We start from the raw sequence: 288,358 nt of genomic DNA, 5'->3' as shown, positions 1-288,358 counted from the left end.
AAACTCACTGGCAGTCTGCAGCAATAGAGTAGCACAGTTTCAGACTCGACTCAGGTAATTTCTGCTTGTTCGCGGAGATTTTTTACCATTTCGCGGAGATTTGAGTAACGCGATTGCGCACATTCTGCCCACCCCTACTTAGGGCCCTTCCAGGCAGGCCAGTCAGTAATCTGCCCCTCATCAGAACACCAGCATTGCACCAAAGGGGAGCGCGCACAAAGCCATGGGCGGAGATTCAGCATGAAGTGAGCCCTCTTGTGTGTCAAACTATTGGATTGTCCGTTGGTCTGAGCGCAGATAGAGCGGTGCAGCATACCTCCAGATTGCCCTCAGAGCCTAGTATGTATTCCTGAATCTCATGGGTACTCACAAACATTTTCCTGGGGGCCGCAAACTTTGGTCTTTGGTGTGACCGAGGGCCGCATTGATGCCCGCGGGGCTAGGGGGGTGTAAAGTGGCTGAACTGGAACTTAAGCATTTATATGTAGTGGCTGAACTCACTTTCGCAATATGAAACCAGAAAATCTGAGACGAATCCACGCTTCTCCACTTGACCAAATTCTGTGATCCTAGGCAATTGTTTCATTTCAATTTCCCCCCTTTTTCTTCATTCTCTCATATAAGATGTGATGGATCAGGTACAGGCAGCTATTTGCATGTGTGCTAGCCAGAAATGTTAAATATTTTATTCAAGCGGTTTTAATCGGAAAACGATTTTAAACTGACATTGCCGTTAGCGCACTTTGCACTTTTATCTATTAATTTGAACCGTTGCCACATTTTAAACAGGGAAAGTGATGTGTACCTTGTTGTTACTTGTACAGTTGCTCGTCCTTAGGGAATTTTATTGCCAGCTATTTGCCACTGCACAAGACTCTCCCCGGTCCACCGCGGAGTCTATAGCTGATAGTGTGGAGGGAGACATTTTTGCCTGGAAACACTCACTTCCGGGGGGCCACTAGACGGCCACCATTTTGAAGAGCAGAAAGTCTAGTGATTATCCTCTGCATCTCCCTGGTTGGGATTTAAGACCGGGATGGCGCCGACGCGCAGTGGGGGTGCCGCTGGCGTGCCGAAAGCAAGCCTGTCTGTGCCTGGCCGCGCCCGGCCGGGACCAGGGGCCAGGGCCAGGAATCCTGTCCAAATCACCCTGGCTCCTGAAAAATTGATTCAATATTCAAAAAAGGAGCTTAAGGCTCTAAATACAGTAGTTCACCCCTCCTGTCTGCACTCACTGGTTGCCAATGAGCCCCTTAGCTGCCATATCTACGGCTTTGCAGCACAGACCTTGGCCCAGCAAGGAAGCTGCAAAGGGAAGGGGATAGACCACACCAAACACTGGAAGATGGGGCTAATTAACTGTAGATCCCTTCCAAAGCACTCAAACGAGATCAGGTTACTGATTGAGGAAGTAACCTTGAGGCATTATTCTTCACGGAAACTTGGCTTCCAGAAAGCTCCATCCCAGAGATTGTAAGTACCCTCCCCCAGGGTTTTGATATATACTGGCTCGATAGAGTGGGTAAAACAGGAGGCAGCATTGCCATTATGTGCAAATCACATCTGGCCTGTGCCATCTCTCCCCTTAATATTGTCAATTGTGAGGCTTTTGCCTTTAGATTGTCCCTTACCCCGACATCCTCCTTCTCGGGCAGTCTCATTTTTAGGCCTCCACGGACTTGTACACCTTTCCTAGAGGCTATCCCGGACATCCTGGCCTGCATGATCATAGGGAAAAGTGCCTTCACAGCACTAGGCGACTTTATATTAATCTGGATGATTATACCAATCCATCGACTAAGGGATGCTTAGCTGACCTTGATGCCCTACAACTAACACAATTGGTGCATCAGGCCACTCATGAATAGGGACTCACCTTGGACCCTATTTTTTCCAGTGATTCCAGACTGGAGGTGCTTGCCCCCATCTGGATGCCCTGGACAGATCATTTTTTTATTCCAATTGGGCCAAGGCTGGCCTCTGAAGCCTGGCTTATAGACCTTGAAGCTACCTCTCCACAAGATAATAGGGATCTGGAGGAATCCCATAAAAACTGGTTAACCTGGATGAATGGATCCGTGGATTGGAACTTTAGGAAACCAGGTCCAATAAAGTCACAAAATTCTAACAGGTCCTCCTGGTTTAGTCCACAGTTGCTCACTCAAAAGAAAAGCTGTAAAAAGCTAGAAAGGAGTTGGAGGAAAACATATGCCCCTGAGATTAAAACAGCATACAAAGTAGCTATTCAGCAATACCACAAGAACATTAGAAAAGCACAAGCAGCCTTTTTCGAAGAAAAAATAGAGAAGTCCTCTAATTCTTCAAAGGAGCTGTTCAAGATTGTAAAGTCTCTTACAACAGTTGAATCAGGCACCTACCTTTTAACGTTTATCTGAGCCCACTGGCTCATATAGTAAAGGAGTTCGGACTCTCCATTGTGTCACATGCCGATGACACTCAACTAGTGGTTTCGATAGCAGACACCCTTAATTCCCACCATAGGCAACTAACCCCTTGCCTGGAAAAAAATAGGAACATGGATGGCCAACTGTAGTCTTAATCTGAATGGGGATAAAACCGAGCTTATGATTCTGGGCAGTAGTTTTAGCCCAAGTTCAGAGATCCCCTGGCCAGTAAACTGGGGTCCTCCACCTATGCCCAAAACTTCCATAAAAAATTTGGGGATGTGGCTCGACCAGAACTTAACCATGGAGACGCAAGCCAAAAAGTTGCGAGTACCTGAAAGAGCATCTCGTATGGGGTACGCCCACCCAGAGGCCTTCTAGGGAGATTATTAAGAGCACGCTGCACGCCATTGAGGTGGGCCAGCCAGTTCCTGCCAGTGCCTATAACTCGAGCTGTCAAAGACTGCTTTAAATCACGGTTCATTCATTCCACAACACTATTACCCTCCGGTCTGTATGAAGACGAAAACTTGACTTGGACCCCCAACGAAGTCATGGCATCCTTATACGCCTTAGAGGCGAAAGCCGGACCCTGATCCGAATGGAAGGTACCACAGGCAAAAATCCCTAGAAAGGCACGCAAGTCTCTTATGACAGTTTGTGAATCAGCTCTGCAGTGAGGCCACACCCACACAAAGCATGTGCATGAATCAACTGCTACTAAGATGTACTTATACGCAGTATCAGAAGAAAAAGGACCGCAGTGATCTAAATAAATACAACCAAGTGGTTTATTAGAAATGTACAACTGTGTCTGGGGCGGACGCGCAGCAGTTGAAAGCTTAATCTGCTGGCAAATGTCACATTGAAGGACATAATCACGCGTCTGTTTGTACAGTCCCCGCCACCAGAAACACTGTTGTAACTGAGCGACAGTAGACGAAACGCCCGCATGCGCAGACGCAACTCCTTCACGGGTCGCTGTGAGCAATGTGTGCCTGCGAGCCACGTTGGGAATCAATCTGTCACCAACGTCAGGTATTTGCACATAAGGAACCTTATCAGGACTTAAGTGGTATGAATACTTCGAAGGGAACCCCTTAGGATATTTACTTCCCTTCTCAGTCGCAGCAACAGCTGCCAAGATATCATCATATCTTGGCAGGGTTGGCCTAACGGCTAGGGCGCTCGACCTCGGACCTGGGGATCTGGGTTCAAGTCTCGGTAACGATGCCAAAACCTCCTGTGATTCTGGGCAAATCACTTAATCTCCCCGTGCCTAAAATGAAAGTGTGTCCTCCTCATGTAACGTAACTGGAAAATATGTAAAGCGCTCTGATACCTGATTCGGTTGGGGTGTAGTTCGCGCTATATAAAACTCTGCACAATGTTACTTTTGGACCTTGTAACTGCTGCAACTAAATATGACGATACTGCTGATTTCGTGGCCTCATCTGCCAACGAATTGCCACCAGCGTGGACTCCCACGCGCTGATGACCTAAAGTGTGAATTACAAACACAAGTGGCAACTGCTCTTTAAGCTCAGCCACTCTGACCCAGATCATTTTATGTTTTATTACGCTACCCTTGGAATCACGAAAATCATTCTGAATCCAAAAGAACAGGTTTTCATTGTAAGACTGGACACAGTAGTAAGAATCACTCACCATAAGTGTCGTCACACAAGGATCAGCGTACTCCAATGCAAGCATCAGAGCACGAAGCTCAGCCAATTGTGCGGTGCAGTCCCCTCGAATCTGCGTGTGCACGACTCTGGACTTAAACTCATCGTTCACCATGGCGCAAGCAGAAACGTATGCGTGTTTCGACCCATGCACAACTTGTGCTGAACCATCAGTGTAAATGATACAATGGAAATCCTCCAAAGGCCGCATAGCCAAAGGTGCAGGATGAACAAATTCATATTGCAAAAAATCCTGCGACTGTAAGGAGGCATAAAAAATAAACGTGACATCCGGAGATGTCAATGATGCTGCCCATTGTATCCACCGAGGGTGCAAAGCTTTAGAATTTGGTACACTGGCTTTCGTCACTGCCTCTAGTGCAGGATACGGGGTAGCAACCAACATGCGTTTTCCCTGCGACTGCACGTTCCTTAAGAATCGCCATCTACACTGTTGTCAAAACTTTTTCCACAGAGGAAATCCGCATTTCCGCCGAAGTGTACAAGTGTGACTTGTAAGCAATAGGTACTGTGTCTCCTTCGTTAAAAGTAAGGTAAGTGAAACCCACCGCCCCAGGGATGATTCTTATCACCAGGTTGGTGTGGTTGTCACGAGTCAGTAAGTACTTAGATTCTAGAGGATCAGCCTGCAAAGATAGTAAAATAGCTGAGTGTTCTGGCAGCCAGCAAGATTTGGTAAAAGTAGGTTATGTCAAAGCATATAACGGCTTGATACGCTGGGCATATTCAGGAATGTATGTACGCCCGAAATTTAAAAATCCCAGCAAGGACTGTAATTTCTTCAGAGGTGTAGGAGCGCGCAATTGTGTGCATTTGCATCTCTCCAAGAAGTGAGGAGCCAATCCTTGACCTTCATTGTTGAGCTCATAGCCCAGGAACAACACTGTGTACTCTGCAATGTGGGACTGCGCAAAGTTGAATTTGTAACCATCCGCAAAGTTACAAATTATGCGGTCAACGCGACACAGATGCGCCCAAAGCTCGTCGTCTGTGAGATAGATGTCATCCACATACGAACATGCATCCGCGTCTACTCTCTCTAAGAGAGAGACAATGCGGGCATCAAACATGCCTGGACCATTCTTATAGCCCATCGGTAAACGTTTGTATTGGCGCTGTTGGCGCCACTTGTAAAACTGGTCCATTGGGAACTTAGACCATCTAAATTGTGGGCAAAAAAACATTGCCGTGGGATTCAGTACTGCACAGGTACGACAATGCGAGTTAAGATGCTGGTAATCCAATACCAAACGGAACGAGCCATCTGGCTTGGTCACAGTAAAAAGAGGGTTATTCATCGGTGACACACAAGTTTCAATTACACCTTGATATTCCAATTGTTCAAGGATTTCCGCAACGGAAGCCTTAGCTTCACGTCTGATGGGATATTGAGGTTCAGGCTGTGGCATAGACCATAAAGGAATCTCGTGGTGTGGGGAAAATGTATCCCAACCACAGTGTGTACGGTAGAGAGCCGGCACAAGGGCTTTAGCCCATTCTTCTGCAAAATTCAGCGCATGCTCCTTCGAGACAGTGTGCGCGAAACTAGGGAGGATCACCTCCTCCCCTCTCGGAGCTGTGAGCACAAAAGGTGGGGGCCAGACAGCCTCTGCTAACAAAATGTCATAGGTTGTCATAAGATTTTCCCAAAATACCCCTTTTATGGTACGTTGTATGTCACCTTCAATTAAAAGGATTATTTCATAAAGTCTATCGGGGGAGCTACTCTAGTATCAGCTGTCTCCACAACAACATATCGATCAGTCGCTGTCACCTTCAGTAGTGGACGCAAGGCCTCTCCCACTATGGTAATCTCCACCGCGCTGTCCAGCAAGGTCAGAGCCCATGTCTAATTCCGAAGCTGCGTTCTCACAATCTGTGGTATATCTCGCTGTTAAAGCGGCAACTTTCTTCTTTTTCTGAAGCTGGGGTCTTTTCGGTGTTGAATTGTCCTGCTTGCCTTTACCATCTTTCGGGCGGGCTGGTTGGCCCTGCTGGCCACCCCTACCTCTGCCGCCTCCTCCACCACCGGTCGATGAGGCCGATGATTCCCGAAAAGAACGAGGAGAGCGATGTTCAGAAACCTGAAAACGATCAGGTGCTTTTATCGTTGCGCGATCGCGCAAGCCATAAATACGTTCTGTAGTGCAGGCACTAGAGATGCAGGACGAGACTTCTGTTTCTGCTGTTATTGTTTATCCTGTTTTTGTTGTTTTTTCGGCCAATTTTGCTTCTTAGCCTTGGGCTGGTCGCCAGTCTCTGACTTCTGCCCTTGGGGTTGCTTTTTCTCTTTTGTTGAGAAGGCTTGAGTCCCAAACTATTACGGCCTACGGTCTTATAAGCCGCCACAATAATTCTTGGTAACTGTCGGGGTTTGTCGACATCGGGTACAGCCTGCAAAGCATTAGACACCTGAAAGTTCACTGCATCTCCATTGACATTCGCAAGTACGAGATCGGAAACTCCGTCAAAACTGCCGCATAGGCGCATGCCCAATTCAACTGCTGCCTCGGGTCCGTGCTCATCTTGAACACATTTAAGGACCGTTGGAAGGACAGTCATTGATGGTGTGCCGAAGCACCTCGTATACACTGCCGCAAAGATCATACCCCAAGTTTCACAGTCACCTGCTTCTGGGACCACGTCTTTTGGCATGCTAATTGTCAGAATCCTGTGTTTTTCACCAGGAGTCATGTTAGGAAATACTGCTTCCAGCTGGTCAAACTTCTCGGCATGCCAGAAAGGAAAATCATCCTTAATCTGGGGTCGCTTGCCCATTACTGCGTTCACCATCACAGGACTGAGCTTCATTCCGCCCTGTCTGGCTGGAAGTGCCGCAACACCCGGGGCACCGCCCGGGAGATTGCGGATAATCTACTGCGCTAGCGACCTAATCACGCTAATTGCGACTAGATGAAGTCGTCTTAAATCAGCCAGGGGACACGCCCCTTGTTGCGGATGCAGTGTAAATCCAACCAAAACAGGCCAAGTTGTGCCTGGAATGGACAAGGACCTAACCTCGGAGTTAACAAAGAGTGGGGTAGGGCACCATTAAACCAAATTCGGTGCTGCCAAGCATTAATAGGAACTTCCAGTGTCTTATATGGAACATATTCCTGTGGCATGGCAGTGGGAGTGTACGTGTCGAAAACATTAGTATTTGCATTCACAGCCGGGAAGGTCACCCACGAGTAAAAGATTTCGTATGGGTAAGCTACTTCCGCACTCACCACCATGATCACAGCCATGCCATCCATGGGGACATTATAAGTCTGCAAATGATTGCGAACCCCAATCCGACTATACTGCGGAATATCAACGGCATTAGCCATAGTGACACAGTAAGAAAGTGGTACAAGAAAAACTGTGTAGCACAACTGGGTAGTAATTCAAAAAGTAACCGTTTGAAAAGATTCAAGCTTGAAAAGACCTATGTAACTATAGGCAGGTTTGTCCGACACCACTGTCTTCCGGAAACAATAGTGAAGTGGGTTAAGGACTGATAGAAGCACTACTCAAGTGTCATGTAATAAGACCACCAACGGTTGGGCGCCATGTCACAGGGATCCTGCTTTCACACAGAACTGTACATTGAGACTTGGAACCTCAGTGAATTAGGGTGTGCCAAAACTCACCTTAGTGCCCAAAATCCCCTACCAGACTAGCAATCAGTGTCTCATTGGTTATTACAAACTCCCAATGTAACGTGGAACACATGAACACTCTTTTGTTATACCAATATATCAATCCAGAACGAGGAGTAAATGAAGACACGTGCAAGTTTGAAATATATATTTCTAATTCAGTGTTCTCAAGCGCAGTATCTTAGCTAATACGAGCAAACATATTATAAGAAACAAAGTTATCAGCATAGTTACTAGTCCATAAAATACAAAGGGAGAAAGCATATTAAAATGCTAAAGGGATGTAGGCTAAATGGCTAAATGCGCAGTGCAATATCAAACGCGCCTAAAGCGAGAGTTGGCTGCAGCTGCATGTATGTTATGTCTAGAATGTGCGAAGATCAAACCTCACAACAACCACTGTGTTGAACTAACCTTGAAGGCCTCTGCATTCACTGTTCAGACATAGCTTAACAAGCAAAGCTGATACAATAGCAAAATATATTATTCTCGTGTGAAGCTAAATATTCTACTAGGCTCAAAGCTCTAATAACAATATGTGCCTTGTGCAGAAGCAGCAGAAAGGTAAAATGGCGTTTAAACTTCTAATAAGCTCATGCTAACTGAACACAGTGTGTAGGCAAAGCATATCTATATGACATGACAACAAGAAAATTGGGAAACTTTAAAGCCGTCCTAGAGTGGCAAGCAAATCTATTCATTTTTTAAATTACTTTTTGATATATATATATTACTACTAAGGGAGGGAGGGTAGGGCACCGGGAAAAACAACAACACACCCCGGGCCCTTCCGCCGCAATTGTCCTCCCGCCAACCTGCTTTCTGAAATGCCGCCTGAATCCCTGCCTAATCACCCGCACCTGCCCCTGCCCCTCACGCGGCCATTTCATTAGTGCGAAAAAGCCCAGGTGGAGACCGGATCGCGCCCTGCTCCACCTGGGTTCCCATCACGCAATAAACACAGCCCCACTCATGTACATCATAGCAGAAAAGGCCACTTTATTTAGGACAGTTGAAGTTTTACCCAATCGCATAACTATATACAGTGTGACATCATGAAATAAATAGCATTTTCCCCAAAAATCCCCCAAACTTTATTCCAACAATTCAATCAAAACTTCATATACTACACCCCATGTCATTGTAAACTCCAACTTCTCTCTTCCCCACCCCCGCGTTCAGACATTTCCCCCCCATCCCTAGGAGTGGGTAAGACCGCTCCTGACCCCCCTCCCCCAAAAAAAACAACACCCAGGAAATCCTTTAGTTTCCTGGCCCCAGCCAAATGTTTGAAAAGGAGAACATGAACAACTTTGACTACACCAGAGATTCTCATTCCATAAATGAGCCAGTAAGTCCCTCATTTCTAGCAAATAATAGGCTTGACCCAGTTCTGAGAGATGCACCCCATCATTTCTGAATAAGTGGCCTTCGTCCTTTGTAATGTTTTCGTAGACAGTACCTTAATCCTTCCCATGCTCTTGACGAGCTCAGCTCGTCATGAGCCACGGTTCTCGTTTGCTCATGACGAGCTGAGCTTGTCATGCCCGTTGGAATGCTCGCACGCTGGGCTAATTCCCCTGCTGTGCTGAGCGTTCCATTAAACGGGCGCGGTCATGACGAGCTTAGCTCGTCATGAGCCACGGTGCTCGTCATGAGCACTGGGGCACTGTGCGTGCTCCCCCGCCCCCCAGCACAGCGGTGGAATAACCCCAGCAGCCAAGGGGTTTATTCCCATTGCTTGACAAAAAACTTTCATAGCACGGTTGAGTTTGTGCTGGGCTTTTTCTATTTCCGCGTGACTCCTGGCCCCCCTTCACTGTTGCCTGTAAATAAATTCAGTCCAAACCAGACAAGTGCCTGACCAATTGTTTTTTATAACGGCAAGATCAAGTTTTATTTGTTTGATTAGGGACCCGATAGTGACACCAAATCATGTTCTCCCAAATGCAAAATCAGCATAGGACCCCCCTGGAAGCAAATAATCCAGACAAAGTAATAAACAAACTCTCCCACCTCATGCCACTTGTACCTCTTCCATAAAACTTCATGCCCTGCACTGGGAAGTCCAAGTGATCTGCCATAGATCTGCTGCTCCACGAAAAGCGCTGCCCACTTTATGAATGAATGGCCCACAAACCATGTGTTCATTTCCACTGCCAATGGGCCTCTTATGCATCCTAAATGGAAAAAACAAAGTTAGCAAAGAAGAAAACAAAAACAATCACTTCCTAACATAACGAGCGCAATAAAAAGACTTCCACCTCCCAATGCGCCTAATGTCATCCCATGTCCAACCCAACCTTGCTGCTTCTGTAGCAGCCCCAATACGAAAGGAATGTGTGCCAAACAAAGCCAGATTGAGACCTATCCTAAGGAGAGCCTTCCATAAAACTGCCAACATGCGAACACTAGTGAACTTGGAGCCATTCTGACGACAAAATATAGCACCCGACACGGGACCACCTGTGCTACTAAAACGTTCCCATTCCACCACTGAACAACATCCCTCTACCCCACTCCTGTTCAGGTATACCCAAGTGCCCCTCCCTAACTGGTCCGTTTTAGATGCCCTTAGCCGTATCCTAATTGAAGACTGCTGCAAAAACACCTCATCGCTGCAAATCCCCGGTTGGCCAAGCAAACCCAAGAGCTCAGAAACTCTAAATGCTCCAAAAAATAGCCAAATCATAACCAAACAAAAACCGAAAAATTCCCACTCATTGTAACAACAAACAGGCAGCTGGAGCAAAAGTTGTTGTAAGAGATCAAAAGTCACTGGCTGACGCACATTTGCTGTCATTTTCCGTTCCCTACTGAGGCCTTTTAAAACTTTTTTGACTAAACAGCCTACAACTGGTTCTCGCCCTCACCACAGCTGACCATAAAATGAAATTCCTGCCAACTTCCCTGCTATGGTGGAGTGAATTAGGCCCTTGCTAATTGAATGCAAAACAAAACCCAGAATATACTGTTCAGAAGTAGCCATGCTCCCAGACTGAATTTCGAAATTGCCATAACTTATGAACTCCAACCAGGCCTGTTGATAGCTTCTCCTGGTAGAGGGTGCCACGGATTTCTCCACTAAATCTGCGATCTTCAACCCCCCAACTCCCAAATGCTCTGTGGGATTGAAGTCTTGTTGGGGGCAGCCCCTGGCGCCAAACTGTGGAACTTCTGCCAATGAAAACGAGACAAGGCGTCTGCTATTGAGTAATCTGTACAGGGTATATGACGGGCCTTGAAAACAATGTTGAACTGTAACCTCTTTAACTTAAAAGACCGTAAAAGACGCAGAACTCTCAGATCTTTAGCCCTCTGTCTGTTAATGAGCTCAACCACTGCCATGTTATCAACGTGAAAAATGACTGACCTGTCTCTGAACTCTTCCCCCAAACCAACAGAGCCACAATCAAAGGAAAAAGTTCCAGAAAAGCAATGCTGTGACCGTGCTGCAACCAATGGGAAGGCCATCGCTCAGCACACCACTGCCCCTCCCAGCAAAGGCCAAACCCATGTCCCCTGACGCATCCGAGTACAGTTGAACCTGCCACATCATATTAAGTGAGACTGTTAAGAAATGATACTGGTCCTGTGTATTTATCCTGATTGCTTAATGGAAACCTGTTTAAAAACTGTGAACTGTTTCCATCATTATCATCGGTACTACCCTGCCATTTCATGTTTGTTAATTCAATCCTATGTAATCATTGTTGGTCCTTGGAGGTAGCAGTGCTTGTTTCAGAAATGGTTCCTCACGTGGGCCTCATGGGGTTACACACAGAAACTGCCAACACCATTACACGTGCAGAGCACCATGCACCTGTTACGCTCGCAAGCCCAAAACTCTAAAAACCCCACCCGTCTTCTAAACGGTGCTTCGCTTCATCGCGTCACCGCCAGAAGTGCCGGACCCGTCTTTGAACTCCGGTAAGGGTATTTTTTCATTGCGCTCAGCAGAAGGAAATTCTACATCAGGAGTGGACCGGAGGCTTCTGATTATGCCTACTCAATTTCTTTACTGCAAATACAGCAGCCAATGAAAATAAAACTACACATTGTAAAAACTTCAGTACCCATAAGGCTTTGAACCACGCCTCTATAACCACAGCCAATCACTGCATCCTAAAGTATACAAAGTAGAGGGACACTGAGCTGGCTTCCTCTTTCTTTGCTGCTCCGCAGCCCAGATAAGTGCCTCTCTACTTTGCATACTTGACACTCATGCTGTATTGTTAATGTATAATTGTCTGAATATCTTGCTTTTGTAAGCTATTTGATACAATATTGTGGTGTTTCTACCCCATTGTGCGCGCGCTCTGCCACTCGGCGTGACTGTTGTGATTGCTATTACTGGAGCGCTGCTCCGTCCTTCCTTGCCCCGCGCTTACCGCATTTAGTGCCCCTTTCGCTTCCGAGCCCGTGTTGCGCTCTAGGTTTGCCCCGTAGTGCCCGTACTTCTGGAGGCCGGCTTGTGATCGCCGCTTGTGATTGGAGGGGTCTGCCCCCCCCCCTCGGGGAGTGAGACGCACGCAGAGCCCGTCGGGCCTCCAGGGTCCATCTCGGGTGCTCGCGCACGCCCTTGTGCACGCGCAGCCCCTGTTTCATTGCCGGAGGAAGACGCCCTGCCCCAGGCTGAACCGGGGAATCCATGCAGCAGGCCAGTAGCAATTGGGGGTTAGTTTGGCCAATTAAGGCAGCATTTCTTCTCAGCAAGCCTCAGGCATTAACCCTTGACATTTTTTCTTGACTTTCCAGAACTCCTGGAAATATTCATAATTTTTGGGGCCCCTATTATGCCTGCAGCTAGGGGTTACATACCTCCATTAGTCCTAGAGTGGGACTGGCATCACTACTGGGATTTGATATTATTCCCTGGTTCCTGGCCCCCGGCACTACCCCCAACCGACGCCCTTGTGGACTGATAAACATTTTTGCTTCCCTCTTGGGACTCTGATTGGAATTTTATATTCTATTACGACAATGGCAGACTGTGATTTCTACCAGGAGGAGGTTGCTGTGTGTGAGGAACAGGGTGATGATGAGTATTATGAGGAGGAGTCCATGGCGGACATTATTGATAAAAAACTGGATGCCAAAGTAGACAAGGCCCCCTGTTCCGCCCTGTTGCCCCTGGCTAAGAAGCTGGAACTACTGGTCCCCTCTACCTCCAACCCCCTTCCCTCCTCTGGGTCCACCCCGTCTCCTGTGCTCCCGGCCTGTGTGCCCACTGATTCCTCTTGGCCACATGCACACACCTATTCCGAGTTATATAAATCCAAAGAAAGCTCCAAAGATGGCGCTCCTGCCCCTCCCCCACCGCAGTCCAATCCAATCAGAAATTTGTATAGCGCACTACTCACCCAGGGGGTCTCAAGGCGCTTAGGGGAGAGGAGTTCGCTACTGATCGATTAACCAGGTCTTGAGTTGCTTCCTGAAGGAGACGTGGTTCTGGGTACGACGGAGGTGGGAGGGGAGGGATATCCAGGTCTTAGCCGCCAGGTAGGAGAAGGATCTACCTCCCATGGTGGATCTTCGAATGCGTGAATCGCGGCGAGGGCTTAGTTGGACGAACGCAGTTGGCGGGTGGGGGTGTAGAAGGTCAGGCGGTTGTTAAGGTATCTGGGTCCTAGGTCGTGGAGGGCATTGTGTACGTGAGTGAGGAGACGGAACGTGATCCTCTTGCTGACGGGGAGCCAGTGCAGGTCTCTCAGGTGTCCGGATATGTGGTTGTGTCGAGGTATGTCCAGAATGAGTCGTGCGGAGGCGTTCTGAATGCGTTGAAGTCTTTCCTCCAGTTTGGCTGTGGTTCCGGTGTAGAGGGTGTTTCCGTAGTCCAGGCGGCTGGTGACAAGTGCTTGGGTGACCGTCTTCCTTGTTTCGATGGGGATCCATCGGAAGATCTTTCGGAGCATGCGTAGGATGTTAAAACATGATGATGAGACGGCGTTGACTTGTCTGGTCATCGAGAGGGAGGAGTCTAGGATGAAGCCCAGGTTTCGTGTATGGTCCGTTGGTTTGGTTGCGCTGCCTAGGGCCGGGGGGCACCAGGAGTCGTCCCAGGCAAAGGGGGATGATCCCAGGATGAGGACTTCCGTCTTGTCTGAGTTCAGTTTTAGGTGGCTGTTCTTCATCCACTCGGCTACTTCTTTCATCCCTTTGTGTAGGTTGGTTCTGGCGGTGGTTGGGTCTTTGGTGAGGGAGAAGATCAGCTGGGTGTCGTCGGCGTAGGAGATGATGTTGAGGTTGTGTTGGCGTGCGATGGATGCGAGGGGGCTCATGTAGACGTTGAAGAGGGTGGGGCTGAGCGATGAACCTTGTGGTACGCCGCAGATGACTTCGGTGGCCTCTGATCTGAACGGGGGGAGGCGGACTCTCTGGGTTCTTCCGGCGAGGAACGAGATGATCCAGTCCAGTGCCTTATCTTGTATCCCGATGTTGCTGAGGCGTTGAATTAAGGTTTGGTGACAGACCGTGTCGAACGCTGCGGAGAGGTTCAGGAGGATGAGGGCCACTGTTTCCCCATTGTCGAGTAGGGTTTGGATGTCGTCCGTGGCTGCAATGAGGGCGGTCTCGGTGCTGTGGTTGGCTCGGAAACCGGACTGTGAGGGGTCGAGGGAACCGTTGGACTCGAGGAAGGCGGCGAGCTGACTGTTGTCGGTCTTCTCTATGACTTTGGCGGGGAAAGGGAGGAGCGAGATGGGGCGGTAGTTCTTAAGTTCGATGGGGTCCGCTGAAGGTTTCTTCAGGAGGGCGCTGAGCTCGGCATGCTTCCAGCTTTCCAGGAAGGTGGCGGTGTTGAAGGAGCAGTTGATGATGTCCCGGAGTTGAGGGGCGATGACGGAGTCGGCCTTGTTGAAGATGTGGTGGGGGCATGGGTCGGTTGGCGATCCGGAGTGGATGGTGTTCATCGTGCGGATGGTGTCTTCGGTGCTGATCGGGATCCAGGCGCGGAGGGTGGTGGTGGGGGTGTTCGATTCTGTGGGTGGGGGAGTGGTCTGGTCACCGAAGCTGTTGTGTATGTCTGCGATCTTGCTGTGGAAAAACGAGGCGAGAGAGTCGCAGAGGTCTTGTGAGGGAATGATGTCGTTGTTGCTGGCGCTGGGGTTGGGGAGCTCTTTGACGATGCTGAAGAGTTCCTTGCTGTTGTGGGCATTATTGTCTAGACGCTCCCTGAATGCTGACTTCTTGGTGGTGCGGATCAGCTGGTGGTGTTTGCGGGTGGCGTGTTTGAGGGCGGTCATGTTGTCTGTGGTTGGGTTTCTTTGCCAGGCTTTCTCGAGGGTGCGGCAGTTATTTTTGGAGTTCTTGAGGTCGTCGTTGAACCAGGAGGCTTTTTTGCTTCCTGGTTTGTTGGGACGGTTTTTCAGGGGTGCTAGGTTGTCAGCGCAGTTGGTGATCCACTGTACGAGGTTGTTGGCTGCTTGATTGGGGTCCGTTGATCTGGCAGGAGGGTACTGGTTTAGTGACGTGGTGAGCTGGGCGGTGGTAATTTTGTTCCAGCTTCTGCGGGGGACCTGTTGTGGGTGGTGGTGGGTCGTGGTCTTTCTGAAGCTGAAGTGGACGCAGCTGTGGTCTGTCCAGTGGAGTCCCGTGGAGTGGTTGAAGGAGATGTGCTTGCTGGAGGAGAAGATTGGGTCGAGCGTGTGTCCGGCGTAGTGGGTGGGGGTGTTCACCAGTTGTTGGAGTCAGAGATTGGCGAGGTTGTCCAGCAGGGTGGTGGTATTCCTGTCGTTGTTATTCTCCAGGTGGAAGTTGAGGTCCCCTAGGAGAATGTAGTCATCGGAGGGGAGGGCGTGTGGGCTGACAAAGTCAGCGATGTCTTCGCTGAATTGTGTGCGGGGTCCTGGGGGTCTGTAAATGAGGGTGCCTCTGAGTGTGGTCTTGGGGTCGGTGTGTATCTGGAAGTGTAGGTGTTCGGCGGCTGTGAGGGTGTCGTCGGAGCTGGTCGTGATGCGGATGGTGTTCTTGTGGACGATGGCGATACCTCCTCCTGTTTGATTGATGCGGTCCCTTCGGATGATCTTGTAACCGTCAGGGATGGCTATGGCGATGTCGGGTGCTGATGAGGCGTTCATCCAGGTTTCAGTGAGAAAGGCGACGTCCGGAGTTGTGGAGTCGAGTAGGTTCTATAGTTCAATGGCGTTTCTGTGGACCGAGCGGGTGTTGAGCAGGATGCACTTCAGTTGGTTGATGTTGGGCTCCGCTTGGCGTGAGCGGATGCAGTGTAGGTCTTGATGCAGCAGAACTTGCAGGATTGGCAGGTGAAGGGTCCATGGGTGCGTCCTGGGTTGTCTCGGTAGCAGTCGGGGAGTCGGCCTGTGTTGAGTGCAGTGAGGGTGCGGCGTCGTACGTTTGGCGGGTGGGATGGCCTCTGCGGGGTCCAGAGGGTCTGGCGCTGGGCGCGGTCCAGGCGCGGATGGGCGCAGACGGGCTTACCTTTGGCGCGCCTTCGGCATGTTTAGTGCGCGCCCGCTGCACGTGACCGTTGCGCGTATGCAACTCTGCCATAAGTGGAGAGTTGAGGGGGCGGAGCGAGGGAGGAGCAGCTGGGAGGCGGGAGCGGGGTGGCGAGTGGGACGGGGATCGGTCCGGAGATGCTGGAGGGAGTGGGGGTGGGGCCGCGGGGGAGCAGCGGCAGGGAGCGGGGAGGAGAGACGGCCTAAGGGCACAACAATGCAATAATAATGGCACAGGCGAGATCGGGGGGACAACCAAGGAGGTCGCTGGCACAAATACCGAAACAGTGCAATAATAATGGCACAGAATGCAGGAGATACAGTGCGAATACGATATCAGGCACACCAAGGCAATATGGATACGATACCAGGCACAATGGCACAGAATGCAGGAGATACAGTGCGAATACGATATTAGGCACACCAAGGCACACCAAGAAGGGCCGCGCGGCGGGTGGAGCGACCGGTTCTGACCAGGTCCTGACCTGACCAGGTCCTATCCCTGTTCTCGACACCACTACTGATACCGATACAGACACTGATTCGTCCCAGGCTTCTAAACCTTGCAAGTGCGCAACAAAGCATAAGCACTCTTCCTCTCCTGTTTACCCTTCTCCCTTCATGTTCGATCCCTCAGACATAGTCCACCCTAGGTCGTCTGACTGGGTGCCTCCCCCGACTGTAGCTGAGTACATTCAAACGCACCATTGCAAGGGGTTTGATAAAGAGGTCAGGGCTCGTCTGAAATCAGAATGCCCATGCCCAGATTTAGCTAATAAGGTGGCTCTGACTCCGGACATAGTTTCTTTAATGACCACCTTCTTGAAGAAATACAAAAAGGACCCTACAAAGGGATTGATCGCGCCCTCCGGGCACGCCCAGATAAGGTCCTCGACCTTTCAGGCCCTCTTGCAAAAATTCTGGAGTTGGCCCTCCAGGCTCAGGAGACGGGTGCCACTATCCACCCTGAAGTCCTGGCTGGATGGGCGCAAAGGGCGATTTGCATGTTAGGCAATGCTAACTGCGCTTTGGCGTCCGAACGGCGCAAGTCTGTTTTACTCCGGATTAACCCCCAATTGGTGGAATTAGCCTCATCTGAACTGGGCCCCTTGGCAGAGGGTCAACTCTTCGGAGACTAATTCGTGAAAGATATTGCAAAGTTTGTAAGCACCTTTGCTTCCCTCGACAAATCCCAAGCTTCTTTGAAGAGAGTGCTACACCAGGTCTCTGGTAGAGCCGGGTGTGACAGAGGACGCTCGACCGGCTGCTACTCGTACCCAAGTCCTAAGAGAGGATACGCCTCCAGGCGTGGCAGAGGTTACATCCAAGAACCTGAGCAGGCTGGTTTCTACCCCTCCAGACTCTCACTTCAGATGTTTGGGTCCTTCAGACCGTCCAGGGTTATCAAATAGATCTGTTGGATTGTCCCCGTCAGGTGTTTCCCCATCGCCCTCTCCTTTTTCCCCTTCAAGAACAGAATTTTATAGACTCCGAACTGGAAGAACTTTTGGCCAAACAGGCTGTTGCTGTTAGACCCTTCATTCCCGAAGGATTTTACAGCAACGTCTTTTTGGTTCAGAAGAAAGACAGAGGTCAACGCCTAGTATTGAACTTAAGAGATTTCAGTCCTTATGTTGTCTATCGACATTTGAAGATAAAGGGCATCCATCTTTTGAGAGATCTCCTGCTGGAGAAGGACTGGAAGGTCCGGCTGAACTTGAAGGATGCCTACCTTACAGTGCCAATTTGCCCTTCACATCAAAAATTCTTGCAATTTCATTGGAAAGGGCGGTGGTACCGGTATCGCACTCTCCCCTTTGGTCTTTCATCGGCCCCGTGGGTCTTCACCAAACTCCTGAAGCCAGTTGTTTCCATTCTCCAGGAAATGGGGGTGCGCCTCATTGTGTACTTAGACGACATGTAAATTCTGGCGCATGATCGGAATCTTCTCCTCACACACTTGGAGTGGACGATGTCCCTGTTACAGAATCTGGGTTTTGTCAACGCCAAGAAGTCATTGATCGTTCCGAGCCAACAAATGGAGTTTCTGGGATCCTTGATAGACTCAATTTCTGCCCACCTCCTCCTTCCAGTCAGCAAAATAAGGTCTATAAAGAGGGAGATCAGATCCACTTTGTCCAAACAAATGATTTCCCTGAGAGTTCTGGCAAGAATTTTGGGGCTTCTTGCCTCGTCGATCCAAGCCATATTTCCGGGTCCCTTGCATTACAGGGCCCTTCAAAGGCTCAAGATCTTTTACATTCAAAAGAAGTTTCATTGCGACCATCTCATTCCCTTATCCCTGGAAGCTCGAGAGGAGCTTCATTGGTGGTTGGAGCCCATGACGGCAATCTTCGGCGCCGTCCCCGGACGTGGTTGTCGAATCCGACGCCAGCCAATGGGGCTGGCGTGCTCGCTGTTGAGAATTTACCACAGGAGGACGGTGGTCAGCAGAAGAACTAAAGTTGCACATAAATTGCCTAGAATTGCTGGCAGGGTCCTTCGCCATCAGGTCTATCTCACCCCTGAAGAGCAATTGTTGCATCCTTCTTCAAATGGACAATTTCTCAGCGGTGAGATATATCAATTGCCTAGGGGGGACGAGATCTCGTATGCTAGTGAATATTGTGTAGGAATTCTGGCATTTCTGCCTGTATCTCAAGATCTCTGTTGGGGCGGAATACCTTCTGGGGAAGCTCAATCAAGTAGCGGACTGGCATTACAATGCGTGAAAATTTATGAAGAACGTACAATTGCACACAGATCTGATCCTTTGAGGTCAGTTGTTAATTTCTATCCAGAAGCCATTCAAACCAGTCTCTGCTGCAACCTTAGCTACGTGGGTTCGATGGGTGATGTCGGAGGCAGGTATTGATATTTCTGTTTATGGTGCCCACTCTGCGAGATGGGTACAAAAGGGGGTGGTGATGGACGGAGCATCTGAATCAATCAAACACTCACACCCAGTCAAAAGATCTGGGTTTAATCCATCATCGTTCTTTAGCCCACTCTGCCACCCCAGTTCAGACATGGCTATATGCAAATCAGTCTGACCCTGTGCCTCATGGGAACAGTCCAGCCCGAACTGCCAAGCCATGTCTTCCCTGGACCGAAAACAAGCTTCCGAGGACCGGTTTCTGGCATTCCAGCCGTCTTCAGCCCGGCTTGCTTGAATCCAGTGGCAAAGTGAGCAAGGGACTCACGTCTGAGCATACCCTGCCACACTTGTGGTGGCCAAAAGCGGTACAAAAGGGGGTAGTGATGGACGGAGCATCTGAATCAATCAAACACTCACACCCAGTCAAAAGATCTGGGTTTAATCCATCACCGTTCTTTAGCCCACTCTGCCACCCCAGTTCAGACATGGCTATATGCAAATCAGTCTGACCCTGTGCCTCATGGGAACAGTCGGCTGAAATGCCAGAAACGGGTCCCCGGAAGCTTGTTTCCTTCCCAGTGTAAGAATTGGCTTGGTAGTTTGGTTTGCCCTGTTCCCATCATGCACTGGGACAGGAACAGACTAATTTGCATATAGCCAGGTTCTGAACTGGGATGGTGCAGTGAGCTAAAAAACGGTGTTGGATCTAGCCCTGATCTCTTGACTGGGTGAGAGTATTCTGTTTAATTCAGAAACTCTGTCCATCACCACTCCTTGTTGTTAAATATTTTGTCCACCCTAAGCGTGGAAGGGTATACTCAGATGTGAGTCCCTTACTCATTGCACCATCAGGATTCAAGCAAGCCGGGCCGACGACGGCTGAAATGCCAGAAACCGGTCCCCGGAAGCTTGTTTCCTTCCCAGTGTAAGAATTGGCTTGGTAGTTTGGTTTGCCCTGTTCCCATCATGCACTGGGACAGGAACAGACTAATTTGCATATAGCCAGGTTCTGAACTGGGATGGTGCAGTGAGCTAAAAAACGGTGTTGGATCTAGCCCTGATCTCTTGACTGGGTGAGAGTATTCTGCTTAATTCAGAAACTCTGTCCATCACCACTCCTTGTTGTTAAATATTTTGTCCACCCTAAGCGTGGAAGGGTATACTCAGATGTGAGTCCCTTGCTCATTGCACCATCAGGATTCAAGCAAGCCGGGCCGACGATGGCTGAAATGCCAGAAACCGGTCCCCGGAAGCTTGTTTCCTTCCCAGTGTAAAAATTGGCTTGGTAGTTTGGTTTGCCCTGTTCCCATCATGCACTGGGACAGGAACAGACTAATTTGCATATAGCCAGGTTCTGAACTGGGATGGTGCAGTGAGCTAAAAAACGGTGTTGGATCTAGCCCTGATCTCTTGACTGGGTGAGAGTATTCTGCTTAATTCATAAACTCTGTCCATCACCACTCCTTGTTGTTAAATATTTTGTCCACCCTAAGCGTGGAAGGGTATACTCAGATGTGAGTCCCTTGCTCATTGCACCATCAGGATTCAAGCAAGCCGGGCCGACGACGGCTGAAATGCCAGAAACCGGTCCCAGGAAGCTTGTTTCCTTCCCAGTGTAAGAATTGGCTTGGTAGTTTGGTTTTCCCTGTTCCCATCATGCACTGGGACAGGAACAGACTAATTTGCATATAGCCAGGTTCTGAACTGGGATGGTGCAGTGAGCTAAAAAACGGTGTCGGATCTAGCCCTGATCTCTTGACTGGGTGAGAGTATTCTGCTTAATTCAGAAACTCTGTCCATCACCACTCCTTGTTGTTAAATATTTTGTCCACCCTAAGCGTGGAAGGGTATACTCAGATATGAGTCCCTTGCTCATTGCACCATCAGGATTCAAGCAAGCCGGGCCGACGATGGCTGAAATGCCAGAAACCGGTCCCCGGAAGCTTGTTTCCTTCCCAGTGTAAGAATTGGCTTGGTAGTTTGGTTTGCCCTGTTCCCATCATGCACTGGGACAGGAACAGACTAATTTGCATATAGCCAGGTTCTGAACTGGGATGGTGCAGTGAGCTAAAAAACGGTGTTGGATCTAGCCCTGATCTCTTGACTGGGTGAGAGTATTCTGCTTAATTCAGAAACTCTGTCCATCACCACTCCTTGTTGTTAAATATTTTGTCCACCCTAAGCGTGGAAGGGTATACTCAGATGTGAGTCCCTTGCTCATTGCACCATCAGGATTCAAGCAAGCCGGGCCGACGACGGCTGAAATGCCAGAAACCGGTCCCCGGAAGCTTGTTTCCTTCCCAGTGTAAGAATTGGCTTGGTAGTTTGGTTTGCCCTGTTCCCATCATGCACTGGGACAGGAACAGACTAATTTGCATATAGCCAGGTTCTGAACTGGAATGGTGCAGTGAGCTAAAAAACGGTGTTGGATCTAGCCCTGATCTCTTGACTGGGTGAGAGTATTCTGCTTAATTCAGAAACTCTGTCCATCACCACTCCTTGTTGTTAAATACACCTCCTCCTTCCAGTCAGCAAAATAAGGTCTATAAAGAGGGAGATCAGATCCACTTTGTCCAAACAAATGATTTCCCTGAGAGTTCTGGCAAGAATTTTGGGGCTTCTTGCCTCGTCGATCCAAGCCATATTTCCGGGTCCCTTGCATTACAGGGCCCTTCAAAGGCTCAAGATCTTTTACATTCAAAAGAAGTTTCATTACGACCATCTCTTTCCCTTATCCCTGGAAGCTCGAGAGGAGCATCATTGGTGGTTGGAGCCCATGACGGCAATCTTTGGCGCCGTCCCCGGACATGGTTGTCGAATCCGACGCCAGCCAATGGGGCTGGCGTGCTCGCTGTTGAGAATTTACCACAGTAGGACGGTGGTCAGCAGAAGAACTAAAGTTGCACATAAATTGCCTAGAATTGCTGGCAGGGTCCTTCGCCATCAGGTCTATCTCACCCCTGAAGAGCAATTGTTGCATCCTTCTTCAAATGGACAATTTCTCAGCGGTGAGATATATCAATTGCCTAGGGGGGACGAGATCTCGTATGCTAGTGAATATTGTGTAGGAATTCTGGCATTTCTGCCTGTATCTCAAGATCTCTGTTGGGGCGGAATACCTTCTGGGGAAGCTCAATCAAGTAGCGGACTGGCATTACAATGCGTGAAAATTTATGAAGAACGTACAATTGCACACAGATCTGATCCTTTGAGGTCAGTTGTTAATTTCTATCCAGAAGCCATTCAAACCAGTCTCTGCTGCAACCTTAGCTACGTGGGTTCGATGGGTGATGTCGGAGGCAGGTATTGATATTTCTGTTTATGGTGCCCACTCTGCGAGATGGGTACAAAAGGGGTTGGTGATGGACGGAGCATCTGAATCAATCAAACACTCACACCCAGTCAAAAGATCTGGGTTTAATCCATCACCGTTCTTTAGCCCACTCTGCCACCCCAGTTCAGACATGGCTATATGCAAATCAGTCTGACCCTGTGCCTCATGGGAACAGTCCAGCCCGAACTGCCAAGCCATGTCTTCCCTGGACCGAAAACAAGCTTCCGAGGACCGGTTTCTGGCATTCCAGCCGTCTTCAGCCCGGCTTGCTTGAATCCAGAGGCAAAGTGAGCAAGGGACTCACGTCTGAGCATACCCTGCCACACTTGTGGTGGCCAAAAGCGGTACAAAAGGGGGTGGTGATGGACGGAGCATCTGAATCAATCAAACACTCACACCCAGTCAAAAGATCCGGGTTTAATCCATCACCGTTCTTTAGCCCACTCTGCCACCCCAGTTCAGACATGGCTATATGCAAATCAGTCTGACCCTGTGCCTCATGGGAACAGTCCAGCCCGAACTGCCAAGCCATGTCTTCCCTGGACCGGAAACAAGCTTCCGAGGACCGGTTTCTGTCATTCCAGCCGTCTTCAGCCCGGCTTGCTTGAATCCAGTGGCAAAGTGAGCAAGGGACTCACGTCTGAGCATACCCTGCCACACTTGTGGTGGCCAAAAGTGGTACAAAAGGGGGTGGTGATGGACGGAGTATCTGATTCAATCAAGCACTCACACCCAGTCAAAAGATCTGGGTTTAATCCATCACTGTTCTTTAGCCCACTCTGCCACCCCAGTTCAGACATGGCTATATGCAAATCAGTCTGACCCTGTGCCTCATGGGAACAGTCCAGCCCGAACTGCCAAGCCATGTCTTCCCTGGACCGGAAACAAGCTTCCGAGGACCGGTTTCTGGCATTCCAGCCGTCTTCAGCCCGGCTTGCTTGAATCCAGTGGCAAAGTGAGCAAGGGACTCACGTCTGAGCATACCCTGCCACACTTGTGTTGGCCAAAAGCAGTACAAAAGGGGGTGGTGATGGACGGAGCATCTGAATCAATCAAGCACTCACACCCAGTCAAAAGATCCGGGTTTAATCCATCACCGTTCTTTAACCCACAAAACCACAGAGGACTCTACGGAGCCATCATTCCTCTCAAAGTATTGATCTATTAAGTGAGATAGCTTCCTTCTCAGTTCGTCACTTCGGAGATACCAGGTATTTATGGTGCAATACAGCCCTCCCGCCAGTCTCCAATTGTGAGATGGGCCAACAACGGGGAGTGGTCCGATATATCTCTATTTCCCATATTTCTGATGCTGTGATTGATGAGCTTTGAACCAGCACCAGAAGCCTCCGGTCCTGATATAGAATACAAAATTTTCCAGCTATCGCAACAAGAATTTGGGATTCTTTTAAGGACACGGAGGCGAGGATTATCCCACCCATTGGGACAGTTTATTCAACTGTTAAGTTGTTGAAATTTATATTTATAACACTGTTATGTGCCCACCCTTTGAGAAGTGAAGTTGTGGGTTTCCTTTCTCAACCTTGTTTCTGTTTTAGGAAATGATTCCAACAAGAATTAACGGGTCACTCCGGATGGAGATGCATCGCCGTCATGACTGAAGAAGATGACTTCGCTAGCTGTGGATTTATTTTCTGTTGAGAATTCGTAAAGGAACTTTTCATATCTCCGTTGAGAGTTTAAGACTGTGTTTTTGGTTCGCTCTTATGGACTGAGTTTGCACAAAGAAAGAGGAAGCCAGCTTAGTGCCCATCCACTTTGTATACTTTAGGATGCAGTGATTGGCTGTGGTTATGGAGGCATGGTTCAAAGCCTCATGGGTATTGACGTTTTTACAATGTGTAGTATTATTTTCATTGGCGGCTGTGTTTGCAGTAAAGAAAGTGAGTAAGCATAATCCTCGCCTCTGTGTCCTCAATAGAATCTAAAATTCTTGTCACGATAGTTGGAAAATGTTGTACTCTCCACGAACTAAGTGACTCATTCTATGTTTTTTTTATTGTTTTTTTTTTATTTTGAAAACCTTTATTGAAAAAGATCAAGACAGACACAGCACATCGTGCAACACCGTAATACAATACAGAGCATGAAAAGCAAATTTGGCGCTCCAGCATTCACTGATATTCATCGACAGCACAGTGAATAAATACTAAAAGAATGTCACAGCTCCAGCTCAGTCAAAGAACCCTCCCGCATTCGGAAGTACAAATTGAGCGTGGTTAACAATGAAGGGCAAGGGAGAAAGGGGCACATCAGGATAGGAAGGAGGTCACTGACCAGCAACGGTGGCCGCCGCGGACCCAGGGCCGGCAGGGAGCGCGGGAGAGGCAGCACCACTAGGGCGAGAGCGGGAAAGGAGGTAGGCCATCAGAGGGCCCCAAATGTCAACTGGTCGGTATCTAGCAGGCATCAAATCCGAAAACTCCGACTGGAGAGTGTGGCACCGGGAGGCGTTCTCCAGCCAACTCTTAACTTTGGGAGCCGGCTTTCGACCCCGATACATGCCCACCCTAGGCCTAGAAAGGACCAGAAGCATCGCAATCAGGCGTCGGGAGGCGTCGGGGCAGTACTTAACAAACCCGAGGAGGCACAGAGGTGGGCCGGGCTGTACCGTAGCACCACCCCCCAAAAATCCGAACCCCTAGGGCAAAGCCAAGCCAGATGAGCAAAATCATCCAGAGGGGCGGCACAACGCACACAATTATCTCCGGGAATGAGCCGAAGCCTATGTAATTGCACCGGAGTACGGTAAAGCCTATGTAAGTACTTGAAATGGATCAAGCGAAGCTGGTAATTTGGTGATAGCTTCGTAGTCTGATTGCAACAGTAGAGCCAGTCAGCTGGCGAGATTTCGGTGCCGAGATCAGCACCCCATGCCTCCCGAGCACGATTAGTAGAAATGGGGGCGGACAGTAGAGAGAAGGCATACAGTATGGTGACTAGTTTGTGTGGGGGCGGGGAGGTGTAAATGAGATCCAGAGCAGGCATGTTGGCGGGGGGTAGAGGAAACGTGGAGTGCAGCTTCCGGCACGTGGCACGTAGCTGGTAGAATAGGAGCGTGTCCTGTAACCCCGATGTGTCAGGGAGCGTAAAGAAGGTGTTCTCCGGATAGAGGTCCGCCACTGTCGTGAGGCCCAAGCGCGCCGCACTCCTAGACATGCTGGAGGCCTGGAGGGAGGGAAAATCCGGGTGATTGACTATGGGCACGGAGTTAACAGAGAGCAATGGGATGCCGGACAGCCGACGCAGACAAGACCAGGCCCAACGGAGCGTCCCGACCGTGCCGACCTCAACCCAGGGGCGAACTGTGGGCTCAAACAAAGCTATGGACAGAGGCCAGGTGAAGCTATATCCGTCTCTAGGGTGAAGTGAGGCTGATAAGGGGAGGGGTGGATCCAAAAATGCAGGAAGCTAGCCTGGGGGCATACAGCTTGAAATCAGGCGCGCCCAGTCCACCGGCAGACATGGGTAGAGTAAGGATATCATAAGCTACTCTCGGTTGTTTGCCCGCCCAGACCAATGAAATAATCAGGGAACGTAATTTGCGGAAAAAGTGAGCAGTGAGAGGGATGGGGATATTCAAAAACAGGTAGAGGAATTTTGGAAGGACCATCATTTTGGCGATTGCGATGCGACCCGCCAAGGACAGCGGAAGATGACTCCATGCCGGGATCTTGGATTCCAGCCAGTCCACCGCACAACAAAAGTTCAATCTCCACAGATCGTCCAGATCCCTACTGAGCCAGATGCCCAAATAGCGAGCAGGGCCAGAATCCCACACAAAAGGAAAGTCCAGTGGAAATGCCACAGTAGCGTCAGTGAGAGGAAAAAGAACTGACTTGCTCCAGTTTACCTGGATGTCCGAGAACCCGCCAAATCGAATAATCTTGCGAATGAGATGGCTATGGTTCTATTGGGGATGACGAACGAAAAGCATAATATCGTCCGCATACATGGAGACGAGTAAGGAACGTGACGAGAAACCAGTACCCCTGTGAGTATGGTGCTGCGGCTGCCTGGCGGCCAGGGGTTCCATCACTATAGCGAAAAGCATGGGGGAGAGTGGGCACCCCTGGCGAGTGCCACAAGCGATGGCTATGCGGCCAGAGACTTGGCCGTTAATGTGGAGACGTGCCAAGGGGTTGGTGTAAAGGAGGCTGATGTTACGTAGGAAGTGGTAACTGAAGCCCATACGTGGCAAGATGTAAAATAAGAAGGGCCACTCAAGCGTGTCGAACGCCTTTGTGGCATTAAGCAAGGCGGCCACTGCCGGTAGATGAGGGTTGATTTGGTACAATACTGAAAAAATAGTGCGGAGGTTGTGGGAGGTCGCCCTTCCAGGTATAAAACCCAATTGATCGGGAAGAGCATTAGTGGGCATAAGTAAGAGAAGGTGGGAAGCGATCAATTTAGCGAAGGTTTTATTGTCATTATTGATGAGGGATAAAGGGCAATAGGAGTCGCAACGGTCGGGTGGCTTGTCTGGCTTAAGAAGAAGGGTTAACAGCACCTCACGCAAGGAGGACGGGAAGGAGCCAGAATCGAACAAGTCGTTATACATGGCAGCAAGATGTGGTTCCAAGAGAGCGGCAAACCTCTTATAAAAGGAAGCCAGCAAACCATCTAGTCCAGGAGCCTTGTCCCCGGGTAGACTATTGATGGCTGCCAATATTTCCTCCCTGGAGAATGGTGCATCAAGGAATTTGCGATGGTAGTCTTCTAGCCAAACTAATGCGATGGAATCGAAATATTGATCAAAGTCAACCTGAGGCAGGGGGTGCCGGCGGAGTAAAGCTGTGAGTAAAAATCGAGGAAGCGGGACTTAATTACTTCCGGAGAGGTGGTCCTGTCCGAGCCGCCATCGCTCAGGGCCGTTACATAGGATGCGGAACGAGGCGGGCAAAGAAGGTTGGCAAGAGAATGCCCGGGGCGGTCCCCTCTCTAAAACGGCCCGCCCGGCACTCCCTGCACAAGAAGGATAATTTGGGACCAGCCTCGTCGGAGAATTCAGCATGTTTCTGGCGCAGTTTTACCAGAGTCTCGGGGCAGGGGCTTGCAGCCTGGGATGCGTCCAAGTCCCTGATTTCACCCTCCAGCTTCGACAGAGTAGAACGAATAGAGCAAAGGACGCCTGCCTACTTAGAAATACAATCGCCCTGAATGACGGCCTCAAACCCTCCCCATAGGATGGAAGCAGACTCCACCGAGCCCACGTTGAGATCAAAATAATTAGTGATCGCGGTCTGAATGTTCACACAAAAGATGGGGTCTCGGAGAGCTGTAGAAGAGAGGCGCCAAGTAAAGGCACGAAGTGGGGAGGTAGGAGGGCCAAGGCGAATCTGGACTGGTGCATGATCGGAAAAGGTGCGAGTCATGTGCCTTGCATCTGAAAGCCAAGAGAGAGCATCCGGAGAGGTCAGCCAAAAATCTATACGGGACCAGCAGCCCCGCGCGCAGGTGAAGCAAGTGCCTTCACGTGCATCAGGAAAGGAATGTTGCCAAACATCGTAGAGTACATTGTCGGTAAGAATAGATGAAAGGGCGGCAGCAGCGCGTGGAAGAGATGTATGAGAGCCCGACTGATCAAGAGTCGCAGACAGGGTAACATTAAAGTCCCCACCCCAGATGATCGCTGCAGGGCTGCAGGAAGAGATGAGGTGCCAGACATGAGTGACAAAGTCCGCATCGTCACAATGAGTGCCTAAGACAGCGGCAATCATAACAGGTTGTTCCAGTAGCAGACCATGTAAAATCACATATCTGCCCTCCGCATCGGGGATCACCTTGTCAGTCTGCCAGGGAAGGCCCCGCCGCATCAGAATAGAAATGCCCCTGGCATATGAGGAGTAGGTGGCAGAATGGGATTCCCCCCAGTACCTGAAGTGGAGTCTGGAAATAGTCCCGGTAGCAGATGTGCCTCCTGGAGGAGACAAAGATCCACTTTGTGGCGTTGCAAGTGGGAATGGATCAGGGGAGCTTTGCGGTGATCATTCAAGCCGCGTATATTCCAGGACCAGCACACTAAATCATCCACAAGAAAACAAGAGTAACAGCGATGGCACTCGGCGCAGGCAGCGAACCCAGCTGTGGAGCGCAGCGAGCAGAGGAAGCCAGGGGAAAGGAGGGCAATGGTCAGCAACCCGATCAAGGAGGGGGACAGACATCATGGATCGTCCCTCCAGGGGATGGGTAAATTGGGGCAATGGAGGAGAAGCTCGCACGCTCCTAGCGGACCGGTAGGGCCCAATAAGACAGTAGGGGATACGGAGAGCCCTACTCCGGGCAACCCTCAAGATAAATGTCATATTGAGGAGGAGAGGAACCAGGAGGAGTGCAGGTTGACCCACAGGCCAGGCCCTATAAGCAGGAGCAGAGCAAAACAAAGAATACAATGTTGCATAGCACAAGGAATTAGGAACATGAGGCCAGGACAATGCGCACGGTACAGTGTCAATGTTGAAACATGCAACAACAATATGCAGCGATAACATGGTGGCAAACTGAAGCCACCTCCCCAATAGAGGAGCAGAACAACCCACACCCCACCCACAACCGCCACCCCATACCAGCACAAATACCAGAAACAAAAAAACTCCAGGAGACCCATCCACCCCACACCCACTCCAACCCTCCAATCAGGCTGAGAGAAGAAAGAACCACCCACCCCACCCAAGGGACCTCCAACTTGGAGAAGGCGACCAGACATCATAAATGGGAATCATCCCAGTGGGGGCATGGCAGGGCTCGGTGAACACCCCTGTAGAAACGCAGGGTGGCCAAGCTCAAGTTAGGGTGTAACAACAAAAGCAGATATTATGATGATCGAAAGACATAGTCTGCACATGTAGTCATGGTAACTGAGGTGGCTAGCACCAGATTGTGAGGACCTGAAAAAGAAGGGGCCAGATTCTTGGTCCATTCGTTGAAGCAAAAACCAGGACTTCATTCGGAATGGAGCATAATAAACATGCCAAGCTAAATGGGAGAAGCATCAACCACAACAGTACTCATATGTAGCCAGGAAGACCATAGTCTGCACAGTTAGTCGTTGTCACTTAAGCGGTTAGCAGAGTCTTGTGAAGACGCTTGGGGGGAGGATCTGAATTCTTTGTCAAGACGCTTAGCAAAAGCTAGTGCCTCCCTAGGATCAGGAAAAATAAGTGTCTTGGAGAACTGACGGACCCTCAGCTTCGCCGGGTAGGCCAGGGAGTAGGAGACCTCGTGCTTTTGGAGGATACGTTTAGCAGGCAAAAATTCTCTCCTGGCGGCCTGGACAGTCAAGATGTAATCTGGGTAGAAAGATAAGTTGTTGCCCTGGTGCGTGATGGTGCCCCTGTTGCGTGCCGCCCAGAGAATGGTGTCGCAATCTCGGAAGTTCAGTATCTTCGCCACAATAGAACGGGGAGGCAGACCAGGGCTAGGGCGTGGGCCAAGGGACCGATGGGCGCGTTCCATGACAAAAAGAGGAGAGAGGACATCTCCGAAAAGCTCCCTGATGAGTTGCTCGACAAAGTCCTCCACCCGGAGATGTTGATGGACTCAGGCAGGCCCGTGAGGCGGAGGTTACTCCGGCGGGAGCGAGCCTCCAAATCTTCATTTTTCTCCCAGATTACGGCCAGGATCTTGTCCATCTGAAGCAGATTCTGCCTATCCTGGGTGGCCGCATCCTCCGCGTCAGAGATCCTGGTCTCCACATGAAGGAGTCTGTGGAGTCTACTCTGGCCTTCACAGAGACAAGACGAGCCGACAGCTGATCCAGCTGGGAGGCAATGCCGGTGACAGTCGACTTGACCTCAAGCATTATTGCCTTTAGGTCATTGTCTCGACTAGGGGGGTCCATCGTCCCAGCAGATTTGACACCATCTGAGCCCGCCCCTTCCTGGCGGGAGGATCTCCGGAGGTCGAAGGCGATCTTAGGCTGCTTTGGATGTGATTTCCCCATGACAAAACTCGGCACCGGTGGGCACCAGGACACACAAAAAGAGGACAGCACCGATGATGTAAAAAGGGTATGCAGGCAGTCAGCGGCCAGAAGTGGAGAGTCCAACGAGGAGCACCATCCAGGATGCAAGAGCCAGGCCAATCAAGACAGGACCGTAGACGAGACGTTCACCGCTCAACGTGGGGCGTAGTTGGTGGTCAGGTAAGTGCAAGAGAGTCAAGGACGATAGCACCGCACCCAATTGCCTCCAGCCAACGAGGAGAGGAAGAGGACTGGGGCACACCACAGTGAGGAGAACCCCAGGCCGGGGCAGCGGGCGGTGGGCGCCAGGCACAGAACAACCAAAGCGGATCAGGAGACACAATCAGGGCGGGGAAAGCAGCACCAGATGAACCCAGTTGTATTCGTAGGTGAGTACCGGCCCAGCCCGGGCAGTCGCAGCAAAGAGGTACAGAGGCCCACACACGCCCAGCCGCCACCAGCAGGAAAGGCGATGAAGAGGACTGGAGTACACCACAATGAGGGGGACCCCAGGACGGGGCAGCAGGTGGTGGGCAACAGATTCAGTACAGCCACAGTGGACCAAGAGGCACGATCAGGCCGGGGAGAGCAGAAATCAAAGGATCCCAGCTATGACCGCATGTAGGTACCGGCTCCCCAGCGCAGTGCCAGCACAGAAGGGCAGGTGCCCCACACGCGGACTGTGGATGGGCCCCGGCAGCAGCCTGGTGGGCCCAGCGGCTGCTGTAAAGTCATTAACAGGGGCGTCAGGGGGGCCAGTACAACAAGGCCGTGGAGCACCGGAGCAGTAGGCGGGCAGCAGGGCCAGACCTCCGGGGCGATATCCTTTCCGCCACCCTCAACGGAGCAGGACCTGCAAGCGGAGCCGGGAGTAGCAGGCGGGCCCCAGCGAGGTTCAACAGGAGTGGAGCTGGCACTATAACAGTTCAGCCCCACAGAACATGGCAGTGTGGGCCTGCGGGGAGCAGCGGTCAGCGCACATCAGGGGAGAGATGCCGACAAGGGGAGCATGGGGGGCGTGCCACTCACACAGCCTAGCACCGGCGGCGCCGCACCAACACGAGGCCGGGGTCGAGGACCAGGCTGAGACCAGGCTGCGGCGCCGCAAGGCCAGACCGCACAGTGGGCCGCCCCCAGCCCCACCGGCGGACCCACCCCCGTTCAGCAGCGTTACTCACCGCGTCTTGAACCTCCAGACAGCAGCAGTCCGCACAAAGGCTCCTTGGCCCCACAGGCGACTGTAGTCCGGGCAGGGGAGCGGGCCGCCTCCCAGCACAGGGCCCCAGTACAGACACGAGGCACAGATCTTTGCCGCGGAGGCACTCAGGGGCACAGAACCAGGACCGGTAAGTGCACCGTGGTCCCAGGAGCCGGACAGATGCGTGGGTGTGCAGCGGGAGTGATGATGTGGCAGGATACAGACGGATAATAGAGCTTGGCCAGCAGAGCCTACTTAGAGTGTGGCCATCTTGCAGCCGGCCAAGCCACGCCCTCACTCAGAGTCTAAATTCAAATGAAAGCTAAGTGACTCATTCTATGTTAATTGAAGTTTATTAAACTATCTGTTTCACGCCAAAAGAAAAGCACAATACTACACCTTGACACTGTGGTTTATTTAAACAATTTGTTTAGCGCCGAATGAAAGCATAATACAGTGTTTAGAGAGAACTTGATATGACGCTTTGAGGGCACTTGATGCAGTGTTTATTTTGTTTTCATGACTCAATGAACACATATTGATATAGCTTAAATTAAGAGATATTGAGCAAAAGATTTCTGAAACTGAAGAAGTCTGGCATTTCAAGCACAGTTGGTCCTGTATATTTCTTTCTTTTTAATATCATTACAGAATCCCTAGAAAGGAGTCATGTTATGTTATGTTATGTTATGTTATGTTAATAACTTTTATTCAGCGCACAGCTGCCCCAGCGAAGGGGCGTCCTGGCGCCTGATCAAGTACCACAACATAACAGATCGCCACTGAGAAGAAGAAATTAATTAACGGAGGTGAACAGATGGGTCTTAATCGCCCGTCTGAAAAGAGTCAGGCTATTCAGGGCACGGATATGGACAGGAAGAGAGTTCCATAGTCCAGCCGCCATAACACAAAAAGAACGACCTCCTATCCTACTCAATCTGAATCTAGGCACGTTCGCTAGGTAGAGAGATTCCGACCTGAGAGACCGCCTGGGGACATATGGGGAAACAAGGCCCATCAAGGCGGGGGGAGACGAGAGTTTCAAGATCTTAAATGTCAAACAGAGTGCCTTAAATTTGATTCTCTGTCTGACCGGCAGCCAATGCAGGGAGGTCAGGACTGCCGATACAGAGCACCGTCTCGGGAGGCCTACAATGGCCCGCGCAGCGGCATTCTGTACTCTCTGCAGTCTAGTCGCCTCAGCCTGATTAACGCCGAGTAACAGAGCACTCCCATAGTCCAGCCGGGAAAGAATGGAGGCTTGGACAACCAGTTGCCGAGTAGGGGGGTCGAAGAATTTAAGGACCGGTCTCAGTCCTCGCAGAATCCCATAACAGGTGGCTGCGATCTTCTTAGTATGGCTGGTAAAAGAAAGGTTGGAATCCAGCCAGACCCCCAAGTTCTTCACTTCGGCCGCTGGAATGGGAGTCACCCCCAGCTCAGGAGGCCACCATTGATCTCCCCACAAATCCGCTTGCTTTCCTAAAATCAGGACTTCGGTTTTCTTGGCGTTTAACTGTAAACAGTTAATACGCATCCAGTCCGCCACGGCAAGAAGCCCTGCGCGAAACCTGGGGGCAGTCACCTCAGGGTCCCCACTGAGTGTCACCGCTAGCTGCGTGTCATCGGCATAAGATGTCATGGTTAAGCCAGATTGTCTAACTACGGCAGCTAGCGGTTTCACATACAAGTTGAACAGCGTGGGGCTCAACGCCGAACCCTGAGGGACTCCTAACCCCAGAGGATGGAACGAGGACTGACCAGGAGGAATGGCCACTTTAAAAAACCGGTCCGAAAGGAAAGAGCGGAACCATTGAAGAGCCTTGCCCTCAAGTCCCACTTCCTCCAACCTCCGCAACAAAATGCCATGAGACACAGTATCAAATGCGGCGCTCAGATCTAACAAAAGGAGCGCCGCTGTCTGCCCCACATCTCTAAGAATCGAAGGTATGAGTTAAGACTACTACAGTTATGAAAGACTACTAACGTCTTACATCAGCACCGTATTTACATTACACATCCAGGCACAGGGAGATTAAGGGCCAGATGTAGGTGGTAATCCAGATTTACAGATTCTAAAATACCGAATTTTACCGATTCGGTATTTTAGAATCGGTAAATGGGATGTAGGTATTCATTCGGTAGGCCCATAGGAAGGAATGGGTCTTACTGAATCAATAAATACCGATTCGGTAAAAGGGGAAACACATTAAAGGGTGGCAGGGTGACACTTTGACACCCTGTTGCACCCCTGAATAGTGCATGGGTGCACATGTGGCACACATACATGCCCTTAGGGCATGTATGTCTGCCACATGGCACAGTTGAAACAAGCACAAAATTGCTTTTTTTAAGGTTTTCGATATTTACCACCAACTAATAGTTGGTGGTAAATACCGAATCCTTAATGCACATAAGCACTCTTAATTGTGCTTGCTACATATCAAATACAGATTCGGTAAATACCGAACCGGTAACATCCGATTCAATATTTACCGATTCATATTTACGGAATCGGTATTTTTTGGGCTCCTACATTACAAATTCCCAATACCGGTCGGTAACGGCCGAAATTACCGAATTTCGGCCGTTACCGACCGGTATTAGGCTACCTACATATGGCCCTAAGTGATTTGCCCAGAATCACAGGAGGCGGACACGACCCCGAGGCTCGAAACTTGGTTTCTAGCACCAAAGTCTGCAGTCTAGCTGGCACTGTGATCCCCCCTCCCCCCCCTCCTTCTTTGTGCACAACCACATAAAGATTAGGCAATACCCTTCATTTGAACCCTTTTTCGTAAATTAAGGTTCTGAGTACACAGTATCACTATTTAACCGTGTTTTCCCCCCTATTCACAATACTAAGATCTAAGGTTACTCATAGCTGCCAAGGTTTCAGATTGTTAAGTGTGACGTTTTCTTAATTTCTGTGAAATAACGAGTGACATTTCAATGACTATGAGTGACACTTTTCTTGCGAGCAAAATCAAGCAATGACATATGTTGACCAGAATTTTAACCCTTTGGCCGCGGCGGCAATTCCGCCGCGGTGCTGGGGGGAGGGGGTCTGCGCAGCGCGTAAGGCTCGTGACAGAACCACTCCGTCACGAGCCAGGGGCGCACTGGGCTGGTGACGGAGTGGTTCCGTGCAGGTGCAGAATTCCTGCAGCGTGGGCGGGGCGGTCGCGCCGTGACAGAACCATTCCGTCACCAGCACAGCGTGTCCGTGGCTCGTGACGGAGTGGTTCCGTCACGATCACGGAAGGGGTTAAAGCAAAAAACTGGACAATTCCCAAAAATAGAAGGACTACAACTGTAATTCAACACAGTGCAGAAAATGACAGAAAAGACAGTAAGAAAATACATAAAATGCCAGTTGCATGCCTGTTAATTAAATTGCAATCCTATAACAGCTGCTAGCTATCCCTGCTTTGCGAAACATAAAAAATAATCACCTTCCACCCTTCTCAGCCGACCCTCTCAAACAAGCATTGGCATAGCCAATAGGTCTCGCTATCTGGACCTTATAAGTATTTAGTTATGCAGCACAATATTCTTTGTGCAACAACATTAATCGTTGCATGGCTAAACTGTTATAAGGTCCCCATTGCGAGACCTATTGGCTATGCCAATGCTTGTTTTAGGAGTTGTGCCCTGGGCATAATCGCCGGTGCAAAAAATGCATTCTACTGCGACAGCTAGGAACAAAAAATTAATAATAGACTCAAAACAGTTAATTTGGGTACTGGGGGGCCACAAAACAAACAGGGGCCCAGATAAAGAAAGCGGCGCTGATGGAGGCCTGACATATCAAAAACCAGAGGGAAAAAGTGAAAGTGATACTTTATTGTTCGATTACTTAAAATCATTACAGTGTGCAAAATGCAAGTGCAAAAGGCAGCAAGAGGAATAAATAAATGAGAAACTTGTAGGTTCTTAAAAAACAAGAAGTACAAACAGACGATTGGGGATAAATCGAGTGAATGACACGTCATCCGACCTGAGACACGTGCAGGCGCGTGTGCACCTGTGCCCCGCCTGCTGGTGGCTGGAAGCCAGGGCAGTGCAGGCTGGCAGTGAGCCACAGGCGCCCTGGGCTCTGGGAGGAGACGAGATGTGCAGGCCTGTTAGCACAAAGCTCAGAAGAGTGACAGCACACGGGCTGGCTTCCAAAGACACGCCCTATGCCAGCCTGAACAAGGCCAAGGTCAACACCTTTGTGCAAGTATTTTATTATTTGCTTAACTCTGGTTTTCGTTTGTTTGTCATTAATGCTACTTCCGCCTTAGGAGAGCAGTCAAACACGGTGTTTGCAGAGGATCACATACTTTGTCAAGTGATTAGCCAGATTAGAACATTTGCTTATTGGAATCACATTATCACCAAACCAGTTCTGGACTATGAAACTAACACAACATCCACACGCAGCATCTTCTAGCCGTAGTTTCCTTTCTGTCAGCACATTTCAACAAGAAAGGTAAGCTTTCAAAAGCAACTAAGAGGAAACCTAAGATCAGCACAAAAGTGCCAGATTGTTTACATGTAAAAATAAATATACATCCCTTTAGGAAAGTCATAGTTCACCCAGCTGATCCAAATATAACAAGCATTGGCAAAGCCAATAGGTCTTTCCTTTGGAACCTTATAAGTATTTAGTTATGCAGCACAATATCCTTGGTGCAACAACATCCACTGTTGCATGTCTAAACCCTTATAAGGTCCCAAAGGCGAGACCTATTGGCTATTCCAATGCTTGTTTATGCCAGCTATTAGTACAAAGTGTGTGTTTACGGACCGCTTACAGGTTTTCAAAACACATAAATGAAAGGCATGTCATTTACAATGACAATAGCTCAAACTCTCACAAAGGCGAGACCTATTGCATTGCCAATGCTTGCTTCTTATGCTTTGGCACAGAGAATGTTAACCGTGTTCTGATAACATGCTGCAGTTCGGAAATCTGCTGTGAAAATGCAATTTTCATTTATTGCCATGACATTTGAATCTAGAAAGATCATTATAGAAAATCACAGAGGCCTGACTCCAGCATTAGGATTGCGTGCACATACAAAGCCTGTGTTTGCGTAATCCCTTGTCATCAAACAAACAAACAAGCTTTAGCAAATCCAATAAGTTTTTCCTATGCAAAATATATTGGCTTTGTTTTTTTTTACATGTTGCATAGCAGTTTTGCTTCTGTGCAACATGGCTTAAAGTAAATAAAAAAGTGCTTGGCGCAGTCAATGCTGGCCGTGCAAAAGCGCTTTTTCTTTTACCTTAAGCCATGTTGCATCGAAGCGTAACTGCTGTACAACATGTAAAACAAAATAATTGACAAACGCAATCTAGTTTGCATAGGTGAAAACTATTGACTTTGACTGCAGTTTGTATAAAGCGCAAACTCAACCCTAAGTGTCTGGAGCACTTTTTATCAGCAATATTTACATTACACAAATTTGCTATTTCTTTGGCATGGGGGGGCTGAGTGAATTGCCCAGAATCACAGAATGTTGAGCCAACGTTCAGGCCTGACTCTGGTTACCCAGTTCCAGTGTCAACAGCTCGCTCTAGCTGTGATGCCAGAGCAGAGCGGAGGGGTACAGCATTGGGCGCCTGCTGCCAGTGTCCTCTGTCACATGATTGCCAATAGATCAGCTGTTGGGCTTTGTGCATTCCTCCCAGTGAGACAAAAAGAGACAAGGTGTTGGCAGGTCGGGCCATTCTTGCCAGGATGGCTGGGGGGTGCAGCTGTTCTCTGCCCACCTACACTTCAAAGTGCTGCCTCAAACACATCACTAAGGAACTTGAAAGTTTATCTCCCCAGACTTCTGGTAGCCTTGGTAGGGTAAGGGAACAACTTTCCAGGACGCGAAGTGGGGGTAGCATAGGAAATTCCCCCACTTGAAGTTTGGTACGGGTATACATATTGCCCCAGTAGAACACCTCTTCAGTACACTTCTGAACCTGTGGACGACTTTAGAAGGACAGTGTGGCCCCACAGAGGACTGCCCTGCTGCTTGAGGCATGCCTTGCTCCTCAGAGATCTGCTTTGCTGCTACCACAGGACTGCCCTGCTGCTTGAGGTCTGCCTTGCTCCTCAGAGATCTGCTGTGCTGCTACCACAGGACTGCCCTGCTGCTTGAGGCATGCCTTGCTCCTCAGAGCTCCGTGCTGCTACCACAGGACTGCCCTGCTGCTTGAGGCATGCCTTGCTCCTCAGAGATCCGTGCTGCTACCACAGGACTGCCCTGCTGCTTGAGGCATGCCTTGCTCCTCAGAGATCTGCTTTCCTGCTACCACAGGACTGCCCTGCTGCTTGAGGTCTGCCTTGCTCCTCAGAGATCTGCTGTGCTGCTACCACAGGACTACCCTGCTGCCAGAGGCATGCCTTGCTCCTCGGAGATCCGTGCTGCTACCACAGGACTGTCCTGCTGCTTGAGGCATGCCTTGCTCCTCAGAGATCTGCTTTCCTGCTACCACAGGACTGCCCTGCTGCTTGAGGTCTGCCTTGCTCCTCGGAGATCCGTGCTGCTACCACAGGACTGTCCTGCTGCTTGAGGCATGCCTTGCTCCTCAGAGATCTGCTTTCCTGCTACCACAGGACTGCCCTGCTGCTTGAGGTCTGCCTTGCTCCTCGGAGATCCGTGCTGCTACCACAGGACTGTCCTGCTGCTTGAGGCATGCCTTGCTCCTCAGAGATCTGCTTTCCTGCTACCACAGGACTGCCCTGCTGCTTGAGGCATGCCTTGCTCCTCAGAGATCTGCTGTGCTGCTACCACAGGACTACCCTGCTGCCAGAGGCATGCCTTGCTCCTCAGAGATCCGTGCTGCTACCTCAGGACTGCCCTGCTGCTTGAGACATGCCTTGCTTCTCAGAGATTCGTGCTGCTACCACATGACTGCCCTGCTGCTTGAGGCATGCCTTGCTCCTCAGAGATCTGCTGTGCTGCTACCACAGGACTGCCCTGCTGCTTGAGACATGCCTTGCTCCTCAGAGATCTGCTGTGCTGCTACCACAGGACTACCCTGCTGCCAGAGGCATGCCTTGCTCCTCAGAGATCCGTGCTGCTACCACAGGACTGCCCTGCTGCTTGAGGTCTGCCTTGCTCCTCAGAGATCTGCTGTGCTGCTACCACAGGACTGCCCTGCTGCATGAGGTCTGCCTTGCTCCTCAGAGATCTGCTGTGCTGCTACCACAGGACTGCCCTGCTGCTTGAGGCATGCCTTGCTCCTCAGAGATTTGCTGTGCTGCTACCACAGGACTGCCCTGCTGCTTGAGGTCTGCCTTGCTCCTCGGAGATCCGTGCTGCTACCACAGGACTGCCCTGCTGCTTGAGGCATGCCTTGCTCCTCAGAGATCCGTGCTGCTACCACAGGACTGCCCTGCTGCTTGAGGTCTGCCTTGCTCCTCAGAGATCCGTGCTGCTACCACAGGACTGCCCTGCTGCTTGAGGTCTGCCTTGCTCCTCAGAGATCCGTGCTGCTACCACAGGACTGCCCTGCTGCTTGAGGCATGCCTTGCTCCTCAGAGATCTGCTGTGCTGCTACCACAGGACTGCCCTGCTGCTTGAGGTCTGCCTTGCTCCTCAGAGCTCCGTGCTGCTACCACAGGACTGCCCTGCTGCTTGAGGCATGCCTTGCTCCTCAGAGATCTGCTGTGCTGCTACCACAGGACTGCCCTGCTGCTTGAGGTCTGCCTTGCTCCTCAGAGATCCGTGCTGCTACCACAGGACTGCCCTGCTGCTTGAGGTCTGCCTTGCTCCTCAGAGATCCGTGCTGCTACCACAGGACTGCCCTGCTGCTTGAGGTCTGACTTGCTCCTCAGAGATCCGTGCTGCTACCACAGGACTGCCCTGCTGCTTGAGACATGCCTTGCTCCTCAGTGATCCGTGCTGCTACCACAGGACTGCCCTGCTGCTTGAGGTCTGCCTTGCTCCTCAGAGATCTGCTGTGCTGCTACCACAGGACTGCCCTGCTGCTTGAGACATGCCTTGCTCCTCAGAGATCTGCTGTGCTGCTACCACAGGACTGCCCTGCTGCTTGAGACATGCCTTGCTCCTCAGTGATCCGTGCTGCTACCACAGGACTGCCCTGCTGCTTGAGGTCTGCCTTGCTCCTCAGAGATCTGCTGTGCTGCTACCACAGGACTGCCCTGCTGCTTGAGGTCTGCCTTGCTCCTCAGAGATCCGTGCTGCTACCACAGGACTGCCCTGCTGCTTGAGATCTGCCTTGCTCCTCAGAGATCTGCTGTGCTGCTACCACAGGACTGCCCTGCTGCTTGAGGTCTGCCTTGCTCCTCAGAGATCCGTGCTGCTACCACAGGACTGCCCTGCTGCTTGAGATCTGCCTTGCTCCTCAGAGATCTGCTGTGCTGCTACCACAGGACTGCCCTGCTGCTTGAGACATGCCTTGCTCCTCAGAGATCTGCTGTGCTGCTACCACAGGACTGCCCTGCTGCTTGAGACATGCCTTGCTCCTCAGTGATCCGTGCTGCTACCACAGGACTGCCCTGCTGCTTGAGGTCTGCCTTGCTCCTCAGAGATCTGCTGTGCTGCTACCACAGGACTGCCCTGCTGCTTGAGGTCTGCCTTGCTCCTCAGAGATCCGTGCTGCTACCACAGGACTGCCCTGCTGCTTGAGATCTGCCTTGCTCCTCAGAGATCTGCTGTGCTGCTACCACAGGACTGCCCTGCTGCATGAGGTCTGCCTTGCTCCTCAGAGATCCGTGCTGCTACCACAGGACTGCCCTGCTGCTTGAGGTCTGCCTTGCTCCTCAGAGCTCCGTGCTGCTACCACAGGACTGCCCTGCTGCTTGAGGCATGCCTTGCTCCTCAGAGATCTGCTGTGCTGCTACCACAGGACTGCCCTGCTGCTTGAGGTCTGCCTTGCTCCTCAGTGATCCGTGCTGCTACCACAGGACTGCCCTGCTGCTTGAGGTCTGCCTTGCTCCTCAGAGATCTGCTGTGCTGCTACCACAGGACTGCCCTGCTGCTTGAGGTCTGCCTTGCTCCTCGGAGATCCGTGCTGCTACCACAGGACTGCCCTGCTGCTTGAGGCATGCCTTGCTCCTCAGAGATCTGCTGTGCTGCTACCACAGGACTGCCCTGCTGCTTGAGGCATGCCTTGCTCCTCAGAGATCCGTGCTGCTACCACAGGACTGCCCTGCTGCTTGAGGCCTGCCTTGCTCCTCAGAGCTCCGTGCTGCTACCACAGGACTGCCCTGCTGCTTGAGGTCTGCCTTGCTCCTCGGAGATCTGCTGTGCTGCTACCACAGGACTGTCCTGCTGCTTGAGGTCTGCCTTGCTCCTCAGAGATCTGCTGTGCTGCTACCACAGGACTGTCCTGCTGCTTGAGGCATGCCTTGCTCCTCAGAGCTCCGTGCTGCTACCACAGGACTGCCCTGCTGCATGAGGTCTGCCTTGCTCCTCAGTGATCCGTGCTGCTACCACAGGACTGCCCTGCTGCTTGAGGCATGCCTTGCTCCTCAGAGATCCGTGCTGCTACCTCAGGACTGCCCTGCTGCTTGAGGTCTGCCTTGCTCCTCAGAGATCCGTGCTGCTACCACAGGACTGCCCTGCTGCTTGAGGTCTGCCTTGCTCCTCAGAGATCTGCTGTGCTGCTACCACAGGACTGCCCTGCTGCTTGAGGCATGCCTTGCTCCTCAGAGATCCGTGCTGCTACCACAGGACTGCCCTGCTGCTTGAGGTCTGCCTTGCTCCTCAGAGATCTGCTGTGCTGCTACCACAGGACTGTCCTGCTGCTTGAGGCATGCCTTGCTCCTCAGAGATCCGTGCTGCTACCACAGGACTGCCCTGCTGCTTGAGGCATGCCTTGCTCCTCAGAGATCCGTGCTGCTACCACAGGACTGCCCTGCTGCTTGAGGTCTGCCTTGCTCCTCAGAGATCTGCTGTGCTGCTACCACAGGACTGCCCTGCTGCTTGAGGTCTGCCTTGCTCCTCAGAGATCTGCTGTGCTGCTACCACAGGACTGCCCTGCTGCTTGAGGTCTGCCTTGCTCCTCAGAGATCTGCTGTGCTGCTACCACAGGACTGTCCTGCTGCTTGAGGCATGCCTTGCTCCTCAGAGATCCGTGCTGCTACCACAGGACTGTCCTGCTGCTTGAGATCTGCCTTGCTCCTCAGAGATCCGTGCTGCTACCACAGGACTGCACTGCTGCTTGAGGCATGCCTTGCTCCTCAGAGATCCGTGCTGCTACCACAGGACTGCCCTGCTGCTTGAGGCATGCCTTGCTCCTCAGAGATCCGTGCTGCTACCACAGGACTGCCCTGCTGCTTGAGATCTGCCTTGCTCCTCAGAGATCTGCTGTGCTGCTACCACAGGACTGCCCTGCTGCTTGAGGTCTGCCTTGCTCCTCAGAGATCTGCTGTGCTGCTACCACAGGACTGCCCTGCTGCTTGAGGTCTGCCTTGCTCCTCAGAGATCTGCTGTGCTGCTACCACAGGACTGCCCTGCTGCTTGAGGCATGCCTTGCTCCTCAGAGATCTGTGCTGTTACCACAGGACTGTCCTGCTGCTTGAGGTCTGCCTGGCTCCTCAGAGATCTGCTGTGCTGCTACCACAGGACTGCCCTGCTGCTTGAGGTCTGCCTTGCTCCTCAGAGCTCCGTGCTGCTACCACAGGACTGCCCTGCTGCTTGAGGTCTGCCTTGCTCCTCAGAGCTCCGTGCTGCTACCACAGGACTGCCCTGATGCTTGAGGCATGCCTTGCTCCTCAGAGATCTGCTGTGCTGCTACCACAGGACTGCCCTGCTGCTTGAGGCATGCCTTGCTCCTCAGAGATCTGCTGTGCTGCTACCACAGGACTGCCCTGCTGCATGAGGTCTGCCTTGCTCCTCAGAGATCCGTGCTGCTACCACAGGACTGCCCTGCTGCTTGAGGCATGCCTTGCTCCTCGGAGATCCGTGCTGCTACCACAGGACTGCCCTGCTGCTTGAGGTCTGCCTTGCTCCTCAGTGATCCGTGCTGCTACCACAGGACTGCCCTGCTGCTTGAGGTCTGCCTTGCTCCTCAGAGATCTGCTGTGCTGCTACCACAGGACTGCCCTGCTGCTTGAGGTCTGCCTTGCTCCTCGGAGATCCGTGCTGCTACCACAGGACTGCCCTGCTGCTTGAGGCATGCCTTGCTCCTCAGAGCTCCGTGCTGCTACCACAGGACTGCCCTGCTGCTTGAGGCATGCCTTGCTCCTCAGAGATCTGCTGTGCTGCTACCACAGGACTGCCCTGCTGCTTGAGGTCTGCCTTGCTCCTCAGTGATCCGTGCTGCTACCACAGGACAGCCCTGCTGCTTGAGGTCTGCCTTGCTCCTCGGAGATCTGCTGTGCTGCTACCACAGGACTGTCCTGCTGCTTGAGGTCTGCCTTGCTCCTCAGAGATCTGCTGTGCTGCTACCACAGGACTGCCCTGCTGCTTGAGGTCTGCCTTGCTCCTCAGAGATCTGCTGTGCTGCTACCACAGGACTGCCCTGCTGCTTGAGGTCTGCCTTGCTCCTCAGAGATCCGTGCTGCTACCACAGGACTGCCCTGCTGCTTGAGGTCTGCCTTGCTCCTCAGAGATCTGCTGTGCTGCTACCACAGGACTGTCCTGCTGCTTGAGGCATGCCTTGCTCCTCAGAGATCCGTGCTGCTACCACAGGACTGTCCTGCTGCTTGAGATCTGCCTTGCTCCTCAGAGATCCGTGCTGCTACCACAGGACTGCACTGCTGCTTGAGGCATGCCTTGCTCCTCAGAGATCCGTGCTGCTACCACAGGACTGCCCTGCTGCTTGAGGCATGCCTTGCTCCTCAGAGATCCGTGCTGCTACCACAGGACTGCCCTGCTGCTTGAGATCTGCCTTGCTCCTCAGAGATCTGCTGTGCTGCTACCACAGGACTGCCCTGCTGCTTGAGGTCTGCCTTGCTCCTCAGAGATCTGCTGTGCTGCTACCACAGGACTGCCCTGCTGCTTGAGGTCTGCCTTGCTCCTCAGAGATCTGCTGTGCTGCTACCACAGGACTGCCCTGCTGCTTGAGGCATGCCTTGCTCCTCAGAGATCTGTGCTGTTACCACAGGACTGTCCTGCTGCTTGAGGTCTGCCTGGCTCCTCAGAGATCTGCTGTGCTGCTACCACAGGACTGCCCTGCTGCTTGAGGTCTGCCTTGCTCCTCAGAGATCTGCTGTGCTGCTACCACAGGACTGCCCTGCTGCTTGAGGTCTGCCTTGCTCCTCAGAGATCCGTGCTGCTACCACAGGACTGTCCTGCTGCTTGAGATCTGCCTTGCTCCTCAGAGATCCGTGCTGCTACCACAGGACTGCCCTGCTGCTTGAGGTCTGCCTTGCTCCTCAGAGATCTGCTGTGCTGCTACCACAGGACTGCCCTGCTGCATAAGGCATGCCTTGCTCCTCAGAGATCCGTGCTGCTACCACAGGACTGCCCTGCTGCATGAGGTCTGCCTTGCTCCTCAGTGATCCGTGCTGCTACCACAGGACTGCCCTGCTGCTTGAGGTCTGCCTTGCTCCTCAGAGATCTGCTGTGCTGCTACCACAGGACTGCCCTGCTGCTTGAGGTCTGCCTTGCTCCTCGGAGATCCGTGCTGCTACCACAGGACTGCCCTGCTGCTTGAGGTCTGCCTTGCTCCTCAGAGATCTGCTGTGCTGTTACCACAGGACCGTCCTGCTGCTTGAGGCATGCCTTGCTCCTCAGAGCTCCGTGCTGCTACCACAGGACTGCCCTGCTGCTTGAGGTCTGCCTTGCTCCTCAGAGATCTGCTGTGCTGCTACCACAGGACCGTCCTGCTGCTTGAGGCATGCCTTGCTCCTCAGAGCTCCGTGCTGCTACCACAGGACTGCCCTGCTGCTTGAGGCATGCCTTGCTCCTCAGAGATCTGTGCTGTTACCACAGGACCGTCCTGCTGCTTGAGGGCTGCCTTGCTCCTCAGAGATCTGCTGTGCTGCTACCACAGGACTGCCCTGCTGCTTGAGGTCTGCCTTGCTCCTCGGAGATCCGTGCTGCTACCACAGGACTGCCCTGCTGCTTGAGGTCTGCCTTGCTCCTCAGAGATCTGCTGTGCTGCTACCACAGGACCGTCCTGCTGCTTGAGGCATGCCTTGCTCCTCAGAGCTCCGTGCTGCTACCACAGGACTGCCCTGCTGCTTGAGGTCTGCCTTGCTCCTCAGAGATCTGCTGTGCTGCTACCACAGGACCGTCCTGCTGCTTGAGGCATGCCTTGCTCCTCAGAGCTCCGTGCTGCTACCACAGGACTGCCCTGCTGCTTGAGGTCTGCCTTGCTCCTCAGAGATCCGTGCTGCTACCACAGGACTGCCCTGCTGCTTGAGGCATGCCTTGCTCCTCAGAGATCTGCTGTGCTGCTACCACAGGACTGCCCTGCTGCTTGAGGTCTGCCTTGCTCCTCAGAGATCTGCTGTGCTGCTACCACAGGACTGCCCTGCTGCTTGAGGTCTGCCTTGCTCCTCAGAGATCCGTGCTGCTACCACAGGACTGTCCTGCTGCTTGAGATCTGCCTTGCTCCTCAGAGATCCGTGCTGCTACCACAGGACTGCCCTGCTGCTTGAGGTCTGCCTTGCTCCTCAGAGATCTGCTGTGCTGCTACCACAGGACTGCCCTGCTGCTTGAGGTCTGCCTTGCTCCTCAGAGATCCGTGCTGCTACCTCAGGACTGCCCTGCTGCTTGAGACATGCCTTGCTTCTCAGAGATTCGTGCTGCTACCACATGACTGCCCTGCTGCTTGAGGTCTGCCTTGCTCCTCAGAGATCTGCTGTGCTGCTACCACAGGACTGCCCTGCTGCTTGAGGCATGCCTTGCTCCTCAGAGATCCGTGCTGCTACCACAGGACTGCCCTGCTGCATGAGGTCTGCCTTGCTCCTCAGTGATCCGTGCTGCTACCGCAGGACTGCCCTGCTGCTTGAGGTCTGCCTTGCTCCTCAGAGATCTGCTGTGCTGCTACCACAGGACTGCCCTGCTGCTTGAGGTCTGCCTTGCTCCTCGGAGATCCGTGCTGCTACCACAGGACTGCCCTGCTGCTTGAGGTCTGCCTTGCTCCTCAGAGATCTGCTGTGCTGCTACCACAGGACCGTCCTGCTGCTTGAGGCATGCCTTGCTCCTCAGAGCTCCGTGCTGCTACCACAGGACTGCCCTGCTGCTTGAGGTCTGCCTTGCTCCTCAGAGATCTGCTGTGCTGCTACCACAGGACCGTCCTGCTGCTTGAGGCATGCCTTGCTCCTCAGAGCTCCGTGCTGCTACCACAGGACTGCCCTGCTGCTTGAGGTCTGCCTTGCTCCTCAGAGATCCGTGCTGCTACCACAGGACTGCCCTGCTGCTTGAGGTCTGCCTTGCTCCTCAGAGATCTGCTGTGCTGCTACCACAGGACTGCCCTGCTGCTTGAGGCATGCCTTGCTCCTCAGAGATCCGTGCTGCTACCACAGGACTGCCCTGCTGCTTGAGGTCTGCCTTGCTCCTCAGAGATCCGTGCTGCTACCACAGGACTGCCCTGCTGCTTGAGACATGCCTTGCTCCTCAGAGATCTGCTGTGCTGCTACCACAGGACTGCCCTGCTGCTTGAGGCATGCCTTGCTCCTCAGAGATCCGTGCTGCTACCACAGGACTGCCCTGCTGCTTGAGGTCTGCCTTGCTCCTCAGAGATCCGTGCTGCTACCACAGGACTGCCCTGCTGCTTGAGGTCTGCCTGGCTCCTCAGAGATCTGCTGTGCTGCTACCACAGGACTGCCCTGCTGCTTGAGGTCTGCCTTGCTCCTCAGAGATCTGCTGTGCTGCTACCACAGGACTGCCCTGCTGCTTGAGGTCTGCCTTGCTCCTCAGAGATCCGTGCTGCTACCACAGGACTGCCCTGCTGCTTGAGGCATGCCTTGCTCCTCAGAGATCTGCTGTGCTGCTACCACAGGACTGCCCTGCTGCTTGAGGTCTGCCTTGCTCCTCAGAGATCCGTGCTGCTACCACAGGACTGCCCTGCTGCTTGAGGTCTGCCTGGCTCCTCAGAGATCTGCTGTGCTGCTACCACAGGACTGCCCTGCTGCTTGAGGTCTGCCTTGCTCCTCAGAGATCTGCTGTGCTGCTACCACAGGACTGCCCTGCTGCTTGAGGTCTGCCTTGCTCCTCAGAGATCCGTGCTGCTACCACAGGACTGCCCTGCTGCTTGAGGCATGCCTTGCTCCTCAGAGATCTGCTGTGCTGCTACCACAGGACTGCCCTGCTGCTTGAGGTCTGCCTTGCTCCTCAGAGATCCGTGCTGCTACCACAGGACTGCCCTGCTGCCTGAGGCATGCCTTGCTCCTCAGAGATCTGCTGTGCTGCTACCACAGGACTGCCCTGCTGCTTGAGGTCTGCCTTGCTCCTCAGAGATCTGCTGTGCTGCTACCACAGGACCGTCCTGCTGCTTGAGGCATGCCTTGCTCCTCAGAGCTCCGTGCTGCTACCACAGGACTGCCCTGCTGCTTGAGGTCTGCCTTGCTCCTCAGAGATCTGCTGTGCTGCTACCACAGGACTGCCCTGCTGCTTGAGGCATGCCTTGCTCCTCAGAGATCCGTGCTGCTACCACAGGACTGCCCTGCTGCTTGAGGCCTGCCTTGCTCCTCAGAGATCCGTGCTGCTACCACAGGACTGCCCTGCTGCTTGAGGTCTGCCTTGCTCCTCAGAGATCCGTGCTGCTACCACAGGACTGCCCTGCTGCTTGAGGTCTGCCTGGCTCCTCAGAGATCTGCTGTGCTGCTACCACAGGACTGCCCTGCTGCTTGAGGCATGCCTTGCTCCTCAGAGATCCGTGCTGCTACCACAGGACTGCACTGCTGCTTGAGGTCTGCCTTGCTCCTCAGAGATCCGTGCTGCTACCACAGGACTGCCCTGCTGCTTGAGGTCTGCCTTGCTCCTCAGAGATCCGTGCTGCTACCACAGGACTGCCCTGCTGCTTGAGGTCTGCCTTGCTCCTCAGAGATCCGTGCTGCTACCACAGGACTGCCCTGCTGCTTGAGGTCTGCCTTGCTCCTCAGCGATCTGCTGTGCTGCTACCACAGGACTGCCCTGCTGCTTGAGGTCTGCCTTGCTCCTCAGAGATCTGCTGTGCTGCTACCACAGGACTGCCCTGCTGCTTGAGGTCTGCCTTGCTCCTCAGAGATCTGCTGTGCTGCTACCACAGGACTGTCCTGCTGCTTGAGGTCTGCCTTGCTCCTCAGAGATCCGTGCTGCTACCACAGGACTGCCCTGCTGCTTGAGGCATGCCTTGCTCCTCGGAGATCCGTGCTGCTACCACAGGACTGCCCTGCTGCTTGAGGTCTGCCTTGCTCCTCAGAGATCCGTGCTGCTACCACAGGACTGCCCTGCTGCTTGAGGCATGCCTTGCTCCTCAGAGATCTGCTGTGCTGCTACCACAGGACTGCCCTGCTGCATGAGGTCTGCCTTGCTCCTCAGTGATCCGTGCTGCTACCACAGGACTGCCCTGCTGCTTGAGGTCTGCCTTGCTCCTCAGAGATCTGCTGTGCTGCTACCACAGGACTGCCCTGCTGCTTGAGGTCTGCCTTGCTCCTCAGAGATCTGCTGTGCTGCTACCACAGGACTGCCCTGCTGCTTGAGGTCTGCCTTGCTCCTCAGAGATCCGTGCTGCTACCACAGGACTGCCCTGCTGCTTGAGGTCTGCCTTGCTCCTCAGAGATCTGCTGTGCTGCTACCACAGGACTGCCCTGCTGCTTAAGGTCTGCCTTGCTCCTCAGAGATCCGTGCTGCTACCACAGGACTGCCCTGCTGCTTGAGGTCTGCCTTGCTCCTCAGAGATCTGCTGTGCTGCTACCACAGGACTGCCCTGCTGCTTGAGGTCTGCCTTGCTCCTCAGAGATCCGTGCTGCTACCACAGGACTGCCCTGCTGCTTGAGGTCTGCCTTGCTCCTCAGAGATCTGCTGTGCTGCTACCACAGGACTGCCCTGCTGCTTGAGGTCTGCCTTGCTCCTCAGAGATCTGCTGTGCTGCTACCACAGGACTGCCCTGCTGCTTGAGGTCTGCCTTGCTCCTCAGAGATCCGTGCTGCTACCACAGGACTGCCCTGCTGCTTGAGGCATGCCTTGCTCCTCGGAGATCCGTGCTGCTACCACAGGACTGCCCTGCTGCTTGAGGTCTGCCTTGCTCCTCAGAGATCCGTGCTGCTACCACAGGACTGCCCTGCTGCTTGAGGTCTGCCTTGCTCCTCAGAGATCTGCTGTGCTGCTACCACAGGACTGCCCTGCTGCTTGAGGTCTGCCTTGCTCCTCAGAGATCTGCTGTGCTGCTACCACAGGACTGCCCTGCTGCTTGAGGTCTGCCTTGCTCCTCAGAGATCCGTGCTGCTACCACAGGACTGCCCTGCTGCTTGAGGTCTGCCTTGCTCCTCAGAGATCTGCTGTGCTGCTACCACAGGACTGCCCTGCTGCTTAAGGTCTGCCTTGCTCCTCAGAGATCCGTGCTGCTACCACAGGACTGCCCTGCTGCTTGAGGTCTGCCTTGCTCCTCAGAGATCCGTGCTGCTACCACAGGACTGCCCTGCTGCTTGAGGTCTGCCTTGCTCCTCAGAGATCTGCTGTGCTGCTACCACAGGACTGCCCTGCTGCTTGAGGTCTGCCTTGCTCCTCAGAGATCTGCTGTGCTGCTACCACAGGACTGCCCTGCTGCTTGAGGTCTGCCTTGCTCCTCAGAGATCTGCTGTGCTGCTACCACAGGACTGCCCTGCTGCTTGAGGTCTGCCTTGCTCCTCAGAGCTCCGTGCTGCTACCACAGGACTGCCCTGCTGCTTGAGGCATGCCTTGCTCCTCGGAGATCCGTGCTGCTACCACAGGACTGCCCTGCTGCTTGAGGTCTGCCTTGCTCCTCAGAGCTCCGTGCTGCTACCACAGGACTGCCCTGCTGCTTGAGGCATGCCTTGCTCCTCAGAGATCTGCTGTGCTACTACCACAGGACTGCCCTGCTGCTTGAGGTCTGCCTTGCTCCTCAGAGATCTGCTGTGCTGCTACCACAGGACTGCCCTGCTGCTTGAGGTCTGCCTTGCTCCTCAGAGATCCGTGCTGCTACCACAGGACTGCCCTGCTGCTTGAGGCATGCCTTGCTCCTCAGTGATCCGTGCTGCTACCACAGGACTGCCCTGCTGCTTGAGGTCTGCCTTGCTCCTCAGTGATCCGTGCTGCTACCACAGGACTGCCCTGCTGCTTGAGGCATGCCTTGCTCCTCAGTGATCCGTGCTGCTACCACAGGACTGCCCTGCTGCTTGAGGTCTGCCTTGCTCCTCAGAGATCCGTGCTGCTACCACAGGACTGCCCTGCTGCTTGAGGCATGCCTTGCTCCTCGGAGATCCGTGCTGCTACCACAGGACTGCCCTGCTGCTTGAGGCATGCCTTGCTCCTCGGAGATCCGTGCTGCTACCACAGGACTGCCCTGCTGCTTAAGGTCTGCCTTGCTCCTCAGAGATCTGCTGTGCTGCTACCACAGGACTGCCCTGCTGCTTGAGGTCTGCCTTGCTCCTCAGAGATCCGTGCTGCTACCACAGGACTGCCCTGCTGCTTGAGGTCTGCCTTGCTCCTCAGAGATCCGTGCTGCTACCACAGGACTGCCCTGCTGCTTGAGGTCTGCCTTGCTCCTCAGAGATCTGCTGTGCTGCTACCACAGGACTGCCCTGCTGCTTGAGGTCTGCCTTGCTCCTCAGAGATCTGCTGTGCTGCTACCACAGGACTGCCCTGCTGCTTGAGGTCTGCCTTGCTCCTCAGAGATCTGCTGTGCTACTACCACAGGACTGCCCTGCTGCTTGAGGTCTGCCTTGCTCCTCAGAGATCTGCTGTGCTGCTACCACAGGACTGCCCTGCTGCTTGAGGCCTGCCTTGCTCCTCAGAGATCCGTGCTGCTACCACAGGACTGCCCTGCTGCTTGAGGTCTGCCTTGCTCCTCAGAGATCCGTGCTGCTACCACAGGACTGCCCTGCTGCTTGAGGTCTGCCTTGCTCCTCAGAGATCTGCTGTGCTGCTACCACAGGACTGCCCTGCTGCTTGAGGCATGCCTTGCTCCTCAGAGATCTGCTGTGCTGCTACCACAGGACTGCCCTGCTGCTTGAGGCATGCCTTGCTCCTCAGAGATCTGCTGTGCTGCTACCACAGGACTGCCCTGCTGCTTGAGGTCTGCCTTGCTCCTCAGAGATCCGTGCTGCTACCACAGGACTGCCCTGCTGCTTGAGGTCTGCCTTGCTCCTCGGAGATCCGTGCTGCTACCACAGGACTGCCCTGCTGCTTGAGGTCTGCCTTGCTCCTCAGAGATCCGTGCTGCTACCACAGGACTGCCCTGCTGCTTGAGATCTGCCTTGCTCCTCAGAGATCTGCTGTGCTGCTACCACAGGACTGCCCTGCTGCTTGAGGCATGCCTTGCTCCTCAGAGATCTGCTGTGCTGCTACCACAGGACTGCCCTGCTGCTTGAGGTCTGCCTTGCTCCTCAGAGATCTGCTGTGCTGCTACCACAGGACTGCCCTGCTGCTTGAGGTCTGCCTTGCTCCTCAGAGATCCGTGCTGCTACCACAGGACTGCCCTGCTGCTTGAGGTCTGCCTTGCTCCTCAGAGATCTGCTGTGCTGCTACCACAGGACTGCCCTGCTGCTTGAGGTCTGCCTTGCTCCTCAGAGATCCGTGCTGCTACCACAGGACTGCCCTGCTGCTTGAGGCATGCCTTGCTCCTCAGAGATCTGCTGTGCTGCTACCACAGGACTGCCCTGCTGCTTGAGGCATGCCTTGCTCCTCAGAGATCTGCTGTGCTGCTACCACAGGACTGCCCTGCTGCTTGAGGTCTGCCTTGCTCCTCAGAGATCTGCTGTGCTGCTACCACAGGACTGCCCTGCTGCTTGAGGTCTGCCTTGCTCCTCAGAGATCTGCTGTGCTGCTACCACAGGACTGCCCTGCTGCTTGAGGTCTGCCTTGCTCCTCAGAGATCTGCTGTGCTGCTACCACAGGACTGCCCTGCTGCTTGAGGTCTGCCTTGCTCCTCAGAGATCCGTGCTGCTACCACAGGACTGCACTGCTGCTTGAGGCATGCCTTGCTCCTCAGAGATCCGTGCTGCTACCACAGGACTGCCCTGCTGCTTGAGGCATGCCTTGCTCCTCAGAGATCTGCTGTGCTGCTACCACAGGACTGCCCTGCTGCTTGAGGTCTGCCTTGCTCCTCAGAGATCTGCTGTGCTGCTACCACAGGACTGCCCTGCTGCTTGAGGTCTGCCTTGCTCCTCAGAGATCCGTGCTGCTACCACAGGACTGCCCTGCTGCTTGAGGTCTGCCTTGCTCCTCAGAGATCTGCTGTGCTGCTACCACAGGACTGCCCTGCTGCTTGAGGTCTGCCTTGCTCCTCAGAGATCCGTGCTGCTACCACAGGACTGCCCTGCTGCTTGAGGTCTGCCTTGCTCCTCAGAGATCCGTGCTGCTACCACAGGACTGCCCTGCTGCTTGAGACATGCCTTGCTCCTCAGAGATCTGCTGTGCTGCTACCACAGGACTGCCCTGCTGCTTGAGGTCTGCCTTGCTCCTCAGAGATCTGCTGTGCTGCTACCACAGGACTGCCCTGCTGCTTGAGGTCTGCCTTGCTCCTCAGAGATCCGTGCTGCTACCACAGGACTGCCCTGCTGCTTGAGGCATGCCTTGCTCCTCAGAGATCCGTGCTGCTACCACAGGACTGCCCTGCTGCTTGAGGTCTGCCTGGCTCCTCAGAGATCTGCTGTGCTGCTACCACAGGACTGCCCTGCTGCTTGAGGTCTGCCTTGCTCCTCAGAGATCTGCTGTGCTGCTACCACAGGACTGCCCTGCTGCTTGAGGTCTGCCTTGCTCCTCAGAGATCTGCTGTGCTGCTACCACAGGACTGCCCTGCTGCTTGAGGTCTGCCTTGCTCCTCAGAGATCCGTGCTGCTACCACAGGACTGCCCTGCTGCTTGAGGTCTGCCTTGCTCCTCGGAGATCCGTGCTGCTACCACAGGACTGCCCTGCTGCATGAGGTCTGCCTTGCTCCTCAGAGATCCGTGCTGCTACCACAGGACTGCCCTGCTGCTTGAGATCTGCCTTGCTCCTCAGAGATCCGTGCTGCTACCACAGGACTGTCCTGCTGCTTGAGGTCTGCCTTGCTCCTCAGAGATCTGCTGTGCTGCTACCACAGGACTGCCCTGCTGCTTGAGGTCTGCCTTGCTCCTCAGAGATCTGCTGTGCTGCTACCACAGGACTGCCCTGCTGCTTGAGACATGCCTTGCTCCTCAGAGATCCGTGCTGCTACCACAGGACTGCCCTGCTGCTTGAGGTCTGCCTTGCTCCTCAGAGATCTGCTGTGCTGCTACCACAGGACTGCCCTGCTGCTTGAGGCATGCCTTGCTCCTCAGAGATCCGTGCTGCTACCACAGGACTGCCCTGCTGCTTGAGGTCTGCCTTGCTCCTCAGAGATCTGCTGTGCTGCTACCACAGGACTGCCCTGCTGCTTGAGGCATGCCTTGCTCCTCAGTGATCCGTGCTACTACCACAGGACTGCCCTGCTGCTTGAGGCATGCCTTGCTCCTCAGAGATCCGTGCTGCTACCACAGGACTGCCCTGCTGCTTGAGGTCTGCCTTGCTCCTCAGAGATCCGTGCTGCTACCACAGGACTGCCCTGCTGCTTGAGGTCTGCCTTGCTCCTCAGAGATCTGCTGTGCTGCTACCACAGGACTGCCCTGCTGCTTGAGGCATGCCTTGCTCCTCAGTGATCCGTGCTGCTACCACAGGACTGCCCTGCTGCTTGAGGTCTGCCTTGCTCCTCAGAGATCTGCTGTGCTGCTACCACAGGACTGCCCTGCTGCTTGAGGTCTGCCTTGCTCCTCAGTGATCCGTGCTGCTACCACAGGACTGCCCTGCTGCTTGAGGTCTGCCTTGCTCCTCAGAGATCTGCTGTGCTGCTACCACAGGACTGCCCTGCTGCTTGAGGCATGCCTTGCTCCTCAGAGATCTGCTGTGCTGCTACCACAGGACTGTCCTGCTGCTTGAGGCATGCCTTGCTCCTCAGAGATCTGCTGTGCTGCTACCACAGGACTGCCCTGCTGCTTGAGGTCTGCCTTGCTCCTCAGAGATCCGTGCTGCTACGACAGGACTGCCCTGCTGCTTGAGGTCTGCCTTGCTCCTCAGAGATCTGTGCTGCTACCACAGGACTGCCCTGCTGCTTGAGGTCTGCCTTGCTCCTCAGAGATCTGCTGTGCTGCTACCACAGGACTGCCCTGCTGCTTGAGGTCTGCCTTGCTCCTCAGAGATCTGCTGTGCTGCTACCACAGGACTGCCCTGCTGCTTGAGGTCTGCCTTGCTCCTCAGAGATCTGCTGTGCTGCTACCACAGGACTGCCCTGCTGCTTGAGGTCTGCCTTGCTCCTCAGAGATCCGTGCTGCTACCACAGGACTGCCCTGCTGCTTGAGGCATGCCTTGCTCCTCAGTGATCCGTGCTGCTACCACAGGACTGCCCTGCTGCTTGAGGTCTGCCTTGCTCCTCAGTGATCCGTGCTGCTACCACAGGACTGCCCTGCTGCTTGAAGTCTGCCTTGCTCCTCAGAGATCTGCTGTGCTGCTACCACAGGACTGCCCTGCTGCTTGAGGTCTGCCTTGCTCCTCAGAGATCCGTGCTGCTACCACAGGACTGCCCTGCTGCTTGAGGTCTGCCTTGCTCCTCAGAGATCTGCTGTGCTGCTACCACAGGACTGCCCTGCTGCTTGAGGTCTGCCTTGCTCCTCAGAGATCTGCTGTGCTGCTACCACAGGACTGCCCTGCTGCTTGAGGTCTGCCTTGCTCCTCAGAGATCCGTGCTGCTACCACAGGACTGCCCTGCTGCTTGAGGCATGCCTTGCTCCTCGGAGATCCGTGCTGCTACCACAGGACTGCCCTGCTGCTTGAGGCATGCCTTGCTCCTCAGAGATCTGCTGTGCTGCTACCACAGGACTGCCCTGCTGCTTGAGGCATGCCTTGCTCCTCAGAGATCCGTGCTGCTACCACAGGACTGCCCTGCTGCTTGAGGCCTGCCTTGCTCCTCAGAGCTCCGTGCTGCTACCACAGGACTGCCCTGCTGCTTGAGGTCTGCCTTGCTCCTCGGAGATCTGCTGTGCTGCTACCACAGGACTGTCCTGCTGCTTGAGGTCTGCCTTGCTCCTCAGAGATCTGCTGTGCTGCTACCACAGGACTGTCCTGCTGCTTGAGGCATGCCTTGCTCCTCAGAGCTCCGTGCTGCTACCACAGGACTGCCCTGCTGCATGAGGTCTGCCTTGCTCCTCAGTGATCCGTGCTGCTACCACAGGACTGCCCTGCTGCTTGAGGCATGCCTTGCTCCTCAGAGATCCGTGCTGCTACCTCAGGACTGCCCTGCTGCTTGAGGTCTGCCTTGCTCCTCAGAGATCCGTGCTGCTACCACAGGACTGCCCTGCTGCTTGAGGTCTGCCTTGCTCCTCAGAGATCTGCTGTGCTGCTACCACAGGACTGCCCTGCTGCTTGAGGCATGCCTTGCTCCTCAGAGATCCGTGCTGCTACCACAGGACTGCCCTGCTGCTTGAGGTCTGCCTTGCTCCTCAGAGATCTGCTGTGCTGCTACCACAGGACTGTCCTGCTGCTTGAGGCATGCCTTGCTCCTCAGAGATCCGTGCTGCTACCACAGGACTGCCCTGCTGCTTGAGGCATGCCTTGCTCCTCAGAGATCCGTGCTGCTACCACAGGACTGCCCTGCTGCTTGAGGTCTGCCTTGCTCCTCAGAGATCTGCTGTGCTGCTACCACAGGACTGCCCTGCTGCTTGAGGTCTGCCTTGCTCCTCAGAGATCTGCTGTGCTGCTACCACAGGACTGCCCTGCTGCTTGAGGTCTGCCTTGCTCCTCAGAGATCTGCTGTGCTGCTACCACAGGACTGTCCTGCTGCTTGAGGCATGCCTTGCTCCTCAGAGATCCGTGCTGCTACCACAGGACTGTCCTGCTGCTTGAGATCTGCCTTGCTCCTCAGAGATCCGTGCTGCTACCACAGGACTGCACTGCTGCTTGAGGCATGCCTTGCTCCTCAGAGATCCGTGCTGCTACCACAGGACTGCCCTGCTGCTTGAGGCATGCCTTGCTCCTCAGAGATCCGTGCTGCTACCACAGGACTGCCCTGCTGCTTGAGATCTGCCTTGCTCCTCAGAGATCTGCTGTGCTGCTACCACAGGACCGTCCTGCTGCTTGAGGCATGCCTTGCTCCTCAGAGCTCCGTGCTGCTACCACAGGACTGCCCTGCTGCTTGAGGTCTGCCTTGCTCCTCAGAGATCTGCTGTGCTGCTACCACAGGACTGCCCTGCTGCTTGAGGCATGCCTTGCTCCTCAGAGATCCGTGCTGCTACCACAGGACTGCCCTGCTGCTTGAGGTCTGCCTTGCTCCTCAGAGATCCGTGCTGCTACCACAGGACTGCCCTGCTGCTTGAGGCATGCCTTGCTCCTCAGAGATCTGCTGTGCTGCTACCACAGGACTGCCCTGCTGCATGAGGTCTGCCTTGCTCCTCAGTGATCCGTGCTGCTACCACAGGACTGCCCTGCTGCTTGAGGTCTGCCTTGCTCCTCAGAGATCTGCTGTGCTGCTACCACAGGACTGCCCTGCTGCTTGAGGTCTGCCTTGCTCCTCAGTGATCCGTGCTGCTACCACAGGACTGCCCTGCTGCTTGAGACATGCCTTGCTCCTCAGAGATCTGCTGTGCTGCTACCACAGGACTGCCCTGCTGCTTGAAGTCTGCCTTGCTCCTCAGAGATCTGCTGTGCTGCTACCACAGGACTGCCCTGCTGCTTGAGGTCTGCCTTGCTCCTCAGCGATCTGCTGTGCTGCTACCACAGGACTGCCCTGCTGCTTGAGATCTGCCTTGCTCCTCAGAGATCCGTGCTGCTACCACAGGACTGCCCTGCTGCTTGAGGCATGCCTTGCTCCTCAGAGATCTGCTGTGCTGCTACCACAGGACTGCCCTGCTGCTTGAAGTCTGCCTTGCTCCTCAGAGATCTGCTGTGCTGCTACCACAGGACTGCCCTGCTGCTTGAGGTCTGCCTTGCTCCTCAGAGATCTGCTGTGCTGCTACCACAGGACTGCCCTGCTGCTTGAGGTCTGCCTTGCTCCTCAGAGATCCGTGCTGCTACCACAGGACTGCCCTGCTGCTTGAGGTCTGCCTTGCTCCTCAGGGATCCGTGCTGCTACCACAGGACTGCCCTGCTGCTTGAGGCATGCCTTGCTCCTCAGAGATCTGCTGTGCTGCTACCACAGGACTGCCCTGCTGCTTGAAGTCTGCCTTGCTCCTCAGAGATCTGCTGTGCTGCTACCACAGGACTGCCCTGCTGCTTGAGGTCTGCCTTGCTCCTCAGAGATCTGCTGTGCTGCTACCACAGGACTGCCCTGCTGCTTGAGGCATGCCTTGCTCCTCAGAGATCTGCTGTGCTGCTACCACAGGACTGCCCTGCTGCTTGAGGCATGCCTTGCTCCTCAGAGATCTGCTGTGCTGCTACCACAGGACTGCCCTGCTGCTTGAGGTCTGCCTTGCTCCTCAGAGATCCGTGCTGCTACCACAGGACTGCCCTGCTGCTTGAGGTCTGCCTTGCTCCTCAGAGATCCGTGCTGCTACCACAGGACTGCCCTGCTGCTTGAGGTCTGCCTTGCTCCTCAGAGATCTGCTGTGCTGCTACCACAGGAATGCCCTGCTGCTTGAGGTCTGCCTTGCTCCTCAGAGATCCGTGCTGCTACCACAGGACTGCCCTGCTGCTTGAGGTCTGCCTTGCTCCTAAGAGATCTGCTGTGCTGCTACCACAGGACTGCCCTGCTGCTTGAGGCATGCCTTGCTCCTCAGAGATCTGCTGTGCTACTACCACAGGACTGCCCTGCTGCTTGAGGTCTGCCTTGCTCCTCAGAGATCCGTGCTGCTACCACAGGACTGCCCTGCTGCTTGAGGCATGCCTTGCTCCTCAGAGATCCGTGCTGCTACCACAGGACTGCCCTGCTGCTTAAGGTCTGCCTTGCTCCTCAGAGATCTGCTGTGCTGCTACCACAGGACTGCCCTGCTGCTTGAGGTCTGCCTTGCTCCTCAGAGATCCGTGCTGCTACCACAGGACTGCACTGCTGCTTGAGGCATGCCTTGCTCCTCGGAGATCCGTGCTGCTACCACAGGACTGCCCTGCTGCTTAAGGTCTGCCTTGCTCCTAAGAGATCTGCTGTGCTGCTACCACAGGACTGCCCTGCTGCTTGAGGTCTGCCTTGCTCCTCAGAGATCTGCTGTGCTGCTACCACAGGACTGCCCTGCTGCTTGAGGTCTGCCTTGCTCCTCAGAGATCTGCTGTGCTGCTACCACAGGACTGCCCTGCTGCTTGAGGCCTGCCTTGCTCCTCAGAGATCCGTGCTGCTACCACAGGACTGCCCTGCTGCTTGAGGCCTGCCTTGCTCCTCAGAGATCCGTGCTGCTACCACAGGACTGCCCTGCTGCTTGAGGTCTGCCTTGCTCCTCAGAGATCTGCTGTGCTGCTACCACAGGACTGCCCTGCTGCTTGAGGTCTGCCTTGCTCCTCAGAGATCTGCTGTGCTGCTACCACAGGACTGCCCTGCTGCTTGAGGTCTGCCTTGCTCCTCAGAGATCTGCTGTGCTGCTACCACAGGACTGCCCTGCTGCTTGAGGTCTGCCTTGCTCCTCAGAGATCCGTGCTGCTACCACAGGACTGCCCTGCTGCTTGAGGCATGCCTTGCTCCTCAGAGATCTGCTGTGCTGCTACCACAGGACTGCCCTGCTGCTTGAGGTCTGCCTTGCTCCTCAGAGATCCGTGCTGCTACCACAGGACTGCCCTGCTGCTTGAGGTCTGCCTTGCTCCTCAGAGATCTGCTGTGCTGCTACGACAGGACTGCCCTGCTGCTTGAGGCATGCCTTGCTCCTCAGAGATCTGCTGTGCTGCTACCACAGGACTTCCCTGCTGCTTGAGGTCTGCCTTGCTCCTCGGAGATCCGTGCTGCTACCACAGGACTGCCCTGCTGCTTGAGGCATGCCTTGCTCCTCAGTGATCTGTGCTGCTACCACAGGACTGTCCTGCTGCTTGAGGTCTGCCTTGCTCCTCAGTGATCTGTGCTGCTACCACAGGACTGCCCTGCTGCTTGAGGTCTGCCTTGCTCCTCAGAGATCCGTGCTGCTACCACAGGACTGTCCTGCTGCTTGAGGCATGCCTTGCTCCTCAGAGATCCGTGCTGTTACCACAGGACTGCCCTGCTGCTTGAGGTCTGCCTTGCTCCTCAGAGATCTGCTGTGCTGCTACCACAGGACTGCCCTGCTGCTTGAGGTCTGCCTTGCTCCTCAGAGATCCGTGCTGCTACCACAGGACCGTCCTGCTGCTTGAGGTCTGCCTTGCTCCTCAGAGATCCGTGCTGCTACCACAGGACTGCCCTGCTGCTTGAGGTCTGCCTTGCTCCTCAGAGTTCCGTGCTGCTACCACAGGACTGCCCTGCTGCTTGAGGTCTGCCTTGCTCCTCAGAGATCCGTGCTGCTACCACAGGACTGCCCTGCTGCTTGAGGCATGCCTTGCTCCTCAGAGATCTGCTGTGCTGCTACCACAGGACTGCCCTGCTGCTTGAGGTCTGCCTTGCTCCTCAGAGATCCGTGCTGCTACCACAGGACTGCCCTGCTGCTTGAGGCATGCCTTGCTCCTCAGAGATCCGTGCTGCTACCACAGGACTGCCCTGCTGCTTGAGGCATGCCTTGCTCCTCAGAGATCCGTGCTGCTACCACAGGACTGCCCTGCTGCATGAGGTCTGCCTTGCTCCTCAGTGATCCGTGCTGCTACCACAGGACTGCCCTGCTGCTTGAGGTCTGCCTTGCTCCTCGGAGATCTGCTGTGCTGCTACCACAGGACTGTCCTGCTGCTTGAGGCATGCCTTGCTCCTCAGAGATCCGTGCTGCTACCACAGGACTGCCCTGCTGCTTGAGGTCTGCCTTGCTCCTCAGAGATCCGTGCTGCTACCACAGGACTGCCCTGCTGCTTGAGGCATGCCTTGCTCCTCAGAGATCCGTGCTGCTACCACAGGACTGCCCTGCTGCTTGAGGTCTGCCTTGCTCCTCAGAGATCCGTGCTGCTACCACAGGACTGCACTGCTGCTTGAGGCATGCCTTGCTCCTCAGAGATCCGTGCTGCTACCACAGGACTGCCCTGCTGCTTGAGGTCTGCCTTGCTCCTCAGAGATCCGTGCTGCTACCACAGGACTGCCCTGCTGCTTGAGGTCTGCCTTGCTCCTCAGAGATCTGCTGTGCTGCTACGACAGGACTGCCCTGCTGCTTGAGGCATGCCTTGCTCCTCAGAGATCTGCTGTGCTGCTACCACAGGACTTCCCTGCTGCTTGAGGTCTGCCTTGCTCCTCAGAGATCCGTGCTGCTACCACAGGACTGCCCTGCTGCTTGAGGTCTGCCTTGCTCCTCGGAGATCCGTGCTGCTACCACAGGACTGCCCTGCTGCTTGAGGTCTGACTTGCTCCTCAGAGATCCGTGCTGCTACCACAGGACTGCCCTGCTGCTTGAGGTCTGCCTTGCTCCTCAGAGATCTGCTGTGCTGCTACGACAGGACTGCCCTGCTGCTTGAGGCATGCCTTGCTCCTCAGAGATCTGCTGTGCTGCTACCACAGGACTGCCCTGCTGCTTGAGGCATGCCTTGCTCCTCAGAGATCTGCTGTGCTGCTACCACAGGACTTCCCTGCTGCTTGAGGTCTGCCTTGCTCCTCAGAGATCTGCTGTGCTGCTACGACAGGACTGCCCTGCTGCTTGAGGCATGCCTTGCTCCTCAGAGATCTACTGTGCTGCTACCACAGGACTGCCCTGCTGCTTAAGGTCTGCCTTGCTCCTCAGAGATCTGCTGTGCTGCTACCACAGGACTGCCCTGCTGCTTAAGGTCTGCCTTGCTCCTCAGAGATCTGCTGTGCTGCTACCACAGGACTGCCCTGCTGCTTGAAAGACAACTGAGGCATTTCATGAATCCCAGACATGAGTCCAAGGGCTAGTTGCCACCACAAGGCTGGGGAACAAGGTTCAAGTCTCGGCAGGGACGCACAAAGTTATGTGATTCTGAAAAATCATGTAATCCCCCCGTGCCTAACAAAAAATGAATGTGTCCATCTGTAACGCAATTAGTGCTCAAATAAAGCACTCTGATACCTTCGGGTCGAGGTCGCGGTATATAAAACTCCCCAAAAATAAAATACAAAAATAACAAGCTCAAAAGTCCTTGAACACTGCACCTAATCTCTGCTGGAGTGAGTCTTAACCCCTCCCCAAGTGGTGCCTCCCAGGTCTTGAACCCTTGAAAGTGGTGTTAGAGGTGCTGCTCCTGCCTGCCCCTAAAACGTGTGCCTTTGAAAATATTTCACAAAAAGTCCTTGAAGAACTGACAGAAGACCAGGGGATTCCTAACAGTCGATCCGTCCAAGGTACATTGCTAGTTACTTTGACTATGCAGTAGCTCTTGCTTCATTCGTCTGTCCATCATCTGTTCTTTTTGCATCATTCTTCTATGCAGCAGCAGATTCCATTCACCAGGACCTCTCAGCGATGATGTCTGGCCTCATGGAGCCCTCTTCTGCTACAGATGTGTCCCGCTGGAAGGTTTCAATTTCCAAAAAGTTGTCCAATTCCGAATGTAAAAATCTGCACCTAGCTCAACAGTGCCATTTAAATGCCCGATGCCTAGCATTAAGCCATTGGGATCTATGATATCATCTCTTGGAAAACAAAATCATCTCTTGTTGTCAAAAGATCTGGGTTTGATCCATCACCGTTCTTTAGCCCACTCTGCCACCCCAGTTCAGACATGGCTATATGCAAATCAGTCTGACCCTGTGTCTCATCGGAACAGTCCAGCCCGAACTGCCAAGCCATGCTTTCCCTGGACCGGAAACAAGCTTTCGAGGACCGGTTTCTGGCATTACAGCCGTCTTCAGCCCGGCTTGCTTGAATCCAGTGGCAAAGTGAGCAAGGGGCTCACGTCTGAGCATACCCTGCCACACTTATGGCGGCCAAAGCGGTACAAAAGGAGGTGGCTATGAACTGGGGTGGCAGAGTAGGCTAAAGAACGGTGATGGATCAAACCCAGATCTTTTGACTGGGTGTGAGTGTTTGATTGGTTCAGATGCTCCGTCCATCCCCACCCCCTTTTGTACCGCTTTGGCCGACATAAGTGTGGCAGGGTATGCTCAGCCGTGAGTCCCTTGCTCACTTTGCCACTGGATTCAAGCAACCCGGGCTGAAGACGGCTGTAATGGCAGAAACCGGTACTCGGAAGCTTGTTTCTGGTCCAGGGAAGGCATGGCCTGGCAGTTCGGGCTGGACTGTTCCCATGAGGCACAGGGTCAGACTGATTTGCAAATAGCCATGTCTGAACTGGGGTGGCAGAGTGGGCTAAAGAACGGTGATGGATCAAACCCAGATCTTTTGACTGGGTGTGAGTGTTTGATTGGTTCAGATGCTCCGTCCATCACCACCCCCTTTTGTACCGCTTTGGCCGCCATAAGTGTTGCAGGGTATGTTCAGACGTGAGTCCCTTGCTCACTTTGCTACTGGATTCAAGCAAGCCGGGCTGAAGACGGCTGTAATGTCAGAAACCGGTCCTCGGAAGTTTGTTTCCGGTCCAGGGAAGGCATGGCTTGGCAGTTCGGGCTGGACTGTTCCCATGAGGGACAGGGTCAGACTGATTTGCATGTAGCCATGTCTGAACTGGGGTGGCAGAGTGGGCTAAAGAATGGTAATGGATCAAACCCAGATCTTTTGACTGGGTGTGAGTGTTTGATTGGTTCAGATGCTCCGTCCATCACGTCTGAGCATACCCTGCCACACTTATGGTGGCCAAAGCGGTACAAAAGGGGGTGGTGATGGACAGAGCATCTGACCCAATCAAACACTCACACCCAGTCAAAAGATCTGGGTTTGATCCATCACCGTTCTTTATCCCACTCTGCCACCCCAGTTCAGACATGGCTATATGCAAATCAGTCTGACCCTGTGCCTCATGGGAACAGTCCAGCCCGAACTGCCAAGCCATGCCTTCCCTGGACCGGAAACAAGCTTCCGAGGACCGGTTTCTGGCATTACAGCCGTCTTCAGCCCGCCTTGCTTGAATCCAGTGGCAAAGTGAGCAAGGGACTCACGTCTGAGCATACCTTGCCACAATTATGGCGGCCAAAGCGGTTTAGCATCCTGTAAACAGAAGTCAGACGAGTCAGTGTCAGATTTCTTTACGCGCTTCGAAGAAGCATTCCATGATTATAGCGGCCAATCATTAACAGATGATATAGGTAGACATTTGTTTGTCGACAAGTATGTGGCAAACTTTTTACCGGAAATTGCCAAGCGATTAAAAGCTAGTGAAAGTTCGTGGACCACATCAACTCCTGCATCCCTTTTAACACTGGCTCAATATTACGAGAGGCAGGAGATAGAGGCGAAAGAAAGTGATGACAAAAAGACGAAAGATTTAAAGATGAAAGTGATGCTAGCTCAGGTTTATGCCCCACGGACGAGAGTCAATGATAGGGGGAGACGCGGGTTTTATGGCCCGCCTTCTTCCCGTCCTGATCTCTCCGCAGATCAGTGTGCATATTGTAAGCAATTTGGGCATTGGATTTCGGATTGTCCAGTGCTGCGAGAACAGCGAAATCAGCGTGGTCGAGGTCAAAATAGATCTAGGAATGGATACTCAGACCCAAGGGGAGGGGCAAATGATCGCGCTAGGTTTGAATCTAGGGGCCGTGGACAGAACGGGTATAATACCTTTGATAGACGAAATCAGTATTAGATAGCTGAGGGTGAGTCTCCTGAGTTTCAAGATGCTACTTATGCATAGGATTGCCTAGGATGGGGTATGGAATCGGTTGAAATCCCAATAGATCAAAGGGGTCCACATATTTCAGCGCATGTTTTGGGTTTTACTGATCAGTTTCTGGTCGATACGGGAGCTACTCGTAGCGCCTTGTCTAAAAAATTGGTTCCAAGGGCTCCCCTGTCTGGCACAACGATTACATCAATAGGGTTTGATGGAACACCTTCCCTTAGCCCATTGTCACAACCTCTTCCATTCCATATTGATAAATTTACTGCCCCTTGTCCATTCTTGTTGTCCCCGAATACACCGGATAATATTGTGGGCCTTGATATGCTTAAACATTTTAGAGCAACAATACGCTGCTCCACCGAAGGGGTGATGTTATATTGAATGAGAATTCTCCTGAGGTTGAAAGCTCGTGTCTTCTCAAGGGAGACGCTGCACTAGCTTCCCTCCCAAGTGTTTTGTGGGCCACTTCAGATACAGATGTAGGACAGATGATTATTTCTACCGTTCATATTAGTGTTAAGGAGGGTGCTCTGCTGCCCCGGGTGCCACAATATAAGATTTCTAGAGAAGGTAAAGAAGCTTTGACACATATCATAAGGGATTTTATTGACGTGGGGGTAGTGGAAGAAGTTCCCTATAATGTTTGCAACAGTCCTATTCTTCCTATTTTGAAGAAAGACACTGATACTAGGATTTATCGCTTCATTATTGACCTGAGGGAGGTGAATAAGATTGTAGTGCCTCAATATCCTGTGGTGTCTGATATTACTACCCTACTGTCGTGTTTTGGCAGCTCCTGAGTTAGCGTTTAGCACAGCTACACGGTCTTTTCTGTTAACTTGACCAAAACGAACGGGGGCCATTTTGAATCCCTCTGACTTCCGTTTCAATGAACACGCTGCCTCGTGGTCAGTGTGCCCTTTTGTCCTTTCTCGATACCCATGGTCACTAGTCTGCTCGGCAACAGGCTATTTTTAGTACTGGTCAAGCGCACATGCGCATTACGCACCAATTGGTCACTCTTCAGGAATGCTCATGCTAACTGACCAGTGCTGTTGAAACTCCTCCCACATGTTGGCTGTGTTCCAAAAATGACCTTATATGTACCTAAAATGTGTAACTTGTAACCGCCTATCTTTTTATTGCTATTAAACTATATAAAAGAGGTCGCGCACCGATGTTCGGTGTGCTACTTCTTACATTACCGAAGGGTGCTGTAGGAATGTATCACCACCCCATGGGGTCTTAATAAAATTGTCTTTTACCTTTTCCAGTGTCCGTGCCAACTTCTATACTAAGGTGTTCGAGAGTTCAGCAGAGTATGTAGGCCTGATTTGAACCCAACACCACAATTGGCGACCACGAAGGGACTCATCGGCGACTCGGATGCCCGAAGGAAAGGTCGTGACGAAGGTTAGGAAACTCGCCATGGACGCGATCGCTGCCATTGAGTGACCCGAGTCTCGGCACCCACGGTGTGTTTTCCCGTCCTTCCGATCTGACCTTCCAGGTGGCGCCGGTCCTCGACTGAGATTCTGATCTTGGATTGTCGTGATGTGCCGTTTTGGCTGATTCGACCACAGAACTTGGCAGTTGGACTTTGGACGTTTGAAAAGAAAATTGGTAAGCTTTTGAGTGGTGAGGTAGTCTACTGACACTTACTGTGGCTTTTTGAAACTTTGATTTTGAATTTGAATTTGTTAGCTAACGTTTTGAATCTATGAATTTGAATTTGAATATGTGAAGTGCACCTCACATAGGCAGGCATGTAGGGATATTTCTCTGATTTATTTGATTTGAATAGTGCACCGTGTTAGGTGTCATTTTGTAGTATCGCGGTTTCGTGGTACTTTTTGAAACATGCCTGTTTTTAGCACACTCCGTAGGATGTGCTGTTCTGAAAATGGTACCAATTATCGATTAAGTGAAAAACAGCCGGCTCCCCCAGAGGGGACTCCAAATCGTGAAATGTATGTTAAATACGGTATTCCACCTATAATGTATAGTGCATTATGGCATAAGTATACTAAGACTGATCGTGAATTACAGTGGCCACTATATGGGTCGTTTGACCTTCGAAAGGTACAATATGTAGAGCAGTGCTTGTTTCAGCGAAGGTCTAGACAAGATATGTTTGATTGTGTGCGTACGTGGGAGAAAGAGGTGCGTGAACGAGCGAAGCGTGAGGAAGCCTTGGCGGAGAAAGTGCAGCGGAAGGCTGCACATGACAAAGCTTTACAGCTACAGGAGAAGGAATTACAGGAAAAGAAAGAGAGGGAGAGACGAGAACGTAATCTACAGGTTAATGGTCAATTCCCTATCAGGCGTCCTCTCTATCCAGTCCTTACTAATGAAACGGATGATTTTTCATTACTAGATCGTTGTCCGCCTCCGTACGTCGCACCTACGGCTCCGAACGAGGACTCGGACGAGGATAGTGATCGAACACAGCGTACCAGGTTATATACGGAACGAGCTACGGAATTGCGCTCGATTGCGCGAAAGCTAAATAGTAATACTGTTACTGTTTCTGATGTTACTAAACAAATGGAACAGTGGTCTGATAAGGAACGACTGTATTTTTTAGATCATTTTGGAGATGAAGTTGTTGAGCGATATAGAAAATATTCTCTCGAGTTAGAACCTAAGGAGATATCCAAGGATCGTGAGAATTTTCGTAAAGGTCTTTTTGTTCTTTCAGATGCGGACGACTTCTTCAAGCGTTTGCTTGAACTGCGTAATGAGACGACACGGCTACGGGAGTTGGAAAAGTCGAAGAATTCGTCTACGTCCGGAGCAACGGGGATATCCAAAGAATGCCCTATCTTTGAAACAGATAAGATCGCTGCGATTAATGTTAGACCTATGCGAGAAGCTGCGCCTTTATATGTCCCTCATAAAGGGGATGGCACAGATGATGATAAAAGCTCCAAAGACGCGAAAGGGTATTTTGTATATAATTGGGTTTATACGCCTTGGAATAGAGCAGATGTTATGGCGCTTAAGAATGCGTTACCTGATCCCCGTAAAAACCCTGCGGCTTTTTATGAAAATGTTGAAAGTGCAATTTCTTCATGTATCATGACGTTAGTTGATATTGATCTATTTTTCGGGTTGATATTGCCCCCTGATATGTGGAGAGTAATTCGTAGGTTTGATGACCAGACGACTCTCGGGGCCACTTGGAAAGATATTGTTCAGGCTGATTTAGATAGAGAACCAGCATGTAAACCGTGTCAATTAATATTAGACCTTCCAGGTGCCATACTAACAAAATTAAAGACTCTTGCTCCCGCTAAAAAGATTGATTGGACTATATTAGCCTCGTGTAAGCAGAAAGCGGATGAATCAGTTTCTGATTTTTTCTCTCGCTTCGAGGAAGCGTTCCATGATTACAGTGGTCAATTATTGACAGAAGATACTGGCAGGCATCTATTCGTTGATAAGTATGTAGCTAATCTCCTACCGGAGATTGCGAAACGATTAAAAGCGAGTGAAAGTTCATGGACCACAGCAACCCCTGCTTCTTTATTGACTATGGCTCAATATTATGAAAGACAGGAATTGGAGGCGAAAGAAAGTAGTGAAAAGAAGGCGAAGGAATTGAAGACGAAGGTAATGTTAGCTCAGGTTCAGGCTACGAGAGGGACCAATAGAGGAGGGCGAGGATCATACAGTAATGCTCCTCCCCCTCGTTCTGACATTTCTGTGAATCAATGTGCATACTGCAAACAGTTTGGGCATTGGATTGCAGACTGTCCGGTGTTTCGAGAGCAGCGTAATTTGAGGGGACGAGGAAGTGGGAGATCTAGGAATTATTATGGAGGGTTAAGAGGAGGTTATGGCACGAATGATCGAGGAGGTTATGGCATGAATGACCGTGGAGGATATGGAGCAAGGGGTCGTGGTCAGTCAGATTATAATACGTTTGATAACCGCAATCAATATCAGATAAATGAGGGTGATCCTGCTGAACCACGGGATGAGCATTACGCATAGGATTGCGTAGGATGGGGTGTGGAATCGGTTGAGGTACCAGTTGATCAGAGGGGTCCATACATAGAAGCACATGTTTTGGGTTCTACTGATCAATTTCTGGTCGATACAGGAGCTACTCGTAGCGCTTTGTCCAAACACTTGGTTCCAAGGGCTCCCCTGTCTGGCGAGGTAATTACAGCAATAGGGTTCGATGGAACACCTACTTCTAGCCCACTGTCTCAACCTGTGGCATTTCATGTTGATAAATTTGCTGCCCCTTGTCCCTTTTTGTTGTCCCCAAATACACCCGATAATATTATTGGACTCGATATGTTAAAACACTTTCGAGCTACTATTCGCTGTGCCCCAGAAGGAGTGCGAGTTGTGCTGAATGAGAATTACCCAGACTTTGAGCGAGTGTGTTTTCTCCATGAATCTGAAGTATTGGCCTCCTTACCAAATACGTTATGGGCCACTTCTGACACGGATGTGGGGCAGATGTTAATCCCTCCAGTACGAATTACTGTAAAGGAGGGAGTATCTTTACCACGTGTCCCACAATATAAGATTTCTAGAGAAGGTGAACTTGCTTTGATACACATTGTAAATGATTTGATTTCTGCAGGAGTAGTTGAGGAAGTTCCCTACAATGTTTGCAATAGCCCAATTTTACCGATTCTTAAAAGAGATACAGATGCTAAGGTTTACCGTTTCATTATTGATTTGAGGGAAATAAACAAGATAGTAGTGCCTCAGTACCCAGTGGTGTCTGACATCACCACGTTGCTTACGTTGGTTCCATCGACGGCAACTACTTTTACAGTTATCGATTTGAAGAATGCCTTCTTTTCGATCCCTGTACATCCTGACAGTCGATATCTATTCGGCTTTACATTAAATAATAAATCGTACAGATTCTGTCGAATTCCTCAAGGCTATACTGAAAGTCCTAGCATTTATAGTCAAGCATTAAAAAGACAGCTTGATTCTTTTGACTTACAAGAGGGAGTGGTTCTCATTCAATATGTAGACGATATCTTACTTGCTGCAGACACGCCAGAACAATGTGAGAAGAGCACCTTTGCTTTGCTTTCCTTCCTGGCCAAACATAATCATAAAGTTTCGAAGAAAAAGCTGCAATATTGTAGACCAAAGGTGACCTACCTCGGTCATCTTTTGTCTAAGGAGGGCCGTGCATTGACACCAGATCGAATTCAAGCAATCCTAGATACTCCAGTCCCTCGCACTCAGAAGGATGTTCGCGCCTTTATAGGTCTGACGTCTTTTTGTAGGCAATGGATACTGGGTTTTTCACATGTCGTTAAACCATTGTTAGCATTGTTGTCTAAAGATACACCGATTCCCATTGAATGGACGGATGAATGTCAGAATGCTTTTGAGCAATTGAGACAAGCTCTTTGTTCTGCACCAGTGTTAGGTACACCTGATTACATGAAGATTTTTACATTATATGTACACGAGAAGGATGGGTGCGCATTGTCAATGTTAGTGCAGACACACGGAGACAAGCAGAGGCCTTGTGCATACTTCTCGGCGGTACTCGACCCTGTGGCTCGAGGGTTGCCTGGATGTTTTCGAGCAGTTGCAGCAACAGCAGTTGCGATACGACAAAGTGAGGGAATAGTTTTGTCACACAAATTGTTGGTGCTAGTTCCCCATGCGGTAGATGCGTTACTAAATCAAACGAAAACACAGCATCTAACCAGTGCCCGTCTGACAGGATATGAGCTAACGTTGTTGGCGCCGCACATCACACTAAAACGATGTGCAGCACTAAATCCTGCTACTTTACTGCCGGATCCTGTTGCTGAGACCCAGAAGGAAGAACAACATGATTGTGTTTTTCTGACTGAGGAACAGACAAAGGGTCGTATCGATTTACAGGATACGCCATTTCCAGATGTGGATGGGGAACTGTGGGTTGATGGGTCGTGTGTGAGGCTACCAGATGGTACGACTTCCGCAGCTTATGCGATCACGACACTTAAGACTGTGGTAGAAGCAGCACGGATACCCCAAAAATCGGCTCAAGCGGCTGAGTTGATAGCCTTAACGAAGGCATGTGAGTTAAGTGCTGGGTTATGTGTGAACATTTACACGGATAGTCGTTACGCTTTTGGAGTAGTGCATGATTTTGGCCTACTTTGGAAGGAACGAGGATTCCTGACTTCACACGGAGTACACATCATGCATGGAGAGTTGGTACGCGATCTCCTGAATGCACTGTTATGCCCAAAGAAAGTTGCAATAGTCAAGTGCAGTGCACATAAAAAGGTGACGGACAAAATAGGACAGGGCAATGCTTTTGCTGATCGCATTGCGAGAGAGACCGCTATGCTGCAAAATAATTTCCCCATGTATGTGGTGAAGTCACAAGCTGAGCGGTGGCATGATGCTAGAGAAGAAATACTCGATATACAGAAGTCAGCATCAGAGGCAGAACTTGTGAAATGGGCCACCGAGGGAGTATTGGATGATGAGGGTTGCTGGCGTAGTAAAGATATGGAGAGATGGAAACTACCCATGGCCTATTTACAAACAATGGTGCAAATGACACATGGACTGGCACACATTGGAGCTCTCGCAATTACTAAATTGCTTACACGAGTTTGGGAAAATACTGACATTGCTAGCACGGCTAAGAGAGTAGTGCAGACCTGTCTGATATGTTTGCAGCACAATCCTGGACAAGGGACTTATACTCCTAAAGGTGGGTTTGTTCCACCTACTGCACCATTCGAAGTACTACAAATGGATTACATCCAGCTGGAACGCTGTAATAATCTCAAGTATGTTCTAGTAGTGGTGTGTGCCTTCAGCAAATGGATTGAGGCTTACCCTACGAAAGACAATACAGCGTTGACAACAGCTAAGGTGTTACTGAAGGAGTACTTCCCGCGCTACGGTGTTTGTAAACTTATGTGGAGTGATAATTGCCCTCATTTCATTGGAAAAGTAGTGGAATATGTCCTGAAAGGATTGGGAATCAAACAACGATTCCATGCTGTCTTTCATCCGCAATCAGCAGGTTTAGTAGAACGATACAATGCAACTCTGAAGCTGAAGCTAGCAAAGATAGTGGCATCTACATCTCTGAAATGGCCGGACGCTTTGCCTCTGGCATTGCTGTCCATTCGATCAGTGCCACATTCTCGATCTGGCCTCACACCCTATGAAGTAGTGTTTGGAAGGCCTATGAATATCTGGGGAGTTCCAAAACCTCGTTTGATACATGATATGCCTTGTATAATGATGAACGATTATCTGGCACGATTAACAAATGATTTGCTTTCTATTCATCAACAGGTTCGAGAGGCGCTCCCTGATAACTCCGCTGGTGAGGCTCACGATCTCCGTCCTGGGGACCACGTGATGGTCAAAATCTTTGAGCGATCCAGCAGTTTGGAACCGAGATGGCATGGCCCTGAGCAAGTGCTGCTGGCTACGCGAACTGCTGTGAGAGTCACCAATAAGAAGCGGTGGATTCATTCAACGCACTGCCGACGTGTCTCTCCGGATCTGGTGAGCCCTGTGGTGCTATCCGACTACAGAAAGATTTTGGATACAGAAAAGAACCCAGCTGTCACGCCTGATGAATTGGAGGGAGCCTTCCCGGACCACGTTGTTTCGGATAAAGTGAAGTACAATCTACGACCCAGGAAATAAGATTCCTTTTGTGTTTTTGAAACTGGTTGGTAACCGCTCTGAGGTTTGTGAAACGGAAGCCGGGAATATCAAGGGGGGGGGATCAGTTCTGCCCAGTGTAGCGACACCCGTCTTGAATCCCGGAGAACAAATCAACGGCAGCCTCGGTTCAGAACCATCGTTTTATTTTTTCTCGCTTAGTGTTGCTTTTTGAAGAGTATTGTTTTATGAACTATGGCATCTCCTTCGACACGAAAAGGGAGAATTCTTGGTGCTGTTTTGTTTGTCTTGACCGTAGTGGTGATCGCAGTATTAGCTTGGACTATAGAACTGTTGTTTCCTGCACGAGAACATTTACTGCCCACCACTCCAAGTCCGTCTGAGCATTTTCATTTCACTCTGCCTTTTCACGAAGAAAGACATAGGCAGACTTATTTGAATAACAGTTTTATTAAGATTCTGCATCATACTCATAACATGACCAACACGTCCAATTGTTGGGTATGTGGAATGTTGCCCGGACACCAGAAGAAGGGAGGAACACCACTCATTCCTCTCCCGTTTTCTCATAATGGTTCTTGTCATGCTTGGTACACTCTTCTTTTTACTTTGCGATGGCCAACGAAAGGTGGATTACTTTTTCGGTTGAATAAAATATGCTATAACGATAAAGATGGCTATCCACACGCTGAAGGAACTAAATTTGAATGGGAAGAATATCGTCCGGACAATGTTTCTACACCTCGTGTGTATACGAATCAAAGATTTATAAATGTTACGAACATGCATATAATAACCGTCATCGATACAAAAGCAGATTTGTGTATTAGAAATAAAGGTACAATCCCCGTAGGTCGCAGTGAATGTAATATTACACTTACCTTTGATACACCAACTGGAATTGCATTTGTAGCTTCGCATAACACATATTTCATTTGTGGAAATAAGGGATACCATCGTCTACCATTGGGTTGGTTAGGAACGTGTTATGTAGCATTTGTATTACCACCTGTGTTTATCGCTCCTCCCATGTATCACAATGATTATGTTTTGTACCATGATTTCATATTGAATAGAGTGAAACGATCAATAGACCTTGATGAAATAGACCAGACTGATACCACTTTACAACAATATGTAGATTTCAATTTGGGGTTATTTTCATTCGTAGGAGCTGCATTAAATAGTAGAAAGATAAGGCGGCTTACACGTGTGGTGGAAGCCGTTGCCAACGAAACTGCTTCTGCTTTAGGGAACATTACTGAGGAATTGCAAATTACCAGAATTGTAGCGCTCCAGAATAGAATGGTTCTAGATGTGATACTAGCTGATAGAGGTGGAGCATGCCGCGTCATCGGAAGTAGTTGTTGCGTGTACGTACCAGATAACTCACCTTCTGTATATGATTCGATTACAAAATTACACAAGATAGCTGCTGAGATCCACCCAGAGAATGGAACATGGACCTTTTCTGGTTGGTTCTGGACCCTGCTTAGTACTTGGGGCTGGAAATTGTTAACGATTCTCTGTGTTTTTATTGGAGTACTATTTTTCCTTTGTCTATGTATTCAATGTGGCCCTACATTATGTTCTATATGTATCACAGCCTGCATTCCGTCCAAACGAACTAATGTCAAGCAAGAGAAACTGAGCAATGATGAAGTATTGAAAATTATGGCTATTAACATTGAGGATGAACGTTCTGACTATGTCCACTATGAGGTAGCTTTTGCTAAACGCTAAAAGGGCCGTCTGTCGTGTTTTGGCAGCTCCTGAGTTAGCGTTTAGCACAGCTACACGGTCTTTTCTGTTAACTTGACCAAAACTAACGGGGGCCATTTTGAATCCCTCTGACTTCCGTTTCAATGAACACGCTGCCTCGTGGTCAGTGTGCCCTTTTGTCCTTTCTCGATACCCATGGTCACTAGTCTGCTCGGCAACAGGCTATTTTTAGTACTGGTCAAGCGCACATGCGCATTACGCACCAATTGGTCACTCTTCAGGAATGCTCATGCTAACTGACCAGTGCTGTTGAAACTCCTCCCACATGTTGGCTGTGTTCCAAAAATGACCTTATATGTACCTAAAATGTGTAACTTGTAACCGCCTATCTTTTTATTGCTATTAAACTATATAAAAGAGGTCGCGCACCGATGTTCGGTGTGCTACTTCTTACATTACCGAAGGGTGCTGTAGGAATGTATCACCACCCCATGGGGTCTTAATAAAATTGTCTTTTACCTTTTCCAGTGTCCGTGCCAACTTCTATACTAAGGTGTTCGAGAGTTCAGCAGAGTATGTAGGCCTGATTTGAACCCAACACCACACTACTTACTTTGGTCCCTCCTACAGCTACCATGTTTTCGGTTATAGACCTGAAAAATGTTTTTTTTTTCGATCCCTATTCATCCCGATAGCCGATATCTTTTCGGCTTCACTTTGAATAATTGATCGTACAGATTTTGTAGAGTTCCTCAAGGCTATACGGAAAGTCCAAGTATTTACAGTCAGGCCTTGAAGAGACAGCTTGATTCTTTCGAGTTACCGTTGGGAGTGACTCTTATTCAATATAATGATGATATATTGTTGGAAGCTGATACCCCTAAACAATGTGAGGAGAGTACTCTCTCCTTGCTTTCTTTTCTTGCTGAGAATCACCATAAAGTGTCACGAAAGAAATTACAATATTGTAGACCGAAGGTGACCTACCTCGGTCATCTTCTGTCTAAGGAGGGGCGTGCACTGACACCAGATCGAATTCAAGCAATTTTAGATACACTAGTTCCTTCCACTCAGAAATATGTTCGTGCTTTCATTGGTTTGACTTCCTTTTGTAGGCAATGGATATTACGATTTTCACATGTTGTAAAACCTTTGTTAGCACTGTTGTCAAAGGAGACTCCGATTCCCCTTTTATGGACAGATGAATGTCAGAATGCTTTTCATCAGTTAAGACAAGCTCTTTGTTCTGCACCAGTGCTAGGTACACCAGATTACACGAAGATTCTTACACTCTATGCGCACGAGAAAGATGGGTGCGGACACACGGAGATAAACAGCGACCTTGTGCGTATTTTTCAGCAGTACTTGATCCCGTAGCACGAGGGTTGCCAGGGTGTTTTCGAACAGTTGCAGCAACAGCTGTGTCTATACGGCAGAGTGAAGGAATAGTTTTGTCACATAAATTGTTGGTGCCAATACTTCATGCGGTAGATGCTTTATTGAATCAAATGAAAACACAGCATTTAACTAGCGCTGGTTTGACAGGATACGAGTTAACATTATTGGCGCCTCATATTACACTGAAAAGGTGCGCAACTTTAAACCCTGCTACGTTGTTGCCATGTCCTGCATCTGAGTCTCAATCGGAAGAATCAAACGATTGTGTTTTCCTTACTGAGGAACAAACAAAGGGTCGTATTGACTTGCAAGATACGCCCCTTCCAGATGTAGATGGAGAAATGTGGCTTGATGGATCCTGTTTGAAGCTGCCAGATGGTACGACTTACGCAGCCTATGCAATCACGACACTTAAAACGGTGGTAGAAACAGCTCGCATACCACAAAAGACAACCCAAGCCATTGAATTAATAGCCTTGACAAGAGCATGTGAGCTTAGCGCTGGATTGTGTGTGAATATCTATACTGATAGTCGCCATGCTTTTGAAGTAGTGCATGATTTTAGCCTACTCTGGAAGGAGCGAGGATTTTTGACATCACATGGGATACAAATTATGCATGGCGAATTGGTGCATAATCTTTTGAATGCGTTAATGTGTCCAAAGAAGATAGCGATAGTCAAATGTAGCGCACACAAAAAGGTGACAGATAAAATAGGACAAGGAAATGCTTTTGCAGACCAAACAGCTCGTGAAACTGCGATGTTGAAAAATGCTTCTCCCATGTATGTGGTGAAATCGCAGGCTGAGCGATGGCATGATGTTAGACAAGAAATACTAGATATACAGAAATCTGCTTCTGAAGCAGAACTTAAACAGTGGTCTACAGAGGGAGTGTTGTATGATGAGGGCTGTTGGCGTAGTAAAAACATGGAAAGATGGAAATTGCCTGCCGCCTATCTGCAAGCAATGGTTCAGATGACACATCGACTGGCACATGTTGGAGCTCTCGCAATTACCAAATTGCTTGCACGAGTTTGGGAGCATCCTGAGATTGCCAGTACGTCTAAGTAGTACAAACCTGCTTGATATGCTGACAGCATAATCCTGCCAAAGGGACACCCACTCCTGCAGAAGGGTTTGCTCCACCGACTGAACCATTTGAAGTACTACAGATGGATAACATCCAACTCGAGCGCTGTAATAATTTGAAGTATGTCCTAGTTGTGGTATGTGCCTTCAGTAAGTGGATAGAAGCCTACCCTACGAAGGACAATACAGCGTTGACGACAGCTAAGGTGTTATTGAAGGAGTACTTCCCTAGATTTGGTGTTTATAAATTTTTGTGGAGTGACAACGGGCCTCATTTTGTAGGAAAGATTGTGGAATATGTCCTGAAAGGATTAAGAATAAAACAAAAATTCCAAGCTGTGTTCCATCTGCAGTCAGCAGATTTGGTAGAGCGATATAATGCTACTCTGAAGTTAAAGCTAGCAAAGATTGTGGACTCCACATCCTTGAAATGGCCAGACGCCTTGCCCCTGGCGTTGTAATCTATAAGATCAGTACCACACTCCCGATCTGGCCTGACACCTTATGAGGTGGTATTTCGAAGGCCCATGAATATTTGGAGCGTCCCTAAGCCACGCCCAATCCATGATATATCTTGTATATTGATGAATGACTATCTGGCACGATTGACAAATGATTTGCTTTCTATTCATCAACAGGTTCGAGAAGCTCTTCCAGACAGATCAACGGGTGAGGCTCACGATCTCTGACCTGGTGACCATGTGATGATCTAACAGTCTAGAGCCGAGGTGGCGTGGACCATAACAGGTCCTTTTATCAACAAGAACAGCAGTGCAAGTGACGAATCGGAAACGGTGGATACATTCCACTCACTGCAGACGCGTCTCTCCCGACTTGGTGAAACCGGCTGTGCTGTCTGATTATCGAGACATCTTGAACGCAGAAAAAAGTCCAGCCATCACGCCCAGCGAATCTGAGGAAGCCTTCCCGGACCACACTGTTTCTGGTACATCGAGATATCATCTACGACCAAGAAAAGCATCTGTTTTGAACGAGACTGGTTGAGCTACCATCCGGGGTTAGTGAAACGGAATACGGAGATGGCAAGGGGGGGGGATCAGTTCTGCTCAGTACAGCGACACCCGTCTTGACCCTCGGAGAAGAAACCAACGGTTGCCCCAGAAGGGCTCAGCGCTCATTTTAATTGTTTTAGTTTTGGAAGACCAGATTTCACGTTGTATTTGAAAATGCTGAAAAACAAGAAGATTATTTGCATCATAGGTTTTGCTGTCGCAGTGGTGGTTATAGCGATAACAGCTTGGGTCGCAGAAAGAATGGCTCCAGCAAGAAAATATTTGTTTGCTACCACTCCAGCTCCGTTTGAGCATTTCCATTTTACTCTGCCATACCATGAGCAAAAGCATAGACAGACTTACTTGAATAACACTTTCATTCAGATTCTGTACCATACACACAATACTACGAACTTGACAAACTGTTGGGTGTCCAGAATGCTACCAGGTCATCAAAAGAAAGGAGGAACTCCTCTTATTCCTCTTCCTTTCTCTCACAATGGTTCTTGCAATGCTTGGTATGCGCTTATGTTCACTCTGAGATGGCCGACAAAAGGTGGACTTCTTCAAGTTTGTCTTCAGGATGAAGATGGTTACCCACAAGCAGAAGGGACTAAGCTGGAGTGGGAAGAATATCGACCGGACAATGTATCTTCACCACATATTTTTACTTATACAAGAATAACGAATATGTCAAGTCTATTTGTAATTTCTGTTATTAAAGCGAATGCCGATTTGTGTGTTAAAAATAAAGGAACAATTCCAGTTGGAGAAAGTGAATGTACAACAATATTAACATTTGATGGACAAAGTAATGTTGCATTTGTAACGTCACGAAATACCTATTTTGTATGTGGGAACAAGGGTTATCACCGACTTCCAATAGGATGATCAGGAACTTGTTATGTATCCTTTATATTGCCCCCTGTATTTATAGCACCACAAATGTATCATAAAAACTTTGTATTATATCATGATTTTATTTTAAAAAGAGTAAAGAGAACTATAAATATTAATACTGTGGACCAGACCGACACCTCGTTACAGCAGTATGTTTATTTTAATTTAGGCCTATTTGCTTTTGTAGGTGCTGCACTAAACAGTAGAAAAGTAAGACGACTAACACGTATTGTAGAAGCTGTTGCCAATCAAACTGCTATGGCATTAGGTATTATTATTTATTATTTATGAATCTTGTAGAGCGCACAGCTACCCCCGTCGGGGGCGTCCCGGCGCTAAAAACTGTCAGCAAAAAAAAGGGGAACCTATCTAAATCGATGAAAATAGCCATGTTTTCAAGCGTCTACGAAACAGTGCTTCGGATGGGGCAAATCTGAGGTCTAAAGGAAGGCCGTTCCAATGCTTAGCAGCAAGGACAGCGAAGGCTCTGACACCCATTCTAGTGCGGCGGAAGCGTGGCATAACCATAAGACGTAGGCTGTTAGAGCGAAGGTCTCTCACTGAGTGAGATAGTATCAATCTCTTTCTCAGATATTCTGGTCCGCTTCCGTTCAGAGCACGGAAAGCAAGAGTGAGTATTTTAAACTTAATGCGGCAGGCTATAGGAAGCCAATGAAGCTTTTTACGAAACATTGAAATCGGATGTCGGAAAGGAATGTTGCCAATCAGTCTTGCTGCCGCATTTTGAACTACTTGAAGGCGCTCAATTTGGTACAAAGGGGCCCCCGCATAAAGACTGTTGGCATAATTCAAATAGGAGGTTATTAAGGCCTGGGTGACTGTTCTGCGTGCGTCCATTGGCAGAAATGGAAAGATTTTTCTCATCATTTTTAATTTTCCAAAGCAGGCAGCAGTGACCTTATTAATTTGAGTGCTACAAGAGAGCGTATCGTCGAACTGGAATCCCAAGTTACGAACGGTATGCACCGGAATTGGGGGGGGTTGAGTACCGTAGGCCACCAAAGTGAGGGGGGTATTGTCATTTTTTGATTGAAAAACAAGACCTCCGTCTTGTCAGTGTTAAGACGAAGATGGTTCGAGGCCATCCAAGAGCAGATTTCGCCCAAACAGTGGCGAAAGCTAGAGAGGCTGGAGTCAGAGTGATCTCTAAAGGAGAATATCAGCTGTGTATCATCAGCGTAGGAGATCACCCTGACTCCACATGCCTCCACCACCTTGGCCAAAGGGGCAAGGTAAACATTGAAGAACAAAGGACTCAGGGCCGAGCCCTGCGGGACTCCACAGGCAAGAGGTTTGCACTCCTATTTAAAAGGTCTGAGAAGAACCCTCTGAGATCGACCCTGGAGAAAGGAAGTGATCCACAACAGGGCAGAGCCGCCCAGTCCAATCTGCTCCAGTCGATCTAAGAGTATTTTATGGGACACCGTATCGAAAGCGGCGGACAGGTCGAGGAGAACCAACATGGTCTCCTCGCCCTTATCCACACATTCTCGAACAGTCTCCGATACTTCCAGTAATGCGGTTTCAGTGCTAAAACCCGCACGGAAACCGGACTGGGAGTCATGGAGTAGGGAATTAATCTGGAGATATTCTGCAAGTTGTAGTTGGACGGCCTTTTCCAAAACCTTCGCTGGTTTCGGAAGGAGAGAAATAGGCCGATAATTACAGAATTGAGTGGGGTCCGCATCTGTTTTCTTCAGGATAGGCACAAGTAAGGCTTCTTTCCAAGCTGAAGGAAATTGGCCTAATTGTAAGGAGGCATTCCATATGGAAGTAAGTGGCTCTAACAATAGTGTAGACAAGTCACTCATGATCTTAGGAGGGACAGGGTCCAAAGGAGAGCCCGATTTGCACTGTATAAGAAGTTTAAGTGCAAGATCAGGAGTGAGATCCTTGAATGCCACTAGGGCAGGAGCAGTATCGTGGCTGATTAAAATCGGGGAAAGGGAATGATCAGACGCCACAACTGGAGGAAAGGAGGCTGCAATTTTCTCAATTTTTTCCAGAAAGAAGTCTGATAGTCCATTGCAAACAGACTGGTTCGCAACATTGTTAGATGTCATTGCAGGAGGTTTGACAAAGTCTTTAACAATTTTAAACAAAGTTTTTGCCGAGTTGTCTGCGTTTTTAATTTGCGAGGCAAAAAACTCTCTCATAGCAGATTTTTTGAGCTTGGTAAATTGTTTTAAGGCCGTTTTATAGATAAGTTTCGCCTCTAGATCATATGTTAATCTCCATCTGCGTTCTAATTTTTTGCAGCGGCTTTTTTCTTCACGCAAGGCAGCTGAAAACCAGGGAGCAGAAGGGCGAGCTCTAGCAGAAGAGACAGGTAGAGATGGAGCAATACCGTCTATCGCAGATAGTAAGGTCGCATTGAACTTGGAAACACTAGCATCAATGTTGTCTATGTAAGGCTCCAGAGGGCAGCTAAATACCGACTCTAGGGCCGTGCATGTGATTTTGTGCCATTTTCTCCTGTAGTCTGTTCCCAGTTCTACTGGAATAGGTGCCTGAGGAAGTGGGATATCGGCCGAGAGAAGGTGATGGTCGGTCCAGGTAAGGGGGAGGGTGGGGTGGGTAACAATACCTGGGAGGTTAGAGAAAATTAGGTCCAATGTGTGGCCCGCCTCGTGCGTCGGACCTTGGATTAATTGCGTCAGGCTCAGACTCTGAAGAGAGTCGAGGAACCGAGTGGCTAAGGTACAGGTAGGGTCATCAGCATGTAAATTAAAATCACCTAATACTATAAGGTGAGGGTGCTTAAGAGACAAGTCAGTTATGATGTGAACCAGCTGCGTTAGCGAGAAGGGGGAAGTTTTTGGAGGGTTATAAACTAAAATGCCGGTTAGATGAACTGACGCAGACTCGGCAATGGAAAAATACATGGCTTCAATCAACCCAATGTTAGTTAGTTTTTTAATGGTGATATTAAGGTGAGATTTAAACATGATGGCCAGTCCACCCCCAGTTTTTCCTTCTCGGTTAATGCCCAGGAAGCGATAGTCCGGGGGGGTGGCTAAATAGATATCCGGTTCTGAGGTATCCTTAGTCCAAGACTCAGTCAGAAATAGAATGTCCCAGTTGTGAGTGGTCAGATTCGACCAGATTTCATTTGCATGACGAGGGAGAGATCTACAGTTAATCAACGCTACTTTTAAACTACGAACAGTTGGGGCGGGAGGTAGTGGTAGGGTGCGTTCGCACCAAGGATGGAGGGTAAAGTTGCACTGAGGACATTGAAAGGAATGGCCATCTAAATTTTCTGGGGGGCAACGGCAGCTATATCACAATAGCCCGGTCTAATTTGTAGAAGTTGTTTTCTAGACAAATTTATGCGGTTCTCAATCGTTCCCTGTGCAGGGGGACTGGCCCTCGGCCCGTGCCAGGCGCGGACGGGCGCAGACGGGCTTGCCTTCGGCGCGGACGAGCGGAGTGCTTGTTTTTATACATGACAGGAGGGTGGGAATCGTCCAGAAGCTGGACCGCTACCCTTCCTGCCTTCCCCAAGATGGCGGCGGTAATTTCCGCGACTGCCGGCATCAGCGCTCAATTCGGCTGCGCCGGTAGGATCAGGCAACAATTTCGACCCTGGAGGGAAGGTAGTTTTCACCTTCTAGGTCGTGTTACAAGAATTCAGGAATTCTAAAATAGCGCCCAATAAAATATTTACAATTCTAAAAGCAAGTCCAGAGGAAAAATCACACACTCCGTAATTAATCTACAGGTGAGGGTATAGAGAAGAGCGCCCCCGGCTTCCGCCTCAGGGGAAAGGTGCTAACAGATTTTGCACAGAGCACGAAAGTCAAACCTTAAATAAGGCGGGAGGGCGGGAATCGTCCAGAAGCTGGACCGCTACCCTTCCTGCCTTCCCCAAGATGGCGGCGGTAATTACCGCGACTGCCAGCGTCAGCGCTCAATTCGGCTGCGCCGGTAGGATCAGGCAACAATTTCGACCCTGGAGGGAAGGTAGTTTTCACCTTCTAGGTCGTGTTACAAGAATTCAGGAATTCTAAAATAGCGCCCAATAAAATATTTACAATTCTAAAAGCAAGTCCAGAGGAAAAATCACACACTCCGTAATTAATCTACAGGTGAGGGTATAGAGAAGAGCGCCCCCGGCTTCCGCCTCAGGGGAAAGGTGCTAACAGAAGAACTCCAAATTGCTAGAATTGTAGCCCTCCAAAATCGTTTGGTTTTGGATGTTATATTAGCTGATCGTGGAGGTGCATGTCGCATTATCTGAAGTAGTTGTTGTGTGTTTGTGCCCGAAAATTCACCTTCTGTATATGGTGCAATTTATAAATTACATAAAATTGCCGCTGAGATTCACCCGAGAATGGTACATGGACATTTTCAGGTTGGATTTGGACTCTGCTCACTACCTGGGGTTGGAAACTATTGACCATCTTATGTGTAATAATTGGAATATTCTTCACGCTCTGTTTATGTATACAATGTGGTCCTGTATTATGTTCTATATGTATTACTTCCTGTATCCTGTCCAAAAGAAACATTAGTGAGATAAAAGATCAACAAATGAAAAGTAAAGAAATAGCAAATATAATGCTTATCAATATCGATGATGAGCACCCAGATTACTTCAGATATAAGGATAGCTTAAGCTACATGCTAAAAGGGCCGTCTGTCGTAATTTGGCAGCGATTAGATTAGCATTCGCTGAAGCTACGAGTATTTTCGCTGTTATATTGACCATGTTTCGGAGGCCATTTTGTATTCCCGGCCTCCATTTTGAGTGTCCACGTTGCCTCGTGGTCATCATGCCCTTTGTCCTTCCTCTCCGTTAGTTGACCACATGGTCTGCCCAGCAACAGGCTTTCTTTAGCTCATGGTCAAGCTTCGCACATGCGCAATTAGGCCACATCTGTTTCCAATCGATCACTGTTAAGGAATGTTCCCCCAACTGACCAAAAGTGTTAAACTCCTCCCCTATGTTGGCTGTGTTTCAAAAATGTCCTTATATGTACATGGAATTGTCTTATGTGTGTACCGCCTACTTTTCAAACCCTTGTGTGGGTATAAAAGAGCCATGTGCTCTCTGATCGGTGTGATACTTCTTGCATTGCTGAAGGGTGTTGTTGGAATGTACCACCACTCCATGGGGTCTTAATAAACTTGTCTTTCGTATTCCAGTTTCCGTGCCAACTTCTGTTCTAAGGTATCGTGAGTTTTTGCAGAGTATGTAGGCTTATTAAAACTCAACACCACACTCCTCCCTCCACTCAATTGCTGCTAGTCACACGCCAACGCAAGTATAAACAGTCAGCTTCAACACATGTCCTCCAGTCCTCTTCGGCTGCTTCAAACACTGTTTTCTAAATCGTATCTTTCCCACCATCTGGCAATGCCTTGCCGCATAAATCTATTCGCCCTTTACTTGCTTTTTACCTCCCCCCCTGTTGGCACTCCTTTGACATTTTCTACTGCTGATCAAAAGATCGTATATAGCAATAAACAAACGCTGTAGCAGTTTTAAGCCGCTATCCTTCAATAAACATACGCCCACACACTATAACTACCGACATTTCATCTGCTTATTCATATTTCATTTTGCCCTTATTGATTAACTTCAACACTTACAAGCAATTGTACTCTAGTATGGCGTTATAAACTGCTTTATGAACTGTGTGCACAATACAAACCCAGAGCCGCATATTTAGCCCACACCTCCCCTCCCTTTCCAAAGGCCTCTACATATATTCAAGTTAGCTGTCTCCCCTCAACTGACACTATCAGGCATCCTCATCTATCGCCCCCCTGATAAACCCACGCAGTGGCTGGCCTCATTCGCTGAATACGTTGCCCCACACGCTCTGAAGGCAGCCAATTTTACGATTTTAGGAGACCTAAATCTCCACCTAGAGGATACACAGAATGGCTTAAGCAGAACGCTCTTATCCGACTTCGAGGCCATCAATCTAACACTGCGTAATCAAGGTCCCACCCACCAGGCTGTCCACTTACACGACCGCATCATTTCCAACATTCTGTTTGATTGTACCTCCCCTACGCTCCCCCTGGACTGGTCTGACCACTTTGCCATCTATTTTACTATGCCTGCGGACACTATAAAGGGCATGCCTCCCCCTGGCCCTATGGGCAACCTTAGAGCCTGGTCCAAACTGAACATTTCGGCATTCAATGCCTCTCTTTCTGCCACCTACCCTGATACCAATTCAATTCAAAAGTGCTTTATTCGAGTATTACTCATAAAAGCAGACATACATACATGTAATAAAAAACAATTAAATTTACAAGTCAATTAGACGTAAGCACATACATGATATTTAAAAAACAGTGCACAAATAAAATATCAGGTGCAAGTTCATTATAAAAAATGCCTGGTTAATAATCACGGGAGGCAATTTGCAAGAAAATTCATATCATAAAATGTCATACCGATGATACATTAAAATAGTATATTACAATTAGAAAATAAAATAAACACGAATCTAGCAGTCTCTGACCAACTTATCAACATCTACAGAGAATAAACAATAGTCTAGCAGTCTCTGGAGTTACATTGAATTGTTACAGAGAATAGACACGTGACTAACAATTTACTGGCAACTAAGCAATGGATAATTATCCTGCCAGCAATCTCTGTCTTATGATCCAGGCCCACCCCAGGTACTTTGCGGTAGCAATTATAATCCAATTTACAGAAGTAGATCTTACAATCCGCAATGCTACCATACTATTTTTTGTACCTAGGTTCCTGCACATGGGAGCCAACCATGCTCGCCTTGGTGCAGAGTACATTGGACAGGAGAACAAAAAATGACCAAGAGTCTCGTTACCTACCCCACAGACTGGACAAATTGATACACCCCCTGCTTTCCATTTAGATGTTAAGTTGCAGAGGGGGAGGGAACCTACCCTCAATTGAAAAAGCAGCTTCCTGTCCATGGGGTTTGTTATGTAATCCCAATACATTTCATAGATTGGATACAATTTAATCTCTAGGTAACTAGTGGTCATAGACCCACTGTTTGTACTAAGCATGCTCTTATTAACAACATGTTCCCAGTAAATGTTTTTTAGGGTGGACTTGGAAGGGAATAAGGCCCCAGCTGGATCAATCCATAGAGCATTAAGCCCTAATTCAAACAAAGCAATCTTTAATGTTTTAAACCATTTTATTTTGTTAAAGCAGTCGGCCTTGATAACGTCTTTGAACCCATTCGCGTAGTGAGAGAGCTCTGGCGTGGTCCATAGTCTGCGCCAATACAAAATCGGGCGCAGTTTGGCTTTATCAGAGATCGCTCTCCTACCTAGTTCGTATCTTAGGGGCAATAGCGGGCTGCTCTGAGGGGCACCTATCAGTGTCCTGTAAAATTTGTTTTCTGAGGTTTGGAGTTCCTGAAGGTTTTCCTGCCCCCATAACTCCGCACCATACAAAGCAGACCCTATTGCTTTTGCCTCATAGATTATCAGTGGTGGTTTAATGGGCTTAGTGAGCGATTTCCTTTGCTCCTTAATAATTGTGCCAGCTAATTGCTTATGCCTTAGAGTAGCAATATTAAGATGTAGCTGCCACCTGTTGTCATTAGAGATATGGATCCCTAAATAAGTGAAGGATTTTACAACCTCCAGGATGCGACCACTCAAAAGAATTTTAGGTTTAAAATTCCTGTGGGGATTGAAGGCCATGAGTTTTGACTTAGACCCATTTACCTCCAGTCCATGAGCTACACAGAAATCATCAAATATTGCCAATGCTTTTTGCAACCCAGCTGGTGTTTTAGATAAAATTAAGGTATCATCGGCGAACATTAAAATTGGAACTTTCTCACCTGCAAGAGAGGGAGCATCCACTGCCTGAGTTTGCATGCAAGAAACCACGCCGTTAATAAAAAGGGTGAACAGAGTAGGGGCCATTGAACAACCCTGCCGAACCCCTCGCTCAACTGGGAATTCGTCAGTGTCATTACCGTACCCACCCCAGCGAATTTTAGCGTAATTGCCCTCGTGTAAACGCGTGATTAAGGACAACAGTTCCCCAGGGACCCCAAGAGTGGCAAGAACTTCCCACAAATTTGCCCTTGGTACCAGGTCGAAGGCAGCCCGCAAATCAACGAATGCTGCATACAAGCTGCCTCCGCCTAGCACCACGGTTCTCCACTGGATCAGTTGGAGACGGAATACTTGGTCCACAGTGCTGGTTGCCCTGCGAAAACCAGCCTGAAAGGGGGATAAGATGTTATTATCCTCAGCCCAGTCAAGCAACCTGTTAACAATTACTCGCCCCACTATTTTCTGGATAGTGTCGATCAAACTAATTGGGCGGTAATTACTGGGCTGAGCGCGGTCTCCTTTCTTATATATTGGGATGATAACGGCACCCCGCCATGATTCTGGAATATCTACACCTCTGGCAATATGGTTTATCAACAGATGAATATACTTGCACCATCTTGCGGTGTCGTTTAAAAAAACGTCTGCAGGCACTCCGTCAATGCCGGGGGCCCGGCCACTGTGAACAGTTTTAAGTGCAATCAGTATTTCACTCCGCATAAATATGTCATCTTCTATCAAAGAAGACGGTGGGCGTACACTATCTATGGAGTGGTCACTAGAAGCATATTGTTCGCTAAAGAATTTTACCCAGGCATCCTTGGGGACGTTGTTTGTAGTGGCGTCTTCAAGCCTGTCATGACCCCATTTGACTATATGCCAGAATAACCTGGAATTATTTTGGTCACTAGCACTCTGTAGCAGATTCCAATGTGCTTCATCCCAGTCTTTTTTCGCTTTAGCTATGGAACGCTTATATTGATTCCTAGCTATCCTAGTGGCCTCCTTATTTTTATTCTTGATCGCATCACCCAAGCGGGCCCTTGCCCCCTTCCAATCCTGATTGTACCATTTAGCAGGTCTATAGACCCCGTGCTTCTTTTTAATTGCCGGTTTTAAAAAATGGCATTTTATTTCTTTAAAAAGATCATTATGGACCTTCGTGACATTATTGTGGTTAGGAGAATGCCCAGCCTCGCCTTCAAAGGCCAGTATAGCCTTATCAGTTGCCGTACTTATTTTTTCTAAGACCAACGGGTCAGTTCTAACACTAGTCCACCTCAACCTGCGCAAATCATTGGTGGGTACAGTCAACGGTGGGAGAAATTCAACACAGGTGCTTGAAACAACATCAGACTGCCACCATTTATGGAGAACACATAAAGGATTATGGTCACTCTCAAGCCGTTCCAGAACGACCATATCAGTGACTGTTGGCCATAAGGGCATACTACATATAACATAATCAATACGGCTCTTATTTCTCCCGTTATTGAATGTCATGGCTGGTACTCTGTCAGACTTTGTCCGACCGTTCAAGGCCCTTAACCCATGTTCAAGGCACATGGCATTTAGGCCAAGAATATCCTCAGTCCAGCGTGTTATTGGGGTTGTATTAAGTGCGGGAATATCCCATAACATATCTTCCTCCATGCCCAGATATGCATCGCCAATGTCTAAAGGTTCGAAAGTGCGATTTAGGTCGCCAGCTATTAATGTGTTTTTCCCAGATGAGTGAGTATCTAACAATTTATACAAAGACAACAGGACCTCAGATTTTCCTACACTACCCCCTCTAGCATAAACATTATAAATATCTATCGAGGTAGATGGGTTACCTATTAGTCGTATGAGCTGGATGTCTTTTTGATGGAGCTCAATGTTTCTCACAACAAGCCTAAGAGACTGGCGCACCCATATAGTAAGTCCGCCCATCGGACGCCCCTTTGGGCCCTTGGTGGCCGGAAGATAAAAGTTCAAATAGCCCAGTGCAAATACAGGGTCACAGGCCCAGGTCTCTTGAAAAACACAAACATCATACAGGCTGACAAAACCAAACCATTCACCACAATCCATTTTGGAACAAAGCCCAGCAATATTCCAGGACAACAAATTCCCGGTAGCATTTACCATTATTGAATAGTTACTATGAGCTAGCCCTGTTGGAGTCGAATCAACAATACCAATTCCATTTATATTTGCTGCAGTTAGTCCGACTCTAGGTACATTAATAACTGACACATTTTGTGGGAGTGTTAAACAACTAGACACCTCTTTAGAACTTACAGCCATGGGAATTTGCAGCGAGCTGGAGGGGTTAGATGGTAGTCAATCACATGCGTCTAGGTTGGAAAGAGCGGAAAATCTATTTACCAAGCCTAGACCCCACTCACCAGGATCAGCATGCTTACTGCCCCTTTTAGCTACGACGTTCCATTTTGTTCTTAATGTACTGCAGTTGGGGCCTCTGCCTTTCCTAGGATAGAAAAAATCTAAGGTCAATGGGACAATTGGGGTAAATCTCTTCTGAGGTGGGTGAAGATTGGGCAGGATATTTGGCAAAACCTCGGGGTCAGAGAAGTTGAGCACAACACTGTCCCCCTTGAATTTTTTCACCCTGTTCCCAATCCACTCTACCCTTCTTGCATTCACCAGTTCTTCAGCTAATTGCTCTTTGCCCCAGGGAGTTATGGCCATGTTATTAGTTAGCCAAGATAAAGATTTGTTTAACAATGATGAAGTTGTTTCGTCATCACCTGGGGCTAGTGGAGGTACATTTGCAAGAACAAGGACTAATGGTGAAGCTTCCACAACAAGCTCTGATGATCCTTTCAAGGAGTTAGGTTCCCCATGAAATGAAGCAGATGGTGCATCACTGGAGGGCCTATCAGATTGGTTTGTCAATGCACTCAACATGGGGTTTGGTGCAACAACAGGTGTCGGTCCGTTAGATTTGCCAGATTGGATTTCACTCATCAATGGCTGGACACTTGTTGTAATGACTTCAGGAAGTTTTCTCACTTCCCCCAGTGTTTTTCCTAATAGACCTTCCAGTTTGCTTACCTCAGCAGTCAGTTTATCAATTTTACTAATAAGAGGTTTAACCATCCCTTTAATTTTTGTGTCCATCAGGCAACAAAGTTTCTGTAATAGATCATCAGAGAGAGTCACGTAGGTTTCCCCAGTCAAGTCTTCCTCCTCATCATCGGTGGATTTCCTTGGTGGCGTGGCAGCTTTGTTTTTGGATGATCTTAGACCTCCACGCTTTTGAATGGCTTTTTTTTTCCCCCCTGAAACCCTTGGTGCGGGGATGGGGGGAGCGATGGAAACATTAGAGTCGCTATTTGTAGAAAGCACAGTCAAAGCATCAATGTCACTATTGTCATCGATGTTGGCTACTGTGCCACTAGGCTGGATGCTATTTGTATCCTGGAGGGAGTCCTGTACCCCACCCAGGAGGCTATTATTTAGCAAAGCAAATGAATCCTCTTTATCGGTATCCACCAATGGTGATTGTATAGGGGATTCTAACCCCAAAGAAGTCCTTCTATCAGTATTAATTTTTGTTACAACTTGAACAAGATAGTTCTCCATTGTGTTAGAGGCAGAGGTAAGTTTTTTGACAGGCATTGCTCAACAAGAGTGCACTTAAATCAGAAAGGTAGTATACACAGGTGCAGTGGAGTTTCTGTTTACCTGGAGGACAGTAGGCCTGATGTACTCAATCCCTGGGAGAATGGTTGATAAACAAAAAAGGGCAGAATCCCTGGCCCAACCCGACCTTGACCGACCTCGGACGGCCTCAGACGGCCCGCCCTTTGCCCGGGCTTTGCCCCGGGCGTCCCGCTCGCGTCCCGCGACGCGGGTCTCTTCCTCCCTTTATTTGCCTCTGTGCGCACTGCTGGCACGTTTCGCGTCACTTCCGCGCGCCGCCGCAATGCCTGCCGGGAGTTGTAGTCCCTCCCGGAGCGGCGGCACGGTTTCTATGCCCAAGTGTGACTCTCGGCGGTGGCGGCTTGAGCGTCAGCTCTGGTGTTTGATCTGGAGCCTGATTGCAGCCTGGAATGACTCTCGGCGGTGGCGGCAGACTGGAGGACCCAGGATATGACTCTCGGCGGTGGCGGCAGGTAAGTAATCTCCCCCGCTCTGCCGGTCTCTTCCTCCCTTTATTTGCCTCTGTGCGCACTGCTGGCGCGTTTTGCGTCACTTCCGCGCGCCGCCGCAATGCCTGCCGGGAGTTGTAGTCCCTCCCGGAGCGGCGGCGCGGTTTCTATGCCCAAGTGTGACTCTCGGCGGTGGCGGCTTGAGCGTCAACTTTGGTGTTTGATCTGGAGCCTGATTGCAGCCTGGAATGACTCTCGGCGGTGGCGGCAGACTGGAGGACCCAGGATATGACTCTCGGCGGTGGCGGCAGGTAAGTAATCTACCCTGATACCAATCTTGGGTGTATCTCCCTGACGCAGGAAGTATCCTTTTGGCTTAGACGACCAATTTCCCATCTTACCCCTGCCCCATGGTTCACGGATGATTTGAAAGCTTTCAAATCCGAATGTAAACATCTGGAGAGATCTTGGAGGACAACTTATGCCTCGAACGATAAAATAATCTATCGATCAGCTCTCAAGCGATACCACCTAGCTTGCAGAAAGGCAAAAGCTCTCTTTGTCTCAGACTCAATTGAAAAAGCCATTAACCGGCCGAAGACCCTTTTTTCAATGGTTAAAAAACTAGCAGACTCAAACACCGCCCCCACGCCTCCAGTGTTGGGAGAAGTGGAATGTAATGAAATTGCTGACTTCTTCATATCCAAAGTTGAAACCATCTACAACACTCTGTCTTCTGCCCCCTCCAAGCCTCCTCCCGGTCCCTCCACCATGGACCCTTTGAGCCCGTCATCTCAGCAAACTCAGATCTCAAACTGTCCCTTGTTAGATCCCACCTCACTTCTTACTCACATGACGAAGGTCAATTCGGGCTCCCCCCTGGACCCAATCCCCATGACCATCCTCCGCCAGCTCTCTCCTGAGGCTCTACTAGTTATCCAAGAGCTCTTGAACTCCTCACTGCGGGAATCTATAGTCCCGGAGGAATGGAAAAGAGCTCTGGTGGTACCACTCCTGAAAAAACCCGGGGCAGACCCCAAGATACTCGCTAATTTTCGGCCTATCTCGCTGCTCCCCATGTTATCAAAAATCCTGGAGAGACATTAACATCCACCTTTCCTCTCATGTGGAGAACATAGGTTTTCTACATCCGTCCCAGTCAGGATTCCGCCCCCACTACTCTACTGAAACTACCCTTTTGGGGGTTACTGAGAACCTACGTGCCCGCCTCGACCAGGGTGAGACTGCGGCACTTATTCTTTTAGACCTAAGCGCCGCATTCGATACGGTCTCGCACCCCATCCTTCTGCGAGCCCTGAGAATGGCTGGTGTGACCGGCCCTGCCCTTGCCTGGTTGGTTTCGTTTTTGAATAAACGTACTTTTCAGGTGGTCTCTTCCGGTTCCTCCTCCTCTGTCCGTTCATCTGCGTATGGCGTCCCGCAGGGGTCTTCACTGAGCCCTATGCTCTTTAATATCTGCGTAAGACCCCTAGCTACCATCGTGGAGGACGCTGGTCTATCCCTTTACTCATGCGCAGATGACACCCAGATCCTCTTCTCCCTTTCCTCAGCCGCAGCTAATGCCCCATCCGCCCTTAAACTTGGACTCAGCAGAGTGGCCGAATGGATGCAGATGAACCTTTTGAAGCTGAACGGAGATAAGACGGAGGTGCTCATTTTGGGCAAGCAGAAACATCTCTGGAGCCCTGTGCACTGGCCTACAGAAATGGGCCCTCCACCTCTCCCAGTGACTCAGGTTCGCAACCTTGGATTTGTCCTGGATGACTCGCTCTCGATGCGACATCAAGTGGTTAAGGTTGCCGCCACGTGTTTTTCCATCCTGGCTGGCTTAGGAAAATACTATGGATGCTGCCAGTAGGGACCAGACGCTCAGTGGTCCACGCCATAATCACCTCCCGCCTGGATTACGGCAATGTACTGTATCTCGGAGTCACATTGGAGCTTCAGAGAAGGCTTCAGCTAGTTCAGAATTCAGCGGCCCGGCTCTTTTGCAAGGTCCAATGGAGATCCCCAATCTCCCCTGCTCTTAGAGACCTTCACTGGCTCCGCATTGCCAATTGCGTCAAATTCAAGGACCTTTGCTTCATGCACAAAATCAAGCAAGGGTCAGCCCCAGTCTACCTCTAGGCCCTGGTACAACAATACTCTCCTCCCCGCCACCTTAGATCATCTGGCCTAGGCAATATCCAAATTCCACGCTTCAAACTAATGAGAATGGGCGGGCGCGCCTACTCCTGTGTTGCCCCCAGGCTTTGGAACTCCCTCCCGGCGTCATTGAAACTTGAACCATCTTTGCTGAAATTCCGCAGGGAACTTAAGACCTGGCTCTTCTCTCAATAACATCTGCGATGCGTAAATCACTGCTTCTTTGGCGCCGGGAGACCCCTTGTGGGTAGCTGCGCACCCTAAAAATGTAACTACAAAATACAAAATACAAAATACATAGGCAGTTTCAGATTAATATGCTCAATAGGCATTTACAATGCAGTAGGTCTCGCATTTGCGTTACTTTGAGCTAATGGCATTGTAATGGCAATGCCTTTTATTTATGTGTTTCGAAAACCTGAATGCAATGCGTAAACACGTACTTTGCACTTAGAGCCATTGCTTACGAGAAGCAAAGCTGGCAGTAACTGTGCCTCTTTTACTGACAGCCTTGCTTCTCCTAAGCAAGGACAATATGTACAAAATGCATGTTTACACACCCCTTGCATGTTTTCAAAACACATAAATAAAAGGTATTGTCATTTACAATGCCAATAGCTCAAACTCTTGCAAATGTGAGACCTATTGCATTGTTGCAGTATTATTCCTGGCCGTGCAATGTGAATGCTTTCAAAAGATGTGATTTTAATTTACATTGGGTTTTCTTTACAATTAATCCAATTCATGACACTTTATGTATTTACACGTCTTTACTAGGTCCAGTCTGCTCTTCTCAGTGCTGCTCTGCAGCCCTGTTTGCGACTCCACTCTATGGTACTCTATGCCACTCTTCTCTACCCTGCTCCAGGCTATGCTACTCCATCCCATTCCATGCTACATCACTCTGTCACTCAGTGCCACTCAGTGGCCTCTCTACTCCACTCTACTTTCTGCCACTCCATTTTAATCCACACCACTCTACGCCACTCCACCCCACTCGGTCACTTTACATTATGCCGCTCTACTCCACTCCATGCTACTCTGTCATTCTCTTGTATGCCACTCTCTTGTACGCTACTCTACTGTACGTCACTTCACTGTACAGCACTCTACTCCACACCATGTCACGCTATGCCGCTATGCTACTCTGTCATTCTCTTGTACGCCACTCTTTTGTACGCCACTCCACTGTACGCCACTTCACTGTACACCACTCTCCTCCACACCACGTCACGCTACGCCACTCACCTCTATACTACTCTGTCATTGTACGCCACTCTCTTGTACGCCACTCCACTGTACGCCACTTCACTGTACACCACTCTACTCCACACCACGTCACGCTACGCCACTCCATTCTATGCTCCTCTAAGCAACACCATTCCACTCTACGCCATTCCACTCCACTCTCCTACATGCCACTGTATTCTATGCCATTCCACTAAGTTTTAGCCAAGCTGAACAGTAGCCATGCAGCTGTACAACATGGCTAAAAGGCATTGTCAAAACCAACTGCTCTCACATAGGGGAGGCCTATTGGGTTTGCAAAATGCTTGTTTGACTGTTGATTTCTACAAACATTGCCTTTAGTCTCCCATACCTTGTAAAATACCTATAGTGTGGCTTTACAAACATGACCTGATTTCCAAACATGGGCCACTTCTTTTCATCAAGTTCGTAAATGGAGGGGCCACTTGTATTTTGGTGCCCTGGCCGATATTCTGCCTTGGTGCCCTTAGTTGACCCGCGGTGCGACGGTAACTTGTATGTGCATGTGTGTGCATGTGTGTGTGTGCATGCGTGCACCCAGAGCAAGCTTGTTGGCCCTCCGCCCTGCTGATTACTGGGTGGACCCTGCTGGATGCTTATGCTGATGGTGACTCAGATACAGCAGGCTGGGAGTTTACCAAGGGCTCAGCCAGGCACTCTTTAATTTATGTAGAAGCCTTCCTGAGGCAGAGAGCAGGGAGGCCTGCCGGCTGTCAGAACCACCAGTAGGTCTGGGATATTCTGAGCGTAGATGTTATCTTTCTGTTGTGTTTGGGGGGGGTGCGTTGAGTGGGCAGAGAGCTGTGACATTGGGGTACTGCAGAGGGAGCCAGTGGCAGGGAAGGACAGGCAGAGACAGCCAGTGGCAAGGAAGGACAGGCAGAGACAGCCAGTGATGGGGAAGGACAGGCAGAGACAGCCAGTGACAGGGAAGCACAGGCAGAGACAGCCATGATAGGGAAGGACATGCAGAGACAGCCATGATAGGGAAGGACAGGCAGAGAGAGCCAGTGACTGGCGAGGGCCAGGTACAGACAGCAAATGACAGGGAAGGACAGGTAGAGAGTGCCTAAGAGAGGTAAGGGGCAGGTGCCAACAAGCAGTGACATGGAAATACAGGCAAAGATTGCCAGCGAGAAGAGGGCGGCAGGTGTCAGGAAAGGGGCAGGTAGGTACAGTGACAAGAAAGAGGCAAGCAGAGACAGACAGCGACGAGAAAAGATGCACAGCCAGAAATAGCTAGCCACGGAGGAGTGGTAGGCAGAGACAGCTAGTGACAGGGGAGGGTGGGCAAAGAAAGCAAGTGAGGGGTGGGGTAGGTAGAGACAGTCAGCTGTAGGGAAGAGCTGGCAAAGTATGCTACTTAAAGGGCAGGGGCAGGCAGATACAGCTAGCAATGAGGGAGACCAAGAAGAGACACCCAGAGACAGAGGATGGCACGGAGAGACAGGTAGCAATGGGGGAAGGCAAGCAGAGACAGTCTGAGACATGGGATGGCATGGAGAGACAGCTAGCAATGGGGGAAGGCAGGCAGTGCACCAGTCTTTTTGCACATAAACTGCCCCCGCCTGACCCACTGTCAGCCTCTTTATTGGCCCCTGCACGTGAGGATGCCAGACTGTACCAAAGCATGGATGCCGGCAGGGTATGCCCCCATCAAAGTTTTCAACATTACAAATCCGCCTCCCCCTAACGTGGTATGCACCAGATGGGTGCAGCCTTCCACAATCTCACAACACTACATCCCCCCTTTTTTTGGGATAGACAAAATTGCTCAAACATTTGTTTCCAACAAAAAAATTAAACCAACAATAGACAATGGACAACCATGCAGTCCGTGGAAGCAATCCTGGGGGCTGTCCTTAGTCTGACACAAAGTCTCCGCGCGTTGTGACGGTGGTGGATTAGCTCGAAGATGGTATCGCTCAGCCCCTCACTGGGCCAAACAAGGGGGGCCTATGTGACCTTCCAAAAGTGCCTGCACCTTGAGACCCATATGGGTGAGTAATGCGCTTTACAATGACTTGATTCCTGACCGGACGGACTGTCAGTGACATTTCAGAGTATATGTGAGGAGCGGTGACTGGGGCGCCGGACTGGGCGCCTGCTTGGAGGACGCTGGGGATCAATCAATCAATCAATCAATCAGTGGGCTTAGAGCGCGCTACTCACCCGAGAGGGTCTCAAGGCGCTAGGGGGAGGGGAGATTCGCTACTCCGTGTCTCTTGAAGAGCCAGGTCTTGAGGTCTTTCCTGAAGGTTTCCAGGTTAGGGGAGCGTCTGATGCTCACAGGGAGCGTGTTCCATGTCTTCGCCGCGATGAAGGAGAAAGCCCTCCCACCTGTTCTGGTTCTGCGGATGCGAGGGACTTCTGCCAGGGCGAGGTTCTTTGACCGGAGGTTTCTTTCGGGCACGTGGAAGGAGAGTTGTTCGTTGAGGTATGTTGGGCCGGCATCGTTGAGACTCTTGTATGCATGGATGAGGAGCTTGAAAGTGATCCTATCTTCCACAGGCAGCCAGTGAAGTGAGCTGAGGTGTGGGGTCATGTGTTTGCGATGGTGCGCACCCAGCACTAATCTGGTGGCGCCAATCGGTGGCGATCGCGGCCGGGGTAAGGGTTGCACAGCTGTTGGAGTGTGGCCCTCGCTTCCCCCTCCGGTGCCACTCTACATGCAGTGCTGCCTCTGGGTGCGGGCCTGTAACGGATGATCCACTGGCTTAAATTGGATGCCGAGGAGCGGATGGTTCAGCATCTCGGCACCCCGCAGTGGCGGGTGAGTGGGGTGACACGGCCGAAAGGTGAGCACAACCCGGCACAATACACTCCGGAGTGGAGGTACTGACACTGCCCCATATCGCACAGGCCTCGTTGCCTAACTGCTCCTGTCCAAGACTTCGAGTTGGCACCTATCAGAAAGCGGGGACATAACACTAGCACTACACACCCGTGGTGTCCTTCAGTCTGACCTATTTGGGACACCCCCAGGATCTGGCCCAGATATTCTTGGGGTTTTTCATTGGAGACCTCGCAAAACGGAGGGTTCTCCTCTGCTGGCCTAGCAGGATCACCCATCGCGAGGTGCAACGGGGGTCTTCCCCCCCTCCTAAAGACTATAACATGGCGTCCTCACGAGGCCTTAAGTCAGCTCAAGCCAATAGGCTGGAAAAATATGCCTTCACCAATGAGAGTGTGCCGGAACATCCAATCAAGGGCAGGACCTGCCCCATATTCGTTCTGTACTTGTTTGAGAATGCTCGGGAGAATGCTCATCGAGGGGTGTCCGTGTCATAACAAACAAGTGCACACTGAGGCAAACACTGTCCCTCAAGTGTTGCAGTTGGCCAAGGGGGAAATCAGGCCACTAGGCAAGCACATTGTAAGGATCCTATATTTCGCAGGAAAAACAGCATCAAGCTTATCATTTTTCTGTGTAATCCAAAATGGAAAGTACTCATGATTCTGAGGACATTTGCCCATAAACAAATTAATAATAACGGGACTAATAACAAAAACCCCACCGTGAGCAGCCTGCCCAATTGGCGCAGCCCCAGGCGCAGCCACGAAAAAAGGCACAGGTGGCAAATTGGATCAGGCATCTATAAAGGAGAACTGTGAGAAGTTGGCCTGGTATATGCTATCCACTAGTTAAAGCGCACCAGTCCAAACAACCATTATTGATGATTAGGTTAAAGACAATCTTTACTGAAAGCTATCCTAGTGGTAGCTATGGAGAGCAGCCTTCAGGCTAAGTCTCGAAGGAATGTACAGCAGCTTGGTTTACCAGATTATAACCTCCTGAATGACCAATTGAAAGGAAAACCACACAAGATATATATAAAATGTATGTATTTATTACAAAACCCTCTCTAGTAACCTCTACATGAGATTGGAGAACAAGGTACACAATATTAAAGCACTATAACGACAGTAAATAGCACAATACACAGTGGGCTCCAGGGGGAGACCAAACCATATACTAAGAAAGTGGTATAACAACCACAACTTGACTAGACACAGTGCCTCGAGCACATAGAATTGCTGGGACTCCAAGGAACCACCGAAGGTAGTGACACAGGGGACCCACAGAGGTCGGGTGCAGTGTGAGAACACAGACACGAGCTACATACAACTCTACGGGAAAGTCGCAGTTGGAATTTGAAATATTAAGGACACTTAGGAGAGGACTTTAAGAAAACCCTTTCTAATATAGAATGTTCTAAGGCCAGCACCCTTGAGAGTACCAAGTACCCGTGTTACTTATCCCAGGAAAAAAAGAAAACAAAAAAAACAAAAAAAAACAAGAAAAACCAAAGGTGGTGATGGACGGAGCGTTGACAATACAAACACTCACCCCCAGTCAACTGATCTGGGTTTAATCCATCACCGTTCTTTAGCTCACTCCGCCACCCCAGTTCAGACATGGCCATATGCAAATCAGTCTGACCCTGTGCCTCATGGGAACAGTCCAGCCCGAACTGCCAAGCCATGTCTTCCCTGGACCAGAATCAAGCTTCCCAGGACCGGTTTCTGGCATTACAGCCGTCTTCAGCTCGGCTTGCTTGACTCCAGTGGCAAAGTGAGCAAGGGACTCACGTCTGAGCATACCCTGCCAACTTAGGGCGAACAAAGAAAAACCAAAGGGGATGATGGACGGAGCGTTGACAATACAAACACTCACCCCAAATCAAATCCCTCGATACCGACCAATGCTGCCTCCTCATGCTCCTGGACCTATCGGCAGCCATTGACATGGTTGATCACCAACTTCTCATCAAGGCTTTACAAGAAAGAGTAGGAGCCAATGAGGTGGTCCTACACTGGTTCTCCTCCTTCTTACACAGCTGCTCACAAAAGGATAAAAAACAAAAACGTTACCCTCTTTCTACACCCCGTCATCAGGGGCCTCCCCCAAGGTTCAGGGCTCTCACCTCAACTGTTCAACATATACATGGAACCCCTAACCCCCATACTTAAAAATGACAATATCCCTTTCCACCTATATGCAGATGACACCCAGATCTATCTAGAAACCTCCTCCTTGATGACATTCACAGACTAAATGACACTCTAAAAGAAATCCAACAATGGCTGTCTCTAAGGGCCATATGTATCAAGGTACCAATTTGCGAGTCTGAAATTGCGATTTTTAAGAAATCGCTATTTCAGAATAGAAATTGGTATGTTTAAAAAAAATCACGATTTTTTTGCGATTTCTTTATATTTCTTCATTGTGAATTCGCAAATTGCGAATTCGCAATTAAGGAATACTTCCCCATTCAATTCTATGGGCCAGGAGGCCCATAGGAAGGAATGGGAATTTATTCTCAATTTGCGATTCGCAGTTTGCTAATCACAAATTGAGAATTATTTCAAGGGTGCAGGGGTGTCCAAAGTACACCCTGTTGCACCCCTGAAATAAGCATGGGTGCACATGTGGTGCACATACATACCCTGAGGGCATGTATGTGCGTCACATGGCACTTTGAAAAATGCAAAAATGGGCAGTTTTCAAGGAATCCGCAAATTAACACCAACTTGAAGTTGGTGGTAATTTGCGATTCCTTAGGGACAATTTGCAATTTTTTTTTGCTTCATACATTGCATTTAAGGAATCGCAAAATTTGCGATTCCTACAATGCAGTTTCAAAATAAGGAATCGCAAATTTTGCAATTCCTTATTTTGAACCGGATTTTCCTTCATACATCCCATTTTGCAAACTCGTATTCGCAAACACCGAAATTTTGTGAATTTCGGCGTTTGCGAATTTGCCTGATACATATGACCCTTAACCACCTTATCTCCAATAAAGAAGAGAACCCTCACATTTCAGAATGGCTAAAAGCTTTGGATGCTCTCAACGGTAATTACACTCTGACCCACTCCGTAAAATCATTAGGAATCACCCTAGACTCAAAACTTGACATGGCTAAACACATCAAGAACTCCGCAAAGAGTGCCTTCATCAACCTGAAGCTACTAAACAAAATAAAAACCTTCATCCCAACCAATGACCTCAAACAAGCCACCCAATCACTGGTGCTATCCAGGCTCGACTATGGGAATGCGACCCTCGCTGGTACAACAAAATCTCACCTAGCTCTCCTCAACACTACTCTCAACGCAGCAGCTAGAATGATCACTGGAATTAAGAAATAAATTTCACCAGCACTCTGAGAACTAAAATGGTTCCCAATCGAATTGCGTGCCAGTTTCAGAACTGCCTGCCTCACGCACAAAGGCCTGCACCCAGGAAAACTTGAGCATTTGGCTGCCAAACTCAAGCACCGTTCTACTCATCCCTATGAAAACATGCAAACAAAATACTGCCACACAGTCCTTCGCCGGAAACGCACCCAAAATCTGGAACACCATCCCAGTCGGTATTAGGACTATCTTGTCCTTCACAAAATTAAAAAAACACCTTAAAGTCCTGTTCCTCAACCGCTCCCTCCTGAAGGGATAGCCGCCACCCAAACGCAAATTCCTGCTCGCCGTTGCTCCCAGACATTGTATCACTAAGACCTACCTCCTCCTTGCTATTTGACCCCTACCGCCTCCTCCCCCCCAAGAGGTTACACCCAAGACAACGTTCTCTCGTTGAGGTTATCTGAGGACTCACATACCACCGCAATGCGGCTCAGCACACTTGGACTTCCGAACCAATATGTATAATATTGCTCTATTGTATGGCTCCTGCACAGAAAACTTTTTTAAAGCGCTCCCATACCCTCGGGTCAGGCTAACACTATATAAAACTCCTTAATAAATAAATAAATGGGTGGTGCATGGACGTAGCCGTGCATCTACCCACGGATTTTGGAGCTAGTCCCAATTTTGTAACTGTTGAAAACGAGGCAGCATCTGTGAGGCCTGTAGAAATAACATGACTACATTTGTCCTTCACTTGTAGTGCCTGACTCTCAGAGGGTAGCGTTGCAGAGCAGTCTGAGGCTTACTGAAGGGAGGTGGTGTGGGCTAGTAATCGCCACTTGCAGGTGCGCAAAAATAACCCTCAATAATTGATTGTCCAGTCTCTACTTTGCTTTATAAAAGTAAGAGTACATTTATTAAACACACACACCACTCAATACTATGCACCAATTTACAAATATACATAAGCTGATGGAATTACTTTGTGACATTGGGTAAAATCTCCACCCCTCCCGCAGGAGGGTGGGGTCTAGTACCACCACTCTCATGTATGCACATCATCTTGCCCCCAATGCAGTGAATTGTTCTTAACCTGGAGCGAGGGCTCTGCACACTGGCAACATCCCAGTGGTGACCCCCCCCATTACGTCAACCACCATTAAAAATGGGTACACTTGCCTTGGTGACACGTAACCCTGACGGAGCATCTCCTACCGACCATAAAGTATGCACCTCTACATCTTAAGGGCTAACAGTGTCTGGGTTGTTATGCACCTAACAGCAGCAGCAAGAAAACATGTTTAAGCACAACTTTAGAGCGACAGTACTCATAACATTTGGGTATCATTAGAATTCATTGCAATCACAGACCCTAAAGGCATCACAGGATTCAGTAAATACTGTCAGACCCCCTAGCAGGAGTGTCTAGCCACTTAAATCCACTTTGCTTATGACTCCACCTTAACCATGTACTTCACATTAGACACATGGACTTCAGTCCCTCTATAAAGAATAACATGAGTAAAAGCATTTGTGGTGCAATTACACCTCTTCACCTCTAGGGGATGCCTTCTTCCAGACATCTACCACCTCAGCCCTTCACTTATTGAAGCACTTTTCATTCACCCTCAGCTGAAGAACAAAAGTTCCAGCCCAGAAGGTTTCAAATGCATGCTTAGCCCTTGAGGGGTTATTCTCTCCGATCCCCCAAGGGGGACTTTTTTCTACGTGCAGGGGGGAGACTGTGCTTCTCCAGCAGCTCCCCCAGCACCTGCACCTTCATGTGGTGGCGACCCCGCCCTCCTGTGGCCAGCACAAGTAAAGGAAATGATGGTTTTACCTTGCAGGCCGGTCCTGGCCTGCAAGGCATCATGGGAATTGCCGCATATTAGATGAGCGGCTCTCCCGCTGCTCCGGGGAGAGCCCGATGTGGCCTCCAGCCGCTTCTTGGGTGCCTGTTGGGGGGCTCGGTCCCACCCAGATCCCCAGGTGAGTTAGACGGCTCGGGGAGCCCACCCCCGACCGCTTATGCCATTTGTTGGGGGCCCAGGCCCACCCGGGCCCCTGGCTCCTCCTCCTTGTAATTGTGGGGCCCCGGTCCCACCCGGGACCCCCACAGGCCTTCCTCGATGGAGGGCAGCGGACAGAGCCGACCCCCGGATTCCCCCGCCAGCTCCCCGCACGACCCGCACCCTCGAGTGATGCCGCGGGAGCCAGCACCTTTCTTCTGGTCTGCTCACTCCGGCGGGCAGACCCGGAACACTGCACTGGTCCGTGAGACCTCCGGGGAGTGCTATGGCACTCCCCCCGCCTTCCACCTGGGACACGCCGGGGCCCAGAGTTGAGATCCTGGGCCCCTCCTCACAGCGTTCTTCCCTGGGAGCGGGACGGCACTTCCCCGGCTGCAGCGGCAGTCTTCAGGCCCGGAGTTGGGCTCCCGGGTGCCCAGGGACAGTCTCTACGGGCAGGGGGATGCGACGGCTCCTCCCCAACTTCAGCCTTCTGGTCGGGGACCAGAGGGGGCTCCTGGCACCCTGTTTGCCCCACTTCACGGTGAGCGCGACAGTGATCCCTGGCTTGATTTCAGCAACACCTGGGCCAGCTAGGAGATCCCTTCGAGGGGGGCGTGACGGTGCTCCCCCTCCAACGATGTCTTTGGGGGCCAGGGTGGGCTCCTGGCCCCCCTCAGGGGCCAGTTCACGGGGAGGGTAACGGTGTGCCCCAGATTTACTTCTTTCTCGAGGCAGCCCCCGCGACCTGACCCACCACGGGGGGAAACAACCTTTACAACGCAACTTTTACAACGCACTACCATTACAACAAAACTTTTACAACTCAACATCCATAACATAGCATGCCATTACAATGCAACCATAACAACGCTTGACACTACAACACATACCATCACAACGCATGTCATTACAACGCAGTCATTACTACGCATACCATTACAATGCATACCATTACCATCCAACACTTACCCTACTGTTGCACCCCCTGGAGTTAGAATAGTAATTTTTACTCCTACACTATCCAACACTTACCATTCATGCAATGTAATGTTATGCGTTGTAATGGTATGCGTTGTAAATGTAGTATGCGTTGTAATGGAATGTGTTGTAAAGGTAGTTTTTAAAAATTTGTTGTAATGGCATGCGTTGTAATGGAATGCGTTGTAATGGATGTTGCGTTGTAAAAAATGTGTTGTAAAGGTGTGCATTGTAAAAGTATGCGCTGTAACATCATACAACCCCCGGGGGCTCATCTGGGATCCACAGCAGAGCCCCACATGCTTCTTAGTCAGCCTGGGCAGGGGTCAAAGGTTGCCTACCTTCTGGGGGTATATCTTGGCCCCCAGGGTACTGATCTGCACCATTTGTGCGTCTTCTCGCTCCTGGGGGCGCCCCTCAGCCACTGGGAGCACTCTCCACTGTCCTCGGGGTCTTCAAAAGGGTGCATTCTGCGGGGGCTGTCTTCACTGGCTCCCTGTGCCTCTCTTCTCCTTGCGCAGAGGCCTCTGCTTCTGCGCACCAGTCCGGGGCTCTTCTTCTGGCGCTGTTAGGGGCCTGGGGGGCAGTCAGGGGGTACCTCCTTCCAACTGCCCATTGCCAGGCTCCAGCACCTTTCGCCTCCGCAGACCACACCCCAGAGAGAGCTTCTCTTCCTGTGCAATTACTTTTTAAAAGTTGATTAGGGGGCTGGCAATAAGTAAGTCTCTGTGTGTCCTATCAAACAGCGACACATCACTTCACTGCCCCTGCTCCCTCCTTCTTGTCCAGCCTCTGGGTTTGTTCAAAATGGCGTTGTCCAGTGTCTCTGGCCACATGGCATCTGAAACCCAACTCCTTCACCCCTCACTGCCTTCACGTAGTTCAGTTTGGTAGTTCAGCTTGGTGCCTGGCTCCCAGCAACAGCAGTTGAGGGATTGGCTTGTAGCTCCACCTATCTTTTCTCCTTGGAGGGAAGATCTTCACTCTGGGAGGAAAGGTCATTAATCTAACCTGCCAGGGCCTGACCCCAGCCAGGGACTCAGAGAAATATGGCGTTTCTGGACGACTCAAAAGCTGTACAAATATGACTTTGGACTCTGCAGAATACTCATTTTCACATTCGCTACACTGGACTTTAGTGCGTGTCTGGAATCTGTAGGTCTTGTGGAAGTCATTTTAGCCATGGGCCCCCCATCCCCATAGGGGAATAATGAAGTGAAAACACAGTAAAACACATTGACTTTCCGTGGCATGTTCCTTCCCAGGGTATAAAGCCTATTCCATGTCACCACCCAATTCTGCATAAGTCCTGCCACATCATTCACTCTGTAGCTGCTCCTGGACTGCGCACGCTAGGAATCTCCACTGCGTAGCCCCTACACGGGTGCACACGCATGTACACCCGTGTCTGCATGTAACCAGCACGGTGCCCCATACTCCAGCTGCTGCGCAGCGGCCTAGTCAAGCCAGGGGGAGACCAGTAAAATCTCCATGCAGACTCCTTCATTATGAGTTCACTGTGGGTGAGTCCCAGATTATGAGGCTCATCCACAGTAAAAGCTCAACAATTAGGTGCTCAAAAAGGAAAAAAATCTGGGCGGCCCCTAGTGTCAGAACCACCTTCTAACACTAACTTTAGTAGAAAGGGATTTGCATCTAAAATCTTACACCTCCTCTCTGCTCACAAAAAGTTGGAGAAAAGTTATTTTTTTCTCCAAACCTTTCCAACTTTGCATGTGCTCTGGCGGTACCCCACACACACAAAGTGCTAAAGAGTTCAACTTTGTCAAAGCATAGATGTTTGTGTTGGCAGGGTACACTTCCAGTATAAAACCTCTGCTTGATTTCACACACACAGCCTGGCACTGTGGTGCCAGGGGGTGTGCTTTGGCACAAGGCAGCTTTTAGGTTTGCCAGCAGTACAGGAAAGGGAACGCCACGCCACAATGCTGTGATTCTTACACCTTGCAGCCCTCCCTGTCTTGAGTAACATTTCCTCCACTGTTTTACACGCTTCAATGACTGATTGTCTCCGTGTCATAGGCGTGTGCTGTAAAGCGCTCTGACACTCCGCATTGGGGTGAGTGCAGTGCTTTAAATGGGCCGGTGATGGCGTCACAGCATTTGATCCCTTTCAATCGAAAGAGGCCGCAGCAGCCGGGGTCCTCTTTTTTGTGTTTAAGAGTTTATTGAGTTTTCAGAAAAAAATAACATCATTAACAGAACAATAAAACAAAGTATAAATATTCTATAAGCAAATCATGTAGGAATTCAATAGTGTTAAATGCTACTCGAAAAAGAGGGGAGAAATAAAAGAAAAGAAAAGAGAAAGGAAAATAAAAATAAAAACAGAAGGGGGGGAAAATGTATAGGATAAAAGATGGTAATAATGAGAACAAAAAAAAGAGAAAATGTATTTACGACACAGTTGCACGTGAAGCAAGATAAGTTGTGAAAGGTAATCAAAGAAGATCAGATTTAATTTTCTGGGATAAAGTAGAGGAGACAGTAGCAATTCTGTTTTCATCACAAACGAAATTCCACCAAACCAAGGAGGATAGTTTGGAATTATCTTTCCAACATGACAATGACATGTCCGGGGTCCTCTGTGTCCTGCTGGGAAAGCGTGGAGCCTGCGGCGTCAGCTACAGGCAGAGTGAGGGCATCAGAGCATGTCGTGTTCCTCACCCCTGCTAGTAATGGTTTGTTACTGGTTTCTGTATTATGTACCACATGGCAGACAATGTATTTCAACAAGTCGACGTTATCTTACGATCATAAAATAAATACATCTGATTTGAGGGGGTTGGGATTCCACGAAAGAGTTGGCCGGGTGGTGTGAAATGTTTCGGACGCTTCCCTGGGTTTGCTCACACTTCTTTGACACACATCTTTCTACTGAGCCTGGTAGGTTGCGGCATCATCAGCTGTTGCGCTGCTCAGTCTCAGCCAAGCAAGCGTTAGGTAGGCCTGGGCGGTAAATTCCGTTCCGTTCGCAGAATTTGCAGAATTTGCAGAATTTAGGTAATTTTGCGTTTCGCGGAGAACGCAAAATTGCCCAAAATTCTGCGTTCCGTGACTTTGCGACATTCTTTGCTTGTTCGCGTTCTCAAATGCAGAGGCAGAGACAGGTTTGCATCTCCCCTTTCAAGTTGACGACTAGGCTTCAGAAGAGCCATCCAGTTGGATCAATGCAAGAATTGGAAACTCGTGTGATCGGAAGGGTAAAGGTGTTTGTTAATGGCGTCACTCTCAGAACAAAGATGCTATTTTATATGGCAAGAAAAAAAATAGCAGAATTACAATGTAAATATTCAGAAAATGTCCCTGTCCCTTAGTACTGCCTGCCTCGCCCCATAGCACGCCCCCTAATCCACGTCTCAGGTGAGCGCCTGCACTGATTGTTTTCCATTGAAAGCACTGGGTGAGTGGCGCTATAAACACGTGCATGTGGGAGAGGCGCTAGGGGCGGCTTTGGAAGGTGGCAGCGAGGGAATCCCGGAGGAATGGGCGGGTTTGTGATCCGAGACTCGTGGTGCTTTCATTGTCTTGTCTCCAGACAGACTCTGTGCTGACGGGTGGCGGCCGGTCGGCCGGTGCATGTTGGGGCTGGCAGCAGCATCAGCAGGGCGGGGCGGGCTGCTCTGCGCCACTCTTGGGTACGTTTCAAGTTTTATATGCGGTTTTGTTTGGTGGTTTTATGACTCCTGCCACCAGCCCTCAGTGCTTGCTGGCACCTTTTCAAGGTAAACCTCCTCCCTTCAGACACTTTCCTGCTCCCAGCCTGACCAGTCCTCCCCGGGCTTGCTGTCTGTCTGCTCCGAGGTACAGCGAGGGTGAGTGTGTCTTCTCTGTCCATTTAAACTTTTGAGTCTGTGTCCTGTCTACGAATTCCAAGCATATTTTGCCAGAATGTATTTTTAGTCGCATAGAGAAGGGCTGTGAACTGTGAGGGTGATACCATCTGTGGGGGTGTGGGAGATACCATCTGTGGGGAAAAGGGGCGACCAGGAAAGGGTTACAAAAGCTGCAGGCAGAGGGAGATGGTGCAGGCAGAGGGGGCAATGGTGCAGGTTGAGGGTAAGATGGTGCAGGTAGAGGGGGAGATGGGGCAGTCAGAGGGTGAGATGGTGCAGGTAGAGGATGAGATAATGCAGGTAAAGGGGAGATGGTGCAGGCATGGGGAATGGTGCAAGCAGAGGGGGAGATTGTGCAGGTAGAGGGGAGAATGTGCAGGCATGGGTGAGATGGTGCAGGCAGAGGGGAGGATGGTGCAGGCAGAGGGTGAGATGGTGCAGGCAAAGAGGGGGGAGGGGTGTAGGGAGAGGAGAGATGGTGCAGGCAGAGAGGGAAATGGTGCAGGCAGAGGGGGAGATGGTGCAGGCAGAGGAGGAGATAGTGCAGGCAGAGGAGGAGATAGTGCAGGCAGAGGAGGAGATAGTGCAGGCAGAGGGGGAGGTGGGGCAGGCAGAGGATTAGATGTCTCCCCACGGTGCAGACTGAGGGTTAGATGTGTTTACACGGTGCAGGGAGGTCCAGTGCTTTCCAGAGTCGCAGGCAGTGTGTGATATGTTACCTGACGCAGCTCTGCCAAGTGTCACGCATCACCCGTGTTACCTCACGCATGTACTCCGCCACTTTTAAGCAAACCGAGGGATATCGCACATTTGCGAAGCGCCGATCCATGAATGTCGTCGGTCTGTTTGTTGCCGCCGCACCCCTTCATGACAGCGCACACCTCACCCCAGCGCCCCCTCCCCGTGTATGGTCTGTTTATAGCACCTTCTGCTCTCGTGGTCCGGCCTATTCTACCCAAGCGCTACCTTTGCAGAGATCAGACGGACGCGGTGAGTGTGCGGCTGGGATAGAGGTCGGCGGCTCTGCCCACACCCCCAGGGGTGTACAGGAGAGGGTGAGACACCCCAGAGCGTGACCTGTGGATGTGGAGAGAGAGAGACACGAGTTACTGAAGGAGAGACAGCTGGAAGAAATGACTCCAAAGGAGACTGTCCACAGGGTGACGCCTTCACAGCGGCCCTTTGAACGAGGAGGAGGAGGAATAAGAGAGAGACTGGAGCTGAAGGCAGGAAGAGAGACACGGGAGTGAGATGCAACAAAGAGAAACAACGAGACAACGGAGGAAAGAGAGGGATAAAAAGATCTGCGAGGGAGGTAAAAACCAGCAAAAGATAAGAGAGAGGAGGGGGGCTGCAGAAGAAGGTGAGAGAGAGACCAACGAGAGGGGTGGAAAGAGACGCTGGAATAATATGGAGAAATATAGACCAGAGAGAGGAAGAGGAAAGACGTGCTCTGCGCGGAGAAGGGAGAGTGAGAAAGAGGGACTGTGAGAGGGCAGAGAAAGGAGAAAGAGGAGGGTATTCTAAAGAAGCATAAACACACTGTGACTGGGACAAAGAGGGCTGAAGGACTAGAGAAGGAACAGGAAAGGACAGCGACAGATGGAAGAAGAGAGAGACACTGGAGAGAGGAGGAGAGCAGAAGGAAAGGGGGCAGATGCCAGCGAGAGATTGAGAATGAGTGAGACGCCAGGCAAGAGGGATTAAGAGTGCTGGGGAAGAGAAGGCAGGGTAAGCAGGGCACGAGTTGGGGGTATACACGGGTAGACGGCGCCCACCCACTCTTTTCACAGGGTGGACACCGTTCACAGTGTTCTATTGTTCATTGACAGCATGTATGAGTGAATCTACAGGTAAGTGATTAGATGTGTGTATACATCTAGGAATCACTGAGTGGGTTTTTAGATACTTGTATTGCTGTAACAATGGATTCAAATATGATACTCTGTATTTTACGAAGAGTGATGAAAGATTTTGTGTATGAAAAGGTGTATGTGATTGTCACGTGGATGATGTCATCAGGGATGTCATCAGTGATGTCATTTGAGATGTCAACAGTGATGTCACTGACCATGTCATGAATGATGTAATATGTGACATCATCAGCAGTGGATTGCGGGTGCGCGGAATATAGTTAGTACAACTAACTATATAGGAGCAGTTTCAATGGTTTTGTATGAGTAAAATGTCCAGCTAACTATAACACCCCTAAAACTTATAGTTTTTTGAGTGAATTTTAAAGGTTTTTTAAATGCTAATTCCTAACTATATAAGGCCTGAAACCTATGGTTTTTTCAGTTAATATATATATATATATATATATATATATATATAGAGGCACATATTTACGGGGTTAACCGGGACAGGCCTGATATAGAAGTAAGACTAAAGGATTTAGTCCTACTTTTATTTCTGTCCTGTCCCGGTCTTTGGTTCTCAAAATCTGGTCACCTAGCCAGGTGGCACACACTACAGCAGCCACAGCAGTGATAGCAGGCCTCCGAAAGGAACTCATCCAAACTGAATATAATCTGCAAGCGGTGCGGAGCAGCAAAGCTTAGCTAAGGCTTGTGAACTACTTGTTCAAAACAATTACTTCCTATTCATGTTTTCAATACTCAACTTACTAAATTAGTAGAGCACACCAGAGTGGCACATTCGTACAAGGTTAATGCCTAGTATTTATTATTTCATTGATAGGACACGCTTCATCTTGACTGCAAAGGGGATGAAATAATGTAAACTAATTTTCACCAGAGAAGTGTAACTTACAGAAACAGTGGACGTGTTTACAATCGCGCACACCAATAGAGGTATTCCATTGAGTTCTGCATACCTGACCTGGTGTATAGTGTCCAATTCTGGATGCCTCCTCCAGTCTCTGTCCCCAGAGGCATCCTCAGTAGGAGTATAACAAGCATTGGCATAGCCAATAGGTCTCGCTTTTGGGACCTTATAAGGATTTAGTTATGCAGCACAATATCCTTGATGCAACAACATCAACTGTTCATGGCTAAACACTTATAAGGTCCCAAAGGCGAGACTTATTGGCTATGCCAATGCTTGTTTCCTGTATAGTGCTGCTCATCCTTATGCAGGGTGTCAGAACGCTTTATATCACACTTACATAGTACACATTACATTTACAATAAATCATATGCATTTTTAAATCATTGTACAGGATGTGTTGCATAAAACAGTGGGGGATATCAGGGTGTAGAAGTCACATATCATCTTCCTTAGCTCACGGTGATCACTGTGCTATGTTAAAGGTTTACAACACAACTGCAAGTAATATAAGCATCTCTGTTTTCAAAGCAGTAACCCACTTAGCTAGCTACATAAAAACAAATCTCTGATTTACATATCACATGATGTAATTTGCATTAACCTTCTATGCTACGTTGAGTCAAAACTGAGGCGAGACAAAACACAGATATTTTCAGCAGGTGCGTTAACCTCCATCCAGAGTTATCTTAACAACTAATATTCATTCAGACTTACTAGAACACAGGGATCTCTGCAGCAGGTGCCTTAACCCCATGAGATATTTTAAAATACAACCTTTGCAACCAATTAACCAGAACAGAATTACTGTCAGTTTCCTTCTTGTTGTCACTTTCTTTGTGGCAGAGTTTAAATAAACATAATTGTATAAGTTGAGGCCCAGATTTTGCGTCAGGCTTAAGTCACTTTTCTGGCAGAACCCTATATAAAAATATGTTTTTGGGATTTACAGCACCACACAGTGCCCTGCCTTGCATTACCCTGTGCCAGGCGGGCATTACTTGGGTGCTGCTAGAGGATCCCTGTGCATCCATCAATGTATTTTTAATGCAGAACCACATTTGCAAAGACTTGTTAATATAGGTTTGCACCAGACTGGTGAGTCTACCTGAGGCTGCTGAGGCTGGCGTATCCATGTCTCCTCGTTGTTTCCTCTTTGCATCTATGCTGCATTCTGCAGCAGACATACAGGGAGGAAAGAGCCTCGTAAAATAGTTTTTGCGTGGCTTTGGGGAAGCAAAATACGCAAACTTGTTCTTAGGGTCTTGTTGCTGAATGCCAAGGTTGCAATAACCTTTTTCTTTCACTACCCTGTAATTACTTATTTTTGCAGGCTCTTTTTTCATCCCCTTTTCTACATTCATCATTGTTTTCTTATCTCTCTCCTATCTTTCCTTTCTGTCTTTCCCTCTTGCTTTGCCTCATGGTCTGTTGGTAAAACATTAGCCCCAATCTCCTGAAATGAGTGCAGGTGGGTAAGGCTGAGTAAGAATACTTTGCATAGGAGAGCGGTTTCACCTATGATGAGTGCATGCAGTTAAAGCATTTTACATCTACATGGAAATGTGCTGCATATGGAATATTATGCCTGGTTGAGTAGGGCGTAGAGTTAGTTTGTTCAATCCTTGGGTAAAAAAAAGCTTTACACTGACAAAAGGCAAGATTTTTTTTATGTATAGCGTACAAAAGTGTGAAACCTCTGCCTAAATCAGGAGTGTTTGCATGTATACTTGAAATTTGCTCAAATGTACTCACGATAGAACTTCCAATCATATATGTGATGCCTTAAGGTCTGATGTCACTTATAGTGATGTCATTTCCTGTAAAGCCGTGACTTGTGATGCCCCTGCCTTTGATGTCAACTCCTGTGATGCCATGTGTGATGTCTTGCGCCTTGATGTTGAGCACCATGATGTTGCGCGCCATGATGTTGCGCGCCTTCATGTTACACGCTATGATGTCACGTGCCGTGATCTCCCTAGCATACTGCCTAATTAGGTTAGTCCCCCCTTCTGTTTTTTAGGACTTGTGCCCTGAGGGTAAGGTAAATGAGGTCCAGCATGAAGAAACAGACAGACAGGACTGCAGAGACAACCGAAAGCACAGCTGATTATAGAGTTCAGGGGAGACGAGGAGATCACACTGACAAACGAGAGGCACACGACTACCGACTCCTCCCCCGGCGCAACACCCAATGCTGCCTTCCGCACTGCGTCTGATGATGCTAACCCGAGTCTCTGCACCGGCACTGACATCACAAACGCCAGAAGCATCTTTAGGGAGAGAGCAGTATATGTGGCCAGGGGTTGCCCGGAGAGATGGGGGAAGATCTGGGGGGCATGGAAGAGCTACCGTGGTGCGATAGGTACACCCCCGATGCGGCAAGTGCCACGTGAAAAGCTTTGGTCCAAATTGCACAATTGGCAAATTCCTTCTGGCCTATTTAATGCAATTATTTCACTATATAGTAACACTTGGAGCAGAGTCAAACTGGCAAATACCATCACAACTAAAAAGTGTTTTACAAATAGGGTCTTAAAACAGAGCTGTGTACTCGCCCCAACACTTTTTAATGTATATACTGCCGACTTGGGTAAGATGATGCAAAGTGCAAACCTAGCAGTCCCGAAAATAGGTATCAGCAAAATTCAAATCTTACAATATGCTGATGACCTTGTTGTGATGGATCATACAAAAATAGGCTTACAAAAGGCCCTCAGTGACCTAAATGTCTACAATTTGAGCAATGAATTAGAGATACATTCAGAAGAGACCAAAGTTCTTATCTTCAGTAAGTGTAAAAGAAAAACATTCCTAAAATGGCACCTGGGAAAGGAGACTGTATCAAAGTTCTACTACTACCTTGGGTGCTGGTTGAGCGACTCAGGAAAAGCTAACATGCACGTACACAAAATGGAATCTAAGGTTGAAGCAACAATATACGCTTTGTGCAAGCTACAGGAAAAATTAGAGAGCCCCACCACCATTCCAATTAGAAAGGTAGTACAAGCCAAAATAAGGGCAGTTGCGGGATACGCCCAGCAGGCTTTCCCAGGGAATATGAGCACAATGATGGATAAAGCACAGTGTAGGGCGTACAAACGTATTTTCAAATTACCAAAATACACACCCAACAGCGGGATTCGCCTAGAATTTGGCCTGCTGCAGCAGAGCAAAGAATGCCAAGGCATGCATGCAAAATATTATTATTCTGTACTTAATGCGCCGGGCGGGAGTTTGAAGAGCAGGTTAAAACCCATCTATGATGGCCTAACCAACCCATGGCAAGCTTATCTGCAGAAAACAATAGGAGTTTTAGGCTTGGCAATTCAAAACTGGAGCCAGGGAGGCATAACCTATCTGATTATCAAAAATGCAATAAACAAACATTGCTATCGATTGTCAAGAGAAATCGACTTAAGAAATCTTGACGAAGGAAGAGGCCAATCTGGAGTGATAGTAACCTACATGGAATACAAACTCCAGCCTTATCTTGATCAAGCAATTGGGAGAAAGGCCCTAAAAAACATCCAGTGGGCTATATAAAACATAAAAGAGCTAAACCCGAGTTGGAAAATAAAAAACGATGCAGAATATGCGACTTCAAAACAGAATCTCTGCTACATCTAATGTGCGGTTGTAAGGGGCTCTTACAATCCCAGATAAAGCTATTAAAACACATATGGCTACGCAAAGGTGTTCGAACTACAATAGAGGCAGTTACAGCTATATTCCATTGCACACTGACAACTGATCTGGCTAGAATTGGGAGATACATGCAGGAAGTTCGCTCCAGACTGGACAAAGCTAATGAATCAGACAATTGCACAAAAATACACTCGATATGTACATAAGAAGTGACAACTCGGCGATAATGTTTTTTAAATTAATTAATCAACTAATTTTTATACTGTTTTATGTTTTGTTACAGCAAAAAAAAGAGTTATAACTGTCATTTAATCATCCTCATGTTCTTAAAGTGTGATACATTGCAAATGGTTTTAAGTATCTGTGCAATAAATAAATTTTGACATAGTGCAAATTTTCGCTTGATTCTGTATAGCTATTATATGCTGGTTAACCACTCAACACAATTGAGCCCCAGTTGGCCAATTTACAAACATTTTCATTTTGTTAATATCCAAATAAAAGTCTATACAGCCCCCCAACCTAAGTGAAATATTGTTCACTTAATTCGCTTTCTGAGCATCTCGGATCTCGATCAGAGTCACTCTTGTTATATGGTATTTTGGGTCTACCTCTTTCCTATTTAATCCACTTAAGGCTGGGCTTCACAAGCAGACTTTGCCTATACTAAGAAGTTTATTTCAACTTTATCACATGTATTTTTAACCATTTTTAACCCTTCTTTTTAGAATATAGTGACCTTGTTTTTAAGGAAATATGAAATTGTGTTATATAAGTGTTTTTTATAACTATATGGACTGCTAAGATTTTAATTAATCAAGCAATTAAGACTTACTAGCTTACACAAACAGGATGTGGGTAATGAAAATTGTGAACAATATGTTACATTTGTGAATTCCTGTCACCATGCATACCGTTTATTTTCCATGGAGCGCAAGATAATTGGCCAAATCTAATGAAAACGGGCGGGAAAGCACTGTATTTGAGGTATTACTTTGTCACCCGGCAATGCAACATAGAGGAATGCGCATATAAACTCATATGACTTTCCCCCACTTTTTAAACTTTTGTTTTACGATTTTCAGTTTTTACTTGTTTTGTGTTTCTTTGCTTTTTTCGGTTTTGATAAGACCAGTAGCAGACAGTGTGTCGCTTTTTTTGTGCAGATTAATGTAGCCCGAACTTGACCCAAATGTATTGGAGCGCTTTACATGAGCACCGGTTACTTTACGCAAGGATTCATTTATTTGTTTTGGTTGGCACGGGGAAATTAAGTGATTTGCCCAGAATCACAGGATGTGGAGTCGACCCCGAGGTTTGAGCCTTGTTTTCCTAGATCCAAAGTCGGAAGTCTAGCAGTCAGACCACATCCTATCCCCTGGCTTGACAAATGGACAGTTAAATAACTGACTGTGTTCGAGAATAGAGAAAATCATCTGTATGCTTTAGTAAAACTAATCACAAGTGGATGAGATTTGATTTGTAGGTATTGATAGTGCATAATTGTTGACACTAGAGCAAATCTTGGGGCAAAGCCCATTTGTCGAAAGTGCAGATAATTTTAGAATCACTGTTGAGTTATAGAAAGTCGGTGGCAACACTGGTGATGGTTCTTATCCTTTCGGTTCACAGGATCCATAGATGAAAAATGAGGAGCCGATTCACAGAACTAACTTAAGACAAAATCCTAAACTTACTACTTTTGGTATTCACAGAAGGCCTTTAGAAGTAGTAAAGTTAGGATTTTGTCTTAAATTTGACTTAAGACAAACTTAAGACAAACGTAAGACAGACTTAAGACTGACTTAAGACAGACTTAAGACAAAATCCTAACTTAAGTCTGTCTTAAGTCTGTCTTAAGTTTGTCTTAAGTCAAACTTAAGACAAAATCCTAACTTTACTACTACTAAATGCCTTCTGTGAATATCAAAAGTAGTAAATTTAGGATTTTGTCTTAAGTTAGTTCTGTGAATCGGGCCCTGTGTCTATACAGGGGAAAACTGATGGACACTTCTCTTTTCAAAAGACAGAACATTAATACATCATTTCTGATAGAGTAAGTGCGTGAGATTAGTCAGTTGATATGGAAATGATATGGTATATGGAATTTGAGATGTGGTATTTGATGCACTCCGTCACTTTCTTTTCTTTTTTGGAATAATTTGACTTCTCTTTAATGTTCAATGCATGTATAATGACAACAAAGATATAGTAATAACATTAAATCACACCAAGTGCGAGCTCTGGTCAAGATCACCCTAGCCATCAATGTTGGTGGATTGGTGGGCAAGGATATGGGGCACCAGGTGTTTGTTCCTGACAATTTGTATGAATACAGCAATAATTTGAGAAGAAATCATAATTTTAACTGTCTGTTGGTTATGGTGTCCGGAAAAGGAATTAAGTGACAATGTTTAACAATCCCGTCTTTATTTTTGTTACCATTCATTGAGAACAATTGGTAAAGTTTTCAAAGGAAATTTGAAAAAAAAAAGAAAGAAAAGGTTTAATTATAAAAGAAATTAGGCAATTTGTAAAATAATTGTAATGTGCACTATAATGTCAACAACCTTTCTCATATGGTACACATGTGTATATGGATGAAATGTAAAGTTATAAGAGTTAATAAGTAATGTTTGTATATGTTTTCAGCACAAAAAAAAAGCATTGCTGGGCAAAATGCATTTGCTGTGTGGAAAATAATGTTATCAACTTGAAGATGCTTGAATAAAGAATTGCAATACTCAGAAAATTACCCCTCAATCAATCTATTTTTTGAACAAGCAGCATTTGATGGTGTCTAATTGTATGCTTTAGAATTGCCTCTCTGTTGAGTTTTTGTAAAAAATCTTGTTCTGGTCCTCTGCATCTGTATGTGACTTTTAGGGCCATATGTATCAAAAGGTCATTTTGCGATTTTCAAATAGCGATTTTTTGTGAATCGCTATTTGAGAATCGCAAAATGCTATGTATGTAGGATTTGCAATACATTTTGCGAATCCTACATATTCCTTAATTGCGAATCTCAAGTTGGGATGCGCAATTAAGGAATACCTCCCCATTCATTCCTATGGGCCTAAAGGCCCATAGGAATGACTGGGAAGACATTCTCAATTAGCGATTAGCAATTAGCGAATCGCAATTTGAGAATGCAATGTCAAGGGTGCAGGGGTGTCAAAAGGACACCTTGTGGCACCCCTGAAATATGCATGGGTGCACATGTGGCTCACATACATGCCCTGAGGGCATGTTGCATTTGAAAAATGCAAAACAGTGCTTTTTCAAAGAAATCGCAAATTACCACCAACTTGAAGTTGGTAGTAATTTGCGATTCTTTAAGGCTACATTTCACTTTTTTGGTGCTTCTTACATTGCATTTAAGGAATCGCAAAATTAGCAATTCCTTAAATGCAATCTCAAAATAATGAACAGCAAATTTTGTGATTCCTTATTTTGACTTAATACATACCATTTGGCAAAATTGCATTCGCAAACGCCGAAATTCCGCGAATTTCGACGTTTGCGAATGCAATTTTGCTCGATTCATATGGCCCTAAATGTCAGATTTCCAGCAGGACCTGGAGTGTTTGTGCTGTTCATCCCTGCAGCTCTCTGATCTTAAGGCAGCATTCTAGGCACCACAAACAGCTTTTTTCCTGTTGCTGGGGATGGAACCACAAAGACAAGGATACCCTGGGAAATCAGGGGTTCAGTTCCTGAGTAAGCCCAGGCAGAGCAGGCGGAGTGCCTCTAAGTGGAGTTCCACCATGTTGGAAAACAGCTCCGTAAACTCTACTCCCTCCCCTCTCCCAAAGTAATTATAATGTTTAAAAAAAGGTACTTATCTGCCGTGTACGCCTCCTCCCCCCCATGGCCGCTCTCCTTCCGCGTCATCCTTCTTCTTAGATAACCCCTAAGTTGTTCATCTATATAATTACTTTGGGAGGGTGGAGGGGTTGGCTAACTCCGCTTCTCCATGGAGTTGGAGTTTTGCCTAAGCTCCGCGATCGCAACGGAATGCGGAGTAGGCAAAACTCTGTAAACTCCTCTGCGGGGGCAGAGTTACTTGCCCAGGGTTATTCCTGATAGGTTCATTTGGAATATCCAATTCAAATGAAAAAAGCTGAACTTCGTTTTGCCAGCTGTGCCCATCACCTTCCAAGATGGCTGATCCCTAGCAGGTGGCCATTCTTAAAATCACTCCTGCCATATTGCTGCCGGAGGCCAAACCATTGTCTTCTCCGAGGAGGGTAGTTAATAGTCAGCCAGAGATGTGTATTCAGTTTCTGGAACAGGGCTGTGAGCAAAACTGTTCTGAAACAGCCTGCCCTCATGCAGCACAAAGTACACTTTCACAAAGTTACTTTTCAACTAATATTATAGATTCGTAAAACAACTTTATCACTCAAGCATACTAAACGCCCAGGGCCTCATTTATGAGGCTGTGCGTTACTTTTACGCCGCCGGTGCAGCACTTTTTGTGACGCATCAGCAGCGTAAAAAAATTGCGTCACTTTGTAAACCCCTGCGCTACATTATACCTGCGCCAGGTATAATGTTTGCCGGGGGGACGTTCTGATGCAAGAAAGGGTCATAGAAGTGACGCACTGAAATCTCTAAGATTTAAATGCGCCACTTCTACGACGCAAATGCGTCAATTTCTTACGCCTGCCTCACAGCAGGCGTAAGACTGGCGCAGCCCCTTTCACATGGGGCTTGCCCCATGTGGAAGGACACATTGCTGGAGTTGCGTCACTTTTGTGACACACTCCAGCAATGCGTCACTTTTGCGCCATACAGATACGTCAGAAATACGGACGTATCTGTAACTCCTTGCGACATGATGCGTCATACGGTAAATATGACGCATCATTGGTGTCGCAAGGAGGGCGCAATGAAAAGTGACCCATCGCTGTTTTCACGCAGCGATGCGTCACTTTTCATAAATGAGGCCTCCAGCCCTCTGGGATTACATGGCACACTTTAGTGGTCACATAACTAATAAATAAAAATAGGTTTTCCCACCTGGCAAAGTGACTTTTCCTTGCTAAGTAACACTTCAGTGCAGTCCAGCCAGAGAATGGTGGTGAGTTCTGACCCTTATATTTGTGTTATATTTGTGAGTGGTGTAAACACACACTGCAGTGCACTTCCATTCCAATGGTGTAAGCTCCATGCCATCCACTGTGGCCTTACTGAGAAGTCAAATAGCCAGTTAAGGGAAAACCAATGCATAGGTCATATTCTAGAAGAAAGCAGACAGGGCTCGAGTCGGGGTACCACCCGGGTGGACGGCGTCCCCCCACTTATTTTACCGGGTGGACACCGTCCCCCCTGCCAAACAGCTGGACCTCTAAGGGGTGAGCGCGGAGAGGCAATGAGCCTGATGGTGCAAGCCACCTTTCGTGACGTCACTTCCTGGCGTGACGTCACTTCCGGTGACAGGGTCCCCCAACTACTTTTTTTAGGACTTCTGCCCTGAAAACAGACACACCTTAATATCACTTAGCAGATTCATAGTATGCAGCTCCCTACAGTCTGCAGAACCAGGCAGGAAGGCGGGGGGTTGGGGGAGCTGCACGCAATAACAATTCCGTCTTTTTCTACAGCAATCTTCTTCCACTTTCAGTGCAACAAATTACCCATGTTGCCATTTCTCTTTGTTTCCATTTACATGCACTGTCTTGTGAGTAGACCAATTGTATTCTTTGGGAAGACTACAGATTGACGCCTTCTGAGATCAGGATTTTCAGAAATGCATGTGTTTCTTGGAACAGTCCCCCCCCTGCAAACTGCAAGTAGACAGAGTCTGCAAAAAAAGAAAATAAGGACCAAACTTGAAGACAGAAAAAAGGGATGGAAATGTTTTTACTCTAGCTGTTTTAGAAATTTGAGAACACAAGAATACTAGTATAAAGATATTTTGTTGGAATTGTGGTGTTATCGCATGAAACTTATTTCTGGATTTTAACCAAAAACATTTTATTCCCATATTTTATTCTCTCAAGCTTCTCTAAAGTAATATCACTACCCCAGGTATTTTTACAGTCCCTAGTATGAGAGAAAAATTATGATAATTTGGCCTGGATATCATGTGTGGAAATAAAGTTAGGAACGTTTGAATGCAGACTCTCCTAAATGTTATAAAAAAACTCAGCAGTATTGGCAGCGGGTGTGGATGTTGGGGTTTTGGAAGGAACTTTCAGCACATAAAGTGTTAAAGATCTGTTCTGAGGCGCTATAATTAATAACATTTACAAATGCCTGCTGCAACAATCCCTTTTGGCACCCTCACCCCCATGACCTCTCTCTCGGATTCTCTCACTAGCCAGCGGCGGCTGGCACAGGAAAACGTGGTGAGGCGGGGCAGGGTGGGGCAGGGAACTCGACAGACGATGGAATAGGTATAATTAAATAAATAAGTAATACCTACACACCTTCACTGGATTTAACATATGACACTAGTACAAAGAGAGCATCAAAGCACTGAGAGGAATACAATGTGTTTTGTGCTGTAGATCAGAAGGCTGCACAACCTTTAACACACTCCACTTCACTCTATCATAAACCCACAGCCATACAAAGGTTACTGTATTCTATTCCCCCAGATTTCACCAGTTTTACATTTGTATTCTTAGCTTCCCAACCTCCACACCCAGTGCTCTTCACTGAAGCATGGACACAAGCAGACATTCCTCTTTCCCCTTTGCAACTATTCTCAATGAATTACTGTTTTGCAAAAGCCATACCAGCATTTTGTTGACTATTTCTAATTCTTTGTCAAGTTCTTTTGTGTTAATGTATTGACCTTATTTTATCTACTACAAACATGCAATTTACTTCCCAAAGCAGGACTTGTCAGTACTAAAACAGATGGAAGAATGTCTACCTTCATATTCTTGCAAGTGCCTTTCATACACAGCTTGTCCTGATGTAAATGTAACACATCTGAGATGTTCTGTCTGCCAGTTCAGTTAGGCAAGATACCGGCTCTGTGAAGTTTCAGGGCATACATTAAAATGAAAGTTCACAATCTGAACTGTTCTGTCTGCCAGTTCAGTTAGGCAAGATACCGGCTGTGTGAAATTTCAGGGCATACATTAAAATGAAAGTTCACAATCTGAAATGTTGCACCATGAGTGGTGCTAGTGTTAGGAGCTCTTCTGACCAGGGGTAACAATCTGCAAGGGGCATGAAAGGAGAAAGGAAGTTTCACCCAAAGGCAGGCAATCAATCCAGGAGGTGTAGGTTCATGTTGGCTGAAGTCAACTTTTAATTGCAAGACTGCAGGTGCCGGCTTTTTGGTGTGACTCCTTTTTAGGGGGCTTACCCCAAATTAATATTATGCCATATAAAGTACTGCAAATTAAATATTTGAGTTGATGTGGCCTGCTTAATGGTCTTAGTCAAGTTGTGGCAAAATCCCAAAAATTCAATATTCTTACAATGTGTGAGTGGCAGTGTGAGAGGCAGTGTCATGCATTTGCAGTGTAACTGCACCTTCAGTTTGCCTTTTGAAACTGCCACAATCTGAAATGTGAAGTTATTTACAGCCATCAGAGTTAGACTCCCCTTAGCTGCTTCATGTGTAAATGCTTAGATTGGTGTTTACTGGTCTTCCCTTCTTCTCCTCTTCTATAGGGACACCATGTTCTGGGACGCTGACATATATCTGCTGGATATTTTCATCTTCCGCTCACTTGTTGCAGCTGCTGCCGCCTTCTTCATCTGGAAGTATGTTATTCTTAGTAGTTCCTTGATTTTCTGTAAGGCTTAAACTCTGCCACACTCCACAGTGTCCAGGTGTTCCGCGACTCCAAGACCCAACCAGAAAATTTGTTACCCTACTCGGCAGGACCTCTTCCTCAAATACAGTAAGGGGATTAGAGGAAAGGCACACCCTGTGATCCAGCATTACCTGCCATTTTTGAGCACATCAAATATACTGATGTGTCTTGGTAGAACTGTGTTGTGCTCTCACAGGTTGGATCAGCATATATCGCTAGAGAGCATCCTTTCCAACTTAGTAAAATAATTCTGGCAATTGATCCATGCGTCGAACCGTAAGAGACTAGGATTTAGAAACCCTAACACCATCCCAGTCTCATACAGAGCTCCTGTTCAAAACTAACTACTATAGGGCCAGATGTAGGTAAATATCATTTACCGATTCTAAAATACCGAATTGTACCGATTCAGTATTTTAGAATCGGTAAATGATATGTAGCTAATAATTCGGTAAATTTTACTGAATCTGTAACATTCGGTAAATACTGATTTGGTATTTACCGATTCGGTATTCCTCATTCATTCCTATGGGCCTGCACCCATGCACTATACAGGGGTGCAACAGGGTGTCAAAGTGACACCCTGCGACCCTTCAATGTGTTCCCCATTTTACCGAATCGGTATTTACCGATTTGGTAATTCCCATTCATTCCTATGGGCCTCCAGGCCCATAGGAATGAAAGGGAATTACCGAATCGGTAAATACAGATTCTTAATTACCGAATCCTACCGATCAGGTAAAATTTACCGAATAGTTAGCCTCATCCCATTTACCGATTCTTAAATACCGAATCGGTAACATTCGGTATTTAGGAATCGGTAAATGGGAATTACCTACATCTGGCCCAATGCCTCGGCCCTGGTACCTGATTTTCCCGTCAAATACGTTTAACTTGTAAGTAGATTGCATCATTACAGATCCCGCATGATGCTCCACACCCCCACTTGAATACGTAAGGTATTTTTACTTAATGATCGCTCTCAGTCCCCGGCCCAACCAGCATGAGCCAGTTCTTAAACTATTAGAAGCACAAGTGTTCAGACATGATTGTACCTTGGCTCACTGAATTGCTGTGTCACCACTTTTTAAAAGGCAGCCTTATGATTCTCTCAGCCCCCGCCCAACCGATGGTGAGCCAACTTTTAAATTAATTTAAGCGCAAGTATTTAGACAGTAGTAATAAGACAGCACCGTCTTACTTTGGTACCTTGCCGCACTGAATCAACGTATAACCATTTTTTAAAGAGCTGATTCATGATTCTCCACACAATTAGAGACACGCACTCATACTCATGCCATAATCGTTTTGCAACCCCATTGAGCTATCACAGAATACCGACTTAAGTCCAGTACGAGTGTCCACGTGCATCTAGTAAGGTAGCCCAAACTAGGACTAAGTAAGGTTGCTCTCTGGGCCCCCTAACACATTTTGTAATGACCTTGTTCTTGCTCATAGAACTCCTGGTAAATCCCACCTGGCTTCTTCAGGCTCATCACTGTGAATTAAGAGAGCCCCGTCCTGGCCCACCCCGGGCCAAACACACCCCCTTCTGGACCCCGCGCCCAATTACATGGGCAAATCCCTCAAGTAAGCATTTCAAGGATACCTCCTACTAAATATCTCATTCCACATGGATATCCTTGTCTTCCTTCTAAACATAGGAACCCTAAGACACCCCGTCGAGCCTACCAAAAATCGCCACTGTATGCCAAAGCAATGGGCTACACATGTGAGTTCTTATCTCCTTGGATCAAACCCCCTTCAATGGCCCCGTGCTGAACAACAAGGTTATACATTTGTTTCTCTTTCAGCAGATCCAGTACCCCATGGTTTCAATTGAATTTTTCCAAAAATAACACACGCAGAACAAGCTTCATTACTCACCTAAGTAAGTGCATCAATTTACTGGCTAAACTCAAACAACCCCCATAGCCACTATGGTCATAAAACGCCTAACCTCCCTTGCCTTCCTACAGATCCACTTCCCTGGCGATGAATTGTTAGCCAGGACATGAAGGACCAGAGTCATCCTCTCTCCCCCTCCTATCCGTCAGCACTAAGTAAGTGAAACCGCACTGCATAGCGTAAATTCTTCCCCAATCGCCAAACCTAGGCGTGCCACCAACCTAGCACTAGTTATCCCCTCCAATACACTAGGACTCTGGGTTGTACATTAGATGTACCCCACCACAAATGAATAAATGTGTACCTATGGTCAATGTACTTACTGGGAGCACCTAGTCACTGAACAATGCATTGGAAATATCAAGTAGGCCATTAGGTGACATTCTCATGCTCTATTTCAGTTTCAGACTGCTCACACCTTGTCCTGAAGAAGGTCTTAACTAAGATAAAGATCGAAACGCCGTTGACCCTTACAACCGTGTCTCTATCGATTGTATACATTTAATTGGAGTCCTACCATGTTGTTAATGTGATGTTATGTTTTTATGTCACTTCTCACTTAGTCACAACACGCACCTACTCACTTATGTATATGAAAATAATACCTAAACTGGTTTCCTGCAACCCTGCTCACTTGTTTGATCTAATACCAATCCACATTGAGTGTACCCCTTTCTATGAGGGTAAATACAATGACACACCGTGTCTCCTCCTCTCTGGACCTATCAAGGCCAACCCTGAACCACTGTACTTCCTAAACACATCACAACCCCAGGTTCATATATCGGGGTACCCTTGTTCTCCCTTACTTAAAAGTAACTCTGGTCCGAATAGGGAGCCAATGCAGTTCCTTCAAAGCTTCTTCCACCGAGCCCCTCTTTGGGACATGCAAGATAAGCCTGGCTGCGGCGTTTGGACCTTCTGCACGATGTTAAGATTTTTTGCAGTCACACCTAGATACAGGACATTGCAATAGTCAAGGCGAGACGTGACAAAAGCCAGAAGTAGTTCCCCCTAGAATGAATCTTATGTAGCATCTTTAAGATGCCAAAACATGTCCCGGCCACAGCAGATATTTACTTGGAGAGGGAAAGAGTTTTTTCGAACCACACTCCCAAATTTTTCACCTTCGCTTTTGGCACTGGACTAGGCCCAAGTGTATCTTGCCACCAGTGCTACGACCAAAGAGAGGGCTGTTTTCCAACCACCATAACCTCAGTCTTCCCTGCATTTAACTAGAGGCAGCTCAGTCTCATCCATTCCATAAGCTCACCCAGGCAAGTTCTCAAATTGGCAGCCCCTCCAGATTCCTTCTGTTCCAGGGTCACAACTAGTTGAGTGTCAACAGCATATGTGGGCGCATATATATGTTAAACAGGGTAGGGCTGAGAGCTGAACCCTGCGGGACACCCTGGATTAAAGGACACACCCTGGAGCTGAAAGGATGCTGCAGAACCTGGAAGGATCTATTTTCCCAAAAATTCTTCAACCAGGTCCACGTGACACCTCCGAACCAATCTACCGTAGCCTCTCAAGTAGGAGGCCGTGGGATACCGTGTCGAACGCAGCACTTAGGTCTAGAAGAATCAAGCACTTCAGTTGCCAGTAGGAGAGCTGACTCCGTACTATGCATAGGCCTAAAGCCAGACTGGGTATCGGGAAGAACCCGTCTCTCTTCCAGAAACCTCGAGAGATGGCCATTCAGATGTTTCTCTGCAATTTTAGCTACATAGGGAATTAGAGTTATGGGTCTTAGTTTTTCCGGGAGAGCGGGGTCCAATGAGGGTTTCTTCAACAGAGGAACCACCATGGCATGTTTCCAATTACAGGGAATCTGCCCCGTGCTAAAGGACAGGTTCAGTAGTGAGGTGAGAACAGGAGCGATAATTTTCTTTCCAAGTTGCAGAAATTTTGGAGCGGCCGGATCAAGAGGTGACCAAGATTTCACCACCTCCATCAGCCTAAGGGCTTCGTTTTCTACCAGAGGGCAGAGGGGAAACGTATCATTGGTCCACGGAACCTCATAGCTAGGCGCAGAGGCAAGTCTCCTTCTACTTTCTGGAAAGGAGGCATATGTCTTATCAATCTTATTAATGAAATAGTCAGCGACCTGATTACAATAATCCGTGGAGGTTGTGAGCGCGGCTGTCACCCGTTCCAAAGAGGATAATTGTTTTTACGACCTGAATAATGTTCTTCATGGAATTTTTTGCTAGTTCGATTTGCCCTGTGTAATATTCCCTCTGCACTTTCCTAATCTGGCGATGGTAAAGCTTCAAAGCCTCCCAATATTTCTGTCCGTTCTCATCCCAATAGCTCTTCTTCCATTGCCGCTCAAGATGCTTACAACTGGATTTAATTTGTGCAAAATCTCCCGAGAACCACTTCGCAGAGGCAGATGTACGCCCACTTTTACATTGTTTTATCGGTATCAGGGAGTCTACAGCCTCCAACATCCAACTAGACACTAAACTATCAGCACTCCGGATGTTGTCCCTTAACTCAGGAAGTCTGCCGGCCAATGCTTCTTCAAAGGCATCCTGAGTTAATGTGGCCCATTTCCGGACCAATGTAGGTTTGGAACAACTACCCTGCGAGTGGAGGGCCTAACCTGGTGGCAATAAACTGAAAGACAATAGATAATGGTCTGACCAGGCTACCGGGACCAGCAGTGCAGCAACTGTCCCTGCGCAATTAGTGAAAATATTATCTAAGGTATGACCTTTGTTATGTGGAGAATATTGACCAATAGGTCCAGGTCCAAAGCCTGAAGGCCTACCAGAAACTCAGCCGATTCTTTACAGCCTTTATTTTCTAAATGCAAACTAAAATCCCCCAATAGGAGGAAGTTAGAACAGCGGAGGACATGGGGAGGAAGAGTTTCCATGAGTTCATCAATAAAGACTCTTCCTGGACCAGGATGTCTATAAATGAGGAGCCCAGAGACAGATCTGGAGCTGGTGATATTCAGACTACAAAAAGCGGCTTCACAGCTAGAAAGGACGAGTTTCTCCAATTTAAACTGAAGATCTCTCCTGAAAATCACAGCAATACACCTCCCCCACCTTCTGGCCAACCCTGTGCATTCTCAAAATCGCATAGCCTTCAGGTAAAGCTTACACAATATCAGGTGCGGACTTCTCACTAAGCCATGTTGCCACTAGGAATAATAAAGCTGGTTCTTTGTTGTTAAGAGGATCGCAAATTTCTGTCCGATGTTTGCTAAGTGATCTACAGTTCAAGAAGAGACAGTGTAGAGGGGTGCTAGTTGTTCCTGGCAGTTCCCTTTTACCCCTTCCTTCCACTTCAGGTGTCTGCCAGAAGTCACAATGTTCACAGTTCCTTCGCCACGCCACGCCCGCAGAGAGTGTAGGCAAACAGTATCCCCCAAGCATCTTTGGCCATAGACATGGCCAAAGTGGTGAAGCAGATTAGTGGTGGTGAAGTGTCTAATGTGTCCAAAGCTGAATCTAATGTGGGTGCAGTAATCACATCTAGTAGCACCTTTGGAAAACCTAAGCAGTATAATAAAACATGTTATTGGTGTGGAAGTAATTTCCATACTGCGGAATAAAGGAAATGTGTAGCACTGAATAAGGGCTACCGAAAGTGCGGTTGTAGGGGTTAGTTTGCGTCTGTTTGTAAACAAGGTAGTACATTTAAAGTGGCCACTGTAGATGAGGAGTGTGGAGTGAAAGTCAGTGAAGATCGTTTTCTCTGTGTGGAAGGCACCGGCATGACAAAAGGCAAGTGAACAAGACCCAGGGAAGTATTTGTAATAGATGGTAAAAGTATTGAGCTCAAGTTATGCGTGGTTCAATGTATACGATCATCCCCAAGAGTATGTTTGTTTACCCCTTGGCCGAGGCGGTAAGGGGTAAGGGGGGGTCACATGGTGCCGCCATGCTTGTGACGGAACCACTCTGTCCCGAGCCGAGGGCGTGCTGTGCTCATGATGGAGTGGTTCCATCACGGCCCCGCCCGCACATTAGAGGAGCGGGATTCCTGGAGCGTGGGTGGGGTGGCCACGCCATGACGGAACCTCTCCGTCATCAGCACAGCGTGCCCGTGGCTCGTGACGGAGTAGTTCCGTCACGAGCACCGAACAGGTTAAGCATTGGTCAGAAATTGACCAACTATATAAGGATATCAATCCGGGTGGTTATCAAGGAGAGACTCTCCTTTTCTCATTGAACGCAAAGCGTTGGCTGCAGCTTGAGGTACAGAATATTTCAGGACCTGTGGGGAAACACGTTTCTTTGCGAGTGATGCAGTGGTTGAAATTCCTGTGGCAAGTAAGGGGAATTCTGTGCTAGGAATCACAGACCACCTGCATATTTGAGTGTTAGAAATGGGGATCTCTGGTTGGCTAAGGCTTGCACCAAAGCCAGGCAGAGACGACCACTCTAGTCAGGGCAAGGGAGTTACACACCAAAGATAACCCCTGCTCACCCCCTTGGTAGCTTGGCACGAGCAGTCAGGCTTATTCTGGAGGCAATGTGTAAAGAGTTTCCGCAACACACACACACAGCAGCAACACCCAAGGCACACCACAAAAGGAACTCCAAACAAGGTTATATCAAAAACAGCCTTTGTATTATCATAAACACATTAGAATAGTAATCAGACAATATACACTGTGCCAACTGGCACTAGGCAATATTTACAGGAGATTATATACACATGACAGGGCCAATTGGGCCACTGTCAGATCCATCACAAGTACAAATAATAAATGTAGAACCAATAATAAATGTAGCACACAACCAGTAACTACTAGCAAAACACTGTACTCAGCATCATATCCTGCAACATAAATCATATTATACAATCAGCATCACATTAGGTGTGAAATACATTCTGCGCCGACCTCATAAGCATAAACACCTTATGCCATCACCTCATAAGTCTAAACGCATTAGTCAATAACTTCACAAGCATAAATACATTGTACAATAAGCTCACTGACCTAAACGCATTAGACCATAACCTCACAAGCATAAACGCGTTATGCAGTAACCTCATATTAGGGAATAATCTCCTAAACATAAATACTAGAGGCATAAACCACAGTGCGTAAATCACATTTCCTAGAACCACATCAATCACAGTAGGGCCTGGCGCCCTATCAACCTCACACTGTCCCCCTGGACAACTGGCCTTCTCAGAGGGCTCAAATGTCCATAATGTCAGGGTAGCTGCCAATGCAGCAGAATCAACGTGCGCCATTGCGCTGGCACCGCTGCACCTCCTGGGTCCCCACTGGGACTCCTCAAGATGCTCTGGCCTAAACATAGCAGCTGCCATTAATTGCCGTGCAGCTGTGATCATCACGGTAGGTATGGCACTCACTGTGCCTTCTGGGCCCCCACTGGGGCTCTCTCAACAAATGTGCACCATCGTCACAGCTGCCCACGCTGGTGCGGTGCAGCTGGAAAAAGGAATTAGCCCTGGTACCACTGTGCCTCCTCTGTCCCACTCAGGGATTCCTATACCATCTGTCCAAAACATTGCAGCTGCCCTTTCTCAGGCGGGGCAGCTGGGAGCCAATATAAGCAGGCACAGGCACCTCGGTGCCCTCTGGGCCCCCTCTGGGGCCCTAGAAACAAATGTGCCCACGTTGCAGCTGCCAGCTATGGCGGCACACCTGGACCATATCCCTAGAGGTGCCCGGCACCACGGAGCCTTATGAGCCCCCACATGGCTCCAAAAACAAACATGCCCCCATTGTTGGAGCTGTGTCGGGTCCTGCACTCCATTCTTCTCCCGGCAGACGATTCTGCCTCTCTTCACCCGGTCCCTCTCCTGGGGCTGGGGCTTCTCCTCGGGGCTCGTGGAGGCGGGGTAGGCTCCCCTCCTCCTCCACGCACGCAGCCAAGCTTCCTCTGGCTTCCGGCTGAACTTCCTTCTTGCGCCTCGCCCACGGTCAAACAAAGCCACCTGGCTTCCTGGTCGCGCCGGGCCACGGCGGTGATCTCTCCGTAAAAAGAGAGCAGGGTGGGCACCCGCCTGGAAATAAACAATCCGGGGTGGGCATCCGCAAAAAGGCACCACAAGTGCGGGATGGGCACCCGCCATTTAAAATAATCATAAAGCGGGGTGGGCTTCCACTCGGTCCCCACAATTCGGGGGAATCCCGACGCCAGGGATTCCCTCCCTTTTTTCATGCAGCGCAGCGCTGCAAAGTCCACTCTTTCTTCCATCTTGGAATAATTACAATATAGCACTCTCCAGGCGCTAGGAGCCACAGCTCCTCGGAAAAAGTCCATGAGAGATCCAAGGGGGTGGAAGGCTGGGCCCAGGGAGGCTAGCCCTCATGGCGATTCCTCCTGGGCCCCCAGCAGCAGCATGTCCCAGCAAGGACAGGGACATCACCAGCACATAAAAACATCATGGGGTCACAGCCCCTATACTTATACTCCACAATCTCTTTGTCTGTAGTACAGGGCGTGGGGGAACCAGATGCAACTGGCTTAGGGGGGATTTGTAGCACCTTTGTCAGGTGGGGGCTAGGTGATCAGACACACCACAGGGGGTGGAACCAGCATTGTACAGGCTGGGCACAGTCCTATTCAGGGTGAGGGGATTACTCCCACTGCAGATGTCCCGTTCAGCCTAGCGCTGACTCACCCTGCCCCTCCTGGAGCCACACACACCTCTCAGCCCCTGTCACTCAAAAGCCAGACATGCAATTCACACCAGGCAGGCAGACACATAGCACACAGAAATGCCATTCCTCAACCAGTCATCATAACTCTGTGCACACCATTGCGCAGCATTTATTCTTACAATTTCGTACATACTAAAGTCGACCACGCTGCTCCTCCCAACCCAGGAATTATCACTGATACACTTTATCAGGAAATCCCCAATGCATTCCTAAGGGAGGGCAGGCCGACCTTATCAAATGTACACAGAGAGTGCACACACTTTACATTGGGCCACAGTGCTAAAGTGCCAAGAGGCCTAAAACCACCAACACCATGTCAGAGAAAAGGCTAAAAGTTTAGGGGTTAACCTGCCAAAAAGAGCTAAGTCCAATAATACTTATTTTTATAATACAACCTGTGTGGTGTCCATCTGTAGTGTTGTCACTGTATTACTGTATGTGTTCACACATGCTTTGCACACTGCCTCTGAGATAAGCCTTCCTGCTCGTGCCAAGCTACCAAGGGGGTGAGCAGGGGTTATTTTAGGAGTGTAGCCCCTTACCCTGACTAGACACAAGGGTCCCTATTTGGTAAAAGTTCCCTACCTCTGCCAACTAGAGACCCCCAAATCTAACATTGAGGGATTATGTTTTATGTTCAATAGTCGGGCATCATTAACTTTGATGTTCTTGTATCCACTTGTAAGTTTTTATTTTAGTTAGAAATATGTTTTTGTATTCCTGGTCATTTGTGAGGGCCAAGATATGTTGCGCTTATGAAGCTTGCAATGCCAGAGGTAAAGAGCCTTGTATAAGAACGTGAAGTGGGAGGTTAGCCGGCATTCTGTATTCTAAGTAACCTGCGAGCATTCTAGTGGTCAGTTACTCTAGGACTGGCCGAGGGATAGCTAAGCTCCTTCTGTAAGGATAATACTTCATGAGTAAACCATTCGACTTACTCCTGCCTGTCTTGCCATCATTCTGGGGGTGTAAGACTGGAAGCATCTACATTGACATGAAATCATGTTCGGTTTGGCTCTGGCCTCTACAATTATAGAAAGACTAACTAAGTAATCGCGTTACATGACTGGCTGCTTTTTTTCTACCCTCAATTAGCATTTCGTTCACAGCATATGTGTAGTTTTTACAGATGCCTCACAGGCAACTGTGGTTTGGCGAATGGTTGAGCAATGCTGTAGCTTTAAGAAAACGTTTGCACAGATGTATTCGACTGCGCTTCAGATTAAACATGATCCCGTGCTCCTGGGATATCCACAAAAGAAGTATAGGTTAGCAGATTTTGCATATCCTACTATTTTGTCAAATATATTCTGAAGCAAGAAAATTGTTTATACTGCCAATTCTGAGGTATCATCATTTTAAGCAATGTCGGGTCGCCATGTATTTCGTAAAAGCCCTATGTGACCCATTAGTCTGTGTCTGTGTTGCCTCATATCTATGGGCCTGCCTCAGGAAGAGGAAAAGGGTGGGCATAGTTTCTAGCAGCACCCTGTAACCATATTATGAACATATTTTTTGATTTTGATTTTGTTTTTTTTACTATAACTGATTTTAAAGGTTTTAACTGGACCATAGTAAAATGTATTTAATAATGTTTTTTTTAAACTCTTTTTATTTTGTTAAAAGAAAAACAAATATAAGTGGCAGTCATCACAGTGTACATAGGGATCAATCACATGTGCATCTGGGGGGATCACAGTACATACAGTGCTTTTTATAGATAAACATTCAGAATAATGCATCACAGTTTCTTGAGGGTGCGAGCGGTTCGTCAATTGGGACAATTAGGGGGGTTCGCAAATGTTGCCCCTGTATTCAATCCATCTAGACCACACTTCTATCCATTTCCGTGGGCATCCACGGGCCACCTACACCATTTATTCCTGAAGCATGCACCAATCAATATCAGTCTTCCAAGGACCCAATCTAGGAGCACTGGTCGCCCCCCATAGCCTAGCAATGTTACGTTTGGCGATGGCAAATCCCAGTGTTGCCCAGAGCTTCCCCCGGGGCGGCAGATCTGTGGGTTCCCAAATGTTTAAGAGGAACCTCTTAGCTTCCACTCGGAGCTCCACTCCCCCCACCTCCTGCATACAGCGGGTCACTCTCACCCAGTAGTTCCTAATAAGCGGGCATTCCCACAGCATATGGAAGTATGTCCCCCCCTCCCCGCAGCCCCTCCGGCAGAGCCCGTCCTCACTCCTCCCCATGCGCTGCACTCTGGTTATTGAGAGGTATGCACGATGCAAGATTTTCAGTTGAATCAACCGGAGCCTTGTTGATATGGCCACCTCCTTAGGGGAGGCCAGCTCATTCCCCCATTCTTCCTTGTCTATGTCCAGGCAGTCTGCTTCCCATTTCCCTTTAAGGGGGAGCAGGAGGTCAGGGGAGTTGTTAATTGTTTTTTTATATGTAAGTGAGATGGCATGTTCAGGGAGGTGTCCATCCAGGAGTCTGTCCTCCAGGGGGGAGTGATCAGGGAGTTGCGTACCCGCAGGGATGTTCTTTTGGAGAGAGTGTCTGATCTGCAAATATCGAAAGTATTCTGTATGCGCCAGCTGGTTACTGTCCTGGAGTGAGGCAAAGGACACTACGCCCTCCGGGCCCCACAGGTCCCGAATTTGGGAGATGCGTAGGAGGTCCCAGCCTCGGAACCCCTTAGTGTGATTCAACGTTCCTAACTTCTCCGAGACCCATAAGGGAGTAGCCTTTGTAAGGGTGTCAGCCCATCCCAACTGACGTTGTACAATGTGCCACAGCTGCACCGAGTGCTGCGTGGGACCAGTGAGTTGGTATCTACCAGGTCTAGAATAAAGCGCCGCCTCGAAGTTTCCCCCGGGCAGTAGCCAGCGGTCCATGCCATAACCAGGGTCGTCACCAGCGCAATAGGTACCTTGGTTGATGGCTGCAAGGTGCGCAGCCCAGTAGAACTTACGTATGTCCGGGAGCGCTAAGCCTCCGTCATACCAACCCAGGGTCAAATTTAGAAGGGATATGCGGGGTGTTCCTGACCACAGCAACTCTCTCTGTGTGGTTTCGATAGCCTTAAAATATGTGTGCGGGACCAGGTCTGGATGGTACTGTAATGCGTACAGGAATCTTGGCAATGACATCATTTTGAAGAGCGCCGCCCTCCCGAGGAGGGACAATGGGAGCCGTCGCCAGGAGGCAGAGTCCCTTTTGAATCTTTGCAGGGGCGGCAGGAGATTCCTTTCATATCTGGTGGTCTGTTCCTTGGAGATAAAGATCCCAAGGTATCGAAACGCTTCAGTGGCCACTGCGATTGGGCAGTGCAGCGGTGCGACCTGGGTGTTACCTTGTAGGGTGTATAGTATGGATTTATCCCAGTTAATCCTGTATCCAGAGTTCTTCCCGAATCTGGCAAAGATACCCATGGCTACTATAAGGGACTTACGTGGCCTTGTGAGGTAGAGAAGGATATCGTCAGCGTATCACGAGATCCTGTCTTCCCACCCGTCGGTCCAGCGTATTCCTTTCAGGGATTAGTCCTGCCTAATCCAGGCAGCAAGGGGTTCCAACGAGAGCGCAAACAGCAGGGGTGAGAGAGGGCATCCCTGCCGCGTCCCTCTTCCAAGCGCAAATACTGCCGAGGTTTTATTATTGACAGAGACCTGAGCCAGGGGCTGAGAGTAAAGTAGACGCACCCAACCTATGAAGTTAGGGCCAAAGCCCAGTTTTCGGAGGACAGCCATCATATAAGCCATCATATATGGCCATTCTAGCGTGTCAAACGCCATTGAGGCACCTAGGGATACCACAAACGCATCCTCCCGGAGGGTGTGACAGCGTCCCAGCACCCTGTGTAGCTGCCGGAGATTGAGCGCTGTGTTGCGGTGAGGCATGAAACCAGACTGGTCCAAGTAAGGACAGGTTTGAGCCGGTTCGCGAGCACTTTGGCCAGGATTTTTGGTTCCGCGTTTAGTAAAGAAATGGGCCTATAGGAGGCACAGGAGTTTCTTGGTTTTCCCTCTTTCGGGATAGTCACTATGGTGGCGATACGCTGGTCACTTGGTAAGGTGCCCCTTTCTTTGCTTTCTTCAAACATTTGTTTGAGGTATGGACTCAGGCTGCCAGGCGTTAACTTATACAGCTCTATCGGCAAGCCGTTAGGCCCGAGGGCTTTTTCTGGCTTGAGGTCCCTAATCGCTCATCTCAGCTCGTCTACAGCAAGCGGTGCCTCCAGGACTTCACATTCCGAGTCCGAGAGGGCGGGGAGTCAGATGTCAGTCAACAAAGAGACCGAATCTTCTTCAGGCCTGTCAGAGCCCTTGCTATAGACCTTTTGGTAGTGCCGCACGAATTCCTCGACTATCTCTCGTGGTTCTGTGATGACCTCACCTGACTCAGTCTCAAGCTCCGCCACGACTCTCTGTTCCTGTCGCTTTTTATCCAGCCAGGCTATTAGTTTGCCTGCTTTGTCTCCCTGATCGTAGAGTCTACCCTCCTCTCTGGCCATGGTTTTGGCTTGGTCAGTGGCTAATGCCCTATATTCCGCCGCTTTGAGCTCCATAAGGTGCAATGTTCTCGGTGCACCTCCTTCCTGAGCCGCCGTCTCCAATGCAAGGAGGTCTCCCTCCATAGTAGCCATTTGCCTTTCCCGCTCCCTGCGTCGTCCGGTGATAGCGGACAGGGCTTCCCCTCTAAGGACTGTTTTAAATGCCCCCCACAACACCGACGACGAGTCCACTGTGCCATTATTATCCTCAAAGTAGCAGTCAATCGAGAGCGTAAGCTTAGTCTTTATCTCTTCACTACGTAGGTACCAGGCGTTTATGGGTGCAATGCTGCCCTCCTGTCTGTCCCGGAATGTGAGGTGGGCTACTAATGATGAGTTGTCCGAGATTTCCCTTGCGAGGTGTGTAATTTCACGAATCGTTGTGTCGCGCTGCAGGGGTGACAGTATATAGTCAATGCAGGAGAATGATCTATGTGGGCCGGAGAAAAATGTGTATTGAGTGTCTCTCGGGTGTCGGAGGCGCCAAAGATTAGTGAGGCCGAAGGCCTCAAGGAAATCCGATAACCACCTTTGCCCCGGTGGCATGTCCCTGGGAGGGTTACGGTCAAGGGTCCCTGACACTATGGCGTTAAAGTCACCTCCCACTAGGAGGATCCCTTCTGGGAGGGAAAGAATCACCTTGCCCAGGTCCTGGTATGACTGGGTTTGAAGACCAGGGCGGAATGTAGACCGAAACCAAGTTAAGCCTATGGCCCTCCCATCTACCCGAAATTGTTACATAGCGCCCTAAAGGGTCTGAGTCTGTGTGATCAATGATTAGGGGAAGGTTGCGACGAAGCAAAATGCCCACCCCACGGGATCCTGAGGTGAATCCGACGTGAGCCACTAGGATATAACCCAATCTGTTTAGCGCGTGGCAGGTGTTGCCCAGTAGATGCGTCTCCTGCAGGAGTACCACACCCGGAAGGTGTCGCTTGATAAACTGTAATACAATAGTTCTCTTAAGCTTGTCCCCCAGCCCGTTGACATTCCAGCTCATCATCTTCAAACTCTTATCCCACTTCATAGCAATGCGTTATTCCTTTCAATACATCCTCACCGTGACTCCCAGTGTTGTGCACATGTGTATCCAAACGGTTTTGAGTTGACCCCTTGCGCTTAGTAGTACAAATTACAACGGCAACAGTAGATTCCCTACGTGACCTGATCAGTTTTCTTCGTGTGTCCCCAACTGTTCCAGTCCTCCCCCACCTCCCCCTCCCAACTCCCTCGGTTCCCTCCCCCCTCCCTGCACCCCTGCTCTGTAGGCCTTGAACTACCCACATCCCCAATTAGCAGAGTGCCTTTCGCCCAATACTCACCCCGGAAGAGGAAGAAACAACAACTCTATGTAACCTGTCTTCCCTTCCTTGCGGACCTGTTGTCTGGAGCGTGCACTGGCCCCGGCCCAACCCGCCACCCGAGGTTCTCCCCCACCCAAATACAACAAAGAAACACTGCGCCCGCACATTATGCGCACAGCCAAATATGGGATTCGAGCGTTGTTGACCTGTAACTCGCCCTTCCGGTCTGAGCGACGGCCCCTGCATGGATCCAGGCCATCAAGGAGAGGCAGAGGGGGAATGAGGAGGAAGAGAGAGAAAAAGAAAAGAAAAAAAAAAGAGAAAGAGAAAAGAGAGAAAGAAAAAATAAAAAAAATAAAAAAGGGGGGAGGAGAAAGAACAGGGCAAAGAAGGGGATGTTGTACGGGATGGGGATTATTTTAGCAAAGTCAATCAACAGGTTGACTATTTCCCAGCACCCGTATGACATTGTGTCCCCCCCCCTCTCCCCCCAAGAACGGTGGGTGGGCGAGTGCAACCCCCTCCCCTCCCCCGGAATAAGCCCCCCTCAGTACAGTACTTTACAGTTTATGTCGACAGGCTCATGCAGGTTCGTCACTCTCTATGGCCAGCCGCCCCGCGCAGGGAGTCCCATCTGGGGCTTGCAGACCGGGATCTCCAGGAGCGCTGACTCTGTCCGTCCAACTCCGATCTCCCCGCCGCCGACCCCGGGGATTCAACCTGTGTGTCTCTCCAGTTCTGGGCCCCCGCTCCTTCACCCGTGGTAGATGATTCCCTGTCGAGGCAGTCTTGCACTTCCGCTGGTGAAGTGAAAAATATGGATTTGACCCTGCCAGGACCTTGAGTTTGGCGGGGAAAAACATCATGTCCTTGAGGCCTTTTTCTCTCAACGCCGCCTTCACACCCGCAAAGGACCGCCTGTCACGCTGAACTTGGAGAGTAAAGTCCTGGAAAAAGCGGATGGTGGCATTCTCGTATTGCAGGTCACCAGTTTGTCTGGCCGTCTGTAAAATAGCGTCTCTTCTCTGTAGTTAAGGATTTTTGCGATGATCGTCCTTGGCAGCGCACCAGGTTTTGGCTTTGGAATGGGTGCTCAAAATGTGCACGTTCTACAGTGAAGATGGTGGACAGACGCTTAGGTTTGAGATGTTGAAGGATCAAATCCTCGACAAAGAGTTCGACGCTGGGCCCCTCCAAACCTTCCGGCACCCCTACCAGGCGGATGTTGCTCCTTCGCGCCCTCCCTTCCTGGTCCTCCAGCCGGAGGGCCATCCGACGGTGTTGATGTATTAACACTTCTACTCGCTGTTCCAGTTTCTTGGTAGAGGTCCATAGCTCCGCAATGCCCGCCTCATTGGCCTTGGTCTTCTCCGAAGTTTTATTTAGATCTGCACGTAGGAGGTTGACTTCTATGGAGACCTTGTCAATTTTCGTTTCTAGGGTGGCGCCCAGTGTCTGTATAGCTGCCATGATGCTGGATAGTGACGGCTCCTTCTGGGTAGAGGGTTCCCCGGTCGGGCCTTCAGTCAGCGGTATGCCCTTTTGCACTGTATATTTATCAAGCTTGTTGGACTGGGTGGCCCCACCCTGCTTGGGCCTCATTGTTCCCACGGCTAGAACTCTTGCCCTGGTCAGCGGTGCTTCAAGTCTCGGCCGGGAGACCAAACGGTGACCAATGCGCTGGTGCGAGTCTGGTATCTGTTCACAGCCCCTCCCTCTCATAGGGGGGGGGGCTCTGGGGTCTGTATCAGTATGCCGTGGGGTGTCGGGCCACTCTCTCCCTTCCACCTCCAGGGCCCCCTCAGCCTCCTTAATCCACAGCCTCCGCCGTCCGGCGGCACCGCAGCACGTGGCACCCGTGTCCGTTGTCTGTCTGTCCCGGAATGTGAGGTGGGCTACTAATGATGAGTTGTCCGAGATTTCCCTTGCGAGGTGTGTCATTTCACGAATCGTTGTGTCGCGCTGCAGGGGTGACAGTATATAGTCAATGCAGGAGAATGATCTATGTGGGCCGGAGAAAAATGTGTATTGAGTGTCTCTCGGGTGTCGGAGGCGCCAAAGATTAGTGAGGCCGAAGGCCTCAAGGAAATCCGATAACCACCTTTGCCCCGGTGGCATGTCCCTGGGAGGGTTACGGTCAAGGGTCCCTGACACTATGGCGTTAAAGTCACCTCCCACTAGGAGGATCCCTTCTGGGAGGGAAAGAATCACCTTGCCCAGGTCCTGGTATGACTGGGTTTGAAGACCAGGGCGGAATGTAGACCGAAACCAAGTTAAGCCTACGGCCCTCCCATCTACCCGAAATTGTTACATAGCGCCCTAAAGGGTCTGAGTCTGTGTGATCAATGATTAGGGGAAGGTTGCGACGAAGCAAAATGCCCACCCCACGGGATCCTGAGGTGAATCCGACGTGAGCCACTAGGATATAACCCAATCTGTTTAGCGCGTGGCAGGTGTTGCCCAGTAGATGCATCTCCTGCAGGAGTACCACACCCGGAAGGTGTCGCTTGATAAACTGTAATACAATAGTTCTCTTAAGCTTGTCCCCCAGCCCATTGACATTCCAGCTCATCATCTTCAAACTCTTATCCCACTTCATAGCAATGCGTTATTCCTTTCAATACATCCTCACCGTGACTCCCAGTGTTATGCACATGTGTATCCAAACGGTTTTGAGTTGACCCCTTGCGCTTAGTAGTACAAATTACAACGGCAACAGTAGATTCCCTACGTGACCTGATCAGTTTTCTTCGTGTGTCCCCAACTGTTCTAGTCCTCCCCCACCTCCCCCTCCCAACTCCCTCGGTTCCCTCCCCCCTCCCTGCACCCCTGCTCCGTAGGCCTTGAACTACCCACATCCCCAATTAGCAGAGTGCCTTTCGCCCAATACTCACCCCGGAAGAGGAAGAAACAACAACTCTATGTAACCTGTCTTCCCTTCCTTGCGGACCTGTTGTCTGGAGCGTGCACTGGCCCCGGCCCAACCCGCCACCCGAGGTTCTCCCCCACCCAAATACAACAAAGAAACACTGCGCCCGCACATTATGCGCACAGCCAAATATGGGATTCGAGCGTTGTTGATCTGTAACTCGCCCTTCCGGTCTGAGCGACGGCCCCTGCATGGATCCCGGCCATCAAGGAGAGGCAGAGGGGGAATGAGGAGGAAGAGAGAGAAAAAGAAAAGAAAAAAAAAAGAGAAAGAGAAAAGAGAGAAAGAAAAAATAAAAAAAATAAAAAAGGGGGGAGGAGAAAGAACAGGGCAAAGAAGGGGATGTTGTACGGGATGGGGATTATTTTAGCAAAGTCAATCAACAGGTTGACTATTTCCCAGCACCCGTATGACATTGTGTCCCCCCCCCTCCCCCCAAGAACGGTGGGTGGGCGAGTGCAACCCCCTCCCCTCCCCCGGAATAAGCCCCCCTCAGTACAGTACTTTACAGTTTATGTCGACAGGCTCATGCAGGTTCGTCACTCTCTATGGCCAGCCGCCCCGCGCAGGGAGTCCCATCTGGGGCTTGCAGACCGGGATCTCCAGGAGCGCTGACTCTGTCCGTCCAACTCCGATCTCCCCGCCGCCGACCCCGGGCATTCAACCTGTGTGTCTCTCCAGTTCTGGGCCCCCGCTCCTTCACCCGTGGTAGATGATTCCCTGTCGAGGCAGTCTTGCACTTCCGCTGGTGAAGTGAAAAATATGGATTTGACCCTGCCAGGACCTTGAGTTTGGCGGGGAAAAACATCATGTACTTGAGGCCTTTTTCTCTCAACGCCGCCTTCACACCCGCAAAGGACCGCCTGTCACGCTGAACTTGGAGAGTAAAGTCCTGGAAAAAGCGGATGGTGGCATTCTCGTATTGCAGGTCACCAGTTTGTCTGGCCGTCTGTAAAATAGCGTCTCTTCTCTGTAGTTAAGGATTTTTGCGATGATCGTCCTTGGCAGCGCACCAGGTTTTGGCTTTGGAATGGGTGCTCAAAATGTGCACGTTCTACAGTGAAGATGGTGGACAGACGCTTAGGTTTGAGATGTTGAAGGATCAAATCCTCGACAAAGATTTCGACGCTGGGCCCCTCCAAACCTTCCGGCACCCCTACCAGGCGGATGTTGCTCCTTCGCGCCCTCCCTTCCTGGTCCTCCAGCCGGAGGGCCATCCGACGGTGTTGATGTATTAACACTTCTACTCGCTGTTCCAGGTTCTTGGTAGAGGTCCATAGCTCCGCAATGCCCGCCTCATTGGCCTTGGTCTTCTCCGAAGTTTTATTTAGATCTGCACGTAGGAGGTTGACTTCTATGGAGACCTTGTCAATTTTCGTTTCTAGGGTGGCGCCCAGTGTCTGTATAGCTGCCATGATGCTGGATAGTGACGGCTCCTTCTGGGTAGAGGGTTCCCCGGTCGGGCCTTCAGTCAGCGGTATGCCCTTTTGCACTGTATATTTATCAAGCTTGTTGGACTGGGTGGCCCCACCCTGCTTGGGCCTCATTGTTCCCACGGCTAGAACTCTTGCCCTGGTCAGCGGTGCTTCAAGTCTCGGCCGGGAGACCAAACGGTGACCAATGCGCTGGTGCGAGTCTGGTATCTGTTCACAGCCCCTCCCTCTCATAGGGGGGGGGGCTCTGGGGTCTGTATCAGTATGCCGTGGGGTGTCGGGCCACTCTCTCCCTTCCACCTCCAGGGCCCCCTCAGCCTCCTTAATCCACAGCCTCCGCCGTCCGGCGGCACCGCAGCACGTGGCACCCGTGTCCGTTGTCTGTCTGTCCCGGAATGTGAGGTGGGCTACTAATGATGAGTTGTCCGAGATTTCCCTTGCGAGGTGTGTCATTTCACGAATCGTTGTGTCGCGCTGCAGGGGTGACAGTATATAGTCAATGCAGGAGAATGATCTATGTGGGCCGGAGAAAAATGTGTATTGAGTGTCTCTCGGGTGTCGGAGGCGCCAAAGATTAGTGAGGCCGAAGGCCTCAAGGAAATCCGATAACCACCTTTGCCCCGGTGGCATGTCCCTGGGAGGGTTACGGTCAAGGGTCCCTGACACTATGGCGTTAAAGTCACCTCCCACTAGGAGGATCCCTTCTGGGAGGGAAAGAATCACCTTGCCCAGGTCCTGGTATGACTGGGTTTGAAGACCAGGGCGGAATGTAGACCGAAACCAAGTTAAGCCTACGGCCCTCCCATCTACCCGAAATTGTTACATAGCGCCCTAAAGGGTCTGAGTCTGTGTGATCAATGATTAGGGGAAGGTTGCGACGAAGCAAAATGCCCACCCCACGGGATCCTGAGGTGAATCCGACGTGAGCCACTAGGATATAACCCAATCTGTTTAGCGCGTGGCAGGTGTTGCCCAGTAGATGCATCTCCTGCAGGAGTACCACACCCGGAAGGTGTCGCTTGATAAACTGTAATACAATAGTTCTCTTAAGCTTGTCCCCCAGCCCATTGACATTCCAGCTCATCATCTTCAAACTCTTATCCCACTTCATAGCAATGCGTTATTCCTTTCAATACATCCTCACCGTGACTCCCAGTGTTATGCACATGTGTATCCAAACGGTTTTGAGTTGACCCCTTGCGCTTAGTAGTACAAATTACAACGGCAACAGTAGATTCCCTACGTGACCTGATCAGTTTTCTTCGTGTGTCCCCAACTGTTCTAGTCCTCCCCCACCTCCCCCTCCCAACTCCCTCGGTTCCCTCCCCCCTCCCTGCACCCCTGCTCCGTAGGCCTTGAACTACCCACATCCCCAATTAGCAGAGTGCCTTTCGCCCAATACTCACCCCGGAAGAGGAAGAAACAACAACTCTATGTAACCTGTCTTCCCTTCCTTGCGGACCTGTTGTCTGGAGCGTGCACTGGCCCCGGCCCAACCCGCCACCCGAGGTTCTCCCCCACCCAAATACAACAAAGAAACACTGCGCCCGCACATTATGCGCACAGCCAAATATGGGATTCGAGCGTTGTTGATCTGTAACTCGCCCTTCCGGTCTGAGCGACGGCCCCTGCATGGATCCCGGCCATCAAGGAGAGGCAGAGGGGGAATGAGGAGGAAGAGAGAGAAAAAGAAAAGAAAAAAAAAAGAGAAAGAGAAAAGAGAGAAAGAAAAAATAAAAAAAATAAAAAAGGGGGGAGGAGAAAGAACAGGGCAAAGAAGGGGATGTTGTACGGGATGGGGATTATTTTAGCAAAGTCAATCAACAGGTTGACTATTTCCCAGCACCCGTATGACATTGTGTCCCCCCCCCTCCCCCCAAGAACGGTGGGTGGGCGAGTGCAACCCCCTCCCCTCCCCCGGAATAAGCCCCCCTCAGTACAGTACTTTACAGTTTATGTCGACAGGCTCATGCAGGTTCGTCACTCTCTATGGCCAGCCGCCCCGCGCAGGGAGTCCCATCTGGGGCTTGCAGACCGGGATCTCCAGGAGCGCTGACTCTGTCCGTCCAACTCCGATCTCCCCGCCGCCGACCCCGGGCATTCAACCTGTGTGTCTCTCCAGTTCTGGGCCCCCGCTCCTTCACCCGTGGTAGATGATTCCCTGTCGAGGCAGTCTTGCACTTCCGCTGGTGAAGTGAAAAATATGGATTTGACCCTGCCAGGACCTTGAGTTTGGCGGGGAAAAACATCATGTACTTGAGGCCTTTTTCTCTCAACGCCGCCTTCACACCCGCAAAGGACCGCCTGTCACGCTGAACTTGGAGAGTAAAGTCCTGGAAAAAGCGGATGGTGGCATTCTCGTATTGCAGGTCACCAGTTTGTCTGGCCGTCTGTAAAATAGCGTCTCTTCTCTGTAGTTAAGGATTTTTGCGATGATCGTCCTTGGCAGCGCACCAGGTTTTGGCTTTGGAATGGGTGCTCAAAATGTGCACGTTCTACAGTGAAGATGGTGGACAGACGCTTAGGTTTGAGATGTTGAAGGATCAAATCCTCGACAAAGATTTCGACGCTGGGCCCCTCCAAACCTTCCGGCACCCCTACCAGGCGGATGTTGCTCCTTCGCGCCCTCCCTTCCTGGTCCTCCAGCCGGAGGGCCATCCGACGGTGTTGATGTATTAACACTTCTACTCGCTGTTCCAGGTTCTTGGTAGAGGTCCATAGCTCCGCAATGCCCGCCTCATTGGCCTTGGTCTTCTCCGAAGTTTTATTTAGATCTGCACGTAGGAGGTTGACTTCTATGGAGACCTTGTCAATTTTCGTTTCTAGGGTGGCGCCCAGTGTCTGTATAGCTGCCATGATGCTGGATAGTGACGGCTCCTTCTGGGTAGAGGGTTCCCCGGTCGGGCCTTCAGTCAGCGGTATGCCCTTTTGCACTGTATATTTATCAAGCTTGTTGGACTGGGTGGCCCCACCCTGCTTGGGCCTCATTGTTCCCACGGCTAGAACTCTTGCCCTGGTCAGCGGTGCTTCAAGTCTCGGCCGGGAGACCAAACGGTGACCAATGCGCTGGTGCGAGTCTGGTATCTGTTCACAGCCCCTCCCTCTCATGGGGGGGGGCTCTGGGGTCTGTATCAGTATGCCGTGGGGTGTCGGGCCACTCTCTCCCTTCCACCTCCAGGGCCCCCTCAGCCTCCTTAATCCACAGCCTCCCCCGTCCGGCGGCACCGCAGCACGTGGCACCCGTGTCCGTTGTCTGTCTGTCCCGAAATGTGAGGTGGGCTACTAATGATGAGTTGTCCGAGATTTCCCTTGCGAGGTGTGTCATTTCACGAATCGTTGTGTCGCGCTGCAGGGGTGACAGTATATAGTCAATGCAGGAGAATGATCTATGTGGGCCGGAGAAAAATGTGTATTGAGTGTCTCTCGGGTGTCGGAGGCGCCAAAGATTAGTGAGGCCGAAGGCCTCAAGGAAATCCGATAACCACCTTTGCCCCGGTGGCATGTCCCTGGGAGGGTTACGGTCAAGGGTCCCTGACACTATGGCATTAAAGTCACCTCCCACTAGGAGGATCCCTTCTGGGAGGGAAAGAATCACCTTGCCCAGGTCCTGGTATGACTGGGTTTGAAGACCAGGGCGGAATGTAGACCGAAACCAAGTTAAGCCTACGGCCCTCCCATCTACCCGAAATTGTTACATAGCGCCCTAAAGGGTCTGAGTCTGTGTGATCAATGATTAGGGGAAGGTTGCGACGAAGCAAAATGCCCACCCCACGGGATCCTGAGGTGAATCCGACGTGAGCCACTAGGATATAACCCAATCTGTTTAGCGCGTGGCAGGTGTTGCCCAGTAGATGCGTCTCCTGCAGGAGTACCACACCCGGAAGGTGTCGCTTGATAAACTGTAATACAATAGTTCTCTTAAGCTTGTCCCCCAGCCCGTTGACATTCCAGCTCATCATCTTCAAACTCTTATCCCACTTCATAGCAATGCGTTATTCCTTTCAATACATCCTCACCGTGACTCCCAGTGTTGTGCACATGTGTATCCAAACGGTTTTGAGTTGACCCCTTGCGCTTAGTAGTACAAATTACAACAGCAACAGTAGATTCCCTACGTGACCTGATCAGTTTTCTTCGTGTGTCCCCAACTGTTCCAGTCCTCCCCCACCTCCCTCTCCCAACTCCCTCGGTTCCCTCCCCCCTCCCTGCACCCCTGCTCCGTAGGCCTTGAACTACCCACATCCCCAATTAGCAGAGTGCCTTTCGCCCAATACTCACCCCGGAAGAGGAAGAAACAACAACTCTATGTAACCTGTCTTCCCTTCCTTGCGGACCTGTTGTCTGGAGCGTGCACTGGCCCCGGCCCAACCCGCCACCCGAGGTTCTCCCCCACCCAAATACAACAAAGAAACACTGCGCCCGCACATTATGCGCACAGCCAAATATGGGATTCGAGCGTTGTTGACCTGTAGCTCGCCCTTCCGGTCTGAGCGACGGCCCCTGCATGGATCCAGGCCATCAAGGAGAGGCAGAGGGGGAATGAGGAGGAAGAGAGAGAAAAAGAAAAGAAAAAAAAAAGAGAAAGAGAAAAGAGAGAAAGAAAAAATAAAAAGAATAAAAAAGGGGGGAGGAGAAAGAACAGGGCAAAGAAGGGGATGTTGTACGGGATGGGGATTATTTTAGCAAAGTCAATCAACAGGTTGACTATTTCCCAGCACCCGTATGACATTGTGTCCCCCCCCTCTCCCCCCAAGAACGGTGGGTGGGCGAGTGCAACCCCCTCCCCTCCCCCGGAATAAGCCCCCCTCAGTACAGTACTTTACAGTTTATGTCGACAGGCTCATGCAGGTTCGTCACTCTCTATGGCCAGCCGCCCCGCGCAGGGAGTCCCATCTGGGGCTTGCAGACCGGGATCTCCAGGAGCGCTGACTCTGTCCGTCCAACTCCGATCTCCCCGCCGCCGACCCCGGGGATTCAACCTGTGTGTCTCTCCAGTTCTGGGCCCCTGCTCCTTCACCCGTGGTAGATGATTCCCTGTCGAGGCAGTCTTGCACTTCCGCTGGTGAAGTGAAAAATATGGATTTGACCCTGCCAGGACCTTGAGTTTGGCGGGGAAAAACATCATGTACTTGAGGCCTTTTTCTCTCAACGCCGCCTTCACACCCGCAAAGGACCGCCTGTCACGCTGAACTTGGAGAGTAAAGTCCTGGAAAAAGCGGATGGTGGCATTCTCGTATTGCAGGTCACCAGTTTGTCTGGCCGTCTGTAAAATAGCGTCTCTTCTCTGTAGTTAAGGATTTTTGCGATGATCGTCCTTGGCAGCGCACCAGGTTTTGGCTTTGGAATGGGTGCTCAAAATGTGCACGTTCTACAGTGAAGATGGTGGACAGACGCTTAGGTTTGAGATGTTGAAGGATCAAATCCTCGACAAAGAGTTCGACGCTGGGCCCCTCCAAACCTTCCGGCACCCCTACCAGGCGGATGTTGCTCCTTCGCGCCCTCCCTTCCTGGTCCTCCAGCCGGAGGGCCATCCGACGGTGTTGATGTATTAACACTTCTACTCGCTGTTCCAGTTTCTTGGTAGAGGTCCATAGCTCCGCAATGCCCGCCTCATTGGCCTTGGTCTTCTCCGAAGTTTTATTTAGATCTGCACGTAGGAGGTTGACTTCTATGGAGACCTTGTCAATTTTCGTTTCTAGGGTGGCGCCCAGTGTCTGTATAGCTGCCATGATGCTGGATAGTGACGGCTCCTTCTGGGTAGAGGGTTCCCCGGTCGGGCCTTCAGTCAGCGGTATGCCCTTTTGCACTGTATATTTATCAAGCTTGTTGGACTGGGTGGCCCCACCCTGCTTGGGCCTCATTGTTCCCACGGCTAGAACTCTTGCCCTGGTCAGCGGTGCTTCAAGTCTCGGCCGGGAGACCAAACGGTGACCAATGCGCTGGTGCAAGTCTGGTATCTGTTCACACCCCCTCCCTCTCATAGGGGGGGGGCCTCTGGGGTCTGTATCAGTATGCCGTGGGGTGTCGGGCCGCTCTCTACCTTCCACCTCCAGGGCCCCCTCAGCCTCCTTAATCCACAGCCTCTGCCGTCCGGCGGCACCGCAGCACGTGGCACCCGTGTCCATTGTCTGACTCAGTGCAGCGTCGTCGCCCAGTCCCCTTCAGTCGTTCTCACCCACGAATCATGGGCTCTCACCAAGAAAATCTTCGGTTCTCCCGATTACCCTACTTCTCAGTGGCGCGTCTCCCCAGCCAGGCAGGCTATTGGCTTCCGCCTCCTTGTATGCAGTGGGCCTCCCAGACAGTACCGTGCAACGCCCTGCAGGGCGTCACGGCCCTTCGCTGTGCCAGCTTTGTGGTGCCCCCCCGGTGTTAGTGGGCCAGAGGTCATCCCTGCAGGCCGTTGTGCCCCACGCCCGGCGGTGAAGGTGCAGAAACAGCCCCGCCTTAGTGTCTCCAGTCCATACAGATGTTCACGGGGGAGCAGGCTGGGGGTCCAGCACCCGCAGGATATTCACTGACCTTGACCCAGGTGTCGCCGTTTTGAGATGTGTCTTTTTTTTTTTAAACCCTTTCTTTCCTCTCCTCCCCTTTTTTAGGCTCCTTCAGGCTCACGCCGTCACGGTCGAGCTTCCAGGGCCAGGCTCCAAAGTACAGAGGCACCGGTAGTGTGACTTGTACTCTTGGCGCTGTTGGCACCGAATTTCTTTCCCCGCCCCCGGCTAGGCCTCAAAGCCGGGGGCTCGCCTGCAGTAGTGACCGACCGCGGGAGACCCTTGATCCAGGCCTGTTGTTAGGCGCCGAGGTCCGGAGCTGCAGCGCCGCAATGGAGCGGAGTAGCGCGACCGGGGTCAGACCGCCAGGCGCGGCTTCAGTTGGACTGTGCTGCGCTGCGTTCAGGATGCAGAATCTGCCGGATTTTCTACCGGATTTCGGCGGGTGGAGGTCTCGGCGTAACGGAGCCCTCGAGTTAGGCGGCCATCCTAGCCGGCGCCTAGCCACGCCTCATCCTAGCTGGCGCCTAGCCACGCCCCAATTAATAATGTTTTGACTAATGTATATATGAATATTTATTGATCTGGATATTTTTAGATGTATTCTTTTGCTTTTATGATCTGTTCACAATGATCGAATAAAGCTGTATGAAATGAAAAATGAGTTAATGAATAATGTGCGTGTGTGTTTTGTTCTTACTGAATTTTGAACTCCCTTGTGAACTTCACTAATGTTAATATTTTTCCTACAGGTACACATCAAACACTACCAGATGGTTTTTGTCTATCCTTCTCTGTTCTCTTGTACTAACTGTTATAGTTGCTGACTCCTATTTTTGCAGGTAAGCACCATTGTGTCATTTAATCTATAAGCCTCAGATATATTACTTTGGTTTGTCAGTGATAGGTGAGTCTGGATTCTGCTTCATTACAATGGGTCTCAGCTGACAGACCTGGTGCAGGCAGGTTTCCTACTTGAACACCAGCTCTGTACTTGTTCTAATGCACATTTCCAGGAAGGCGGCTTTTTTCATGAATACAATACTTCTCCAAAGTGAATTTTATGGCAGCTAAATACATTTTAGTCTTTCAAGCTTTAAGTCACCATCACAACTAAAGAAAATACATGGTGGGTGTGTCTATGTCGAAAGACAAAGTTAATGATTTCCTGAAAAAAAGCTTCCCATCATTAAGGAGGGTGTTGTAATTGGACACTGAATACTTCTCAGTACAGACGTTTTAAACATAGAATGCATTCTGCACTCTGAAGGGTCACATGGAACAAGTATCCCTGAACTGAAAGATACCTGACTTATTTATCAAGACCGAATGAAGGAATACCGACCTCCTCCTTCCCCTGAAAAAGGGCATGATAAGTTAGGGAACAAAAATGATTTTTCCCAACAAATCATAGATTAAATGCAAACCCAGCTACATCTATCCAAAGCAGAAAGGGGACCAATACCATTCCAATGCCCGTGCCCATAGTAAATTACCAGTACAAAAGGGGGTGGTGGTGATGGACGGAGCATCCGAACCAATCAAAAACTCACACCCAGTCAAAAGATCTGGTTTGATCCATCACCGTTCTTTAGCCCACTCTGCCACCCCAGTTTAGACATGGCTATATGCAAATCAGTCTGACCCTGTGCCTCATGGGAACAGTCCAGCCCGAACTGCCAAGCCATGCCTTCCCTGGACCGGAAACAAGCTTCCGGGGATCGGTTTCTGGCATAGCAAATTACCAGGCACAACACAAATGTTTGACCATCTTGTACAGCACCTTTCAATCGAACCCCCCATGCACAACAACATAGCTTTGTTATTTCACACCACCCTGCTCAGGTCGTCCATCTCTTTTTTTTTTTTTATTGAGAAATTCCTGGTACAAACATTAGCCATATAAAATTCACTTTTTACATTATTCCATATAAAAATATTGAAAAGATACACTAAATAAAGACTCATGAGATCACATGCACTTCCACAGTCAGAGGGATGTTAAAACCACTGTACACTGGAATACATTACATATCCTTATGCTTGCACCTATTTCTGTATTCGCAAGTCTCTCCAGGTTTTTAATGGTGCCCACTTGTTTAACCCTAACTCGCGCATTTTCCTACCCTTATGTTCATATAGGGCGGCCTCTATGTTATGCATGCCCAAGAGTCTAGTCACCCACATCTGGAATGAGGGGGAGCTATATCCTTCCACCCTGCTGATATAAGAATTCGCAGCACTGCCACCGTAATAGAAATGAAGGCTTCAGCCTCTTTCTTTAGCCCCAGCTTGCTCTCACTTTCTAAAATCATTAGGGTAGGGGATAGACTGATCTTAACACCTAGCAACCCCCCCCAAAACGTCTCGATCTCGCCCTTAATTCTATCTAACTTTTCACACTAAGGGAACATTTGTAATAAATCAGCAGGTCCTTTCGAACACCTGGGGCATCTGTTATCTTCCCTTTTACCCCAATCAAATAATTTTATAAAGTAAAGATTAAATAACGTTTTAAAATGTTGCGCTTTTTAATTCGAGGAGCGTAAAATCATATTATCTAATTGTAGAGCTTTATCCAAATCCACGTCTGGATCAACCAGTTTTAAAGACCAAGAGGCTTCGTTTTTTTTCTATATCATCTTGAATCCCAGTCATAAATATTCTTTAAATAATTTTAATCCTGCACCCCCCTTTAACAAATACTCCAATAGATTGTTTCTATTTCCAAAAGGGATTTGGAGTCCCTTGGCTTTAAGTGTTTGGGAAACCTGAATAAATGTAAGCCCCTGGTTACTAGGAATGCCATATCTCTGTTGAATTGGCCCCGAAGCTCATCATAACGGTCCCCTCTATAACATCACCCACTGTTCGAATTCCATGCTGTTCCCAACATTTCCACATACCATCGACACTTAGATTTAGGAGGATCCCTGACTTCCACAATGGTGTGTGACAGTTAATCTTTGGGATTTCTAGTATTTTTTGTATCGCTTTCCAGAGCCCCCACACACTACCCATAATCTTGTATTGCATTTTCTTAAAATACCGACGATCTGTTTTCCTTAGCAGAATCCCCACCACCTCCCTTCCTAGTTCGTATATGGAGGGGAGGTTTTGCTTGCCATATGGCACATACGACTCATTTGTGGCTAGATCAAATAAAATTGCCATTTGGGTTAGCAGGTACACCCATTGATAGAACCTAACATTAGGAATTCCTAGGCCTCCCAATTCCTGCGGAAGGGACATAAATTTTAATGAACGTCTGACTTTGTCATATTGCCATAGAAGCCCATAAATATTGCTTCTATTAACTTTATCAGTCCTTCATCTAGTATCAGCGGAATAGCACGGAACAGATACATGATTTTAGGGAGCATCGTCATTTTCAACACGTTAGCCCTCCCTATCAATGACAAATGTAATGTATCCATTCTTTTAAGATCTAACTCAATTGATTTTAACAGTGGGGTAAAGTTATCTTAAATCTGTCACAGCGTTAACTGTTACTCCTAGATATATTGCAGGTTCCACATATCTATAGTCTGCTTTAACGATATTATTGTGCAAATTACTTGGGTTTCACTCTCATTCAACAGATAACCTGAATGCCTACCGAATTCTTTTGTAATTTCCACTATTGTGCGCATGGCTATACCTGGTTCCGTGGAAACTACTGTCAAGTCGTCGGCATACGCCAATATTTTCGTTTCATGTCCGCTGGTAATGACAGGCTTAATTTCCATATAACCCAGAATCTGCCTAACTAGTGGGTCTATATATAACGTGAACAAAATGGGTGAACAGGGACACCACTGATGTGTCCCCCTTGTCATAAATATTTTCCCCGAACTTTCGCTGATAAGCTGAACCCTAGCCACTGGATCTCGATACATGGCTTTTTAGGGCATTCAGTATTTTCGGTCCAAACCCTCTGCCGACCAATACCACCCACAAGAACTTCCATCTTACGCGGTCAAAAGCTTTTTCCGCATCAAGGAGGATCATGGCCATTCCACCCTCCCCCTCCTACCCCCCAGTGGCAGCATGGTAGTCGAACAGGGCTATAGCTCGTCATATATGATCAGTTGTTCCACGACCTGGGACAAATCCATGCTGCCAAGGGGAGATTAGATCCCAAATGACCCTCCCAAAGCGGCTAGCCAGAATCTTCGCATACATTTTGTTGTCCGCGTTTATGAGGGATATTGGCCTGTATGATCCCGGATTTTCTTTTGGCTTTCCTTTCTTATAGAATACAACAATAGTTTCCTTCCATGTCTCAGGAATTTTGCCAGTGCACACTATCCCATTAAATAAATCTAAAAGTATTGGGGCTATCCCACGGAAGATGCACTTATACACCTCTAGTGGGATACTATCAGGCCCTGCAGCCTTGCAAGTTGCTAATTCTTGCAGTGCCCCGAGTACTTCACTAATTGACAGATCTTGATCTAATGTTTCCATTTCGACCTCATCCAGTTTAGTGCCTTCATCCCCATACTCCCCCTGTGGCGTGTCTGCAGCTGTCTCCTCCTGGTATAGTGCCTGATAGTAGTTTTTAAATACCTTCAAGATATCCTTTGACTCTACATAATCCTGATCATTCTCCTGAATGCTAGTTATTACGTTCTTAGTGGCTCCCTGTCTAATCCATAGTGCTAATGCCCTACCAGCCTGTTCTCCTGTTTCATACATTTTGCATCTATGGGCTTGATATTGGGAGGCATCTTTTCTAGCCAGATGCATATGTATCTCCCCTTTGATAGAGCTAATTCTCTGTTGGCTTTCCCTCCCTTCTCTTCCTTGCAAGATATCTTTTCCATGCTTTTCTTCAGCTGCTATCAGTCGGGTTGTCAACCTATCATTTACTGCTGGTGTTTTTTTCCTGCTCTAGCCAGCATAGCTTATTGTCTCGCCCCATAGGGCTGCTTTAAACGCATCCCAAACACTATTCCTCGATGCGCTGTAACGATTTGCATTGAAAAATTCTACTGTCCAGGTCCTCAAATGCTCCACATATGCGCGATCTGCCAGCAATTTTCTATCAAAGGTCCAAACCCTCTGTTTTCTCACAGGCACAGGCAAATTATAACTCAATATTAATAGACTGTGGTCTGATATAATTTTTGGTAGCTTCCTTATGTTAACTTTCCTTACTTCTGTAGACGAGATTAGAAAATAATCAAGTTTTGTATATTTTTGATATGGACACGAGAAGTAGGTAAACCCAGGGTTACTTAGCTCCTTTTCCAATCCATGTGTTTGAATCAAGGAACACAGAGCCTGATACACCCTTCGCTTCCGACCTACATACGGAGATTTATTAGTAAGGTCTGCAGATATATTTAGGTCTCCACACACTAGGAGAGGGGTAGGCCAGCTGGTTAATTCATTCTCTAATAAATCAAAGACCTCAGGGTCATCTTGGTTAGAGCCGTAGATAACGCAAATTGTAACACCGATACACAACTCAACCAACGCCCATCTCCCAGATACATCAGCCTTAGAGCTCTTAGTGCCCCCAAGTGAGGATTTACCTAGAATAGCCACCCCTCTAACTGTAGATGTTTGAGAAGAGCAGGACAGAATATCGAGGCCTCTCAAACTCAGCAGCTGTTTTTTCCCCCAAGGCAGGTGTGTTTCCTGCAGGCATATAACATCTATATGCTCTAATTTCACGAATTCAGCTAACCTACGCCTTTTTTTCCAATCGTTCAGACCCCCAATATTAACCAAGCATATATTAAGTTTTGCCATTCTTAGTTATGTGGTACTCCTTCTCTTTTTGTGCCAGCGACTGGGTAAAATACCCACGTGAAACATATAAAACATGTAAAGCATATACCATCTTCAAAAGTAGAACCAAATAAGTACCAGATATTCTCCTTTTTCTGTTTTTTCCCTCCATCCTTACCCCACCTCCCCCAACCCACCTTCCTCCCACTCAGATCGCTCCCCCCTTCACCACCCTCCCTTGTGAAGCGCTCAGACCTTAGTCTGTGCTTGTGATGCATGCAATAATATCGGATGGAGGCATCCTCATCATTTAACTATTTAACACTATGACCCCTTTACTCCGTCCGTAACCCAAGAGACAAATCAGCAGAGCGATCTTCTCAACTCGCACCACCCACTTCCCAAAGATGCTCCATGCATTCAGATAACTTTCCTAACTGCCCAGGGAATCTAAATACTCTTGCCCTTTAATTTCAGATGCAAAGTACCAGGTTCGACCTTCATTTATTAGTTTAAGTTGTGCTGGATTAATGCGATATACTTGAATGTTCTTGTCTTGGAAAGGCTTAATCAATTGTCTCAGTCTCCAGCACCTACCCACCGTTACATGGCAGTAGTCCGTCCGGACAAAGAACAGGACTCCCTCGCTAGACCTTCTTGCTTCTGGTCTGGCTTTATCGGCTATTGCCTGAAGTAGGATAAAGTTACCCAAGAATACAAGGATTGCCCCTGGCTTATCCCCTCCTTTTGAACCACTGCGTATTTTAAATGGGGTGCGATGCGCCCTCTGTATCTCCGCCGACCAGTTCCAGTCCGGGAGCTCGCGGAAGGCAGCTTTAAATAGATTAATCATGTAGGCCCTAACATCAGACCCCTCCACTCCCTCTGGTACCCCCCGCACCCTGAGGTTATTTCTTCTCAACCTGTTTCCCATGTCTTCCAGCTTCCACTGGATATCCTTGACCTGAGCGCTTTGGGACTCTACTTTGGTGGTGGCCGCAGTAGACTCAGATTCTGTTGCAACAATCCTTTCTTCGAGATTTGAGACTTTATCTCCTACATTCGCACAAGCTTTAGACATCTTCCTCACTACTCCCTGCATCTTTCTCATTGCCGCTTGGGATTTGCGGCTATTCAAGCGTGTTTCCTCCCTATGATCGAGAATTGCCTGATGAATTGCTTACAATATCGGGGGATGGGTTGTGGTATTTTCGGTGCTAGGACTCCCCTGGAGTGGCATAGCAGATGAGTGATCCCAGCTTACATCCTTTATCGGTTGCTCATGAGTTTTTAATTGGCTATTAGGCTGTTTGGCTGTTACAGGTTGGTAATGTTCGAGATCACTCTGCGAGTCTAAAATGCTACCCCCGAGAGAGGAGCTTCGATCTTCTTCAGACCATTCAGCCCTTTCTGAAACAGAGTAGAAGCAGTCACTAGGATCTTAGTCCTTTTCATACTCCGCCCTTTCCTTTGTTCTCTCTTTTATCTCCAGCCGGCTCTTAGGAGAGCATGGCACTCCAACCTCTCCCCATCCTAAAATACAGCATTCCCCCGCTTCCAATATTGCCTGATCAACCCGATCAGTATGATCTCCTCTGTGTGGGAGGGATATATCATTACTTGATGCCACCGTCTCGCCAAATCCCTTGTTCCTGGCGCAGGAGTTTCCCATCTGCCTCCTCTTCTCTCAGGCCATTAACTCTCTTATGCCCTGTGGTGCCAGCTGTAAGGGCCTCAGTGTACGTTATATCTGGGATAATATCTGCATGGTTTCCTGGATTGTCTGGGTTTGGTTGATTATTATTCACTTTCTCTGGAAGGGGTACTCAAGTTTCATTAGTGTCTGCCTCCCGCGCCTGTGCCTGAGCTCCTGCCACAGTTCTATGTGAGCGCACTGCTGGGGAGGCTTTACCCTCCTCACCTGCAGCCTTCCCGCATTGTTCCTTCCCACTGCGAGAAAACATCTCGGCGATCGATGAGGCCACCTGTCGGGTTTTCGCCGCCGTGCCTTTCCCCTTCCTTGGTAACTCCAGGGGCGGCGTCTGCAGCTTCCGCGATGTTTCACTCCCACTTTGCTCCAAAGCAGACCGCTCTGAGTCTGCTGACTCAGCGGCAGAATCACCCCTCTTGCGGGCCGCAGTCTTCGTTCATGCTCCTATCGCCACCTTCAGAGCCATGTCTTCTCCGCTACTCCTGCCACCTCTGCCTTGCTTACTTCGCCGGCACCAGCGCGTCAGAACTCCACCAAGCACTCGACCCAACCAGAGCCCGGACTCTGTAGAGCTCTTCGTCCCAGCCCAGATTGACCAGTGAGTAATGAGCATAATCATTTAGGTTTTTTTAATATTTAATCCGCCATCTAAGAAGTATAAAGCCCTGCTGTTAGTATGCCAATAGGGTCTAATTTAAGCATGGGCAAATTTTGTGAATTAGCAATTCGCGAATTTGCGTATTTGCGTATTCGCAATCCGCAAAATTTGCGAACTTTCGAGAATTTTTTATTTTTTTGTGTTCGCAAGGGTTTCTGCCAGTTCGCGAGGGTTTTTTTACCAGTTTGCAAACGCGAACTTACTTGTCAGGTCGCAACGGTCGCAACCATGTTGTTTCTACGTCTGGTTCATCACAGCACCCTCTGTTTCACCACTGCCACCCTCTGTTTCATCACTGCCACCCTCTGTTTCATCACTGCCACCTCTGTTTCATCACTGCCACCCTCTGGTTCATCACTGTAGATTATGGGGGGAAAAGCACACCTGCCCTGTCTCAACTGACATGAATTAATTTGGGGCTGATTAATGTGTCACTGAATTTGAGCTGGCACCTGCTTCCTTAGCTGTAAGTGCTTCCTGATTAATGATGAGCTTGAACTTTTGCACCTGCTAAGTGCTTTCACTTTTGCAAAATTCGTTAGCACACCTGCCCTGCCTCAACTGACATGAATGAATTAGGGGCTGATTAATGTGTCACTGAATTTGAACTTCCAGTCTGGCACCTGCTTCCTTATCTGTAATTGCTTTCTGTTGCAGTGTAATTTTTTTTAACAGGACCTTTGTGGCATACTTGTAGCTATTCTCTGAGCCTGCTGTGAGGGTCAGAGCAGGGTCATAGAATAGTTGCAAGTATGCAACTGAACTCTGGAGGGGCCCCTCAGGAAGCACTACAGGGAATGGTTACTAATGATGAGCTTGAACTTTTGCACCTGCTGAGTGCTTTCAGTTTTGCAAAAATCGGTTTCCTGCAATTTCGCGCGATTCGCAGGGCATGAATTTGCGCGAGATCGAATTCGGAAGCCGCGAATTCGTGCGAATATGCGATTTGGTTTTTTGCAGCGTGTTAGTTCCCGTGTTTTTTTGCGTTTTCGCGAGCCGCTTGTAGCGCAATGAAGCGAAGTTAGCCTAGCGGTCGTACATAGGCGCGGCCGTCTTGTTTGCATGATGTATTTCCGTTTCCGGGCGCTATGTGTAATCTCGCTAGTACAAGTTTGCGTGTGATCGCGGGGAAAATCTCGCGCAAACTTACCCACGCGGTCGTGAATGGGCGCGGCCATCTTGTTTTTCATTCATTGCTATGGTTCTGGGCATCCTTTCTGTATCCTCTCTCAATCTCTGCCATCCTTTGCTTGTTTGACTTTTTTTTAAATCTATTTTACTTATTATCTATCCCTCTAATTTTCTAGCTCTATATTTTTGTTTTTTCTGCTACTTTTGGTTAATTTTAAACTACTTTTTTAAACTCTTTTCTTTTCTTCTTCCCTATTCTATTTCTTATTTCTTATTTACCTTCCTTTCTGCCCAGACCATTTTAAAGGGAGCCGGGAAGCAGCCCGAGAAGGGGAAGGGTCCCGCACCCCGTGCCCGGCTCCCGTGCAAGCGTTTGAGGGGGGAGCTAGTGATGCCACGGGAGATCTTTAGCCCGGAGGAGGTGGCCACACTGGTGTACTATGTACAGCGCTGCCTCCCCAGGACCATCGCGGCAGACGGCAGGATTGCAAGCAGCTACGGGCTCCGGGAGCGCCGGAAGCGGTGGGAGAATGTGTGCTGGGCCATGTATGAACACTCTCGGGTCCGGCGCACCTACAACCAGGCCACCCACTGTTGGACGGATCTCCTGGACCGGGAACGCGAACTGCTCGACCTGCTCGGCGTTGAGATCCCTGGGCTTGGTGAGTAGTAGTAGCTATTTCATCACTACTCTGTTTTCTCCTGCTCTTTGTGTTATTATATTGCAAATTTTTGTTTTTTACCAAGAGCAATAATGCTGCCGATTACATTGTAGGTAAATTATATTTCAAAATATTCTGTGCATTTCAGGTGCACTGCTCTCCTTCTCAGTAGCGTTGCTACTATGCTTATTTGTTTTCGATTTTGTGTTCATTTCATTGGCCTGAGAAATAATGTATGCGTGTAGTTACAGAACTGCGTAATGCTTGACACTAAGGGGCAGATTTGCAATTACCGGCGCATCCCTGCAAAGTAGCAGGGATGCTCCAGTAATTGTGCGCCACGCCACCACCACCCATGGTGCGCCGTATTTACAATGCGGCGCACCATGGGCCTAAAACATCACCCAAGCGTTACGCATCTGTGCCGTAAAGGCGGCGCATTGCTGGAGTTGCGTCGCAACGACGGCGCGGCTCCAGCAATGCTCTGGGGTGCCCTATCTCCCCAATGCTGCGTCAAGCGGTACGTCTGCTTCAAGCAGGCGCAGGGTATGAGTGACGCATCATTGTTCTAAAAGTGATTGATTGAAATCTTGTAGATTTCCCTCAGCCACTTTTAGTATGCGTTCCTGCGCAGGAACGCCCTCCCTTGCGCTGGAACGCCCCCTTATGGCGCAGGGCTTTACACCATGGCGCCTCTTTTTTTTCTGCCGCTGCGTCACAAAAGTCACGCAACAATGGAGCAAAAGAGCCGCAAGGGGCTTGTAAATCTGCCCCTACAGACTCAAGTCCAGTCCTTCCTTTGTACACCTGGCAATAAGAAGAAATATGGGTGGTGGATTGATAGTTTGAGTATTTTAATGACTGGTTAGTTTAGTAGGAAACTTTTTAGTGTTTTCATTGAGCTGCAATCACGATGGAGTTTGTCTGTCACTTCGCGTGCTGCGGACTGCTGCCTGCCAGTCCTAGGCGAACCTTTTTAGTAGTTTGTTTAGTGAGTTACATAACTTTCCAAGTCGACGGTCCACAAATCAAGCAATACTAATATCGTAGTAGACCACATGAGATAGGTCAATATATCCCCTGGAATAGTTGTCTATTTGATATTTTGCCAAAATATTTTGTTATTGTTCTTTTAAAATGTTTGATTTGGTTGACAACAATCATCCATGTTTTCGGGTCTTTCTTTCTTTCATGTTGTACATCAGCTCCCCCCAGGGGCAAGAGGACAGAGGAGGTGGTATCGGCTGCTGCTGCTGTAGAAGGCCAGGATCGGTCAGGCGAGGGCTCCTTTGCTGGCCCCTGTAAGTTTTCATTTTAATATAGAGTACCTATTTTTTCCTAGCGTTCCTCATTCGATTTTTTTCTAAATCGTCTTTGATCTTCTTGTAGACCTTATCTAAATTCTTATCCTGCCTCTACTATGACTCCCTGTGGTATTACTAGATTATTCTTATTAGTCTGTCTGTGTAGCTAACTAAGATTGCACAGTTGACAAAAGGTCCCATTCTAGTCAGCAATAGCTCTATGCACTGAGTGCAGTCCTCTGGGATTGTCAATAATGTCTTTTCAAGTCTTCTAAATGTTTATGCTTTGACAATTCCCAACAATAAAATGTGAATGACCACCAAGAAAGAATAAGATACTACTTTACTTTTGGTTTGGATAGGAGGACAATCCATACTACTACTGTTGCAGGGACAAATCGGCACAAACAGAACTATGGACACTAAATAGTGCATTCTTTATCAATTATAATAGGCACAGGTAGACTTTCCACATACCTCAGTGATAACAGACTTTGAAGAACCCCCAATCTCCTTACTGTCTAGATAGTGTGGCAGAGTAATTTAGCTCCCGAATTCATTGATGATTGATCCCCAATAATGATTATCCAACGCAGGGCAAGAGTACGGAGTCGGAGTCCAGAAGTGTCAGAGGCATGGACTCATGCTTGCAAATTGCAAAACCTTTTGCTCAGTCACTCTTGACCAAAAACCACAGAGTCTATTTAAGTTTTAAAGCTTTATTAAAAGTAAAAACATTTATTAAAATCAAGTTTGTCATAAAACATAAACGGTTGATTAAAAATGGAAAAGTGCTTAGTGATTTATTTCACACATTTCTTCATTCCTAGACAAAATACTAGTGAGTGGTGTATGTCTATGACATCTATCATTCTTAAATGTACTTTGTAGGGGGAACATCTGGTGCCGGGGCCAGCGCGGAGGTGGAGGAGGACACTTCTGGGGAGGAGGAGGTGCAAGTGCCGGAGGAAACTGCTGTGAGAGTTGCCACGGTAGTGGCGGGCAGTGGTAAGCTCTAAATTCCTTACTTATTGAGATTGCAGACTGCAGAGTGTGCTCTCTGCACGGGTGTAGTATATATGTTCTACAGTTACGTTACTATACTGTTAAGAAGACTTTCAAATTTAGAACAAAGTTTTTATGAACAACGTAGTAGCCTCCTCTAAATTTACTTCAACTCAGCAGTGAATTTTTTTTCGAGAATCCAAATCAGATCTGAGATGAACTTGATGGATGGGTTGAACGAAAAGCGAAAGAAGGGTGTAAGTAAGTGTGGAAGGACGAGCAAGTTAAAAGTAATGATGACTGACAAAGAAGAATGATACGTGTTTGATTGGTGCCCGAGGTGGCTGGGAAGGAATATGATGCATGGCTGGGTGAAGGATGAAGCAAGGATGGGTGGAAGGAGAACAGCCTGGGTGGGTGAAACAGAAACTGTATGTGTGCGCAATATATCCTTTGGTTGAAATTTAAATGCAAGTCAAGCACGGATGCATGGCTTGCGGTTTCCCAAATAAAATGAAAAGGTTGTTTTCCCGTGAGAAAACGTAAGGTTTGTCCAGATGAGAGACATGAAGAAGAATGATTGACATATAGTTTGAATGGATGGATGCCTGGATCATGGTACTATCTGACTCTTAGATAGCATATGTGTATCTAGAGAGAGCAGACGGTCACTGGATGAACTAAGTGTTACTTTGAAGAGCATGTAACACCGCACCCGCACGTCCGTTCCAGTGTAGGAAAGGCAAGGAAAATAAGTTTTAATTTTGTCTGAATACTACCATGAATAGTAGCAGTAGTTTGTATTGCAAGCACAGCATATATCCTGATATTACGATGGCCACTCACTACCTCTGTTAATAAGTTTAGTAGAACTCGGCCATTCCTGTGTGGATGTATCACTGTTCATCCCATATGTAAGCAAATACATACCATGTGTGGTGATAGATAATCAGATTATTTATCTTCTTCATTTTCCTTTTCTAGTATTCATTGGCACTGTAGGGTGAAAATTAAATTAATTAAGCAGTAGCCCTTGTAACAGAGTATTCTCAGTGCCACCCGTAATAGAAAAGTAAGAGCATCACCACCTGCATGTACTGGACCGGTACAGTAACGCAAGTCTGTCTCACTCATCATGGCGGGCGTCTGTTTTTCTCGGGTGCAAGTTGACTGCGCTGGCATTATGCCGGCTTGCAGAAGTTAACGTACCAATTTTGCTAAACAATAGAGAAGAAGAAGAATAAGACTGGTGTACTGTCATAGTCGACTCTAATGGAGTGAGTCCATAGTGCTCGTAGAATTGATTCCTTAAACTCCCTCTAATGTTAGAGCAAGGATGAAGAAGTGTGAGGTTAGATAGATACTGGCCACAATAGTTATGTACTGCGCTTGCAAGTTGCTAGTTCTACTGTGACACAACTTTCTGCTGAATCATTTTGTGTTAATCTTAAAGAGCATTGGTTACAGACTATGTCTTTCTTTCTTCATATAGATGCTCCTTCCAAACCAACATGGAAGGAGCTGGCTAAAAGGGCCCGGCAACGGAGGCTGGAGGAGACTGTCGCCGAATATCGGCGGCTGGTGGCCCAGGAGGAGGGGGACACGAAGTCGACCACAACATCGACCGGGACAGCTGCATCCTCCTCCGTGCTCCCTGGGTCAGCCAGTCAGTGCAGCAGGTCTCCAGCGGTACGGAGCCGGGGTACCGCATCCACCCGCCACCGCCGAGCAGCAAAAAAATCAGCTGCCCCCCACAGCAGTACCAAAAAAAGGTTGCATCGCCTTTCACTCAGGGTGTCCTACCTCGAGCAGGAGCTGTTGAACACCAAAACCCTGCTCGAGACCCTTCGCAAGGAGCATGCCGACCTGGCCCGAAAAGTGAACAGCAGCCAGCACTAGGAGGAGACTGTCCCTTGCCCCTTTTTTAAAGACTTCGGGGGATGGGAATCGGGAGTTGAGTTTTTTGGACTTTTCATGGACAATTGTTGGGGTTTGGGAGGGGGAGGGGGAGTGGGTTGGGTCTTGCGGGAGATTATTTATGTTAGGGATATAAATATACTTTAAACTTTATCTTAGCATACGTGTTTTTTACTGCTTTTGAGGCTGGTGGGTGGGGGTTTAACAGTAAGTTTGTTTTCCTGAAACTTAAGTGGAATCTTAATTCAAGTTGTGTAAGTAATTGCCCAAATGTTTTCAAAACTAAGTGCCTCTCACAGAGTAAGTGAATTCAATAGTCCTAGGACTTTACTAGTACTACCAACAGTCTCTCGTCTCTCCTAATACTCCATTATACTACCTCCCCCCCCAAACACTTATCTGACCTGTAATTTGTGTTTGGAAATAGGGCTAGGCACAGGGCTGGCTGCACGGGAAATGGCGATTAAGGTTGGCAATCCTGGGCGGATGACATGTCATCATTGCGGTGGTACTAGTGGTGTTACACAGTGGCAGTTGCAGCATATGAAAAAAAAGAAAATGAAACCTTGTTTGTCCATACCATAGCATTAGAACGGTACGATAGAGAATATAACAGGTGACAGTACACTAGAACAGTGCCACAATGTAGCCTAACAAATGGTAAAGTATTGAAAGTATAACTACTACTTGTGTTGAATTTCTTTGACATTGGCTACTACTACAAGAAATAGTACTGAAGGTGAAGGACACAGCAGCGTAATCATTTGCATTGTCTAGGAGGAGGATGTTCTTGATGATCAATCAAGTTGATGGCGCATATGAAAATCTGCTTTCATTTGCCAATAGTCATGGGTCTGTGTCAAGCTGAGTAAGAATATATCCTCGGATTCCTTCACCAGCCTGTTGCTATGACCTTATCCTCCCCAGCAAGTGTGTGGAATTATTGCTGTCATTTAGTCACACATCAATCAAAAACCACGCAGCCCGGGGGAAGAGGGCTAGGGTTTGGAAAATGGATGGGAATGGGGGTTTTTGGGAAAGTTTTGTTGAGAGAAGAAAAAAAAGCACAGAATGGACAAACAATAATTGAAGATAAACAAATCTTTGGGTACAAAGCTATCCATAAATCTTTTAAGTGACACAAAGGAAGTGCACGCACTACTGCATGCATGGTTACTGAAAAGTAAGTAGTACTTTCGACCACCGTGAGTGAAAGAATGCGACAGTACAGGGCTGCAGTAATTATGCGTTTTCACTTGCCTATCTCTGCACTCAGAGAAACACTTCGTACATTAAATTAGGTTTGAAAAATAGCAGAAGTAAAACCTATACAATGGCAGTAGGGATGAATTTAGAAGCAGAGATCAAAGAAATGCAGAGTCACACTCATAGAAGTTCACAGCAATAACATTACTTAAAAGATAACTAGAAAAGAACGGATACTGTATCTGTATATTGTTGTAGTTGTCCTATTGAATTTGGGAAGTTGCATGCATCCAACCATTCCTCTTATTAGCGGGACTCCTCCATTCCATCTGACGCTCCGTCCATCAATGTTGGTGACCAGAAGACACCCTGTCTACTGCCTGCCTGGCGGATGCTGAATTGCGGCTCGCTAATGTGAAGCCTGACTTCATCCTTTGTTTCCCATTGCACAGACTGAAACCCGGCCTGTAATTATTGATGGAAAAACAGGAAGTGATATTAGAACACCACTGACAAATAAATATAAGGTATGTATGCTGTGTAGTGCAAAAAGTCACACTTTGAGTTTCCTAATAGACAGTGCAATATTTTTGAAAGTGCGTACTCTGTCTGAGTCTCCTTTTGAAGGATAAATAAGTATGGGCAAATTAATTTAGCGGATTTTTCCCCTCAAGCTAGGTGTTCTGTAAACTGTGTTTTAGAACAAAATTAGACCTTCCCAGCAGTGCTCTCAGACCCTTACTAAACCCAGTCGCAAAAATGTAGAAGACCCCCATCAGATCTAAAAACACGTGTGATACTGCTACCTGTCAGAGGCCTAGTAGAAAATGGTGACAAAACATACTTTGAAATTAAAGTAGGCCCAAATCCCCCCTTACCTACCATGCATTGTATTCAAACCACTTGCAAGCAAGCAAAAGTATCCATACCAAGCATTGCTCCAAGACTCGCAAACCCCCCCACAAACACCAGGAACCCCCACAAACAGCCCCCCGAAAACGGTAGAGTGAGCGAAATCTCAGAAAATACAAAAACTTTTTCCCCAGGGATTGTCTCCAAAACACTTTCTTTCGGGTATTAGACCTTCCCAGCAATGTCCCCAGAACTGTCAACCCGGGCGAAAACAAGTTTAACACCCCCAACAAGGCAAAAGGCAAAACCCGGGAAAAGCCACACTTAGAAAACTTTGGGCCTACCTGGAATTCAGTCCAAATGCGCTCTGCAGCTAGGCCCCAACTCCCCTTTTCCACCATGGATTTCCTGTAAAACAAATGCAATCAACATTAGAATGTGCCAGCAGTGCTCACAGACCCCAAAACCCACCCCCAACAACCTAAAAGCCCCCCAAACAGCACCCCAAAGACAGGCAAGTGAACAAAAGCGCAAAAACTTTTTCTGCTCCGATTTTCTCCAAACCCCTTTTAGCCTGTATTACACCTTCCAAGCAAGGCCCCCAGACCCGTGAACACGGGCAAAAACAAGTTTCACCCCCCCAAAAAGCCGAAAAGCAAAACCGGGAAAAGGCACACTTAGGAAACTTTGGGCCTACCTGGAATTCAGTCCAAATGCGCTCTGCAGCTAGGCCCCAACTCCCCTTTTCCACCACGGATTTTCTGAAAAACAAATTCAATCAACATTAGACTGTGGCAGCAGTGCTCCCAAACCCCAAAACCCAACCCCAAAAACCTGGAAGCCCCCCAAACAGCACCCCAAAGACAGGCAAGTGATCAAAAACGTAATATACTTTTTTCACCTCCGATTTTCTCCAAACCACTTTTATCCGGTATTAGACCTCCACAGCAATGCCCCAGACCCATCAACTCACCCGCAAAGAAGTAGAACACCCCCACTAGTGCAGAGTCTTTCTTCATTAGGCGTAATCCAGCCATCTGCTTTGAGGGAAATAGGAGTCTGGAGGAGGAGGATAGAGGAGCATGTTCTTGTGAACTTGTGAACCTGAGGAATGCAGACTGCGGCACCTTCAAATCAATAAGCATTAAGTGAAGACAGTTCTGCTGATGGGCTTGTTTTTATGATTAGGTGATTAAAGTTTTTTTTATATAGATTTTGCAAAACAAAGAAAAACAGACACACAGGAATAAAAGGGAATAAGGACGAAAAAGAAAGTTAGTGATTCATTGACTCATTTTCAGGGCTCAGTGTCAGGGAAGAAGAACTCATCCAGTCGCAAAAATGTAGAAGACCCCATCGTATCTCAAAAAACGTGCGATACTGCTACCTGTCAGAGGCCTAGTAGAAAATGGTGACAAAACGTACTTTGAAAGTAAAGTAGGCCCAAATCCCCCCTTACCCACCATGCATTGTATTCAAACCACTTGCAAGCAAGCAAAAGTGTCCATACCCAGCATTGCTCCAAGACTCGCAAATCCCCCCACAAACACCAGGAACCCCCACAAACAGCCCCCCAAAAACGGTAGAGTGAGCGAAATCTCAGAAAATGCAAAAACTTTTTCCCCATGGATTGTCTCCAAAACACTTTCTTTCGGGTATTAGACCTTCCCAGCGATGGCCCCAGAACTGTCAACCCGGGCGAAAACAAGTTTAACACCCCCAACAAGGCAAAAGGCAAAACCCGGGAATAGCCACACTTAGAAAACTTTGGGCCTACCTGGAATTCAGTCCAAATGCGCTCTGCATCTAGGCCCCAACTCCCCTTTTCCACCATGGATTTCCTGTAAAACAAATGCAATCAACATTAGAATGTGCCAGCAGTGCTCACAGACCCCAAAACCTACCCCCAACAACCTAAAAGCCCCCCAAGCAGCACCCCAAAGACAGGCAAGTGATCAAAAATGCAAAACCTTTATCTGCTCCGATTTTCTCCAAACCACTTTTAGCCGGTATTACACCTTCCAAGCAAGGCCCCCAGACCCGTGAACCCGGGCAAAAACAAGTTTCACCTCCCCAAAAAGCCGAAAAGCAAAACCGGGAAAAGCCACACTTAGGAAACTTTGGGCCTACCTGGAATTCAGTCCAAATGCGCTCTGCAGCTAGGCCCAACTCCCCTTTTCCACCATGGATTTCCTGTAAAACAAATGCAATCAACATTAGAATGTGCAAGCAGTGCTCACAGACCCCAAAACCCACCCCCAACAACCTAAAAGCCCCTCAAACAGCACCCCAAAGACAGGCAAGTGAGCAAAAACGCAATATACTTTTTCACCTCCGATTTTCTCTAAACCACTTTTATCCAGTATTAGACCTTCACAGCAATGCCCCAGACCCGTCAACTCACCCGCAAAGAAGTAGAACACCCCCACAAGTGCAGAGTCTTTCTTCATTGGGCGTAATCCAGCCATCTGCTTTGAGGGAAATAGGAGTCTGGAGGAGGAGGATAGAGGAGCATGTTCTTGTGAACTTGTGAACCTGAGGAATGCAGACTGCGGCACCTTCAAATCAATAAGCAAATAAGTGAAGACAGTTCTGCTGATGGGCTTGTTTTTATGATTAGGTGATTAAAGTTTTTTTTATATAGATTTTGCAAAACAAAGAAAGACAGACACACAGGAATAAAAGTGAATAAGGACGAAAAAGAAAGTTAGTGATTCATTGACTCATTTTCAGGGCTCAGTGTCAGGGAAGAAGAGCTCATCCTTAAACTCTGCGAATTCAGATGGGAGTAGGTCAGTTAACTGAGAAGAACTTCCCTCATCTAAGTTGGTGTCCTACTCGTCTTCTTCCTGCGTGCATTCTGGTATTTTGTAATCTGGTGGTATGAAGTGCTGATTCATCTTGATCATTGTTAACCTCTCCACATTTTTGGGCAAGAGGCGGGTCCTTGTGGAAGTTACAATGCCACCATTAGCACTGAAAACACGTTCAGAAGACACGCTTGCGAGTGGGCAAGATAAGTCATTTATAGCCAGGTTGGTGATCTCTGGCCACCCATCTCTTTTCCCATGCCAATACGCCAATGGGTCATGATGAACATAGACCTCTGTTGAGTCATTCAGATAGGCCTGCACCATCGACTCAAGGTTCTGCAGGGTTTCTCCACTTTGCTTACTTTTTTCCGGGACCTTTTGAGAAGCAAACGCAAGCTGAGTTAGCCAATCCTCTTCTTCACACAATATTACTGTTGTGTCTCGTGGAGATGATACGGTTGCTGGTGTCGTTAACGGCTGAGAGGGAAAATCACTAACTTCTGCCACAGATGCAGAAGTGGATTTTTTTGACTCCGGATGGCCTGCTGATGCTGATGTACTGCCTTTTTCTTCAATTTCCTGCGTTCTCTTTCAAACGGAGTGGCTGACACAGCTAGACAATGTTTGTACTTTGTAACATCTGCGTCATCAAAAGGAAAGAATACTCTGCCTGCCACTGCCTTTTTGTACCGTAGATCCAGAATAGTAGCAGAAATGTAATGCTGTTCTGTGTGGATCTTTTGAAGACGTTCATCGCGAAGTAGGCACTGTAATAACTTCTCTGCCAACTCAAATGCTTCTTGCTTTCCATCTTTTTGAAACGTAGAGGACACCGCCTTCAGTTTGTCCTCTAGCATGCGCAACAATGGTATAGCTTTTCCCAAATTACAGTCCTCCCTGCTGATTGCATGCGTGAAGACCTCAAAAGGACGAAGCATGTCTGTCAGGCTTTTAACTAGCTCCCATTGCTCCACCTGTATCCTCAGGTCTATCATAGGTGTATACAACAAAAAGGTACAAAGTTCCCCGGGGGATAGACAAGAAAGTGTGTGTGTGTAAAGGAGGAGAGCAAAGGCAGGGAACAGGTTGTTCCCTTGTTGGAACTGGAAGGCCTCACACACCCAGTGAGCTAGATGTCATGTTTCATCATTGGCCTACTGCTCCTCGTCAGACTGGCACTGCAATGTCTGACGGGCGCCTAACAGGCGCTCTTTGTTGGAGTTCTTTTGTTCCAGCCAATGGTTGAGTGCGTGTGAGGGGTCAAGTGAAGGTGTAGTCGTGAGGAGATGGTGGTTAAAAAAGGTGGGTCAGTTCACAAGGACCTTTATTCACGTGGCTGACTCCCTTGATTAAAAGAGTGGGAGGGGAGATAGAGACTGTAAGGGGCACAGCGGACTACCTCGAACCCTCTGATCAGGTCGACATGTTTCTTGCCCAACTGGCAATTCTTCAGGACCTCAAGTGCTCAATACTGCACAGTGATGAAAAAACAATAAAGGAAAAATAAAAGATACAACCTCTCTGGGTCAGTAAGGGAGCAGGCCAGGAGGTCCTGCAGTAGTGTGGTGACCACAAGGGTGTCCCTAGTGGGCCCCGCAGTCTGTTCCCGTGGGGCAGCACGATAAGGTACGGTACCTCTAGTGCGTGCAGCCAGGGCTCGTAAACCTACCCACAAGCGTGGCGCTCCGAAGGTAGCGCGGAACAGCTGGTGTACCCAGTTTAAAGAAATACTGATCGACTACCGCATACTGCTCATGCAGACGCTCAAGCATGTAGAAGGTTATGTTCCAACGTGTTACCACTTCCTGGATGAGTGCTTTCACTGGCACTTTACGTTCATGTTGCAGGCACCTCAGCTGCTTCTGGGCCTTAAAAGAATGGTTGAAATGTGTGCACATTCTTCGGCAGGTGGTCAGTAACTCGTAGACTGGACTTTCTTCATGCAAGAATTTTTTAACATCCAGGTTTATACAGTGCGCCAATCACGACACTCTGAAATAGTTACCCATATCCATGGCCTTAACTACATTGGCGCTATTATCCGTGGAAACATAACAAATCATGCGTTTTCTTGGAGACAGCCATTGAAAGACCTTTGTGTTAAACTCATGCAAAAAGTTTTCTGCTGTATGAGTTTTCTCCATGGCAAACATGGCTACTATTGCATGTTTCCGAGCAGCTTTATAAACGTTGTCCGTGTCAACACCTGCGTTTAGCTTTGCTCTAACCCCTGAAAAAGAGACCCAGTGTGCAGTGATGCACATGTAATCAAGGGCTTGGCAACTGGTTCACATGTCTGTTGTCAGATGTATAGTGTGAACAGCACTCTTCTGCAAAGCTGCCCCAATCACCTCCAGCACATCTTCATGTAGTGCTGGAACCGCAACTCTGGCAAAATAGAACCGGTTAGGAACCTTCCATTTAGGGCATAGCATTGCCACCATTTCAAGAAAACCCACCCCTTCCACAAAAGAAAAAGGGAGAAGGTCCAGCGCTAGCATTTTAGCCAGCTTAGTGTTATACAGACCCGTCGTTGGGTGGTTGTGTTCAAATGGCGCATCTGAAAACAACATGATTCTAATGGTGGGCTGGACCATTTTACGGGATGATGATGACTTTTTCGACCCAGTTACGCTCAGTGATGATGATGAACTTTTTCGCATTGGTGTCTCCCTCTCTCCCACACTCTTAGTGTTGCTCATATATCTTGCAGGGGGTGTGCTGCTGACAGGGGTACTGGGTGTAACTGAAGAAATATTTGACGCTTCTTCCTCCTCGTCATCATCCGATGAAACATCAACGGATATAATTTGTTGACTTGCAATTCGTGCTGCCTTGATCTCCCTTAGGTGGGCATGCCATTTGACAGTGTGCTGTCTTTCAAGATGACCTCTCTGGCCTCCGGTACCATAGTTGGTACCAAGCTTACCACGACTAACTCGAACCTTACAAATGGTACAAATGGCTATGTTTTCCCTTGTTGGGCTAACACTAAAGAAGTTCTTCAAATGTCTGTGGGGAGCGGAGGAGGCGATACTGGGAATGCAAACGCCAGATGAAGTGGAGGATGTGTGTTGCCGAAATTTACTACGTTGTGCACTTACAGCACCACTAATTGAGGAAATGGAGGTCGAGGTGGATGGAGGTCCCTTCTGGCGAGAAAATATGGAAGCTGTAGGTGGTGGTGTACTAGTTAACTGCATTGGTGGTGGTCCCATTGACGCATCGCCAACATCACGCTCAGCAGCATTTCGGGATAGGGTAAAAATGTCTGTTTGCTGCATGCCCGCTGAGGCTGGAGTGACGTCTATGATGACTGCGTCGTCGGCGTGAGAGTCTTCATCAGCAGGAGTATATGCCACTTCTTGTTCAGCGTCATCATCACACTATATAACTATGAGACTTTCGGGGACCTTCCTTTTACGGTTAGCTACCTTTGTCAGATCATGGTGTGCCTCACTCTCAGACAGCACTGGTGGTTCCTAAATTTTAATCCATATCATCAGAAGGAAGGGGGCTTGAAGAAGATGTAGACACCATCCTTGATCTTTTCCTTGCTGGGGATCTGGAAGACAATGAATCATCAGGAGGAGTGGCTTCCTCAGATGATACCTCGGCTTCAATGTCGATTTCCTGATGTGCTTCTACTTCGGGAGGAACAACTATTGTGATCACTTGTGCCGCTCCATGCACCTCTGCTTGCGCCTCTCCTTGCGCCGCCTCACCTTCCACATGTACTTGGGCTTGTACTTGCACATGTGGTTGTTGTTGCGGCTGCGTTTGTTGAACTCTCGTCAGATGAGTTACAACAACCTGTGTTGATTGAGGGATGCTGCTACTTTCTTGCGATGACCCAACATCACTGGTCGATGGTGATTGAACAACTATACTGGCTGCCTCTGCAGCACTCAAGGGCTTTGACCTAAGTTGGCGTGGTGGTGGTGGCACTGAGCCCAATGGAGCAGAGGTGCTGCTCCCAGCTTGGTCCCCAGCAGACCCCGCTGCTGCTGCAGGCGTACTTTTTTTCCAAAAAAATGTGGCGGTCGGCACACCAGTCTCCTTCGTAAGTGGCGCCACTTGCTTCTTCTGCTCCTTACTGGCAACTTTCTTGCTAGAGGAGCTACGGGCAACTTTTTTTAGGGGCCATCTTCTTCAGATGTCAGAACAGCAGGCCGCAGTTGCACAAGTTGCAGAGTTGTCTGCGGCCACACGTGATGTTGTGCTGCACACACCGCAGCAGGACTTCTTCCTGGCACTGATGAGGAACGATGAGGCTGATGATTCGTCTTTCTGCACCTAAAAGCAAACGAAGCCAGAGGAACATCAGTTAAATAAATGTTGCATATGTAGCACTTCAATTAATAGTTTGCAAGTAAGCATTTGTATTATACCCATCCCCCAAAATGAAAGAATAATAACATGCACCACTGACAGAGTACCCCTGGGCATAATGGATGAAAGCATGGCAGACTGGGTGCTTACCTATGGCACAACAAAGCACACTGCCTGGCTTCAAAATGACCCCTAGACCCCACCCACATGGCCAGGCCCTGCCTGGACCAGGCCTCAAAATGGCCTCCACCCACATGGACAGGCCCCCACCCCACCCCACCCCAAAAAGTCGAAAAACACACACAATCACCACAATCCAAAGCCACCCATGCCCTCCATGATGTTTACATTAAAGAGACCCCACAGAAAGACTCAGTCCATGCACCACTGAGTACCCCTGGGTAAAAGGCCCCAACAACAGCCAAAAAATTGAAAAACACACACAAATCACCTCAATCCAATGCCATCCATGCCCTCCATGATGTTTACATTAAAGAGACCCCACAGAAAGACTCAGTCCATGCACCACTGAGTACCCCTGGGCAAAAGGCCCCAGCAACAGACAAAAAATCGAAAAACACACAAAAATCACCCCAATCCAATGCCATCAATGCCCTCAATCATGTTGAAAATCAAGACACCCCACAAAAAGACTAGGTCCATGCACCACTGAGTACCCCTGGGCATAATGGATGAAAGCATGGCAGACTGAGTGCAGGCCTATGGCACAACAAAGCACACTGCCTGGCTTCAAAATGGCCCCTAGACCCCCACCCACATGGCCAGGCCCTGCCTGGACCAGGCCTCAAAATGGGCCCCACCCACATGGACAGGCCCCCACCCCACCCCAAAAAGTCGAAAAACACATAAAAATCACCACAATCCAATGCCATCCATGCCCTCCATGATGTTTACATTCAAGAGACCCCACAGAAAGACTCGGTCCATTCACCACTGAGTACCACTGGACAAAAGGCCCCAACAACAGCCAAAAAATCGAAAAACACACAAAAATCACCACAATCCAATGCCATCCATGCCCTCAATCATGTTGAAATTCAAGACACCCCACGGAAAGACTCGGTCCATGCACCACTGAGTACCCTGGGCATAATGGATGAAAGCATGGCAGACTGGGTGCAGGCCTATGGCACAACAAAGCACACTGCCTGGCTTCAAAATGGCCCCTACACTCCCACCCACATGGCCAGGCCCTGCCTGGACCAGGCCTCAAAATGGCCCCCACCCACATGGACAGGCCACCAGGCCCCAACAACAGCCACAAAATTGAAAAACACACAAAAATCACCACAATCCAATGCCATCCATGCCCTAAATTATGTTGAAATTCAACAAAACAGTTGTATCATGCACCCATAACTAACCGTGGTCCTACTGGATACTGTGGATACCCACAATATATTTTATTTAATGTTGTGAAAAAGTTCCAAAATTGTAGTTGCAGCAACTGTAATGCCCCAAACAAACTTACTTGCAAATTTCTAATCCAAAAGTGATCCAAAGAAATGCAAAAAGGCCTCAAATCCAAATATCCAGCAGCATCCACAAAAAGTAATCCTTCCAGATCAAGATCCAAATCAAAGTGACCAGGACATGGACAAAGCACTGGGAGGAGCAAGCTGGACAAGAACAGGAAGTTGGAGACTGTGGGGCACTTCCTGACTCCCACCCCCCTCCCCAAATGGACTCCTTGCAAAATAAAGTGCAGGCAAATGTCAACCTGAGGAGTTATTCTGATAAAAATCAACATTTTCAGAAGGTTTATGCTGCCTGCTGGTGGATTTCTTGTGCAGAATTGCAAATTTTGCAATTTCGCGAGCGCGAGATTGTTGCTGCCCGCTGCATCTACGTGTTCGCAATTGTTTACTCCTGCGATGCGTGATCACGGGCTTTTATGACGTACCCACGTTGACAAACTCTCGCTGTGCAAGGTGGCGGTCCGCGATGACATAATCGCGGTCGACAAACTCCCGCGGGATCACGCAGCAAGATCTAAAATGGCGCAGCACACGCAAACATGGAGAAAAACAACTCTTCAAAAGCTGAATGACGGTAAGTTAACGCCGCGCGCCGCAATATTGTATTTGTCAAGCCCGACCAAGCAAAAAAATCCGCTGCGTGCAAATTTGCGAATTTTTGGCAAATTCGCGAGAATTCGCGGATTGCGAATTTGCCAAAAATCCGCAAATTCTGCGAGTGGAACGGATTTTATGCCCATGCTTAGTCAATCAATCAATCAGTGACACTTATAAAGCGCGCTACATACCCGTAGGGTCTCAAGGCGCTGGGGGGGGGGGGGTGCCGCTACTGCTCGAACAGCCAGGTCTTCAGCCTCTTCCTGAAGGAGAGGTGGTCTTGGGTCAGGCGCAGGTCGGTCGGGAGGGAGTTCCAGGTCTTGGCGGCCAGGTAGGAGAAGGACCTTCCTCCTGTAGTCGTTCTTCGGATGCGGGGGACGGCGGCGAGGGCGTGGTTGGCTGATCGGAGGTGGCGTTTGGGAGCGTAGAAGTTGACTCGGCTGTTGAGGTAGCTCGGGCCTTGGTCGTGTAGGGCTTTGTGTGCGTGGGTGAGGAGGCGGAAGGTGATTCTTTTGTTGACGGGGAGCCAGTGAAGGTCTCTCAGATGTCCGGAGATGTGGCTGGTTCGTGGGATGTCGAGGATGAGTCTGGCTGAGGCGTTCTGGATCCGCTGGAGTCTCTTCTGGAGCTTGGCGGTGGTACCGGCGTAGAGGGCGTTGCCGTAGTCCAGTCGGCTGGTGACGAGGGCCTGGGTGACGGTCTTCCTGGTCTCGGTGGGGATCCACCAGAAGATCTTCCGTAGCATGCGTAGGATGTTGAAGCACGCCGAGGAGACGTTGTTGACTTGCCTGGTCATGGAGAGGGAGGAGTCCAGGATGACGCCCAGGTTGCCCAGGTTGCGTGCATGGTCTGTCGGTTTCTAATGCAAAACCAGCTCCTTTCCAGTAGTACTGCACTCGACCACTACGCGGTCGCTATCTTGCCTGCGCACTTACACCTGTAAATCCTCGCTCCAGTCGTCCATCTCAATCATACCCAAATGGCCCAATTCAAAGCTGCCAGTGAGAATGGCACACAGTAGACCCTTTTAAGGGATCGAGTTCATAAACCAGTTGTAAAGAACTACACAACCCACTCCCCTCCTTCCTGTGCTTACCAAAGATTTCCTGATCTCGCCAGACACATATTCGTATAGCTGCTTTTGCCATGCGTGAGTTTTGAGCTGCAGGGGGTTGCCTTCGCTGAACGGGTGTTATCGCTCAGGCATGTTATACTGACTGTGAAGCTGGGCTGGCTGACTTTCTATTAGATCACAACTGAGCTTGCACTCCAGGAAGAACCAGGAAAACAAAATGAAAAAAGTGCTGCAGAAAGCCGTTCACCAAGTTGTGGAAGACTAGCATTTCAACGTACAACAGGGTGACGTCTCTGCGCATCCGATCCAATGAACACAGTCTTATTGTGATAGATGTTTGATGGGGAAAAAAGAAGCATGTTACAGAACTATCGGATCCTGTGCTGCCCTGAATTGCAGAATGTGTGATTTAAAAAAATCCATCTGTTGAAGGAGAAGGCAATAGTTCAGAGTGAAACCAAATACCGCTAAAATGCTGAAACATGAGGGGCAGTGAATGAAGTAGCCTCACGGCTTTATCTTATCAACACAGTGCTTACTTCACGTCTGCTGCACTTCATGAAACATGAAGCATGGTGGTCGTAGAGCGGGTGCCGTGCTGATAAAAGAAGCGCTTCGGCCATTAAGTGGGTGCAGCCTGATTAAGGGTAGTGCTGCATTAAAGTGATGCAGGGATCGGTGGGGTGGGCATGCAGCGGCATGGGAAAGAAAATTGCTCCATTAAGATGCAAGGAGCTCCGGCAACAAAGCTGAGCACAGTCACACAATAACACAAGAAGGAAACAAAGGGAAAAAAGCCCCCCAAACAACAGATAAACAACCAAACAAAGTGTAATATACACTATTTGGTCCCTGCTCCATGGGATGAAACAAAAAACAGGACTGACCACTATCAAGCAAGGATTTATAAAGGATACTTACACAAACAACAGTAAGGCAGGTCGGTGGCTTTAAGCCCACAAGAGAAGTATATGCAATTTTATTTCCAAAGATCAGGGCAAAATAAGCCCCCATCACAGTTCCACAAAACTGTTGGTATAGGACACCATGAAAGAACAACAAATTAAATGTTAGACAAAAAACACTGCAAAGTTAGAATCATGACTGTGTGTTCTAGGGTACATCAATTGGACATTCAAAAAGTAATCACATGCTGTGATTCCATTCTCCTGGTTAATGATTTTCTATATGGTGTGTAAGGAATTGGGTTACGGCTCGAGGTTAGTGAAAACCTATTCAAGCAGCAACCATAATCCTTGTTAAGATGATTCAGTAGTAGTTGTGAGTTTTCCAAAGATGCTACCTCAGAGAAGTCTTACGCTTGAATGCGTTTAATTTGAGATCGTAAAAACTGACGATTGCCCGTTTCTCGATGTTGAAACTGACTAAAGACCCCGAAAAAAAAATGGCGCTGACGTGACGTTACGCACGTACACGCAGCGCAATGACATAGAACGTTCAATGACGTGAGAAGGGGAGAATCAAAAATTTTCTAGCATTCACGCCGAGAATTTTCAATTCTATTAAGGACACGGAGGCGAGGATTCTGCTTCGCTTATCTTTACTGCAAAACATAGCAGCCAATAAAAACATACAATTAGTTTAAACAAACTACATTGCCCATGATGCTTGCTCATAAGCCACACCTCCACAGCCCATCAGAGTGGTCTGTATAGTCCCATCATCCTCTTTCTTTGCAGGGAACAAAAGTCCAAGAATCAACATAAACAAGTCCATAATCTCCTCTAACATGGAAGAATAACCAGGAAGCCTTCAAGCATAAACTCTTGCGATCATCCTTCTTCTAGTCGGACTTCTTATCTGATCCTGAAACAAAGGGAAATGAAAAACCCGTAACCACTGCATAACAAGACATGTCATAATAATGCATGGGCGGGCAAGCTTTAATACAACTAGTAAAGCTGGGTGGGATAATCCTCGCCTCCTTGTCCTTAATAAAATTGAAAATTTTTGGCGCGAATGCTATCAAAATTTAGATTCTATTACAGGACCGGAGGCTTCAGATTATGCTAGTTTAACTCTTTACAAATACCACGGATTAATATCTCCCACCAACTTGTAATAAAACATTTGAAGTTCGATTCCGAAGACCAATCAGCACAACGCATGATATCTTGTATGTTAGAAGCCAACATGTATGACTAAGAGGGCATAGCGCCCCTAACAGAGTGTGCCCCAAATCTTTGGAGGTCAATACCAGCTTCCTGCAGGATATATCCAAGACATCTGGCAATCGTGGCAGCCGCCACTGGCTTATACGGTTTCTGTAAATCAATTAACAGTTGAGAACAACCCTGAGGTCTCAATGAGCTTGTACATTCCTCATACACCTTTAAACATTGAACTACACATAATTTCTCATTCTCAGGAAAAGCATTGTAATCAATGTGTCTGGAAAATGTCTTGGTTTGGCGAGTAATATGAAAAGAAACTGCCTCTGGAGTAAATACTCTACCTGTAACGTCGAGAGCTCTTACATCCGAGGAGCGTCTGCATACTGACAGGCATAGCAACATAGCCAATTTGGCAGATAACTGCTTTCTAGAAAGAAGATTGTTAGTAGGCTAGCAATTGAACAAGGAAACGACCAAGGAAACATCCCACAGACCGGTATACTTGGGGTTAGGAGGATTAGTGACCCAAATGCCTTTAAGAAGCTTGCATACAACTGCATGCATGCCCACTGGTTTCCCATCCACCAGCTCATGACCCACAGAAATGGCCAATCTAACATTATTGACCGAGCGATAAGCAAGGCCTTCCGACGCTTTATCTGAGAGAAAATGTAACACTTGGGGAAACTCAGCCCCCACGGGATTCAAATGCCGTTCCCAGCACCAATCCACCCAGTTTTTCCAGGCTGAGGAATAACGTTTCCGTGTGGAAGGGGCCCAGGCCTGTTTGATGAACTCAGAAGCTTTGTCTGAAACTCCTGGCATGTGCCACTGTTGTCGGAAAGCCTCCATGCCATCAGTGTGAGGCGTTCGTCCAGAATCATTGGATGACGTTCCTGCAGAGGGCCCTGGAGCAACGATGTTGACTCGGAGAGCAACCTGGGAAGGTCGCAACTCCACTGTAGCAATTTCGGAAACCAAGGCTGGGATGGCCACAACGGCGTCACTAGGACTATCGCTTCAGGGATAATGTCCGAATTGCGAATGAACCCGCCAGGAGCTTCAGGCAACTGATGTGCAGAGACAACTCCTACAGTGACCATCTTCCACCTGTAGAGACTCCTCCGCAGCACGCTCCCCAGCCCCAACGGCTGGCATCGGATTCGATAACTATTTCTGGTTGTGAACCGAATATCGCCCTGCCGTTCCACTCGTCCACGTGGCCCAGCCACCACTGCAGCTCGGTCCTCACTTCCTGAGTCAAAGGTATGGCATCCGCATAGGACAAGCCCTTTTGGACATGTTGGATCTTTAGACGCTGCAAGGCCCTGTAATGAAGCGGAGCTGGGAAGGTGGCCTGAATTGAGGAGGCCAGTATTCCCACCAACCTGGCAATGGCTCTTAACGAGACCATTTGCTTGCTCAATAACGCTATTTTCTCTTTCTTGAGATCCTTCAGCTTCCTCTTGGGAAGGCACAACTGAGCCGTCTGGGAATTTATCGTGATGCCGAGGAAGTCTATTTTCTGAGTCGGGGAAAGGACTGACTTGGGAAGGTTGATCACAAAGCCCAATTCCTGCAGCAGCGCAGTTGTGAGCTGAAAATGTTGTAGAAGGCTGTCCGGACTCAGGGCCATCAACAAGATGTCGTCCAGGTAAATGATTAATCGCACACCCCGTTCCCGCAGATGTGCTACAACCGGCTTCATCACCTTGGTGAAACACCATGGCGACGATGAGAGCCTGAAAGGAAAGGCCAAATATTCGTACCACTGATTGTTCCATCGGTATTGAAGGAAGCGCCGGTGTGGAGGAAAAATAGGGATGGAGAGATAGGCGTCTTTGAGATCTAATCTGACTAGCCAATCTCCATCCTGTAACATGTCTGCTACGAGATGGATCCCTTCCATCTTGAAATGGTTGTAAGTCAGAAATTGATTGAAACTTCGCAGGTTGAGGACTAACCTGTTTCCACCTCCCTTCTTCTGCACCAGGAATATGTTGCTACAAAAACCGTGAGGACCCTCGTTGCATGGAGCTATCGCGTGTTTTTGCAGCAAGTCCACAATTTCTTTATCAATAAAACTGCTTTCTTGTAAGGAAAAAAGGAGTTGTGCTGGAAGTTCTTGCTGAAAGGGATGAGAATAGAACTCTAAGTGAAAACCCATGATTGTTTGCAACACCCACACGTCCTGAGTCAGTTTCTGCCAATTGTGAAGAAAGTGTCGAGTGCGACCTCCCAAAGGTAGATTAGAACTGTCCACAACACTCACCTGAGGACTGCTGGGCTTTAAAGCCGGCCCTGTTGCCACCGCTCTGGAATCGCCCTCGATTGAACCTGCGGCGTGAGGGACAGAAGGTGCCACCACGGGTGGAATCCCACTCCCCTCTGCCGCGTCCAAAGTCGCCTCTTTGGGGGCCTTGATGGAAGTTTTGGCCTGACGAGCAGCCCCTGTCTCGTCCAGCCTTGTTAAAAACACCCTGGGAGGAGGTTCCTCGGAAGTATCTGTGTCGGTATCCGTGCCCTTAGAGGTGTTGTCTGTATCAATGTGCACCTTTGCTTGCTTTTGGCTTTAGCACCAGCATAAGAGTAGTTGTCTGCTGCAGTGCTAGGCAACGCCGACAAGGCTTGAGAATGAGGCCAAGTTCGGTGTGCGTCCGTGCCACCGGAAGACGTGGAAGCGTCAGATGTCTTCTTGCGAGGTTCCTTACCATAACCATGGCGCTTAGCGAAACTTTCCAGCTGCCTCTTGATCGGCCGTAATGCAGCTGCCAAAGCCTGGTGAGCGGTCTGGGGAACCGTGTTCTCGATGGCCTTATTAACAGATGACTGGACCGAAGCGTCCAAGGCCTCCACCAGTTGATCTTCCACGATAGCACCAGACTGTCCTTTATAACCATCCTCCTCCTCTTCATTGGGGTACCTTACTCTCAAGAGCTTAACCAGACGAGTACTACAGCCTTGGGCCAATAAGTACATCTTACGTACAGGGAGGAGTACAGGGGGGGCCAGCCCACTTGCACACTAGGTATAAAGACACTTAACCACTAATCAATCCCCTCAGCAAAGCTGTAATTGTCCGGTTAGTGACCTATGCCAACAATAATATCACAGGAGCGTGTGCGCACTCCAATGGCAGGGTTTGTACAGTCAGACAGGCGATCCTTACAAAAATAGCGGTGGTCCGAGCAAGAATGTGTGCTGGAATGTTCGGAACTTCGCGCTGGTGTGCACAGCCCAATTCGCTTCCAAAAACCGCCCAAAGGCAGCCCAATTGTGTGTGATTGGGGAGCGCACGGTGGCCGTGAGCCAGTCGGCGAGCACGGCGTTTGCGGGCGATTAGGGAGGCCCAGACGCCAGCGCTGGAGCTCTTCAGGGGACAAAGCCAAGGCAAGAAAGCCTTGTGGAGCGCTTCGGACCAAGGTCAGTGACCGATCCACTTGAACGCGCCTACATGCGAGGCGCTCGCATCCACACAACGGGGTCCGCCGGGAAACAGCGTCGGTGCCCCGGGAGAGCACTTAAAGCCACAACTGAACCACTTAGAATCTCCCGCGCCGAAGGCGCAAGTACTATAGTTTGAAAAAAGACTCGTAGAGGCAGCACCAGTTATGAAGTAAATCACAAAGTCAAAATGTCCTGAAAATAAATTCTTCTTTTTATTGATCTTTTTGTTTTTGGGGTGCACGGGACAGCCAACGCGTTTCGCTCCCCACCTTGGGAGCTTCGTCAGGGCAAAGTCAAAAGAAGATAGTGCACAACCAGTAATATGCTGGTCCAAATCAGGCAGGCAGTATAAAACTCAGTCAAAGTCCCAATAGACAAGTAGTGAACAAGATCCAGAGGATCACACACGAATAAGTGCAGGAGATAGTACAACATAAGCCACATTTATGTAGAATCAGGTTCCAAGGCAATTTGAATATAATGAGGCAACAAGAATATGGGGTTCTTGAAGGAATTGTTTGTGAGTAGAGATGAGGTTTAACTTGGAAGAACTAGGAAGACCTTAATAAGCTGCCAAGTCCACTCGTTCTCAATGATGAATATCGTCCACAGCAAGTCCCCCGTGTCCAACGCCAACGCCGTAGTACTATAGTTGACAATGAACAGTCAGAGCGCAATCACTACAATAACGGCGTTATCGCTGCAATTATTAAGTCGGTCCACAACACTAAACATCAGCGTTACCACTGTAATTAATAATCAATCAACAACACTGAACATCAGCGTGTAACGGCGCTATCACTGTAATTAATAATCACTCAACAACACTGAACATTGGCGTGTAATAGAGATAAGGGACGGTGCACTTAACTCTTGCTGTTAGCAGCAAAGAAAGAGGATGATGGGACTATACTGACGGCTCTCATGGGCTGTGGAGGCGTGGCTTATGAGCAAGCATCATGGGCAATGTAGTTTGTTTAAACTAATTGTTTTTTTTTTAGCTGTTCACACTGGACTGAACAGACCAACGTAAGTTCACACAACTGGTGCCTAGAAATGAACATTAACTCATCAAACTATTAACTTTTCCTTTGACACACGCAGTTTTAACCAGGAGCCTCTCCCACTGTCCACACTCCACGGAATAGATAAATAAAGGAGGTTCCAACGAATGCGCTCCAAGATCAACGCTGAATCACTGTTTAAATACGTCCAATAAGCACACGCTGGATATCAGCCAGTCAAGTTGACACAGTGTTACCAAGAAGTGGGGGAACGCTGACATAATGACAGGAAGTGACGTCACAAAAGGTGGCTTCCACCTTAAGACCCATTGCCTCCCCTCGCTCGCCCCTTAGATGCGATTGCATTAGAGAGGCCAGCGCGTGAGCAACGATCTGAATGAGCTCCGATCTCGCTCCAGAGAGGCCAAAGAGTGAATGTGTGGCTCCATTTGCTCCAGTTATCGAGCTCCCGGTAATATAAGTGGAGGGATGCCTACCAACCTTTAAACTATAGACGAAAGTTTGTCAGGGTGAGGCATGTGGCGATGCTCAGAGAGTTATTTAAAAGTAATTACTCACATGAAAGAAGCCAGTTTGTTTGTAGAGCTGGGCTGAAACTTGTTGCTCTTGTAAAATATGATGTTGAGACAAATCCTTGAAGAATGAATACCCTGCTGAATACGCAGGGTAGGTTTCAGACCATCGACGCCAGTGTAAAATCAAGATAAATATCCAAGGTGATGAACAAAGGTTAAGTTTATTCAGAGAAAGGAAAAGTCCCATCCATCAGCTGGATCAAGTCACCACTCATCCACATTCCATTGCTATGGAGCTGCATAAACAATAACCAGAGCTCTTAAAGGAATAGGTATATACAATAAAGTAAGAGGGAAGGGAAATGCACAATACTACAGAAAGCCTGCGCGATGGCTGCTGGCCCACTCGCGCATGTCGCTGAGGGAGGGGCCCACACCCCCAGGGAAAAGTCGGGCCGGCTCTCCGCAGTCAGCTGTGGCCGTCCCCTTCGTGCGGTTCATCCCACCAGGGGTCAGGCCGATGCGCCGCTACCGCCCCTTGCTTCAACGCCACGGGCATTCGAGGGTGCTGATCTAGGAAAGATGGGGGGCCATGTGAGAAAAGGAAAGAGGAGCTAAAAAGGCTCCTACTTAATGCTGCTTTGTTTAAGGTGGTCACCTGTGCGGCGTGAGGTAGAGGAGTTAGTACCCCCTTTACCCTGCCCCCGTCCCAATCCCACGCCACAACCCCACCCCCAGGTACCGACGGACCACCTGCGGGGGGGGCAGACCAGGGAAAATGCAGCTTATACAGGGTCCCATACGGGCATAGCCTAACTTGGAGGGATGGGGGGGCTGCTTCCCCCAATGCCATACTCACCTCGCCTCATTTGCGACCGACCGCACAACCACAGAACAGCGTGTCCAGCAGCAGGTATCAGCACAAACAACAACATGGCATTTCCTGCTCAAAGAGGATGCCAGAAAGGCAGGGGGAGGTATAAGTACCCCCCCCGACCTCTGTGTGCCGGAAGTGACCCACCTAGCGCACCAAGGCAAGGGGACTCCTCGCCGAGTCCCACCAATAGAGGGGTGGTGTATGTGCCTAGTTGGCACTAAGAGGGCCGTCCTTTTGGGGTGGCCCCTGTGTGGGCCGTGGGCAGCCGCATTCGCTCACACCTCGCCTGTAACATTGAATATAATTATCAACCAGCAAAATCTTTTGTTTTGGGTGGGAGGGCACTGCCGGGAGTGAGTGGGGAGGGGCGGTGTAACCTTAAGAGACAACAGCCTGACTCTAGTGAGGAATAAAGAAATGCCAAGCAGCTTTCAAACACAAGCATCTTCAATGCAATAGGTATCGCATTTACATGAGTTTAAGATATTGGCATTGTAAATGACAATGTAAATGTAAATGTACAGGAATTTATATAGCGCAAATCACCAAGCGGTTTCTAAGCGCTTGCTTAGGGAACCCGTCCTGGTATTCCCCTGTGAGATAACCCCGGCAGGGTATCCGCAAGGTGAAAGCCAGTCATCCCGCCGCGAGGGGCCGTTGTGGAGATTAAGCAAGCTATTGCCCAGAGTCGCAGAGTGTGAACCCGTGAATCGAGTAGGCACCGGAGCGAGAATTGTCGAGTCCATGGACATTTTAGGACTCAAGACCCCGCCGAGCCGGGAATTGAACCCTGGTCCCGGGCTGACCTCTGCTTCCAGGTCTGCCTCCTCTAACCAGTGAGCCACACTTCTCCACATATGCCTATTTGTTTTGTTTTTTAAAACGTAAATAAAAGGTATTGCCATTTATAATGTCAATACCTTAAACTCGCGTAAATGTGAGACCTATTGCATTGCAAATACGTGGTTAAGTGTAAAACTGAGCGCAGCACCACTTCAAGGAACCTTGTTCGTTGTTTTTTTTTCATTTTTACTTTAACCATGAGCGCGGTGTAAGAAACCAAGCCTTGTGTCCTTGAAGTGGCACCATGCTCAGTTTTACAGTAAAAGAAAAAAAACAGAGCACGGTGTCCCTGAAGCAGGCACCGCGCTCATTATAAAAGTAAAAAAAAGAAAAAAATTAAACAGAGTGCCTTGTCCCAGAAGTGGACGACGCGCTCAGTATTACATTAAAATAAATGAATAAATAAACTGAGTGTGGTGTCTCTAAAGCGGGCGCTGCTCTTAGGATACAAATACCAAAAAATTGCATCCGCCATTGTCCCCATGAGTGGGAATATGACTCGTTACAACACGAACCAGCCCCTGCTGCTGACACGAACCAGCCCCTGGATTGACCCCACCGCAGGCTCCATGATTGATACAGGAGGACCTGTTCCCCTCGCACCGCCGAGATTCAGACAGCCCGCGATACATCGGATACCCTGCCCCTGTGCAGACACATCGCGTATTTGTACATTGCCATTCACTGTTCACGAAGATACTCCGGATCGGCACCAATATGCAGCACTTCTCAACCAAGACAACCAGTCCTGATGATGATCCCAATTCAAGAGGATCGAAACGCCGTTGACTCTACAGCGCAATACTAGGCGCACCTTCAATTGTGGCTCAATATTAAAAATTATAAATTACCTGTTACAGTGATGTCATTTTGTCACCGTACTTGAGCCTCTCACTGTATATTATTAGCACTATTGTCACTGTGCGCCGTCCACGCTGTCACCCTATCACTTGCCTCGCCACGGTCCCCACGTACACGTCCTTGAGCACCAAGTACACTATGCTTGTTACACAAATTGTTCTATACAGTGCTGCTTTAACTGTATATACCCGACAATAAGAAACCTTCTCAAAATACAAGATGATTTACAATGTTAAATCAATTGAGTAGTGGCCTCCTTATTTCTGTTTCTGTAATGTTTTTTGCAAACATGCGTATTTGCCTTTCACTATTACCTTTTGGGACACTGTTTATTTATGTAACATCATGCAAGGCGATTTAATGACTTTCATAGTAGTGGCTTTGCGTGGTAACAACGCAGTTGTAATGGCATTGCGGTGTGATGAACATGATGTAAAGGTTGTCTCCCCATATGGGGCTATAAACAAAATAGTTATAGATAAAGCCAACGATGTACGGAGCCAAGTAAGAAGATCCAGTCGTCATGTGCGGTCACAAATGGAGACAGGGCGGTTACAAGGAGGGACTAACAAGCCCCATAATGAGTTGGACGCCATCATTTACCAAGGACAAGGACACCAGCCAAACAAAAATATGGGCAGAGAGAAGGCGAGGCTTACACAGCATACTCGACTACTGCATGCCTCGCAGACCGAGCAGCGCATGCGGGCTGCCGCTAGCCTCGACATAAAAAAAAGAAATGATCAAACAACAGCGCGGGAGAAACAGTGGAAAAGAGAAATTGAAATCCGGCAACAGTGTGTCCCACGACGGCTTTTGCTGTCGTGACCGGCATGAGGTGCTTAGTACTGGCACTGATAAATGTTCCATTGTGCAAGCGGGCGCCAAGAGTCAGTCACAGCGTGCATATAGTCATGCTAAAGCTGTAGCTTCACTTTCCCTGGGCTGTTCACCGCATGGTATCCGACATAGGCAAGAAGTGCACTATCACTCCTGAGTAGCGGTTCAATGATGCTTCAACGTGGCGCCCTCACAGCTTAAGGAGTTCTTTGTTCCAGCACCATAAACCAGGCCCTCCAGGGGCCAGTCCAACTCTCCGCCAGCTGGTGACGTGTCAGTATCAACGCAAGTCCACAAACCTAGACATAACTGAATTCGTTTTTAATCTGAAGAACAAGCCCAGTAGACAGACCACCGGTGCTCAAACACTACTCCTGTCCATTGCCTCCATTCCAAATTTCATTGCTGCAGTCCAGTATACCTCCAGTGATGGGTATTTCAACACCATATCATAGTACTGAGCGTCTGACTCATATCACCTGGGGCATCCTGTCTGCACACCTGGGAACAGAAGGTTCACCCTCTTGGGAATGGTACATACCCTGTTTAAGAAAGAATGGTGTGTACCCTGTATAAGAAATATTGGTATATACCCTGTATAAGAAATAATGGTATACCCTGTTTGAGAAAGAATGGTATATACCCTGTATAAGAAAGAATGGCATATTCCCTGTATACGAAACAGTGGCTTATACCCTGTATCAGTAAGAATGGTATATACCCTGTATAAGAAAGAATTGTATATACCCTGTATAAGAAAGAATGGTACATACCCTGTATAAGAAAGAATGGTACATACCCTGTATAAGAAAGAATGGTACATACCCTGTATAAGAAAGAATGGTATTCCATGTATAAGAAATAATGGTGCATACCCTAAATAAGATGGTATGGTGTATACACTGTATTACAAAGAATGGTATATACCCTGTATAAGAAAGAAAGGTATATTCCCTTTATAGGAAAGAACGGAATATACCCATTATAAGAAAGAATGGTATAACATGTCTAAGAAAGAATAGTATATACTCTGTGTACGAGATAATGGGATATACCATGTATAAGAAAGAATGGCATATACCCTGTATAAGATAGAATGGTATATACACTGTATAGGATAGAATGGCATATACACTGTATAAAATAGAATGGTATATAACCTGTATAAGAAATAACACTGGGTCAGTTCCAATCTGGCTTCCATGAGACACTAGGAGTCTACCACAACACATTGGTTGAATCTTTATTGTAGGTATGCCCATATCATCAGACAACCAATCGCACAGCCCACATTGAGATTGTGCACCCAGCACCTTGTACCACTGGGATATTGCACATTGTCACCCTCTAATTGCACATATGCCTTTAGGTTAATCCTTCTGTGGCAGTTCTGGTATGCTATTTGCCCACAACTCGCGTCACAGCCAGAACTGCACCATGTAACAAAAAGTGGGGTGCTGCAAGGTCAGGTGTACAAACTCCTCAGCCACACCATCCATATATAGGGCCCGATTCACAGAACTAACTTAAGACAACATCCTAAACTTACTATAATACAGAAGTTAGGACTCCTAAATGCCTTCTCTGAATACCGAAATGAGTAAGTGTCTTCTGTGAATACCAAAATTAGTAAGTTTAGGATCTTGTCTTAAGTTAGTTCTGTGAATCGCCCCCATAGATCCCAACTACAGTGATACCCGTATTCACCCACTCATGGAGTCCACTCCAGTTTCCCTTGTGCAGAAAAGCCACAAGATATGTTGAGGGACATTTATGGGCATATGGCTCCCGGGTTTGCTTTCGTTGCAAAGCCCTCAACCACACATAACTAACCGTTGTTGCCCATATGTCCCCCTCTCTGCTCACCGCACATCATTCCACGCTCCACGCCAGGATACTCGCGAGTAACAGAGCGCATTATAAAATATTTAATAACATAACATAATAACATAATAATAACATATCCTAATGCCTTGAAGGTGGGACTTATTGTCTGGAGTCAACAATAATCTATCTAGTGTATTCTTTGTGGATGCTCAGTATCCTCTCTATTACGGGGTCCCCTTTGATAATCAATCATCTAGTAGTCCGGGGCGACCATCCCCTTATACCAGTGGGCAATTGTAACTTTGCCAATTCTATTCTTTTTCATTGTGGTCCCCATAGGAGCTGAAGCAATAGCCCATGAATGTCCCTGGAGATCTTTCTAGGTATCTGTATTGGGACAGTAGTGAAAAAAACACAGCAAACTCAGGAAAAAAAAACATTTCCCCATAGAGGAATTCTTCACACCATCGCCAGCAGCAACACAAGCCAGAACTGAAGAGCTGATTGCAAGCAGGACACTGCCACCATGATACTGCCTACTGGTTGAGGCACACCCTCAGCTATCTAATAGTTTCTGTCTCTCCGCTGGTGGTACCCCCGCTTTACTCAAGTCTGCCATCTGTCGTGAGGGTCGCTATAGGAACAGCTCATGATTTCTCCCACAACGCCGTGATTGATCCCTGAGACAGCACGCCGATTTCTACAGATGTGCTGACACACCGCTGATCGTAGACGGCCGCTTAAAGCATTGCTTAAGTCAGTGCCCTTAGGCTGATCTTGGATCGCCTTATCCCGGGGAACCAGAACACTTCATAGGCTATCCCCTACGACGTATGGGACACTCCAAACAAAGTATGAGCTCTCCCTACGCACGGAATCAAACCAAGCACGCCCTAACTCAGACAACCCAGTCCTGATGACGATCCAAACTAACACGGATCGAAACGCCGTCAACCTAACAGCGTATTAATAGGCGTACTCCTCTTCTGTGGCTCAACAACTAATCGAAAAATCTTGTGTATTGTGATATCACGCTGTCACCTACTTTGGAGCCACTGACTGTAAATAATTTACACTTCGTCACAGTGCGCCGTCCTTGCTGTTCACTTGTTTCACTTGCGCCGCTACTTTCACCACATTCACTTTCAAGCACCAAGTGTTCTATGGTAGTGCTCGCGACAACCGTTGGCCGACGGCAGCAGCCAACGGGTTAATCCTTAGTCCTGATATCTTGCCAAAGTGCTGTACAACACCAAAGGCTGCCTTTCTTATACTCAGCTAGCCTATGCAAATACAACATATTGTCTGCATATAATGATGAAGGCTTCCAGTTTTATATTTTTACAGATTAATACGGACAAAAACCAATGTATTTTGCGTCTGTAATTATATTTAAAAGTGCAAAAAATACAGAAACTTGTGCTTCTTGTGAGTGACTCTCTGGTGTGTCCTTCCAAGCCAACGGCTAAGCAGGAAGACAGGATAAGGAGTTAAAAACAGGATGAGATTTCCTTCAATACTGGTATTTGTTAACATACTATTGTATATTATGCTAATATTTACCTGTTAGTTTAGTGTTTTGTTATATTTGGCTGCATTATTTTCTACAATGTGACAGGCATCAACGCTTATGTGTATGTTTATCAGTCAAATAAATGTGTAAAAATATTATTTTACTACTACATTTATTCTTAAAACACACACAGAAATAAGGATAAATACCAATGTTACCGAAAAATAAATATGGATAAATACAGACGGAAATCTTAAAAAAATACATACCATGAAACTGGGAGCCATAATAATATACATAAATAGAGGCCCTATTGATAAATAGCCCACAATAGTGGTTGCCCTGTCAAATAGTCCCAGCCAGCAGCTATGGAGCTGTCACAAACAGCACCAGTGACAGCGCACAAGCCTGCCGTGTGGCATAGCCCAAAGGGCAGCTACATGATATTATGCTACCCGGGTTCTAGGATTTCACACATAGAGAAGTTCCCACTGCAGAGGGTCTACGGCCTTTTAAATGCATGTGGCCAACTTAGAACCTTGGCATATTCTGGCAAAGAGTAATGCAACAGCAAAACACACAAGATGATGGACGGAACGTTGAACATTGGCAAAACATTCACCCTCAGTCACAGATCAGTGTTTAATTCATCGTTATTTTGCTCACCAAGCCACCCCAGTTCAGACATGGTCATATGCAAATCAGTCTTGACCCTGTGCCTCATGGGAACAGTCCAGCCTGAACTGCCAAGCCATGTCCTCCCTGGACCGGAATCAAGCAACCTTTGATTGGTTTCTGGCTATCAGCCGTCTTCAGCCCGGACAACTTGACTCCAGTGGCGTAGTGAGCATGGGACCCTATGCCCAGACGTGGTAATGCAACACCTGTACCAGCCTTCTGATGTTTGGAGTTGTGCTGTGAGCGGGGACAAACCCAGACTAGTCCGGGTGGATCAAGTTTCGAAATCTAGCTCGCGATCTTTTGGCCAATACGCGATTGAGGGTCTTGTAATCCACATTCATCAGCAACAACGGATTATCCGAGGCCACCTTCTCGCTGTCCCTACGTGGTTTGGTCAGGGTAGTGATCATCACACGAAGTTGGCTCCAATCCTACAAGGTTTGGAGAAAGTTGTTCACTGTGTGCAGCATAAAATTCTATAGGGAACCTTCACAGATCCTCAATGGCCCCTCTGATTACTTACACTGTTATTACCTTACAAAGAAATTTGGCATCAGCGCTGTATAATCTATGGAACTTTGCATTTATAAGATAATCATGTATCACATGTGTATTTAGTACCCGCGTAAGGCATATAGGTATAGATGCATCAAAGGAAAAACCGGTCGCAAAGGGGCAGATTCTGAGAATCTGCCCCTTTGCGACCAGTATTTTTGCATTTGGGATGCATCATCCCAAATGCAAAAATCGCTATTTAAGAAATTGCAAAATTGCGATTACCTAAATTGCGATTGCATCTAAGGAATCTCAAATTGAGAAGGCTTAAATGCAATGCATCAAAGTAAAGAAATGAGAGATTTCGCTAATAGGGGGAGCAAATTACCATGAAGTTGAACTTCATGGTAATTTCCAAAAACTTTGAAAAATGCACTAAAGTACATTTTTCAAAGTTCAATTGTACACACACACATGCATATCACATATGCAGATTTCAGGGGTGCAACAGGGATTTCCTTTTGACACCCTGGCACCCTTAAAATTGCATTCTCAATTTGCGATTCTCTAATTGAGAATCGCAAATTGAGAATGTCTTCCCACTCATTCCTATGGGCCTCTAGCCCCATGGAATGAATGGGGAGGTATTCCTTAATTGCCACTCGCAATTAAGGAATGTTTAGAAATCGCTATTTTTTTGCGATTTCTACATGCATAGCTTTTTGCTTTTCCTTATTAGCGAATCCTTATTTTTCGCTAATAAGGAATCGCAAATGGCATTGTTGATGCATCTATACCATAGTTGTGGGTAGTATTCACCTAAAGACATGTTAATCCGTGCTTGTGTGTAGACCAGATTCCCAGCAGCGTCCTCAATGTACAGAATCTGCAAGCACTTCCTATCAGGATTAGCCAATCATGCAAGCAACCGCCCAGTTTTCCATTTTGTCCTGCCCCTTATAAATACACCTATTGTAGTCATAACCCTCCAAAAGCTCTACTGAAGCCAGCAATGTTTCTTGCTCTTCCCACACGCTAGTGCTAGAGGACAGATCAGTAACCACTCCTTTTTCCAAAGTATTGTGCAAGGTTTCTTGTGTAAGTATGTCATTATTAAGCTGTACTTTAATCCCTACTAATCTGGCAATTCAGTGCCCTCATAACACAACTTTAAAAGCTTCCCTCTCCACCAGGGAAGAAGCTGCCATGCCTTTGGTTTTGCCTATGTAATTCTTGGTAGGTACCCCAAGTCCTGCTCAAAACACTGGGTCCTCCAACAGTGCAACTTTGAGCTTCTATCTCAGTATCACTGTTTTAGGAGTATTGCAATTGATAGTCAGCAACAATTGATTGTGGTCCGAGTGAGTCCTGGCAAGATTCTCTGCACACACCACCCTCCCATGCATATCCGCACAACACAAAAACATATCAAGTCACACATGCAACTCATGTGTTCCAGACTAGAACGAGTACTCTAATTGGCGGGGATGGAGAATCCTTATAGAATCTCATACAGCCAGACCTTCATCTTTAACACCTTCGACGCTCATGACGAGCTCAGCTCGTCATGAGCACACAAGCTCGTCATGACCATTTTATTGCTCACATGCTGGGCTAAGCACACAAGCTCGTCATGACTGTTGGAACGCTCACACGCTGGGCTAATTCCCATGCTGTGCGAGCGTTCTACAGGAACGGGTGTGGTCATGACGAGCACAGCTTGTCATGAGCACACGACCACCGTGGCTCATGACGAGTTGAGCTCATCATGAGCACCGGGGCGCTGTGCACGCATCCCCTCCCCTCAGAACAGCGGGGAAATCAGCCCTGCATGCAACAGGTCAAGAAAGTTGAGGGGCTAGAAGATGCTTATGAACTTTTGTGCCCTTCAGTGCTGCTTCTTCAGCCGCCTGCCTCTGTTCTGAGATGTAGAGGGAACTAGGTCAGTAATTGTGTCTCCATGGCTTCCATACTGGCAAGGCAGCAGCACAGTAGTTCATAAGAGAATGATGATGGTATGCAGGCCTAGTCCTCCTCAACAGGATGCTCAATGAGTTAAAGATCAATTACAGCTTACTTTCCCAGGGACAAACAGCTGGGCTGATGCCCACCACCGGTCAGTGTACTGTGTGTCTCTACAATTCACATGTCCAGCCTATCAGTTTCTTCTTCTTTGAAAAGGAGTCTTAGAAGACTAAGGGTCCGATTCGCAGAACTAACTTAAGACAAAATCCTAAACTTACTACTTTTGGTATTCACAGAAGGGATTTAGTAGCAGTAAAGTAAGGATTTTGTCTTAAGTCTGACTTAAGACAGACTTAAGACAGACTTAAGACAAACTTAAGACAAAATCCGAACTTAAGACAGAATTAAGAGAAACTTAAGACAGACTTAAGGCAGACTTAAGACAGAATTAAGGCAAACTTAAGGCAGACTTAAGACAGACTTATGTTAGGATTTTGTCTTAAGTTAGTTCTGTGAATCTGCCCCTCTACCACTGTAGGACTCTGCAGTGGCATCTGCCCTTGTGAAGAGACCTAGCTACACATTCCAGGAACTGCAAAGGGAAAATAGGAAACTGGTTGAAAAGGTGGAGGATGTTCAGTATCAGTCCTCCTTTTTACAAAGGCCATTCTTATGCTAAAGAAATGTACATGCGCAGTTACGAGTAACCCTAATGACAGGTGGTTTATCGTAATTCACTCATTCTTATCTATGTTTGTGATGGACTATGCATAACATTACTGGTTGTAATGCCCTTGGACATGGCAGTCGTTACAAACAAGTAAATACAAGGCCTCAAGCTCCTGATGATATTTTTATTGGATGCAAGTAGGCACTGCAAAAACTATAGTTAACGGTCTCAATCAGGGACTTGCACATAGGGCGTCCAAAGGGCTACACCTAGGATCCTACGGCACTCATGTACAAAGATTTTGCATCAGGGTTGCATTACTTTTTTGACACAGCACTGCTTCTAAATCTCATTTGGTATTTATAAAGCCACACATGTCAATTTGCGTCGCATTGTAAGAACGCAACACAGCGCATTCAGCTGCCTTCCGTTACTTTGCACCAGGGATGGGTTCCACTGATGCTGCATGGGCGTTCCCGTGCATCCTTCCATAGAGTTTTATGCAAACCCAAATTTAAAAAGGGGTGGAGGCATGAATTTACGTCAAAATGGTGCAACTGTCTGAGGCTCGTGTAATGATAAGACATATTCTCCTTGATTTTTCCTCTTTGCATATGGGCTGCATTCTGCAGCTCACAAACAAGAAGGAAAAAGCCCCAAGGGTATATCTTTTGCAATAAGATACCCATTCCTGCACAAAAACTATCCTGACCACAACGCAGGCACCCTTGCACTAAGGCTGGAGGGGGGCCTGTGTTGGCTTTAGTTAGCACAGACAACAGAACTGGGGTGTTTATTTGAAGATATGGTGCAGTTCTTTCACGCAGTGTATCAACTTTATTTACTGCACTGCGTTTCGCGAATTCTTTGTAAAAATGCCCCCGTGCGGGGGCCAATACCAGTTCTCCTCATCCTCAGGCACAACCAGGGTGCTCTGAGTATCACCAGGAGTGATACTCTGTGCTGCTTCTGGACTTTCCCCGCAAGAGAGGACATCACGCACATGAGCTGTGGACTGCATGCAACATCAGGCCGAGAAAAGTTGCTTGCATTGATTTCAGTTCCACAGCCAAAACATGTCCCAGCATGAATATTCTTCCAAATAATGAACTAATATACTGTTTAAACATAGACAAAAAAGAAAAGGGCTTCGACAGCACACCTCTTATAACATCAATAACATATATGGGAATATGTAGTCCCAATCAATTTAGGTATAGAGACAATCACAGCAGTTTTAGTCAGACATACTTTTATGTGTATATATAAATGATTGGTGTATATTTTAATATTTCCAGCCTTGAAAAAGTCTTTGTAAGACGAAACACGTGTCGGCAAGCCGGGTGCTGGGAGCTTTTATTGAAGTGTTTTTGGAATAAAAGAATATCAAGATCACTACACGTCTTGGATCCCTATGTCTGACTAAAACTGCTGTGATTGTCTCATTCCTAACTTGGGAGTTAATGGTAAAGCTGTTAATTAAATCAGTCTGCTGAAAGGTAAAGCAAATAAGTCACTACTGAGATACTAAACTCAACTTTTGTTTAAAGGCCTTCTACCCAAGAAGATCTGAATTGCAACTTCCTGGAAGAACTATCTGTTCCTGCTACCCAAGAAGTTAGACGAGATCTGAATTGTAGCTGCTTGGAAGAACCTCTTCCTGGGATACCAAGGTGAGTTTTTCAATTAAGTTCCTATATTCTATTTCTATTCTCTATTAGATTATTCTTAGCTCCTGCTCTTCAGCTGAATCATGTACTCCATAAACATGAATTAGCTAACTTTTGAGAGCTAAAAAACTGTAATTTTTCAGAGATAAAGTTGAAAAAACTTTCTATATCTGAAGCTGTATTGCAGAAAATGCCCAGAGGGAGCAACTGGCATGTGCACCCATTGGGCGTGGCCCCATGCCAATAATGGAATCTCTTTGCCTCTGCGAAGCTCTCAGGAGGCGCACTAAAAGTGCCGGCACAAAAAGGTGGAACACGGTCAGTGCTCCCCTTGACAGCAGCTCCCAGGGGGGCAATGGAGTTCAATGGTGTCATTCACTGCACACCTGCAAAGGGGTCTCCAATCTCTCTTTAAAGTGCAGGTGGCGGCTACCTGCACAATGAAACCTAAAGCGACTGCCCCAGGCCAACACGAGTTTGCGGCTGCCCCGAGGGCAGCACAATCACTGTAATAGTGCACACTTCCCTTGTTTGCTCACAACGCACCTATTTAAAGGTGAGCAAAGGTGCAAACTGGAAAAGTGCACCCTATGTGTAATAAGTACCCTAGATGGTTGGGTTTGTGTGAGTTTGTGAAAGACCTGTGATCATGCATCTTCAAATAATAGAGTGATCTGATTGGCTGAGGAGTCTTTTTTCCCTGTCAGTTGTCTCACTCCCAAGGTAGCTCATGCTCTGATTGGCTGGCCTCAACATGAAGAGAAATATTGTGCCTCCTATTTCAGGACACGGGCCCTCGTCCCTGTGTCCTAAAAACAAAAACACATAAAGCATAAGGGGTCAGGGTAGGGGTACCCTTCCCCTTTACTGTGTGTGTTTTTTTTGTGGGGGTGGGATTTTTTTTTTAAAGATTCTTTGGATTTTCCATGATGGATTCCCCACTGGAATCGCATGGGAGCTTAGGGGCTGCACTGCCTTCCTTGAAGATATTTTGGTGGTGGACCTGGGTGTCTGCGGTGGGTTTCCATGAACAGTTTAAAGCCGTGTGCGGTTGGCTGCCCTTGTGATTGTAACTATAACACACATCCTCGCCATGTCCTGCTTATGACCTCAAAAATTGAAGCACTCATGAGATTTTCTGTGACATCACTGATAACATCACTCACGACAACTGAACTGACACACTTAACAATGCTGTGCATGGCCCGGGCGGGCAAGGGAAATCAATTTTTTGGTTTGCTAAAAACTTTGTTGCCATTTGACGAATATTCACAAACCTTTCCAAAAGACAAAAGGGGGTCCCAAAATGTAATTTTCTCATTCAATTTCCATAAAGAAATTCAGACCCTGTTACAGCCAATGCAGCTGAATGATTTTCACCAAATTTGACAGAAAACTGGACGATTACCCAGAAAGTGTGCTTTTTGTTATTTGGTGTAAATTCGTTTAGTATCTTTGGGAAACTAAGGTTGGATGGCTGTATTTGCAGGACTCTCGCAAGAGTCCTGTGGGCATGCAGCATCAAATAATGAGTGAGTGAGAAGCTCCTTTGAGTACTTTCAAATATAAAAAGGCTACAATAGATGATTCAACCATGCCGGCATATTAGTTGTATATGGCCACATGCATCATTGTAGGATTTTGCATTCCCTAAATTGCGAAAATTAAGGAATCGCAATTTAGGAATTGCAAAATCCTATGCATCAAGAAATCCTAATTTTTTTTAGGATTTCTTAATTTTCGGAATTTGCGATTCCTTAATTGCGAATCGCAATTAAGGAATGGCATTACATTGATTCCAATGGGCCTAGAGCCCCATAGGAATCAATGCCGTTTTGCATTTCTTTTTTTTGGAAATCGCAATTTGTTGATGCATTGCAAGGGTGCAGAGGGGGGTCCAAAGGACCCCCCCTGCACCCCTGAAATGTATTTTAAAGTGCATGTTTCACACACACATGTCCTAAGGACATGTGTGTCTGTAACATGACACTTTCCAAAATGCATTTTTGTGCTTTTTTAAAGATTTTCGCAAATTAACACGAGGGTCAACCTCGTGTTAATTTGCACTTCCTATTTCAAAATTCGCATTTTTAAAAAAATTGATGCATTGCATTTAAGGAATCGCACAAATGCGATTCCTTAAATGCATTTGCATTTTTAGGAAATGCAAAAAAAAGCGAATTTTGAAACATTGTTTCATGCATCCCAAAAACGTATTTAGGAAGTGCAAACGGCCGAATTTACCGATTCGCACCGTTTGCACTTCCTAAATAGGTTGATGCATGTGGCCGATAGTCTCTAATTCAAAAAAAAAAAATTTTAAAAGTAAAACTTTGGTATATGTAAATTTACACAATTGTATGATTGTATGGGTGTAGTTTTACTCTTTGCATTTTGCAAAACTTTACTGAAGTTTTGTCAAACCCAGGTTTGCAGACACAATCCAGGAAGAAGTTTATGAATTTTTTTATGGCTTTACATCAGACAGAGTTTCTGCTGGTATAATTGTACAACTGCATCAGCTGAAATGGCGTCACTATTGAGCAGTGCAACGATTTCTGGGGGGGGGTTTCTGCACAGGGAGGAAAACCTTTTCCAACACCCCCTCCAATTTGGTAGGTTTTTTTGTGCTACCTTCTCCTACTCACCCTGGCAAGGAAAATACTCATGCCTTCGTCAGTCGAACATCACTGACCATTGCCATGGTGAAAAGGGATTGGAGAGTAGCTTTAGAAACCCCCCCACAAATTAATAGAGTTTGGGGCTCTTCCTAAATTTATACGGAAAACCTGACCTTGAACACCCACTCCCGGGTACTGGGGTGGAATTTGTTGTTACACCATTGTGGGAGTAATAATGTGTATGGAAAAAAGGCTTTACAAGTAAATGTTTTTGGGGCGGATTCACAAAAGTAATCTGAGACAAAATTCTAACTTTTGCTATTCACAAAGGACATTTAGGAGTAGTAATGTTAGGAATCCTAATTTTACTACTCCTAAATGCCTTTTGTGAATATTGAAAGTCTTAAAGTTAGAATTTTGTCTCAGATTACTTTTGTGAATCGGGCCCATAGTTTTCTGAATATCTTGCACTTGTATTTGAGCATGTAAATAAGATTTACATGCACAAATAACTTTGTGAAACGAAACCCTTCCCACTTGCTTCTTACTCACTCAGGCCTCAGATATAAAATTAGAAAGGGGCATCCAACGCCAGACAAAGATGGTGTTAGTTTCCAGGGTATGACCAGACGTGGGTCCCTTGCTCACTTTGCCACTTCATTCGAGCTAGCCTGGCTGATGAGGGGTGTTACCCCAAAACCAGTGCCAGGATGCTTGTTTCCGGTCCAGGGAAGACATGGCTTGGCAGTTCGGGCTGGACTGTTCCCATGAGGCACAGGGTCAAGACTGATTTGCTGGCTGGGTCTGAACTGAGATGGCAAAGTGAGCTAAAGAACGATGATGGATTCAACCCAGATCTGTGACTGGGGGTGAGTGTCTGAAAAGTTTTAGCGCTCCGTCCATCATCTCCTTGTGTTTGGTTAGTCTGCACCTCTAGCCAAACATTTTATCAGAACAAACCAATTTGATCTAATCCAAAGAGAATGAGGGGAAAAATATATAGACAGCCACAGAAGACATAAATGCATGAAATTTATAAACCAAATAATCGCTTTATTATAAGCCGTCCCACTTGTTTTGGCCATAGTCCGGTCACCGCCAGGTAGTGGTTCTGTCAACTACCAGAAAGATTAACCCAAACGTATCCACAGCCAGACCAGTCATTTGAAACAAAAGAGATCCTTCCAGACATGTGAGGAATAGTTTTGGAACTTAGAGGTAAAATGGCACAACCTGTTCTATTGAACATTATGTTGAGCACGACCAGCGCGTTGCCATCTTCCTCAGAATCCTGAGGGTAGCAGTTTCAGTAATATATACTATGACGCCCCTATTTAGAGTGAGGTGCTAATTCCAATTAGGTATTTAATTAATTGGGATATGTGGTAATCCCTCTAGATTTGAATAGCCCTCAATTTAGCATCCCTGCGGACAAAAATGCAGTTACGTATGTGGAACAGCAGCTTGAGATAGATTTTTCTGTGCATCCTTCCCACCACCCATTTGTTGGTGGTAACTTCAGTGACGTTCTGCATTGATCCTGTATTATAATAAATTTGCAAAAACTATAGTAATGTGCAGTAACCCATACACAGCACATTTCCCCCATTATCACTAGCTTCTGTACGAGTCTCAGGGGCGGCCTTAGGCATGTGCAAGCTGTGCGCCTGCACAGGGCCACCAAACCACAGGGGCCGCCACGCCAGCATATATCCTTAATATAGTAATCCTCTGAGGATGGATACATATTTGGGTGGATGCCCCTGGCAGGGATTTGGGGTCCCCGCCCGGACTCCCTCTTCCGGGGTCCCCTACCTACGCTCCCTGCCCAGTCCCGCCATGAGCCTAGAGGCCCCCCCTGCGAGTCTGTCCGTGTTTTTGAATCTAAGCCATCACTGCCGACTGCTTTCAGCCCAAAGGGCATATTTATCATTGAGTTGTGTCGCTCTTGCGTCACGCAAGGGGGCGAAAGGTTGGTGGAACTACCTAGTGTGTTTCATCAGCCACACAAGGCCATCTAGAGTAACAAAACGCAACACAATTCACTGTATTGTGTTACGTGGGTGTTATCATACATCCACCGTGGATTCCCAGATATACCATTACTGGTAAACCTGGGAATACTATAACTCCCCAGGAGAGGTGTAATGAGGAGAAATATGTTTATTTTGCTAGTTCTTTCCTCTTTCTGTGTGTGCTGCGTTCTGCAGCGCACACAGAATGCAGAAAAGGCCTCCGATAATAGTCTTCCTGCGTAAAAACAATCCTGCTTACATTGCAGGCAACCTTGCACCATGGTGCAGGGATGCCTTTTGTGGTGCCAGGGTGCACATTGTGCGCCAGCACAAGGAAAGGACAGGAATGGACAGTACAACATTAAATACGGCACAGTCCTGCCCTTTCACACAGTGCAGCAAGGTGATTTGTTGCGTTGTGTGAAAGTTTGTTTACATGCCCCCACCTGCATACCCTCCCAATAATGTATGTCTCTGTCACCGAACCCTGGTATGGAGTACACTCACTTCCACACCTGCTCTACAGTCCTTTCCTTAATACCACTATATTGTTTCTTTAAGTTGTGTCGCATTAGTGAGAAATAAAAAAAATTCTAACTAAATTACATGCATAAAAACATTAATGAGATTGTAATTGCAGACCAGCGGCTGGCCACTTCTGACTAATAACCTTAAACATTCTCTTTCATATTTCTCTTTTCAGTTTTAACTATGAGAAGCCGAATATGATGCAACCTCAGTGAGTATTTCTGTGCCCTCTTAATTTACATGAATTCTAATATTTCTATATTGTGTCGCGATATAACACCTGGTTCACGGGAGGCTGGTAATATAGTGTAAGGTTCTAATTGTTAAACCTAGTCTTCTCTGACAGTTTTATGTGTTCTTATGTGTATTTGTTAGTAATGCTGCAATTACTGGTAATAGCATTATTCTGAGTCCTTCTCTTGCCGTGATGAATTAAAGTATGGGGCCCCTGTGCCTCCTTTCACCACCTTCTTCAAGCCCAAAACAAAAACCTCCACCCTCCTTATCTCCTTTCCCATACCAAGCCCATGACCACACACATTTGGACTGGCCAAAAGAGAGGGAGGGAGAGGCTAATTTATCAAGGTGAGAGAAGGACTCAGGCAATGCTATTAGCGGCAAGTAATCGCAGCATTAACCCTTTGTCCCACTCGCAATGCTACATTACAGTATGAGATGTACCTAAGCCACAAACTGGAGGAGGACAAATGTAAATCATATGCAGACAACATGTTTAATCAACACAAAAAAGAAAAAACTGTTACAACACAGTAGCCAGGACCCTGGAACCCAAAAGATCTGCTACGGTGGGTAACAAAGTAGAGGGAACTGCCACAGTGGTGGCCGGACAAATATTAATAATAAAAAAATGTATAAAGTGCCTGGTTACGCCATACCGGTGTGTCCCCGCGCTAGGGTGAGTGGAGGAAGCACAGCCGAGAAACCTCGGCCAGATAAGTAAAACATATTTAGCATGAAAACAGATGAGTTTTAAGATCCTTCCTAAACTTCAACTCGGATGATTCCAAAAGGAGGCTCTGAGGAAGTTTATTCCAACTCTGAGCCGCCAGCAGCCGAAAGGACCCACCTGCCATCCTGGCCTTCTTAACCGTAGGTACTAGCAGCAAGCCAGTCCCACTCGATCCAAGGAGCCGTGCCGGCATATAACAGGTGAGAAGATTCCTCAAATAGGAAGGGCCCGTGCCCTGGATGATGCGATGGCATGTACAAAGTGCCTTAAACATTACTCTCTTCCTTACTGGAAGCCAGTGCAGAGTGTCTCCTGCAGAAAAGCCCAGTGTACCTCAGCAATGGAAGCGGACATGCCTTTGTTGACCTCTCCTGAATCCCCAAAGGAGGTGACCAACCAAACTGCTTGTAAGCCACAAAATCAATGTTCTGATCCATCTGCTCAAGGTCTGCGTTGAAAGCAAACCCCTCTACCAATGTGACCAAACTTCACAAACAAAGAAGAAGAAACGTGAAACTCCTTCATCCGCTCCAGGTAGATCAAAACTGCCCTCTGGGGGGAGGTGGGTGGTGTGGCTGGCAGTCGAACAAAATGGCCGCCGCCTAGTGAAGCTCCGGACCTCCACAGACTTCCCCGATTATCCGATCAGTCATCCACAGTGGTAAGCGGTAACAAATACGAGGTACCGTGACCGGAGAACAGTGGGCACCGATCTAGCCAGTTGTGGTGTTCTCAGCCCTGAAACTGATCGAGGTTGACTGCCTGCAATGTTCACGGCCTGCACCCCAGTTTGGAGCCGGGGTCTCGAGTGGTTTGCTGGCCCGGGCAATCAAGAACTGTTCTCACACCTCCCCGGGTGCAGCACGATTGCATTGACGGCCCACAACAGAGTGCGTACTGGCTGGATGCGGTATTGAACACCAGGGTGGCTGACTGCCGGAGTCCCTGGTGATAAAGTATATGGCGGCATCCGATCAAAGAGTGCCGGGCCCCCGCAGGGGAAGAGAGGGAGGAGCGCCTTGACTTGCTTGGCTGGGGGTTGTGCGCAGCCTACTCCTGCACGCTAGAAAGTACAGGCTACAGAGCGCAAGACACCCTTTGTGACCCAACACTGGTCTTGACCGCATCGGCACCTTTGAAGAGAGCAGCCGTATTTTCTAACTTGATGGGCGTCACGGGTGCCATCGCGGGCACCGGCGGGGCTACTTGCATTACGGGACCGCACTCGGCTGCCGGATCTGCTGGAGGCATCATCCATGGCGGCGTTCATTTGCCATTCACTGGTTTCAATGTGTAGGAGAGAGGAACCAGTCCAACATAACCACCAGTGATGGCTTCAGTGCTCCAGGCGGCCCTCACGACCCGCTACTCACTCATGCAGCATGAGCTCCAACGTGGGCAGTAACCACACTTAAAGTGAATGTAACACCACTGCGACCAGCTTGTTGAGGAAGGCCCCGGCAGGTCCATTGAACTCGAGTGAATGCTACGCATCCCGGGACAGGGGTAGAGGCCGCTAGATACAACCTTCAGGACACCACAATACTAAGGTGCAATATTTGTGAGGTGCATGAGTAAGAAGGGCAGAAGAGTCCACCAAAGACACACTTTGCACCGTGACACCTCAGAGGATGTGTCCAGAACATGACAATAACGTAATACGATAATCATCGATGCAACTCCTGTCGTAACAGACCTCAGCCAGGCCTGTTAGTGCAAGGGGTTCGCCCTTCTGTGCACAAAGTCCTCAGACTCCAAAGGAAAAAGTTGGCACGGAAACTGGAAATACAAAACATAATGTTTATTACACCTCATGAGGTGGTGCTATAATTCAACCAGTACCCTTCAATACTGCGAGAAGTAACACAAAGGGCTACTGAACACATGGTTTATTTATACCCACACAGGGGCTCAAAAGAAGGCGGTACAAAGCATAAGAGCAAATTTTATGTCCATACAAGGTAATATCAAGAGGCACAATCGATCAGGGGGTGGAGCTATCAGTCTTGGGGTTTCGGCTAACATATTCCAATCTAAGGCTAACCATTTACAGATGTGGACCCTAACGGTCAGCAGAAAACACAGAGATGCTATTAATAGCCTGTTGCCGGGCAGATTCAAAGGCCATGAGCAGAAAGGTAGGACAATGCACATGGTCGACACGAGGTAACATGTGGCAGACAAAATGGCTGCTATAAATCAAAATGGATGCCGTCAAATGTCAAGATAAGGGTAAAACCAAGATGTCTTTTGCTAACGCTCAACTTAATCGCTGTTAATTTACGACAGACGACCCTTTAGCGTTAGCTAAAGACATACGCTCTTTTTGGGGTAATCTGTACATTCATCTCGTATATCTATACACATTATATTGGTCACTTCTTTATCCAACGCTTGTTGTGCCTTCGCAGCATTTCTTCTAGATGGTATACAAGCAGTTATACACATGGAACATAGCATTGGGCCACAATGGATACACATACAACAGGTGAAAATCACTGCAATTGCAATGCATAGAACAGTCAGTAATTTCCAACCCCAGGCAGATACCAGAGCCCAAAACCATCCAGCAAAAGTCCAGGTGCCGTTTTTCTCATGAATATCAGAAGTTTAAGAATTGCTTCATATACAGAAGGCGAGTTGTCAGGGATAAATACACAACAGCTACTTCCAATAACTTTACATGCTCCTCCTCTATCTGCTAACATGACATCTAGGACCATCCTGTTTTGAAGAGTTACAATTCTAGCAACTTGCAACTCCTCTGTAATATTTCCTAGAGCTACAGCAGTTTCATTGGTGACAGCTTCTACAACTCTAGTCAACCGTCGTATTTTCCTACTGTTTAATGCGGCACCCACAAAAGAAAACAAGCCCAAATTAAAATCAACATATTGCTGCAGACTAGTGTCTGTCTGATCTACATCATCAATCTGTATCGTACGTTTATAGCGATTCATAGAAATGTTTCTAAACAATTTGAAATCTCGATGATACGAAGCAGGTGCCAGAAAAACAGGGGGTAATAGGAAGGAAACATAACATGTGCCAGACCACCCTACAGGTAATTTATGATATCCATGACTTCCACATACTAGATATGTGTTATGTGAAGCCAGAAAAGTACTCTAATTTATTCCATCCATATTTAATACAACAACTCAATCGCTGGACCCAACTGGAATCCGTCCAGTACTTTGTACACATAAATTCGCTTTAGTCCGTGTTACAGTAATTAAAGATTCATTGCTCATAGTAGAGTCTCTTGTGTGGGTGAAAACATAAGGCGTAGAAGCATTGTCTGGTCGGTATTCTTCCCATTCCCATATAGTTCCATTCGCTTGGGGATATCCATGTTCATCTTGATAACACTCTTTATTCAAGCGAAAGAGAAGTCCACCTACTGCTGGTTTTCTGTTTGAAAAGAGAAGAGTGTACCAGGCTCGACAAGAACCATTATGCGAAAAGGGAAGTGGAATAAACGGTGTTCCACCTTTCTTCTGATGAGCTGGAAGCATACCACATATCCAGCAATTTGTAGTGTTCGTGGCATTGTGAGTGTGGTGGAGCATCTGAACAAAAGTGTTATTCAAGTAAGACTCTCGATGCTTATACTCATGATAAGGAAGAGCGAAATGCTGGTGCTCTTCCGGAATGGGAGTAGTAGGAACCACCACAAACCCACGAGCGGGAGTCACTATCTCAACGGACCAAGTGATCACTGCTATAATTGTCAAAACAACAAAAACACTTAATACTCCTAAAATCTTCTTCTTAGTAGTATTCATAGTCACAAGAGTCATCTTCAACCTAAAAAATAGAAAAAACAAAATAGTCAATGAGCTCTTTACTATGGGCAGACGTTGGTATCTTCACCACAGACCAAGACAGGTGTCACTACACTACGCAGGGCTGATCCCTCTCCCTTGTCATATTGGCTTTCCGTTTCCACTACCCAGAGCGGTTGCTCAACCAGTCTCGCAACAAAAACTATAGGAATCACTTTCTTGATCTCAAATTATATCGCGTTGCTCCAGGAGTTGTCTGGTCCGGGAAGAACTCCTCACATCCGTCAGGTGATACAGCAGGGCCTTTCTCCGTAGTCAGGATGTCTCGATGATCGGTCAACACAGCAGGTTCCACCAAGGTCGGCAAGACCTTCCGGCAATGGATGCTATGCACCCAGTTCTTCTTGTTGGTAACACGAACTGCCGTTTTCGTGGCGAGGAGTACTTGTTCCGGTCCGCGCCACCTCGGTTCCAGACTGCTTGAACTCTCGAAGACTTTCACCATCACATGGTCACCAGGACGGAGTTTATGGCCTTCACCTTGGGACTTATCGGGGAGCGCTTCTCGAACCTGTTGATGAATAGAAACCAAGCTATCAGTTAATTGTGCCAAATAGTCATTCATTAAAACACAAGGTACATCATATACAGAGCTTGGTTTCGGAACTCCCCAAATATTCATCGGCCGTCCAAATACCACCTCATACGGGGTAAAAACCGTTCTAGAATGTGGTACTGATCTGATGGATAACAATGCCAATGGCAATGCATCTGGCCAAGTCAATTTCGTGGAGGCTACGATTTTCGCGATTTTTAGCTTTAGAGTAGCATTGTACCTTTCCACCAATCCTGCTGTTTGTGGATGGAACACAACATGAAACTTCTGCTTGATTCCCAATCCTTTCAACACATACTTGATAACTTCTCCAACAAAATGAGGTCCGTTATCATTCCATAAAAGTCTGCAAACACCAAACCTCGGGAAGAACTCCTTCAGTAGCACCTTAGCAGTAGTAATCGCAGTATTGTCTTTCGTAGGGTATCCCTCAATCCATTTACTGAAAGCACAAACCACCACTAAAACATACTTTAAATTATTACACCACTCAAGCTGGATGTAGTCCATTTGTAGGACTACAAAAGGTGCAGTTGGTGTGGCAAAACCTCCAGATGGAACTCGTGTTCCTTTTCCAGGATTGTATTGCAAACAAATCAAGCAGGACTGTAAGAAAGCCTCTTTCCTTCCAGAGTAGGCCAAAATCATGTGCCACTCCGAAAGCATAGCGGCTATCCGTATAAATGTTCACGCACAACCCAGCACTGAGCTCAAATGCTCTTGTCAGAGCTATCAATTCATTTGCTTGGGCTGATTTATTTCTGTGGTATGCGAGCTGTCTCCACTACTGTTTCAAGGGTGGTAATTGCATATGCGGCTGAAGTCGTACCATCCGGTAGCTTCAGGCAGAACCCATCAACCCACAATTCACCATCCACCTCTGGAAGGGGCGTATCCTGCAAATCAATGCAACCCTTTGTCTGTTCCTCAGTCAGAAAAATACAATCATGCGTTTCTTGTGACTGAGGCTGGGTCACCGGATATGGCAGCAAAGTGGCTGGGTTCAAAGTTGCACATCTCTTCAATGTAATGTGGGGAGCTAACAATGTCAGTTCTTATCCTGTGAGACGAGCACTAGTTAAATGCTGCATCTTTGTCTGATTCAAAAGGGCATCAACAGAATGTGGTACTAACACTAACAATTTATGTGACAAAACTATTCCCTCACTCTGTTGAATTGACACTGCTGTTGCTGCAACTGAACGAAAGCATCCAGGTAATGCTCTAGCAACAGGATCAAGAACTGCTGAGAAATAGGCACACGGGCGTTGCTTATCGCCGTGTAACTGAACCAACACTGACAATGCACATCCATCTTTCTCATGTATGTAAAGTGTGAAAAGCTTCGTGTAATCTGGTGTACCTAACACTGGTGCTGAGCAAAGAGCTTGTCGTAGCTGTTGAAAATCACTTTCACATTCTTCTGTCCATGGAAGGGGTACTGGAGTATCTTTCGTCAAAAGTGCTAACAAAGGCTTAACGATATGTGAAAATCCCAAAATCCACTGTCTACAAAAGGAAGTAAGACCCAAGAATGCACGTACTCCCTTCTGTGTGGTAGGAACTGGCGTATCTAATATTGCTTGTATGCGATCTGATGTCAATGCCTGTCCCTCCTTAGACAAAAGGTGACCTAAATAGGTTACCTTTGGTCTACAATATTGCAACTTCTTTCGCGATACTTTATGATGATGTGAAGCAAGGAAAGAAAGCAAAGAGAGAGGGCATTTTTCACATTGTTCTGGGGTGTCGGCTGCCAACAAGATGTCATCGACATATTGGATGAGGGCCACACCTTCGGGTAGGACAAAAGAATCAAGTTCCCTCTTTAATGCTTGGCTGTAAATACTCGGACTCTCAGTATAGCCTTGAGGAACTCTACAAAATCGATACGATCGATTATTCAAAGTGAAACCGAACAAGTATCGGCTGTCAGGATGAATAGGGATCGAGAAGAAAGCGTTCTTCAAGTCTATAACAGTAAATGTAGTACCAGTTGGAGGAACCAAAGTAAGGAGTGTTGTAATGTCAGAAACCACAGGATACTGTGGTACTACAATTTTATTGACTTCCCTCAAATCAATAATGAATCTGTAGACTCGTGAGTCAGTGTCTCTTTTCAGAATCGGGAGAATCGGGCTATTGCAAACATTGTATGGAACTTCCTCAACAACCCCAACTCGGATAAGATCATGTACAATTCGTATGAGTGCTTCTTCTCCCTCCTGTGAAATCCTATATTGTGGCAAACGAGGTAACACAGCTCCCTCCTTAACGCTGATCTGAACCGGAGGAATTACCATCTGACCCACATCAGTGTCCGATGTGGCCCAGCGGGACTCAGGAAGAGTAGCTAATGCAACGTCTTCTTTAACAAAACAAATTCTGTCAAATTCGGAGTGATTATCATTTAAAATGACTAGTACCCCTTCAGGAGAACATCGTATTGTAGCTCTAAAGTACTTCAGCATGTCAAGGCCCACAATATTGTCTGGTGTGTTAGGGGAAAGCAAAAACAGACATGGAGCACTGAATTTATCAACATAAAATGGAAGTGGTTGTGACAATGGGCTAAGGGAAGGTTTTCCATCGAAACCTATCGAAGTAATAGTTGTGCCAGACAGGGGAGCCCTCGGAACCAATTGCTTAGACAGAGCGCTACGTGTAGCTCCTGTGTCAACCAGAAACCGATCAGTAGAACTCAAAACATGTGCTGTAACATAGGGACCCGTCTGATCTACTGGAACTTCAACTGATTCCTTACCCCATCCTAGGCAATCCTATGCATGAGCAGAATCGTACAGATCAGGCTGAACATAATCGGACATTTGATATTGATTTCGCCTATCAAAGGTGTTCTGTCTATACTGTGGACGTACATTTGTATCGGATCGAACACGATCATTTACATTTCCCCGAGCCTCTGAGAATCCTGAACCATTTCTCCCTTGGCCCCGCCCCCGAGCGTCCAATTGAGGGCGCAATAATGGGCAATTACGCATCCAATGGCAAAGCTTCTAACAATATGCACACTGGTTGATATTTAAATTCGTACGAGTGTAAGGAGTATTGAGAGATGTTCGTCCACCTCTATCATAGTTTGTATCAGGACCCCTATCATAATTTCTAGAAGGCGGGCCATATACCTGGGCCATCATAACTTTCGTTTTTAACTCTAAATTTCTTGTCCTCGTTCCCCTTTGCCTCCGCTTCTTGACGCTCATAGTATTGAGCCATCGTTAAAACAGAAGCCAGAGAGGAAGTAGTCCAAGAACTTTCACTAGCTTTTAAACGGCTGGCTATTCCTAGTAACAAATTCGTAACGTATTTATCAACAAACAAATGTCTGGCAGTATCATCTGTTAAAGACTGACCGCTAAAATCGTGGAAAGTTTCTTCAAAACGTGTAAAGAAATCCGAAACCGATTCATCAGTCTTTTGTTTACATGATGCTAAAACAGTCCAATCAATCTTTTTAGGGGGAATAATCGTTTTAAGTTTAGTCAAAATGGCTGCAGGAAGATCTAATATTAGCCGATGCGGCTTTTGGGCGGGCTCCCTATCGGTATCTAGCCGTTCAAGATCTTTCCATTCGGCACCCAAAATAACACGATCGTCAATCTTACGAACTGTCCGCCACATGTCTGGGGGTAAAATTAGACCGAAAAACAAATCTATATCGCATAAGGTCATAGTGCAAGAATTTAAGGCACCTTCAACTTCCTCGTAAAAGGCCGCTGGACTTTTACGCGGGTCAGGCAACTGATGTTTAAGCGCCATCACATCTGCTCATTCCAAGGAGTGTATACCCAATTATAAATTAAATATCCCTTAGAACCAGCTGAATTCTTATCATCATTATCACCCACCCCTTTAGGGGGAACATACAAGGGCTCGGCTTCCCACATAGGTCTCATATCGGCAGATGTTATCTTATCTGTCTCGAAGATGGAGGACTGCGGTACTCCATTCGGATTGGACTGTGGAACGTTGTCCGCATTCTTTTTCTGCTCCTTCAGCTGGGACGCCTCATTCCGCAATAAAACCAGTCGTCTAATCGCGTCTGCTACCTGAGAAAAAACAAAAGAGCCATCACGTAAAAGCTTACGATCATTCGCTATATCATTTGGTTCTAACACCAAAGAGTGTTTTCGAACCATTTCTATAACTTCGTCAGCAAATATCGCAGAAAAATATATCTGCTCCTTTTCCGACCAATCCTTCATAATAGCTAAGAGATCGGGAGCAGAATGAGTACTACGTAGTGCTTTATGAGCAGCCTGTCGTAGTTCAGACGAACGTTCAACTGATAACATGGATCGGGTATCCCGCGCTTTCTGGTGCTCTGCGTCAGAATCCTCGTCATGTCCGGACGGGGCGGACGGAACGGCATAAGGAGGTGGAGGTCGATCTAATAACAAAAAATCATCTTGCGGTTTATTAAGGACAGGGTAGAGAGGCTGTCGGACAGAATATTGGCCAGATATCTGTAATCTACGTTCCTTATCCTCTCGTTCCTGCAATTCTTTTGTTTTTTTCCTTCGTAACTCAAGCGCTTTTTCATACACACTCTTTTGCTGCTCTTTTTCTATCAACGCTTGCTCACGCTTCTCTTGCTGCCATACTTCTTTTCCCCACATTCGCAAACTCTCAAGCATATCACGCCTAGACTTTCGCTCAAACATACATTGCTCCACATACTCAACCTTTCGCACATCGAACGACCCATGCAGTGGCCACCGTAACTCAGGATCCTTCTTGGTGTATTTGTGCCACAACGTGCTGTACATTATGGCAGAAAGACCAAACTTCACATACATATCTCTATTAGGTGTCCCCTCGGGGGGAGCCGGCTGCGATTCTTCAAGTCGTAAACTGGTACCCTTACAAAAGCAGCACAACCTTCGAAGTGCGCTAAAACAGGCATGTCAAAAGAAATAGTGCAAAATATACACTATTTATAGGGAAAGAGCGCTTAAGGTACCTTCTTAGTACATTGCGCTATACAAACAAAAGTTGAGGAAAAGTCCTCGCATTACCTGCCTATATGAGTTGCAACACATATATTTCCCACATGCACATACAAATCCAAGTAGACTAGTCCATTCCCAAATAGAAATATGCCACGGTAAGCGTTTCCTAAAACTACCTTACCACTCAAGGGCATCCAAATTCCAAAACCTACAACAGGTGCCGTAAAACGGCTCTTACCAATCATAGGCTGTCCAGGTTCCAACTGCCAAGTTCTAAATTCGACCAAACGGTCACTGCACGGCAAACCAACAGAAGAGATCTCAGTCGAGGACCGGCGCCGCCTGGATGGTCGGATCAGAAAGTAGGGAAGAACCGCCTCGGGTGCCAAGACTCTGGTCTCCTCTGGCAGCGATCGCGTCCTCAGCGAGGTTCCGAACTGTCGTCACGACCAATCCTTTGGGCCCCGCTTGCCGGCGCCAATTTGTCGTAACAGACCTCAGCCAGGCCTGTTAGTGCAAGGGGTTCGCCCTTCTGTGCACAAAGTCCTCAGACTCCAAAGGAAAAAGTTGGCACGGAAACTGGAAATACAAAACATAATGTTTATTACACCTCATGAGGTGGTGCTATAATTCAACCAGTACCCTTCGATACTGTGAGAAGTAGCACAAAGGGCTACTGAACACATGGTTTATTTATACCCACACAGGGGCTCAAAAGAAGGCAGTACAAAGCATAAGAGCAAATTTTATGTCCATACAAGGCACAATCGATCAGGGGGTGGAGCTATCAGTCTTGGGGTCTCGGCTAACATATTCCAATCTAAGGCTAACCATTTACATATGTGGACCCTAACGGTCAGCAGAAAACACAGAGATGCTATTAATAGCCTGTTGCCGGGCAGATTCAAAGGCCATGAGCAGAAGGGTAGGACGACGCACATGGTCGACACGAGGTAACATGTGGCAGACAAAATGGCTGCTATAAATCAAAATGGATGCCGTCAAATGTCAAGATAACGGTAAAACCAAGATGTCTTTTGCTAACGCTCAACTTAATCGCTGTTAATTTACGACACTCCCCCCCCTCACCACAGCCTGCTAACGGGAGCGCAACGAGGAGCTACTCTAGGGGTAGGAAACCTGATTATCCTACACACTGGCAGGCAGCAGTGAGTACTACCACCTAGCTCGTCACAAATCTAACCGCTAAACTGTGACTTGGAATCATGGGAGGTAGGGGTCAGCGTGTTGTGCACCAAACCAAGCTGGACAAATACACTTGTGCCAAATCGAGCCAGGAGCTGCAGGAGCATGCTGAGATACCCACTGAGGTACACGCCGGGAAGGCGAGTGAAGAAGTCACTTTACAGGACATAAAGTCGACGCTTAACAAGGTACACTCATCCCTAGAGTCTAGAATATACACTGTCGCTACGGAACTTACGCTAATACGAGCGGATTTCCGTAAATTGAGCACCAGAGTTTTGGAAGTAGAGACAACAACAGCCAGCCTCGAGGGCTGCTCCTGGCGCAATAATATGCACATTTTAGGTGTACCAGAAGCAACAGGGGGACCAGTAGTTGGCCTTTTTGTGTAAGACCTAATAAAAAACCACTTGCAACCTCTAGGTCTTTCACAGTACTTCTCAGTCGAGAGAGCCCATCGAGTCCCAGGAGGCCGGCCCAAACCAGCTGCACCACCCAGACCTATTCTAGCCAGCATTTTCATTTTAGAGATCATGATCTCATTCTGCAGACTGCCAGAATAGCTCCTCCGGTGCAATACAAGCACAGTACAATCTTGTTCTTTCACGATTACACAGCTGCCGTAGCCAAACAGAGGCGCACCTTCCTGGCAATCAAGAAAGAACTTTGTGCTCGTGGACTCAAATACTCAATGGTATTCCCCTCGAAACTGAGAGGGGTAGCAGATGGGAAAGTGTGTTTTTTTACGTCCCCGGAGGAAGCTCAAGACTGGCTTGATGGGTGGCCCCAGGTCACCAATCGCGGAAGATCCAGAAGAGACAAAGATCCAATGGCATTAAGTGCAACACAGACACAGCAACAAGAGGAAGAAACCATGCGCGACGGCTCCAATAAAGTCAAGTAACGCACTCGAGTTCCTCTCAGAGGGTGAGAGCCTCAGACACTACCTGACGAGATAACAAGATGCTGGGGTAGCGTCGGTATGGAGGCGGCAATAACCTACTCGACACGTACGACCCAGAAAATATACGACCACTGTGCCAATCTACAAGAATATTTCCTTGGACGTTCACAGCCTGCAACACCACTTACAGCACTGCCCTCGGACAGTATACCAAGACCTTGGGAGAATCGTGATCACCACTGTGGACCCATGCACAACCGCAAGATACACCGCAACAGATAAGAAAAGGAGCTTGGTGGGCATCCCAGGGTGGACTTTCCCCCACAAAGGTATTGAACAATGGGTATTAGGCACTCTGCAAGGTTGGGGAGGCAGGTAGTTCATAAACCATCATGCAGAGAGGCAGGGAGGAGGGTGGGGCAACTGGTTTTAGTTCCTAGTCTTTGTTTGTTTGTTCTTCTTCTTTATTTGATGTTCAGGTTTATGGTACAACAGTTCAGTCTCCGTGTGAGACCGCACTTCATACGTCAGATACAATGCTCTGCTTTGAATAGTCCTACTGTCACACGTAACCACACACCGTAACCGAGTTATTTGCAAGTCCACACATGACATTAATTTCCTGGAATGTGAATGGCCTCGGAGATAAAGTAAAGAGAGGCTTAGTGCTACAATTTCCTAAACGGAGAGCGCGTGCAGTGGTGCTCCTGCAGGAAACCCGCCTAGTAAGCACCACATGTAAGGCCCTCGACAGATGGGGCTTCAAACTAATAGTGCACTCAGAATTCTCTACAGGCTCCTGAGGGGTTGGGATTCTGGTTAAGAAACAGTCCCCACTCATAGTCAAACATACATCCTCCGATGATCAAGGCCGCTTTGCAGATACTACCTGCCAATGGGGGGGAGGATGGCTCAACATAGTTACAGTGTACTTCCCCCCTGCACTTCATTAGGTAGCGCCCCCAGCGCTCGGCACATTCCTGCTCCGTCTCCCAGAGGGAGAGCTTATATTGGGAGGCGACTTTAATGCAACTCTCATCCTCATGGACTTCCTTGAGACAATAGGACTCGTTGACGTTTGGCGTTCTCACTTTCCGCACGCACGCCCTATTCACGTATCACTCAGGGTCCCATGATAGTCTTTCTGGAATAGATCACATTTTGTCATCAGCAGATGATGTAGGGAGCTTTGTGGAGATAACACACTTACCACGGGGAATTTCAGATCCTTCCCCCATATCAGCCAAATTCACGTGGTACACCTCCACACACCGTTGTATATTCCCGATCTATCCGGGCTACCTCAAAAATCCCAAAATTTGGAAAGGTTTGTCCACAGCCACGAAACACTACTTTGACGAAAATTAACCATTGGTCTCATAGCCCCTTATTCTCTGGGAAGCATACAAGACGGTCATACAAGGACAAGCTATTTCCTCAATTAAGGACTATAAAAGAGAGAAGGCACACGCGGTTTCGACCCTCGAACACGAGCTACAAACACTAGAAGCGCAACACTCCCATGACGAATCCTACATTAACACACATCTACTCCAGCTCAAAAAATCAGGAATACAAGGAATATTTGTGGGAAGATGCTAAAACCCAGCCGACAACCACACACCATACCATATAAGAAGTAGGAAATAAAGCCGTCCGGCACTGGTGTGGCTAGACAAACGGGAGCATGCGAGCCGCTGGGTGGCAGAGTTCCAGCCCGTGCCGGGTGTGGTGGTAACGGATCCCCAAGTTATAGTAGACACATTAGCGCACCACTAATCCAAGGTATATACCCCAGCAGTCTCGATAAAGCAGGAAGAGGCAGAGTTGTTTCTCAGAGATATCTCCCTCCCTACGCTATCAGAAGATGATGCCAATCTGCTGGAGTCAGAGCTCACTACTGAGGAATTAATGTTGGCAATGGGAAACATACAGTCAGGGAAAGCCCTAGGACCAAATGGTATTCTTCTTGAACTATTTAAAAAAAAGCGCAACTACGCTGACCCTCTACCAATTGAAAATGCACAACGCCTGCTTAGAAAGAGGTGAACTCCCTAAAGATCAGAGAACAGCAACGGGTGTGACCATACATAAACCAGGGAATCCAGCCCGGGACTGTGCTTCCTAAAGACCCATCAATCAATCAATCTATTTGTAGAGTGCGCTATTTACCGGTGAGGGTCTCAAGGTGCTGGGGGGGAGGGGGTTGGAGGGGTGGGAAGCTTCGCTACTGTTCGAAGAGCCAGGTCTTGAGGAGTCTTCTGAAGGCGAGTAGGTCTTCGGTCTGCCGAAGGTGGGTAGGGAGGGTGTTCCAGGTCTTGGCGGCGGGGTAGGAAAAGGATCTTCCACCTGAGGTTGTTCGTTGGATGCGGGGGACGGCGGCGAGGGCGAGGCTGGCGGAGCGGAGCTGGCGGGTCGGGGTGTGGAAGGTGAGTCTGCTGTTCAGGTAGGCTGGTCCGGTGTTGTGGAGTGCTTTGTGTGCGTGGGTGAGGAGTTTGAAGGTGATATTCTTGTCGACGGGGAGCCAGTGTAGGTTTCCCAGGTGGGGGGTGATGTGACTGCGGCGGGGGGCGTTGATGATCAGTCGGGCGGAGGCATTTTGGATGCGCTGTAGTCGTCGTAGGTGTTTGGCTGGGATTCCGGTGTAGAGTGTGTTGCCGTAGTCCAGCCTGTTGCTGACGAGGGCCTGTGTCACCGTCCTTCATGTTTCGGTCGGGATCCAGTTGTAGATCCTGAGTAGCATGCAGAGGGTGTTGTAGCAGGAGGAGGTATACATACATAGGGGGTGCCCTAAGAAGTGGGAATGGGTGTGGGGAAAGTGGAATGCCTTCAGAGGTAACATATGTGCATTGCCGACCAGCGATTTATCAATGGACAACAGTGAATGAATCAGGGACTACAGAATAACCCTACCTGTACAGACTCAATGTTATATTGTACAAGATATTGTGGAACAGCGGAGAATGCTACAATGTGAAATGATTGATGGTTTCATTGTATATTAAACCTGATGATGTTTTGTACCAATTATCAATAAAAAGATTTATTTAAAAAACTGCCCTCCGGACATCAAGAGAATGAAGGGCCACCTCCTCAGGGCTGAGGATCCGGAAAAAACACAGAAAGAATCACTTCCTGCTGGAGACCTCACCTTCAGGACAAACACAAACAAAGAGCAATCCTTTGGGGTGCAGACCAGGGTTCCAGCTGGGCAGTCCTTCTTCTCCATGTAGTTTCAGGCAGAAGATCTGAGTTGCTATGCAGCCCTCACATATTTATTCAATGATCTGGGGTGACAAGCAGGGGGCACCCCTGTCCAATGAGAGGCAGGATGCCTCCCAAAAACAGGGCAGCTTCCTCCAAAATGTGGCATATTCTTGTCCCACAAAGCACTGCACTTCAAAATTCAAGATGGAAAATTCATATCCCAGGGAGTAAGACCTTGCTAAACCAACCTACTGGTGTGGCTCATTTGCCTTAATACTTCCCTGCAGATCTCCTGCAAATTCTATTTCTGGGGCTGCCATCTGGCTGGGGGGCGCATGAAGAGGGGGTCGGCCTGGCATTCCTCACTGCCCTGCTCTCTTTGAAGCCCAGTTTGATTTACGCAGCCCCCATCCTGACCTGTTCTCTGCAGCTGTAGAGCTCCTCCACCCATCAGATAACCCCTGTCTCAATGCAGGCCACTTACCACCTCATAAAAGCAGTTTGGCTAAACCGGTTAAGGCTGACCAATCAGGCGAGACTGATGGAAGGCTGGATTTTGGCTTATTTTCTGTATTAGTTATGATAAATTCAACAGTGGCAAGTTTTGTTGAGTTTATCGTTGCCAATCTTTTAAGTCATTGAAATCTTATTTTAGCTCACTCCCATCGATAGTTGCACTGTATTGAAGTAATTCCCATGTTAGCCTATGGAGCTAAAATGCTACAATGGGGAAAATCAAATGTGGCAGTTTTTCCCTCACCAGGGCATATAAAACATCTTTTATAATGCACCTGCTTATAGTTACATGGCACCCCACCCCTGGCCACCGAGGGAAACCTTAGGGTGACTTATATGTAAAAATAAGGTAGATTACCACCTTGAAAGTATCTTTGATTTCCAAAGTCAAATTAGAGTATAATTTACTTTTAAAGACAGTCTGCAAAGCAGGGTTGCCTTTAAAAATGACAGCAGGCAACACAGCAGTGCACAATCCTGTGTGGAAAACCTACGGGGCCTCTAAACAGCCCTGCCCTATTATATAGTAGGGCAGAGCTTTCCAAACTGTGTGTACCGACACAGTACTGTGTCGCCTGCAAGTGGTGGGTGTGTCGCAGGACGAGGAACTTAGCACATAATTGCTAATTAGGAGGCATTCCTTTGAAAGAGTGTCTCGGAGTCAGCTACAGCAGCGCAGACTCCGAGACACTCTGCTCTAGGGGGGGCGGGAGATTCACAACAAAGCCCCATTAACAAGTAAATGGTCCTTTAAAGACCTGCGTAGTACTCGGGGTGCAGCTGTGTGTGCCCGGGAAGCTTGTGTGAGGTGCCAGAGGGTGACAGGCAGAGGGAGGGAGACAGTGAGATAGAGGGAGGAAGACAGGGAGAGAGAGGGAAACAGAGAGAGGGAGACAGAGACAGGGAGGGAGACAGAGGGAGGGATACAGAGGGTTTGAGATAGAGGGAAGGTTACAGAGAGAATGAAATAGAGTGAGACAGAGAGAGAGACAGACAGAGGGAGGGAGATAGAGAGAGAGAGAGGGAGACAGAAGGAGGGAGACACACAAGAGACAGACGGAGGGAGGGAGACAGCAGGAGAGAGGGAGAAAGAGACAGAGGGAGAAAGAGAGAGAGGTAGAGTAAGGGAGAGAGATAGAGAGGGAGGGAGACACGGACAGACAGAGATGCAGACAGAGACAAATAGAGGTAGAGACAGGGGCAGTCAGACAGAGGCAGAGACAGACAGAGATGGCGAGGGAGACAGAGAGGGGGAGACAGGGACAGACAGAGACAGGGATAGATAGAGGGAGGGAGAGAGAGGGAGACAGATGGAGTGAGAGAGAGTGGAAGACAGAGGGTGACAGAAGGTGAGAGACACAGGGTGGGAGACAGCGACATACAGACAGAGGGAGGGAGGTAGTCAGAAAGAGGGAGACAGACAGACAGAAGCAGACAGAGGGAGACAGACAGAGGGAGAGAGAGGGAGAGGGAGACATAGGGAGAGAGAGGGAGTGAGACAGTTACAGAGAGAGAGAGGGAGAGAGAGAGGGAGACAGACAGAGTAAGTGAGCACCCCCCCCCGAACCACCCTTAGGTAGGTTGGGCTCCCTACGCTACGTTTGCTCGCTACACTGCCTTACTGTGTCCCAAACTGATGCATCTCTAAAAAGTGTGTCCCCAACATAAAAAGCTTGGAAAGCTGTGACCTAGGGACTTATAGGTAGTGTGAATCCCCTTTGCTTTATTCTATACTAGGGACGTACATGGGTTATTATTTCCAATTGTAATGATACCTAACCACCATACACCTTTTTAATCAGAGCACTGGCCCTGGACCTGGGTAGCAGAGCCCAGGGCGCAGGCAGCGTCAGTTAGAACCTGTATCAGCCAAAAAATGGAGCTGGACAGGGCAAAAACGATGACTATCTTACAGCCGAAGATTAGAAAACCCCAACTGCATATTGTCCACCAAACCTCTCCACGGGGACCTGAACGCCTTCACAGCCTCCCACTGAATTTTAAGAGTGGCAGGACTGAGGCCCAATTGAATCCCTTCCTGAAGAAAATGAAGGACCTGAGGAGGAGAAACGGAAAGGGGAAACGGGTGTTTCCTAGCAGAGTGGTGTGGCTCACTGGTTAGAGGCGGCAGACCCGGAAGCAGAAAACGGCCCGGGACCAGGGTTCAATTCCCGACGCGGCAGGGTCTTGGACCAGGGTCAGCGGACTCGATAATTCTGACCTCGGTGCCTACTCTAACCAGGGATCACACTCGGCAACTCTGGGCATTAGCTTGCCTCATCTCCACAACGGCCCCACGCATACGCCGGGGATGCCTGGTTTCACCTTGGAGATACCCAGTAGGGACCATCTCATAGGGAAAGCCAGGACGGGTTCCCTAGCGGTCTATAGCGCAGAGATACTTCTTCGGGAGTCGATTCTAGCGCGTTAGAAACCCACAAATAATAATAATGATAATAATAGCACACAACCCTGAACATTCCTCCAGTGCCAGGCATGTGAAGACCTGGTAGACACTCTCCTGGAGGCTTGCACTGACTAAGGGCCAGATGTACGATCAAGGAATTTGCGTCTCGCAAATTACGTTGCAATAGCGACTCGCAATTTGCGAGTCACAAATTGGTATGTACAACAGTGTCTGCGACACTGATTGCAATTCCCAGTGGGGTCGCAAATCGCTTGCCTCATGCATATTCATGAGGCACTTGCAATTTGCCACCCCATTGGAAATGGCTGGCCCTCCCAGGTATGATGGCCTACTGGGCTCAGCAGACCCCCATGTCTGGGACTGCTTTTAAATAATGGAGTTTTTTTTTAATGCAGGCAAACTGCAAATGTTTTGCAATTGCGGTCGCAAAACAGTCATACATGGCATTTGGGGTTGCTATTAGGAAGGCAACGCCCCTTCCTAATAGCGAGTCGCAAATTCTATTTAGTGAGTCGCAAATAAATTGTGACACGCTAAATAGGCTTTGTACATGGCCCTGTAGGTTTTTGCATGCTCAAACGAGTGGCAAACTCGTTTGTGCATGCAAAAATGGGTCGTACATCTGGCCCTAAGAAACAGAGGCAGAAAAACCCCAAACCATCAAGCCCCCCCAATCAACCTCCAAGCCATCAGCTTGATTCTTGCAAGAAACCTGCCTAGTAGAAACCAGAAACCTCAGAGGACACTGTACGAAGTGAAAATGTCACTCCTGACACACCTTCATCTCCATCAAGAAAGGACACCAAATAGAATGGGGCCGTGCCAGAACCACTAGAAGGAACTGAGCCTTCTCCCTCCGTACGTGAATCAGAAACTTCAGCATTAAAAAAAATGGATGGAAAGCCAACATCAGGCCAGTGGGCCAAGGACAGGTCAGGACATCTATTCCTGATGTCGACACCTCCCGTCCCCTGGAAAAGACCCGTGGAAGAAGGGTATTGCACAGACTCACAAACACATCCACCCGGGTGTGCCTCCACAACTCACATATCACAGCAAAGACCAGGGGAGAGAGACAGAAATCCTGGGAGGGAGAAATCTCCCAGCTGAGGTGATCAGCCTGAGAATTCAAAACACCCTGAATGTAAATGTCCGAGAGAGACCCCAAATGCGACTGAGCCCACAGGAAAAGCTGATCTGCAATCGAAGACAAAGACAGGGCCGCCCCCCCTTGCTGGTTGACATGGGACTTGGCAGTGGTATTGTCTGTCTGTATACCAACGTCCTTGCCCAAAAGCAGGTGAGAAAAGTGAAGGAGGATAAGACAAATTGCTTCCAGTTCCCTCAAATTGGATGACTGACTCCCCTGCCTGAGATCCCAGAACTCTCTGACCTGAAGGGTACCCGACCAAGTCCCCATCAAGTCTCGCTGGCATCCGTCGTGACCACCACCAGTACAGGAGCAGACAAGTATACACCCTTCAGAATGTTGGAAGGAAGAAACCACCAATCAAATTCCCTCCAAATAGCCATTGTCACTGGAATGAGAAACTTCATATCCTGCAAACTGGGAACCCAATGACTCAGGATGAATCTCATCTGAACACTGAGATGACACCAAGTCCAGGGGACTAGAAACAGTGGCAGCCAGATCGCCCTGCACCTTCTTCCAGAACGAGACGGCTAGAAGGAGGCGTCCGCAGGTCCAATAGATGAGCGTGAATCTTGACCACCCTGGAATCTAGCAGAGTCTCCAAACCCAGGTCTGTCTGAAACCAGGCCCAATGAAGACATGATCCTTTGCCGGAACTGCTTTGCATTCTCCAGAAGCCCATTAGAAGACAGAAGAGTCAGAACTGTGGCCAATAGAGAAGAGAATTGTGGCAGAAGCCCCCTTCACCAGACAGTCGCTGAGGTAGAGAAAGATGGAAATCCCCTGCAGGTGAAGAACAGCCAGCAAAGGAGCTAAAACCTTCTTAAAGACACAGGGTGCGGACTTCCTCCTGAAGGGAAGAATCATGAACTGGCAATGATCCGTGCCCACAGCAAATCCCAGAAACTGCTGATGGCTCAGGTGGGCAGAGACATGCAGATATGCAAATTGAAGATCGCCGAGGTGTGGGAGTTCTAAATGGTGGGCAGAACTGCTTAAGGTCTCTAGGCGATATCAGAGGAATTAACTTCTGTAAAGACAACTTATTGCAGGGGATGGATGCCACCAAGCAATTGAGATTCTTCAGATCCAACACAGGCCGAAACTCCTTGACTCCTTGACAGCTTCTGGACCAGAAAAAGTATCGAATACACCCCCTGACCAACCTGATCCAGAGGCACTTGGATGATAGCATTTTTCTGTAGCAGACCAGCCACTCCTTACAACAGGGCCTCCCTCTGCAGTGGGATCTTGGGCACAGGAGTAGGGATGCAACCCGAAAAAGGAGGATAACTACTCCGAATGATACTCTACACCCAGGAATCTAGGTTGGAGCAAGTCCATTCCAGCAAAAAAGCTCCTAACCTACCTTCCAAACGACCTGGATCAGAGGACCGGCCACAGTCTGGACTGCTGATTCGATGAGCCAGCCTTCGTCAAAGCCTCCTGTTGTTTGTTCTTCCAGGGATGAAAGAATAAGAACTGGAGTCCTTATGGGAGAGCCCTTAGACTCCCTGGTATCAATCTGCTTCCAGGGCTTTGCAGAGTTCCCGGCCGAAGACCCGAAGACCTATATGACAAGCTATGCTCCTTGTCGTTAAAGGGTTTCCTAATAAATCCATCCACACATTCACAAAACCACCTGCCACCTTCAACTGGCAACTTCAGAAAGGAAGACTTCTCCGCCAAATCCGCCCTCCAGTCTCCAAACCAGGGGCTCCGTCTGGCCACGACCGCAGTAGCCACGGAAGCTGCCTTAATCACATCCACCGACACATCCGCCTTGAATTTCGCCTGTAGTTCCATGTGCAAGGTGTGGAAAAGTAAATTTTGCCATGTTCTGTGTCCCTACGTGTCATCCATCATATGTTATGTGTGCATGATTAATATGCATATGCATTCCCCATGTTCGATTCAAGACACAATTATAGTTGTGTCCACCTCTAGTATGCCAGTTTCCAGTTCTCGTGAATACTACGAATATCAGGCCTATGTAAAGCTACGTTGCCACGTTTCTCAGTGTGCACGTTATTCCATTATAAAGTCCCCATTTCTAGGCCTCAAAAGGACCTGGACACCAGATTCAGCTCTTGTCTCCTGAAACCTCACTGAGGAGCGATACAGCCCCCACCTGTATCCTCGACCCTTCACTTACTTCCTGCCTCACAGTGCCCGGTTCAGGCTGGCTCTGCCTTTGAGTCTGCCAAGAATATGTTATGATTCCAGTTATCAGTTCAGTCCTCCTTCTCTGCATTCCTAAACTACTGAATCGCATCAATAGTTTCCGTCATTGTCTAGCCTTCACGTCTCCACGTTAGAGAAATACTGCATTTAACGGTCATTCAATATTCTTCATCACGCACTACATGTAGAATAATGCATGGTCCAGTCTTAGAATCAAGTTAGCCTTTCCTCTCCTGACTTCTAGTTTATATCAATATGTTCTCTAAACATCAGATACTAGATACTGTTTAGGTACATGTCGCCCTGACTCTCCAGACTTCAGTCTCTGCTCCTAGCACAGAGTTCATAGCCCCCAGCTTCTCCTAGTAACACGTCATTGCCAGTTTGCGCGCACCATCAGGTTAGAGGTCCCGGCTCCTCAGGTAGCCCCCTCCATGGTTTCCGCCCCATTCATGACATATTCTGTTACGTTTGCATCACATGTCTATGTATACGCCCTGTTACACCTCTTTTCACCCTTATCTTTCGCGACTGCTACGCGTCACGCCTATTGCTCCACCCACTGCTACGCCTATTGCAATGTAATGCTATGTGTTTGCGTTATGTATATATGCTCATGCACTGTTATTAAAAAAATCATCCTTTCCCTTGTCCCGATCCTGACACCAGCAGCGCTGCTGGGCCTTACCATCCTGTTCCTGCCCTTTATGCTGTAATAAACCTGCAAACTCCTACTACCTCGAATTTTGACTCTTATTTATTGAGCTATCTGTTATTCATTTATACATTCAAAAATAGGGTATTATTTATTTATTTACCACATAATGGCGCCCGAATAGGGACTTGCCCTTTCCACACGCGTCGGTGAAGCCACGCCGCCCCCCTGACCCTCTGCAGTCGTGACGGAACTCTTCTGCGCACCGGCAGATATTTCTGCTTCAAGTATCCCTCAGGCCCACGGAGGAGACGGAGGAGGCGGTCCAGCATCCAGATGAGACGGTGGAGGAACGCGGCGAGTCCCGACCAGAGCCCAAGCCGAGAGTTCAAGGTCCGAGGTATCCGGAGGCCCACCCGTAACAGAAGTCCGAAGTTCGTCCGTCCGGTATCGAAGCAGTCCAGTCCAGTCCGAGGCCTTCCGTTCTTGCTGCCCGGTGAGTACCATTACTGGGGTAGTATCTAGACAGGGTCAATCTAATTGACTCTGGTCCGTGGGTTGGTGGTACACAGATTCACAAACGAAGTGTCCACTTCGGTGGATGCGGGTCCTGACGTGTCTCTTTATGAGATCGGTAAGTTTCGTACTGTTTCAGCAGTGCATCTAGTTCCTGTTCTAGTCAGTTCTGTTCTCGAGAAAATTCATGTATTCTGTGTTCCGTATTCCAGGTAGTATTCTGTTCGAACTGTTATTTTTAAATGTTCTTCATGTATTTTAATGTCGTGGTATGAATGGGGAATAAGTATCGTGTTTATTGTGTATTGTATTGTGTCTAGATTATAGTTCAGTCCTGCCGCTCTTTTCGAAATTACGTCAGTTAAAAACCAGAAAGGGTCTGCTGGAAGCAGCAGTTCCAGTTCCGCCTAGGGACAGTCCAGGTCATTTTATGTATCAGAAGCATGGCATAAGCGCCGTACTGTATCTAGATTTATGGGTAGAGTATACCAAACAGTTAGAAGAAAAGTATAGATGGCCCGTATCGGGTACATGGGATGCCGAATGCATCATGCGAGTAGAAGAAGCATTATGGAACAAGAAAGCCAGACAATCACAGAAAGATGCCATCGAGTTATGGCGCAAAGAAGCTCATAAAAGAACTGAAAAGGAAATCAGAAAGTCAGAATTAAGTAGAGAATCCTTAGAACGAGCACAAGAAAAAGAACTAATCGAGATAGGTGAACAAGTCAAAGCCGAACAGTCAGACAGACAGAGGCATGCCCTTATTAGGGGTATGTATCCTCTCTTTGCCGAGGGCTTGCCAAAAGCGACCCCAGAGGCATCCAGTAATTTCCCGCCACCATTAGTTCCGACCAAGCTACGTCACAAACAGACCGCAGCTGATATTTTTATTTCGTCCTATTTGGACGACACAGTCCCAGAGTATGCAAATCCTGTTCGCGCTCCGCCAGTCCCTGTAAATCAGGCACTTCCCGCTCCTCCAGACACCGGAGTACCTGTTACGGTACCCCCGGTCCAGCCCACCATACAAGTCCAGCCTACATTTCCATTTCCCACTCTGCCAGGACGAAGAGCCTCAGTAGACGACTCTAGTTTAGGGGCCGCAGGGGGAGGTACTCCTCAAACCCCGCCGCCACACAAGCGTTTAACGACAGCCGAATTACATGCACAAGCGTCACAGCGCACGCCCAGACATCACACTGTAGCAGAAATAAGAAAATCCCTTGCCGAATGCGGCTATGATCCAGTCCCAGGCGAGGATAATATGGTTTTATATTCATTCCGCGTAAGAAAGGTGGCCGAGTATCTAGTCACCTTACCGAATATGAAAGAAGATCTAGACAGAATATATCGTTTCATCCGTACAGGGGATGATCCAGAAAGCATTGGCGAGGCCATGTCTCAAAGGAAAGCCGAGATCCAGCTCATGATATTAAAGTTTCTGATCAATTGTCTAATAAGAGAACAAGATTACCCGTCTAAAGATCCGGCTGAAATGAGAACCCTGACAAGGTGGAGTGATAATATAGCCGAGGGTAAGCACAAGACCGTCGGTGCTATGGAGAGTATGTACAAGAAAATCCGTAAAGAAATAATAAAATTACACGAACAGCGTAAAGCAGCACAAGTAAGCGAGAAAGAAAGTAACTCTGATACTGAAGAGGTAGAAGACGAGAATCCCGACAGAATAGCGTATGTAGGAAAATCCAGATTTCCAGATCGCCATTTACGCCTAGAACACAAGTCTATTTTTCATTCTCCAGCACCAGAACAAGGTTCACTAGAACAAGTGTTTCAAGCTACCGATCACATTCTGAAATCACGAATCGGTTACAGTGAGTTAAGTACCATGCATGAACAAGAACTAGCCCGATCAGCGGTCCGATGGATTACTGATTCTACCACTTTTCCAGACGAAATAGTGGCACAAATGTTTCTGAAACTGCCCCCAGCCGAGCAACGACTGGTGGGTATGTATATGATCCAGCACCTCATTACATTGTATGAGGGTCAACACTCTGATCCAGGCCCGTTACATGATATCCTGAACGAGTTACTCCAGTATAGATGGAAAGGTCTAGGTACCGATTTAATTAGTGTCATTCTAGAACAACGTCACAAATATAGAACGTTTCTGAACCCGCATTTTGTGCATGTCTCACCCCCCAAAAGTAAACCATTCTACATAGACAGACAGAATCCGTTACGAGAAGTCCACCCAGTTAGAGGAACGGGTGGCGAACTAGAACGAGTGTTTGTATACACTCCAATCACGAAGATGGAACTTCTGGAGATGAAGAAATTAATTCCCTGTCATGACAAAGATCCAGCAGGGTTCCATAGAGAATTAAAAGACATGCTCCGTATGGGAGAATACACGTATCCAGATATAATTAAAATGTTAAAGGTTCTGCTGCCCGCAGGGGTGTATGAAAAGCTTAAGGAAAAAGATTGGGAGGTGGGAGAGAAAAAGATCGATTGGGCAGTCCTAGAAGCTGAAGATAAGGCACGAGTACCAGGTACCGGTCTCGGGGATAAATGTAAAGAATTACCTGAATTATTAATACAAGTTTTACCCAGATTATTGACAACTAGAAAAGAAGACTGGGATGCAATCTCAGCCTGTAAACAGAAACAAGACGAAGATATTAGTGATTTTTATTCTAGATTTGAGAAATGTTTTAGCATCAACAGTGGCCTCAAGACAAGTAGTGAGTCATACCCTCACCTTTTTGTTTCTAAATTAGTCGAGAATTCAAGTCCACAAATTAAAAATCGAGTTTTGAAAGTCGAAAGTACCTGGCAAGCTAATACCCCGTCCCAGATGTTGCAGATGCTCCAATACCACCAGAACAGAATCAGAGAAGAGCAAGAACACGAGAGAAAACGTATGAAAGACACGAAAATGAAAGTACTAGTTGCACAATCTGTTCCTCAAGACAGTCAGAAGAGGGGTCCAAATCAAGCCAGTCATCCTGCAGCTCCCGTTAAAGGGAACTGCAATTATTGTAAACAGCCAGGTCATTTTATAAATGAGTGTGCAGTTCTGAAACACAACATAGCTACTGGTAAGACTAAAGAAAGACCACGTCCGCCTAGACAAGAACAAGTTTCACAGATTCCTCAGCCACAGAATGCACCACAGACAGTTACAGCACCGCAGCCTATTGCTGCAACACAGCACGTCACACAGCAGATGTACCAGTATGCACAGTCTGAGTATCCAGAGTACCAACAGTATTCATGAAACAGCCTAGAGAGGGAGGTAGGCTTGCCTCTCATCGAGATACCTGTAGATCAAGAAGGTCCCTATGTTCACAGTCAAGTATTAGGGAAAGACAGAAAGTTTTTGATTGATACAGGGGCAAGTAGGACCACAATTAGTCACGCCGAAGTTCCAGGGGCTCCGCTCTCAGGCTCAAGAAATGTTTCCCTTGGATTTTCAGGAAAGCCTATCGTAAATGAGATCTCAAAGCCAGTTTCTCTGGAAGTAGGTCCATTGTCCCGTACTACTGATCTGTTACTTACTAAGTCATGTCCAGAAAACCTATTAGGTATTAAAACACTGAAAGAGTTAGGTGCAGTTATATGCTGTTCCCCAGAGGGAATACGATTGTTCCTACGTGACTTTAAGGGTCACTATGTATTACGAGATTTTGATTCAAGACTGTCTAATGTTCCACAGCATCTATGGGCGCAAGGTCCAACTGATGTTGGTTATATGCAAATCACACCCTATCGTGTGACTCTCAAGCCAGGTGTAGTGTTACCACGAATCAGACAGTACAGATTGCCACCTGAGGCTGTAGCAGCCTTATCCAAAATTATTGACGAGCTCATGGCTCAAGGAGTGGTTGTAGAAACTGACTCCAATGTATGTAATTCTCCGATCATTCCAGTCATGAAATGTACTGATCCAAATGCACCCCCAGTATATCGATTAGTGATTGACCTACGAGAACTTAATAAGTGTATTATTCCTCAGTACCCAGTTGTCCCAGACATCTCTTCCCTATTAACGGCCATTGATTCCGAAGCCACGTTCTTCACTGTCATAGACCTCAAGAACGCGTTTTTCAGTGTCCCTATTCATCCAGACAGCCAGTTCCTTTTCGGATTTTGTTTAAATGGAAGGAGCTATATGTTTACACGAGCTCCTCAAGGTTTCACAGAAAGTCCTAGTATTTACAGTCAAGCACTCAAGAGACAACTAGACAACATTCACATGCCAACTGACACTGCCCTGCTCCAGTATGTCGATGATCTCCTGATCACAGCCCGTTCTGAACGTGCTTGCGAGCGAGCATCCCTTACAGTCTTGTATTTCCTAGCCGAGATGGGGCACAAGGTGTCCCCTTCTAAGCTCCAATTCTGTGTCCAGCAAGTGGTATACTTAGGACACTTACTGTCCAAGAGGGGTAGGCAGTTGACACCAGACCGTATTCAGTTAATAGCGAGTCTTCCTCAGCCCAAGACCCAGAAGGAGGTACGTGCCTTTATCGGCCTTACTTCTTACTGCAGACAATGGATTCCTCAGTATGCATTTCTAGCCAAACCACTGATACAGTTAACGACACAGGAGGCAGCCGTATCGACTGTCCTCCCTTGGACATCTGAACATACACTTAGTTTCATTGAGTTAAAGAAAGCTCTATGCCAAGCTCCAGTTCTAGCAACACCGAACTACAGTAAGCCTTTTACACTTTTTGTCACTGAACGGGAAGGTACAGCATTATCTGTTCTCACACAAGATCAAGCAGGACAATACAAGCCCTGTGCTTATTTTTCAAGCACATTAGATCCTGTAGCCCAGGCTCTGCCTGCGTGCCTCAAGTCAGTTGCAGCCGCAGCCCTAGCTATCAGACAAAGTGATTCCATAGTCTTAGGACATACCTTGACAGTACAAGTTCCACATTCCGTGGAAGTTCTTTTAAACCGAACACAAACTCAGCACTTGACAATTGCACGTTTAACAGGTTATGAATTGACACTGTTCCAGCCACACATAGAAATCAGACGCTGCAACATTTTAAATCCTGCTACATTGTTACCATCAGTTACTTCGAATTCTGCCACACATGACTGCGTGGAAGTAGTTAACATTACGACAAAGCCAAGACAAGATCTGACAGATATTCCGTTACCAGACCCCGACCTGACACTTTATGTGGATGGTTCATGTATGAGAACAAGTACAGGAGAACTAGTCGCCGCGTATGCAGTGACTACTGACACCGAAGTTATTGAAACACACCGTATTGACACCCTGTCCGCTCAAGCAGCAGAGCTAGTTGCTCTGACACAAGCCTGTATACACGCCAAGAACCAGAAAGTTAATTTTTACACAGATTCACGCTACGCATTTGGAGTTGTACACGACTTCGGAGTGCTCTGGCAGGAGAGAGGTTTCATGACTTCTCATGGAACCAAGATTCAGCATGGTCTCCTTATTCAAGCTCTGTTAGATGCCATACACTTACCGACATCTATCGCTATCATGAAATGTAAAGCACATACGAAAGTTACTGACATTATTTCCCAAGGTAATGATCTAGCAGATCGCACAGCCAAGTTTACAGCACAGACTCCAGACATTCCAGTTAATCAGACACATACTCCAGATCCGATTACATGCATGACAGTTAAGGACCCTACACAAGATGTCATAGATATCCAGTTACATGCTACTCCCGAAGAAATCAAGAAATGGTCCGAACAAGGAGGGGTCCAGACAGATCAAGGATGGTTAACGAAGGGTAGAGCCACCTGGTTTCTCCCCGACTCTATGGTTCAAGTCATTATTAATACCGCACATAGTCCAGCACATTTAGGAGAAAAAGCTATGTTAGACAGTATCCAGAACATTTGGTTCAACAAGCATTTACGAGCTGCAGCCAAGCAGAAAGTCCGTACCTGTATGATATGTTGTCAGTTTAATCCAGGTAAAAGTGTCCCGGTGGAACAAGGGGGATTCCAGCCCCCTGACCACCCTTTTGAAGTCCTCCAGATGGATTATATTCAGATGGAGCGATGTCGAGTTTTCAAGTATGTCCTTGTAGTTGTATGCGCTTTGTCCAGGTGGACAGAAGCATATCCAGTCCCAGATTACACAGCCGCGACCACTGCCAAGCAGTTGGTTCGTGAGTTCTTTCCCCGCTATGGACTCCCTAGAGTCGTATATTCTGACAACGGCCAGCCATTCTCATCTGAGTTGATGAAACATGTTTCCCTTTTGTTGGGGTACCAGTGGAAGTTCCATTGTGTACGCCATCCTGAAGCAGCCGGTCTCGTAGAGAGACATAACCAGACCCTGAAAATCCGAATTGCAAAAGTGTGTAAAGAGAAAGGTGTGGACTGGCTGGTAGCTCTACCAGTCGCTTTATTTTATATGCGCATGGTCGCACATTCCAGATCAGGTCTGTCCCCGTATGAGGTCGTTTTCGGCCGCCCCCCTAACATGTGGGGTACTCCTAGACCCCGAAGTATTACCGATGTTTCAAGTAATATGCTGACAGATTACCTAGCTTCCTTGATGTCTGCCCTCAACTCATGTCGTTCACAGGTTGCCGCCGCATTTCCAGACAATACCGAGGTGGCACCGCATGAAATCGTTCCAGGATCCATGGTGTTGGTGAGAAATTTTGACAGATCAAGTCCGCTGGAGCCTCGCTGGAAAGAGCCCCGACAGGTCCTCCTCACCACCCGTACAGCCGTGAAGTTGGAAGGTCGCAAAGGCTGGGTGCACCTTTCTCATGTAAAACAGTTTAATGGACTGAAATCCGTCCCAAAGAACATTTCCCAGGATTTGAAGGATTGCCAAAGCATTGTTCTCAAGGACTGTCCCGCAAATGACAATGTTACTACACCCCCCCTGTTAGAGAAAACTCCGCAACAGGAGTATAAACTCAAGTTAAGGTCTAGTAAAATAAGTCAGTCAGTTTGATTGTCTAAGTCCTCCCCTAGGTGAAACGGTTAGACTGTTTCTGACATGTATAAAATAGACCCCCATAGTGAGAGAGTTAGCCAAAACTCAATCCGATGTATCATTTTTCTATGTTTCATATTATTTCTCAGTATTATGATTTCCTGCACCAGTTATGCGTTTTACCTGTACTTTTCAGTTTCTCATGTAAATATGTCTGCTAATGCTACAGTAGAGCACACGTTTAGTGATCTGCCTCCTCATGAACTCTCTTACCGCCTCGCTATGCAAAATAATTCCTTTATCCGCATGTTACATTACTCACACCAGACCAGCAATGCCACTAATTGTTGGGTGTGTGGTCGACTCCCCCCTTTCCAGACCCCGAAGGGAGTTCTGCCACTTTTTCCTTATCCATTTTCACATAATGGTTCGTGTGGAGCATGGTCCACGTTAACGTCATCCTCAACAGATATGTCTTTTCTTAACAGTACATGTTTTCCAGACAAGCAAGGTCTCCCCCACAGAACCGGGTTAGATCTAGAAAATGAAGTGTATAATTTAGGTAATTATTCGTCGAATTTCATGGTCCTGAATGTTCAGTCTGATTCCACTCCAGACTTACCTGCTATTTCAGTACTGCCAGTCAGAGGTGAATTATGTGTCCGGAATAATGGTTCCGTACATGTAGGACATAGTGATTGTACTACTATTGTCAAGTATAGTGACAGTGGGAAATCTATCTTCAAAGCTTCACGTCATTCTTATTTTATTTGTGGTCAAACTGCATATGTTCGTCTGCCCCTCGATTGGGAGGGAACCTGTTACATTGCCTTCCTACTGACACCAGTTTTCCTAGCCCCACCTGATTATCATAGAAACACACATCTAGTACACATTAGACATAGAAGGGAGTCCCCAATTGTCGATTATACTGAAACTGCTCTAGAACAGTATACAGATTTCAATAGAGGTTTCTTTTTCTTTATAGGACCTATCCAGAATAGTAAGCTAATCCGTAGGTTAACCAGAACCCTTGAAGCTGTAGTAAATGAGACTGCCTCTGCTCTAGGTAATTTAACTGAAGAGCAATCTGCTATGAGATTTGTCGTTTTACAGAATCGTCTCGTCCTTGACGTCATACTGGCCGATAGGGGCGGGGCCTGTAGAGTCATCGGATCTAGTTGCTGCATTTTCATTCCAAATAACGCGCCGTCTGTTTATTCAGCTATAACCAGACTCCATAAAATTGCCCATCTGTTACACCAAGATCCAGGCACCTGGACATGGTCCGGTTGGTTCTGGAATATAATTTCCACCTGGGGATGGAAAATATTGTCCTTCCTAGGTATTGCAGTAGCGATCATATTCAGCTGCTGTCTCTGTATACAATGTGGCCCTGCGATTTGCGGCATTTGTGCTACCTCTTGTATTCCTAGTCCCAAGCCCCGTTCTAAATCCCGTTCCAGGATAATTCGAGACGAGCAAATGATACTGTATGAAATGATAGATGGTATCATGAATATTGATGTTTCCTGATGGAAACGTAGTGACAAGGAGGGAATGTGGAAAAGTAAATTTTGCCATGTTCTGTGTCCCTACGTGTCATCCATCATATGTTATGTGTGCATGATTAATATGCATATGCATTCCCCATGTTCGATTCAAGACACAATTATAGTTGTGTCCACCTCTAGTATGCCAGTTTCCAGTTCTCGTGAATACTACGAATATCAGGCCTATGTAAAGCTACGTTGCCACGTTTCTCAGTGTGCACGTTATTCCATTATAAAGTCCCCATTTCTAGGCCTCAAAAGGACCTGGACACCAGATTCAGCTCCTGTCTCCTGAAACCTCACTGAGGAGCGATACAGCCCCCACCTGTATCCTCGACCCTTCACTTACTTCCTGCCTCACAGTGCCCGGTTCAGGCTGGCTCTGCCTTTGAGTCTGCCAAGAATATGTTATGATTCCAGTTATCAGTTCAGTCCTCCTTCTCTGCATTCCTAAACTACTGAATCGCATCAATAGTTTCCGTCATTGTCTAGCCTTCACGTCTCCACGTTAGAGAAATACTGCATTTAACGGTCATTCAATATTCTTCATCACGCACTACATGTAGAATAATGCATGGTCCAGTCTTAGAATCAAGTTAGCCTTTCCTCTCCTGACTTCTAGTTTATATCAATATGTTCTCTAAACATCAGATACTAGATACTGTTTAGGTACATGTCGCCCTGACTCTCCAGACTTCAGTCTCTGCTCCTAGCACAGAGTTCATAGCCCCCAGCTTCTCCTAGTAACACGTCATTGCCAGTTTGCGCGCACCATCAGGTTAGAGGTCCCGGCTCCTCAGGTAGCCCCCTCCATGGTTTCCGCCCCATTCATGACATATTCTGTTACGTTTGCATCACATGTCTATGTATACGCCCTGTTACACCTCTTTTCACCCTTATCTTTCGCGACTGCTACGCGTCACGCCTATTGCTCCACCCACTGCTACGCCTATTGCAATGTAATGCTATGTGTTTGCGTTATGTATATATGCTCATGCACTGTTATTAAAAAAATCATCCTTTCCCTTGTCCCGATCCTGACACCAGCAGCGCTGCTGGGCCTTACCATCCTGTTCCTGCCCTTTATGCTGTAATAAACCTGCAAACTCCTACTACCTCGAATTTTGACTCTTATTTATTGAGCTATCTGTTATTCATTTATACATTCAAAAATAGGGTATTATTTATTTATTTACCACATAATGGCGCCCGAATAGGGACTTGCCCTTTCCCCACTCGTCGGTGAAGCCACGCCGACCCCCTGACCCTCTGCAGTCGTGACGGAACTCTTCTGCGCACCGGCAGATATTTCTGCTTCAAGTATCCCTCAGGCCCACGGAGGAGACGGAGGAGGCGGTCCAGCATCCAGACGAGACGGTGGAGGAACGCGGCGAGTCCCGACCAGAGCCCAAGCCGAGAGTTCAAGGTCCGAGGTATCCGGAGGCCCACCCGTAACAGAAGTCCGAAGTTCGTCCGTCCGGTATCGAAGCAGTCCAGTCCAGTCCGAGGCCTTCCGTTCTTGCTGCCCGGTGAGTACCATTACTGGGGTAGTATCTAGACAGGGTCAATCTAATTGACTCTGGTCCGTGGGTTGGTGGTACACAGACCCACAAACGAAGTGTCCACTTCGGTGGATGCGGGTCCTGACGTGTCTCTTTATGAGACCGGTAAGTTTCGTACTGTTTCAGCAGTGCATCTAGTTCCTGTTCTAGTCAGTTCTGTTCTCGAGAAAATTCATGTATTCTGTGTTCCGTATTCCAGGTAGTATTCTGTTCGAACTGTTATTTTTAAATGTTCTTCATGTATTTTAATGTCGTGGTATGAATGGGGAATAAGTATCGTGTTTATTGTGTATTGTATTGTGTCTAGATTATAGTTCAGTCATGCCGCTCTTTTCGAAATTACGTCAGTTAAAAACCAGAAAGGGTCTGCTGGAAGCAGCAGTTCCAGTTCCGCCTAGGGACAGTCCAGGTCATTTTATGTATCAGAAGCATGGCATAAGCGCCGTACTGTATCTAGATTTATGGGTAGAGTATACCAAACAGTTAGAAGAAAAGTATAGATGGCCCGTATCGGGTACATGGGATGCCGAATGCATCATGCGAGTAGAAGAAGCATTATGGAAAAAGAAAGCCAGACAATCACAGAAAGATGCCATCGAGTTATGGCGCAAAGAAGCTCATAAAAGAACTGAAAAGGAAATCAGAAAGTCAGAATTAAGTAGAGAATCCTTAGAACGAGCACAAGAAAAAGAACTAATCGAGATAGGTGAACAAGTCAAAGCCGAACAGTCAGACAGACAGAGGCATGCCCTTATTAGGGGTATGTATCCTCTCTTTGCCGAGGGCTTGCCAAAAGCGACCCCAGAGGCATCCAGTAATTTCCCGCCACCATTAGTTCCGACCAAGCTACGTCACAAACAGACCGCAGCTGATATTTTTATTTCGTCCTATTTGGACGACACAGTCCCAGAGTATGCAAATCCTGTTCGCGCTCCGCCAGTCCCTGTAAATCAGGCACTTCCCGCTCCTCCAGACACCGGAGTACCTGTTACGGTACCCCCGGTCCAGCCCACCATACAAGTCCAGCCTACATTTCCATTTCCCACTCTGCCAGGACGAAGAGCCTCAGTAGACGACTCTAGTTTAGGGGCCGCAGGGGGAGGTACTCCTCAAACCCCGCCGCCACACAAGCGTTTAACGACAGCCGAATTACATGCACAAGCGTCACAGCGCACGCCCAGACATCAGACTGTAGCAGAAATAAGAAAATCCCTTGCCGAATGTGGCTATGATCCAGTCCCAGGCGAGGATAATATGGTTTTATATTCATTCCGCGTAAGAAAGGTGGCCGAGTATCTAGTCACCTTACCGAATATGAAAGAAGATCTAGACAGAATATATCGTTTCATCCGTACAGGGGATGATCCAGAAAGCATTGGCGAGGCCATGTCTCAAAGGAAAGCCGAGATCCAGCTCATGATATTAAAGTTTCTGATCAATTGTCTAATAAGAGAACAAGATTACCCGTCTAAAGATCCGGCTGAAATGAGAACCCTGACAAGGTGGAGTGATAATATAGCCGAGGGTAAGCACAAGACCGTCGGTGCTATGGAGAGTATGTACAAGAAAATCCGTAAAGAAATAATAAAATTACACGAACAGCGTAAAGCAGCACAAGTAAGCGAGAAAGAAAGTAACTCTGATACTGAAGAGGTAGAAGACGAGAATCCCGACAGAATAGCGTATGTAGGAAAATCCAGATTTCCAGATCGCCATTTACGCCTAGAACACAAGTCTATTTTTCATTCTCCAGCACCAGAACAAGGTTCACTAGAACAAGTGTTTCAAGCTACCGATCACATTCTGAAATCACGAATCGGTTACAGTGAGTTAAGTACCATGCATGAACAAGAACTAGCCCGATCAGCGGTCCGATGGATTACTGATTCTACCACTTTTCCAGACGAAATAGTGGCACAAATGTTTCTGAAACTGCCCCCAGCCGAGCAACGACTGGTGGGTATGTATATGATCCAGCACCTCATTACATTGTATGAGGGTCAACACTCTGATCCAGGCCCGTTACATGATATCCTGAACGAGTTACTCCAGTATAGATGGAAAGGTCTAGGTACCGATTTAATTAGTGTCATTCTAGAACAACGTCACAAATATAGAACGTTTCTGAACCCGCATTTTGTGCATGTCTCACCCCCCAAAAGTAAACCATTCTACATAGACAGACAGAATCCGTTACGAGAAGTCCACCCAGTTAGAGGAACGGGTGGCGAACTAGAACGAGTGTTTGTATACACTCCAATCACGAAGATGGAACTTCTGGAGATGAAGAAATTAATTCCCTGTCATGACAAAGATCCAGCAGGGTTCCATAGAGAATTAAAAGACATGCTCCGTATGGGAGAATACACGTATCCAGATATAATTAAAATGTTAAAGGTTCTGCTGCCCGCAGGGGTGTATGAAAAGCTTAAGGAAAAAGATTGGGAGGTGGGAGAGAAAAAGATCGATTGGGCAGTCCTAGAAGCTGAAGATAAGGCACGAGTACCAGGTACCGGTCTCGGGGATAAATGTAAAGAATTACCTGAATTATTAATACAAGTTTTACCCAGATTATTGACAACTAGAAAAGAAGACTGGGATGCAATCTCAGCCTGTAAACAGAAACAAGACGAAGATATTAGTGATTTTTATTCTAGATTTGAGAAATGTTTTAGCATCAACAGTGGCCTCAAGACAAGTAGTGAGTCATACCCTCACCTTTTTGTTACTAAATTAGTCGAGAATTCAAGTCCACAAATTAAAAATCGAGTTTTGAAAGTCGAAAGTACCTGGCAAGCTAATACCCCGTCCCAGATGTTGCAGATGCTCCAATACCACCAGAACAGAATCAGAGAAGAGCAAGAACACGAGAGAAAACGTATGAAAGACACGAAAATGAAAGTACTAGTTGCACAATCTGTTCCTCAAGACAGTCAGAAGAGGGGTCCAAATCAAGCCAGTCATCCTGCAGCTCCCGTTAAAGGGAACTGCAATTATTGTAAACAGCCAGGTCATTTTATAAATGAGTGTGCAGTTCTGAAACACAACATAGCTACTGGTAAGACTAAAGAAAGACCACGTCCGCCTAGACAAGAACAAGTTTCACAGATTCCTCAGCCACAGAATGCACCACAGACAGTTACAGCACCGCAGCCTATTGCTGCAACACAGCACGTCACACAGCAGATGTACCAGTATGCACAGTCTGAGTATCCAGAGTACCAACAGTATTCATGAAACAGCCTAGAGAGGGAGGTAGGCTTGCCTCTCATCGAGATACCTGTAGATCAAGAAGGTCCCTATGTTCACAGTCAAGTATTAGGGAAAGACAGAAAGTTTTTGATTGATACAGGGGCAAGTAGGACCACAATTAGTCACGCCGAAGTTCCAGGGGCTCCGCTCTCAGGCTCAAGAAATGTTTCCCTTGGATTTTCAGGAAAGCCTATCGTAAATGAGATCTCAAAGCCAGTTTCTCTGGAAGTAGGTCCATTGTCCCGTACTACTGATCTGTTACTTACTAAGTCATGTCCAGAAAACCTATTAGGTATTAAAACACTGAAAGAGTTAGGTGCAGTTATATGCTGTTCCCCAGAGGGAATACGATTGTTCCTTCGTGACTTTAAGGGTCACTATGTATTACGAGATTTTGATTCAAGACTGTCTAATGTTCCACAGCATCTATGGGCGCAAGGTCCAACTGATGTTGGTTATATGCAAATCACACCCTATCGTGTGACTCTCAAGCCAGGTGTAGTGTTACCACGAATCAGACAGTACAGATTGCCACCTGAGGCTGTAGCAGCCTTATCCAAAATTATTGACGAGCTCATGGCTCAAGGAGTGGTTGTAGAAACTGACTCCAATGTATGTAATTCTCCGATCATTCCAGTCATGAAACGTACTGATCCAAATGCACCCCCAGTATATCGATTAGTGATTGACCTACGAGAACTTAATAAGTGTATTATTCCTCAGTACCCAGTTGTCCCAGACATCTCTTCCCTATTAACGGCCATTGATTCCGAAGCCACGTTCTTCACTGTCATAGACCTCAAGAACGCGTTTTTCAGTGTCCCTATTCATCCAGACAGCCAGTTCCTTTTCGGATTTTGTTTAAATGGAAGGAGCTATATGTTTACACGAGCTCCTCAAGGTTTCACAGAAAGTCCTAGTATTTACAGTCAAGCACTCAAGAGACAACTAGACAACATTCACATGCCAACTGACACTGCCCTGCTCCAGTATGTCGATGATCTCCTGATCACAGCCCGTTCTGAACGTGCTTGCGAGCGAGCATCCCTTACAGTCTTGTATTTCCTAGCCGAGATGGGGCACAAGGTGTCCCCTTCTAAGCTCCAATTCTGTGTCCAGCAAGTGGTATACTTAGGACACTTACTGTCCAAGAGGGGTAGGCAGTTGACACCAGACCGTATTCAGTTAATAGCGAGTCTTCCTCAGCCCATGACCCAGAAGGAGGTACGTGCCTTTATCGGCCTTACTTCTTACTGCAGACAATGGATTCCTCAGTATGCATTTCTAGCCAAACCACTGATACAGTTAACGACACAGGAGGCAGCCGTATCGACTGTCCTCCCTTGGACATCTGAACATACACTTAGTTTCATTGAGTTAAAGAAAGCTCTATGCCAAGCTCCAGTTCTAGCAACACCGAACTACAGTAAGCCTTTTACACTTTTTGTCACTGAACGGGAAGGTACAGCATTATCTGTTCTCACACAAGATCAAGCAGGACAATACAAGCCCTGTGCTTATTTTTCAAGCACATTAGATCCTGTAGCCCAGGCTCTGCCTGCGTGCCTCAAGTCAGTTGCAGCCGCAGCCCTAGCTATCAGACAAAGTGATTCCATAGTCTTAGGACATACCTTGACAGTACAAGTTCCACATTCCGTGGAAGTTCTTTTAAACCGAACACAAACTCAGCACTTGACAATTGCACGTTTAACAGGTTATGAATTGACACTGTTCCAGCCACACATAGAAATCAGACGCTGCAACATTTTAAATCCTGCTACATTGTTACCATCAGTTACTTCGAATTCTGCCACACATGACTGCGTGGAAGTAGTTAACATTACGACAAAGCCAAGACAAGATCTGACAGATATTCCGTTACCAGACCCCGACCTGACACTTTATGTGGATGGTTCATGTATGAGAACAAGTACAGGAGAACTAGTCGCCGCGTATGCAGTGACTACTGACACCGAAGTTATTGAAACACACCGTATTGACACCCTGTCCGCTCAAGCAGCAGAGCTAGTTGCTCTGACACAAGCCTGTATACACGCCAAGAACCAGAAAGTTAATTTTTACACAGATTCACGCTACGCATTTGGAGTTGTACACGACTTCGGAGTGCTCTGGCAGGAGAGAGGTTTCATGACTTCTCATGGAACCAAGATTCAGCATGGTCTCCTTATTCAAGCTCTGTTAGATGCCATACACTTACCGACATCTATCGCTATCATGAAATGTAAAGCACATACGAAAGTTACTGACATTATTTCCCAAGGTAATGATCTAGCAGATCGCACAGCCAAGTTTACAGCACAGACTCCAGACATTCCAGTTAATCAGACACATACTCCAGATCCGATTACATGCATGACAGTTAAGGACCCTACACAAGATGTCATAGATATCCAGTTACATGCTACTCCCGAAGAAATCAAGAAATGGTCCGAACAAGGAGGGGTCCAGACAGATCAAGGATGGTTAACGAAGGGTAGAGCCACCTGGTTTCTCCCCGACTCTATGGTTCAAGTCATTATTAATACCGCACATAGTCCAGCACATTTAGGAGAAAAAGCTATGTTAGACAGTATCCAGAACATTTGGTTCAACAAGCATTTACGAGCTGCAGCCAAGCAGAAAGTCCGTACCTGTATGATATGTTGTCAGTTTAATCCAGGTAAAAGTGTCCCGGTGGAACAAGGGGGATTCCAGCCCCCTGACCACCCTTTTGAAGTCCTCCAGATGGATTATATTCAGATGGAGCGATGTCGAGTTTTCAAGTATGTCCTTGTAGTTGTATGCGCTTTGTCCAGGTGGACAGAAGCATATCCAGTCCCAGATTACACAGCCGCGACCACTGCCAAGCAGTTGGTTCGTGAGTTCTTTCCCCGCTATGGACTCCCTAGAGTCGTATATTCTGACAACGGCCAGCCATTCTCATCTGAGTTGATGAAACATGTTTCCCTTTTGTTGGGGTACCAGTGGAAGTTCCATTGTGTACGCCATCCTGAAGCAGCCGGTCTCGTAGAGAGACATAACCAGACCCTGAAAATCCGAATTGCAAAAGTGTGTAAAGAGAAAGGTGTGGACTGGCTGGTAGCTCTACCAGTCGCTTTATTTTATATGCGCATGGTCGCACATTCCAGATCAGGTCTGTCCCCGTATGAGGTCGTTTTCGGCCGCCCCCCTAACATGTGGGGTACTCCTAGACCCCGAAGTATTACCGATGTTTCAAGTAATATGCTGACAGATTACCTAGCTTCCTTGATGTCTGCCCTCAACTCATGTCGTTCACAGGTTGCCGCCGCATTTCCAGACAATACCGAGGTGGCACCGCATGAAATCGTTCCAGGATCCATGGTGTTGGTGAGAAATTTTGACAGATCAAGTCCGCTGGAGCCTCGCTGGAAAGAGCCCCGACAGGTCCTCCTCACCACCCGTACAGCCGTGAAGTTGGAAGGTCGCAAAGGCTGGGTGCACCTTTCTCATGTAAAACAGTTTAATGGACTGAAATCCGTCCCAAAGAACATTTCCCAGGATTTGAAGGATTGCCAAAGCATTGTTCTCAAGGACTGTCCCGCAAATGACAATGTTACTACACCCCCCCTGTTAGAGAAAACTCCGCAACAGGAGTATAAACTCAAGTTAAGGTCTAGTAAAATAAGTCAGTCAGTTTGATTGTCTAAGTCCTCCCCTAGGTGAAACGGTTAGACTGTTTCTGACATGTATAAAATAGACCCCCATAGTGAGAGAGTTAGCCAAAACTCAATCCGATGTATCATTTTTCTATGTTTCATATTATTTCTCAGTATTATGATTTCCTGCACCAGTTATGCGTTTTACCTGTACTTTTCAGTTTCTCATGTAAATATGTCTGCTAATGCTACAGTAGAGCACACGTTTAGTGATCTGCCTCCTCATGAACTCTCTTACCGCCTCGCTATGCGAAATAATTCCTTTATCCGCATGTTACATTACTCACACCAGACCAGCAATGCCACTAATTGTTGGGTGTGTGGTCGACTCCCCCCTTTCCAGACCCCGAAGGGAGTTCTGCCACTTTTTCCTTATCCATTTTCACATAATGGTTCGTGTGGAGCATGGTCCACGTTAACGTCATCCTCAACAGATATGTCTTTTCTTAACAGTACATGTTTTCCAGACAAGCAAGGTCTCCCCCACAGAACCGGGTTAGATCTAGAAAATGAAGTGTATAATTTAGGTAATTATTCGTCGAATTTCATGGTCCTGAATGTTCAGTCTGATTCCACTCCAGACTTACCTGCTATTTCAGTACTGCCAGTCAGAGGTGAATTATGTGTCCGGAATAATGGTTCCGTACATGTAGGACATAGTGATTGTACTACTATTGTCAAGTATAGTGACAGTGGGAAATCTATCTTCAAAGCTTCACGTCATTCTTATTTTATTTGTGGTCAAACTGCATATGTTCGTCTGCCCCTCGATTGGGAGGGAACCTGTTACATTGCCTTCCTACTGCCACCAGTTTTCCTAGCCCCACCTGATTATCATAGAAACACACATCTAGTACACATTAGACATAGAAGGGAGTCCCCAATTGTCGATTATACTGAAACTGCTCTAGAACAGTATACAGATTTCAATAGAGGTTTCTTTTTCTTTATAGGACCTATCCAGAATAGTAAGCTAATCCGTAGGTTAACCAGAACCCTTGAAGCTGTAGTAAATGAGACTGCCTCTGCTCTAGGTAATTTAACTGAAGAGCAATCTGCTATGAGATTTGTCGTTTTACAGAATCGTCTCGTCCTTGACGTCATACTGGCCGATAGGGGCGGGGCCTGTAGAGTCATCGGATCTAGTTGCTGCATTTTCATTCCAAATAACGCGCCGTCTGTTTATTCAGCTATAACCAGACTCCATAAAATTGCCCATCTGTTACACCAAGATCCAGGCACCTGGACATGGTCCGGTTGGTTCTGGAATATAATTTCCGCCTGGGGATGGAAAATATTGTCCTTCCTAGGTATTGCAGTAGCGATCATATTCAGCTGCTGTCTCTGTATACAATGTGGCCCTGCGATTTGCGGCATTTGTGCTACCTCTTGTATTCCTAGTCCCAAGCCCCGTTCTAAATCCCGTTCCAGGATAATTCGAGACGAGCAAATGATACTGTATGAAATGATAGATGGTATCATGAATATTGATGTTTCCTGATGGAAACGTAGTGACAAGGAGGGAATGTGGAAAAGTAAATTTTGCCATGTTCTGTGTCCCTACGTGTCATCCATCATATGTTATGTGTGCATGATTAATATGCATATGCATTCCCCATGTTCGATTCAAGACACAATTATAGTTGTGTCCACCTCTAGTATGCCAGTTTCCAGTTCTCGTGAATACTACGAATATCAGGCCTATGTAAAGCTACGTTGCCACGTTTCTCAGTGTGCACGTTATTCCATTATAAAGTCCCCGTTTCTAGGCCTCAAAAGGACCTGGACACCAGATTCAGCTCCTGTCTCCTGAAACCTCACTGAGGAGCGATACAGCCCCCACCTGTATCCTCGACCCTTCACTTACTTCCTGCCTCACAGTGCCCGGTTCAGGCTGGCTCTGCCTTTGAGTCTGCCAAGAATATGTTATGATTCCAGTTATCAGTTCAGTCCTCCTTCTCTGCATTCCTAAACTACTGAATCGCATCAATAGTTTCCGTCATTGTCTAGCCTTCACGTCTCCACGTTAGAGAAATACTGCATTTAACGGTCATTCAATATTCTTCATCACGCACTACATGTAGAATAATGCATGGTCCAGTCTTAGAATCAAGTTAGCCTTTCCTCTCCTGACTTCTAGTTTATATCAATATGTTCTCTAAACATCAGATACTAGATACTGTTTAGGTACATGTCGCCCTGACTCTCCAGACTTCAGTCTCTGCTCCTAGCACAGAGTTCATAGCCCCCAGCTTCTCCTAGTAACACGTCATTGCCAGTTTGCGCGCACCATCAGGTTAGAGGTCCCGGCTCCTCAGGTAGCCCCCTCCATGGTTTCCGCCCCATTCATGACCTATTCTGTTACGTTTGCATCACATGTCTATGTATACGCCCTGTTACACCTCTTTTCACCCTTATCTTTCGCGACTGCTACGCGTCACGCCTATTGCTCCACCCACTGCTACGCCTATTGCAATGTAATGCTATGTGTTTGCGTTATGTATATATGCTCATGCACTGTTATTAAAAAAATCATCCTTTCCCTTGTCCCGATCCTGACACCAGCAGCGCTGCTGGGCCTTACCATCCTGTTCCTGCCCTTTATGCTGTAATAAACCTGCAAACTCCTACTACCTCGAATTTTGACTCTTATTTATTGAGCTATCTGTTATTCATTTATACATTCAAAAATAGGGTATTATTTATTTATTTACCACAAAGGGAGAATCAGTTACATCAGAACCCTCTTGCATGGCCTCCGCCAGGAACTCGAAATCCTTAACCAAGGATTGAGCAGCCAAAGCCCCATAGGAAGCAGCCCTTAGAACCAGACTCAATGCTGCAGATAATTTCTTCATCCCAAATCAACCTTCTGATCCACTTGGTTGGAAGGGATGCAGTCATCTGGATTAAAAGATAATCTGCCAATCAGAGTGGCCAAGACAGAATCCACCTTAATGGCAGAAGGTAGCACCTTATCCCCATCCTCCAAGGCATAAGATTTCTGGAGAAATCATTGAATTTGGCAGTGTTCAGTCTCCACCCAGGAGCTGGAGTTGGCATCCTTAATCTTGGGGAGCAAAGCCAACACCAGCATCACAGACGATACTAAACCCCGGCAGTCCCCTCTGCCAAAGGGACCTCCATCCTCAGGTTATCTCTGAGACAGGATGTCTGTCAGCGCTTCGCGGTTTATGAATTTGCCTCCAGCTGTCATCTGCTTCTCAGGTTCCAAGGCTCACTGAGGAATCCTAATCCATACCTTTGTCAAGATGCGAGGAAGCTTTATTGGACCTGTGTCTAGAAGCCAAAGTCTTAGCCACTGCAGTATTAATCATCTCCTGACCTTCCACTGCGGTGAGAGAAATTGAACCAGCCACAGGGGCACCGTCCGAGCTCACACACTGCTCATCCTGTCGGCCATCCCCGTCTTCCACAGGAGACCGGGAACGCCATTGCTTAGCCGATCACCTCTCCATTGCAAATCACATACAAGGCGTGGAAGAAACTATCTTCCCTAAATATGCCTAACTGAGGGCCAATACGGGAATTGTTCCCACCAGAACCCCGCAACCTACAAGCAGGCACCCCTAGCAGAGGGACCGATCAGTATCAGCAAATATCACCACCAATGGAATACCCCCATGAAACAAGGAAACAGTGCATCCTAAAACAAGGTGCATCCTCCCCATACTGCTACACCTCCCGCCGCCGGCAATGGAGCGCATGGTCCAGGGCCGGCTTTAGGGCAGTGCAACTGGTGCGGCCGCACTGGGCGCTGACCTGTGCAGGAGGCGCTGACCTCAGGGGGTTCAGCAATAACTTATGACTGGAGAAATGGGGGGCACTTTTTCCCAATGGTAGTGAGAGAATCCGAGGAGGTGGTCATGAGGTGTGGGGCCGCCCACAAATTATTTTCACACCAGGCGCCACCAGCGCTAAAGCCGGCCCTGGTATGGTGGATGCTCTGGAGCAGACGAACCACGACTCCCCAACTAGGAGGCACACAAAAAGGGAACGGGGGGAGGATTTTTATAGGCTTGAAGAAAGTTGTAAGAGGAGGCACAGGGACCTCATACTGTAATTCAGGACAGCGAAGGAGATGAAAGAGTAATCAAATTCCATTGTGACCAGCGCTTTAATTGGGAAAAAACAACTGCGTGTGCTCTAAAAGGAGCGTAGGAAACCTCTTAAAGGCGTGTGGCCTATCCACTTAGGGGTGTGGCCTAAATCATGGCTAAAACACATTGCCAAATCCTAGCTTTAGCATTGGAGGGATGCTTGTTTGTTATACCATCATGTGTTTTGGGCTATGCTCGTGCGTACAGTGAGTTTGCATGCTGATTTTGGACTCCGTCTTACTCTTGGAAGATATCGTAGCAATCTGGTAGTTCAGCCAAATGGCACATGTTCCTGTTACCTGGTCAGCAGACATGTATGCGCTAGGAGTCACGAAGGAAACTAGAGACCCCGGACCCAAAAAGCGGTGCCATTAATATTCCCAGGAGGATTGTGCCTGTCTTTTTTTATATAAATCAATGCAAGTGGCGCCCATAGTAATTATACTGGAACTGCGTCCATTTTTTAATAATCGTGTGTATATCTGCTCTCGCCTATTCATAAGGCCCTTCCGGTGTCTGTGACCTGGAACTGTGTTAAAGTTGAGAATCCTGTGGTATAAAGTGAGTCTTTGACCAGACATAAGGGACTATTGTACACTTCTTACTCTTCGTCCTGAAGATGGTCTAACGGATACATTTGCCAAGAAAGACTGAAACACCAACAAGCTCGTCTAATTCCATCGCAACTTTTGCGTTTAGGAATTATTTTCTGCTGTTTACAGATTCATTTCCTATTTGTTGTATTATTTGGAATAGATGTTTACACTTATGATTTGAAGGTTTATTTTTCTGTATAATATTCAATACCCTCGATCATGGTGTTTTGTTATAACCTTATGTACCCCCCTGATTTGTTCACATTAAATGTGTTTATAGATTGAAAAATTCATTCCCGCGTTGTGAAACTATCTATCATAGATTTTCATATCCCAAATAAATGCAATGATGCCTAGATAACCTAATAGTCAGCCACCATTTGGGGCTTGACCAACAAGTAATTGACTGGAATAACTCAACTCAGTGTACTGAACAAAATCCCTTGTTGGCATATTTACCTATAATTAGTTGTTCTGCCCAAGCCTCCAAGGGGATATCGAGTTTCCCACTTTTCTGTTACCACATTGGAACACTGGCCTGTGTGAACAAATAGACAAGGGAAACACGGAAGCAAGTGCATAACGGAAGAGCTGAGACAGGGTGAAAACAAGCATTGATAACGCCAATACGTCTCAGCTATAATGAGCCATGCTGTTGGCTTTGCCAGTGCTTTTTTTCTTACCATTCACGTTCAAACAAATGCGTTATAAGGTATGCACACACATAGTGAGCAATCTTGGTACAGGTCTGTAATATTGCAATTTATACTACCACTAACAAGGCTGCCACTCCTCCTGTCAGGCGATCCCATGATGGAAGAAAGGTTGAAGTCTAGGTTTTAGGTCATGGTTCTAAGACGGCGCACATGCACTGTCTCGAACCGAGATATGCTGCACCTCCTTTGTGGGACTACAGCCCACCCATAGGCTTCCCATTGGCTGCAACCATCGTCGTTCCATTAAGAGCTCTCCCCATTTGTTGAAGGCGTGCATACGTCATGCCTCTTCCGGTGCTTAACACTCCCCAATCGCACTGCTCAACTACAGTTAAATATACGCCGGCGGCATTGTAGAACACAGTTTCGGGACTACTTTATTATTTAATTAAATATGCTCCTGTTTTAACTCGCAACAGTCGAGTGAGTCAAATACCCTTCCTCTCTGATATTGTTGTACACGATCCAGCGGTCCGCCTCTCTCTCCTCACCAGAAACCACATTCTTTACCCTACTTCTCGGCAGAGGACCAAGAATTAAACAATTAAACCTTTTGAATAGCTTCGCATTGTGAAAGAAAGCAGGGGGCAGATTTACAAGCCCCCTGTGCCACCAGTACGTCACTTTTCGTGACGTACTGGTGGCGCAGGGGGCTCCTCCATATTTACAAGGAGAGAAAAAGCCACCCTGCGTGACTTTTCCTCTGCTTGTAAATATGGCCCCTTCAGTCGCAGCACTTTGCGGTGAAGGGGCGTTCCATGGGTGTTGCTGTGGGTGTTTCCACGCAACATCCATGGAACAAGACAAAGTTTCAGATGTACAAGAAATCGTAAATCCGGAGCTGCGTCTGAATGCTACGTCACCCTAGAGGTGGCGTAGAGAGGCGCAACGAGGAGAAATGTTTTAATTTCTCCTAGTTTTTTCCTCTTTCAATGAGTGCTGCATTCTACAGCACGCACAGCCAAAGAGCTTACCGTGCCACGCTGCGGCACTTTCTTGCAGATCTGCCCCCTCATGTTTGGGACTGTAATGAAAAATAACAACAATGACCTCTTCAGAGGTGTTGTGCGGCTAACGAGAAAATGAATTGTTCCATAATTACCCACTCGGAGCTTGCCCAGGGACCCATGCAGAGTTGTTGGGTCTGTGAACAAATGCTATTGCTTGAGCAAATCATTTTGATCAGGGCTGGGTTTCTTTTGGTATTATTTTGGGTGAAAATGTTGCTTGCTTTGTGTTTGTTTTTAATGGTTCCCAAACTTCGACCTGTGGCTCCTTCGATCTATTAGCCATTGGACGCCGATCCTTATTATGTTACTTTTTCATGGCGGTTGGGGGATGTAAGCCCGGCTCGCTAGTACTTTTTTTTGTATCTGTTTCTTGACCTTTCAATTAAAGTATACAGTTTCACTGCCCTGCAAGGCAGTATAATAGCAAGAGAACATATTACTACATTGTGATTGACCTCGTCCCAAACATCGGAATAGCCACCCTCTCGTCTATATCAGTATGTATAGTTGTGACTACAAATATTCAGTATTATAACTAAAAGCATTAGTAATCAGTATGTGAATCATTAGCAGTCAATCTTAGCAGATATTGTTGTAGAGGTTCCCATATGTCTCTGGGTCTGGATGTTACCGGTAGTTCTTCTGCAGATTGTGTAGGGTTCTCATTACAGTATACCATGTCTTTCTGCCAGTGTTCGGGGTTTGGAGCCAGGGTACTCTCCCAGTGTAAAGCTACTTGGCGCTTGCCTCTTGGCTAGCAACAGTGCAATGCGCACTAATTTACCAATTACCCCTTTTAAATGAGGTACATGACATAGTAAACAAATTGGCGGAGTACATTGTAACGTAGTCTTAGTCATTTCGTGTATGTGTTTCAGTACATCGTCCCAGAATAACATCACTCCTCCACATTCCCAGGCAAGATATAAAAAGTCTGCAAAAGGGTGACCGCAACGTTTACAAGCACTGGTCTCCCTGATGCCGCATTTATGTAATTTAACGGGAGTGTGATAAGTGTGATGGATATATTAAAAATGAATAATGCACAGGTTGCCGTTGTGTGTGAGGGCTCCAGTTAGCCTGCAAATATGCTCCCATTCCGATTCCGACAATGGTGAGTTTAAGCTATCATTCCAGCGGGCCAAACTTTTATCTGGGTCGGGCACTCTGTCACCTTGTATCTCTTTATACAATTTTGTGACTAGTTTACGCCGTGAAGACACAACCAGTAGCATCTGTAAGGCACACAGTGTGGGGGGTTCAGCCGGGCATGTGTCGTAGTGGGCTTTATTGTACAGTAAAGTTGAACAATAGTGAAGAGTTGGAAACGTGAGCTAAGTCATCCGCTTTGAGAAAGTGTCCATCTGGAAATATATCTTGCATGGGGACCATGCCCACTTTTCTCAACGTTCTGAGTGAGCCCTCTTCCTGTGTTTCGTGTGGCGTGATGTGCGATAGGCACTGCTGGTGGATATAGTGGGTGTTTGTTAACAATGTTACCTATTGTTTGCCATGCTGCAATAGTCGTATCTATAGAGCTGATTTCTGTTTTCGGTGTGCCTCTGCACATGTGCGTGAGCACACACGATACGGGGATAGGGTGGGCATCTTCATCTTCTTACGCAACATGCGGAGTGTACCCATGTGGTTGGAACCAATAGTATGGATATTGTGCTTGGGCACACAAGTAATATATAAAGAGATCTGGAGCTTTGAAACCCGCTTGGGTGTAGTCACGTGTCAGTGTGGTCCAACTCACTCTGGCCTGTTTTCCCCCCAAATTAAGCGGATGAGTGAGGATCGTACCCCCTTGAAAAAATGTGTCAGCTTGATCGGAATATCCATACTAATATAATAAAGAGAGAGCCCAAACCTTTGAGGCGGGTAATCTCAGGAACCACAGCACCAATCACAACACCCAATACAGCGTTGGAAAGGGCAGTTGCAGCAGAAGGACATAGGCTATGCAGACGCCCACCATACACATTTAAAAGGTAAAAGAACCGTGCCAGCAAAGTAGTTCCTAGTGGGCGTGTCTGCGTTGTGCTGTGGGCGTGTACTGGGGGCGTGACAAATGCTGGGGGCGTGTGGTACGTTCCGCCCTTCATGCCATGTCTCATATCGTGTGCTAGGGGCGTGGGCGTGTGCGGGGCGCAGGATTACGGGGAAAAAAAAGCGAGCGTTGTGCCCAATATTTCATTGTTTTTTCTTCCCAGGTTCTGTACATTCCAGCTCCGGGTGTCCACCCTGCTCCCTTTAAATACCCCTGCACCCCATAATCATAACCCACCCTTACTCCTTAAAATACCCCAACACCCTTAAACACTAACCCATCTTAACCCTATAAATATACCCTGTACCCCAATAGCCAAACCTATCCCTAAACCCTAAAAATACCCCTGTACCCCAAAACCCAAACCTAGCCCTAAACCCTATAAATACCCCTGTACCTCAAAACCCAAACCTACCCCTGAACCATAAAAATACCCCTGTACCCCAAAACCCAAACCTACCCAATAACCCTAAAATACCCCTGTACCACAAAACCCAAACCTAGCCCTGAACCCTTAAAATACCCCTGTAGCCCAAAACCCAGACCTACCCCTGAATGCTAAAATACCCCTGTACCCCAAAACCCAAACCCAGCCCTGAAACCTAAAAATACCCCTGTATGCCAAAACCCCAACCTAGCCCTGAACCCTTAAAATACCCATGTACCCCAAAACCCAAACCTAGCCCTGAACAATAAAATAACCCTGTACCCCAAAACCCAAACCTACCCCTGAACCCTAAAAAACCCCTGTGCCCCAAAACCCAAACCTAGCCCTGAACCCTAAAAATACCCCTGTACCCCAAAACCCAAACCTAGCCCTGAACCCTTAAAATACCCCTGTACCCCAAAACCCAAACCTACCCCTGAACCCTAAAAATACCCCTATACCCCAAAACCCAAACCTAGCCCTGAACCCTAAAAATACCCCTGTACCCCAAAACCCATACCTATCCCTAAACCCTACAACTACCCCTGTACCCCATAACCCACAACTATATCTGAACCCTTAAAATACCCAAACACCCCAAAACATATACCTCAGTACCCCAAAACATATACCCCTATACCCATACTTACCTCGTCCAAACATTTTAAAAAAACATGCTTTTACCATTCATGCATTTACAACGAATTTCGTTGTAAATGTATGCATGGTATAAGCATATAAAATGTAATGCCATGCGTTATAATGGCATTGCGGAGTCATGGTACTTTCGTAATGAAAGTATGCGGAGTGATGGTATGCGGAAAGAAAGTTGCGGAATAATGGGTGTTTACCCTCCCCCGGTAAGTACATTGGTGGCACGGCGGCCCACATCTCCAGCAACATTCTCATATTTTTTCACCACCAATTTGAAAAATGCACAGGTCTCTCTCATTGATGGCCAGCACCGACATACACTTTTAGACACACCTCCCGCCACAAGTTCTAGAATTGCGAACTTTAGAGCTGGGTAGCTACGTCCGAATCTCGGCGTCAGCTCAACATCCTGGGATTCCAGGCAAATCGCTTTGTCTTCCCTGTGCCTACCACAAATGAATGTGTTCTTCTGTAATGTAAATTGTGCTCATGCCATGTTGTCGAGTTTGCGCTATATAATATTGCAAGGAAAAATAAAGTAGGGAAACTCGAGTTCACACACTACTGAACGCACACTCTTAAGTGCATCAGCAGTGCACTGTGAATCGGAGCGTTTCACAGGCCTGACACAGATAAGAAATGCTATCAAAACGAAATCCTACAAAACAATATACTACTGCCGGCAGCAATTCATACCCGGACAACGTCGGGACGGGCTGCTAGTTACTAAATAAATATAGAAAACGTGGGAGTATAATCATTTTAGAAAAAGAAAGTGGCAGACGACTCCATCTGTCTATGTGTTGGTCTAGGGTGGCGCAGGTTCTGCCATATTTTTCTCTTATTACTACTTCCGGGTCTCGGTGTACCCAGATGCCCAGATATTTCACCGGGTCCGTGGTCCACACTAAGGGGTATTCTATGCCCATTGGTGGCATATTGGCTGTGAGGGGTATCATTATTGATTTATTCCGATTAATTTGCAAGCCGGAAAATAACCTGAATCTAATGTATTCCCTTAACACCCGCGCTAAATGTTGTGTTGGATCTCCTATGAACAGGACCATATCGTCGGCGTGAAGTGAGATACCAACCGGTTGTTGTAGGAAATTAAGCTGGCTCGCTAGTACTTCAATTTTTCTCCCTGAAAATGATTGGGATGAAGCCGATGAAGGTATTGTAATTATAGATATAATCCTATCCTATCCACTGCAGACCCCCATGCAGGGACAATGACTGACTGGAGAGAAACGGGGGTCTCAGAGAAGTTAACTATTAAGGAATGCTTGATGCTAGGCCATACCCCTAACAATACTTCTTTTTAAAAGGTATATGCATGGGTGCTACATGTTGTGGCTGCTGTTAAAGGGTCCGATTCACAGAACTAACTTAAGACAAAATCCCAAACATACTACTTTTGGTATTCACAGAAGGCATTTACTAGCGGTAAAGTTAGGATCTTATCTTAAATTTGACTTAAGACAAACTTAAGACAGACTTAAGACAGACTTAAGTTAGGATTTTGTCTTAAGTTTGTCTTAAGTCTGTCTTAACTCTGTCATAAGTTTCTCTTATAATCTGTCTTAAGTTTGTCTTAAGTCAAACTTAAGACAAAAACTTCACTTTACTATTACTAAATGCCTTCTGTGAATACCAAACATAGTAAGTTTAGGATTTTGTTTTAAGTAGTGCTGTGAATCGGCCCCAAACTGTTTTGAGTGGTAGATGTTGGAATCATGGGAGGACGTTCATGCACATGTTGTTGAGTGAGACTAGCGAGGTGATCTCTTTTAAAGATTTTGTTTTCCCTCCAACAACAAGCCCCTCACGTTGCTTGTCCTGTCGCTGGGCATTATCCTCAGAAAACCGAACCACGCTGAGTCACTATCACTTTCATCACATTAGATCCCAATACAACAGCTTATGAAAAATCTTGCAGCCAATCCGTTTCAACGTGCAACACGTTTATCATGGTTTGTAGGAAGGCCAGCCACAAAAAAGTAAATGGCAAAAACATCCCCTCGCCTTGTGTGACATTTCTTGTGTCACAGACCGATTCTGTAATCAATCACTTCTTTTATCAGCAACAAATGCTCACACTACCTCCTCTACTTTTTACTCTGAGCCTTGAAGCCTTAACCCAAGGGTTCACTCCATGAAAGCGTCTTCTTCAATGGCAACAGCTTGCATCATACTCGGCATATCACAGAATGAAATCGAATGCCAATCCCTGCCAATACTTAACAACAATTAGAACATTGGAATGTTGGGAGCTCCATTGAAAACAAAGGAGTGCTCCGGGCTTATAATGCCTGGAATAAGCCTGGAGTTCCAACATTCCAATGTTTCTTTGTTCACAGCTCTGGCTGTAAACAAAGGCTTCAGGGAGCCGGAGGGGATTCCAATCCCCTCACGCGCCCATAAGGCTTTGTTCTTTTTTGTGAGAACATTCTGTCCTCTAGTGGCAGAATGTTCTAATAGCCTTATAGCCTTTCGTAGCTCGGCTATACCGGCTATTAAAGTCCCTCTCACTTGTTAAAGGCACTCGCCTTCGGCTCGGGTCTTTAACGCTAGAGAGGGCCATTAATAGCCGGTATAGCCCTCTACGGCGGGCTATAAGGCTATAATATGACTCACCTGGATTTTTTCAAAAGAGACAGTCTACAATTCCTTCGTTTCAGCGCTGAAAAGGTGGCCATGATCTAGGTCTTCTTTTACAAGGCGACATATTTTTGCAGGTCAGTCTGACCTGCTCTAGATAGATGAAGTGCTGTCACGGTGAAGCAGAAAAGTCTCTTCTTTGCATCTTTATAGGTTTTCTGACTCCCAACTAAACAGCCAAAATACTAGGTGCCAGATGTAGGTAATCCCAATTTACCGATTCTAAAATACCGAATTTTACTGATTCGGTATTTTAGAATCGGTAAATGCTATGTAGGAAAAAATTCGGTAAGTATTACCGAATCATTATGATTTGGTATTTACTGAATCGGTATTTACCGATTCAGTAATTCCCATTCATTCCTATGGGCCTGGAGTCCCATAGGAATGAATGTGAATTACCGAATCGGTAAATACCGATTCGGTAATGGGGAAACCCTTTCAAGGGTGGCAGGGTGTCACATTAACACCCTGTTGCACCCCTGAATAGTGCATGGGTGCACATGTGGCAGACATACATGCCCTAATTCAGTAATTTTGGCCATTACCAACCGGAATTAGGCTTCCTACATCGGGCCCTAAGTTACACTTCTTTTTGTAGGAAAAAAATGTGATGGGCAGCGTCTGTGACACGCAGGGCAAAGGGAGGGAAAAGCCACTTTATGGCTGCAAACTCTGTAATCCTCCAAAAAAAGGTTACGAGAGCCCCCCAAAAAACAGAAACCCAGAGTATGTAGTAATTGCAATGCATTCGGAGAAGTTGCTTGGGTGAGGGACTAAGCTATGACAATCATGCAGGTTTTAAACTATTGTACAGAGAAGGCAAGCTCCATGCCAGCCTAGGTCTGTTCTCCTAAAGTATGATCTTCTCCCACATCTGCTGGGTCCATTATAGCTTCAGTGGCAGAAAGAAGCCTTCCCTATTAGAGGTGTGGATACACTTTGGGCCCGATTCACAGAACTAACTTAAGACAAAATCCTAAACTTATAACCATTTTGGTATTCACAGAAGTTAGGAGTCCTAACTGTAGGACTCCTAAATGCCTTCTGTGAATACCGAAAGTCTTAAAGTTAGGATTTTTCTCAGTTTAGGAGTAGTAAAGTTAGGACTCCTAACTTTAGGACTCCTAAATGCCTTCTGTGAATACCGAAAGTCTTAAAGTTAGGAATTTTCTTAGTTTATGAGTAGTAAATTTAGGACTACTAACTTCTGTGAATACCGAAATGAGTAAGTGCCTTCTGTGAATACTGAAATGAGTAAGTGCCTTCTGTGAATACCAAAATGGTAGTAAGTTCAGGATTTTGTCTTAAGTAAGTTCTTCGAATCGGGCCCTACGACTCTGCCTGTTGGAGAGCCATGTCCAAAGCATGTGGCTCGGCATTGAGGTGACCTGTGGCATCTGCTCCCCGGTGGATTAAAGATTCTAGTTCCACTGGACTGGTGGTAGAATTGCAAACAGGGTGGAACATGCATAATGTGCCAGGACTTTTGACCCCACAGATGTGTCTATGCTTTTTGTATGTGTGCTTGGATGTATCGACAATGCTGAGGCAGAGCTTCCATAAAAATAAAAAGGTATGCGCACGCTTCTGCAGCAGTCCAGAACCAAGACAGGGTTTGCATGTGTCCAGAAATCCTTGGATGACCCTTTGATGGGCCTCCAACTACTGGTGCTCTCTTCACCCTCAAGCAAAATGTAGCAGCAGAAGGCACCAGCAGAAGCCCCAGCTGCCTGAATCTGCTGCTGCCCTGTGGTTTTTCCAGACCTGTACTTCTCGTCCTCCAAATGATCTATTCTCGTAACTGTTGATGGTTCGACATCTACATCCACTCAACAATGATTACATGACCGAACAGTCAATAATCCTGTATTTTGCGGTGGAAAAGTTTCCTAGGCTGTTCCTCACTCTCTCAAACATTGGAGCAGACCTGCTCTCATTAGTGCCTGTGCTTGCACACCCAGGCCTTGTGTATTTTTTACCAAACAATCTTAGGGCAATAGCCTATGGCTGCTTTTGTGCGTTATGATTTGTATTGATTAATTTAAAAGGTGTTATTTATTTGTTGTGCACAAAAAGAACTATTCTTTGTAAATAGGTGATGTTTAGTGGTTATCCCTGGTATTATACTTAGATACAAATGGGTTTTGTAGCCAGGTTGTGAGACATTGTGTTTGTGTGCTTGGAATGGAGTATGGGCTATAAATGTGTGATGAATGTGTAATGTGAGCAGAAAGGCAGGGTGAGTGGCGAGTTTGTATTTAACAATAATATGGTTGGATATATGTTTTAATGTTTATTGTTGTCGTGTTGGATAAAGTTTTTTGGTACATTCAAAAAAAGTAATAATTTTTGAACCCCAAAGTGTTATAATTGTTTGAATAAATTCAAATTAAGCAAAAGGTGGTGCAATGATGCTAGAGATTTGTTCTAGGCACTAATGAAGTAGAATTGGAGTGGATCATCAGTATTGGCATTCTCTTGTGGTTTGAACACCCAGGCTGGCACTAAACACTTTGAACACATGTGTAGATCCATCACGTATGACCCAAGTAAGTGGATGCAGATGCATTGACAGACTCCACACACAGTTGCATCACAGATAAAGTCATTAACTCTATTAGATAAGTAAAAGCCTGGATTATAAAGGAATAATGAGCATCTAAACTAGGAGAACTAATTCCCAGGACATAGCATGTCACAGAAACATTTTCTTGTGAAATCCCATAGGCTGTCAATTCTCAGGTGAGCCACATGGTTGAGGCCTTTGTCGTGCTAAACATAAAGGTGAAAAGAGAGGTGTGTCACCCAAGTAGTACAAGAAGGTGTAGTCCAAATGGAGGAACATAAGACACTTAAGGACATGTCACTATCTTAGAAGAGATTAGAACATTGGAATGTTGGAAGCTCCATTTAAAACAATGGCGTGCTCCGGGCTTATAATGGCTGGTATAAGCCCGGAGCTCCGACATTCCAATGCTTCTTTGTTCACAACTCTGGCTGTGAACAAGGGCATCAGAGAGCCTGAGGGGATCCCAATCGCCTCACGCTCCCTGAAGGCTTTGTTTTATTTGTTAGAACATTCTGCCCTCCAGTGGCAGAATGTTCTAATAGCCTTATAGCCCTTCGTTGCTGGGCTATACTGGCTATTAAAGTCCCTCTCCCTTGTTAAAGGCCCTCGCCTTTGGCTCGGGCCTTTAATGCTGGAGAGGGCCTTTAATAGTCAGTATAGCCCGCTACGGCGGGCTATAAGGCTATATTAGAACTATCTCTGGAGAGGACAGGAGTCTTCAGAGAAGGACCTGAACCACTCCATTAGGCAATGGAAGAACGTCCAGCTGTGCACACCCAATCAAAGAGAAACAATCAGATGCCTTGGTGTAATGCGGCACAGGCTTGCTGTGTCTGATGAAGGGCTTGCCACGTGAGGATTAAGGTTCGTGATGCCCAGTCCGTGGCACATTGTCTACGTGTCTAGCCAGCGCTTCATAATCCTTTTGATGTACCTTATAATGCAACGTTCCCCTGGTTATGTGCTCTGATACCTCCAGGTCTTTGCATATCAAATAAACTAAAAATTGGCTTTTCCTGAACGCTGGGACCTGAGCAACATGGCTGATGACCGGTGGAGCTGCTTGACAGCTAATGAGGAGTCTGGCCAGGGTTTTCCCCCTTGATAGTCACCTACTCATCCGGACATTGGGCATTGCTCCTCCTCGTCTCCCCGATATTACTCCATCCTCCCCTCCCTCCTTCGAATTACTGTAATATTATTTATGTGTACTGTCTCCTTACTATGCTTTTGTATCTGATGTAACTTGTAACGCAACGATCCTAAATGTAAAGCGCTCTGATACCCTCTTGGGTCAAGTTTGCGCTATATAAAACTTTATGAATAAATAAATAAATAAATTGCCCAGTGAATGGTAAAGACCAAGTGTTAGAAGGAGGAATTACCTCTTTGTGGTAAACAAGCATGTACCTCTTCTCTGAGTGTCTGCATGTACGTTAAACTGGTATCCTGACCTTTATTTTGGGTCTGGTATCACAGGAATCTAGCATGTGCACAGAGGCCTAGATCGGTCCCTGTCAGTGTGAGGCCTAGAACCTGTTCTGTGACCTGGAGGGGCGCACCAAGTTTGCTCTTATTGTGGGCATTGGCCTACTGTCCAGGCCCAATGTGCATCACATAAAGTGGTGTTGGTAAGGTGCTGCATTTTGTGGATCAGTAATGTGTCCAGATCTTTTACAATGTGTCGATGAGGGTGCGGTCTACTGACCGTCTTGTGTAAAGTTCAGATGTAATGCAAAACCCAGACTCTTGCGCTGACGTTCGGTGTACACGGCAGATATGTATGTCTGTGCCGTACGCTTGTAGAGCGCGTGTGGAAGAAGGACTCTGTGCTGAGTGAGTCTGACCACTGGGGCCAACGGGATCCTTTTTAGATATGCCAGGCATTGCACCGCACAAGATGGAGGGTGAGGATGGATATTCCGGACAGGGGAAGTGTATTGCCTGCATTTCTGTGCCTGGAGGGTGGAAGCCTAGACACTGAAGTAAAAAAGGATGAACACAGGGATTCCTTTACAAACTCCATTAGGGCCTTCTCAGCAAAGTACTGCCTCGTAGTTCCTCCTGAGCAGGGCCACGTGGTAGATGGTAGGATGCGGGCGGTGGGGCAGCATTTTCTGTTTTTCAAGGTGAGCAATGTTTTGATGCAGAGCCTGCCATTTAGACGGTCTCTGGTGACTGCTTCAAGAAGACTCATGACAGCCAAGGTGCAGAAAACTCACATTTGATTGTGCCTATATTATGGGCCATCATGCTTGTAGCCAGCCTTATTGATACCTGCTGAGAGAGACATCACTTTAAACAAATCCCCTCAATGGGAAATTAGCATAAAGGTGGGACCCACGCCATTCCTCTTTATTTTTTGTTCCAATTTGTACATGACAAAGCGTACTCAAAGGACCTTTGTCTGGCAACACAGAGTATGTGCGTGAGAGCCTCTTTCTGAGAGGTGAGGTAACGTCCCTTGAATTCTCTTTCCTAAACATGAACACGTTCTACAGTAATCTAATCAGATCTTTACGTTGGAATAGGGATGGTTCATAGAACAGGGTCTCAAGGAACTTCAGAAATGCAAGAAGGTGTCAGCATAGTGAAGACTCCAGTAGTAGTATTTCAGAATTGGAAGAAGTATTTAACATGAAGATTCACACTTGCGAGAATAAAGGAAACATAGAGGTCTGTACCCCTCAAAGTCTAAGTGAATCTGCTGTAACCTCTAACAGTGTGAACACCAATCAAACGGAAGCTTAAGCCACAATCGACCAGTTTTCTCCATCCTCATGTTGTACATTTGCAACATTAACCCGTTAACCGCGGTGCGGGCGTTTCCTTGCGCGGGTGGAGCCGCGTCGGCTGCTGGATGTGCGCAGCACGACGAAGGTAGTACTTGCGACGGCCAACAGCCGACGGCAGCACGCAAGGAGTTAATAGGGATGTACTTCAGTACAACGCGATCATTTTGATCGCTGTACTTTACAACGCAGCTATTACAACGCAAGTCGTTACAACGACTTGCTTTGGGGGGCGCTGGACTGTGGAATAATTTAATTTTCTATTCCAACTCCAGCCCACGTAACAGTAGGGAAGGTGTTGGAATAGAAAATCAAACTATTCCGTAAGCAAGAGCGCCCTCCAGCGCAAGTCGTAGTAATGACTTGCGTTGTGATTCTTGCGACGTAAAGGTTGTGCGGTGTAAACACCGCGTTGTAAGGGATGTTTCCCGGTTGATAGACTATACTTGTGCACATGCAAGTGAAGAACAAACATAAGAGTGAGTAAAAGCATACATTATTACATTCTCAAATATGACTCAGAATAAATGCTTCTGTGACAAAGTGTAAATGGAAACGTGAATACAGGATACATGTCTTCGTGATAAACTGAATATTAGTGTACACGTTTATAACACTTCCGTTTCTCAGTGGTTACATTCCATTAATGCGTTCATATGTGCACACACGTTAATCTTATTAAGGCACACAGTAGATATAATGTCAAATAGAAAAATGCAAACTGCGCATTGATGACGTGTGAGGGACGGATTGTAAATCGCGCCCCCACCATAGAGAGGCAAGCGAGGGCTTGAAATGTGTGCGGACATCCAGACTTGGGAGTTAGATCAATAACAGATTTATATTTGTTCTATCAGGAGGTTCTGTACCTGACAAGGACAGCGTTTGATCTGCAGACCTTGCTAAAAGCTGCCCCTTTTGTGTGTTTCAGAAGCTCAGAGGTGATGACAGTCACTCCCTGGCTGGCTCCTGTGGTCTGGACTGGAATGTTCAACAGAGACATTCTGAACAAGGTTTTTGAGAGGAAAAACTGCACTATAGGCCTCACCGTCTTTGCACTCGGCAGGTACGAAATGCGGTGAGAGTGTTGCTTGTGCAATGTCCTTCCCTTCTCCCCCATCCCTCTCATGCAGGAATGAACAAATGCACATGACACAAACTGAACTACAGCACAGTGATTGGAGCCTTCCATGTGTGCCTTGTTTGTACCCACACTTGCACCCACGGAGCTCTACATTCCTAGTGGTACAAAAAGTTCTACCCAAATAGCTCATGTAAAATAGGTCAGGTCACATGTCAATGTCAAATGTCAAAGGTTCCTATATAGCGCCTTATCACCGCAAGGTCTCAAGGCGACTGCTTTGGGAACCTGTCCTGGCTTTTTCCTGTGAGATAACCCCTACTGGGCATCCCCAAGGTGAAAGCCAGGCATCCCGCCGCGGGGGGCCGTAGTGGAGATTAAGCAAGCTATTGCCCAGAGTTGCAGAGTGTGAACCCGTGATTCGAGTAGGCACCGAAGCAAGAATTATCGAGTCCGTGGACATTTGGGCTCAAGACTCTGCCGCGTTGGGAATTGAACCCTGGTCCCGGGTCTGACCTCTGCTTCAGGGTCTGCCTCCTCTAACCGGTGAGCCACACTTCTCCATATCTCCACATCCAGCAGCAATGGTATTTTCAGCCACAGCAATACTTGCTAAAGTAGATGAAGGAGGCCCAATATCGGTCGGTAATGGCCGAAATTACCGAATTTTGGCCTTTACCGACCGTTATTGGGCATTTGGGATGTAGGTGGAGTAAATTGCAAATTCGGTAATTTACCGATTAGGTATTTTAAGGAATCGGTGAATTACAGATTCCCTAAAATACCGAATCGGTAAATTACCGAATTTGCAATGTAGGGAGCACTCAAATGGGTGCTTTTCCCATTTTAGGATTCGTTATTTACCACCAACCATAAGTTGGTGGTAAATAAGGAATACCTTTGAAAATGGAAATCAGTGCATTTTTAACTGTGCCATGTGGCAGACATACATGCCCTTAGGGCATGTATGTCTGCCACATCTGCACACAAGCACGATTCAGGGGTGCAACAGGGTGTCAAAGTGACACCCTGGCACCCTTGAATGTCTCCCCCATTTTACCGAATCGGTATTTACCGATTCGGTAATTGCCATTCATTCCTATGGGCCTTCAGTAATTTTTACAGATTTTTTTGCTACATAGCATTTACCGATTCTAAAATACCGAATCGGTAAAATTCGATATTTTAGAAGCGGTAAATGTACTTTACCATCATCTGGCCCACAGTGCATCTAATCACACTCCCTCTTGGTCCCATAGTATCTACTACTCATGTAGAAGCCGCCCTCTTCTTCGCAGCCGGTGATGGTGCTCTCTTCTCTTTCAACACGTCTTTGGTGCTCCTTCATGTAGGTAGCAGCTGTCTCCTCCCACCACCAGCTTGTTGTGTAGCACATTCCCCCTATTTGCCATACATAAAAGTCCCTATGCTTTGCATAGTCCTCAGCTTTCTCCTTCTCATCCCCCTTTCCTGAAAACTTGAATCTCAAATGAATACTAAAGGATGGCAGCGCCATCACGGCACTGGTAGATGTATTCATCTCTCTATCCTCCCATTTTGACCAGCTCTTCCCATTTAAAGCTGCCCTGCCTCAGCTTACTAAAATCTACCTCTTCATGATGACATCACTGTATACACATCCTATTCTTCCCAGCTGTCCACAAGGTGCCACTATCCTCTCTATGATCTATTATTGTGTTGATTGAGTATCATTGGGTATCATTGGTCTAGGAGAGTAGGATCTGCTTACTATGGTTACCCACACTTTTTGCTGCTGTTTCACTGTTTTTCGACTTTAGTCTGGCTGGGGCCCTGCTATCCAGGACCCCAGCCTAGCTGTTTCCTCTCTAAATTGATTGCATTTACTTTAGGTACACTCCGGTTTGGTTACTGGGGTACCCTTGTGAGTCCTAGTATATGGTACGCTAGATACTAAGGGCATAGGTACCCCAGAGGCCTACCAGGGGCTGAAGCATGTATTATGCCACCCCTGGGAAGCCTTCCGAAATGACACCAGAGGACTGCTACTGCAGCCTGGGTAAGGTGGTGCATGCACCCCTTACTAAGATATAGGTTACCTATATCTACCTTACATCACTGTATATAGAAACCTATCAGTCACCCCTATGGCAGCCCTTATCAATCCTGAAGGCAGGGTGCTTGGTTTTGTGTGAGAGGGTGACCATGCATGAGCTGGGCCCCTCTGCAGCGTTTGGAGCCTATTCTCTGAGGCTGTTCTGTGATGCAGCCAGACCATATACTCTTAAGTGCATTATAACCTCGCAGTAAATGCTAACTTTGGAATGGCTGCATGAAAACATGTCGGGTTTTGTGTCAAACAATTTGGAACCCTACCCCCCCCCTCCCAGTCCTTCTAGAGGGAGAGACATGTACACACTGGTCTAACCGGTAATTGTTTAAAAGAGCTCTGGCATCACAAAATGGATGCTACAGCCACAGACACGAGTCTGACCTCCTGCTGGTAGACGAAACTCCGGCAGGGGAGGCCTGGACAATAGGTTTCCTGTCCCAGACAGCCTTTAGTGTATTGGCGCTGGGTGGGTGCACTCTGAGAGTGCTTTGAAGTCAGCACTGGGGGCACATTTGGTGTCCCTGGGCATAGCCCAGTTCAAACCGGTTGCAGGGGCTACCAGCCCCTGCTCTGGCATGAAACTGGACAAAGGAAATGGGTGTAGCCACCCCTCTTTCCAGACCCTTCCATAGGTGGGTCACCAGAGTATGTCCAACCCCTTTCTTAGGTATAAGTAAGGAACCCCTGGCAAAACTGTAAGTAATACTTTATTTGATTTGTTAAAACCGTAAAAGGGTGGATCTTACCACCATGTGATAAAAACAACATAAAATGACACATGCCCCCGTGTCCTTAGCAACTTTGCACAAATATACATGATAACTAAAAACTTTTGATTCGTTTTAAAATGTATAAAGAAAAAAAGAAACAGGGGTAACAGTATTGTAAGGCAGTGGCTGTCTCATAAAAGTATGGGGGCCAACAAAAGACTGTTATGACAGGGGGTACTGCGTACATAAGGGCTTATATTTGATTAGATGTGACTGTCCAGTCTTGTCTCAAATAAAATGCTTGCAGTGTATTTTAAAATGGTAAACAGTCAAAATATCGAGTTTTTTTTATCGACTAGACATAATATCGAGTAAAAAATATAGAATAGACATAATATCGACTAGACATAATATAGACTACCAAAATATCGACTAGAAAATTTAATATCGAATAGAATGGACATAATATCGAATCAAAAATATAGAATGGACATAATATCGACTAGACATAATATAGGCAACAAAAATATCAAATTTTAGGTAAGTTAATATTAATTTTTATTTTTTGTGTAATATAATTCTGTAGCGGGTTGTGGGTTTATAGGGGAATAGGGTGGGAAGTAATTTAATTATAATTAATTAAATATGTTAATGTATTTATTGTTATTCATTTAGAATTAATTGTTAATTAATTATTAATTGGTAATTAATTAAAATATAATTGGTCATTAATTTGAATTGATTAATTGATAAATAATTTAATTGTAGTGATTTATTTTCTGTAGCGGGTTGTGGGTTTATAGGGGAATAGGGTGAGAAGTAATTTAATTTTAATTAATTAAATATGTTAATTAATGAATTGGTAATTATTTTGAATTAATTGGTAATTAATTTTTAATTGATAATTAATTAATTGATAATTAATTTTAATTAATTATTTAATTGACAATTATGTGATTTTTTTTCTGTAGCGGGTTGTGGGTTTATAGGGGAATAGGGTGGGAAGTAATTTAATTTTAATTAATTAAATATATTAATTAATTAATTGATTGGTATTTATTTAGAATAAATTGTCAAATAATTTTTAATTGGTAAATAATTAATTTTTAATTGATACTTAATTTTTATTAATTGATTAATTGATAAATATGTGAATAATACTATTTTATTTTTAGTAGCGGGTTGTTGGTTTATAGGGGAATAGGGTGGGAAGTAATTTAATATAATTAATTAAACATGATAATTAATTAATTGGTATTTTTTTAATAAATTGGTTATTAATTTTTATTTGGTAATTAATTAATTCTTAATTGGTAATTAAAATGTATTAATTGATTAATTTATAATTATGTGATTTATATTAATTTATTTTCACTACAGTGAGGATATTACAATTTACCCCTACGCTATCCTATGCTTTCCCTACTGTTGCACTCGCTGGAGTGGGAATAGTAATTTTTACCCCTACGCTATCCAAAGCTTACCCTACTGATGCACTTGCTGGAGTGAGAATAGAAATTTTTACCCCTAAGCTATCCAACGCTTTCCCTACTGTTGCACTCTCTGGAGTTGGAATAGTACATTTTACCCCTACGCTATCCAATGCTTTCCCTACTGTTGCACTCGCTGGAGTGGGAATAGTCATTTTTACCTCTACGCTATCCAACGCTTTCCCTACTGTTGCACTCTCTGGAGTGGGAATAGTAATGTTTACCCCTACGCTATCCAACGCTTACCCTACTGATGCACTTGCTGGAGTGGGAATAGTCATTTTTACCCCTACGCTATCCAACGCTTTCCCTTCTGTTGCACTCACTGGAGTCGTTACAGTACATTTAAACCTCTTGCTATCCTACGGTAAAAATATTGTATATGTTTTGTTATTAATATGTATATATATATATATATATATGTATTAAAAATAAAAAATACATTTAAAAGTTATTTTAATTATTTTTTAATGTTACATTCATTAAAGTATTTTAAATAGGTTAAAAATATATTTTTTATTATTATATTACTTTTAAATTACTTTTAAGATATTTTAAAAATTCAATATTTTGACAGTCTATATTTTTTACACTCAATATTTTGTAGTCAATATTTTTGTACTTAACTGTTTGAAGATAGGAAGTCGATATTTTGTAGTCGATATTTTGACCTCGATATTTTGTCATCTCGATATTGTGACTGTCGATACTCTGTCAGTGATCCTTTTAAAATATCAGAGAAGGGAAGTGGGAGCGGGGTGACTATTGAGAGAATGAAGGAAAGTCTAGGTCCAGCCGCAGGGAGTCCATGTGACCCAGTTCGTCTTTTCTTTGCTCCCTTTTTTCAAGCTCTTGAGGAGCAAATGCCAGGAAATGTATCGTTTTGCAGGAAAGTTATATCGATGACCTGCTGAGGCATTTTATCCCAGCCGCCCTGCAGGTCCTGACTTGTGTTTCTCTTAGGAGTGATTTCAGGAGAATCTTCCTTAGATTTTGTAAGGCCGGGCAAATACATAATAGATGCAATATCGACTCTACTCCCGTTTCACAGAGGTGACAATCCAAAGTAGACCAGGTCTGTAACCATTTAGGGGTAAGGTCTTTGCTCGGGAACCACCCCACCTTCAGTAGACTTCGTTTCCTCTTGTAGTGATTCTTGAAAATAAGATTGTTATTTCAGTTGATTGTATGTTGGCATCAAGATCCAGGCATGACTTTTGCCAGCCACTAAACCTTTGTCTATTTGCAACGATGCTTGTTTAACGACTTTGTTGGTAATTCGTTTAAAAGCAGTATATGACATTGGTGAATGCCAAGCTTCTTCCAGATTTAGCGATAGAAGCGCTTGCCTAAGAGACTTGCATATGGAATTGGTCTACCTAGCCTGTTTTTCGACTTCTTCCCAGCAGAGATGGGCAAGCGTGTTATCTTCAGCGTCCCTCATGCGCCAATAGTATTTGGCCAGGACCCCTTGTCTGGCCGGGATCTGATTTATTAATCCGTATTCCAGGCGTATCTGTGCTTGGGAAATATGTCGCGGAATTGAGAAGAGATTTTTAAACGATCTTGATTGCGCAAGGTTTAGCAATGTAGAGTCCTTGGTAGCCATCAATTCCGATCCATATGTGATTGAAGGCAGACATTTTGCTGCTACAACCTTTAGCAGGTGACCGGTTGAACTTCCACTTAAATGTTTTTGAATAGTTTTGAAGGGAAATTGAAGTTGTTTTGATTTTGAATTCCAAAGGTCTACATGATGTTTGTACTTCAGTTGGTAATCTAGTAGGATGCTCAAATATTTGTATTCATCCACCTGGGTTAAAATACAGGAATTTATCCTCCAAACAAATTTTGGTCGTTTTTTACGAGAGCTGGAGAAGCATAGGACGTTGGATTTTTTTAGGTTTATTGTTAATTGTGCATTAGAGATATCATCCGTATATTGCAGACTCGCTATGGGTGTTTGTCCCAATTTCGGTGGGGCGCCCTGGATTGTGCATAGGTCGTGTTCTAGGTCGGTGGTGTAGATGTTGAATAGACTGGGGGCCAGCACGCATCCTTGCTTTAGCCCATTAAATGTTGGAAATTTCTTTGTTAGGCACCGACCGTCCCCTTTTTTTATTTGGACCCCCAAGTATGCGAATATAAATTGATAATTGCTCCCAATAAGTTGGGAGGGGCGGCCCAAGCTTTCATTTTAACCCATACTTTAGATCTTGGCACTTTATCAAAAGCAGCTTTCAGATCTAGAAAGCATGTGTATAGAATGGTAGAGTTGTCAATTGCTTTCTTACCTAGGAGGGTTAGTGCTAATAAGTTTGTTAGAGTGCCCATGCCGGCCCGGAAACCTGTTTGTGTCAGTGGGATCAAATTTTTACTGCTGACCCAAGTCTCCAGATCTGTCAATAAGTTGGATGCATAGATCTTGGCCTCAACGTCTATTAGGTCTATTAACCTGTAGTTATTAGGGTCTGAGCGAGTCCCTGATTTATGAATCGGTTGTAGAATACTGCCCCTCCAGGAGTCAGGAATGTTCCCGGTCCGCAAGCTGTTACAAAACAAGGGGGATAAGAGGTTGTACCAAAACGTGGGATCCTGCCTAAATAGAGCGTTGGGTAGGCCATTTGGTCCGGGGACCCCATCTGCTCTCAGGTGGTTTATAGTCCTCAGAACCTGCTTTGGAGTAATCTGCTCTGTTTCTCCCATGTGCTCCAGAAGGAAGGCTTGAAGCTTTCTTTGATTTGAAATGGCTATTTTGGGTTCGAGGCTGGAGCTTCCACCAGTACCCAACTGTGGGTGCGGGATGAGTCTTTTTGCTTGCTGGGTATTCAAGCTTCTGTTGTTATTCTCAAACTGGGAGTTAAATTGAGCTCTATTGGGATCGTAGGTGTGTTATCTATGCGCTTGTCCAGTGTGAAATTGTATGTTGAGTCAATATGTGCGCCCCATATTTGGTCTGTCATGTCCGAGTTGAACTGCCACTGTTTGCCATTAAGCATGAGGTTTATTTTTGCCCAGAACTGTTTGGAATTCTGCAGCTTGCTGGCATGGAGTATGGTGGACTCCAGGTTTTCCTTATACTTTTGCTTGGCTGCCTTGTTTTCGCGTTTTAGCTCCTTTTTAAAAATTTCTATCGATTTGAGAGTTTGTTGTGATAATTGGGGGTCCTTTTTTCGTACTGACTTTAGGTTTAAGTTCAGTTGCTCTTTTATTGAATGCATTTTTTGCGTGTACCACTTCCCTCCTCCGTTTCTTGTTGTTTTGTGTCCTCTGGACTTGATTTGGTATTTTTTGTTGATGTTAACTATGAAGGACTCCCAAGCCTTTACTATATCTTTAGGTTCTTCTGATGGGGGGAGCAATAAGCGACATGTCTCCATTAAATTAGAAATGTTGTCTTTGTTCCAGTTTAATCTTTATAAGTTAAAAAGTTGAGTATTCAAAGTTAGAGGATGCGCCTGCTCAGCCTCTTTTAGTTTGATTGATAATGTGAATATCTGGGGATAGTTGTCGCTTTCAACCCGTTCCAGCATATGGAAATCTTTAATATAAGGAAATAGATCGGGGTCTGCTAATGTGTAATCTATTGTTGAGCCGGTGTTCCTAGTAACACTCGTTAGCGCTGCTGGTCTGTCCAAGGGGCTCCTTCCATTTAGCGTGTGCAGAAAGAGGGCTTCCAATTCCGCTGTACATTTCTTCCCAATTGCATCTTGTCTACTTTGATTGCCCTGTTGTGGCTAAATAAAGTTCGCTAAGTTTCCCTCCTGTCTTTGGATTAGGTTCATATTGAAGTCACCTGTTATTATCATATTATCGCTTGGGTAGGTGGTTTTCAGCGTGGTGATTGCAGCTATTAGTTGCTTAATCCTTTTCCCTTCGTGTTTTCCCCCGGGTGCATGTATAAGTTTAGAATCATTAGTCCCATGTTAGGAGAGATTTCAATTTTAATGCATTGCATCCATGTTGAGTCTAAATCAATACAGGTATCTCTCCAAAGGAAATCAGTGGATATAAAGATTGATAGACCTCCCTTTGCCCTACCGAGCCGTGCCTCCTTTTGTGCTGGTATGAAATGTTCTTTGTATCCCACAAGTGGTGGAGTTTTTTGTCTGCCAAGTTTCCTGAAGCAGAAGTATGTTATATTGGGTAATGGACTCTATGAAATCATCTTGCTCCAGCTTTGTGCTTAATCCATTAACGTTCCAGGAACAGATCTTGCAGACCTGCTCTTTTCCTGCAGTTTGTCTTCGGTTAATTCATTCTACACTCCTCTGGTTTAGAACCAGGGGACCTTGTCGGTGCCTCTCAAGTGTGGCTTCTTCGTGGTGAGCAATTGTGATAGTAATTTGCCTGGATAGGTGGCCTTCTTCTGCCATGTTGCTTCTTTGGTCTGGGCCTTTCGCACCTTTTAGAAGACTCTGTTTCGGACTTTGTTTCTGCAGCGGACTGGGATATCGTGCAAGCTTCACCTTCATTAACTCTATGCCCCGTAGGGGGAAATATTCCCTATGCTGCAGAATTTGTTCTATGAAGCTGTGTTCGGTCCATGTTGTAATAGTGGAGTCTAAGCCTATTTGGTAAGGATTTGGTTTGAATTCAATTGATTCCAAATCGCCTGATTTTATATGGCGCAGGACTGGTAATTCTTCTAAGAGTTTTAAAATGGACCCTCTATTCAAGATGTCATGTGGCCCTCTCGAGCTGTATCTCGGAATTAATTCAACTTTTTTACTTGGGATGAATCGTATTGGGTCTATGTGTCTTTTATTCTCTCCATTACTTGGAGTGGCTGTGCCTGCCCGGTCGGCCTTCGGGTCAAGTGAGGCAGAGTTGAATTGATGTTGGGAACCATTCCTCTCAAAACCGGTGGAGTTCACAACTGATGGAGCTTGTATTGCTCCAGACGGCGGGGCCCGTTTCTTTCTTCCGTTGGGCTTCATAAATGTATCTGAGTCAACTTGGCTACTATTGGGGGTCGCTTGAAGGATAGAGAAGTTAATGTTTGCTTTATTGCCGTGCTCAGTGTCTGTGTTTTTTGATGTTCCTGGGCTCGATGGTTTGAATTCTACTTTCCCTGCCGGGAAGTTGAATATACTGAACACTTTCGTTACTTGCTAAGTTGGGCTAGTTCGTTCAGTTAGGCCGTCTGGAGTAGTGGTCTCCTTTGTCAAGGAGTTGTCAGTTGGATTTGACCAAAGCACCGGCTTTGTTTTATTTTGAGAGGGGTCTCCCTCAATCCGCACTTTGTTGTTGATATCATCAGGATAAAAATTTGATTTTTGAGGATGAGTTACCGGTGGCCCTCGGATGTTTGATTTAGTTTTTCATGCTTTTCTCAAGCGCTTCCTTTCTCTCTTTGTGAGAGAGGTTGCCAACTTCGTTTGTGTAGGGCTTATTTGGCCTTTTGTTAGTGGATCCTGGTTTTGTGGTGCATCCTCTCCCGCGTCTGACTGAGCTCGTTCATCTAAGATTGCTGATGTCTTGATGTCGTCTGGAGTGGGAGAGTTTGATTTCTCTAGTATTTCTAGGCTCTCTTCATTGCTCCGGGCTCCGCTTGCCCTGGCACTTCCCACCTGGCCGTCATATTCAACTCTTTCCTGGCTGGTGGTATTTCTGGTCTCTTTTGGTGGTTCCTTAACAATCCCCAATATCTGTGTCATCAGCGTAGGTACAGCTGCCAGTTTGTCAATTATTTGGGGGCAATGCCAAGTGTGAAAAGTGGTGTCCTTGTTGATTTGCACCTTCTTTATCATGGTGTTGATGTCCTGTACATTTGCTTCTATCCCCTGGACGTGGATAGCCAAGATGTTAAGCAGATCGACTTGCGTGTCTAGTTTGTCTGCATGGTAGGGCATTGCTCTGCCTATGGTTTCCATGGTGTTTAATAGTTGCGGCCATATAGTGGCCATTGGGGTACTTTCCAGTGTTTCCCCCTGTATTTGGGTTAGTAGGGGTGAGTATTCAAGATGCTCAGGATGTTCTGTGTAAGTGTAGTGGTCTTGTAGTTGCTCGCTCCTCTGAGGTGTTGTGTTTTGAGTGCCCTCTTCCTTTCCTGAACTTGACTCATTTGTTTCTAGAGACTGGCACCTACTTTGTTTGAGGTCTACTATTTCATTTGCTATTTGTGACTTGGGAGTTTTGCTGTCTTCGGTTTCTGACCCTAAGAAGAAAATACTATGGATTTCCGCCATATTGTCTTGTTCCGGTGAAGATTGGCCTCTCATTAAACTTGGAAAGTAAACCATTGAAAGTGGGCTCGGTTCTTTGATGAGATTTTGGTTATGCAGAATGCCTCCTTCTGCTTCTTTAGTTGTCGTTTTCTGGGCTGACCAAGGGCTTTGCTGCAAGAAAACAAGATCATTGCTTGTGTCCGGATCCCAGTGAACAAGGGCACGAGCCATGTGAGGATGAGTTGCTTGTTGAGCCTGGGGAGGTAGTTGTGCTGAGGGTGAGTCTGATCCTTTGGCTGGTTGTAACCTGCTCTGGTCGTCTAGCCCAGGACGGCTGGAGGTCACACCCACTGTGTTCCCTGTTGTTTTCGTTTTGAGGGCATTACTGGGCTCGCTTTTACTCCTTAATTTTTGCAATGAGGATGTTGATTTGTCGCTGTTGTTCATGACATCCATAACGACCTTGTGTTTTTCAACATTAGCATTGGAGATATCATTGTTTCCTGTGTGCTTCTTGTTGCTCCCTGTGGAAAGTCTGTGGCATACTTTAAGAAAGTCAGAAATTAGCGCTTGTTTGCTGGCTCTAAAGCCTGGGCCTGGTGCATTGTGGGCCGGGGAGGCTATTGCGTCATCGTCTGTTTCTCTCTTGTTCGTTTTTGCTGGTCTGCTTTCTGTGATGTCCCTGTGGGAATCCTTTGCAACAGGGACTGGGTTCCACGACCCTTGATTTATAGAGTCAAAGGACGCTGAGGGATATGTGTGTGGGACAGGCCCATTGTCTGACTCTTTCAAAAATATTGACCTTTGGAAGCTTATTCCCCTGCCCGTGGCCGTTCCTGCATCTGCCTCTTTGTTTGTGCTCGGTGGACCCCCTCTTCCTTTTTTTGTCTTCCCCTGGGGTTTTTCTTCGCCGCCTCGAGGCTTCCCTGATCTCATGGTCTACTTACTAAGGATTGACTCTTGACTGACGCTAAGTTATTATCTGAGGATTCCCGGTTGTCTCTAAATTCAACGGAGTTCCGATGGCCCCCCTAAGCCGTGTGTTTCCTGGTTAAAGCTGGGGGTCTTCGTAGCGCCCTGTGGTGATCCTCTTTTGATTTATTTTTTTGTTTAATAAGTCTTTTGGGGGGCAGGTGCTCTGGGCCTCCACACAATGCTCCTGGGGCTCGCCCTTCACTGCTTTGACGGCTCTCCTGATTTAGTTACCCGCTTATTGGCTCCCTTGTGGGCTACCCCCTCCCCCCACAGTGTCGCCCTCTGAGCTGCAAATCACCCCCTGCCAACTCGCTCACCTCCTCTCTCCGGTGGGCTCGAGCTGAGCACTTGCTGATTCTCCGCTGTGGGCTGTGAGCTTAACCAACTTAACTAGTGCTGGGGCGGCTTTTCCAACAACAACAACAAAAAAAGCCGGTAAGTGCCACGTTCAACTTTGTCAGTATGCAGTTCCTACAGCGTTAAGCACCTCAAAGCGTACCGCCGCCAAACACCGCTCTGCACTGAGGATCAGGTGCCAAGTGCCTCCGCCGCTGGTGAGGGGGGATTCAGTCCCCATCAGCCCCCGTCACCTGCCCCCCGTCTCGACAGTTGCAGTGGCCGCGGCGTTTGCAGTCACAGGTGGCGGCTCGAGGGCAGCTCGGCGGCTCTGCTGCTCGATGGTGGCTTCCACAGCGTGCCTGCCTGCGGCCTGCTGCCTGCTGACAGCCGCTCTCAGCTCTGTGCTCCACTCTGTGCTCAGAGCTCTGCGCTCCTACAGTCACGCCTCCGTGAATCCTGCGTATGCAAATACACTGTTCGTAGGTTCCCAGGCACCACTCCGGGCCGGGACAGAGGAGGTCAACAGGACTTTTTGTTTACACCTGGATGAAAATCTAAAACTGAAACCTGAAACTTCGACGCTCTACTAAATACTAGAGATTGGAAGAATCTCCCTTGGGGTCAAGGAGTGACTCCCCTGCTTGGCAGACACCAATGAATTGTCTTGCCAGTCTGCATTTCTGAAGCTCCCGCTGGACTCCGAAGTATTTGTAACACAGGAAAAGAATTTCCAGATATCTCAGAGGCCAACCCAAGTCCTCAGCAAAGCTGAGACCCGCAGCTCTCGTGAGTGATATTGAACCAGAACTCCTGGACCTTGTGCACATTTGCAAGTGCATTGACTTCTCAACCTCTCTTGAAGTTGTGCTTTGGGTTACTTGTAGCCCAAGCCCCGAGCACCATTTACATTGAAAGATTGTGGGCCTACACTCTATAAGTGTTCAGTGAGCCCGCTTCTTGCATTTCAGCTTGAGGCTCCTTTGCGATCCCTGGTCCATCGACTGGTGGGTCCCTATGAAGGCAACTCTGATTTTCCTTGGGCTTCTCTGGTTGCTCCAGATGGGCCCTGACTCCCCACTGTGTGGTAAGTCCCTTGGACCTTGCTGGTCCACACCAAAGCATTTCTTTGATTCCTGCATGGGTTGCTGTTGCCAAGGCCTTGTTGGGTCCAATCTGGGCACCGACACCGCAGTACTCAACATCCTTTGTGGGAAAGCTCGATTCCAGATCCTGATAATTGTTGACGCCTCCTGGTCCTCGTGGCTGAAGAGTCAAGCTTCACCTCTTTTACCTGAAATCACCCGACATCGGTGGGCATTCAACTATTGTGCCCTTGGTCACTGGCTAGTGACCCAGACTCTGTCCCCTCTGCTTTCAGGTTCTGCTCATCTTCGATCCAGAATTGGATCACACCGGACACTTTCCACTAGGATGGCAGCAGCACTTTGCAGCAGTTCACCATTGAAAACGATGACGATTCCCGACACCAAAAGACACCTATGCACCCGGCTTCCCTGGGTGAGGTAACTCGAGTACTCCTGTGCTCCCATGGGTGTTGGCCCTAGAACCCCTTAAGTCCAAAGCTGTTTGCTCAAAGTCCTCTCCTATGTGTCCTTTATCTTTAAATCTCCAACCGCGACTTTCCCCATAGAAGCTAAAGGTGATTCGCTGCTATGTTCTGACACTGCACGCATCCTCCGTCAGTCCCCTGTGTCATTACCTTGGGTGGTTCCTTGTGGCCCCAGCGATTCTACAGGCTCTAGGCCTTGTGTCTAGTCAAGTTGTGGTTCTTAAACCACTTTCTTAATGTATGGTTCGGTACACCCCTAGGGCTCCACGTACATTGTGTTAATTTACAGTGTGTTATTAAGTTTCCGTATGTGCTTTTGCCTCTAGCCTCATAAAGAGACTAGGGGAATGTGTTTAGAATAAATACATATATTTTATATATATACCTGGTGTGGTTCTTCTTTCATTTGGTCATTCACGAGATTATAGACTGGAAAAACAAGCTGCTTTACATTCCTCCAAGACTTAGCCTGAAGGCTGCTCTCCACAGCTACCACTAGGATAGCTTTCAATAAAGGTTGTCTTTAACCTACCATCAATAAGGGTCGTTTGGGCTGGTGCAATGTGCCCACTAGAATAGTGGACAGTATATGCCAGGCCAACTTCTCACATTGATGTGCAGCAGGTGGGATTCCAGCTTGCCATTGTTTTACCAGATAATCTCAAGTATTTGACTAATTGAAAACCACTAAAGGTACCAGAGGTACATATAATACAAGCTTAAAATACAGTAAGTTCTACTGAACTTAGAGTTGTGTGTCAAGGGCTTAGCACACTCTTTCTACAACTCAAGAGAGTTTAGTAGGCCACACTAGAGTAGGTAGGTGCATACACCACACTTCACTAGTAATGTCTTCAAGGCCAGGAACCAGTGTGTCCCTGCCAGATGTCAGTATGTTACAGGCATACAAGTATGACACATTCCCATTCTTAGAATTAAGTGCCTTGTGTACTATGAGGAAATTGAAGACAGGCAAAAGTGCCAACACCCAACGCCTCATAGAGGTACTACTGTTAGATGATCTCAAGAAGGCTTCAGGGCCTGAAGGGTTAGGCAGTGGGGATGGGGCAGCAGAGGAGACAGAGCCAAGTGGTGAAAACCACCAGGACTCAGACTCTGATGCTGACCAGGAAGGTGACCATGACCTTGACCTGGACCATGCAGCTCCTCTTGGAAATGAGGATTAAGGCCATGAAGGTCATCTCTTTGTTCCCCCAGGAAGAGTAGGAGGTACACCTAGAAGGCCCAGATCTCCATCTGTGGAGTCTGACCATTCTGGTGTATCTATAGGGACCTCTGTCTCTTCTCATAGGAAGGAATCCCCCCAGGAGAAGAGAGAAAGGTAGCTCAAGTTTGAGGAAGCCCAGCTGAGAATTAAAAGACAGCAGGTAGCCTTAGAAAGGGAGTCCCTAGACATGTCTTGCTAGTGCAAGTGAAGGCATATTTATACCTGGAAGGTACCTAGTTTGACGTAAAGTCGGTCATAATAACGTCATCAAAGAATCGCAAGGGAATGGCATTTCTTTGAAAACTCCATGAGTTCTTGGGCAAATCAATATTCAAGCAAGGGGAGGTTCCCTAGCAGCTTAAACTGATTTTCCAAGAAATCGTTGTGGCTTTTCAGAACTGGTGGAAGTAGCCATGCCTGTATTTGGACTGCATGGGTTACGTCTAAATATGGGTATGATTTCTATGCCTATATTAGGGCAATGTGAATTGTACCTATATAAGTGAATGAATCGGGAAACTTCAATACGGGTTCTAAAACGCTACATAACAGGTCCCCCAGGAGCAGTGGACAGCTAACTTGTGGCTCTCCTTTGCAGACAAAGGTAGAGACAAGCTCCTCACTGTTAGAGAAGAGGATGCTGAGGATTATACAGTCCTGAAGAGTGAAGGGTTTGGCCTAACCAATAAACAATACAGGATAAAGTTCATAGATACCCAAAAGGCTCATACTCAGGGCTGGATTGACTTTGTTGATTGTGCTACGAAGGCTCTGGAGGGTAGGTTATTTGGCAGTAAGGTGTGTGATTATACAGGATTGCACAACTTAATTATGAGGGAGCAGGTCCTTAATAATTGTCAAAATCAGCTGTTGCATCAGCACCTGGTAGACTCTGATCTGACCTCTCCCCAAGCTTTGGGAAAGAAGGCAGACAAAAGGGTCAGAACCAGGGTGAAGCAGAAGGTTCAGAACCAAGGTGGTAACCAGAAAAAGCAACATTCTAATAAGGTTGGGGAAAAGGGTAAAGACCAGAAGTCTTCTCAAGGTCCCCAAAAATCTCTATCTGGGGGGGAATCCCAGTCATCCAAGAAGAAAGGCCAGAAGAAACCATGGTGTAAAATCTGTAAACAGAATACCCATTGGACTAGTGATTGTAATAGACCCAAAGACTCAACTCCATCCACCATTGCCCCTATGGCAACTGTTCCTCCTAGTTCAGCTCCAAGTGGTGGTACTCAGAATAAGGGTGTAGTAGGGTTAACCCTGGGTTCTGAGATGGACTCTGGCCTAGTCAGAGTTCCAACTCAGGCTGTACTGATCTGTGATGGAGGCATGGATATGTCCCCCTTTGTGAGTCCCAGTAACTTGGACAAGTACAGACAGCAGCCCTTGATCAATGGAAAAGAGGCTTTGGCATGCAAGGACACAGGGGCAAGTGTCACAATGGTGACACAAGACATTGTGGCCCGTGGGCAGATCATACTTGGTAAACTCTACCAAGTGACCAATGCTAGAAATGTCAGGACCAACCATGCCCTGGCAGTTGTTAATTTCTGCTGGGGAGGGGTAACTGGCCTCAAGAAGGTTGTGGTAAGTGCCAACGTCCCTGTTGAATGCTTGCCTGGCAATGATTTAGAGACTTTAGAATGGTCTGAAGTGGAGCACAGGACCCATGCAGAAATATTAGGTATCAATGCACATGTGTTTGCTGTGACTAGTTCACCGGTCAACATGTCAAACACTGAACAGGCCCAGGAGCAGTAGAGTTAAGGCAGTGCCTTCCCCCTTGATTCAGAATACAGATCAGTCTCTTGAGGGAGATGACTGTAGTCCTGAAGAAGAAACTGTCCCAGAGGAGCTTGAGCCTGATCAGGTTCAGTTCTTGGGGACAGAGGGCCCTTCCAGGGCAGATCTGAGCCAGGAGCAGCTGAGCTGCCCTTCTCTTGAACCCCTCAGACAGTAGGCTGCTGCTGAGGCTGCTGGGAATGCCACAGGTACCCATAGACTATATTGGGATGAAGGTCACCTGTATTCAGAGGCTAGAGACCCCAAACCTGATGCTTCCAGGAGGTTGGTCATACCTCTGAAGTTCAGGGGCTTCTTATTAATACTACCCCATGATATTGCCATAGCAGATCATCAGGACCAAAACAAGATTTGGGACAGGCTTGTCCCTCACTTTCATTGGCCCCATATGTCTGAAAACACCAAGGAGTTTTGTCGCTCCTGTGTCACCTTTCATGCCAGTGGTAAGGCAGGTGGTTCCACAAAGGCCCCTCTTATACCACTACCTGTGGTGGTGGTTCCCTTTGAGACGGTTGGGATTGATATAGTTGGTCCCATGGATCCTCAGATAGCATCTGGGCACAGATGTATCCTGGTGGTGGTGGACCATGCCACCAGGTACCCAGAAGCCATTCCCCTTAGGACCACTACAGCACCTGTGGTGGCAAGGGCCCTCGTGTGAGTGTTCACAAGGGTGGGTTTCCCTAAGGAGGTAGTTTCAGACAGAGGTGCAAACTTCATGTCTAGTTACTTGACTGCAAAGTGGAAGGATTGTGGAGTGAATTACACATTACGCATTACACATTACACATTCACCACTCCCTATCACCCACAATGCAATGGTTTAGTTGAAATGTTCAACAAAACCTTAAAGGGCATGTTCAAGGGTCTACCCTACCCCCAACTCAGATGCATCTGTTTGGACAATGAATTCTTTGGAGTAGTTATGACTTTGCAGAATTGGTGCAGTGCACATGGCCTGCTTCAGGTTATCAAATGCCTTTTGACAGCTGACTGTCTACTGAACCTTCTTAGCCATTCTTTTAGAAGTCAAGTCATTCAGGGGTGTCACAATGCATCCATACCCCTTGACAAATCTTCTATAGTACCCAGTGAGGCCCAAGAAAGCTCTGACCTGAGTCTGGGTAGTTGGAGCAACCCAGTCCATGATGGTCTGGATTTTGCTCTGCAATGGTTGAACCTGGCCTCCACCTACAAGGTGGTCCAGGTACACAACCTGACTCTGCCCTATCTGGCTCTTAGTAGCCTTGATAGTTAGGCTTGCTTTCTGAAGTGCCCACGAGAGGTAGAAAATGCTGTCTTTGGCTTTGCATCATCAGCTAATCTGATCTGCCAGTAGGCAGCTGTAAAATCAAATGTGCTCTGAAACTTAGTTGAGGCCAAAGTATATATAAGCTCATCTGCTCTTGGGATTGGATGGGCATCAGTCCTAGTGAGTGCATTGAGACCCCTGTAGCTCCTTTTCTAGATGGTGAATGGGGAGCGCATTTTTTATGCTCCATCTCATTTCATATCAATATTATATAACATGTTCCTGACTAATTACTCAGCCTTACACCTTAGTCACGGGCCTTTTTCTAGAACTTATGATTCTTCACCTGAGATCAATATTTTGTCTTGTATAATATTTAGGGCCTCATTTAAAACAATATGACGCATGACAGTGATGCACGTCACTTAGCTGCGCTGTCCTGCGTCAAAAGAAAAGGACTGGACAGGCGCCATATCCATGAGATATGGTGCATTCCTGGCCTTTTACACTGCACAGGCACACAAATGGCTGTCTTGCACCAATGCAGGCATCCTTGCACAATGGTGCAAGGGTGCCTGCGTTGAAATCAGGTTGTTTTTGTGCAGGAAGTGACGCCTTCCTTCAGAAAACCAGCTGTTATGTCACCCCTGGGGAGGCGCAGGGTTTTTACGCATTCCCAAATGTATGCAATGTTGTAAATCTGAGAAAGTGTTAAAAACCATGGGCGTTGAGTGGGACTACCCACCAAAACACCCATGGCACGCCTCCCAGAGGCAGTGTAAGGCAATACAGCGAGTTGTGCTGCATTGCGTTACACCATATCTACGAGGCCATGAAAAGCCACACCGGTTGGATTCCCATGAACTCGTAGATATGGGTCTGCACTGTGCGCTGCAGGAACGTCAACAAAAGTGACGTTCCGGCGGCGCACTGGGCTTGTAAATAAGCCCCTTAGTTTGTGTTGATGCAAAAAAAGATCCAATTGTTCCATTACTAAATACAACCCTACATATATTACCCTCACTAACTTCTTTCAGTTCAGTCGCCACACCTTTGGGAGATTTAAAGATTCACATGTTTCCATAAAGAGATGTTTTAGTCTACCATGCGATTATGAATCAGTCTTATTTTTTTCCTAACACACTTTCATCTTTTCTAATAATTTATCACACCCCTGGCTCAAATATGTTAAACCACTTTGGCAGATCTGGGTCATTCTGAGTATTTTGATTATCCAGAGTCTTTGACTAACATCTCTGGGAAAGAGCTACAATCTTAATGTTTATCACTGTCTGAAAATTTGAGGCTATCTACAGAACCTTTGACATCTTCTGATCCTAAGAATCAAGGGATCTTGGCCCTACATTCTATGCAACTTTATTTAATAAATATACACAATGCTTGCCATAGACGTGTATTGGCACGATTTAGGGTGGATATTTTTCATTGCCTAACTAGCTTTCTCAACATAAACAACTGGTCACAAGACTTGGAAAAATGCCCTTGTGATAAGGTATCCCTCCAAGAGTACCATGCACATTTTATTTTCTGTAAATATTATTCAGATAACTTTGTGCAGTGTCGACCAGCTTTTCTTTTTATAAGCTCTCCTGAGTTTGTATATCTGTGTTGTCTTGTCACATTATTTATGGGCTGTTATCACCTGTAGAAAGCTTTTTAAGCCAATTCTATTAATTATATAAGGCAATTGTCCTTTTACCAGTTTTATCTCTATTGTACATGTTTTATCATACTTTTTATACAGTATATTTTTAAGTTTAAAAATGCATTTTATTTTTTATATGCTTTTATGATTTACAAAGTGGAATCGAATGAAGCTTATTTTTTATTCAATTCATACCCCCAAAATGTAATAGTTTTATATATTTCTCCTTCTCTTTATCCTCCTAACCAAATTTCTACTTCAATTGGCATAAAAACCCTCAATCCATCACTCCCATATAGGGGATATCGTAAATATCCATTTATCATCCAGATTTTCCATTAGATATTCCTATCCCTTTCTTTCATTAAAAGCCTCCCCCTTACTTTTACTCAGTGTTTTGGTACAACTATTAAATGAGTGAGCTAAATTATTGCAATGGTGTTAATATAGCCTTATAGCCTGCTGTAGCGTGCAATACTGGCTATTAAAGGCCGGCTTCAGCGTTAAGGACCCGAGCAGAAGTCAAGAGACTTTAACAAGGCAGCGGGACTTTAAGAGCCGGTATAGCCCTGCTACAAAGGGCTATAAGGCTATTAGAACATTCTGCCACTACAAGACAGAATATTCTAACAAATTAAACAAAGGCTCCAGGGAGCGTGAGGGGATTTAAATACCTTCAGGGTCCCTGAAGGCTTTGTTCACAGCCACAAAGAAGCATTGGATGTTGGATCTCCGGGCTTATAGCTACTCCATTGTTTTCAATGGCACTTCCAACATTCCAATGTTCTAATATATAGCCTTATAGCCCTTCGTAGCAGGCTATACTGGCTATTAAAGGCCCGCTACCGCGTTAAAGGCCCGAGCCAAAAGCGAGGGACTTTAATAAGGTAGTGGGACTTTAATAGCCGGTATAGCCCTGCTACGAAGGGCTATGAGGCTATTAGAACATTCTGCCACTAGAGGGCAGAACGGTCTGACAAATAAAATAAAGGCCTCTCAAAGCTCGAGGAGATTTAAAGCCCCTCGAGCTCCGAGAGGCCTTTGTAAGGCATTGGAATGTTGCTCAGTGGGCCTTTACCAGCCCGTAGAAGCAGGAAGCACTCCACTGTCTCCCAACATTCCAATGTTCTACTATAGCCTTATAGCCCACTGTAGCGGGCTATACCGGCTATTAACCCCATTGATGCTGCCGTCGGCCACTGAACTTTTGGAGCACTACCTGGCTGGTGCTGCGAACTTTCATCAGCTGACGCAGCCCCGCCCACTCTGTAGAACGCCTGCACTGTGCCGAAATAACGGCTGCCGTAAACGGGTTAAAGGCCCATTCCAGTGTTAAAGGCCCGAGCCGAAGGTGAGGGACTTTAACAAAGCAGAGGGACTTTAAAACCCGGTATAGCTCTGCTACGAAGGGCCTAAAGGCTATTAGAACATTCTGCCACTAAAGGGCAGAATGTTCTGACAAATAAAACAAAGCCTTCAGGGAGCACGAGGGGATTGAAATCCTCTCAGGCTTCCTGAAGCCTCTGTTCACAGCCAGAGCTGTGAACAAAGAAACATTGGCATGTTGGAGCTCCGGGCTTATACCAGCCATTATAAGCCGGGAGCACTTCATTGTTTTCAATGGAGCTACCAACATTCCAATGTTCTAATAAGCCTTCACTTTATTGCCAATCAGTCTGGACGTTTTCTTGTGCGTTCCTGCAGGTGAGTCCTAGGTTTCTGCGAAGTTTAGGATATACATAAACTCATTCATAAGAAGAGCAGAATATCTCACACAAGACAAGAACAGAAATGGGCAGTGACCAGACGAAGGGTGAGAAAAAGCAGTATCAGGCTCGCACAGACAGGTCTGGGCATCAGCCTCTGGAGAACTGTTCTGCAAACGCTCCGACTTTTAACCTGCAGAGTATGTCTAAAAAACAAGAGCGGCTCAGCATTTCTTGAAACAGTACTACCTTGCCAAAGTACTTCAAAGAGAGTTTACAGAAAGCTCATAACTCATTCAGGTTAATCCTAGTGAAATACCTGAATAATAATGGCCAGGCTGCTAAGGACGGGTCATGGGGAAACAAGTGTGATAGTTTGTGATCCTAGGTAGAAAAAAATACAATTGAGCTTGTAATCCCACCTGATGACTCACGAAACAAACTATTGCAAAGTAAATCTTTGGTCGTAAAATGTCTATCGTCAACTTCATGACAGACTAAATGACATGATGGCAACAAGAAGTCGCAACTATGTATCATGATTGAACAGCAAGGATGCTATGCTTTCAAGATGGCTGCCACATTCGGCAAGCCTCGAGAGCCCGCGGGCTCAGAGTCATGTAGTCCTTCTTTGCTTTACTCAGGTGTTTCATGAAACTCTCCCTTCTGAGACCTGACGCTTTTGTCAGATATTGAATGCAAGGCTGACTTCCTTAAGTGCTTCTACTCACACAACAAGCCAAACCAGACTCCCTAAAAAGGTTCTCCAAGTGATTTACACCACTGTTAGAAGGTGCCCTTTTTGTCATGGTTAACCTCCACTTTTTGCTCTAAATGCTGTCTTTTTAGGTCTGGAAGTGCACTGCCAATCAGGCCCCAGTGCCAGTGTTTTTTCCATTAAACTGTTACTGTTGAATTGGTGCACCCAATTAGCAAGCACATATCACTCCTTGTAAGTCCTTAGTAGATGGTACCAGTGGTACCTAGGGCAAGGTTGATAAAAGGTGTCACCAAGGCTGCCCACTTTATTGTGCCACCCTGGCTGACCCAAGTAAACGTATACCTGCAGGTCTGCCACTGCAGCCCTGCATGAGCTGACTGCCTGCTTGAGAAGAGCTCTGCACACACCATCTGTTGCAGAGCAATACCACTGCCTTAATGTAAGTAAGTCACTCTTAAGGTTGTCCTCCTTAGCCCAGGAGGTAGAGCAGGGGCGTAACAAAGGCCCCCGCAGCCCCCAAGGTGCAGGGGGGGCCCCAGTCTTGCTCATACTGGAGGGGGCCCCCCTCAGCCCCTACTGGTGTGAGGGGCCCCTTCGGAACATCGTGCAGGGGGCCCTCTCACGTTTTGTTAGGCCTCTGGCAGTGGCTTGGGACTGAGTATTTTAAAGTCGTCCTACCAGCAGGACTTCACAGCCCTCACAAGGCTTGGTTCAAACATTACTTCTGCACTCCCGCCTCGTCACTTAGATGAGAAACTCAATTTCAGTGGCAGAACATGGTGCCTTTAATAAGTTAGACTCCCTCTTTACGTTGGAATAATGTAAATGCAAGCAAAGCCGTGGCCAATTAAACTGCATCAGTTTGGTTCGTTTGCATGACTAACACTTGGGTTTTTTCTACTTTCCCTACACAAGCGCCAATTTCCTCCAGTGTTTCTTACACATTGTAATGTCACCCTCCAAGGAGACGGTTCTCCCTCTTTGCAGATAAGCCCTTTGTTTCATTAGTGCCGAATGTGCAGCGGGATAGAGAATGAATGCAGGGCTGCCCCGGGCCCCGCAGGGGGCCCTCCTAAGAGGGCGGGCCCACTTAGTGCCACAGGACGGCACACGACGGGTCAGCCTCCCAGTGTTCGGGATCCCCAAGGGTCCCCTAGGCTGACGTCACTCCCGGGCAGGGGAGGGCAGGGGGAGGGGTATTTATAGCTCCCCCGCCCTAGGAGCATCCTTTTTAAGCTTTCATCTGAGCAGCTCTCGGGGCAGCAGCAGTCTCAAAGGCTGCGCTGTCTGAAGAAATCACAGGCTATGAATCCTGTTAGAGGATACTTCCATTCCACCAAACTCAGCTGCTCCGAGCCTCAGCTCCGCGTGGAAAGTCAAACGTGAGATGTGAGAGGTGTACCTATATTACTGTATGGTGAAAGGTGAGTGTGTGACAGTGCATGGTGAGAGGTGAGCCTATGTGAGTGCATGGTGAGATCTGAGCTCTTGTAAATGCATGGGCGCCAAGGAGAATGCAGGGAGATATTTGAGCCCTTGTAAATGCATGATGAGAGATAAACCTTGGTGAGTGCACGGGGCAGGATGTTCCCATGTGAGTTCACAAGGAGGGGTGTGCCTCTGTGAGTGAGTTGCGGTCTACCTATGTGAGTGCAGGGGGAGAGGGGTGCCTAAATGAGCAGAGAGTGTGTGACGTCAGTGTGTGTGTGCAGGGTGAATGGTGTGCCTGTGTGGGTACTGGGTGAGTGGTGTGCCCACGTGAGTGCAAAGTGGGAGGCGTGCTCGCTTAAGTAGACGGTGAGTCACGTGAGTTCAGGGGGAGTGTGTGACTGTGTGAATGCAGAGTGAGAGGCCCGTCTGTCTGAATGCATGGGAAAAGGAGGGGCTGGGTGAATGCAGAGTGAGAGACATGCCTGTGTGTAACGGAGTAGCCAGAAAAGTAGAATATCCTACCACTTCGAACCAAAGCTCTGATGGCACCAAGCAAGCGCAGCAAGTGAGTCCAAAGCACCCTAGAAGTGCTCCACTGTCTCTTCCATCCAAGCATCTGTTCATTCATACGTTCACCCTCCCATCCACCTTCTGCTATCAATCATTTCACCTTTACATTCACTATTTCATCCAACGTTCAATCGTTCACCATTCCATCCATTGGCCATTTTATCCATCCTCTAAGATTTTCGTTTACTCTACCATCTTTTCACCCATCCTCAGATTTCTATTAACTCTGCCATCCATCCATGCTCTAAAATGTCTCTTTGCTCTGTCATCCTTTCATTCACCCATGTATCTATCCTCTCCCTTACTTATACTCTCAAATAACATATGTATTTGTAAAGCACACGTTCATGCAGAAGGGTACCTTGGCGTTGAATAACAAATGTTTATTGTTACCCAACTCAATGGTATTCCTTTTATTGCCCCCAGAAGGATGAAAGTCTGTTTGGACCTGCCAGGATCTGTGACTATGAGGTCAAACACAAGCCCCCATTGTTGACGAATTAGTCCACTGAGCTACCAGACCTACTCATTCACCTATCATTTCACCAGTGACATAACAATAGCCCCCGTACACCCAGTGGTGTGGGGGCCCAAGATCAAGAGGGTCCCCTCAAGCACTGAGCATGAGTGGCTGGCCCCTGGCCTGAGAGCTTCTGAATGGGTCCAGAGCATGAGGGCCCCTCCATGTACTGTGCAGGGGGGGTCCCTCAAGTTTTGTTACGCCACTGAGATAGAGTGCATTATGTTAATGGTGTGGATATATATATTCATACATATATATCCCTACAGTAATCCTGTAAAGCAAGGTTTTACTGTAAGGGACCGGGGTGCATAGAATAACATGGGCTGGCTACCAGGCAAACTCGAGATAGCCAGCTCCTTTATGGAACGACCAAAGTGTGTCGTATTTTGTTTCAAACACTGTGCTTTTTCACCCCAACATGATAATCGTGTTGCAGGCGATGTAACATGCACTGGGGTGCCACCCTGTGTGGGTGTGCTCCTAGGATACAAAGCTCCAGTGTCTAGACAGGCCTTCCAAAGTCTTTTGCCACCAAGACAAGAGTCTGCCCTCCTGGTGGGATGTGCTGGCACTTCCTTAGGATGGATACAAATGCCTGGGCAGGAAAGAGGTCACACCACTGCCCTCCCAGTAGGGTTAGTGTTTACAGAAATCAAGGTGGTGAGCCTCAAAGACTTTGCCACCCTTGATATGTAATAAACTAGTCCCAAACTCGAGGACAAATACATTCCTGCCCTGTCCAGCCTGAATAGTGGTAAAATTAGTTATTAGGAGGCGTACACCTCCAAAAGGCTAGCCACACCTTTACGGTGGGTTAGGAGGTCTGTAAGTTGAAGGAAGGGTCCTACCATTTTAAAAGGCCTTGAAATAGAGTATTCTGGGTAGCACAGTGACGTACACCCACACAGGATGTTGTCACTACAGGGGTGGGTTAGTCGCAGGGACCAGCATATTGGCCACTGTCCACATGCCCTTAACTCCCCCCTAAACTAGGATTTATGGGGCTCCTTTGGCACCAGAACTTCAGTTCTAACTTGGAATCATAGAAGAGGCGCAAAGGAGATGCCATCACTGAAAACAGAACTTTGGACTCTGCCACAGTGCAAAGAGAGGACATTTAAGTGCTCTGAATAGATCAAATGCTGGAACCGTGCAGCCTTCCCTGACTAATGGAACCAGTTAACCACAACCTGCAGAAGAATTGACGTGCTGAGTCACAAGAACTGTGACCTGCCGGGCCTGTCAAAAGTGAGCACAAAAAGAAGTTGTGTCCTGCAAGCCCTGAGTGGTAGATAAGCACACACCAAGTGTCAAGCTGCTGGTCCACTCCTTGCGACCTCCAGCCATCGAAGTACCTGAGGACTACATTTGCTGCAGCCAAGGCTTGGTGATCGCCTGTCAGGTGATCGACCTCATCATCGACAACTCCAGCCAGAGAGAACCTCACAGCAATAGCGACCGACATTGACAATGACCCGCTTCTGTGTTTCTGCATCCTGAAGTTGGTATCATAGAGTGTGTGGCAAAGCCTCTTTGGTGCAACTTGCCCCGGTGATTGACAGCTGCCAGCTACCAGCTACGTCTGCATCCGGAGCTGCTGAGCAAGGTAGAAGAAATCTAGCTGTTACACTGGGTCCTGGGGCCTGAAAGGACTCTACTCTTCGAGGGTAGAGTGTAACTCCATCGAAAAGTGTGAGTTTGCCAAGTGCTGCATTTTTGACAACTCCGCAGACAGCCACCAAGGACAGCCAAGTAACCTCTGCACCTGGACTCCTTGGGCCAGGTGATGAAGTCACAATTGTTGGGTCTTGGTCTATAGACCCGAAGAACCTTAACCACATGAAGTATCATTTGAACTCACCCTGAAGTTATCGTTTTGCTACGCGTGTTTTTCCCCATCGACTTTAATGGTGAACATTTGACCACTTTCATTGCATTTATTATGAATACTTTGAAAATCAATAACTCTGTGTATATGCAACGTATCATGTTCTTTTTGGTACCTATATTTATTTAAAAAAAATACAATCTAGTTTTAAAAATTGGTGTCCAGATTTCTTTTGATTCGTGCCACTTACTTATTGGCGGCAGTGTTGGTACTGTGAAATGCTAACACATGTTCCTCTGAGCACGCCTGATTGCTCTACACTACCAGGACCTAGCTAAGGGAAAATCCGAGGTCCACTTTGTGTATTGTGTTAATATTACATGATGATGCCCACCAGCCATACAACATAATTCTTACACCTTGCAACAACCTTCTTGACCAATCCATGATCTTTGTACCTTGTAAAGGCCACTTCGGCTCTAGAGTTTAATTTGGAAAGGTTGACGGACTTAACCATCCCCTACTCTAAAATAAATTATTCTTTGAGGAAACGGGCCGCACTTAGCTCGAAGAAACCAGACCTGACAATCATTCACTCAACCACCTATGCTGCTCCTATTTTAACCCTTTCCTTGCGTCGAACGGCCCCCGGCCGTCCGACGTCATGGTGGGTGTGTGCGGAGGACCACGCCCAGTCATAAATCACCCGCACCACGCCTGAATTCTAGCCGCGGTCAACAGGTTAAAATTGTACGAGGGCATGAAACTGCAAACATATGTAAAGTCAGAATTAATCATGAAAATCAGGCACTGCATCCTCAGAGCATGACTTATTGGTCTTCCAATTAAAGAATTTTGTTTAGACTGGGCTGGTTCACCAGGGAGCATACCTTGTAGATACTGCAAGTACAAAATAGAATCCATGCTACATCTAGTATGCTGCTGCCCGGAGTTGACTTTATTTAAACCGATGTTCAGGTTAAATGGGGTCTCTACCTGCAAGGAGGCACTGGAATTTTACATGACCACTTCTTTACCCATGCACTTTGCCCACTTTTACAAATTTGTCAATAAAATCTTCACTGCCATCCCGAAGCAAAGGAGATAACTGTGTTGGTCATTGCCACTGTCTGAGCATCAACATCATTAAATATTATATTTGCTTTGTAATGTGTATGGTTTTATTGCTAGGTTTTTATCTCAAATGATGTTTGCATATTACTAGTTGTTGTTATGGCACTTTTATGATTTTCTGCAATTAATTGTGTCAATTTTAATTAATTGACAAAAAAATGTATTCATTCATTCAACTATTATGCATCCTACCTTGTGGGCAGAAAGGTGTCCATAGAGTTGATTAATTTAATATTTTTAAATAATCACTGACCTAATTGACAGGTCCGTGCAGCAGGGTTGAAGCTGCTGCTGTTAGGCTACATATTGTAGGCCAGAAGCCATGTTTTCCAGGCCCTCTCTCTAAATGGCACAATAGGGGTGCAATAGTCACGTGGCATTTAACTTCCAGGCCCTGGGTACATTTCCTATACCATATACGAGGGATTTATAGGCAATTTCAAAATGTCAATTAAAGATGAGCCAATGTAACCATGTTTAAAGGGGAGAACAAGCGGAAGCACTTTACTTCCATTTAAGAGGGGTAAGAGTGCACAGCGTTCGAAATCCAGTAAAAACAGGGTCCAGATAAGGTGAATTTCCCACTCCAGCACTATGCCGTTGAGAGGTTAGTCACTCGTGCAGTTTTTGGATCACTTAGATGCAATTGATCAATAAGCAACTTGTACATACCCACGAAGCGAGCAGGGATCCTGTTCATTCCCTTAAATACTAGCACATCCCACATTCTATTGTGTCATTTTGCAACTTTTACTGTATATGAGCTGGATGCTATATTAGGACATTGGAATGTTGGGATCCCATTGAAGACAGTGAAGTGCTCCCGGTGTCGTATGGCCGGTAGAAGCCCAGAGCTCCAACATTCCAATGTTGTAGTTCACAGCTGTTGCTGTGAACAAAAGGCATCACAGAGCCCGAGAGGATTTCAATCCGCTTGAGCCCGATGAGGCCTTTGTTTTATTTGCTAGAACATTCTGCCCTCTAGTTGTGGAATGTTCTAATAGCCTGATAGCCCTCCGTAGTTCCTGCATTAAAGTCCCGCTCCCTTGTTAAAGGCCTGCACCTTCCTCTTGGGCATTTCAAGTTTTAGCGGTACTTTATTGGCCAGTATAGACCCCTACGACGGGTTCTAAGGCTATAGTAGCCTCCATAGACTGCTCCATGCACATGGGCACTTCCTTACACCACCCAATCCCATAACGAGTGGAGCAGTGGCTTCTTAGGGCATCTGCCTATGTCACTGTTAGTGGTAGTGGAGTTAAGCCTGACGGCCATACAGAAAATAAAAGAAAGCTCGGAGATTGTTACTCTGTTTCCATGTCTAACACATTTGTAACTCTTTTCTTTTCAGCTACTGGAAGCTACTAAAACGATTCTTGGAATCTGCAGATAAGTTTTTTATGGTGGGACACAAGGTCATTTACTACGTTTACACAGACCTTCCAGAGAAAGTGGAGTGCACCACAACACAAACTGATCGAAAGTGTAAAGTTTACAAAATGTCAACCATTGACTCGAAGATTCGAGTTTTCATGAAGAGGATGGAAATTTTGCAACTCCACATCAAGTCGAAGGTCATTGACGTGCAATATTTAGTTTGTGCCGACGTGGACATGGTGTTTCATGATGACGTGGGAGTGGAAATCCTGGGGGACCTCGTCGCCACGCTGCACCCTGGTTATTACAAAGACGGACGAGATGGCCTAACGTTCGAGAGGAGGAAATCTTCCCAAGCATATATTCCAAAAAACGAAGGCGACTTCTACTACCAGGCTAATTTCTTTGCTGGCACAGCTCAGGAAATCTATCGTCTTACAAAAACCTGTGACCGAGCCATTAAAGCCGACAACCGCAAAGGTATCATTGCAGTGTTTCATGATGAAAGTCATTTTAATAAATATTTGTTGCACCATAAGCCCACAAAACTCCTCTCTCCAGAATATGTATGGCGACGGGACCTCCCTATGCAACAAGAAATAAAAACAATAAGAATTATGCACGGAGAGAAAAACGTATAAAACACTTTGTTTTGCCCATTACTTTCATAAAGTCAGATAAGCAAAGTTACCTGTTCAAAAAACATTATTGCCTGAACAAAACCAAAAACAACTACAAATGTGACTTGGTGAGTTCTCTAATTATACTTTCTTTAGAGTGGCCCAATCCGATATTGAATGGGGCGCATTTGTTAAATGGGGAGAGAGAGGAGGACTCAGAATCATGAACACATTATTATAAGTAACTTGGTGAAGGGGCTGTAAAACTAAAACAGAGGCAAATTGCCACAGCCCAGCTGGTAAACAGCAATACAGCAATACGGTCAGGCAGGGAACAGCTGGGTTCTCTAAGACATTACAGGAAGCTGTGTGAATGCACCACCTACCTCTACAGATAATGACTACCACTTGTGATACTAACATAGAAAATGGATGCAACCATCTGTATTGGGGAGTCTGCACAACATGAGCCGCATCGCCATCTGAAGCATTTCCTTTGCATCCACAGGATCTGTCCTCTCTGTCTTTGGCCTGGAGATGCCTGTTATGCCTGTTTATTACATCACATCAAGATCAAGGCTCACATACTCAGGAGGTTCCTGGAGAGCCGACAGACCTGCATGTGGCTTAGGAACTAGTAAATTTACTAGTAGTAAAATGACAGTGGTTTGTGGACACCAAAAAGTATTCAAGTGAGGAAAGTTACATGGATCACCTCCATTCCGCGAACATTCATTAATCAGTAACATTTGAGAGGGACTCTAAAAAAATGAGGGCCATATTATCAAGAAAGGGTGATACATTATCGCCGTTTTTATCGGCAGGAAACTGCTGCTACAGCGGCGATAATGGGCTTGATAATATGCCCTTGTGAATTCCCATAGAAGCCCTGGTTCTGGTGTGAACCTGGGCTTCTATGGGAATTCACAAGGGCGTATTATCAAGCCCATTATTGCCCTTTCTTGATAATATGGCCCTGAGTCTTCTACCGAATCTAAGGGAGTCACTCCTGTCTTCTTTATGGATTCTCATGGACATAATTTTATGTGGCGCACTACATCATCGTGTCCTCACCCGGTGTACTTCTCTAAAGTGGCCTTAACTCTTCTCTTGGGGGACCACTTGGATATATATGATTGAGGAGGTCAACCGAATAATCAGGAACAGATTAAAACGTCCGTAGGTGTCCTTCAAATTACTTTATTTTGTTAGCAATAGGACACTTTTGGAATGTTTAGGAGTTACAGGTCCACAAATAGGTACTCCGCAAGGCACATAGTCTAATGCAAGTTTGAAACAGGGGCTGCTAACTCGAAATGACCAAATGCGACGAAATAGGAACCCTTTTCCAAACTAGCACACTGGAGAGTGCCGGGTTGAAAATGAGCATGAACATCCAAAATCTGGTAAACGCTGGGCATGTAGTATGAGAGTGTGCATTGTGAAAATGTATAGACGTTTCGGCTATCCATCCTTCTGACCAGTATGGTTCATACATAATGGGACGAAGAGGGTCTTGATAAAAGCGGAATTACCCTACTGGCAAGCAAAACTAGCTGTAACCCAATGACCAGTGGATGTAGGATCTGCCAAAGGTGCCCTAATTCAAACTAAATTAAGTACTCTGAAGGACACCTACGAGCCTTTTAATCTGTTCCCGGTCCCAAGAGTGAGCTCCCCAATCATGTCAAAATGCTCACCCAAGAGACGGGTTGCACCCACTTGGTCTAGACAACCACACCAGGTGAGGACTCGATTAAGCCGCAAGTCACACAGAAATATGTGGGTGAAAGTCCATTAAAAAAGCAGGAGTGACTTCATCATGTTTGGTAGAAGACACAATTTAGGAGGGTCCCTCTCCAGTGGTTCTAAAACTAGAACATTCTAGGGGGTCTTTGCCTAGTTTAGGAACTTCAAATGTTGTAGCTCTTATAAACTAGTCCTTTAAATATCCTTCTGAAAGTGCTTCTCTAAATACTGAAGCTGATACTGGGAGGATCAGTGGTTTTGGTATTTTATAAAAGTCAGCTGGAAAGCCATCCTCTCTAGGGGTCTTACTAATGGCCATGTCATCAATCGCCTGTAGGATCTCCTCTTCGGATATTTCCCCCTCCATTATTTCAGATTGGTCTTTGTCACTGTGGGTTTGTGCACTGTCTGAAAATATTTGCCTTTTTGTTGGTCCCTGTCCGTATGTTGGAAGTGTACAGGATCTCATAATACTTTTAAAATATGTTAGGTGTGTACAAAGGGTATGTTAAGAGGTCCCCTCCAACACTCCAGTTGATTTGGCTTTCTGGAGTTACGAAGCCAGCCGCTGGGGGTACACTTAGGGGTGGATCTGGATATATTTCTCACACAGTTGTAGGTTTCCATGTCTGCTGTTTATTAGTTTGTGACCATTTTTACGTCACCTTTCCCCAACATTGGGGTCGATTCCGATCCGGTAAAAAAAACGTCCGTACGAATCGTATCCGGGGCCCTCTCCGTACGACTCGTACACACGCCGTATGACCCGACGAGTACAATCCGGACCAGGGCATCAGGACGCGATCCGTACGGTCCATGTCAGGTAATCGCGATTCGTACGGAAAAGCGCACAATCACATACACCGTACGGTGCGTACCCCCAATGATTGCAGGGGTACGACCCGTACACCCAGCGTACATGGGGTACGGTGCGTACCCCTGCAACCATGGGGGGTACGCACCATACTCCATGTACGCTGGGTATACGGGGCGTACCCCTGCGATCATGGGGGGTACGCACGGTACCCGGGGTGGGGGGGGCGTTCCGTTCCTGTTTCGACGCAAACTCTGCTGTTACGGCTGTATTCAGCTCCCGTAAAAAAATGGTTGTACGGTGCATACCCGACACGTATCGTACTTGCTGGGTCGTATAAACCAGCCGCGAGCCATACAGATGTTGTGTACAGCGGGTTCTGACGGAGACTCAAATGGGGATTCGAGTCGTACGGTCTCTGTACGATTTGTAAGGAGTCCGGCTCCTGGTATGAATCGTACTTCGACGTATGAACGCGGGATGTTGCAGTGTACGACTCGTATGGGAAAAACGCTCCGAACGGCTATTCGGAGTGGTTTTTCCCGAATCGGAATCGCCCCCTAGTCATTCTCTGTGGTCAGTGTTTCTCTCTCTTCCTGATTCCTCCATATATATGTCCCTGGGGGTAGCTTTCAATGGCATGAAAAGCCCCTAATACCCCTCTGTCCTTGCATTCCATCATGCGGTTGTGAACTGTTATAAACAATATTACAGGTTCTGGAAGTCCATATTTAATTTCCTTCTTTTGCAGTCTGTTGTGTAAGATGAGAAATCGTTTCCTCTTGCCATTTGTTTCAGATGAGGTCTGCTGAGAGGAAGACTTTACTATTGTCATATTGATTATTGATCTGGCCATATTTCTTCCCTTTCATGATAATATGCAGAGCTTTATGATGATGGAGACAGCATATTAAAATGATAGGTTCCAATGGAAGCGGTGTGAGAATGTATACAATAGACCCTTAAGAGCTTCCTAGGAGGATCAGATGTGAGATTCAACACGTTTGGAACAAGGGTGTCTATATAAGCTTTCATATTTTCTGTTTCAACATGTTCCGGTAGATTGATACATTGTCTATTTAGGTGCGATCTTCCAGTTTTTTTATGGAATCTTTATAGGTATTATCTCCAATCAGGTTGGTTGCCCAATCCTTTTTTCTACTTCAAAAGGCCTTCCTTATGTCAGTGTGTATCATTGTGTATTACTTCGTGGAGAAGTGTGGCTCAATGGTTAGAGTGGCAGACCCTGATGCAGAGGTCTAGCCCGGGACCAGGGTTCAATTCCCCATCTCGCCTCGGTGCCTATTCCAATCATGGAGTTCCACTCTGCAACTCTGGGCAATAGCTTGCTTAATCTCCACAACGGCCCCCACAACGCTAAGGATGCCTGGCCTCCACCTTGGGGGTGCCCAGGAGTGGACACCTCACAGGAAAAGCCAGGATGGGTTCCACAGCGGTATTCGTACAAGTGCCTTGAGACCCTTGCGGGTGAGTAGTGCGCTATACGAGTATCAATTTACAATTTACTTCCAAAATGTGGTAATTTCCATTCTCAGGGATTGTACTTCTGTGGTCGTCATTGCCACTGGCAAGGTCAGACTCAATGTCTGCCGGTTCTTTTATGAGTGTGGCTAGGGCTGAGTCTGGTAAATCAGAGGTGGCCACCATGTCTGGCAAGGAGAACTTTGGTTGCAGTTGATTGGCTCTCTCAAA

General features: G+C 47.6%; 1 protein-coding gene across 2 annotated transcripts; it reads left to right on the top strand.

The window, feature by feature from the left end:
• The first annotated feature begins 105,366 nt into the window (after positions 1-105,366).
• LOC144752125 (histo-blood group ABO system transferase-like) lies at positions 105,367-284,836 on the top strand. Of its 2 annotated transcripts, XM_078640068.1 has the most exons (7): positions 105,367-105,553; positions 119,651-119,743; positions 145,803-145,892; positions 190,799-190,921; positions 196,258-196,293; positions 254,725-254,859; positions 283,437-284,836. In XM_078640068.1, exons 2-7 carry the CDS (start codon positions 119,658-119,660, stop codon positions 284,101-284,103), a joined length of 1,137 nt encoding a protein of 378 aa, XP_078496194.1. In that variant the 5' UTR covers positions 105,367-105,553; positions 119,651-119,657; the 3' UTR covers positions 284,104-284,836. The 2 variants fall into 2 exon arrangements, with proteins under 2 accessions (XP_078496194.1, XP_078496196.1); XM_078640070.1 differs by lacking the exon at positions 145,803-145,892.
• Positions 284,837-288,358: the final 3,522 nt, after the last annotated feature.

Source organism: Lissotriton helveticus, chromosome 4_2 (genome assembly GCF_964261635.1).
Source record: "Lissotriton helveticus chromosome 4_2, aLisHel1.1, whole genome shotgun sequence".
NCBI lineage: Eukaryota > Metazoa > Chordata > Amphibia > Caudata > Salamandridae > Lissotriton > Lissotriton helveticus.
Note: the sequence above shows the minus strand (reverse complement) of the source record. Positions and strands in the feature narration are given on the sequence as shown.

Excerpts from the sequence above, each read along its gene's own strand:
- LOC144752125 (XM_078640068.1), top strand. The coding sequence starts at position 119,658 with ATGTTCTGGGACGCTGACATATATCTGCTGGATATTTTCATCTTCCGC. Across the intron at positions 119,744-145,802 it reads GCCGCCTTCTTCATCTGGAA|GTACACATCAAACACTACCA; the intron begins GTATGTTATTCT and ends TTTTTCCTACAG. Across the intron at positions 254,860-283,436 it reads ACCGTCTTTGCACTCGGCAG|CTACTGGAAGCTACTAAAAC; the intron begins GTACGAAATGCG and ends TTTTCTTTTCAG.